Genomic DNA, 219,859 nt, shown 5'->3' with positions numbered 1-219,859 from the left:
TGGACCACTCTCTAGTACCCTCCTCCCACACCAGCACCCCTCAGGGCCTCCAGTTCAGGGCCTGCTCCCAAGCTGGGACAGGGGTCCCTAAGCCAGCATCCCTGGTGCCCCACGGGCCACCAGAGCCTCCTCTGGGACCCCAGAAATCTTCAGACTCCACCAGCCCTTGGGAGCCAGCCCCTCTGCTCCCTCTGGATCTTGGGTCCAACGCACCAGCCTGGAGCTCTGCAGCCAGCCTCTCCCTCCAGGAAGACCTCCAGCTTCAACAAGCACCACAGGGACTTCCCTGGTGGTCCAGTGGGTAAGACTCTGTGCTCACAATGCAGGGCGCCTGGGTTCGATCCCTGGTTGGGGAACTAGATCCCTGCATGCATGCCACAACTAAGAAGTCCACATGCCACAACTAAAAATCCCTCATGCAGCAACTAAGATCCTGTGTACTACAACTAAGACCCAGTGCAGCCTAAATAAATAAATAAATAAATTTTTTTTTAAAAAAGCAAGCACCACAGACACTTTTTTGCTCCTCCCACTCCACCCATCCCCTGCCAGCCACCCTGACCCCTCCAACTAGGAGGTTCTCCTTGGCCAGCCCATCTGCTCCAGATGTGCCCAGAGTCAGCCCTGCCCCCTAATGTGAGGCAGATACCATTCCCTGGTTGGTGAGTGGGCGGCTGATCTGGGCAAGTGAGCAGACAGGTGGGAGGGCTCACAGCTGGCCTCCAACTCCCCACCGTCTCCCCAGAACCAAGCAAACGACCTTGCACATACCAGATGTCCAAAAATATCTGTCAAAGCGGAGGAAAAACACTGGAGAGCAGAGGCCCAAGTTTTTGTTGCAGGTCCATCTAGGAAAACTGAGGCACAGGATGCAGGCTTGAGGAGAGATATGACTGTCCAGGTTCAGGCAAGGGCCAGGTCAATTAGAGAAGCCTGAAACTCTGAGAAGATAATACTCCCCTCTCAATGAGTTCCAGAGTTAAAACTGCAGTAAACCATAAAGAAGTTGAAGAGGGACTTCCCTGGTGGCACACTGGTTAAGAATCCGCCTGCCAATGCAGGGGACACGGGTTCCATCCCTGGTCCAGGAAGATCCCACATGCTGCAGAGCAACAAAGCCCACAAGCCGCAGCTACTGAGCCCGCGCACCACAGCTACTGAAGCCTGCACACCTAGAGCCCGTGCTCCGCAATAGGAGAAGCCACCACAGTGAGAAGCCCACGCACCGCAACAAAGAGTAGACCCTGCTCGCTGCAACTAGAGAGAGCCTGTGCACAGCAACGAAGACCCAACACAGCCAGTCTCCCTGAGAGTGCCCCCTCCCAGGATCAGCTGGTGCTGAGCTGGGCAGTGATTGGCTCAGAATTAGTCTGTGCAACAATGGAGCACCCACTGTGCTCCAACCATTGTTTTAGGTGCTGGGAATATGGCAGAGAATAAAACAGACCAAATCCCTGTCCTCATGGAACTGAGATTCAAGTGGGGAAATAGATACAGATATTTCCATCAATGAAGGGATATAACAAAGGGTTTTGACACGAGGTAGAAGGGATTCTACTATATGAGGTTGGGTATCAGGTCCCTGGCTAAAACCTGAATAACAAGAATAAATGTTGAATCATGTTGTACATCTTGAATATACACAATTTTTATATGTCAATTATACCTAAATAAATCCAGAAAAGAATAAAATTGGAATGAATGAATGAATTTTTACAAGTCTGAACCTTACAGAAAATGCTCTGGCTGGTTCCCAGAGTCTGATACAAGTATCCGTAGCTATTAAGCCTGGTTATTTTATTTTACTTTATTTCATTTTATTTTATATCATTTTATGTTATTTTAGAGCAGAGAAAGGTTTTTTGCAGGGCCAAGCAAGGTAAACCGGTGGCTCATGCTACAAAAAACCCAAACTCAAACCCAGTAATTTTATATGGCACATGGAGGAACATTTTCTATTCATTTTCTGTTTTATGTAGTTATATTAAATGAGAGATTTGTTTTGATGTGTAGAAGAAAAATATATATTTGGCCTGAACATCAAATCTACAGTCTCATGGATATAATAATAGCATTATAAATTTTGCTTAAAATAATAAGACTTAAAAGGAAGAGCCCCGAGAGAAAACTATTCATTAAATAATAGAAAGGTAGTAAGTACATAGGGCAAAAAATGGTGACAGGTAATTGTGAATGGCTGAAATTTCAGAATCAAAAATGATCAGTCTGGATTAAGATAAAGACGGAGGAGGAGGCTGAGGATCTCTGAATTTGAGTTTTGGAAAAATAAAAATTCCAGAAAACAAGAAGCAGAGGGCTCAAAACTTGAAGGAGGGAATTCTAGAACAAGTGTAAGATGCCCAGCTTTGCCCCAGCCGGTGGTAAACTTGGACGATTTCTTCATCCTTCATTTTCATGAAGATCTCACTAGGTGGCGAGGGTGGGAGGGGACAGTGTTTCAAGGTGAAGAAGAGGAGATACAAATAGTTGAAAGTTTGCTGCTGGGAGGAGGCAGAAGGGAGGCCAAGAAAGGCAACATGAGGGATGTGACATCTGAGCTGGGACGGCAGGGAGAGGTTGGATTTCAACAGGTGCAGGAGAGGGAGTAGGGCTCGAGCACAGAGAAACCAGAGGGTGTGGCTGGGCGGGTGGCTTTCTCTGGCCTCGGGGTGTGAGAGACAAAGAGGCTGGAGGGGTGCAGGACCTTGAAGGCCAGTCCGAGAGGCTGAGGGTTGACCTGGTGAGCAATGGGGAGCCATGGACAGTGCTTGAGCGGGGAAGAAGCCCCCTGTTGGTTGGTTTGTTTTTTGGCCTTACCGTGCAGCTCGTGGGATTATTAGTTCCCTGACCAGGGATTGAACCCGGGCCCTCGGCAGTGAGAGCGCTGAGCCCTCACCACTGGACCGCCAGGGTATTCCCGGTTGGTTGTTTTAAAGCGCATTGGAGCTTATTTATTTTTTTAGGGCTCTGGAGGATGTCCACATGGGTGACTAGCTGGATGTGGGTTTCTAGAGAAACGAGGCGGAGAGGAGAGGGTGTCAGCCCAGCTTCTCTGCCTTTAGAGAGATGGAGAAAAGGAAGGAGGAGCAAGTTGAGGGGCCTGGGGATGGGGAATCACTTCCTGGCCATGCGACCTTGGGCAAGTCATGTGACCCCCGTAGGCCTCCATTCCTGACAGATGAAATGGAGGAGATGACCACCAGATGAGATGGTGTTTGCATTGTGCTCAGCCCCATGCTTGGCACAAAGCATGGGCTGGACAAACGACAGCACTTCAAGTTTGTGGTTTGATTTGGGCTATCCCAGCAGTTCTCAGCTGGGGCAGAGTGTCCCCTCAGAGGACATTTGGCAATGTCTCAAGGTACTTTTGATTGTCACACTGTGGAGTGAGAGATGCTACAGGCATCTTTCGGGTGGAGACCAGGGACGCTGCTCAACACCCTACAATGCACAGGACAGCCTCCACCACAGAGCACGATCCAGCCACAAATGTCAGCAGTGCTGCAGTTGAGAAACTCTGGGTTACCTTGAGTCTAAAAGACCCGTGGGCCATTCAGGGAGACACCCAGGAGGCAGCTAGGCCCATCAGGAGAAGTGCATCTGTGAGTCACCTGTACTGGGAAGACAGTGGATGACAGCGGAGCGAGTCAGTGATATTATTCCAGGAGTGGGACTGAGAAGAGGATGGGAAAGCAGAAGTGTTGATCACAGCTGCATTTAGAAAGAGGACAGGCAGAGGCATGGGTCTGGAGGTGGAGATGGGTCACATCTGGGAGGTTGAGGAAGCGTGGTAATAAGTTCCATCAGCTGTGCCAGAGGTCAAGGAGCTCAGGCCCTAGCAAGAGACAGAACTGTATGGTTACCAATTCACCAGAGTCTTTAGCCTGGCTCAATAGACTAAGGTCAGAGTGGGAGGGGAGGATATGGAGGCAGCAGCCAGACCAGGGAGGTGGTACCAAAAAGACATCTGGAAGTGGGTAAAGGTGGAGCATGGCATGGGTGCTGGGAAGGGCTTTTCCTGGGGCTCCAGAAGCTCACATAAGACTTTTTTTTTTTAACATCTTTATTGGAGTATAATTGCTTTACAATGGTGTGTTAGTTTCTGCTTTATAACAAAGTGAATCAGTTATACATATACATATGTTCCCATATCTCTTCCCTCTTGCATCTCCCTCCCTCCCACCCTCCCTTTCCCACCCCTCTAGGTGGTCACAAAGCCCCAAGCTGATCTCCCTGTGCTACGCGGCTGCTTCCCACTAGCTATCTATTTTACATTTGGTAGTGTATATATGTCCATGTCCCAGCTTACCCTTCCCCTCCCCATGTCCTCAAGTCCATTCTCTACGTCTGCGTCTTTATTCCTCTCCTACCCCTAGGTTCTTCAGAACCTTTTTTTTTTTTTTTGGATTCCATATATATGTGTTAGCATACAGTATTTGTTTTTCTCCTTCTGACTTACTTCAGTCTGTATGACAGACTCTATGTCCATCCACCTCACTACAAATAACTCAATTTCATTTCTTCTTGTGACTGAGTAATATTCCATTGTATATATGTGCCACATCTTCTTTATCCATTCATCTGTCGATGGACACTAGGTTGCTTCCATGTCCTGCCTATTGTAAATAGAGCTGCAATGAACATTGTGGTACATGACTCTTTTTGAATTATGGTTTTCTCAGGGTATATGCCCAGTAGAGGGATTGCTGGGTCGTATGGTAGTTCTATTTTTAGTTTTTTAAGGAACCTCCATACTGTTCTCCATAGTGGCTGTATCAATTTACATTCCCACCAACAGTGCAAGAGGGTTCCCTTTTCTCCACACTCTCTCCAGCATTTGTTGTTTGTAGATTTTCTGATGATGCCCATTCTAAATGTGTGAGGTGTTACTTCATTGTAGTTTTGATTTGCATTTCTCTAATAATTAGTGATGTTGAGCAGATTTTCATGTGCTTCTTGGCCATCTGTATATCTTCTTTGGAGAAATGTCTGTTTAGGTCTTCTGCACATTTTTGGATTGGGTTGTTTGTTTTTTTGATATTGAACTGCATGAGCTGCTTGTATATTGTGGAGATTAATCCTTTGTCAGTTACTTCATTTGCAAATATTTTCTCCCATTCTGAGGGCTGTCTTTTTGTCTCGTTTATGGTTTCCTTTGCTGTGCAAAAGCTTTTAAGTTTCATTAGGTCCCATTTGTTTATTTTAGTTTTTATTTCCATTTCTCTAGGAGGTGGGTCAAAAAGGATCTTGCTGTGATTTATGTCACAGAGTGTTCTGCCTATGTTTTCCTCTAAGAGTTTGATAGTGTCTGGCCTTACATTTAGGTCTTTAATCCATTTTGAGTTTATTTTTGTGTATGGTGTTAGGGAATGTTCTAATTTCATTCTTTTACGCGTAGCTGTCCAGTTTTCCCAGCACCACTTATTGAAGAGGCTGTCTTTTCTCCATTGTATATTCTTGCCTCCTTTATCAAAGATAAGGTGACCATATGTGCGTGGGTTTATGTCTGGACTTTCTAACCTGTTCCATTGATCTATATTTCTGTTTTTGTTCCAGTACCTTACTGTAGCTTTGTAGTACAGTCAGCAGTCCGGGAGCCTGATTCCTCCAGCTCCATTTTTCTTTCTCAAGATTGCTTTGGCTATTCAGGGTCTTTTGTGTTTCCATACAAATTGTGAAATATTTTGTTCTAGTTCTGTGAAAAATGCCATTGGTAGTTTGATAGGGATTGCATTGAATCTGTAGATTGCTTTGGGTAGTAGAGTCATTTTCACAATGTTGATTCTTCCAATCCAAGAGCATGGTGTATCTCTCCATCTGTTCGTATCATCTTTAATTTCTTTCATCAGTGTCATAGTTTTCTGCATACAGGTCTTTCGTCTCCTTAGGTAGGTTTATTCCTAGGTATTTTATTCGTTTTGTTGCAATGGTAAATGGGAGTGTTTCCTTAATTTCTCTTTCAGATTTTTCATCATTAGTGTATAGGAATGCAAGAGATTTCTGTCATTAATTTTGTATCCTGCTACTTTACCAAATTCATTGATTAGCTCTAGTAGTTTTCTGGTAGCATCTTAAGGATCCTCTGTGTATAGTATCATGTCATCTGCAAACAGTGACAGTTTTGCTTCTTCTTTTCCGATTTGGATTCCTTTTATTTCTTTTTCTTCTCTGATTGCTGTGGCTAACACTTCCAAAACTATGTTGAATAATATTCGTGAGAGTGGGCAACCTTGTCTTCTTCCTGATCTTAGTGGAAATGGTTTTAGTTTTTCACCATTGAGAATGATGTTGGCTGTGGGTTTGTCATATATGGCCTTTATTATGTTGAGGTAAGTTCCCTCTTTGCCTACTTTTTGGATGGCTTTTATCATAAATGGGTGTTGAATTTTGTCGAAAGCTTTTTCTGCATCTATTGAGATGATCATATGGTTTTTCTCCTTCAGTTTGTTAGTATGGTGTATCACATTGATTGATTTGCATATGTTGAAGAATCCTTGCCTCCGTGGAATAAACCCCACTTGATCATGGTGTATGATCCTTTTAATGTGCTGTTGGATTCTGTCTGCTAGTATTTTGTGGACGATTTTTGCATCTATGTTCATCAATGATATTGGTCTGTAGTTTTCTTTTTTTGTGACATCTTTGTCTGATTTTGGTATCAGGGTGATGGTGGCCTCATAGAATGAGTTTGGGAGTATTCCTCCCTCTGCTATATTTTGGAAGAGTTTTAGAAGGATAGGTGTTAGCTCTTCTCTAAATGTTTGATAGAATTCACCTGTGAAGCCGTCTGGTCCTCACAGCAGACTTTAAGGGGCAGAGATGAAAAGAAGAGAAATCCCCTCATATACTCTTGATGGGGATGTAAAATGGTACAGCCACCATGGAAAAACAGTGTGGTGGTTCCTTTTTTTTTTTTTTTTTTTAATACAGCAGGTTCTCATTAGTTATCCATTTTTTACATATTAGTGTATATATGTCAATCCCAATGGTGGTTCCTTTTTTGAAGAATAGAATTACCATATGAACTCTCTAAGTTCCACTCCTAAGTATATACCCAAAAAAACTGAAAACAGGGACTCAAACAGGTACATGAACACACATGCTTATACCAGCATTATTCACAGTAGCCAGCCACTTGAGACCATTTTTGCCAAACCAGCCAAGGCCATCTCTCCCACCTCAAAGCCTTTGCACTGCTGTTCCTTCTGCCTAGAATTCTGTTCCCGCTCAGGGGTGACTCGTCTCCCACCTGAGCAGAATCTTAGTGACCCAGTTACTGTGGAGAAGGCGAAATGAGCAGTAAAGAACAAGGTGTCCTTTCTGGCCTTTGTCTAGAGTGACCCAGCCCCCACCCTTCCTCCGCAAACACCTGTCTCCATTTCCCCATAGTTCCGGGAGGATTAATTTCCACCTCCCTGCATCAGGGCCCAGGGACACAGGATTTGTGAAATAGAGGGTAAGTGATACCACTGACATCCGCGGATACTTCATTCTACCCCCCTTAAGCCAATCAGACTCTCTCCTCCCACACCTTAGCCAATTAAATGCTCTCTTATCCCTCAGCTGAACAAACTCTGATCTCCTGTTTCTCATCTAATTAGACTCCGCCCCCTTCCCCCTCACTCCTAGCCCTCAGCCAGTCAGACTCTGCCCTCCCTCTCTTCAGCCAATCAGACACTCTCCTGCTTCTCAGACAACCAGACTCCACCTTCCTGCTCTTTGGCTAATTAAACTACTCGCCTAATCCTCAGCCAGTCAGACTCCCATATCCTACTTCTCAGCCAATTAGACTCTTCCTGTCTGTCCACCTAACCAATTACTTCCACCTTCCTGTCCCTCAGCTAATCTGGCTCAGCCCTCCCCCTCCCCACCTCAGCCTAACAGAAACAACCTTCTTGTCCCTCAATCAATAAGAATGCCCCTTTAGGAGAAGCCCGCAGTAGGCCTGGCTCTGCCAATTACCAGCTCTGTGGACTGGAGTGCTCTTCTTAGCATCTCTGTGTCTCATTCTTCTCTACTGTAAAACGAGGGCAGTCATCTCCTTCCCTGCTGGGGTGGTCCTGAGACTCCAACCTGAAAAGTGGATTCTTCCTTATATATTGTATACATGTGTGTTAGTATTTCTCCTCTCTCCCTCAAATCCCCTAAAGCTGTTGCCTCTGCTAGAATACCCTTTCCTGCCAGACCAACTCCTATTCATCCTTCAAAACCCAGCTGCAGCAGCCCCTCCTCCAGGAGCCTTTCTGTGCTGCTTTCCCATGCTGTACTCAAGCTCCCGCTGTGGGCCCTCCCAGCTAGCCTGGGACTAGGTCTTTTGGGACCCCAGAATCTCCCAGTATGAGGCTGGGCACAGACTATTGCTGCCATTTGAATAGCTGCTGACCAACTGAGTCCATGAACAAGTCAATTTGAGTACTGATTATCTGGAGAGGAAACCCAGAATTGGACTTTGGGGGAAATCATTAAATCCCTTAATATCAAGTACCAAATCATGAATTCATATTTTCAGCGGAGACTGAGAGCCACAGCTTTCACCAGATTTTGAAAAAGGGGGATTAAGGACTTTGTTTTACAAATTGGAGCCCCACCGAGGGCCAGTGACTTGCCCAAGGTGACACTGCCTGGTGGTGAAAACAGAGTCAGGATTTTAATTCCTGTGACCCATCTGAGAGTTCTGGGACTTGGATGCCTAGTGTGAAAAAAGCCTTCACACTCATCATCCAATTTAGGAGGAAAGAAAATTCATATTTATAATGAAGAGCCAAGTGGTCACTCAGTTGACAGACGTTTATTGAACACATGAATGCTGTGTGCCAGGCACTGGTCTCAGCCCTGAAGATGCAGCACTGAACAGGACAGGTCCCTGCCCTCCTGGAGTTTCCATCCAAGTGGGGAAGGCAGCAGTAATTAAACAAATGAATAAGATAATGTCTGGTAAGGATCTTAGTAAATAGGATGTTCTCGCAGAGAAGGACTGGGAACCTAGTTTAGATAAGGTGGTCAGAGCTAGGCCTCTAGGAGGAAGTTATGTTTGAGTGATCTCTGAATGACAGGAAGATATGAAGAAGACTATTCCAAGCAAAGTGAACAGCAAGTGCAAATGCCCTGGGGCTGAATGAGGGTGGCATCCTCATGGAGCAAGAGGCCAGTGGGCTGGAGCAGGAAACGCACTAGGAGAGGAGATCAGAGGTGGGGGAAGAAGCCGATTGTGAAGATTCTAGTGTATGCAAGGCAGAAATGAGAGGGAAGGGGGGTGGGGGCCTCAAGGCAGAGACACCAGCAGGAGCCAATGCCTAGAGGCAAGGAGGTGCCTGGCCCATGCCTGTTTGGGGCACCAGAAGTCACCCTGCCTTCAGCTGTGCTGATATAAACTGTAGAGCAGGAAGAAGGAGTGAACAGTTTGGGGCAACGTTGACCTCTGCCAGGTAATCTGTTGTTGTTCATGACCACAGGCCACCCTAGGCTGATTCAGCAAGATTCTGTGTTGTCAAAGGTCAGCTCCCCAAAGAACAAAGCAACACAGCAGCAAACCCCTCCCCACAAGAGGATCTGCCTTATGGACCTCACCTCACTAGCTTCCAAAGGGGTTAAATTTCAGGAAACCTCAAAAATGCTTGCAGGCTGGATCTAGCCACCAATTGCTATGTGACTTTTGGCAAGTTACTTCACCCCTTTGAGCCTGAGTCGACCACTTTTTTGCTTGATTCATCTGTAAATCAAAGGCTTCATACATGCTCCGTTGTCTGCCTACATTACCACACTCATTTTCCACATTAAGGTAGGGACTCAGATTATAAAGAGAGATGGAGGTTCAGAGTATAACTTGCCCAAGTTGGGAGTTAAACTAGATCTGTCAGACTCCAGGGATGGTGGGGCTATGGGGGTCCAATCCAAAGACCCTCCTTAGGAAGTGTCTGGCACCCAGTGGCCACTAAGCAGATGGGAACTAGTCTATGGTTATTAACCTCAAGATGGTGTGACACCACCTCTCCCAGCCTCAGTTTCCTTGGCTGCAAAATGGGGACTTAGAATTCTCTCTTCACTGGTTTTGGGAGGCATTAGAGATATCAAATGTGTAAAAATAAATGGTGGGGTTTGGTGATTTCTCAAAAAGTTAAATGTAGAGTTACCCCATGACCCAGCAATTCCACTCCTAGATATAGACCCAAAAGAATTGAAAACTGTATTCAAACAAGTGCATGTACAGGCATGTTCATAACAGCACTATTCACAGTAGCCAAAAGTGGAAACAATCCAAATGCCCATCAGATGATGACTGGATAAACAAAATATCAAATATCTATAGATTAGAATATTATTCAGCCATAAAAAGGAATGAAGCCCTGACACACGCTACAACATGGATGAAACTCAAAAAGCATTACGCTGAGTGAAAGAAGCCAGACACAAAAGGTCACATAATGTATGATTCCATTTATATGAAATGTCCAGAGTAGGTAATTCTTAGAGACAGGAAGCAGATTGGTGGTTGCCAGAGCCTGGGGAGGAGCGAGGAAGAGGAAATGGGGAGTGATTACTTAATCAGTATGAGGTTTCTGTCTGGGGTGATGAAAACATTTTGGAACTAGATAGTGATAGTTGTACAAGATTGTGAATGTACTAAATGCCACTGAATTGTTCACTTTAAAATGATTAATATTACGGTACATGAATTTCACCTCAATAATAAATAAATTAGATATAAATGGTGGGAAGCAGGTTGATGTGATTTCATATCACCCATACATTTGCTACAAGCATAAGATAGATACAGTATTATTCCCATTTTAGAGATAGAAAAATCAAGGCACAGAGAGAGGAGGTGCTCCACCCAGGGACTGGGGAAGTCTGAATTGGACCTGGAGTCTCTCTGACCTCAAGCAGTTTCCACTCCTCTGCCTGGGAGCCATACAGGTGACAGATACCCACAGTGAGATCATCACCCTGGAAGCACAGGTGACTCAGCAAGAAGGCAAACAGAAGAACCCAGGATATTGGCTAGCTTGACCTGGTTCTTTTCCTCTGGCCCAGGAGAACCAAGCCAGGGAGACCCAGAGCTAAAGGGCTGTCCTTTGTTCAGGCAGAAAACCTTCTGTTATTGTCACCTCTCTGTTCCTAGTCCTGTGCTGAATGCCCCAAGAAGACTCATCCCTGGAGCCAGCACTCAAGGAGCTCCTAGTCTGGAGAGTATGGAGTTTGACATAGACACTTGCAGACTCTTGGTGTCAGGGCTGAACCAGAGAAAGGACTCTGGAGCTGGGAAAGGCAAGAAGAGAAAACCTGAGGAGAAGGGAAGGCTTCCTGGATACTGGGGATGGGTTTTGAAGTATGTATAGGAGTCCACTGGGTTTAATGAAAAAGTTTGTGTTTTACACACTCAGATACTTTAATAGGGAAAATGCAAAGTGATATGAGCCCTGGAGAGGGGAAATTAGTAAATATCTGGCAAAATTATATAGGTATTTATCCACTTAGAGGAATATATCCCAATGGTTTTCTTGCAAAAATAAGATAATGAATAAGATGAATGAACAAGGTTATTCATAGCAGCACCATTTAAACTGTCAAAAGACTGGAAATGTCCATATGTCCAACAGTAGGGAATGGTTGACTAAACAAATTGTGGCACAGCCACATGATGGAGTACTATGTAGCTGTAAAAAGGAATGAGGAAGAGCTCTGTATACCAGTATGGAAAGATCTCCAGGAAACAGTGTTAAATGGAAAAACAGCAAAATGGAATCTATCTATCTATCTATATACATATATATATACACATATATATGTATATATATATATGTATGTATGTATATATATATGGAGAGAGAGAGTAAACCATGAAAAAATTGTAAATTGTTATCTGAGAGGAAGGGAAAGAACATGATGGAGGGTACTGGAATAGAAACTAGATGTCTCTCTATATATCTTATTCTGTAGATTTGCCTTTGGAACCATTTAAATATTTACATAATTCTAAAATAATATTGGATTTAATAAATAATTTCCTCACTTCACACCCATTAGGATAGCTAATATAAAAAAAGAAAATAAATGTTGGTGAGGATGTGGAGAACTTGGAACCCTGTGCACTGTTGGTAGAATGTAAAATGGTGCAGCCACTATAGAAAACAGTATGGGGGTTCCTCAAAAAAGTAAACATACAATTACCACATGATCCAGCAATTCCACTTCTAGGTGTATACCCAAAAGGAGTGAAAGCAGGAACTTAAATAGATATTTGTACACACATGTTCATAGCAGAACTATTCACAATAGTCATAAGTGGAAACAACCCAAATGTCCATCAACAGATGAATGGATAAACCAAGTATAGTGTATCCATACAATGGAATATTATTCAGCCTTAAAATGGAAGGAAATGGTGGCACATGCTACAACAGTGATGAACCTTAAAGACACTTTGCTAAGTGAAATAAGCCCGTCACAAAAGACAAATATTATATGATTCCACTGATATGAGGTCCCTAGAGCAGTCAAATTCATAGGGAAAGAAAATAGAATGGTGAGTGCCAAGGGCTGGGAGAAACTGGAATGGGGAGTTAGTGTTTAATGGGGACAGAATTTCAGTTGGGGAAGATGAAAAATTTCTGGAGATGGATGTGGTGGTGATGGTTGTACAACAATGTGAATGTACTTAATGCCACTGAACTGTACACTTAAAAATGGTTAAAATTGGGCTTCCCTGGTGGCGCAGTGGTTGAGAATCTGCCTGCTAATGCAGGGGACACGGGTTCGAGCCCTGGTCTGGGAAGATCCCACATGCCACGGAGCAGCTGGGCCCGTGAGCCACAACTACTGAGCATGCGCATCTGGAGCCTGTGCCCCGCAACGGGAGGGGCCGCGATAGTGAAAGGCCCGCGCACCGCGATGAAGAGCGGTCCCCGCACCGCGATGAACAGTGGTCCCCACTTGCCGCAACTAGAGAAAGCCCTCGCACGAACCGAAGACCCAGCACAGCCAAAAATAAATAAATAAATAAATAAAGTAGCTATAAAATTTATTAAAAAAAAAAAAAAAATGGTTAAAATTGTAAAATCTATGTTACGTATATTTTACCACAATAAAAAAAGGTAAAGTGGCATTACCTTATTTGAATGACCCAGTTAGTCTAAGTTGCATTTGTTATAGTACAATGTTCAGAGATATTTTTAAATGGGGGTGGTGGAATAGTGAGGTGAATTTTTCAATAATAATAACAGTTATTATAATAATATAAATACTGTTATTTGAGATGTTTTCTAATCCCACATTGTTTCTAGTCGCATAATTATAATGCACAATCTTATCGTGAGGTGTTGTTTTTATTGTTGTTACGGTTTTAAAAAAATAAAAACTTTCTATCCTCAAAAAGAAATTTCCTAAAAATCAAAAGCTTCAGGTTAGGGACATAACTACAAAATGAAACTGTTTCAAGAGACATTATGGGACAATAATTTGATGGCCCATTCCCAATGGGATATACCCAAAAGACAAAAAAAAACCAAAACAAAACAGAAAAAATGTCTTAAATGGATTTTCAACACATTGTTTAAGGTACTGCTGTTATGTTATTCTGAGACGATATGTGTGTATTGTGGGGGGCTGGGGCCAGTAGGGAAGGCTTGACTTGGACAAGTACCCCAAATGCAGAAATAATAAATGACTGTGAGTCTAGACTCATCCAGGACATGGAGTCTGGCCGTAATAGATTATCCTGTGGGCTGACCCTTTGCTGGGGAGGCTGGGGCAGTCAGGTGGATGAGCAGAAATGACTCCACTTATTGAATGCTTTCCACACGCTGGCATGGTCCTAAGCATTTTGCATGTATCTCCTTGTTTAACTCTCACAAAAATCCTATGAGGTTGGTACTATTCTCCCATTTCAGAGATGGACAAAATGAGGGCTCAAGACTAAGGCTCTTTCTCTAGCTAGTAAGAAACAGTGTGAGAATAGGAATCTGGGTGGGATGGCTCAGCAGGGGTCAGCAAACTTTATTTAAAGGCCACATGAATCCAAACAAAATGAAACCACTACCCAGAAAGGTATCTGCACCCCATGTTCATTGATGCATTATTTACAGTAGCCAAGACAGGGAAACAACCTAAGTGCCTCTCAATGGATAAAGAAAAGGTGATATAGATAGATGGATAGATAGATAGATATAAATATAAATAAATATACAATTCAGCCATGAAAAAATAAGGAAGTCCTGCCATTCGCAACAACCTGAATGGAAGTTGATGGCATTATGCTATGTAAAATAAGTTAGACAGAGAAAGACAAATACTGTATGGTCTCACTTACATGTGAAGTTTAAAAAAGAAAAAAAAATAAACATATAGAAACAGAGTAGAATGGTGGTTGCCAAGGGCTGGGGATGGGGGAAATGGGGAGATGTTGGTCAAAGGGTACAGACTTTTAGTTATAAGATAAATAAGTTCTGAGACCCTAACATACAGCATGGTGACTATAGTCAACAATTTTGTATACTTCAAAGTTGCTAAGAGAGTGCATCTTAAAGTTCTCACCACAGACACAAAAAAAATAAATATGTGAAGTAAGGTGACGGATGTGTTAACTACCCTTATTGTGGTAATCATTTTGCAATACATTCATATATCAAATCATCACGTTGCACACCTTAAACTTATACAATTATATATGTCAATTATATCTCAATAAAGCTGGAGGTGGGGGATGCACATAGTAAGTATTTTCAACTTTGCAGGACAAATGGTCTCCATCACAATGACTCAACTCTGCCGTTAGAGCATGAAAATAATCATAGACAATATGTAAACAAATGAGAGAGGATGTGTTCCAATAAACTTTCATTTTACATAAACAAATTGTGCTACATCCATAGAATGGAATATTATTCAGCCATATAAAGGAATGATTCATAATAAAATGCATTGATTCATGCTACAATGTGAATGAAACTTGAAAACATTATGCTCAATGAAAAAAAAACCAGACACAAAAAGTCACATATTGTTTGATTCCATTTATATGAAATGTCCAAAATAGGTAAATCCACAGAGACAGAAAGCAGACTGGCAATTGCCAGGGTCTGGTAGATGACAGAAAGTAACTGCCTAACGGGTACAGGGTTTTATTTTGGGGTGATGAAAATTTTGGAACTAGATTAGATATAGGTGATGGTTGTACAAAATTGTAAATGTACTAAATGCCACAGAATTGTACACTTTTAAATGGTTCACTTTATGTTAGGTGAATTTCACCTTGAAAAAAAAACAAAAAACAAAAAAAAATTGTTTACAAAACAGATAGTCAATCCATAGGCTGTGGTTTGCCCAGTCTTGCTTTGAAACATCTCTTCAATGTGGCACATATATACAATGGAATATTACTCAGCCATAAAAAAGAATGAAACTGAGTTATTTGTAGTGAGGTGGATGGACCTAGAATCTGTCATACAGAGTGAAATAAGTCAGAAAGAGAAAAACAAATTCCGTATGCTAATGCATATATATGGAATTTTAAAAAGCGGTACTGGTGAACCTAGTGCAGGGCAGGAATAAAGACGCAGACGTAGAGAATGGACTTGAGGACACAGGGCAGGAAGGGGAAGCTGGGAGGGAGTGAGAGGGTAGCATTGACATATACACTACCAAATGTAAAATAGTTAGCTAGTGAGAAGCTGCTGCATAGCACAGGGAGATCAGCTCTGTGCTTTGTGACAACCTAGAGGGGTGGGATAGGGAGGGTGGGAGGGAGGCTCAAGAGGGAGGGGATATGGGGATATATGTATACATACAGCTGATTCACTTTGTTGTACAGCAGAAACTAACATAACATTGTAAAGCATTTATACTCCAATAAAGATGTGAAAAAATTAAAAAATAATAAAACATCTCTTCACAAAACCCAGAGCTGAATTTTGAAATGTAGGCATACACAAAACATGGAAACAACCTAAATGTCCATCAACAGATGAATGGATAAAGAAGATGTGGTACATATATACAATGGAATACTACTCAGCCATAAAAAGGAATGAAATAATCCATTTGCAGCAACATGGATATGACTAGAGATTATCATACTAAGTGAAGTAAGTCAGAAAGAGAAAGACAAATACCATATGATATCACTTATTATATGTGGAATCTAAAATACGGCACAAATGAACCTATCTACAAAACAGAAACAGGGGCTTCCCTGGTGGCACAGTGGTTAGGAATCTGCCTGCCAATGCAGGGGACACAGGTTCATGCCCCGGTCCGGGAAGATCCCACATGCCGCGGAGCAACTAGGCCCGTGAGCCACAACTACTGAGCGTGCGCGTCTGGAGCCTGTGCTCCGCAACAAGAGAGGCCGCGACAGTGAGAGGCCCGCGCACCGCGATGAAGAGTGGCCCCCACTCGCCGCAACTAGAGAAAGCCCTCGCACAGAAACGAAGACCCAACACAGCCATAAATAAATTAATTAATTAATTAATTAAAAAAAAAAAACAGAAACAGACTCACAGACATGGAGAACAGACTTGTGGTTGCCAAGGGGGATGTGGGTGGGGGAGGGAAGGACTGGGAGTTTGGGATTAGCAAATGTAAACTATTATATATAGGATGAATAAACAAGGTCCTACTGTATAGCACTGGGAACTATATTCAGTATCCTGTGATAAATCATAATGGAAAAGAATATTTAAAAAAAGAACGTCTCAGGACTTCCCTGGCAGTCCAGTGGTCAAGACTCCGCACTTCCACTGCAGGGGACACGGGTTCAATCCCTGGTCAGGGAAATAGGATCCCACACGCCATAAGGTGCGGCCAAAAAAAAAAAAAAGAATGTCTCTATGTGTATAACTGAGTCACTTTGCTGTACAGCCGAGATTGGCACGACATTGTAAAATCAACTATATTTCAAGTTAAAAAATTAAATTTAAAAAAATGTAGGCATATAAAATCTTATCTCAGAGATCTGCACACAAGTTTTTATTATTATTATCAGGGTCTTCATTATTATTATCATTTACCAAAATGAATGTTATTAACTCTGATCTTGGCCCCAAGCCCAGCCCTGTCCCGCCCCAAGTTCCTTTTCTTCTGGCCTCTGGCCTCGATCCCAGCTTCACTTCAGATCCAGAGCCCAGGGTTCTGTCTCTCTGTGCCGCTGCTACCTCCATTAGAGATGGTCCCAGGCCCTGGGTACTCTCATGAGACCCTTGGTCTGTCTGCAGCCTGGAGGGGCCTTGACATATCCTGGCAGCGGGCCTCATGAAGTGGGAAGGAAGCAGGGGCGGGGAATGACTCATCATGGGAATCCCAGCCTTTGTGCTGCCTCCCAGACCCAGCCAAGACCAGGTGCCTTGGTGTGTGGGTGTCTGCATGTGTGTGTTTCAGAGCCTAACCTCAAACTGACCCCACATCCTCAATCAGGTCTATGGTGTACTCAACAGTCACTCCCTGCTACCCATCTGGCCCCTGACCTGTGGTGGGCATTTCTGGGCACCCCAAGAGAGTTCAACATCTCCTAGTCTGGGGGAGATGGAACCAGACAGAGAAACTCTAGACCTTGTAAGGACAGGTCTGGGTCAAAGGTAGGAATCCTGGGCTAGGGAGCCAGAATGGGAGAAGTGGGGAGCCAGGGGTAATCAAGGAGCCTTCCTGAAGGAAGGGTCCTACCCAAGAAGGTCACAAATCCCAGATAGACCCTGAGGGAAATGTTGGCTGGCCATGACATGTCCCTGACTCCAATACAACCAAGCTCCTACCACAAACTTCAAGCTTTAAACGGGTATCAAGGCTGCCCATCTGGCTGGCCCAAGAATTACTGGGTGTGAAGTTGCTCTGTAGCCAGTCTGCAAACACTTGCCCAGCATGAAGAGTCATAATTACTCTGACCCTGACCTAGCCACAGGATAGTGAAAACATGCACTGGGCTTGGAGCCCTCCCCAGGTTCTAGCTATGTGACCTTGGGCAAGTTACTTAACATCTCTGAGCTCACCCTCCTGCTGGGTAAAATGAGCATAAATTGGCAGTTAAATAAAATTGTAAGGGTCTCTCCACAGCCACAATCGGTGGGAGAATCAGAGGGACAAACCCAAGGTCCATGATGCCACATCAAGGTCATTCCCAGACCAAGCAGACATTAGGTGAGGATCTCATGTGACAGTTACCCCGCAACATCCTGAGGGCTACCCGCTGGTGGATGTAGGGCCTGGATGAAGTTAAAGCAAGTGAGGCACAAAGACAGGATCAGAATTCCTGATTTTTCCTTTCACTTCTGGCTCCAATATGTCTAAGCACAGCACTGCCCCTGACCCTGTCTTTATTAAAATGTTGATATTTTGTTCATCATGGATTTTTTTTGCATTTCTTTTAGTCTTTTAAAACATTGTGCTAGAATATTATTTATCTTAATGGCTGAGATTTTCGGCACCACCTTAAATTTTACACCCTCACTCTCCTCACTCTAGTCCTGCACCGTATGGACACACAGCCCACATCCTCCACGTGGTTCTATCAGGCAGAGCCCCTGACCCCAAATCCTCAGAAACTGGGACATGGAGGAGGAGATTTCCTCAGAATCTCCTGGGGAGCAGCCTCTATTCATCCTCCTCTCTTAGCACCTAACTCTGTGAGCCCCTACTGTGTGTCCAGCTTTGTGCTAGGCCATGCTGAGTGCCCAGAAAGAGGACACTCTATATCTAAGTAGGCCCCCTGGGGAATCCCAGGCCTGGCTTAGCCTGGGCATTCCCAGGCCCGCCCAGGGCCCGCCCTGTGCTGAGTGCCCAGCCTGGTGGGTCTCCTGGAAATTCCCCAGGCTAGTTTCGAGATGGGAGGCCAAAAGTGAAGTAATTTACATGGCAGCCCCAGCCATGATGAGCCCATCCCACCTGATGCTGGATAAAGAGGAGGAGGGCTCTCTTCAGCAGGACTTGGCCACAGGCACCAGAGGAAGAGGGAGGACCCCTCACTGCCAACCCAGGTGAGCCCAGAAGTCAGCTCTGGGGACAAAGCCAGGGTCCCAAACACCCCAGCCCAATTCCTGCTCTCAGCTACCTCTGGTGGCTTGGGATCCGGAGCTGGAATGAGATGAGAGGTGGCATCTTCAGGTCCCCCTACGCTACTTCAACAAAAACAATCCTCGGCCCCTGCACTCATCCTCTGCCTGAGGCTAAAGTGCTGGCATCAAAGAAGGCAGAAGGCAGTGCCGATTTCAGGCCTCTCCTTCTCTCCTCACCCTCAGCACAGCCAGTCTTACCAGTCGGGCAGGCACCTGAGAGTCCCCTCTGGTGGCCAGAAGCAGCTACAGAACTATCACCATAGGAAGGGTGGATTGCTGCATTAGCTTCAGTTTACATCTCCTGGGGAATGGGCAGAGTTTGCTGGAGTCTGAACAACCTGGTTTCCAGGCCACTCCTGCAATGCGCTTGGCTTACTGACCGTTGACCTCAGCCTGGGAGGAACTGGATAGGATGGGGGAGCCCCTGAGACCCAGATGACGTTGAGCCAGGGCACTCTGTACCCATGCCACCACTGCCTCCCGCCCACAGCTCTGCAAGTGGCAGCCGTGTCATTCACCGCTGGACTTTGACAGTAGCCAAAGGCACTCTCAGTTCTCCATGCCTGTCTCCTTCCAGCTCTGCCGAAGTCTCCACTGAGGTAAACTGGATACGTCCCCTGGAAACTGGAAGCCCACAATGGTGGTCCAGGGTATCCTATGGATCCTGTACGGATTGCTGCTGCAGCCGGAGCCAGGCACAGGTGGGTCAAAAGGCAGAGGCCTGAGGCCAGGACTCTTAGTTCAGCAGAAGTATACTGCTGCCCCTCTGTATCCAGCCCTGTACAGGGTGAGGCTAGATCCAGGAGGCCCCAGTCTCAAGGAACCTCCAGTCTGGGAACACAGATGCTCCCAGCCCCATAGGATCAGGGCAAGGGTTGGGGGAAGAAACTGGGGCCAAAAGAGCAAAAATCAGGAAGGCTTCCTGCAGGAGGGGACATAGATCTAGGACAGGAAGAAGAAGAATTTTACTTGGTGGTGAAGCAGGAAAGGACATTTTAGGCAGAGAGAAGAACAAAGTTATCGAGGAATCACTGTGTGAACTGTCTGGAGAAGAACCTGAATTCCAGCAGACAGCAGAGTGTAAGGATTAAGACTTCCTGTGTTCAAATCCTGCCTCTGCCACTTCCTAGCTATGTGATCTTAGGTAGATAATTTAACCTCTCCACGCTCATAGGGTCCTTGTGAAGATTAACTGGGTTGTTATATAAGTCACCTAGAATGGTGCCTGGCACATAGTAAAGGTTTAATTATTCAACAACCCACCCCAGCTCTGAGCCCCAGACTTCTAAGTTCCAAGTTCAGCCACAGACATTTCTCCCACAAGGCACAGACCCACCCTCCCCTGGACATCCTTTGAGACACTTTTCCCTCTAAAATTCCCCAAACTCCAATCCATCATGAAAAACTGTCCATCTTTCCCTCAAAATATCTGGGGACTCTGCCCACTCTTGTCCATCACAGTGTCACCATCCTGGCTTCAGCCACCTTCATTGCTTACCTCCAAACTCTCTCCCCTTCTCTACTCTGGTCCCCCCAAAATCTGTTCTCCACATGGCACTCAAAGGAGCAATCAGAATTCCAACCTGGCCATGTATCTCTCCTGCTCATGAACCTGCCATGGCTCCCCAGTACTCGCTGATAGTCTAAGCTCCTTAACCTGTTGTCTGTGCCTCAGTTTCCTCACCTACACAAGGACAATGTCAGACATCATAAGGTTGTCCAACGAAGAGCTGGGGGCATTGAGAAGATGTAGAAACAGCAGGGGGAGGCTCAGTAACAGGTGGTGCTGGGCTGCTGGGCTAATGCCATCCCTCCTCCTGCAGCGACCCTGCCCCTGCTCATGGACTCTGTCATCCAGGCACTGGCTGAGCTCGAGCAGAAGGCACCAGCCGCCGAGGCTGGCCACACTGCCTCTGCATGGCTGCTGTCAGCCCAGGACTCTTGTGCCCACAACGCTCTCCATCACTTCTTGCTGGAGGGACAGAATCTCAAGACCACCAAGCTGGATCCTCCTTCACTGAGCCCAGAGCTTCAAGGCCTGATCATGGAGGTGGCGAGACATGGTGTGTGGGACGGGAAGGAATGCGGGGTGGTGCTGGCATCCGATGGCTCAACCGTGGCTGTGGAGCCTCTTCTGGCAGGGCTGGAGGCAGGGCTGCAGGGGAACAGGGTGGTAAACCTGCCCTTAGACAGCACGGCCACCCCTCCGGATGCTGGAGTCACCTTTCCAGACATTGGAGCCACGGTTCCTGATGAAAGAGCCACTTCCCCAGGACTCAGGGATACCTCTTCAGATGTCACCTGTGCAGATGTCGGAGCTGTGTCTCCAAATGTTATAGCCACAGATCTAGATGTCGGAGCCACCTTTCCAGATGTTAGACCTGGCTCTCCACATGTCCAAGTCACCTCTCCAGATGTCCAAGCCTCCTCAGCAGATACCAAAGCCAACTTCCCAACCACTGTGGACAGCCTCCTAGTGGTCACCCTGGCCAGAGACCTGGGCCTGAACTTCCTCCAGGGCCCCCAGACCTGGAGCCATTCACTGGGAACTGAGGGCTGCTGGGACCAGCTCTCTGTTCCCCGGACCTTCACGCTCCTGGACCCTGAAGCATCAATCCTCACCACGGCCTTCCTCAATGGTGCCCTGGATGGGGCCCTCCTTGGAGACTACCTGAGCCGGTCACCTGAGCCCCGGCCGCCCCTCAGCCGCCTGCTGAGCCAGTACTATGGAGCCGGGGTAGCGGGAGACCCAGGATTTCGCAGCAACTTCCGACGGCAGAACGGAGCTGCTCTGACTCCGACTCCCATTCTGACCCAGCAGGTATGGGGGGCCCTCATCCTGCTACAGAGGCTGGAGCCAGCACACCCTCAACTTCAGGGCATGAGCCAAGAACAGCTGGCACAGGTGGCCACCCACGCTACCAAGGAGTTCACGGAGGCCTTCCTAGGTGAGAAGGGCCCCCACCCCCTGTGACGCTCCTTCTCACAGATACAGACATTCTCAGTGCCAGACAGGTCAGGAGGATCTAGGACTGGGGGATTCCAGAGGGGGCAATAAGGGCTTTGGCTGGGAGGCCAACAGGACTAGGATGCTGTTAGATTTAGTTAAGTTAGATCCCAGTGGGGGCCAGTGTGGTGTGAGACTGAACAGTCCCCAAATCTGGGAGGAGACTGAAGGGCTGATCCTTATGTGCGCTCTTAGTGTGGGAGGAGGCGGCAGGCAGAGAAACGCTTGCTTACTCCCGCGCTGGACTCCCTTCCTCTCAGGGTGTCCAGCCATCCACCCACGTTGCCGCTGGGGCGCGGCCCCGTATCGGGGTCGCCCGACGCCGCTGCAGCTGCCGCTCGGGTTCTTATATGTACACCACACATACGTGCCCGCGCCACCCTGCACGGACTTTGAGCGCTGCGCCGCCGACATGCGCTCTATGCAGCGCTTCCACCAGCATACTCGCGGCTGGGACGACATAGGCTACAGGTGGGCGGCAACCTGCAAGGCGCTGGCAGGGCGCACCAAGTGGTGGTGCAGTGTAGAGCCTGGGTGCGCAGAGCCTGACTGAGGGGGCGGGGTTTGGACCTGAGCAAAGCTGGCAAAACGGAAGAGGAGTTTACGGTGGGTGGAGCCAATGTGGAGAGGGGCGCGGCCTAGACTAGGGTCCGGGCCTTAACAGCGACCAGAAATACCACAACAGTGGGATTCCTGAGTTTGGGGTGGGAACTAGGAAAGGAGTCCGGACTCGGGAGAGGAGCAGGACCTGTGGTAGGGGCTGAGTCTGGGACGGGGCAGTGATGAGATATGACCTAAGACAGAAAAGAGCTCTGAATTGGGCAGGAGTTGGACTTGAGACAATGGGGAGGGAGCTGGGTAGAAAGAGATGGGGCCAATGTTGGGGGCAGATCCAGAGAAACGGGACGGTTTCTGGGGTGGCATTAGGTGGGGGAGTGGGACACGGCTGGACGGGGTAGAGTCAGCGCGACCGGGCGGGACTTGGGGTGGCGGCGGCCCTTGGCACAAGTGCGGAAACTGGGGTAGAGGGCCAGATGAGGGCCGGGGCCTCACGCCAAGTGGTGCATGCTTCCCTCTCTCCTCGCAGTTTCGTGGTGGGCTCAGACGGCTACGTGTACGAGGGCCGCGGCTGGCACTGGGTGGGTGCGCACACACTCGGCCACAACTCCCGCGGCTTCGGCGTGGCCTTGATAGGCAACTACACTGCGGAGCTGCCCGCAGAGACCGCGCTGCGCGCGGTGCGCGACGAGCTCCCGCGCTGCGCTGTGCGCGCCGGCGTCCTGCGGCCAGGCTACGCGCTGCTCGGCCACCGCCAGCTCGTGCGCACTGACTGCCCTGGCGACGCGCTCTTCAACCTGCTGCGCACCTGGCCGCACTTCGACAAGGTGAGTCCCCGACGCCTGCACTACCTCCGCCTGAGGCCCATCTGTCCACACAAGCTCAGAACGGCCCCTGATCCCTGCCTGCTTGCCTAACCTCAGCAGACCCCTCACTCCTTCCTGTAACCCTGTGCCCACACAGCCTCAGCCAGGACCCTGAACCCCCTTGCAGCTCGTCTATTCAGGCCATCTAGACTCAGACTTCAGTCATTCTGCTTGCAATATAGCCCACCCACCCTGCCCCTCTGCCTGCACAACCTCATCCCAGCCACCCACACTTGCCCTCATCCTTGCCCCCTACCCAAAGCCCCGCCCCCACCCGTCCACACAACACTGACCCAGACTGTGACCCTCTACAGAAAACCCTTTTGCCTGCACAGCTTCTGTCCAGCCCCTAACCTAGTATTGCAATCCTCTGCTCAGACAATCTCAGAGTCTCAGAGAGGCAATCCTCTCCTGAGGATGCTTGCTCAGCTCCAGCCTTCCTGACCCTTGATGACAACTCTTATGCTGGAGCAATCCAGGCCCAGTCAGCACAACCTCAACCTGATGACCTCACGCCAACCTCTGATCCTGATCACAAAAACACCTCTATAACACCCCTGTACTATCTAGCTCTACCTTCAAACTACCACTCCATTTCATTTGGCTTGGCCTGCAGTTGGCGTTGTACCTGCCCCCTCACTTTGGGCCCCTATCCTCTTACCATCTAGGGTGCCACCATGAGGAAGGCAGACCCAGCCCCACGACCCCTCACCCACCCCACCGCCAAACCTCACACTCTCTTGTCTTTTTTAGAATGTGAAACCAAGAACTGCCAGGAGATCTAGGAGATCCAGGAGGAGGCCACCTCCAACGATCCTGCTAGCCACAGACCTCCAATAAAGAGACCATGGCGGGGGCTTCCCTGGTGGTGCAGTGGTTGAGAATCTGCCTGCCAGTGCAGGGGACACGGGTTTGAGCCCTGGTCTGGGAAGATCCCACATGCCGCAGAGCTACTAGGCCCATGAGCCTAGGCTTAATTACTGAGCCTGCGTGTCTGGACCCTGTGCTCCGCAACAAGAGAGGCCGCGATAATGAGAGGCCCGCGCACCGCGAAGAAGAGTGGCTCCCGCTCGCCGCAACTAGAGAAAGCCCTCGCACAGAAACGAAGATCCAACACAGCCATAAATAAATAAATAAATAAATAAATAAATAAATAAAATTTTTTAAAAAAGAGAGACCATGGGAAGAAAGCCTGTGTCCATGCCTCATCTGTGTTTGCACATTCTGTCTTAGTTTAGGGTTGCCCAGAAGCAGACCCTGGGACAAGAATCCTCGTGTAAGTAGTCGTCTGAGCGGTGATCCCAGGACATATCAGCTGGGGAATAAGGAAGCGACACAGGGAAGGGAAGGCAGCTGGGAAAGGGTGTTTTATCAGACATGTGGGTATGGGAGGCACGTGGAGCTCAATCCCACTAGGGACCTTTGGGGGATAGTGTAGGTCACACACCGCAGAGTCATCCCACTCAAAGGGCAAGGGAGCTGGAGTACTGATCCTCCAGCTTCCATAGTCATTGGCTGAGGGCTGCTCCCAGGGCAGTGTTAATGTGCTGGCACTTTGGGACTGCTTGTCGCATGGGCAGTGTGGACTCCACCTGTCAGAGAAAGTCCTCCAGCAAAAATGCAGGGAGTTGGGAGTGGGCCCAGTATGCAGTGAAGTGGTACAGGCTCAGAGAGATGGTGGAACACAGGGAGACTCTACCTGTATGTGCAGTGAGTGGACTGAGTGTGGTAAGAATGAGGTGGGCATAGCTAAGGTATGTGCACCTGCAAGAACATGTCCAGCACCAGGAAAAGGATTTTTGACCCTCACTGAAGACCCTCTTCCTCAGGACATGTTATAGAATGTTCAAGGCCCAGTGCAAAATGAAAATGCAGGCCCCGTCCAAAAAGTTAAATCAAGCTCAATGCAGAGCCCTTCTGAGCACGGTGACTGCACAGGTCACATGCTCATGAAGGCAGTCCTACCAATCCCACCCTGTGAATTCTGGTCACCCATGCCTTTGCACAAGCTGTTCCTTCTACCTGGCATGTTTTTCCCATGACCAGCTCCTTCTCATGCTTCAGGTCACAAATGCCACCGCTTCAGGGAGGCCCTTCTGGATTTTTCCAGCTCAAAGTGCATCACTTCTGCTCAGCCTCTACTCCAGTCTGTCTATTTTCTTCCAAGTCTTCACCAGCTAGAAATGTCCTGTATTCATGTTCAGGATTTGTCTCTCTCACTGTACTGTGAGCTCCAGGAAGGCAGGAACCAAGTTTATTTTGTTCCTTGTAGCTTTTCCAGTACCCAGCACATAGTAGGCATTCAGGAAACATTCGCTGAATAAACAAAGTGTCCCATTATAAACCTTTTGAAACTGATGTTATCGTCTTGTACAAATCAGGAAACCAAGGCTCTGAGAGAGGAAATGACTTGCCTGAGGTCACACAGTCAGATAAGGACCAGCTGGCACTCAAACCCACTCTGGGGCCAGTGGGCCAGGATTCTACTGATTCTCAAGTTATCTCACTTATTACTCAGAACAGCGTTTGGCCATCTCTTTTTTCAAGTAAATACTTATTGTGGTATAATAGAGATATAAGAAAGGGCACCAAAATGTGTGGTTAATGAATTTTCACAACAGAACATACTCACGTAATCAACACCCAGCTCAAGAAATAGAACAGGTTAAATTTATATTATGTGGATTTCACCTCAATTTAAAAAAAAAAAAAACAACCACCATGATCAGCTACAAGAAGCCTCCGTTGTGCTTCCCCACCTCCCCAGTCTCTAGCCCTTCCAAAGGAAACCAATATCCTGAATTGTTAAACGTAGTTTTGCCTGCTTTGGAACTTCATATAAATGGAACCACACGTGTTTACTCTTCATTGTTTGGGTTTTTTTGCTCAACATTGTTTGTGATTCATCTGAGTTCAATCCTTCTTATTTATACATAATATTCCACTATGTGAAGAGACCACAATTTATTCATTCTACAGTAGATGCACACTTGGGTTGTTTTCCGTTTGGGGCTATTATGAATAGCGCTGGTGGGCATGTCTATTGGGTGTATACCTAGCAGTGGAACTGCTGGGTCAGAGGAGAGGGGTGTGGTCAATGTTCATAGATCACAACAGTTTTCCAACTTGGATGAATCAGTGTACACTCTGACCAGCAGTGGATGAGAGTTCCAGCATTTAGTCAGCATGTGCCCGTTTTGCAGAGAAGACCACTGAGGCTCAGAGAGGGGCATGTGCTGCCTCCTGGTCAGTGAGAGATTCTGGGTCCTGCTCTGTCACCTCCTCTTCTCTTGCATCCTGCCCCCACTGTGCCCTCCCAGCTTGGCTGTGGGGTGGGGTGGGACAGACAGGGTCACGTGGAGTTGCGTTCAGCGGGAGGAAGCCAGGCAGGGCTCAGACGGCTGCTGATTCTGGGGCTGGTCAGGAAATCAAGGTAAGAGACGGAGTGCATATGGCCCCCAAGGGGGTTCCCTGGGGGCAGAGCTGAGAGTAGGGAGGGGGCCAAAATGAAGACAACATGTGGGCAGACACCGGGCAGAATTGTCACCCTATCATCCCCCAGGAGGATCTCTGCCATGGACCCACCTTCGCCGAGCCTGGCCTCCCAAACCCAGCCAGCAGCCCCATCCCCGCTAACCTCCTACCACTGGCACTCAGGAGGTTGTGGGGAGAAGGGGGCTGGAGGGTTCCGCTGGGGCCGCCTTGCAGGATGGGGGAGGGCGCTGAGCCACCAGGAGCCCACAGTCAGCAGCCAGCCGGCCCCTCGCTCGCTGTTTCGTCGTGTCCTCTCTGCGCCCCCCAAGGAGTCGCGCTCGAGCCGCCTCCGAATATCCAAGACCCTCTGGGGAAGGCATAGGAGCCCACCGCTGGAGTCAGAACCAGAGCCAGAGACCTCAGGTACATGGCTCCCCCACCCAGGCTGGGAGGCCCGGATGGTTGGGTTTTGTCTGCCTCCAGAGCATCAGCCTTACAGACACAGGAAGTTGTGGGGAGTGCAAAAGCCCGACAGGAAGTGGCTGGGGCCCGGCTGGCTGCCCTCTTCCCTCTTTCCCCCTTACACAGGGCCTGGGCATGGTGGGAGTGGCTAGGGACCTGTGAGCTGGGGGTCCAGCCCTGGGAAGGGACAGGGAATAGACTGTTGGTAGCACTGTCCAGATGCTAAATGGCTCTTGGCCCCAGTAGGTCTCTCCTCATATTCAATGGCCCAGGCTTATTCTCTGCTGCCTGGATACCCATCTCTGCTGCCTCCTGCTCTCCTGCCCTCCAGCCTCCATGTCGTAGTTTCTTCACTTCCTTGAGCCTCAGCTTCCCCATAAGTTAAATGGAAATCATGATTCCTACCTTGAAGGCTATATTATTTCATTCGTTCATTCATTCATTCAAACAGCAGAGGTCTGTGAGCATTTACTATGTTCTAGGCCTGCCCTGATTTAGACACTGAGGACACAGCAGCGAACAAAACAGACGAAGCTGCCTGCCCTGTGGACCTCATAGTGTAGTGGGTGTGACAGACAGTAAACAAGAAAATGACAGATGGGGCTAAGTGTCACACAGAGGGATCTAGAAGAGTAAAGGATATCATGAGGATTGGAGCTCATGAATGTAACGCTGGCCTAGGACTCAGCACATTTTATGTGATCCGTTAACAAGTGGGAGTCATCATTTATTCCCCTGGTGGTAAAACAATAGGACAGACAGGTAATCTGGGAGGGTTGATCCAGCCCTCCTATTCCCGGAAGCTCATTTGATTCTCATCATTCATATTGCCATTTTGCAGAGGCATCCCTTCAGCCCCCTCCACGGTATCAGGTATTGCCCACGCCATAGGATCCAGTGAGAGCTCTCTAACAAGCCGACCTGCTCCTCCCCTACTCAAATACCTCCCATGGCTCCTTATACCTCCAGGATAAAACCCCAGCTCTTCTAACTGACACCCAAAGCCCTGCACTAATCTCTTCCTGAAACTTCCCCTCCAGCCTCCAAGCCCTCCAAGCCCTTCTCACCCCTCCCTTTATTTCCCTGGGCCAGGCCATGTGCCACCTCCCAGGCTTTGCTCAAGCCATTCATGCCATGATCTCCTCCATCTTTGTCAAAACCCAATCTGCTATTCAAGACACATTGCGGGGGACTTCCCTGGTGGTCCAGTGGTTAAGACTCTGCGCTTCCACTGCAGGGGGCTCGGGTTCTATCCCTAGTTGGGGAACTAAGTTCCCACATGCCACGCAGCATGGCCAAAAAATTAGAGAAAAAAAAAAAAAAAGACCCATTGTAAACTTACTCTCTCTGGGAGGCCTTCCTACTGCACCATTACCTCTCCCAACCCTGCCCTTCTTCTGTTCCTTTCTCAAATTTTGAACACTTTTCCCTTTAGACTTGTTACTTATGTAAGGAACCAAGGCTGCTGTCCCATTTTTTAACCTCTTGGACCTACCCACTGTCTTGGTTAAGAGAAGAATGCTTGTATGCACACGACCCTTGAGTATGGGCTCTGTTAGTGCCAGCCAGGCCCTGGAACAAAGGCTTAGTTTCCTTGAAGGAAACTATGAAAAGGAAAGAAGGAAAATTAGCAAGTAACGTTATTTCCATTTTCAGTGCATTTCTCGCAGTGAGATCAGACCACCACAAGCTGAACCCTCTTGGAAGATCTGTTGCGACCATTATCTTTGTTCTTTATTTAGCATTTAAAATGAGATGCAGAAGCATTTAACATACTATGTAAATATGGACCTCTTAAAATTAAAATGTCATTGGAAATGCTTTCAATTTAGCAACATCTTAGCTATTTGTTAGTTCTTTTGTGTTGTCTTATCAAAGTTTAATGGATACAGTTCCACAGTTGTTGATGTGTTTGTGTGTATGTTCGATTCGTGTAAAGATGGCACTAAGTCAATTAAAAAAGAGAGAGAGAGAAGAATGCTTGTATCCGAAGCCCAGCTCAGTGACTCACAAGCTGTGTGACCCTGGGCAAGTCGCTCAATTTCTATGTGTTTTCAGTTTCCTCCTTGGTAAAATGGGTGTTATAATAGGCCATCGAATGGCTTTTGGAGAATTAAATGAGAGAAGGTGTGTGAAGCAGTAAACACAGTACGGGGCACAGAGTAGGTGGGGTTGTGTCCACCACCCATCACCACCCATGGCTAGTGGGGACAAGGCCCGGAGAGGGGTGGAGGCTTGTCCAACACCTGACACGGCTGCTGGGTGGGTTGGGAAGAGGGGGCACTTAGGAGGGAAACCTTGATGAGCCTTGGTGAGTGGAGAGGTTGTTCTGAGGGAGAAGAAAGGACTCCCACGTCCCCAGCACCTCCTCCTCTACCCAGAGCCTGAGCCGGAGCTGGAGCCCCCTGCCCCACAGATCCCAGAGGCCCCCCCACCCGACGTGCCCGTCTGGAACATTGGGGCCTTCACCCTACTTGATGGGAGGCTGGTGCTGCTTGGGGGTGAGGAGGAGGTAAGAGGGGTTACCTGGGCAAGGGGAGGGAAGGAGAGGAAGGAAGAGAGACAGAACAGTGGTAAGGGTGGGGGATGAGGGGGAATAACAAAAAGGCATCTGCCTCTCCCTCTGTCTGTCTGCCTGCCTCTCCTTTCTGACCACCCACTCCTGTTGGGGGACAGCATCCTCGCCGGCCCCGGGTGGGGAGCGCTAGTTCCGAGGGCAGCATCCAGGTGGCCTTGGGGAACCTCAGGGATCCAGGTAAGCTTGAGAGATGGGGGCTGGGGCATTTGGGAGCCTCTCAAGGTGGGGCAGAATCCAAGATGATCCCACCCCGCAACCTTCCACCCCTGACCACCCACAGATCGGACCTCTGGAAAGACTGAGCCAGAGGCTGCTGGCCCCAACCAGGTCCACAACATTCGGGTAAGTGGGGGGTGGAGGGGAGAGCAAAGACTTTCTGACCTTCAGAGGTGAAAGGGGGACTCTTCCTGGGTGATCTTAGGCAGGTCACTGACCCTCTCAGGGCCATAGTGTCCATATCTGTCAAATGGAGCCAGAAAGAGAAGCTCCTTCTTGGCGCTGTTTATGAAAAGTCCATAGAGAATGTAGGAAAGCATATGATTGGTGCTTTAGAAATGGGAGCTGTTGATTGCCTTTAATATTCCTGCTAATGTAGCCTGAGGTTGTGATCCCTCAAGACCAACACATCTTCCAGGACACCTGGGGGGAAAGGAGCTGAGGAGGGAGCACAGGGTTCTGCCCAGCTGACATCCCCCTCCCCACAGGGGCTGCTCAAGCGGCTGAAAGAGAAGAAAAAGGCCAAATCGGAGCTAGGAGCCAATGCTTCCCAGGATGGGTAAGGGTCTCTGAGGAGCTGGAGGGGCTGGGATTCAACATTGCCCCTCCCCTTCCTCCTGCCTATAATTCTGACTTTCACCAAATATCCCCTGTGGCCCTCTGTGTCCTGCCCCATGTTGGGCAATGCTGGGGCCACTGAAAGACCCTTAGCATTGAGCCAGCCCTCCGTTGAATGGTGGGGGCAGAGTCTGACACAATAACCCTAAAACTGCAGCTGAGTCAACACCTTGGTCTGGGAGTGTCAGGGAAGGGTCACTTGAGCTGAGATCTGAAGGACAGATGGAAGTTAACTAGGCCGAAAGCGTCAGGAAAAGCATTCCAGGCAGAGGGAACAGCAAGTGCAAAGGTCAAGAGGACAGATGAAGTGACAAAAACAAGGCCAGTGTGACTGGAGTTCAGACAGTGAATTAAGTGTCAAAAGGAGGATTCAAGTCCAATTTAGGTGCAAGTCCCTCCTGGCTTCCACCCTTCAGGCTGCACGGGGTAGTTGGGGTGGGGGAGGGGTAGTGGGTAGGAATGACAGCTGGTTCATGTGCGCCTTCACCAGACCCCCCAGTGCTCTGGGCTCTCGGGAATCGCTGGCCACGCTCTCGGAACTGGACCTGGGCGCCGAGCGGGACGTGAGGGTCTGGCCACTGCACCCCAGCCTCCTGGAGGAGCCCCACTGCTTCCAGGTAAGTGCAGGCAACTCTCCACCTCGCCTGACCCTTTGGCTCCACCCTTGGCCTCAACCGCACCCTGGATGCCCTTCCTCAACAGGTAACGTGGGCGGGCGGGAGCCGTTGCTTCTCCTGTCGCTCGGCTGCTGAGAGAGACCGCTGGATAGAGGACATTCGTCGCCACTTCCAGCCTAGTCAGGTCGGTAGTGCGCAAGATCGGACCTGGAGACCCCTCCCACAGCCCGGGCCCCGCCCCTTCCACCCACCCCAAATCCCACTCGCCCCAAAACCTTGCCCCTTGGACACACCTGCCCTCCTACACTTTTGCAGCCACTCCGAGATCCTCCCCCGCTTGCATCTATTACCAGCCCCTTGCACAGCTCGGATTGTTTTCAATCCGAGCCCTATTTGCACCCCAGGCAGTCTCCAAGTCCCCACCCCGCGGCTACTCCTCCATGCCCTGGAGCCCTGATCTCTCGGGGAGAGCCCGGAAAAGCTAGAGGGTTTCCGCATAGCCACCTTGGGCACCCCCGTGGCCTCACTGTCTTCCCCCAGGGGCCCAGCGACCCCCTGGGAGCACGGGCCCCGTGCTTCACCTCTAGTGCCCAATGTGGAGCACAGACGCCACGCTCCCGCCCCTACTCCGGTCCGCAGGACAACATTGAGCGGGAAGAGACGTGGCTGAGCGTGTGGGTGCACGAAGTGAAGGGGCTGCCCCGGGCAGCGGCGGGGGCGCCGGGAGTGCGCGCGGAGCTGTGGCTGGACGGCGCACTGCTGGCTCGCACAACTCCGAGGGCTGGCCCGGGCCAGCTCTTCTGGGCCGAACGCTTCCACTTTGAGGCGCTGCCGCCCGCGCGTCGCCTGTCGTTGCGGCTACGCGGAGCGGCCCCGGGGGACGCGGTGCTGGGCCGCGTGGCCTTGGCGTTGGAAGAGTTAGGCGTCCCCCGCGCGCCTGCCGCGGGCCTGGAGCGCTGGTTCCCGCTTCTCGGGGCGCCAGCGGGCGCGGCGCTACGGGCACGAATCCGGGCGCGGCGCCTGCGCGTGCTGCCCTCTGAGCGCTACAAGGAGCTGGCTGAGTTCCTCACTTTCCACTACGCGCGCCTCTGCGGGGCGCTCGAGCTCACGCTGTCCGCTCAGGCCAAGGAAGAGCTGGCGGCTGCCATGGTGCGCGTGCTGCGGGCCACCGGCCGGGCTCAGGTGCGGCGCTGCGACGGGACGAACCCGGGTGACCAGGGGCTGACCGATCGCGCGCTCCAGGGGGGAGTTGGTGGGGACAGTACCAGAGTGGCACTTTCGAGGGGCTGGGCAGCTTGAGGGGCGGGGTCTGAGCTGAGCCTCTGCACTGCGAGGCCCAAGTTTGCGCTTTGAGGGGTGGAGGTTCCGGCCTGTTAAGAGCCCCAGCAGCGAGGGCTGGGCCTGGGCAGCAGCTATGAGGAGTGGGCCTGTGCCCCAGGGGTGAGGGACCCGCCAAGGGCAGGGATTCCCCCTGACTCAGTCTGCGCCCAGCGCATTGTAACCCCACTATGCCCAGGCACTGGTGACAGACCTCGGCACCGCGGAGCTGGCACGCAGTGGAGGCCGTGAGGCTCTGCTGTTCCGGGAAAACACATTGGCCACCAAGGCCATCGATGAGTACATGAAGCTGGTAGCACAGGATTACCTCCAAAAGACGCTGGGTAAGCAGAGTGGGGCAGGGGTCAGAGGCCTAGCTGAGCCGGCTAGGGCACCCCAGGGGAGATCTGAGAATCCTTGGGTAACTTGGATTCTGGTAGTGGGTGGTGCCCTGGGGATGCTCAGATCCTAGAAGGAATCAGGGGTTCCCCAAGATTTTAGGTGCCTCCAGAGTAATTTGGGGATAGAATTGGAGGCTGGGTGCTGTGGGTTGTGGTGGTCATGGGCTGGCCCCTCTCTGGCTGTGCTGGACTGCAGGACAGGTCGTGCGGCGTCTCTGTGCCTCCACTGAGGACTGTGAGGTGAACCCCAGCAAGTGCCCAGCCTCAGAGCTGCCCCAGCGCCAGATCAGACTGCGAAACAGCTGCAAGGAGGTCTTTGAGAACATCATCCACTCTTGCGAGTGAGAATCAGGGCCCCAGAACCTGAGCCTAACCCTGCCTCTTAGCCACTGTGCTAACCCTGACTCCCAATTAGGGTTTCCAGATAAAATACAGGATGCCCAGTTAAATGTGATACCATTTTTGGGACATACTTACACTAAAAAAAAGTGTTCATTTTTTAAATCTGAAATTCAAGTTTAACTGTTTATCCTAAAGTTTTATTTGCTAAATTTGGCAACCCAGTCCCAATATCATGCTACCTAACCCCAAGTAACCTGGGACCAAATTCTTTGTCTTCTAAACTACAGGTGACCCCATACCCTAATTCCATGCCACCTGACCCTAATTCCATGCCACCTGACCCCAATTAACATAGGCTCTCACTCCTATGACCTCTGATTCCAGTAATGGCATACCCCCAATTCCATGATCCCTGACCTTAAGTAACCCTGTGTCCCAAATCCCATGTAACTGGGATTCCTAGGATTCTAATTCCTTGACCTCTGACCCTAGGTTAACCTGTATGCCTAATCCCATGCCATCTAGGATATCAATCCCATGATTTCTGAACCTAGGTAACCCTGTAACCCCAATCCCATCCTACTTCATATCATGTCTGGCACCCCAATTTCATGTCCAGTCATAGCTACATCCCAAGCTCATGGCCTCCATCCTCATGTGAACCTGTACCCCCAAATCTAAGATTACTGACTCCAGAAGTCACCACGATAACTATACCACAAACAAACCCTTACCCCAAGTGGACCTATAACCCCAGGCATCATTATCCCCAATGTCTTCAATCCTGGAACCCGGAATGCAGGTGTCTCCTGACACCTGACCTTAGCACTTTGATCATCCATGAACTTTATGCCCATTTCCTCCCACTCTGACCATTGTCTTTTCTGCCCCAGCTGGTTCCCAGCAGAGCTGGGCACTGTGTTCTCAGGCTGGCGAGAAGCATGCAAGGCACGTGGCTCTGAGGCACTGGGGCCCCGACTAGTGTGTGCCTCTCTCTTCCTGCGGCTCCTGTGTCCTGCCATTCTGTCACCCAGCCTCTTTGGCTTAGCGCCAGAGCACCCGGCACCTGGCCCAGCCCGCACCCTCACGCTGATCGCCAAGGTCATCCAGAACCTCGCCAACCATGCTCCGTAAGTCCTGGGAGGCTGGGAAGCCATGCTGGGGCTGTGGGGGTAGCAGATGCCTGACCTGACCCACCCAGTTGGGCCTTGACCTAGGTTTGGTGAGAAGGAGGCCTACATGAGCTTCATGAATAGCTTCCTGGAGGATCATGGACCTGCCATGCAACGCTTCCTGGACCAAGTGGCCGTGGTGGATGTGCACACAGCACCCAGTGGTTACCAGGGTAGCAGTGACCTGGCCCTCCAGCTGGCAGTCCTGCATGCCCAGCTCTGTACCATCTTTGCTGAACTTGACCAGGTGTGGCCTGGGCCCAAAGCCCAGAATATGAGGTAGGGAGGCAAGAGAGTAGGGAGCCTCTGGTCCTGGAGAGCTTGCTCAGCATCCTCCCTGCATTGCTTTACCAGGCAACCCGTGACAGCCTGGAACCACTGCCCACCATCCTGGGTGCCATCGAGGAGGGCCGACCTGTACCTGTGTCTGTGCCAATGCGTCTTCCACCACCCCTGGTCCAGGTCCATTCCAGGTAACCTACCTGCCTCAAGTCTGATCCATTTCTGATGGGTAGGAGCAGGGGAAGGGCCAAAGGCATCACAGGGTCAAACTGTGGTCAGAGGTGAAGACAGGATCATGTCAGGGGTCAGGGACAGGGTCATGTTGGGGTCAGTGTCAGAAACAGTGTAGGATGGAGGTCAGAGGCTGGAGACAGGATCATCTCAGGGGTCAGGGAGAGTCTCACAGTACAATCAGAGGGTGGGCACAGGGTCAGATTGGAATCTGAGGTGGAGATTAAGCATTGCAGAGATCAGGGAGAGGTCACATCTGGGGTCAGAGAGAGAAAGTGACATTGTGGTCAGCAATGAGGGGCAGGTTTCAGTGAGAGGTTGTGGATGGGGTCAAATCAGGGGTCAGAGTGGGTCAGATGGATGTTAAGACACATCATCAAGGGTCAGGGACAGGTTCATACTGCAAACAGGTTGGGCCCAGGGTCAGATGGGGTCAAGGGTTATGGGCAGAGTCATTTTGGAGGTCAGAAGTCAGGGACTATGTTCTTTCAGGAGGCTGAGACAGGGTGAGTTTAAGGTCAGAGGTTGGGGACAAGAGGGAGTCAGATTGGGAAGGAAGAGGGTACAGTTGTGAGCAGAGGTCAAGCTCAGGCAAATTGGAAGCAGAGGTTACAGAGAGGCTCAAGTCAAGGGTAACACTGTGTCAGAGTTCAGGGACAAGGTTAGAAAGAAATCAGAGGTGGTTAGATTGAGGTTGTGTCAAAGGTCATAGAAGGGACAGTATTGTCAGAAGTCCAGGACAGGATCAGAAGTCAAAATGTGATCCCTTCAGCAATAGGGTCACATAGAAGTAAAAGATCAGGGGTGGGGTTATTTCTGGTCGGAGGTAGAGATGGGGTCAGCTTAGGAACCGGTGGAGCGTCTGAGCTCCCCCATCCCACCCCCAGCACCTCTGCAGGAGAGAAGCCTGGCTTTCTGGCCCCCCGAGACCTCCCCAAGCATACCCCTCTCATCTCCAAGAGCCAGTCCCTGCGCAGCGTTCACGGCGCAGGTAGTTGGGCCCGGCCACGGCCGGACGAGGAGCAGCCCCCGCGGCTGCCTCGGCCGGTGCAGCGCACGCAGAGCGTCCCGGCTGGCCGCCCCGCTCGCCACCGCCCGTCTGCAGGGCCGTGGCCGCGACCCAAAGGCTCCCTACGCACGGGACCCGTGCCCCGCGGCCGGCCCTGGACCGGAACCTCAGCATCGCTGCCTCGGAAGCCGTCGGTTCCCTGGCAGCGCCAGCTGGACCAGCCACGGGACAGAGACCAAACGCTGGGCACCCACCGACCCATGGGCAAGGTGAGGTACAGCCCAGGTCCGCCCGCACAGAGTGGGGAGACAGGATTGGAAAAAGACTGAAGGATGGGCAGGTCTCGGTTCAAATACCGAGCTTGCTGTGCCGTGTGACCCAGGCCTAACCCAACCCTCTCTGAGCCTCAGTTTCCTCTTCTGTACAATTTGGGCATCGTTCCCCAATAGGCAGGGCGGTGAGGAGGCAGAGCACAGGGTACAGGGAGGTCAGGATCCTTGGGGAGAAGGGGCGGGACGATGGCTCAGGTTACAGCTGCTCCCTCCCCACAGATGACGGAGCTGCAGTGCGAGGTGGCCGCCCTGCGCCAGGATCAGAAGGCGTTGTCCGGCCTCGTGGAGTCACTCGGCACCCACATCCGGGCCTTGAGCGAGCAGCAGGAGCAGCTTCGGAGCCAGCTTCAGAACCTGGCTACCAGGCTCCGAGAAGGGTAAGCCCCGCCCTCCCCATTCGCTCCGCCCCCTGGTGGGCTTTCTAGTAAAGAGATCGGCTCAGGCCCCGCCTCCCAGTCAGTCCCACCCAAATCATGCCTGTCACGGCCACGCCCCCTCTTCAAGACCCGCCCCAACACACCTAAGACCCGCCTCTTGGTCAGCTCCACCCGCCCCAAGTCCATGGGAGGACCTCTCGTCCAGTCCCTCAGTCAGCTTCTCCCACACAGGTTGGGACAGACCCTCCATCTCTTAGTCTGGGCATTCCCCCATCCCGCTCATGACCCAGCCCAGGACTAGCCAAGCCCCGCCTCCAACGGTTGGTTGGTTTGGCCTTTCATCCCAGACGGTCCAGGCTCTAATTCAGCAGCCCCTTCTTCAGCCTGATCTAGGCCCCACCCCCCAGCCTGGACAAACCCCGCCTCCATTCCAAGCTTCGCCCCCAAGTCCCTGACTCTTCTCAACCAAGAGCTGGAGGGATGTTCCTCAGCCTCTGACTCTTTCCCTTTGCCCCTGATCCCCACAGGACCGCGAAGTTGGATCCAGAGCGCGATCCTCCAACCAATGAGGGCCACAGGCTGAAAAGTCTGGTGAGACCCCTGCCCGAGCCCTGGGGCATATCTGGGTTGGGTGAGGGAACAAGAGTTGGGTGCAAACGTCCCCTGGCTCTGAGTCCACTGCCTCTGCCTCCCCAGGAGTGCCGCCTGGCCGAGATAGAGAGTACTCAGGCCCAGCTGAGGGAGAGCATTCAGAGCCTGCAGCTTCTTCCCAGGACATCGGGGTCCCAGAGCCAGCCCCTGCCCCTCAAAGCACCCTGCATCAACGGAGACACCACTTGAGCTGCCCACTCGGCCCTACGTGTTCTGGGAGCAGAGAGAATGCGGTCTTAGGGGCCTGTCCGACCCCTGCCTCAAACCCACATGGCCTGCAGTAGGGAGTGGAGCTGTAGGTGCCAACCAGTCTGGCACTATCAGGTTGCCCAGTAAAATCTTGATTTCAGTAAAAATTGATGTTTTTTTTGCCCCTAAGTGTTGCCAATCAGAAAGCAACCCCTCCCATTCAGCTCTCCCATACTCTCCCCTAATTGGAGGTCTCAGGGGAGGGGGGTGATATAGGGAGAGTCTCACCAGCTGTGTGACCTTTGGCCCTCACTCTCCCAGAGCCTTGATTTCCTCATTTGTAAAATGGATCTAAAGTCCCTTACACAGTAGAAGACGCATAGTTTAAAGTGTTCAGTAAAAGGTATTTGTCATTGTTAGGGGCAGCACTTGCTTCTCAGTGAAGCCCAGATCCCACCTCTACTAATTCCCAGATCCCAGATGAGAGCATCTTCCTAGGACCCCAAATCCCACACCAGCTCCCTCATGCAGTGAGGGCGTGGGTCTGGGAGGCAAATGAAGGAAGGGGTGGATAGGTGTGGAGGTGGTTAAGCTCTGCCAGTGGTCACTGGGAAAATGAGTGGGCATTTGAATAATGGGTGGGTGGATGGGTGAGGGATAGGGTGGGTAGGGCAATAGGCAGATGAATAGGTTAGCATTTGCTGGATGTTTGCCCTGGTAGGTGATTAGTTGAGTAGGTGGTTAGCTGGGATGGGTATGTCTGCCTAGAAAAGGTCTGGATGGTAATAGGAAATAAATATTTGAATTAAGTGGTTATATGTATTGCATGTACATCTGTTGAGGTCTCCTGAGACTCTTGAGCTGGGCAGTGGGGAAACAGTAATATACTAGACAGACAGACTCCTGTTCTCATGGAACTTACACTCTAGTGAAGAAGACAAACAAACAAACATGCAATTGATGGTTGGGTGTTTGGGTGACTGGGTGAAAGGATTATGTGTAGAGATGGGTGGATACTTGCTTGGTTGTTTGGATAAGTAGGTATTTATTTGGGTAGTGGATGGATGAGTAGGTAGATGGGAGGTTAATGGTTGGTTTGAGTGGGTATTTGGATGGAGGGATGGATGGATTGACAGGTGGTTGGAGGAGTGGATGGATAGGTGGTTGGTTAGTTGACTGGATGGGTAGATGAGTGGTTGATCCACTGAATGTGTGGATGGATGGGTGGGGAGATGGATGGGTGGTTGGACATGTGGATGGGTGGTGGGTGGACGAAGCAGCAGTCCTATTATGTGTGCATTATGGGGTAGTCCTAGTGACTGTGAACCTGGGGGTTGGGTGGAGAAGGGGGTCTTACACTGGGGACCTAGGGCAGCTCTAGGGGCATGGAAGTACTGAAGTTCAGTGCGCATAATGGGGAAGGAGGGAATGAGCTTGTGGTAGGAACGTAGCTGATTGGGAGCAGGGGACTGAAGGCTAAGGATTCGCCATGTGGAGTCCTCAATGACCTATGAATGACCCACGGGGGAACTTCCCTGCCCCCTCCCCGCTCTTCTGGTGCTATTAGCGGTCCTAGCATTGGAAGAAGCAGTGGGGTGATGAAGAGCCATTGAGGGCAGGAGGACAAGAGTGTTGTCATGGTAACAGAGCCTCTCCCTGGACTCTCAGGCCGCGCGGGCCCTTTAAGGGTCACCCGCCTGGCCACTCCCAACATGGCGGCGCGGCTGCTAGCTGCCCCCCCACCGAGGTGGAGCAGGAGGGGGTGGGGGGGAAGGGGTGCCCCGGACCTCCCCATCATGGCGGCGCGGCGGGGCTGTCGCGCTGAGGTCACGGCGGCGCGCCGGGGGGGGCGGGGCGGCGGGGGGAGCGATTTAAAGGGACAATGTCCCCCGAGCGGTGGAGGCGGCGGCGGCTGCGGAGGCCGCGGCACCGGCACCGGGAGCGGCGAGGACGGTAGCGGCAGCGACGGCCGCACCAAAGAAGGGCGCTCCGAGCCCCGGCGCCCAGCCGGCGGCACCGCCTCCCCGGTGAGGCCCGGCCCGGCCTGGGGAGCCCGCGGGCGGGGCGGAGCCGGCACGGGGAGGGGGAGGCCCGGGCCGGGCAGGGCCAGGCGGGACCCCCCGGGGCGGGGGGCGGGGGCGGGGCCTGCAGGGGCGGGGCCTGGTCGGGGGCGGGGCCGCACAGGTTGGGGGGAGGAGCGGGGGTCTTGGGGCAGGTGTCCCCCCTACCTTGGCGCGTCCCGCGGGGTCTCCCGCCCCGAGGTGCACGGGCGGAGGGCGCATCTCCCGGACGCTGGCGCCCCGAGGGGTGCGCTGGCGCGGCGCCGCCACCACCCCTGCGACCCCCGGGGGTGTCCAGGAGGGAGCCCTCCTCCCCACGCTGCCAAAGTGCTCCGAAGTTGCGGTCCCGCCCGTTCCCCGCGGGCAGTGCCCACCCGGTGGGCACCCGCAAGTGCTTCCTTGGGGCCTGGGCAGAGACCCCCCACCACCACAACGGCCAGTCCACTGACGGGCCCCCTGGGAGCCCCCAGGCCCCCGAGGGCAGCGCCTGCAGCCAGGCCTGGAGCCCCGGCCCCGCCCCGGTTGCCTGGGCTCGGCCTCCCACCATCTCCCTGGGGAGGGCGCCTCATTCCTGCCCTTCACTTTCCGCCGTTACCTTGAAGGTATTTATAGGTGGAGAAGACAGCCCCCACCCCCACAGCCTCCCCAGGGTCCTCATTTCTGGACCAGGAGCCCCATCCTTCCCTTTTGCCCTCAGACTAAAGAGATCTTGGGAGGGTGGGATGAAGGAACCCAGGCTGGGTATGCATGAGGGGTAATGTTGGGGTGAAGCAAGGGGGTTAATGCTGGGGTCACTTGAGACTGAGTGTGAGGGTGAAGGGGTTAATGCTGGAGAATCCTGAGGTTGTGTATAGAAGGAGGGTTGGAGTGTGGGAAAAGTGCAGGGGTAACTGATACGGGCAACAGAAGCAAGAAAAGTGCAGGGGTAATGATGGGGGGGGGTGGACTTGAGACAGTGTATAGGATCAGAGTGTAGAAGTGGCCGGGATTGGAGCTGAGGCATGCGCACAGGATATGCACGTGCATGGAAGTGAGGGCACAATTGGGGAAAGTGCAGCAGTGTATGAATGAAGGGAGCCATCTAGAAGTGATAGGATTAATGCTGCAAGAAAACAAGGTGGCTGAGTGTGCATGTTGTAAAATGGGGTAAACTGAGGCAGTGCAGGATGCTGAGGTTAGGGACCTTTGGGATACAATGTGTGAGGATAGGGCTTCAGTACCATGTACTTGCTCACCTGTGCTGGGAGGTAAACTGAGGCACTGAGCTGCAAGGGTGAGGACTGGGGCTTCAAGGAAGGAGAAACTGAGGCAAACTGCGTGCCTTTCCTACCTCCCCTAAGCACCTGTCTCTCTGCCCCCAGACCTACAATGCCTCACTGAGCCAGGCGGGCAGCTGAGTGGAGACAAGCAGAGAGCATCTATGGATGGGCCCCTGGCAGGCGGCCTGGCCGCCCCGGATCGTCCTCGAGGCCCCGAGAGACTGCCTGGCCCAGCGCCGAGGGAGGACATCGAAGGTGGGGCTGAGGTTGCTGAGGGGGAAGGTTGCATCTTCCGGTCCACCCATTACCTGCCTGTCACCAAGGAAGGCCCTCGAGACATTCTGGATGGCAGAGGTGGCATTTCTGGTAAGAGGGTGGGCCCTGTGGCCCTGGGGGAGCATCCAGCCAGGTCCCCGAGGCTCAGGGAGGGCCAAGTCACCCGGCCCAGCAGGGGCTGAGTTGGAATTCTGATTCTGCCTGGGTTCAGAGCCTCTGCATTCTGCTTAGTTTTCCATTTTACAGTTGTGAAAACAGGTCCTGGGAGCTAATGACCTGACCAAGGCCCCCAGTGGGTGACAAGGAGCTGGGACTTGACTCAGGTCTGCCTGGCTTCCTTCTCTGAGCATACTAATTGGGTCCAGGTGCCCAGCTTAGCACCCCTAGCTCCCCTCCCTGAGCCCACTTGTTCCCCAGGCATACCCCATTCCCATCAGCCTATCCCAGTTCCCTCTTGCTGCACTGTCTTGGTGAGTCCTGCTCCGGAGCCATTGGTCCCAAACAGCTTATGCCCTCTAGTGGTTAGGGAGAGACTGGGTAGTCAGGGATGACAGCCACCCCTTTATGCCTCGGTTTCCCAGCAAAAGGGGATCTCACACTGTCCCCACCTCAAGATTTGTTATTCCTTCATTGAATACTCAGCAACTACTATGTGCCAGGCTCTGTTCTAGGTGCTGGAGATACAGCTGTAAACAAGAGTGGCAAAAGTTTCTGCCCTCAGGGACCTGACATTCTGGTAGGGGAGACAGACAACAAGCAACTACATAAATAACATACAGGCAGGTAGTGACAGGTGCTGTGAAGGTATTAAACAGAGTGCCAGGATCATGCCTGGGAAATCTGGGAAAGCCTCCCTGAGGGGGTAGAATTTGAGTGGAGCATGGAATGAATGGTGGGAAAGGCAAGCCAGGGAGAGGGAACAGCAGGTGCAAAGGCCCTGTGGTGAGGAGGAGCCTGGCATGTTCAAGGGCCAGGCAGGAGCCTGGTGTAGCTGAAGAGTGGTGAGTGCGGTACAGGCTGATGTACTATATGTCTCCCTTCATCTCCTTGGCCTGCTCTAAAGGCCTTGGTTTCCAGGAATCTCCAAGCACTCTGTCAGGGGTTTCCTACACACCAAGCCCTTTATGTGATCATCTCATGTCATTCTCAAAAAAACCCTGTGGGGTAGCCTCGGTTATTATTATCCCATGTTAGAGATGGGGAAACTCAGACCCCATCTCAGGTGTCAAGTAAGTTGCCCAAGGGCCCACAGCTAGGCAGTAACCTGGCTTGACAGCCCTCATCCTTAACCACTACCCTGTGTCAGGGCATCCTTGACCTGCCCCAGTTCACCTTAGCAATGCTCATGACACTCAGATATTTACAGAGCACCTCCTAAAGGTCACTGGTGCACAGCGACCAAGCATACACACCATCCCTGCCCACACTGGACCCTGCCATCTGGGGTCAGACAGACAGAGCAGCCACCAGGTGCTAGGACACAGTCACTGAGGTTGCAGTGGGGGAAGCCCAGGCTGGGGGACACCGAGGAGTCCTGGATGAGGAACACTGAGTCAGACAAAGTGGGCAGGGGACATCTAGGCAGGGGGCTCCACACATGCAATGGCGTGGAGGTGACTGGTGGCACCTGAAGGGAATGAGGGGGTGAGACCCCTGCTCAGAGAACCTTAGCAATCCCCTCCTCCAAACCATTAGTAACTCAGGCCCAAAGAGAGGCAGGACCATGTCCCAGGTCATGCGGCTGGCCAGGACAGGCCCAGGACTTTGTGGGAGCCCTGCGGAACAGGCTCTGGGTCCTGGGGCCCTCTCTGAGTCTGGTTCTGAGGAACTGGGCGCTCTGCTGTACCTGGCAGAAGTCCCAGGTCTGGAGAGAAGAAGGTAGGTAGGTGGGTAGGTATGTCCTCACTCCCCCTGGGGAATCAGCCAGGGTCCAGTGCATGTGCCTGGGGAGGAGGGGAATGTGGCTGCTGAGGGGGGCGAGGTCCACCCTTACTGGTGTCCCTGAGCATATGGGGCATGGGGCGAGGGTGGCTTGACTTGGAGTAGGGTCGCGGCCTGGAAGCTGGAGGAGGGCCTGGGCGTCGGACACAGTGTCGTCCCCCCCCCTGCTGCCCTCTCAGCCCATTCCACCCCGCCTTCCCTGAAGCAGGCACCTGCCCTAGGAGTCTTGTGATGCCTATAAATAGGAACAGCCTCTGGGGCTGCTGTTCCATGCAGAAGCCTGGGCCCTCCCTCATGCCCACCTAGTCCTTGGAGCCCCTCAAGAGCACCCCTGGAGTGGCTACCTCCAAACTCCACCTAGACACGGATGAATCCCTTGCCTTCTCTGTCCTCCGTTATGGCTGTTGGCCTGGAGCCCCTACAGCCTCCCTGCAGCCCCTCACCCACAGTTCGGCCTCTCTGGTTGGCCTCCTGGGTGCACCCAAAGCTTGTGCGGCTGAGATGGTCCACGTGGATTGCTGAAGAGTCTGGTGCATGCCTGGCACTGGAACCAGGGGGCTAGGGGATGAACAACACGTCATTTCTGCCCTCGTGGGGCCCCAGGCTGAGGAGGAAATCAGAGCATGGAGCGAGTGGGCCTGAGGCTCCCGGTCAAGCCTCCAGCTTCCAACCTGGGACATGTCTCAGCCAGCCCTGAACCCCGCCCCGGGCACACCCATCTCCCTTCCTTCCCCCCACCGCCGACTCTCTGGATCGAGCATTTACTCTGTGATCTTCCTTGGCATCTGTCGCTGGCCCTTCGAGACTGGGGCCGTAGCTGTTCCCATTATATTGAGGAGGAAACAGGCTTGGAGCGGGAAAGGCATGCCCTTCAGGTTCCCGCTTGGGCTGGAACTGGATCTGTCTGACTCCAATGTCTAGATTGTTGGCCACTCTGCCAAGCTGCCTGGCTTGGGGTTCCAGCTGCTCATGGACACGCTCCTCATTTTCAGTCTCTCGTTTTCAAACCCCCTCGGGGACCCCAAATGGCAGGAGCCAATGAGGGCCCCTTGGCATGGCCACTGTCAGGGGCTGCATCCAAGGTGCCTTGTCTGACCCATGGGGACTTCTGGACCCCCGCCGGCTGTGGAGGCCTCTGGATGAGCCCCCAGCCCCCAAGTGTCTCGGACACAGGGCCCTGCTTGGTCTGCTTCCTCCAAAGTTGCTGCCACTAAAAATAGGAGCTTCACTGGAGCCGCTCAAACAAAGAGGCCAATACGGCCCCCTGGCTCGTGGAATTCTTAGACAACGGCAATCGCAGAATCATCGAATCTGGGACACTCGGAATCTCAGGAGCTTGGGGTCCCAGAATCTCAGAATCAGGACACCCGGACCCTCAGACTTGCACCTCTAGCCTGTGCTGGGGCTTGTTGCCTGTGAAATTGTTGCCCTCTCCTGAGAACTCATGTCTGTGATTCTTGTGTTCTCAAGAGACCCATTTCTTGGGGTCTCACTCCCTTAGCTGGTCCAGGCCTTGATTTCCCAATCCTCCCACCCTCTGCAACACTCCACCCACTCCATCCTCCCACCCCGACACCAGCCCTTTCATCCGAGCACACCCCGACCTGGCCCTGCTCCCCATCAGTCTACCCCAGAGCTTCTCAAATGGAGGCGATTCTGCCCCAAGGAACACTTTGGCAATGTCTGAGGACATTTTTGGTTGTCATGACTGCAGGGCCAAGGGTCAGGGCGGGGGGTGGCTACTGGCATCTGGGGGTGAGGCCAGGGATGCTACTGAACATCCTACAATACACAGGATGCCCCCCACCACAGAGAATGAGTTGGCCCCAAATGTGAGTAGCACCAAGGTTGAGAAACTGTTCTAGATGATGCAGGTTTCTGAATCCCCATCACCACCCTCACCTTCCAGAGGCCATGTGACAGTCACAACCCTTCTCTCAGACTCAGCAGAAAGACCCCTGGCAGTATCACAACTTGCTGACCCCTACCCTCTACCCTCAACAGCTCTTAATTTTTTGGCCTCTGACAGTCAGCTCTCAATTTCCTGGGCAAATTGGACAGTAGGGGATTTGAAAAAGTACTAACCCCGGCACTAGCCCTCTTTCTGGACCATCCTCAAATTGAAGCTAATCCAGCAATTGCATCTGTTGGGCTCTGGATGGGGCACAAGTTCCCCCAGTGTGTTAACCTTGGCCCACGCAATTGGCCTGTGCCCCGATTGGCATGCTCGCCTGCGGCAGGCGGGTGCAGCAGGCAGAGGAGGCACAGGCCAGGATTCCTGTGGTCGCTCCAGGCATTGGCTCCACAGGCGGATAATGGAGAGTTGGCTCTATCTGTGTGAGGGTTCCTAGGAGGGCATGTGATTCTACAATGTAGGCCTGGAAGGGGTTCTGGGAGGCAGGAGGCAGGGACGGGCCCTCTGCAGCTCAGACTAGAGGGCTCCTCACTCTTCATCTGGCGAGTATTGGTTGAGCACCTGCCGTGTGCTGGGCACTGAGGTGCTGCAGTGAATGAGGCCCTGGGGTGGGGGGTGGGGCAGCTTATGTGCTAGCAGGGGACACAGGCAATTTCAGAGAATGCTAAGAAAAACAAAAACCAAAAAACAGTAATGAGAGAAAAAATCGTAGGGGCTCAGTTTAGCAGGTGGCCAGGGAAGTGTTCTCCAGGCAGAGGGAATAGCTGGTGCAAAGGCCCTGAGGTCAGAAAGAGTTAGGTGGGTTTGAGGCTTCACGAGGAGTCTGGGCAGAGTGAGTGAGGGGTAAGGAGGAGAGGGAGGTGAGGCTGGAAAGACCTGCAGAGGTCCGACCTCATGGGGCCTTGTAGGTGGTGGTTGGGAATCTGGCTTTTATTGTAGGTATGATGAGAAGCCAGGTGAGATTTTACCAGGGTGTGACTTAAAAAAAAACACCCTGGCTGCCAGATGGGGGCAAAGGGAGAAGGGTTGAAGGCAGCAAGCCCTGGTGGTCCCCTAGGAAAGTGAAGGGGACTCCTCCAAAGAAACCCCTTTCAAGGCTCAGGAGTGCAGAGGCCAAAGGCCTCTCAGGGGAGAGGAGTGGGGAGCCGGTCGGGCCCTTCCGAGGTGCCCGGCAGGGCTCCCAGAGCTGGGGTGCTGTGAAGGGCCCCAGCCAGGGGGACCCCAGCCCCTCAGGGTCTCCCCTCTCTGTTGCAGACGGGCAGCCCCATCCTGGCCTCAGCGAAGCCCTCCCCCGTGCCACCTCCGCCACCCATCGGATCAGCAGCTGGTGAGTGCCACGCTGGCCCTGACCTCAGGGAGGGCAGGGGGGCAAGCAGGACATGCCTAGGCCTGAGAGAAGCCCCCAAGAGTGAGAAGGGGATAGGAGGGAATCTGGAGGCCAGGCAGGAGGAGGTGGCTCCCTGCAGGCAAGCCCCTGGGCATTTGTAGGGGGTGGAGGGAGGATTGGGATTAACACAGACAGTCAACTCTCATTATCCCTGCCAAGAGCAGGGCCAGTGGGCCAGGAGCCTGGAGGTTGGACCCTTGGAGTCCTGTCTCTGCCAGGTGATCCTTAGAATAATGTTTGGCCTCTCTGAGTCTCAGTTTCCTCATCGGTAAATGGAGTCCCTAAGATACATCTCACAACCTCGCCTCGAGGACCCAAGGGACGTTGGGTAGGAGCAGGAATTGACAGCAATGCTGATGGCAGCAGCCTTTTATTAAATGGCTTGGTGGGTGCTAATATGTAATAACATCCATATTGGGATTAATAATAGCTCTCAGTTATTTAGCGCTTGCTGTGTACTAGGCTCTCAGCGCAGGTTTACCCCACTTAGTCTTTGCCCTAACCCTGGGGGTAATGGTCCCATTAACATTGCATGTCACTGATGGGGCTTAGAGAGGTAACCCTGTGATTTCCACTCAGCCTCTCAGTGGAACCCATTTCCGCATCTGTTCCGTGGGTGTGATCCATAGCCCCTCATGGAGGCAAGATCTTGAAAATGAGGGGGATTGATCAGGAACAGTCATAATAAGAACCCACAGTGGTCATGGGCTTACTGGGAATCAGGCAGCAGGCCAAGTGAAGCGTTTCCCAGCTTTGAGTTGTGTCATCCTCACCCTCCACTTCATGGGGTCAAGGTCCCCATTTGAATAAGCACCTGCAGTGTGTTAAGTTTTCTTTGATTACGGGTATGAGAAAGCTCCCTTAGTCATTGCATAAGGGCACAGAAGCTCCTGGTTCTTGGGACTCGTCCCCATTTTTAGGATTGGAAAACTGAGGCTCAGTGAGGTTGCCTTGCCTCCCCTCTCCTCCAAAGGAGGTCAGGGTCACTGGGGCCACAGGCTGAGCAAGGACTTTGCACCTCTCCTGACTCTGCCCTTCTAGGAGGGGAGATGCAGGGAGGAAGGTAAATTTGCTTGAGTTGTTTATACTGCAGAGTTTCACCAAATTTGCTGGAAAGATGAGGCTAAACAAACTAGATCACCCCAACTTGGGGAGGACCAAGACAAAAAAGCAGCCTGAAGTGTAGGTCGGAGCCTTGGACCCTCCCAGGGGACGGATGAGAGTTGACTGTGCCACCAGACTTGGGGACACTACTTGTGATCCCCGCTGTGGTCTCTGCACACTCCCCCCCCACCCCATGCAGCGGGGCTGGGCTACATACACAGGTGTTCCCTGGGAGCTAAATCTAGTGTTTGACCCAACGGCTCTGGAAGGGTCCACATGTACTCCCTCTACCTCCCGACCCACACCCCAACACTCCCAAGCCCCTCTGAGGCAGCCCTCAGGCTGGGTCTCTGGAGCCTGTCTCAGACTGCCTGGGACCCCCTCCCCTGCCCAAGGAAGGGAAACTGAGGCCCACAGCTAACCTGTCCCCATTGGCACTTCCTTGCAGCTGCTGGGATGGAGGCAGCCTGGACTTCCAGCCGGGCTCCCCAGCACCCCATCCCCTGGGCCACTCCCCTGGCCCCCCCGATGGCCGGGGGCCCTGGGAGCACCCCATGGTTCAGGAGGCCGGGGAGGGCATCCCATCTGAGCGGAGGTTCGAGGACTCGGTCATTATAAGAACCGTGAAGCCCCACACTGAGCTCGAGGGCTCTAGAAGGTTCTTGTACCATCAGGGTGAATCGAAGCTCTTGGAGAAGGTCCCCCGGGGCCGCCCCAGGTTCGACTGGCTCCAAGACCCAGAAGAGCAGGCCCCACTCCAGGATGCAGCGCTGCACCTGGACCTGCCGCCCCAGCTGCCACCCCTCACCTCCTTCCGGACAGTGCTCGTGCCGGTAGAAGATACCACTAAGACGTTGGATGTGCCAGTGGTGGGCACCGGAGAACACCTGGCAGACCTGGAGGGCCTGGCCCAGCCGTCCGAGTGGAGCCTGCCCAGGTCGGCCTCAGAGGTGGCCACACAGACCTGGACGGTGAACTCAGAGTCATCTGTGGAGCGGCTGCAGCCACTGCTACCCCCCATCCGGACAAGGCCCTATCTGTGTGAACTGCTGGAGGAAGTGGCCGAGGGGGTGGCCAGCCCAGACGAGGATGAGGACGAGGAGCCAGCTGTGTTCCCGTGCATCGAGTGCAGCATCTACTTCAAGCAGAAGGAGCACCTCCTGGAGCATATGAGCCAGCACCGCCGAGCCCCGGGCCAAGAGCCCCCGGCCGAGTTGGCCCCCCTGGCCTGTGGTGAGTGTGGCTGGGCCTTCGCTGACCCTGGCACCCTTGAGCAGCACCGGCAGCTGCACCAGGCCTCCCGGGAGAAGATTATCGAGGAGATCCAGAAGCTGAAGCAGGTCCCAGGCGACGAGGGCCGGGAGGCACGGCTGCAGTGCCCCAAGTGTGTCTTTGGCACCAATTCCTCCAAGGCCTTTGTGCAGCATGCCAAGCTGCACATGCGTGAGCCACAAGGCCAGGCTGCAAAGGAGCCCTTCGGGGGCGGCAGCAGGGCTGGCAGCCCAAGCCCCGATGCCGCCTCCCTCACCTATCAACCCTACGGAGATTCCTTGGGCCTCAGTGCCTGTGTCTTCTGTGGCTTCCCCGCGCCCAGCGAGAGCCTGCTCAGGGAGCACATGAGGCTTGTGCATGCGCACTGGGAGGAGGATGGTGAGGCTTCCGAGGAGGACCCTGCCAGCCGGCCCGGCACCAGCCAGGATGCTTATGCCCGATTCTCTGATGCCGCTGACTACTTTGGCAAAGCTGAGCCGCTCTTGGCCCCCATGTGGCAGGGGAACCCTGCTGGATACGACCTCAGCCTGTCCTTTGGCCCTGGCTGCCAGCAGCTGGGCATGAGGGATTTCCCACTGTTAAAGCCACTCCCACATGGCTCGAGCCAGAGGCCCCAGGGAAGGCCAGCCTTTCCCTCGTCACTAGCATCTGCCCCCTACTCCTTACAGGCCAGTAGAAGCAAGAGTTCTGTCCACCCACAGGGGCTCTCAGCCCAACTGGGGGACCAGAGGCACCCTTGGAGCGAAGAGGAGGAGGAGGAGGACATACTGCTGGCCTCGGAAATGGACTTTTCCCCCGAAAATGGAGTCTTTGCACCATCAGCCACCCCCGGCCTCATCCCACAGTCAGCCCTGGAGCTCAAGCAGACATTCCGAGAAGCCCTGCAGACAGCTGAAGCCTCACGGGCACAGCAGCAGCAACTCTGTGGGATGGTGCCGGTTGTTCTGGTGGCAAAGCTCGGGCCGCAAGTCATGGCTGCGGCAGCCAGGGCCCCCCCGAGGCTGCAGCCTGAGGAGCTGGGGCTGGGGGGTGGCCACCCCCTGGACTTCCTGCTCCTGGACACACCACTGGGTGGCCCTCTGGGGTTGGACACGCTCCTGGATGGGGACCCAGCAGAGGCACTGAAGCATGAGGAGCGGAAATGCCCCTACTGCCCAGATCGCTTCCACAATGGCATCGGCTTGGCCAACCACGTTCGGGGCCACCTGAACCGCGTGGGCGTCAGCTACAACGTGCGGCATTTCATCTCCGCCGAGGAGGTGAAGGCCATCGAGCGCAGGTTCTCCTTCCAGAAGAAGAAGAAAAAAGGTAGGGCGGCTTCACTCCGGCACCCACCTCCCTCCAACACCTGGGAGATGCACAGCTGGGCAGCTGAGTTCTGAACCAACCAACCCTCACTCTAAATCCTCCCGTAGTGCCAAGCAGGGTGAAGTCAGGGCCTCCCCTCTCAGAAGACCTGGGAGCTGAGGCAAAGGTCACCACATTGGAGGAGGTGCGGGGACACCCCAATGCCCTGGCCCTTCCAACAGCTGGAAGAAGGAGTATGGGCAGGGAAGTCAGCCCCAGGCACGGAATTTCATTGATTCCTTCATTCAGCAAATATCTATTGAGTTAGGTCCCCTCTGTTCTGGGCACTTGGGAACACAACAGTGAGCGGAACAGCAGTCCCTGCCCTCCTGGAGTGCACAGCCCAGTAACAGGAGTGGTGGGACCCTGGCTGACTTCAGAACCCCTTGGGCTGCCTGTGAGGTATGCAGATTCCCAGGCACCAAGGTTCTGATTCCGGGGGTCTGTCTCCAACACCAGTGCCCTGGGTGGTTCTGATGCTGGCAGACATGGAGCCTACATGGGGAGGTGCTGGTATGGTGTTTGAGAGTGTGTGTGTATGGGCACTGGAGGGAAGGGGCAGGGGACAGACAGCCACAAAACCAGGCAGTTACAATGTTAAGTGATCAGGGCTGTGATGGGGGAGGCTCGGGGAACCAGGAGTCTGGGGAAGCCAAGAGAAGCTCCCAGACTCTGCCTGGGGGATCCAAGCAGACTCCCAGAGGAAGGTGTCCCATCCATTTATCCATCTCTTCATTCAGCAAAGATTTAATTTATAACACTGGGGTGTATAGATATGAGCTCTAGACGAAAGAGGGTATTAATCAAATACCCAAGCTTACCCAAATGATTGCAAATCCACCCTGGAGAAGTATTTCTGAAGGTGGGGTCCCTGATGCTTTGAGCTATGTAAGGGGAGAAAATGGAAGGTCAAGAAGAGAAGACTTCTTGGAGTGAGCTATACAGGCAGGAGCATGAACAGCAAAGGACAAGGGAGGCATCCAGGGTGAGGAACAGCACTAAATGTGTGATCCGCTGAAGATGAGCAGCCCCGGGAACGGGGAAAGCTGGGGCTGTCCCCCCCCCTCCCCCAGCCAGGCAGTCCATGTCCTCTCTCTCTCTGCAGTGGCTAACTTCGACCCGGGCACCTTCAGCCTGATGCGCTGTGACTTCTGCGGGGCCGGCTTTGACACTCGTGCTGGCCTCTCCAGCCACGCCCGGGCCCACCTGCGTGACTTTGGTATCACCAACTGGGAGCTCACTGTCTCACCCATCAACATCCTGCAAGAGCTGCTGGCCACCTCAGCTGCTGAGCGGCCCCCCAGCCCCCTGTGTCGTGAACCTGGGGTACCGCCTAGTGGCTTCCTGACCTCCCGCCGGCCCCGCTTACCTCTTACAGTGCCCTTCCCACCCACCTGGGCTGAGGACCCTGGGCCAGCCTACGGAGATGGTAAGGGGAGAAGGGGCAGGCAGGGCCGGAGCCCTGACCCTTCCCAGGGGCCCAGAGGGATGGAGGAGTGGAAGGGGGCAGCCCCTCTGCTTTCCTGGAAGTGTTTCAAGTCACTTTACAAAGTAGGTCGACAACTGTCCTGCCACTTAGGGGTCATTGCTGTTTTACTCAGGGGCTGGGCCAGGGCTCCTTCTAGATCCAGTTCCTGCCTGCCCTGCCTGACAGTGATTTTAACATAGACTTATTGAGCTCTTTACTAGGAGCCAGATACTGTCCTAAGCACTTTACAAATATGGACTCATTTACATCCTCACAACAATCCTTTAAAGGCAGGTGTTATTATCCCCATTTTACAGATTCGGAAACTGAGGCACAGAGAGTTTAATTAACATGCCTGAGGTCATACAGCTGAAAGCATGTGGAGCTGGGATTTGAAAGCCCAGGAAGCGTAGGCTCCAGAATCCTTGCTGTTAATGATATCTTTTATCTAGCGCGGCACTGTCTGGTGGAACTTTCTGAGATGATGGAAATGTTCTCTACACAATGGTACTGTCCTACAGGGTCACCAGTGGCCACATATGGCTGTTGAGCACTTGAAATGCAGCTAGTACAAGGTTAGTGGTGATCCAATTGGACGGTGCGGATCAGGAGTCTACATTCTAGATTTTCAGTGGTGCCTACTGTGTCCAGCAGCATTGATAACCTCTCCCGTAAATGAGTGCTTGCTGTGTATCAGGGTTTCATCTCACACCTGAAAACAATTCCGTGGAGCTGAGGATTGTTGTGTTCCTGTTTTATGGATGAGGAAACTGGGGGTCCTCTGCTTTGCCACAGCCACAAAGCAGCAGAGCTAGACTTCTGCACACCATGTTTGGTGGTCTCTCCAGTGTAGGATGGCTTGGGAAATCCAGAAGTAATATTTTGGTGAAGGAGCCTGGGGCTGGACACCGTGGAGGCAGTGGAAAGGTGAAGGACCCAGCCTGACAAAGCCTGACTTTGTTGGAGACTTTACTGAACCTCAAAGCAGAAAACTCAGCAGTGAAGAGACGGTGGGCTCTGAGGAATGGAGAAGGTGCCTGAACAAGGGAATTGTCCAGGGGCTGCCTGGGGCTGAGGTTTTCTTCTCTGTTTCTCCTACCTGGAGTTTCCAGGGTCCTACCTAGTTCTGTACTCTGGGCTTTGCTGGACCCATCCACAAGCCTCCTTACCAGTGAAGGGCACTTGAGGGTCTGCAAAGAGAAGAGGGGGGCTATCAAAGCCCCCTCTCCTCCTTGGAGAAGGAGGAGATTTGATAGTGTATAGTGGACAGAGAGAGGATAGTTGTTGGTTGAGGTCACACTTCGGGGAGAGGCAGAGTGGGGATGTGACCTCAGGCTTCTTGCCTTTGTGAAGGCTATCCCCTAGGCATTCAGCTCACATACCTGGCTAGGTTTGTGGTGTTTCAGTGGTGGCTAGGAGGTGCAGCTTGCTCTGAAGATGGCTGGGGAGCACAGGAAGCAGTTTGTAGTCTCCAGCACTGCCCCCTTCTTTCTCTGTCACTCCAGCAGAGGCCTGAATGTCAAGCTTATGCCCTTTACCCGGCACCTGGGCCAGGCACCCCGAGAATGGCAGCCTGCATCCAGCAGCCAGGTTCAGCTCTGGCTAAGCTGTTTCCACCAGAAGACCAATGTACCAGCTCCCAGTTAGTGCTGAGGGAACTGGCCAAGTCATTGGGACATAGGAGTCAGCCTGGTACTGCACTGGCCCTGTACGTGGGGGGAAGCTATGATCAGTCTTTCAGTGAACACGTTGGGGGTGAGGGCATTAAGGAGTGGTTGAGAAGATCCCGGAAACCTTGCCTGAGGAAAGATGTCTAGGATTAGGGCTCGGTCTGGGCACCGACCCTGCAAAGTGGCTATCCTTAGAAGCCTCTCCCACGCCTCCCTAAGCTGGCGGTAGGGAGCCGTTGCCAGGTTGGGGGCGGGGCAACGGTCAGATGCTGGCTCCACCCAGCTGTCAAATAACAGCTGGGGGCAATCCGTTTAGTTTTGGGGAGGGAGAAGCGGGTTGTGCTTGAAATGTGGTGCCGTTCTTGTGGGGAGTTCCGCAGGATTGCCGGACAGCGCCGTCGGGGGACAGTTGGATACCAGGATGGTGTTGGGGGATCCTCCTAGTTGGGGATCAGGTGTCTTCCAGGATTCCCGACCCGGAGGGGAGACTTCCAAGGAAGGGAATGGAACAGGGTCCCGGGGCAGGTCCTAGCTCCGCCCGTCGGGCTCTAGGAGCCTGGATGCTGTTAAGGCGGATGCGTGTGGCCGGAGGATTCCTATAGTAGTCTTAGGGATGTCCGGGGTGGGGAAAGAGTGTCCAGGTCCGCCGAGACCTGGGCTGGGGCAGCAGTTGGCAGCCGCTCGTAGCACTGCATGCGTGTGTCCGCAAGCTCCCCACCAGCCTGACGGGGACAAGGGTTTCGTTCGCTGTGCTCGGCGCTCGGCCGGCCGCCCTGGGCGCGCCCCTAGGGACGGGGCGGAGCGGAGCGGACTCCGCGGCGGCGACGCTCGGCGCTCGGCTGCTCCCGCCTGGGGCGGCCGCTCCGCGTGCGCCGGAGCCAAGATGGCCGCCTCCACCGCCCAGTGCCGAGTGACAAAAGCGGAGAGCAAGGCGGCGGCGGGGCCGCGCGCGGGGGGCGCCCGGGAGCGCGCGCCCGCGGGGGCGCCCCCGCTGGGCCCCCAGAGCCCGGGCCCCGCGGCTCTCCCCGCGCCGCCGCCGCCGCCGCCCCCACCCCTGCCGCCGCCGCTGCCGCCGCGGGACGGGCCCAAGGCCGAGCCGGAGCCGGGGCCCGGGCCCGCGCCCGCGCCCGCGCCGGGTAAGAGCCCGCGCCGGGGAGGGTGCGGGGAGGGCAGAGTTGGCGCCCCGCTCGCCCCCTGCCGCCGCCGCCGCCGCCGCCGCCGCCCCGACGCCCGCCATCCAGTCTCCGGGACTTCCCCTCCCCCCAGGCCCTCCAGTCGCGGGGACCCTGGGCCTCCCGTCGCGGCTCGCAGGGTCCCGGGCTTCAGAAACACTCTCTGCCGCCACTTCGCGGAATCCTCACCCCATCTGACAGATGCCCCCTGAACCCCTTGGAGCCTCTGGATCGTCTTTTACCACAGTCCCTGTTCCTCCCGCGCGGAAACCCACTCCAAGTCACTTCAGCCTTGACAAGGTCCCTGCCCCATCTGACAGACGCGCCCACTCCACCCGGAGGCTTTGACAAAGTCCTCGGCGTCCCGGGCCCCGGTGCATCCCCCGACCCCCTACGTCTCCTTGCTTCTGTAGGAGTCAAACTGAGTCAGGGACCTGCTTGCCCTCCTATTAATAACACTGAGCATCTCCAGGGTTCCATCTGACACACAGTTCCTTCATTCTCAGAGCTCTCTCCATGCTCTGAATGCTAAACCCGGGGCTCAACAGGCTTCTCAAGCCCCTTTTTCTGAAAAATTAGACCATGAAAACTCACCTTTGACTGTCTGTCCTCTTATACGCCTCACCCGGAGAAGCTTCCTGGCCTGATGGATGCCTCAGAGACTTCCTATAAAGTTCTGTAATTCCTATTCTCTCTGTCCCCAGTAAGGTTCCCTGCTGGTCCAGGCTCCTAGTTCTTACCTTACCCCACCTAGGGCTTAGCTTGTGATAAGACCACCCCAGGATCCCCAGTTGTCTCTGCAACCCCAGCCCCAGCTGTCTTGTCTGGTGGAGATTCCCCACAAGTTCCATGGAGCCTCCTTCCTGTCCTGAGCTCCCTGCCTCTGCATTGCCTCTCTGGCCTCTGACCCTGGCCTTGTCTTAACTGAATTCCCCTTCTGACTGCCACCTACCCACCCCCAAGACTGATAGATGCTTCCCTCCACAGAGAGGAGCCCAGAGAGATCTCTCTGCCCAGAGAGATATTTTCTCTGAGATCTGCTAAGGTGGGAGTCTTGGCTCAGACTAGCACTGCGTCCCCTGACCTGTCCGTGTTCTGGTAGGTGGAAGCCGTTCCTAGTCTCTGCTGTCGGTTGGCAGCCTCGACATCCCTGCGTCACATTGGTGCTCGGGGTTATGGACAGAGCCTCAGCTTTCATGGGGTGAGCTGCATTCCAAAGTGAGAGCAGGCACCAAAGATGAGGAAGAAGGCTCCCACCACCACCTCCAATGTACCCCTGGCCCTCAGTCCTTACAGGGGTAGACAGCCCACTCCTTGCCTGGGCTGAGCCTGTCTTCCCAACCTCACAGGCCTGGGTTCTGAGGAAAACGCAATGGTGGCCATGGACTTGGGCTCCCCCCTGCTCCCCAAGAAGAGCCTGCCTGTCCCTGGGCCCCTGGAGCAGGTGGCCAATCGGCTGAGCAGCAGAGTGGCTGCAGAGGTTCCTCATGGCAGTAAGCAGGAGCTGCCGGACCTCAAGGGTGAGTGGCGCAGGTGGCAAGGGTGCCGGTCAGGCTGGTCACACTCACAGGGAGCTCTTGGGCCTGGGAGTTAATGTGGGGCCCCAGGTTGGCCACAGCTTTCTCTCTGGCATCTCATGGCACCAAGGAGACACCCAGCTATCTTCTCTCTTGAGCTTTTGCTGTCACAGGCATGCATGGCCTTGAGCCCTGGTCAAGGGAGGGGCATCCAGAGAAGCAGTGGGCATGTTCATCAAGAGCTCACACCCAGACCCAGTTCATTTGCAGACTTTGATTGCTGATAGCTACGTGATCTTCTGCATGAAACTGCCTTGTTTGTCCATTGATTCTCAGGTCATTATTGAGTAATGACAGGCACTGTGCTGGACCCTAGGGATGTGAGAGATGCAAAACAGACCTGGCCCTTGTCCTTGGGAGTCACTGAAGTTGGGGAGCAGGGAGGCAGAGAAGCAGATAGGCAGGGATAAGGGCTCTGCAGAAGAGGGTACAGGCAGGGCACCACAGAGACCATGGCTGAGGCCTCCAACCTAGCGTTTGGGGCATGAATTAAGCTGCAGATGGTGGCTAGGCCTTAGCTTTTGTCTGGCAGGTCAGCATCTGTGTGAAAACCTGCTGCCAGGACACTCTGGTACGTTAGAGATCCGAAAGGCATTCCACTGGCTGGACCACAGAAGCGCTCTGCTCCTGCTGTGTGCCTTTGGGCACAACTCTTCCCCTCTCTGAGACTCAGTTTCCTTATTTGCAAACTGAACAGGCTAATTCCTGCCTCGTTAGGGTCATTTTAAGGGTGGGAGGTGTTGACAGAAGCAAAACACTTGCAAGAGCCTGGGTGAGTGGGGCCCCAGGGGAGGAGAAGTGGGAGAACAGAGACTGTGCAGCCTCACAGCTAGCTCTCCTGGCCTCCGTCTCACCTTCCAGCCCAGAGCCTGACCACCTGCGAGGTCTGTGGTGCCTGCTTTGAGACACGCAAGGGCCTGTCCAGCCACGCGCGCTCCCACCTGCGGCAGCTTGGGGTGGCTGAGTCGGAGAGCAGCGGTGCCCCCATCGACCTCCTCTACGAGCTCGTGAAGCAGAAGGGCCTGCCCGACACACCCCTTGGGCTGCCCCCGGGCCTGACTAAGAAGTCCAGCTCGCCGAAGGAAATGGTTGCTGGAGCCCCACGACCCGGCCTGCTCGCCCTGGCCAAGCCCCTCGATGCCCCTGCTGTCAACAAGGCCATCAAGTCACCTCCCGGCTTCTCGGCCAAGGGCCTGGCCCACCCGCCCAGCTCCCCACTCCTCAAGAAGGCATCACTGGCCCTGGCGGGCTCCCCTACCCCCAAGAATCCTGAGGACAAGAGCCCCCAGCTGTCCCTGAGCCCCCGGCCGGCCTCCCCAAAGGCACAGTGGCCCCAGTCTGAGGACGAGGGGCCCCTGAACCTCAGTGAGTGCGGGTCCTGGGAGCCGAGGGAGGTCCTGGCGCTGGGAGGGGCAGGGCCTCAGGTTGGGCTGCAGGGCTCAGGGTGGGGGCAATGGGGACTGCAGCGCCTGTGTCCTGAGTCGACTGGGCCAGAGTGTGTTAATCAAGGTGCTGCGTCTCCTGTTGGGCCAGCCATGCTGCATATTATCTGTCCCCATTTCAATTCGATTTTCTAACCCCTGGAAGCCTGGCTGTGGCTACTGAGCCTGCCAGGGTCATCCTCACCACGTAGGGGCAGCTTTTGGCTTTCTCTGGGCCTGAGGGTTGGGGCAGTGAAGGTAACCAGGGCTCCTGTGGGGCACCTTGGGTCCTGCAGGTAGACAAGTGGTCCACCTGACAGCAGGTCCCATGGTTGGCCCTGTCTTCACATCCTCCTGCTCCTGGTGTCCTTTGCAGAGGTACCTCTGTGCCCAGGGATGGAGCTGTACCTCCTGGGCTGCCTGTGGGCATGGCAAAGAAACTCCCAGGCGTGGTGAGCAGATTTAACAAGGGCATCCCTTAGGAAGTTAGGCCTTTTCACACATTTGTGGTCATTAGAGTCTGGGGGTGAGCCTAGGGTCTGGCACCCTGCCCAGAAGGGCACCCCAGTTGCACCTCACATTCCAATGAAGCTGTTTCCACTGTCTGCTGTGCTTCCAGGAGCAGCGTTCTGAGCAGGTGTGCCCTTAGCTGTATGATGCTCGGCAGCTGGTGGGCCCCTGCTTTGCACTCCCCCCCCCCGCCGCCACCCTGCACAGCTTCATAGCTGAGGTCCCTGGGAAGAAGGCCTGGAAGCATCAGATTGTGCCATTGGAATTTGGCCACTGCCTCTGTACTCCACATCCTTATGCTCTCTACACTCACCTTGATGCCAAAGGGCTAGGCAGAGAACAGGACTTTCTGCTTCCCAAAACCTCTTAAATCTGTGGCACAAGTCTTGGACCTCCAGCAGCCTGGGCAGCCGAGAATCACACCAGGCCCTCCCGCCTCAGTCCCCCAGGGCCGGCCAAGGTGGCGGCCGTGAACCCCCCTGTGTTTTGTCTCCGCAGCTTTAGATAGTGACGGGGGCAGAGAGCTGGACTGCCAGCTGTGCGGTGCCTGGTTTGAGACCCGCAAGGGCCTGTCCAGCCACGCCCGCGCCCACCTGCGCCACCTGGGCGTCAGCGACCCGGACGCCAAGGGATCCCCCATAGACGTGCTCCACGGGCTCATCAGGAGGGACGGCGTCCAGATCCGCCTCCCACCCGGGCGTGGCACCCTGGCCCTGCTGGGGCGGCCTCCTCCCGCCTCTGCGGCCCTCTCCTTGCTCCCCCCCCCACCGCCGGCCACGAAGGCCAAGCTGAAGGCCGAGGGTATGGCCAGCCCCTGGGGGAAGCAGGACCTCTCAGCCGCCGCAGCCGCTGGCATTTTCTGGGCCTCTGATGTGGAGCCGTCTCCTCTCAACCTCTGTAGGTTCTCGCTTCAGCCGCCCCCTCCTCCCTGCGGGCCCTGGAGCCCCTCCCAGGGGGGGGGGTCACAGCCCCATCCCTACTCCCTCCCTGCTGGGGCAGGGAGTGGACAGGGGCCCTTAGCAGTGGACTGGTTCTGCCCAGAGATCTTGTCGGCAGTCAGCTGCTAGGCCTTCTCTCTTGGCCTTTGACCTCCATGACTGAGACTTTCCCTGAGAATGAAAGCCAAGGGTGGGGTGCTGCCTTTTGGTGTAGAAGGTGCCCATGGTTGCCCCTGGTCTGGATGGCAGGGCTGCCACTTCCTGCCCCCATCCTCGTTAGGACCCGCAGAGCCGTCGAGTCTTGGTTCTGTCCTTTTCCGCCAGGACCAAGGGCCCATGCGCTCTCTAGAGCCTCCCTGTGCTCCTGCCGGGTGTCTGGCCCCCCCACCCTTCTCCTCAGTCCCCTCAGTTGCACTTGCCCTCCACCACCACCCCAGCCCCTGGACGTGCTGCTGTCCACGCCCAGCCGACCAGGAGACCCACAGGTGACTGTGCTAACAGTGCCCACGGTGCTAACTGCCCCTTTCTCCTGCTGCAGCTTCAGGCCCAGAGCCGGCACGTGACATCCGCTGCGAGTTCTGTGGCGAGTTCTTCGAGAACCGAAAGGGCCTGTCGAGCCATGCACGCTCGCACCTGCGGCAGATGGGCGTGACCGAGTGGTACGTCAACGGCTCACCCATCGACACGCTGCGGGAGATCCTCAAGAGACGGACCCAGTCCCGGCCTGGGGGACACCCCAACCCGTCAGGGCCTAGCCCAAAAGCCCTGGCCAAGGTGGTGGGCAGCGGAGGTCCTGGCAGCTCACTGGAAGCCCGCAGCCCCGCGGACCTTCATCTCTCACCCCTGGCCAAGAAGTTGCCGCCGCCACCAGGCAGCCCCCTGGGCCACTCACCGACTGCCTCTCCTCCTCCCACGGCCCGGAAGATGTTCCCAGGCCTCTCCTCACCCTCCCTGCCCAAGAAGCTGAAGCCTGAACAAATGCGGGTGGAGATCAAGCGGGAGATGCTGCCGGGGGCCCTTCATGGGGAGCCGCACCCATCCGAGGGTCCCTGGGTGGCACCTCGGGAAGACATGACCCCCTTGAACCTGTGTAAGTGTGACCCTGGGGCAGGACAGGGAGAACAGTTAGAGGGGTCTTCCCCCACACTTCCCTTGGGGATACCCAGAACACCCAGGGTTACAATGGAAGGGAAGTACACAGGTCCAAAGGACAAGGGGCTAGCTGTGTGTTCCTGCTACGCAGACCCCCAACTGAGCTGCTTCTTGATTATTCTTCATTCCTATGAGGGCGGCAGAATTGTGTCATTAGGCAATGGCAAAAAGATTTTATATCTGTACCATCTTTAATTGATTGGTAGTGGCTACCATCCAGATTCCTAGGGAGAAAGACTGCAGGGATCAATTGGTGATGTCTCATGGGCAAGAGTATGAGTATTGGAAATGGATGTCTTTCTGATATTCCTGGTCACTAAGTACTTGACATTTGGAGTTCAAGTTAAGGTCTCAGCTGCTCCAGAGTCTAGCAGTACATGACCTTGGGCAGTTGCCTCTTTTGGAAGATGGAGATCAGCATGGTCCCAACTCTGTAACACGGTTTTCTGAAGTGGTGTAAAGCACTTAGCTTTAATGCTTAAAGCTCTGTGTGTGCGGTAGCTGTAACAACCCTATTATAACAAGCAAGTGCACTTCCCTCTCGAACTGTCACTTAGCTGCTGTGTGCCGAGCAGGTGAGGATGGCCCAGGCCTCTGCCTTAGTGCTCACATGCATTTCATGTCTGCTTTATACCACATGCTTTGAATTGCTCCTGCTTTAGGGTCCCCCCACCCCAGTAACACAGGGAGGTGGTTTCCATCTCCATTTTGCAGAGGAGGAAACAGACTCAGGGGAAGTGGCTTGTCCAGCATCACACAGGGGGTCAACAGCCAAGCTTGCCTCTGAGCCCAGGATCCAGGGAGTGCTTGTTCCTCGATACTTCACAATGTCATAGGGAGTCATCGTGAAGCCAGCTAGAATTTGAGGTTACAGAACAAGCAGAAGGGCTGGATGATGTACACAAGGGCCTCTGGAGGCAGATGAAGGAGCGGGTCATTCAGGTCTGGGGCTGCATGGATGGGACAGCAGGGCACTTAACACTGACCTTGAGCTTGGAGGCTTCCTGCCAACAGCCACCGCCTCCTTCTCCTCCCCCTGCCCCGACCCCCTGCAGCGTCCCGGGCAGAGCCAGTACGTGACATCCGCTGTGAGTTCTGTGGCGAGTTCTTCGAGAACCGAAAGGGCCTGTCGAGCCATGCACGCTCGCACCTGCGGCAGATGGGTGTGACCGAGTGGTCTGTCAACGGCTCACCCATCGACACGCTGCGGGAGATCCTCAAGAAGAAATCTAAACCATGCCTCATCAAGAAGGAGCCGCCGGCCGGAGACCTGGCCCCTGCCTTGGCTGAGGATGGGCCCCTCACAGTGGCCCCTGGGCCCATGCAAGCCCCTTTGCCGCTGGCGCCAATGGCTGGCCGGCCAGGCAAACCAGGAGCTGGGCCAACCCAGGTTCCCCGCGAGCTCAGCCTGGCACCCATCACTGGTGCCAAGCCTTCAGCCACCAGCTACCTGGGCTCAGTGGCAGCCAAGCGGCCCCTGCAGGAGGACCGCCTCCTCCCAGCAGAGGTCAAGGCCAAGACCTACATCCAGACTGAACTGCCCTTCAAGGCAAAGACCCTCCATGAGAAGACCTCCCACTCCTGTAAGCAGTGGGTGGCAGGGTCCTGGGAGGGCATCTGCCAGGGCCTGTAGGGCTGGGCAATGCCGTGCACACACTTATCCCCAGTGGGGGTCAAGGCCCCAGTGGGAGGCGGGACCGGCTCCTGACCTGGGCAGCGCCTTCTGGGTACCCTTGCTCCCTTCGGGCTGGGGCTCAGCAGCACCCCCTCTGCCTGCAGCCACTGAGGCCTGCTGCGAGCTGTGTGGCCTTTACTTCGAAAACCGCAAGGCCCTGGCCAGTCATGCACGGGCGCACCTGCGGCAGTTCGGCGTGACCGAGTGGTGTGTGAACGGCTCACCCATCGAGACACTGAGTGAGTGGATCAAGCACCGGCCCCAGAAGGTGGGCGCCTACCGCAGCTACATCCAGGGTGGCCGTCCCTTCACCAAGAAGTTTCGCAGTGCCGGCCATGGCCGCGATGGCGACAAGCGGCCGCCCTTGGGGCTGGCACCCGGGGGCCTGGCCGTGGTGGGCCGCAGTGCCGGGTGTGAGCCAGGGCTCGAGGCTGGCCGGGCAGCTGACAGTGGTGAGCGGCCTCTGGCAGCCAGCCCGCCAGGCACTATGAAGGCTGAGGAGCACCAGCGGCAGAACATCAACAGTGAGTGCTGGTGGAGGAGGGTCATGTGCTGCCACCTACTGGGATTCCCCTGGCTGCCCCCTGGGTTCTCTGCTGTGCATCTGCCCTTAAGTCAGTTTCCCAGTTTGCCCTCCCGTTCAGTCATCCATCCTTCATCCCACCTGTCCCGAGGTCCAGGAGGTGTACAGTCGTCAGCTGTCCTGACTTAAAATTCCCCACAGCATTTGCCCCTTGCTCGCTGAAGGCAGGAACTTCCTCAGGGGACTTGCCCTCTGGCTCATCTCCCCGTCCCTCTCCCCACCTTTCCCCACCTCAGAATTTGAGCGCCGACAAGCCCGCCCTCCAGATTCCTCTGCGGCCCGGGGTGGTGAGGAGGCCAATGACCTGCACCAGAAGCTGGAGGAGGTGCGGCAGCCTCCGCCCCGGGTCCGGCCAGTCCCCTCCCTGGTGCCCCGGCCCCCTCAGACATCACTCGTCAAGTTCGTTGGCAACATCTACACCCTCAAGTGCAGGTATGCAGCCCGCGGGGGAGGGAGGGAGACTACCCGCCTGGGGCTTGGCCGTCCAGAGCCTCTGAACAGGACTTGGGCTGGTGGAGGCAGGAGATGTAGCCTCAAGGACTGCCCTGGAGTGTGGCTGGACCCAGGTTAAGGGCTTCTCACAGACAGCAGCACCACAGAGCATCAGGCTGAGACCTTGAGCTTTATAGCCAACAAGACCTGAGTTCAGTTGCCAGCTCTGACCCCAGCTTAGTGACCGTGAGCAAGGATTTCCTGCTCCATGCCTCAATATTCCCACCTACAAAACGGGGTTGATAACAGACCTACCTGATAGATTTGTTATGAGGATTAAAAGAGTTGAGTATTTATAAAGCACTCCAACTGTGCCTGGCGCATGGTGAGCACTTGGCAAGTATTTTCCGGATTAAGAAAAAAATAGGTCTTAGTTCATTCTTACCAAAGTCCATGTGTACATCAGAGGCCAGGAAACTGAGAGTCTGAGATGTGATGTGCCTGCCTCAGGCCACACAGGCCAAGTCAGAAGTAGGATTGGAACCTAAGTCTCGGAGCCATGAGCTTGGGTTCTGGGCCCCTATGCTGTGAGGCCTCCCTTGGGGCCGAGAGGATGAGGAGCCGGTGAGTTGGGTGGGTAGGAGTTAGTGCCCAACCCCCTTTCCCTGGCTCCCATCCTTCTCTCCTGGGGCCTGGTGGGGTAGGATCTGCTTCTCTGTGTCCTCTCCCATCTCAGAGCACATGCTTCAGTCAGCTGGCAGAGGTGCTTGGGAAGCTGGATGGCCCATACCCAGTCCCTGAGCCAGCAGGCTGCCCTGAGCATAGAGATGGGAATCTCCAGGGGACCCTACCATGACTCCATGATGGGTAGAGGTAGCCGTACATGGGAGAACATCTAGCTTCTGGGTCCCCCTTCCCTCAAATCCTGGGCTTACTTTGTTCACTCTGAGTAGCAGTAGGTGTGCCTGATGCTCAGGGTGTGGCCAGGGCTATGCTTCTACCTCTCCTCACTGCAGTGGCCACTTCTCCCTCTCTCTGTTCCCCCTCTACAGGTTCTGTGAGGTGGAATTCCAGGGGCCCCTCTCCATCCAGGAGGAGTGGGTGCGGCACTTACAGCGGCACATCCTGGAGATGAATTTCTCCAAAGCGGACCCTCCGCCCGAGGAGCCCCAGGCCCCACAGGCACAGACAGCGGCAGCAGAGGCGCCCTAACACAAAAGCATTCCAGATCCCCTCTCGTGCCACCTCTATCTCCTCTTCCTCCTCAGTCTCCTCCTCCCTCTCCTCCCTCTTTCTTTTCCGTTTCCAAAGGAGCAAGCCAAAACCTCAAACCGGCACCTTTCAGGAGCCGGGCACACTACATCCGGGGCACTGGAAGCCAGCTAGCCACGCTTCCCCCAGCCTGAGGACTCTGGGGCCACACACAGGGCATCTTCCTTCAGCCCACACCCACCTGCCCACCCAGTTCAGCAGGGGCAGCGGCCAGGTCTCTGGTGGCAGCCAATCTGGTCACAAGGGAGGAAGGCCAGCATTCTCCCACATCTAACAGCCAGGCGGGCTACGTTTGCCATCCGTGGCCACTTGCAAAGACCCCAAGGACCCCTGTCCTGGTTCCCTCTTGCCCCTATGAATATCCTCTCACACACGCACGCACGCACGCACGCACGCACTCAACGTACTTCGTGAGACCCGGGAATCTGCCCCAGCCCTCCAGTTCCCGAGTCGAACGACGACCACATCATGCCACGGTGCTTGCTCAGGGGAAGCCACACTCCCTCTGTGGCCCGCTGCTGGGGCCTGGGAGCCCCCCCACTGAGCCCACAATGCCACGGAAATCCTTGTTGGCCACCCCCCCAAGAGGGGCCTTCCCAGCTGGGAAGAGCTCAGAGCTGACAGCTGCCTCCTGCCATGCCAAGGCCCCCCAGAGCCTTGGGGGGTCCAGGGCCTGGGAGGGGGTGGGGGTGGGACTCTCCTTCCCCACCCTCACCCCCCTCCCTCTTTTCACTGTTGCTTTCTATGTATAGCTCCCTAGACCTTTCCACTTTTTTAAAACCGCATTTTGTGTAGAGAATAAGGAACGTGGATCTTTTTATTTTGCAATCCTGGGCCAGCTAGAAACCGGGAGCTGATTGACCTTTTAACTTTTTTCAGTGGCCACATTTTGGTTATCGATGTACCTAGAAGTATGTAAATTAGATTAAATTTCTCTTCTGGAAACACCCCAGGGCAGGCAGCCAGCGTGTGTTTTTCTGTCGAGTGGACAGGCTGGCATTGTCTGTCTGGCAGCCAGGGCTGGGATCGAGCCACCTCCGCCAAAAGCCCCTGGAAGCCCTGAGTTTTCCTGTTGGCCGCCAAGCCCACCAGACCTCTCTGGGGATGAGCCCAAGTTCCCAGCTGTTGGCCCTCGATGGCATGGCTGGTGGGGGTGCTCTGGCCAGCTGGTGAAGCGGCTCCTGTGAGCTGAGGAGAGGAACCAGGACTCTGGGCAGCTGGTCTGGGAAGGGAGCCAGGATTGAGAAGTGATTGAGGCCTGAAGGGCTCTCCGAGGGCAGGAGCTGTCCAGTGAGGGTGTGGGGGACTCACTGGGGGAGGGTGAAGTGCACAGCTGCTGGGACTGGCCTGCCTTCAAGACATGTGACTTGTCTGGAGACACATGCACCCTGAACCTGACTAACATGAGGGGAAAAAGAGAGCTGCTGGCTCCTTTTCGTTGTTATTTATTTTCTCGTTCTGCAAATGTTTATTGAACATTTCTGAGATTTTAAGAGATTTTGTTGGCTGCTCCTTCTTGTTTATTGCATGTGGTTTTTAGCTCATCATTTTCACTTAAACAGCCAAGGGCTAGAAAGTAGAAATGACCTCATGGGGCAGAGGCCTCCTCCACTCCCAACCCTGTTATCCTGGGCCCCCCACCATGCCCCTGGCTGGGAAGGAGGGTCTAGCAAGCTGTGATAATATGCCCTCAAGAGTAGTCTTGGCCTGCACACTTGGCTTTTCTGTTCGTGTGAGATCAGGACACACATCTTGCCTGGTGGAGGAAGGCCTCTACTACTTACATCTAACCAACGCTGTGGGTGGGCATGTGTGAGACTTTGAAAGCCGGTAGGGCATCTCCTGGGATGAGAGCACCTCCTCTTTCAACTTTTTATAAATTAGTTAAAAAAACCCAGTAAGTTAGTTTTTAAAAGTGAGGTAAGCTGGATGAAAAAAAAAGCTCAAACTATGCAAGAGCTTACAAAGTAAAGTGGGAGGCCCTTCCCCACCCACAGATGTGCCATGATAGCTGTGTCAGTCCTTGAAAGGGTTGAATACAATTGCCACAAAGGGATCTTTTCCTAACACTTGTGAGCACACCCCTTTTCGTAAGCAATTTTACTGCCTCTCTCAGAGGCGGAGCATTGGATGTTAATGAAGTCGGCAAATGAGGGTAAAATATGGCTTTGGTACATACAATGAGGGAAGCTATGGGATCCAGGGGAGATGTCCTGGGGCCCTGCCTTAGTTTGGAGGGCAGGCAGGCATCCCTGAGGGTGACACTGAAATGAGCCCCACATCTGGAGTGCACATTAATCAGAGCTTTATGTACTTCATATATGGAGTTTATCAGTGCATCGTGAACCTTGTCCCATGTGGCAGCAAATTCTGCATGAGGCCCATTTTTGGAGGAGGAGTTAAAACATTTTGTCATGGAGAATTCTAACCACACAAAAGTGGAATAGTAAAATGAACCGTCATCTACTCATCAGTTACAAACTCATGACCAATCTCTTCAGCTATAAGCCCTCCGTGCCCTCCTCTTTCCTCCATCTGAATTACGGTGAAGCACATCCTGGTCATCAGATCAATTAATACCTTAATGTTTCAGCATATTTCTCTGAAGGATATGGACTTTAAAAAGTGCCATCGTTAAACTAAAGAAATGGGCAATTCCTTAATATCAAAAAGTGAGCAGCAGCATACTTTTTTTTTTATTTACTTTTTTTTTTTTTTTTATTTTGGCCATGTGGTGCGGCATGCAGGATCTTAGCATGCGGGAACTTGGTTCCCTGACCAGGGATCGAACCCGTGCCCTCTGCATTGGGAGCACGGAGTCGTAACCACTGGACCACCAGGGAAGTCCCAGTAGCAGTATAAGTAAAACAAACAAAAAAAAATGTAAAAGTCATACAGCTTGAATTTTCACAAGCACGACTGAGTATGATTTTCAGTGTCTGCAGCTCTGTCAAGTCATCTCTTAGAAGTTATGAAATGTCTCTGACAGTGTATTCCACACATCCAATGAGGGTGCTGAGGACAGAGCTGGAGCCTGGCTGGGCTACTTACTGCAGGATCTCTAAAGTCCAGAAGAAACCGAGAGGGGTTTAGAGGGGTAGTTCCAGCTTTGACACTTAAGTGTCAAGGACCCTGAGGAAGTCATGAATTCCAAGCCTCAGTTTTCTTATCTTTTAAGCGGGAGTTTTAAAAGAAACTTCCTCACAGATATGAGGGGGCATTTGAAATGATAATACAAATATAGTTATTAAGTATATAATATAACATGCTATATACTTGTTATCATTATGTAACAGTGGATAACAAAATGTAACATTTCTTTACCGCACCCAGCACCGGACTGAATTATTTGCATACGTTATCATCTCACGTATTTGAACGTGTGCCCAGTATCTTGTTTGGCGCTTAGTTGTAATTTTCATTCCAACATGGTTTTCCCGTGTTCGTTTTCGAGCTCAAGACCAGAGAAGTTAGGAAAGAGCGCAGGTTGGCACAGCACCCCCATGGCAGATCCGGGACTGGAGGTGTGCCCTGCGCTGTTAGATCCGGCTCCCTCCTGCCGGCCTCCAGGGCACAGGCCCTCCTCCAGCCTGGCTGCGCTTGGGCCTCAGGTCTTTCCGTAGTGCACAGCTCCGCCCCTTCGAACACCACAGGATTCCACCTCCAGGCCGTCTCCTCTGAGCCAATCACCATGGTCTCGGGATAACGGGAGGCGGGAATAGGGCAGGGCTCTCACGAGATTGGCAGCACCTTCAGCCACTGGCATAAGGACACTTCGAGATGGACAGCGGGGCCATCCAACAGGTGTGAAGCCAGTGTCCGGAGCGAGCCAATGCGGTCGGGAGGCGGGGCTCAGTTGTGTGTAGAAGGAGCCTCGGGCATTGTCGCCGCTTTCGCGGACTCTGACGAGTGGAGCAGCTGCCTGAGTCTTCGGGTGCAGCGTCGCTACTGCCATGAGCTACACAGGTGGGCCCGGTAGGGTGGGGGTGGGGGGTCGGGTCCGGGTGGGGAGGGGCAGGGATGTGCCAGATCCGCGCCGGGCTCGTCCGTGCCTCCCCCGGGGCCTGGACACTGCCCTCTCTGCGGTCACAAAATGGCGCCGCAGGCCCGTCGCCTGAGTTTCGCGCTCCTCACGCCTAGGCGTCTCAGTTCTCTGTGCTGGCAATCTTGGGTCCCGGCTCCCGGCCGCCAGAAGTCTTGGCTTCTGTTGTCTGTGTCCGTGGGCCTTGGCCTCGGCACCTGAGTTCTCTCTTCCGTTCCTGGCCCAGCCCCCTGGGTCCTCGACGCCTCAAGTCGGCCTTTCTCAGGCCTCGGCCCTTCAGGTCAGTCTGCTGACTCGGCTGCGGTCGCCGTTGCCATACTGCTCCTCGCGCAGTTTCCGTGCAGATGCCGCAGCTGTCCGCACCATCTCCCGCTTTTATCTGCCTCAAGCTGGGAGAGGCGCCAGGCTCGGGGGGGGATGAGTAAATCAATATATGAAGGGTTTGGGCTGAGTGGGAATCTCGCGTCCTTAGGTACTGAGCCTGAGCCTTGTGGGGAGTGGCTAGCTTCCACGTTAACTCATTCCACACCTGTCAAATTCATCGTGTCGGGGTTGAATAGACGCTGGAATACTGACAAGAACTCCTCAAGCGTTTTATAGAGGAGGGCAGACCATAATTGACAAACATAGTATATATCGTGGGGTGGTTAGTACCTTGAGGGGGGTCGCTGTATTACATGGGGTGGCTGGGGACCTGTGAAGAGGTGACATTTGAGTAGAGACCTGAATGGAATGAGGGAGTTAAGGATATCAGGGGGCCTTCGACATAAAGACGCAGTGGGAGGAACTGCCTGACTTGTTAAAAGATCAGCCAAGGAGATCAGTGGGACTTGAGCTAAAGGGAGAGGGCGGATGATGAGATTAGAGAAGGAGCCATAGGATATGCTTGGGTGATTGCAGATCATCCCTGGATGAATTCAAAGGCTGCCTGGGTTTGCCTTGGGAATAACTGATGAGGCTTCTCAGCCAAGAGCCTCGCTTGTAATGGGGATATTACAGGCGTGAGCGTGTGGTTGCTGGGTAACCTGTATTCTACTTGGAGTGTTTTTAGGACTGAGAATGGAACCTGAGCCTCTAGGGCTGCTCCATAGGCTGCTTTATGTTGGCCTAGACAAGAAGGTTAGTGTTAGCCCTCCAGGTCAGGAGCTTGGCAAGAACTCCAGTTTTTAAAGCAACCATCCCTTAGCCCAGTGGTTCTCAACCGGGGGCAGTTTTGCCCTCCAGTGGGCACTGGCAATGTTTGGAGATATTTTTGGTTTTCACTTCTTGGGGTGGGAGTGCTACTGGTGCATCTAGCGGATAGAGACCAAGAATGCTGCTAAACATCCTACCGTGCACAGGATGGCCCCACCAGGAAGAATTATGTGGCTCCAAACATCAGTAGTGCCAAGGTTGAGCAACCCTGCCCTAGCCTTTGTGTACCCTTCCTGGTTCAGGAGGAAAGTCAGTAGGGTTGTTACTGACATATCTGGAATTGAGGTGTGATCCTTTTCACCAAATCTTATTGAGAACTAGAAGACAGTTCTGTGGTTATCAGGGGCAGGATAGCTGAAGAAACCAGGGATAAATGGTGGGGGGCTGTGGGGTAGCTTAATAATGGACCATTTGTTTTTTATAGACAAGGAAACTGAGTTTAGAGAGGTCACAAATGGCCAATTCTGAATTTCAACTCCACATCTTATAGACTGTAATTCTGGGTTTGAGTGGGCACTGAGGTAGCCAAGGTAATGAGGTAATGATTAGTTTTTCCTTGATCTTGATCAACTGAAAACCACAGTAGATTTATAATGTGAGTCTTTCCCTTTTAAGAAGCAGACCACCGAAGTCAGAGGCATGTAGGGACTTCCCTGGCGGTCCAGTGGTTAAGACTGCATGCTTGCACTGCAGGGGGCACGGGTTCAATCCCTGGTTAGGGAACTAAGACCCTACATGCTGTTCGGTACAGCCCTAAATAAATAAATAAAGTCAGAGGCATTTTATGTCACATTTCAGACAACTGTTTGCCTGTAAGGAGAACTTCTGGAGGCCTTGAAACAAATGTTACCATTATTAGTACGCATAGAAGGTGATTAAAATAATTTATCTTTTTGATAACTTGTCCATTTTTTGAACCTAGTTTCTTTATGTGTACTTGAGAAAGAATGTTCCATCTCTAGCACTGAGGGGGGGAGATTGGAGCAGTGGAAAAACAGGACAAAAATCCAGAATCAGGTCTTCAAACAAAGGTCTGAAATGCTACCAGTCTTTTTATAGGAACATGTATCATCTCACATATTTTCTGTGTGTTAGGAATGCACAGGTGGTTTAGCTGGATGGTTCTGGCTTGGGATTTCTCATGAGGTTACATTTTGGATGTTAGTTGGGACTGTAATCATCTGAAGGCTTGACTCAGGCTGAAGGTGACTGAGACTCATGTGGCTGACAGGTTGGTGCTGGCTGTTGGTTCCTATACTATCTGGACCTCTCCACAGGCTTACTAGAGGGTACTCACTCTATGCTGGCTAATTTCCCTCAGAGTGAATGATCTAAGAGAGAGCAAGGTGGAAGTCTCAGAAGTCACACTTAGTCATTTTTGCAATATCTTTTTGGTTACACTGGCTATCTCTATTAGTTTGGGAAGAGACAACATCATGTCTGGAGGCAAGAATCATTGGAGGCCATCTTGGAGGCTGGTTATCACCAGATAGTAAAGGTTGGGGGCAACCTAACCCAGTTCCAATTGTCCTCTAATTTTTGTCACTTAATATCATTTCTTCAAAGGATCCCTTTCTAAAAAAAGGAAAAGAATAAAACTGAGAAGCTTTGTGTATTTTTGAGCAAAAAAGATGTCAGAGAGGCTGGCCAAGAGGGAGGGGCTGTGATACAGAGTTATAAATCCATGGTCTGACCTTTCACTTTATATGACCAAAAACTTGATTATTTTATTTTTATTTTTTCACTCACAGCTTATTTTATTTTTACTCAGAGCTTATCAAGCTGGTAAATTGAACTAAGAAGAGAACGATATCTCAGCCAGACAAGAATTTGTTCATAATTGGAACATAACTGGCTAAAGAAGGTCCTGCCCTGGAGACAGTATTGTGGAAAAGAATATTAATGTGGGGAGGACAGAACTAGAGCAGTTTGCCATTGAGCTCTGAAGGTTTGATGGATTGTCTTTCCTTTCTCCCAGGGAAGAGTCAGGCCCCCTCTCCCCTGAATATACATAGATCTTATGCTCCGTGGCTTTCGTGTACTGGGTTCTAGTATGTATTTCTGTTAGCTTGTGGTAGGTTCCAGTTGCAGCTGCAGTACATACCAACCACATTACCTAAAGTCTGGAGCCATTTTGCCAGTGGCACTATTGCTGAACAGACAGGTTTCCAGAAGCTAGTTGAGCAAACAGTGGAAAAGGCCCGTGTAAGGTACTTTTTACCCTGTGAGCCTTCCCCACGGGTCAGCCATCTTTAGAATGCTTTCAGTATTTCTTGTGTACAATTATTGATTATCAAGGGTTAAGATTTAGGTATCTCAGGAAGGTCTTGGGTCCCTGGAGGGAATCTATTCCAGTGTGCCCTCTTTAATTAGGGAAGGTAAAAAATGTTGGATTTGTATACTTCTCTCACTGGCTCTCTCATTCCCCAATGCCCAGTCTCAGTTCTCTCCTCTGGGAAGTAAAGATAAAGTGTGGGTCCACTGATCCTTATTTGAAACCCTTGGAGCTGGGTGTGTTTTGGAATTCTAGCTTGCGAGGACATTCCACAGCACCTGCACTGGGGTCTGGGGCAGCACCTTGTAATTAAATGAAGAAAGATAAAAAATGTCCTCACAGGTCAGTTTTGCCCCAAAATGAGTGTTGACACCACATTTGAGGAGAACACTTGGTTTTCAGACCTTTTTGGAATTGCAGGGTAAGGGTCTTGGCCCTGTCCCTCTTGTTGGCTGTGGTGAGGATGAAATGAAATAATGCAGATAAAGCTCTTAGAACCCTGCAGGGGAAACACTTGTAAAGTTGTTGGCTGCTGTTGCTGTCATCTTTGTTCCTGTGGTCTTAAGAAATGAACATGATGTGTTAGTTTCTGCTGCTCTGTGAAGTGAATCAGCCATGCGCAAACACACATCCCCTCCCTCTTGGACCTCCCTTCCCCTCCCCCCCTTAACTTTCTCCCAAACCATTTTGATTATGACTTACTGCCTTCAGCCTCTTCCTTGTCCAATATTGCCTGCATACCTGCCTTTTGACCTGAAGGGGCTGCTTTGATCGTATCACTTCTTTGTTTAAAATTCCATTAATCGTTCATTGGTAATTCCAGAATCGAGTTCGAATTTAAAGACATATAAGGTGTCCTCCATAGATTCCTCTTTTCCCCCTTCCACTGTGATCTCCCATTTTTGCTTTACTGAAATGCTTTGGTGAGCATGCGTCTTTAAAAATCTTAATTCACAGTTCTGATGCTGGAATATCCTACCTTCATCTCCCAGGTTTTCACAGTTATAGTTGTCCTTTAGGGTTCAGAACAAATCTCACTTTCACCTTGAAGTCTTAATCTCTTAGCCATGGGACTGTCCCCTTTCTGAAATCTCCTATGGCTTATGTTAACTTTTATTCACTTAGTGTTTTTCATTTATTGCTTTTATTGGATTTTTTCATGGTTGTATGTGATCTTTCCAGTTGTATTGATTAAATACATACAGATATATATATATATATTTACGTAGATGTGTGTGTGGGGGGGTGTCCACACATACATATACTCCAAGGGCCATAGATCATCCTTAGCAGATATTGAAGTATTGGAATTGTTTTCTTTGCCTTCTCTGTGGTGGAATTAAAGTAATGGTAAAGAGGGAGGGCTACTTTAGTGCTGTAAGAGTACTTTTTCTCATTACATTCACAGCAGAATGTACCTTGTTTTATTCACTAATCATAAGATGAAGGTGTGTAAACTGACTTCTCTATCAGTTTGAAACTTTAGATAATGCCTCTATGTCCTAATTGTTTTAAATGTTTAAAGAGGACAAGCATATAATGTTGCTTAACATGAAAAATGTTATCAAGTGGAATAAAGACTATTTGTTGTTAAAGAACATCAATTTGGGGGAATTTAATTGAAAACAAAAGTATAAGTATTTTGAAACCATTCTTTACCATGTGGTTCTTAACCATGATCTATGGAGTCAATTTTATTTAATTCTTGAGACCTGTAAAAAGACCTATGTAAAAAGACCTTGTTTTTTCCCTACTCTGAGTATACTAAAATTAAAGAAGATATGTTTAAGGACATTTTCCTCAATGTAAAGAAAGTATTTGCTAAAGTAAAATTATCTTTCACATTAAGTTGCAGATACATAGTTGATATACCTTTCGCCTTATGCACTGTGAATGTTAAATCCACATTCTAAATTTAAAATATTTGTGAGTCCTCCACGGGACTATTTGTAAATGTTTTACATACTAGTCTTGAATAAACATTCAGTATTATAAGAAAAAAGAAAAGAAAAGAAATGAACATGAAAGAGTGTCAACAAATATGTGAATGCCTACCCAGGGAAAGGTACTTTGTGTGTGCTTTTGTTGTAAATAAGCTACTGGAGGTGCTGGCTTTAATTTTTAGGTCATGAGTTGGTGCTGATGGGAACAGGCGAATATTGCCCCTTATGGTGTCTGTCATAATTTCAGTGCTAAGTGTAAATCATTTAAAAAATGTTTTAAACGTGTAGTTTTAAAGATAGTGTCAGTATTCATCATAATCTGTTATAATCAGCATTTGAGAGCAGTAGTTTCTGGTAGAGGTTCAGATTTTCCTTACCTGGTACTGATTCATTTTAAGTTGAGAAATAGTATGAGAGTTGAGAGGATAGAAATTATATGTATAATCTATAATACTTATTCCATGTCAACATGCTAACCCCAATGCAATTGAAATTACAATTACCTTTGAGAGGTAATTGTAATACACACATTTTTTTATGGGAAAACTAAAAAATACAAAGCCGTTTCGGCTTCAGATTTGGGGGAATGGAAGAGGTATTATTTACCTTAACATTGTTCAAAACTAACCCCCCATTGTTTTTTGAATTGGAGCTCACCTTTCAGTGATTTGATATAAATATTTTCCTCATTCAACTGAATAATTTGGGTACCCATTTATCAAAAGAGGATACTAGTTTGAAGGTTTAAAAGTGTTTATCCAATTCTTCTGGCATAACAAGTTAAACATAGCCTGCCTCTCCATTGGTTAATATGTTCTGGAGGTGAAATTAAAGTGTTCAGAAGCTAGAGGTTTTGGTGGCTTTCCAGTGATGGGAGGGTCTGCCAGCGAGTCTCCACTGAAAGGTAGTCTTAGATCATTTTCATGCAACTTGTTTGGGGAAATTAACCACACTGTACCTCTGTTTAGGCTTTGTCCAGGGATCTGAAACCACTTTGCATTCTACATACTCAGACACAAGTGCTCAGCCCACCTGTGACTATGGTAAGTGTGGGCCCCTGGGAATTGGAGGGTGCATGCTCTGCCTTCTTCTAGTGGCAGAGCAATCTGGTGTTTTATTAGTTGCCTTTAACTTTGCTGTCACACTGTCTTTTCCAAACGCAAACTTGTGTGAAATGGTATGGTGGGCTCTTAGAATAGCCAGTGCTTCCCTTTGGGGAATTATGGGAAAGATGTCTGTTATTGAGCAAGCTGGAGTTCTTGGGGCTGTAAAAGATTTGTTCCTTTGACCCTTTGACATTTTGTTAGAAGTACCTGTGGTCTGTGACAAAGATCTGGCTTCAGAAAATCCCCTTGAGGGTCTGGGAAGGAGAACGGCCAATCAAAGTCCAAAGGATTGGGCTTCCCTGGTGGCGCAGCGGTTGAGAATCTGCCTGCCAATGCAGGGGACACGGGTTCGAGCCCTGGTCTGGGAAGATCCCACATGCCGCGGAGCAACTAGGCCCGTGAGCCACAACTGCTGAGCCTGCGCGTCTGGAGCCTGTGCTCCGCAACAAGAGAGGCCGCGACAGTGAGAGGCCCGCGCACCGCGATGAAGAGTGGCTCCCGCTCGCCACAACTAGAGAAAGCCCTCACACAGAAACAAAGACCCAACACAGCCAAAAATAAAAAAATAAATAAATAGTAATTAAAAAAAAAAGTCCAGAGGATTGGTCTGAGCAGAAACCAAGCCATTTACTTAGCCCCAGGGTAGTGCATGAGACTCCAGTGTGGGAGAGGCTGCCTGTCTGAATCTAGCAGGCCTTTAGAGACACAGTCAGGCCAGCAGGCTCCTCACACACAGGGTTGAGAGAAGGTTTCTCATTGATTTTTCAACTCTGGACAGACACACTAAATCTCTAATTCAGAAGTAGCCACCTGACAGGATCCATAGATGGTCTGTTGGTGTCCTTCAGCAGCCCAGAACTGCCAGTAAAGCTGTCCTTCTGTGATCTGTGACCCTAGTTGTCTGTCAAGAAGGAGCCCTCTTTAAAGGATTTTGCCTTGGTTACTGAGATGGGTTATTGGTTTTACGGCCAAGGTCTAGGGAAAGACTAAGCCTATACAGTCACATTCCCTCAGAAGTCACTGATTAAGTGGACATAAGTAAGCTCCCTGAAGTATTAGCAGATAGTCTCGGGGCGGGCGGTGGGGGAGACTTAAAATGTTCTGAAAATTGGGCTTCCCTGGTGGCGCAGTGGTTAAGAATCCGCCTGCCAATGCAGGGGACACGGGTTCGTGCCCTGGTCCGGGAAGATCCCACGTGCCACGGAGCAGCTACGCCCGTGCGCCACAACAAAGAGTAGCCCCCGCTCGCCACAACTAGAGAAAGCCCGCCTGCAGTAACAAAGACCCCAATGCAGCCAAAAATAAATAAATAAATTAGTTTTTAAAAATACTTTAAAAAAATGTTCTGAAAATGAGTAAGGAGGTATCACGTAGTTCATAAATGAGGAGAAACTTGGTTTGCATGGCTTCTCTGTCCTGCCCTCCCTGCCTCAACCCTTTTAATCAGACATAGTCCCACATTACACATCTTTTTTGAATTATTTTCCCTCAGGTTTATATATTCTGGGTACAGAGCATTTTATCAGATGTGCCATTTGCAAATATTTTCTCCCAGACTGGAGCTTATCTATTTATTCTCTTGACAGTGTCTTTTGAAGAATACAAATTCTTCATTTTGATGAAGTCCAATTCATCAGTCTTTTCTTTGTTTTTGTTTGTTTGTTTGTTTAAGTCTTTTGGCCGCACCACGTGGCATGTGGGATCTTAGTTCCCCGACCAGGGGTTAAACCCGCGCCCCCTGCATTGGCAGCGCAGAGTCTTAACCACTGGACCGCCAGGGAAGTCCCAGTTTTTCCTTTAATAGATCGTGATTTCTGGTGGTGTATCTATGAAATTTATGCTTAGCCCAAGGCCACGAAGATTTTCTCCTAAGTTTTCTTTTAGGTGTTTCATAGTCTTCGGTTTTACTTTTATTTTGTGATCCATTTTGAGTTAATGTTTCTACCAAGTGTGCAGTATAGGTCAAGATTTTTTTTTTACCTTTGTTGAAAATTAGTTGAACATATACATGTGGGTCTGTATCTGGCCTCTAATTCAGTTCCATTGATCTTTGAGTCTGAATTTCCTATAGTACCTTGCTGTCTTGATCACTATAGTAAGTCTTGAAATTTGTAAATGTGAATCCTCCAGGTTTGTTCTTTTTCCAAAATTGACTTGGATATTATAGTTCCTTTGCTTTTGCATATAAATTTTAGAATCAGTTTGTCAATTTCTATTAAAATTCCTGCTGAGATTTTGAGTGGAATGGTCTTGAATCTATAGATTAGTTTGGGAGAATTGAAATCTTAACAGTATTAAGCCTTCCAGTACATGAACACAGTATGCCACTTCATTTGTTCAGGTCTTTGATTTCTTTCATTGGTGGTGTAGTTTTTTGCACACATTTTGTTAGATTTACAGTTAAGTATTTCATGTCTTTAGTGGTATGGTATATGATAGTTTTCAAAAATTCAGTTTCCAGTTGTTCATTGCTGGTATGTAAAGATTTGATTTTTGTATACTGACCTTGTAATAAACCTTGCTAAGCTTACTTATTCACTAGTAACTCTTTTTTGTAGATTTTTTGGAGTAGTTTTACATAGACAATCATATTGTGAAGCAATAGGAATATTTTTACTTTTCCTTCTGGCTCAGATTGCAAGAATAATATAACAGCATTTAAATAACATTTTGAAAAACAGTCAACCAAGATCCCATTATTTTATATTTAACTTTTGTCAGCATAGTTACTTTAGGTAGTTGAATAACTTACAGGTGGCTAGAATTGTGTCTACGGTTTTGTTTTGCTTACTGTTAGAAGCATTTCCTTGTGCAGCATAAGGCTTAGATTCTTTTTTGATGCCTATGTGATCTCACTGAGTAGGTTGGCTATAATCTGTTCTGATTAACTATTACCTTAAAGTTGAATGTTTACATTGTTTTCTTTTTTTAATTTATTTTAAATTTATTTATTTTTGGCTGCGTTGGGTCTTCGTTGCTGCGCACAGGCTTTCTCTAGTTGCAGTGCACGGGCTTCTCATTGCAGTGACTTCTCTTGTTGTGGAGTGTGGGCTCAGTAGTTGTGGCGCATGGGCTTAGTTGCTCCGCAGCATGTGGGATCTTCCCAGACCAGGGATCGAACCTGTGTCCCCGGCATTGGCAGGCGGATTCTTTTTTTTAACATCTTTATTGGAGTATAATTGCTTTACAATGGTGTGTTAGTTTCTGCTTTATAACAAAATGAATCAGTTACGTATATACATATGTTCCCATATCTCTTCCCTCCTGCGTCTCCCTGCCTCCCACCCTCCCTATCCCACCCCTCTAGGTGGTCACAAAGCACCGAGCTGATCTCCCTGTGCTATGCGGCTGCTTCCCACTAGCTATCTATTTTACGTTTGGTAGTGTATATATGTCCATGCCACTCTCTCACTTTGTCACAGCTTACCCTTCCCCCTCCCCATATCCTCAAGTCCATTCTCTAGTAGGTCTGTGTCTTTATTCCCGGCTTGCCCCTAGGTTCTTCATGACCTTTTTTTTTTTTTCCTTAGATTCCATATATATGTGTTAGCATACGGTATTTGTTTTTCTCTTTCTGACTTACTTCACTCTGTATGACAGACTGTAGGTCCATCCGGCAGGCGGATTCTTAACCACTGCGCCACCAGGGAAGTCCCTACATTGTTTTCTGCTTTTGCTCTTTATTGTTTACTACGACTGTCTCCTTTTCTTTACTATCTCTCTTTCTTTGTTGTTTCCTTTTTAAAATAAATTATATTCTTAAAATTCTCTTTTGTCATCCCTGGTCTCATCTCTGTGGATGGAAGTTAGTTCCGATGTTCTTTTTCAAGGGTCAGGTCTCAGGGAGTCGCCAAAGAACATAGTGTAGACAAAGATTTTCCCCCTCCCCGCGAAGGGACCTGGTTGGGGAGCCCATCAGGGAGTCTAGGTTGCTCTGGGCATAGCAAGTAGCACACAGGGAGTGCTTGCCTGCCCCTGTCATAGGAGCCACCAACCTGTCCTTGTGTTCAGCGTTAATGCTCACTCCTGCTTCCTTTCCTTGTGCTTCTTTGCTCCGTTCTGGCAAGTCCTCAGTAGCAGAAGCCTGGGGTGGGGCAGGGACATCCTATTCTGCCCTCACAAGCATAACCCCAATGGGTCAGCATTTGCCTCCCAGTCCTGTCTCTTTTTGAATAGCTAGTGTCCACTGTCCTGGGTGCAAACAGCCATGTGGCCAGGCTCTTGTTAGCTGCTGGGACTAAGTGCATTACTCCTTGTATGGCTCTGCCAGCCTCTGTTCTTGCCTGTCAGAACGCCTCTTTCACCACTCACTCCTTACATGATTTCCAGCTGCTGTCCCTTGCTGCTCTAATTATTTAGCGTCTCCTTTAACACACAGTGCTCTGGGCCTGAGGAGTGCCCAGGACTGCCAGCCTCTGTTCCGTGTCCTCTGAGCATGATAATTGTTGAATAAACAAACGAACGAGAAGCCCTTGCTTTGGTTTCCCCAGCTGAAGAGGATTTTTGCTTTGTGAGCTCTAGCATGCCCACGGTTCATTAAAGTAGTGTCTGTCTAAAGTTCCTTGCTGGTTTCCAGTGCCTCCCCATTCGTTTGTGCAGTGGATTGAGGAGGAACCTGAGTGTAGGATCTCAGCCTGCCCCCACCCCCCTTCATTCTGATTCATCTTCTCAGTGTATGCAGTCTTGCTTTCCTGTGGCTGGATTCTGTTGTTCATCACACTGCTGTCTCACTGAGGTTGGTCCCCTGCCCTGGGATGAGCATGACCTGTCGGTCTGCAGGGTAGACAGTGTGGAGTAGCAGGTAACTCTGAGGTCTCACCAGAGACACTGGAAAAGTAGTCACCTGTTCTAATGGACTCCCTTGGGAAAGAAACATGTCTGCTTGACTCAGAGGTCCCTCTTGGCTTTGCACTTTGTCAGTTTTCAGTGGCTTTATGTTTTTGAAGGAATGAATTTTTCTTATATGCTGTAATAAAATCCAAAGGATATTTAGTTTATAATCCAGATTGTTTTCTCAACAGCTTTTCTCAAGCTGGGAGTGGTGTTTTGTCTCCCTCTGCTTATGTGTTCCAGCACAGCACACTCACAATTCACGTGTTTGGTGGTTCTCCCTGTTAAGACAGACACTTAAGGGACTAGGGCAGTCAGTTTCTCTGCTCCATATGGCTTTGTCGGGTGATTTGATTGACACGATTTCAGAGTGGATGTGAGCTCTGTGCTGAGCTTCTTGTACAGCACAGAGTCGGTGTAAGGCACTGGAAACTGCTCTCCTCCTCCTCTGATTGGTGCTTAGCCAGGGGCAGGAGTAATCTTCCAATTCTGGCTTTTTAAGGAAGGCGTATAGGAGCCAAATTCCTTAGCTGAGAGTGTTAGGAATGGGAGGTTCCTTAAATAGCAGATGGTCAGAGCCACGAAAGGTCAGGCACCAGGGCAGCAAGTGGCCTGGGTCATTTATATAGTGCTCTCAAGCTCAAGGCTTCTCAGGGGAGGTTCAGTCTCCTGTAACCACTCAGGTTCTAGGAATCATTGTCTTTTTGCCTGAATTAAATTCTTACTGTATTGTAAGCAATTATAGGTGTAATTGCTTTTTTACTTTTTGTAGGATATGGATCTTGGAGCTCTGGGACAAACAGAGGCAAGTATTTTACCCATGATCATTCTCCTCTCCCTTGGGATTGAACTGGTTGAGTCTTTCTGCCACTGCCCAGCTTAGCCAAGGTTTCGGGGTGGGGGTTGCCTTTGGGGGTCCCAGGTGCCCTGGAGCTGGCTACTCCTTCCCAGGAGGCCTTATTAGTATGAACTAGGGCCCACCCAGCCTTAGGTGGCTAAGATCCAGTCTTGTCTCTGTGACCGAAGGTGTCCTCGTCTCTGTGTTTGTCTGTCTCTCCTCGCCCCCTCCATCTTGTCTGTCTTTCTGTCTCCCTCATTGCAGGCTACGAGAACTATGGTTATGGCTATGGCTATGGCCAGGATAACACCACCAACTATGGGTATGGTATGGCCACTTCAAACTCTTGGGAAATGCCTAGCTCTGACACAAATGCAAACCCTAGTGCCATGGGTAGTGCCAGTGCTGATTCCGTTTTGTCCAGAATTAACCAACGCTTAGATATGGTGCCGCATTTGGAGACAGACATGATACAAGGAGGCGTGTACGGCTCAGGTGGAGAAAGGTGAGTGGACACCTGCCTAGGGGCTGAGGCTCTGCAGGATCACCTCCTGCCTATTGCCCCCTGGCGTCTCCCTCTTCTGAACTGCCTCTTACGTCTGCTTTCTCCTTCTTTGCTCTGCTGTTGGGGCTTCCCAGAGATTGCTTGGGGTCCAGTGCACTTCCCTTCTTTGGCCTGTGTCCCCTCCTCCCTCCACCCTCCCCCATTGCCTGATGGTGAGCCTCTCTTCCAGCTTTTAGAGGGAGGAACAAGCCCAGACTGGGCTGGCTTCACTGTACCCTCTGAGTGGCTCTTCTCAGGAGCATTGTTAAAGGGCTCTTCCCTCTGGAGACAGCCATTTGACATTCTTCTGATACTTTACATCCTGCGTTCTGTCAGGGCAGGACAGATTGGGTTGGGTGTGAAGGGTGGGATGAACCCTTGGGGCTGACCACTGTGAGCTGGGCATCCCACATAAGGGACAAGGAAGATGTGGGCATGTCCTGGCCACCCTTCAGTGCCTTATAAACATGTACCTGTTGAGCCTCAGAAGTGCCCGTGAGGAACTGTTGACATCCTCACTTTGCAAATGGGGAAAGTGAAGCGCAGGCGGGTCACACCTCTTGCCCACAGGCACCCAGGAGTAAATAGTGGAGCTGGGCCTCCCACTCAGATCTGCCCTACCCCACAGCATCATGCTGTGGGCATTTGTCATTGTCTGAACTGGTGCTGGCCTAGAAGTTCTTGTGCCCTAGTGAGAGGTTTCAGTGAGGAGGGCACATGTATTTCTGGCACAGGATGGAGTGGAGTGGCCTAATGGCTCCAGCTGACAAATGGGAGAGAGCAGAGAGTAAGGAGGGGCCTGGCCAGGCACTGATGGGGCCAAGTGAGGCCCCAGGACCACTAGGGGGCGGAGGGTACCAAGGGGACTTTTGCTTGCACGGGCTTTGTAGCAAGCAAAAAGTGTTGGGGGATGCCCAGCACATCCCCTGCCTGACAGTCATAGTGCTTGGAGCTGAGGCTGTGAAATTGCAGGCAGGGGGAGGGCGGGGGGCCGTGGAGTTGGGCTGACATTGCTGCTGGTGCCAGCTGCCTATGTACCTTCTATGTACCTGGAGCTGGAGAGCAGGGTTGAGGGATGGAGTGGCAATTGGGTAGCACTGACCTCTTCTTTCATGCTGCTGGTGCTTCCTGACTACCCAGCTTTGGCAAAGAGACATGTGGGGTCTGGGCCTGTGGGTTGCAGCCATGGTTAGAACGGCTCTCTCTGGTGCCCTGTCTTGCGCAGGCAGAATGTTTGGCCTGCCTTCCCAGTTGCTATGTAGGATGTGATTCCCTGTCCTGGGCTCCAGGGTTGATATGAGCTCATAAGAACTCTTTTTCTTGTCCCTGGGCAAGGTCACATTGTCTTTCCTGGCAACATTCCTTGTTTCGTCTTCCTTTTCGTTTCGAGGGGTGCTGGACTTTGAAGGGTTTGGCAGTCTCTCATGGGTGTCATCAGCCCCAGTGGACAAACACTGATGTGCTGAACTGCCCATGTACTGCAGGATGCTGGGGTGCTTGGCTCTGCCCCTCGAGGAGCAACCTTGGATGTTGTGACTGCCGCAGACACATGCACGTTTCTTGTGGGCTGTGGGCTGTCTCTTCTCCTAACTGAGATCTACTTTACCCTAATAGTCAGTCCTTCTTAGGGTCCTCAAGCTGGTGTGGCCCACATGCAAGCTTGGGGACATCATCTGAGAGGCCCTTCTGGCTTCTCGAAGTCTGCTCCTGAGAGGCCTTTTAAATTGGCATTTCCGAACATTGATCCTCTGATGGGGATCAATGGGGTAGGTGCTGGAGTGGGTTTTCTGTCCCCATGACAGGGAGGTTTGGTGGCAGGCAGGAGCAGAAGGGTGATAGGACCCAAGGCCCTCCCTGATGCTTGCCACCTGCCTCTGCAGATATGATTCGTACGAGGCCTGTGACTCGAGAGCCGTCCTGAGTGAGCGTGATCTGTTCCGGTCGGGCTATGACTACGGCGAGCTTGACCCTGAGATGGAAGTGGCCTACGAGGGCCAGTATGATGCCTACCGCGACCAGTTCCGCATGCGTGGTGGCGACACCTTTGGCCCACGGGCTCAGGGCTGGGCCCGGGACTCCCGGAGTGGCCGGCCGATGGCCTCAGGCTATGGGCGCGTGTGGGAAGACCCCATGGGGGCCCGGGGCCAGTGCATGCCTGGTGCCTCCCGGCTGCCCTCCCTCTTCTCCCAGAACATCATCCCTGAGTACGGCATGTTCCAGGGCATGCGTGGCGGGGGCACCTTCCCGGGTGGCTCCCGCTTTGGCTTTGGGTTTGGCAACGGCATGAAACAGATGAGGCGGACCTGGAAGACCTGGACCACAGCTGACTTTCGGGTGAGTGGAGGAGGCCTTCCTGTTTTGTGACTGAGCAGAGCGAGGAGCCTGGAGCCATCCACCCTGACCCTGCTCCCTCTTTCTGACCCAGACCAAGAAAAAGAAGAGAAAGCAATGTGGCAGTCCCGACGAGCCTGACAGCAAAGCCACCCGGACGGACTGCTCCGATAACAGTGATTCAGACAATGGTGGGCCCAGGCACTGGCACGACCCTTGCCCTCTGCCCCTTGGGGCTCCTGGGCTGAGCTTGCTTCCTCTTACCTTTCAGACGAGGGCACCGAGGGGGAAGCTGCAGAGGGCACTGAAGGCGCTGAGGCTGTGGAGAAGGACTTCAGAGCAGTAAGTGGCCCCAGCCCTGCACTCGGTCTGTCTGTAGGTGAGGCCTGTGAACAGTGGGCTGCCTGAGTCATCCCTGCATGCACACATGACTAGTACAAGGAGGTGGAGGTCTGGTAGAGAGCACAAGCTGCTGGCAGGCTGCCTAACCAGAGGTTGGATTTCCTTATCAGAAAAATGGCAGAGTGAGCCCTCTGTGCAAGGGCTGTTGGGAGGTTGTGAGGCTCCTGGCTCAGTGCCTGCCCTGGAACAGGGCCTAGTCATTTACAGCTGTTATGAACAGCTATACATGCTTTAACATTGAATTTTTGAAATTGTGTCTTAGGAAGGAGAAGACGAAGAGGGAAAAGAGGACGGGAAGGAAGAAGGCAAAGAGGATGCAGAGAAGGGTGAGTCTTCTGAGTGGCCTGGGCGCTGGGGTGGCTCTTCCAGGTGCTCGTGGTGGGAGGGGTCCTGCCAAGGGCAGGGTTTTGGCAGAAATGTGTCCAGCTTGGATCCTCCCTTGTGTGGCTGGGTATGTGCTGGTAGGGAGTAACCTCCCTCTTCACCCCCTTCCCACTCTGCCGCTAATCTTCCCAGACCGAGGCTATGGGTGGCGATGGCCCCTGCCTAGTACACTGGTTTTGCCTTCAGGTGGGGGCAGCAAGCAAAAGTGTGGGGGAACCCCAGGCACACCCCCTGCCCTCAGGCCCTTAGTAGCGTGCAGTTCTGAGTCCTTAATGGCTGGTGTCCAAGCCGGGACCCTTGGTGCAGTTTTTACGGCTCTGGTTTGCGTGTCTTTTCCCTTAGCGCCTCCACAGCCCCTGTTGGGAGTCCCTGTCCCCCTATTCAAGTGATGAGCGCCAGCAGGTACCTAACCATAAATCCAGCCTCAGCCTACTGTTGCCGCGGTGCCTAGTGTGAGGTGGGCAGGGCCATGCAAGCTTTGGGGCCTTTACCCTTGGAGGCTGCTCTTAGGCCCCAACTGAGGCCTTCCTGCATCCTGCCACCTGGACCCTCTGAACTTGTGCCAGTGTCCCCGCTGAGACAGCCTCTCTTTACCTTCCAGCCTCCCTGTGGCCCACTCTGCAGAGTATAGATGTCCTGGAGAGTGGTGGGGTCAGCACGTGTCCTCCCCTCTTCAGGGCCTAGGCCAAAATCACTCCCCACCCATTCCAGGGTACCCAGCCCTGCTCACAGCCAGAGGCCTTGCTCGACAGCTGCTTTCAGAATGGACCCTCTGGAGTAGATGGTGGATGATCCAGCCAGAGGCCACAAACTGGTAACTGTGCCCCTCTGTTCCCACAGGGTCCCTGAGCACCCAGGATGAGAGTGGTCAGACCAAGCGCAAGTTGCAGGCAGGCAAAAAGAGCCAGGACAAGCAGAAAAAGCGGCAGCGAGACCGCATGGTGGAAAGGTAACCAGCTTCCCTCCACCCCTTTGCCTCTGCCTCACTCTGGGGCTGCCTCCAGGAGAGCAGGGCCATAGCTCTGCTGCCTCAGCGCCCTTTGGCCTCCCTTGGGAGCTGCCACCTGCTCGGCCGTGCATGGACCCTGCTTTCCGCCAGGCCCAGCTCCCAAGGCCTGATTCGTCCCTTGCCCCTCTGCGGCCGCCTGGCGACCGCTAGCGACTTTGGCCTGAGATCTGACACTGCTCACCACCGTTGCCCAGAAGCTCCAGCACTAGGTCACTCGGCGCACGAGCCCCAAGGTGCACTGGGGGCCTGATGCCCCTGCGGGAGGGGGCCAACTCATCAGAGACTCAAGGTCCAAGGCGCCTGTGCCACCCCAGCTAGCTGCCAAGAGGCCGTCACTGCGCTCAGGAGAGATGGCAGCACCTGTGGGCTGTGGCAGCCTCGGGCCTGCCCTCTGCCCTGCCCGCCGGCCCTGTCAGGCCGGGCCTGTCTGCGGCTGAGCCCTTCACGCCCCTTGGTCGGGTCTGTCTGCCCTCAGGGCTCCCGCACTGGCGCTTGCCTCCTCCTCCTCCGCCTCAGACTCTTGCTCTTGCTGGACCTTCCTCAGCCTCGCCGGCGCCTGGCCCCTGGGCTCTCCAGACAAAGCTGACCCCGTGGCCCAGATAAGGACGTCCGGCAGAGGTAGGGACCTGCCCCAAGGCCTCGGTGGCGGCTGGCCTCCTCCGCCCCTTGCCACGGCGGCCTGCTCCGGCCCAGGCCCCAGACCCCGGGCTTCTGCTGTGGACACGAGGCCCAGACAGAGCACCTCGCTCAGGTGACTCCAGGCTGCCCTCTGGCAGGCCAGGCGGGCGCCCTCCTTCCAGCTCAGACTGGTCTCTTCTCAGAAGAGGAAGATGAGGCAGCAGGTGCCCAGGCCTGCTTGCCTCCCATCCCTCCCGACACCACCCCCAAGCATTCTGAGCAAAGGATGGGCTGGGCCTTGCAGTCCCTCAGACCCCAGAAGGAAGATGCAGCACCTTTTCGGGCCCTGCCTCGGGACTGCGTACTCCACTCTGCACCTCAGGGCCACCTGGCTCACGCCAGGGCATCCTTCCTTCCGGTCCCCAGCTGGGCCAAGTACACAAGCTCCTGCCCAGCCTTGGTAGAGATGCCCTCCGGCAACCTTCCAGCGACTCCTTGCCTGTTGCAGCAGCTGCTGCCTCAGGCTTCAGCCTCCTGCCTACGGGAAGGAAGAGCTCCTCCCCTGTCCCCTACGTTGCAGTAACTGCAGCCTGCAGACGTTCTGTCCCTCTCCACTCCCCCAACCCCACTGGTCCTAGCCTGTTCCCCTGCTGGGACCGTACTTCACAGGCCCATGAGCAAGGCCTGTTTCAGGGCTCGCAGCTGGGTTGGGTGAGGCAACAGCACTGTTCCCTGGGACCCTCTTGGTCTCAGTCCCTCATTTCCCTCCTGTGGCAGGATCCAGTTTGTGTGTTCTCTCTGCAAATACCGGACCTTTTACGAGGATGAGATGGCCAGCCACCTGGACAGCAAGTTTCACAAGGAACACTTTAAGTACGTAGGCACCAAGCTTCCGAAGCAGACAGCTGACTTTCTGCAGGTGAGCCTTGGAGTGGTACAGCTGCTTTTACCCTCAGGACATAGAGCAGCCCACACAAACCTTAATATCTCCTTGGGATCTCTGGCAGGACTACGTTGCCAACAAGACCAAGAAGACAGAGGAGCTCCGAAAAACCGTGGAGGACCTTGATGGTCTGATCCAGCAGATCTACAGAGACCAAGATCTGACCCAAGGTGAGGAGGTTCCATCCCAGTCCTATCAGGCAGGACCTCAGCCTTCCCTCCTCTGGTTCTCAGAGTGGGGTCACAACACCCCTCTGTTCCCCCAGGGAGGGTCACTGAGAACAGCCTCAGGCCCACATGGAAGTGGCAGGGTGAGGTGAGGAGCTGGTCTGCTGTTTTCCCCCAACTCCTGGGTCTTTCTTAGGTGCCTGGGACCAGTGGCAACTCCCCTCCTTCTCCCCTCTACAGAAATTGCCATGGAACATTTTGTGAAGAAGGTAGAGGCAGCCCACTGTGCAGCCTGTGACCTCTTCATTCCCATGCAGTTTGGGATCATTCAGAAGCACCTCAAGACCATGGATCACAACCGGAACCGCAGGGTGAGTGGCCACCAGTGCCCTCCCACCAGCCTGTGGGTTGAGTGAGTGAGACCACTGGGGAGGTCCTGGGGTTATAACCCCTGCTTGCCCATGAGAAACTGCAGGGACTGCAGGGCACAGGAAGATGTAGACATTTCCAGCCCAGTGCAGTCAGCGAAGCTACCGAGAGAGGGGTGGGAAATGGGGACCCTGCCTGGCAGGTGGTGGCATCAGAGCTAGACCTTAAGAAGTAAGGTCTGTGGGATATGGGGACCTCCATGTGCATATGGGTCAATGGCCACATTAGGTTCAGAAACCAAACAGGGAGAAGTGTATGGTGCAAGTGTTGTTGGAGGAGGGATTGGACACAAGGTTCACAAGGGCTGGGCTGAGGGGCCTGATCTTGCTCCTATAGGCAGCAAAGCTTTTAAGTGGGGGACCAGTAGGATTAGAGTTGGTGTTGGACGAGAGACTTCGGGCACCTGTTGTGGGAGGGAGGTTGGGGATAAGGAAGGGCTGCTGCAGTATCAAGCCAGAGGTATGCCTCCACCTTGGAGATGAAGGGACAGGCAGGATAGAAGAGGTGTTTAAGGAAGTGAACAGGAGGTTGGCATGAGGGAGTGACCAGAAGTCTGGGATGTCGCAGATTTCTGCCTTAACTGGTGGACAGTGGTGCTGCTATGATGGGGAGGGCGGTATATGGTACAGGGAAAGGAGCGAGTTTGGCAAGAAATTGAAAAAATTCTGTCTTGCATTCCAGTGTATTCCCAGTGCCTAGCACAGAAGCCAGAGTAGGTGGGTTGTTTTTTTTTTTTTTCGTTGACTGGGTGACATCCTAGGTTAGAGGTGTCTGTAAGAGATCAAGTGAGGGTGGTGGGGCTTTGCAGTAGGGAAAGAGCTGAGAGGCTCAGGACCCGGTCTGGGCTAGAAAGAGAGTCTTGGCTGCCATCACCCTGGAGGAGGCTGATGGGATTTATGAGCAGATAATAGCAGCAAAGGGGTGTAAGAAATAGCATTTCTCAACCTTTTTCCATGCCCATCAGATTCATCTCTGGTCTTTCTCAGTGCAATGATTCTCAACAGTGGGATGGGCTTAGAGATCTGGCTTGGGTGGTTGAGGAGATTTGGGATTGGCATATGCAATTGAGAGATATGGAAAGATAAGGGAAATGTCCGTTGGCTTTGGCAACAGAGAAGCTGTAGGGATCTTGCCAAGGTGAGATTCTTGGGTTGGGAGCTGATAAAAGGGGTATACCAAAAGAGAACAGAGAGCAGATTGTAGAGGGTGGACAGTGCATGGTATTAAAACTTGGAAAATCTGGGTGAAGTGAATGATAGCTAGCAAAAAATAAACTCAAAACTGATTCTAAAGCAAGTTGAAAAAAAAAGAACAGCTGTAACAACCAGCAACTGTAGAGGGGATTGGAAGGGTGATAAAAGTTACTTTGAAGACACCAGAAGTAATTAGTTTATAGAGATAGTTTCAGTATAAACACTATATTTTTAAAAATTCCAGACTTAGAAGTGAAGAAAAAGCTTCTAATTATTATTATTATTATTATTTTGATGACAGCTTTATTGATATACAACTCACATACCATACGGTTCATCCATGTAAGGTGTACAAGTCAGTAGTTTTTAATAATATTCACAGTTGTGCAGCTATCAGCACAGACAATTACAGAACCTTTTCATCACCTCAAAAAGAAACCCATACCCTTTAGCTATCACTCTCCAACCCCCATGCTCCCCCAGCCTTAGGCGACCACTGATCTACTACCTGTCTCCATGTATTTGCTTATTCTGAACATTTCATAAAAATGCAGTCACATAGTATGTGGTCTTCTGTGATCGGCTTCTTCAATTTAGCGTGTGTTCAGTGTTCATCTATATTGTAGTATGTATCAGAATTTCATTCCTTTGTATGGCCTAAAAATATTCTCTTGTATGGACACATACCTCATTTGGTTTATTCATTCTTTAGAATTTGGATTGTTTCTACCTCTTGGCTATTATGGATAATTCTGTTATGATGCAAGTTTTTGTGTGGACATGTATTATCATTTCTTTTAGACAGGAGTGGAATATCTGGGTCAAATAGTAACATTTTAACTTCTTGAGGAACTGCCAGATTGTTTTCCAAAGTGGCTGTACTTATATCCCTATCAGCAATATATGAGAGTTCTGATTTATTCATATCTCACCAACACTAGTTATTATCTGACTTTTTGATTCCAGCCATTCTATGATTCCAGCCATTCTAGTGGGCGTGCAGTGGTATCTGTTGTATTTTTCATTCGCACTTCCCTGATAACTGACTAATGATGTTGAGCATCTTTTCAGCGGCTTGTTGGCCATCTGTCTACATTCTTAGAGGTGAAGAAATGTCTGTTCAGATACTTTATTTTTTAATTTTGTGGTCTTTTTGAGTTAAGGGTTCTTTATATATTCTAGATACAAGTACCTTATCAGGCATATGATTTGCAAATATTTTCTCCCATTCTGTGGGTTGTTTTTTTTCACCTTCTTGATGCATCTTTGCAGCACAAAAGTTTAATTTTGATGAAATCCAGTTTATCTATTTTTTTTTCTTTTGTTCCTGTGCTTGGGGTATCATATCTAAGAATCCATTGTCAAATAAAAGGTCACAAAGATTTACCCCTATCTTTTCTTTTTAAAAAAAAAATAAATTTATTTATTTAGTTATTTTTGGCTGCGTTGGGTCTTCATTGCTGCTCACGGGCTTCCTTTAGTTGCAGCGAGCGGGGGCTACTCTTCATTGCGGTGCACAGGCTTCTCATTGCGGTGGCTTCTCTTGTTGCGGAGCACAGGCTCTAGGTGCACAGGCTTCAGTAGTTGTGGCACGCGGGCTCAGTAGTTGTGGCTCGTGGGCTCTAGAGCACAGGCTCAGTAGTGGCGCACGGGCTTAGTTGCTCCGTGGCATGTGGGATCTTCCCAGACCAGGGCTCAAACCTGTGTCCCCTGCATTGGCAGGCAGGTTCTTAACCTGCGCCACCAGGGGAGCTCCCCTATGTTTTCTTATGATAAGAATTTTACAGTTTCAGCTCCTATAATTTGGATCTTTAATGCATTTTAGTTAATTTTTGTATATGGTATAAGGGTAAGGTTCAACTTCATTCTATTCCATGTGATTTTCCAGTTGTCCCAGCACCATTTGTAGACGAAACTATTTTTTCCCTGTGACTGTTTTTTCCCATTTTGACTATGGCACCCTTGTCAAAAGTCAGTTGACCATAGCTACATGGATTTGTTTCTGGACTCTTTATTCTTTTGTTCTCTATATTTATTCTTATGCCATTACCACACTGTAGCTTCATAGTAAGATTTAGAATCGGAAGGTGTGACTCCTCCAACTTTTGTTCCTTTTTTATCAAGATTGTTCCTTGAGCTTCCAAGAATTTTAGGACCAGCATGTCAGTTTCTACAAAGAAGCCAACTGGTATTCTGATAGGACTATATTCAATTTCTGTATCAATATGAAGAATATTCAGCAGTATTAAGTCTTCCAATCTATAAATATGGGGTGTCTTTGCATTTATTTAGATCTTCTTTAATTTCTTTTAACAGTGTTTTATAGTTTCCAGTGTATAAGTTTTGCACTTTTGGGGTTCTTAATTTATTCCTAAGTATTTTATTCTTTTGATACTATTATAAATGGAATTGTGTTCTTTAATTCCATTTCTGGGTTGTTCTTTGTGTATCAAAATACAATTGATTTTTGTATGTTGATATTTTATCCTGTAACCTCACTGAAGTTGTTTATTAATTCTAATAGTTTTTTTAGTGGATTCCTTAGCATTTTCTATATATAAGATCAGTCATCTGCAAATAGAGATAGTTTAACTACTTCCTTTCCAATCTGGATGCTGTTTAATTTTTTTTTTTTCTTCTTTAATTGCCCTGGCTAGAACATCCAACACAATTTTGAAGAGAAGTATCTTCTTGTTCCTGATCTTGGTAGGGGAGGAAGCATCAGTCTTTGACCATTAAGTATGATGTTAGCTGTGGATTTTTCATAGGTGCCCTTTATCTGGTTGCTGAATTCCCTTCTATTCGTATCTTGTTGAGTGTTTTTATTCTGGAAGGGTATTGGATTTTGTCAAATGCTTTTTCTGCATTTATTGAGATGCTCATGTGGTTTTTGTGTTTTATTCTATTGGTATGGTATATTACATTGACTTGGGTTGTTAAGCCACGCTTGGTGTTCCTGGGAAAAATCCTACTTGGTCATGGTGTATAATTTTTTTATATGTTGTTGGATTGGCTTTGCTGATGTTTTGTTGAGAATTTTTGCATCTGTATTCATAAGAGATAATTCATCTTTGTTTTTTTGTGATGTCTTTGGTTTTGGTATCAAAGTAATACTGGCCTCAAAAATTGAGTTGGGAAGTTTTCCCTCCTGTTGTTTGGAAGTATGTGAAGAATTGGTATTAAATTGGTAGAATTTGCCCCTGAAGCCATCTGGACCTGGGCTTTTCTTTGTGGGTAGCTGCTGTTTTTTTCATTGCTAATTCTATTTCTTTACTTGTTATTGGTCTATTTAGATTTTCTATTTCTTCTTCTTTCTTTGGTTGCGCCACGCATCTTTCAGGACCTTACTTCCCGGGCCAGAGATTGAACCTGGGCTCCGGCAGTGAAGGTGCTGAGTGGTCCTAACCACTGGAACACCAGGGAATTCCCTCTATTTCTTCTTGAGTCAGTTTCAGTAGTTTGTGTCTTTCTAAAAATATGTCTGTTTCATCTATTATCCAATTTATTAGCATACTTTATTTCTAGTGTTCCATTATAATCCTTTTTATTTCTGTAATGTCAGTAGTTCCCTTCTTTCATTTCTGACTGCTGTAATTTGAGTCTTGTTTTTTTCTTGGTCAGTCTTGTTAAGGTTTGTTAATTTTGTTGATCTTTAAAAAGAACAAACTTATGGCTTCATTGATTTTTTTTTCCTCTTATTTTTCTGTTCTCTGCTTCGTTAATTTCTACTCTAATCTTCTGCTTGCTTAGGGTTTTTTCTATTTTAATGTAGGCATTTATAGCTATAATTTTTTCTCTGAGTACTGCTTTCACTGTATCCCGTAACTTTTGGCATGTCACATCCTCATTTTCACTCATCTCAAGTTATTTTCTAATTTCCCTCTGATTTCTTTTTCTTAGACCCACTAGTTATTCAGCAGTGTGTCATTTAATTTTCACATATTTCTGAATTTCCCAAATTCTTTTCTGTTACTGATTTCTAATTTTATTCAATGTGGTCAGAGAATACACATTCTATTATTTCAGTCCTTTTAATTTACTGAAGTTTGTTCTATGGCCTAGTGTATGGCCTATGCTGTGCCTTGTGCATTTGAGAAGAATGGATTTTCTGCTCTTGCTGTGTGGAGTGTTCTATAGATACCTGTTATGCTTGTTTGGTTTTACAGTGTTGTTCAAGCCTTTTATTTCCTTGTTGATCTTCTGCCAAGTTGTTCTATGCATTATTGACAGTGGGATATTGATATCTCCAGCTATTGTTTTATTGTTTTTTTTTAAATTTATTTATTTTTGGCTGTGTTGGGTCTTCGTTTCTGTGCGAAGGCTTTTTCTCCAGTTGTGGCGAGCGGGGGCCACTCTTCATCGTGGTGCGCGGGCCTCTCACTGTCACGGCCTCTCATTGCAGAGCACAGGCTCCAGACGCGCAGGCTCAGTAGTTGTGGCTCACGGGCCCAGTTGCTCCACGGCACGTGGGATCCTCCCAGACCAGGGCTCGAACCCATGTCCCCTGCATTGGCAGGCAGACTCTCAACCACTGCGCCACCAGGGAAGCCCTCCAGCTATTGTTGAATTGTCTGTTTCTCCCTTTATTTCTGTCAATTTTTGTCTTATGTATTTTGGTGCTCTGTTGTTAGGTGCATCTATACTTATAATTGTTATATCCTCCTGATGGAGTGACCCTTTATCCTTATAAAGTGTCCCTTTCTGTCTTAGTACCATTTTTTGTTTTAACACTCTATTTTGTCTGCTATTAGTATAGCCAGTTCATTTTTCTTATGGTTGATAATTGTGTATCTTCTCCCATCCTTTTCATTTCTATTTATTGAATCTATTGGATCTAAAGTGTATCTCCTATGAATAGCATATAATTTGATCTTGTTTTTCTATCCAGTTTGACAGTCTCTGCCTTTTGACTGGATTGTTTAATTCATTCACATTTAACGTCATTGTTGATATTATTAGATTTACATTGTTCTTCTATTCACGCTTTACTGCTTTCTTTTATTAAGTATTACTTTAGTATAACATTTAATTTTCTTTAATGGTTTTTTTGCACTGCATTTTGGGGCATTATTTTCTTAGTGGTTTCTCTAGGCCTTACCTTATACATATTAACTTTTTAAGTTTTCCTTTAGATACAATAACTTAATTTCAGTGAGACTAAGTTACTCTTATGTACCTCTCTACATAGGAGGTTTTTGTTATGTAAAGTAGTACATCTGTATGTGGTACAAACCCAATAATGTAATACAATGTAATTATTACTTTATATAATTTGTCTTTTAAGGAAGCTGACAGAAGAAAGGAGAGCAGTTACATATTTCTAGTTTTTGTTATATTGGCCTTTTTTTTTTTTTTTAATAGGGAGCATTTTCTTTTTTCTTTTTTTTAATTTTATTTATTTATTTTATTTATGGCTGTGTTGGGTCTTCGTTTCTGTGCGAGGGCTTTCTCTAGTTGTGGCAAGCGGGGGCCACTCTTCATCGTGGTGCGCGGGCCTCTCACTATCGTGGCCTCTCTTGTTGCGGAGCACAGGCTCCAGACGCGCAGGCTCAGTAATTGTGGCTCATGGGCCCAGTTGCTCCGCGGCATGTGGGATCTTCCCAGACCAGGGCTCGAACCCCTGTCCCCTGCATTGGCAGGCAGATTCTCAACCACTGCGCCACCAGGGAAGCCCCTATATTGGCCTTCTTATTGCTCATTACTGGTTCTCTTCATTTGAATTCTTCCTGTGGATTGAAGTTACCATCTATAGTCATTTCCTTATTAGCCCAATACAGTTTTACTCCCCCAACCTTCTTTGTGCCATTATTGGCAAATATATTACATTTCTCTGTTACAGGCCAAACAATAATTTATATATATTTAGAACTATATATATTTTTAATATTTAAATATATGTATAGTTTTATACAACTCCTTTTTAAACCAGTTGAGAAGACAGGAAAACATATTGCATTTGTAGTGTTTTTTGTAATTACATAATTACCTTTTTTGTTCTTTCATGTGGATTTGCATTATTGTCTGGGATCACTTCCTTTCTGCTTGAAGAACCTCCTTTGGTATTTCTTATAAGGTCTGCTAGTATGTGGTATGTGGTTGTTGTAGCAAAAATCTGAAAACATTGTAAGTGTGCCTCAGTTGGGAGACATTCTGGTGTGTCCATCTGTGCACCTAAAGGGAGGAGGATAATGTGTTGGTGAGTGAGAATAGTATCCTAATTGTGCATCTTTTTTCTGTTCATAAAACTTTTATTCCGCTTAACATGAACTTAATACACGTGTTCTTAACAATTATGCTTGAATTGTTCATGAAAATCTCTTAAGACATTAAACAAAGCCATCATCTCAAGTTAGTTCCATGTTAACTATTTTTACAGCACGTGCATGTTAGTCAAGCATCAAAAAAAATCACAAAAGCAAAAAAAAAAACTAAGAAAAAATTAAATATATGGGTTTTTTGTTTTACTGCTGTGCTTGATATACACGAAGTAATGGATATCAAGCAATTCTTTTTTATTTTTATTTATTTATTTTTGGCTGTGTTGGGTCTTCGTTGCTGCATGCGGGCTTTCTCTGGTTGCGGCTACTCTTTGTTGCAGTGTGCAGGCTTCTCACTGCGGTCGCTTCTCTGTTGCAGAGCACAGGCTCTAGGCATGCGGGCTTCGGTAGTTGTGGCTCACGGGCTCTAGAGCGCAGGCTCAGTAGTTGGGGTGCATGGGCTTAGTTGCTCCGCGGCATGTGGGATCTTCCCGGACCAGGGCTCAAACCCATGTCCCCTGCATTGGCAGGTGGATTCTTAACCACTGCGCCACCAGGGAAGCCCAAGCAATTCATTTTTACTGCATCTTGTACATTCGTTCTTAAGTTGCCTAAAACATTTAAATGCAAATATAATGAGTGTAGCAAAAATAATGAAAGCAAACAGCAGGTAACTTTATAAATAATGGAATGTGAACCGTTTTTGCTCTTATCCAGAGTAAATTGGGTCACAACTAAAGGAACGCTTCTGTAGCTGTAGTCAGCGGTGTGCACATTGAGGCTGGGTGTTCTACAGATAACACATAGTTTAACGTGTAATATCCATGGGATATCTGTTTCTACTACAGCCTTGTAAGTGTACCAAACCTTAAAGTACCCACAATTACACCTGTGACCGGAACCAATTATCCCTTTTATTCCCCACCAGGACAAACCAATATGTAGGCAGTTTTCTTCTGTGTATCTTTAACTTGTTTCATTTTCAGCATGCATGAGGGCTATTAATATTTTCCCTAAGTAGTAGAGAAAAATATGTAAGGAGAAAAAGATGAAGGTGGGGAAAGGGAGTAGAAACAGAAAATGAGATGATTTTCTGAAATGTGATAATAGAGTGGCTAGGGTAGAGTAAAGGTCCTGGAGATCAGCTTCCCCACCCCTCCAAAAATAGCTTTACCTGTTTTTCCTGTTTATGGCTTTATACTTGCATTACCATTACTTGCATTAATGATGTAAGTAAGAGTTGCCTTCATTCTCACCACCGAGAAAATCATGTAGCATTTTGGTATAAATCCTCCCAGAGGGAAAGGCTCTGGCATGCTATGCACACTGTCCCGTCACACATCTTTCTTATGCCAGGGGAGAGATGAGCCCTACTTTAAGGACCTCATGGTGTTCTTTTGAATGTCTGATTTACTTAACCACTTCTCCACTGAAGAACGTTAAGGTGCTTTCCAATTTTTCACTACTGCAACCAGTGTGCATGCATGTTTCCAATTTTAAACTTGGCTAGACGCCGGGAAGGAATTACTGAGAAATTTTTACTTTTGATACATTCTATCAAACTGATTTCCAGAAAATAAACAGTTGAGCCTCTCACCAACAGAGTATAAGTGTCTCTTTTTTCAACCTTTACATTTGGGGGTATAATTCTTCCTCCTGGGAATCCTATGGATTAAAAGGATTTGTATCACTAAAATATACTGTTTGACATTCGTATTCCTGCTTTTATATCCTCCCTGTTTATCCTAAAGAGTTCCGTGCATTTTAGGGCATTTGCCCCCTTGTTAGGAGTTGCACATTTGGTTTTTAGTAGGTTTTTTTATTTGTTCACTGCTTATAATTTTTAAGTAAGCAAATCAGATTTCTGCAGTACAGCTGTAAAGACATGTCTGTAATCAGTTACATACAGTAAGTATGGTATGTAAAGATGGAGCATTTGAGCAAAGATCAAATCGGGTCGTGGCTCCATGCTTGTAGAGTGGACCCACGCTTGTACCCAAGGGTGCGCTTACAGAACTACGCAATCTGGTAGTAGTCATTGGCGGTGCTGGGCCCCGAGGTGGAGGTGGAGAGGTGCGCGGGTGTGAGTGGTCTCTGCCCGATCCGGCGGGGTGGGGTGGGGGGCTTGTGGATACCTGGGGCAGCCTCTGCAGCCCTGCCTGCCTTGCCCGCAGCTCATGATGGAGCAGTCTAAGAAGTCCTCGCTCATGGTGGCTCGCAGCATCCTCAACAACAAGCTGATCAGCAAGAAGCTGGAGCTCTATCTGAAGGTGAGCTGCACGCCCCTGGCATGCCGGCCCCGTCCCCAGCCTCGCGGGTCCTCCCTTTTTTCAGTATCGCGCCCCTCTCCGCAGGGCGAGAACCCTTTCACCGACGGCCCGGAGGAGGAGAAGGAACAGGAGGAGGCGGAGGGCAGTGCCCTGGAGGAGGGGGCGCTGGTCGAAGCGGCAGGGGTCGCGGAGGGTGCAGAGGGCGCGCCGGCGCAGCCCCCAGTGCCCCCGGAGCCGGCCCCCGGGGCCGCGTCCCCACCCCCACCGCCGCCCCCCGAGGAGGACGAGGAGGCGGCCGTGCCCCTACTGGGCGGTGCGCTGGAGCGCCAGATCCGAGGCATCCCGGGCCTGGACGTGGAGGCTGATGACGACGACGAGGAGGGCGGGGGGGGCGCTCCATGACCCGGGCCCGGGGCGGGCGGGGCCCGCGTGGCCGAGGCTGGAAGCCGAGTCTAATAAATTTCTTCCCATCTCACCTCTTCCTCTTTTGTCTATGTGCGGCGCGGTCCCCGTGGGCGGGTGTCGGGAACTAGCCGCTGGGCTGTGTGTGCCTGCGGGTGGGGCCCGGGAAGGGTGGGTTGCGCCTGCGCACTGGCGGGGAGGAGAAGAAGGGATACGCCTGCGAGCAGCGAGGCACCGCCGTCCGGACCAAAACTCCCAGGGTGCTATGAACACCGATCCACAACAACCGGAAGGCCAGCTGGGGTGGTAAGGGCGGTCCAGCTGTGAACTCCAGCCAATGGTAGCGCGTGGAAGGGGTGACACATGGGTCTGGTCTACCAGTAGAGGACGGCGGGAAGTGCGTTGAGCGCATGCGTCCTGTGGTAGCTTAGAAAAAGGAGCTGCTGGCGGGCCGAGCTGAAGACATGGAGCAGGGCTATGGAGGTTAGTGTGGGCGACTCAGTGCGCGGTGGGACCGGCAGGTGGTGCCCGGGCGGCAGGGCCGCCGCCGCGCAGAGGGCTGCGGGCCGGGGACTACACCCGAGCGCGGTTACCGCAGTCCGGCCCTGCGGCGAGGCGGCTGGGGCGCGCGCGCGCAGCTTATTGGATCTCGGCCCCGTCGCTCCCAGGGCGCTGCGTGCGGATTGGCCGACAGGGCCTGAGGAAGTTGGCTGATTTCGGCGTGCCGACGCTGCGGCGGGCTTCGGGGGGCGCCTCAGGCGGTTGGGGCAGTTTCGGTTCCTTAACCCCGGCGGGGTGGGCCGGGCCCTTGCGGATCCTTGCCGCTAGCAGGCTTGCTGTCCCTTTTGGAAGACGCCACAAAATGGCGGCGCCGGGGGGCGGAGCTATGGCGCGAGTCTGTGGGGCGCGGGGTCTTCGGTCGGGGGCCGAGGCGGAAACGCTGCCTCTTTCCGGGCCGTCGGGCCTGTCCGGGACCTGCGGGGCTTGGCTGGGGCCTGCGCGCGGCACACGTGACCTGGGGCGCCGGTCCCGGAAGCCGTTTGGGCGGCGCAGGTTTGGACCCCGCCAGGCCCGCGGTGCAGAGCAGCGGGGCCTAGTGCGGCCTCTGCAGTGGTTAGCCTCACTGGGCGCCTACCGCGGACCTAGCTCGTGCAGATCTGGGACGACACATTGAGGGTCAGATGCGGGGTATCTTGGTCAAAGCTTGGAAACCCGATGAGCTCTGGGGTCGTGACAGATTGGGGGCTTTCCTTAAGGCAGTCCTTTGTGGTGGCCTGGAGACGCCAGAGGGGTTGTGTGAGAGGGAACGTGCCCTTACCCACTTGGGTTTCAGGGCCTGCGGCAGGACGGACCTTCTCGGGCGATCTGCTCTCAGTCTTTGGAATCTGAGCCTCCTGGGAGGCCTTTGCTCTTTGCTGGAAGCCGCGTTTGCCCGCAGGGAACAGTTGGAATATGCAGGGCTGGGCTTGACCCGGCGTAGATCTCTATTCAGGTATATGAGGTTCGAGAAGCAAGCGATCTGATCTTGGCTGCCACAGCGAAGGCACATGTTTTGAAAGGTGGCAGAATTAGCAGGAGGCTAGCAGCAGGAATTGCAGAGAAGCAGAGAGGTCCTGAGGTGCATGGTGTGCTTGTGGCTCTACCTGGTACTCCTGTCTTTTCTGCAGTGTGACTGGATCTCACTCTTCTTTACCTGCCTCCCTACCAGATTTTTCAGCTAGTAGTAATCCTGTTTTATGCATGCCCTTAGTTTGGAGAGGTCACCCCCTGCCCATCTTCCTACCTACTAAAAACCTTTTCAGACTCGGTTTAGATGCAGCGGCCTCCCTGAATCCTTCTGTAGCTTTTCCGTCTAGAGTTATTTCCTAAGATTTGTTGAGGCTTAAGAGTTACTCTTTGGCCATAGGAGGCACCTCAATCTGGGTCCAGGTCATTGTTCTTCTGCTCCTCAGCTCCATGTTCTTGGGCAAGTGACTTATCCTCTGGAGCCTCTGTGTACAACAGAGTAAGCAGTACCTATCTCAAGGGTTATTGTGAGGTTATGTGAATACCACATGCCCCTTAGTTAGACCAGTGCCCCACAGTTGGTCAGTTGCTGTTAGAATTACTACTCCGCCTTTCTGCTGCACAGATGTGGAAAGCTGTGTGACATGGGGAGATCGTAATCTTCAGCATCGTGACTTCGGATCAAGTCCCCTAATCTCTAAGCCTTAGCTCCCACATCGTCTCTGAATGGCATTCGGGGTCACCAGCTAATGTGTGCTGAGTGCCCGTCATGTGTCGGCATACAGTAGGCACTCAGTGGTTTGGGTTATCCTGGTAGGAGAGAAAGGATGTATTTGAGAGAGAGGAGGCTTTGTAAAGGTGAAGTCATTTGACAGGTATGAATGGTTGCCCGTGCCCAGCTCTGTGCCAGGCTCCAGGGACACAGATGAAGCGGGGCCAGACAGATGCTATCATAGGACTGTCTGGAGGGGCAGAGGGAGCCACCATAGAGGCGAATGCCGTCTGATGCCTTAGGGCCAGGCTGAAGCCCTGGGACTTCAAGGCCCAGCGGAGCATTGGACGGTTCAAGGTCACACAGAAGCGAGGCCTAGAGAGGCACAGCTGTTGTCTCCAAATTTTTGAAGTTTGTTCTCAGTTGTGGGGTACTTATGGCTGCTTGGCGGAGGTGGGGGAGGGGTGCGGGGCGGGACTGTGTCCTAATGATGAGCTAGCTGGTGGCTGGTTCTGTGTCTTCCTCAGCTGCGGGTTGAGGCTTAGGTCAAGGTCCCTCATCAGGCAATGGACAGAACTGTCCCGGAAGCCCATCCACCTCCTCTTTTTTCTGCTTTGACCTCAGGCAGGTGAAGTGTGATAATGCAAAACCCAGCTGTGGGGTGACTTTTAAGGAGACATTGTTGTGGTTGTGTTGCCTTCTTGTAAGGCTGGCACTGAACTCCTTCAAGGAGATTCCTTTATGTTCCTCAGAGCATCTCAGAAGCACTTGTTCTGTGGTATGACAAATATGACCCTAACTCACAGGTCTTCTGTTCACAGGCTATGGGGCATGGAGTGCTGGACCTACCAACACCCAGGGTAAGTGGGATGGACCTGCTTTTCAGGGAGGCATGGGCTGCCCACCCCCCAGCACCAGCGTGGCATAGCTGGGACCAGGAAACCTTTTTTGTAAAGGACCAGAGAGTAAATTTTGGGGGGCTTTGCAGGCTACATGGTCTCTGTAGTGCAAAAGCCACCATAGACAGTTTATAAACAAGTAGGTAGGACTGTGTGCCGATAATATTTATTTAAAGACACTGGAATTTGCATATCGTATGATTTTCATGTGTTGTGGAATAGTCTTTTTTTTAAACAACTTTTGTTGTTTAATTCTAAGTAAATACCTGAGGGTATAACTAAAGATTTTTATAATTAATAGACTTTATTTTTTAGTAGCTTTAGATTTATAGGATTGAGCAGATAGTACATAGAATTCCATACAGTTCCCCTACCTTCACCCCAGTACAGTTCCCTTATATGTTACAATTTATAAGCCAATGTTGATGTATTGTTATTAACTATAGCCTAGAGTTTATATTAACGTTCACTCTGTTATACAGTTCTATGAGTTTTGACGAATGTATAAATAATGTGTCTTGTCAAAATTCGTATGTCATGAAGTATTCTTTTGATTATGTTTTTTTTTCTTCCCTGACCATTTAAAAACATAAAACCCATTCTTAGCTTGCAGGCCCTACAAAAACTGGGCTATGGACTAGATTTGGCCCGTTTGCTGACCCTGCTTGTGAGTCTATATCATGGTGCTAAGTGTGTTTGAAGTACCAGAATGTGCTCTTTGGTGGGCGAGGTTTTCTCCTTTTTGCCAGCATCTGTTCCAGGGGATGGGATAAGGCTTTACTTTGTTTTCTGAGCCTGGAGCTTGGCCCTAGCACCACTGGAAGCAGGGTGACTTTTCTGCCCATCACCGAGTTTCCCAGGAGGAGGTCTTCTGTGTTATTCAGGCACATGACGACCCCTTGCTCAGTTGAGTTAGGGACATGATTTTCCACCAGTGCACTCTCTGTGCTGTTGGCGGTGCCTTTAGTTCTGGCTCCTGGTGAGAACTGGCACTTTAGAAGGGCTCTCTACCTAGGGACCTGGCCTGGGCAGCCTCTTGGCTGGTGGCCCACGCCAGACAAGCTTCCTGGAAAAAGGCTGCTGTGTCCTTTCTGTTGCCCTAATGGAGGAGATCAGGCTTGCTTAGGAGAGAAGCCCTGACTGTGCTCCGCTGAGTGCTCTGTAGGAAACGAGTTTTACAGCTAGCGGACTGCAGCCTTTCCTGGCCATAATGGGCAGCCAAGGGTGCCTCCTGGAGCACTGACATAGCCACCCTTAGCCCTGGCCTGTGCATAGTGGATGAGGTGACAACTGTCCTTCAGCGTCCCGGCTGTGGTGGGGGGAGGGGATGTGTCTCAGATGCCTTTGTTTTGCAAACAAAACTCTTGTATGTTTTTGTTTCTTCTAAGGTGCATATGGAACTGGTGTGGCCAGTTGGCAAGGTAGGCCCTTCTGGGGGGTCCGTGGGTGGGTGAGTGGGCCTCCGATCAGCTACCTAGAGAGGCTGGGGTGCAGGGGTCCCCATCACCCCTCCTAGATGTGCTCACAGCTGTTCTGAAGGCTCAACAGACTGGGCCTGAGGTGTTGAGGAGGGCTGGGGGGCAGGCCTCCAGGGGAACTTGCTGGAGATGGGGTGTGGGGAGAGTTGTGGTTGTATTCTGGGAGCAGCAGCTCTTTGGTGGGTCCGTCAGTGGTCCCAGCTGCTGCCTCCTGGGCTCTCTCGCTTTGGATGAGAAGCAAGTCTTAGGATCTGGTATAGAAAACGCACTGCTCAGAGTTGAGGCCGTGCCCCTGCCCTCCTCCTGCTGCCTCTTGGCAGATGACTTGTGCAGTGTTGGGGTAATGCCAGAAGCACTTGGACCCGTGACCCTTTTCCTTCTCCGTGGGCAGTGGGTGCTCCTCCCCAGACTTGTCCACCATGGACTGGCCTTGTGGCTGCTGAGATCTGATTTAGTTTTTCTTCTCTCTGTCAGGTTATGAAAACTACAATTATTATGGTGCCCAGAACACCAGCGTCACCACAGGAGCAACCTACAGCTACGGCCCAGCCTCATGGGAGGCCACCAAGGCCAGTGATGGCCTGGCACCTGGGGGCCCTGCCATGCATATGGCTTCTTATGGCCCAGAGCCGTGCACCGACAATTCCGACTCCCTCATTGCCAAGATCAACCAGCGTTTGGACATGATGTCCAAGGAAGGAGGCAGGGGCGGGAGCAGCGGCAATGGGGAGGGCATGCAGGACCGGGAGAGGTGATTATAGACCTGAGCCCTTCCCGGGGGATCCCGCATGCCCAGCTTTGTGTGGACGGGAGTGGGCACCTGCTCTTCCAGGGGGGGCTCTTCCCCAGCTCCCTCCTGAGTGCAGGATAGATAAATTGAGCCATTGTTGGGGCCGAGGCATGTAATAGGACTTGCTGGTTTCTTGAGTGGTGGGGCTTAGGGCATGACTGTTAGCTAAACTATGCCAGACTCCTTATTTCTGCATCAGGCGTCTAGCAGACTCTCCCCATTCCTGTGGCCAGGGCTTCATGCCCCTTTTCAACAGTGTTTGAAAGGGATTTTGGTCTGTTTTATTTTCTGAGCACTTAGGAGGGATGCGTGGTGGTTTGGCTTTGCTGTTCTGAATGTAGGGAAGTCAGCTTTGCAGGAGGCGTTGAGGTTGTGCCCAGACAGTGTGGTGATGGGTTGTGCTTTCTTTGCAGCTCCTTCCGCTTCCAGTCGTTCGAGTCCTATGATTCCAGGCCTTGCCTGCCTGAGCACAATCCCTACCGCCCCAGCTACAGCTACGACTATGACTTTGACCTGGGGCCCGACCGCAATGGTGGCTTTGGTGGTCAGTACAGTGACTGCCGGGACCCAGCCCGTGAGCGGGGCTCCCTCGATGACTTCATGCGGGGCCGAGGCCAGGGCCGCTTCCAGGACCGGAGCAACCCCGGCACCTTTATGCGCAGCGACCCCTTCATGCCACCTGCAGCCTCTTCTGAGCCTCTTTCTGCTCCATGGACGGAAATGAACTATGTGGGTGGGCGGGGCCTGGGAGGCCCCTCCGCCAGCAGGCCTCCACCTTCCCTCTTCTCCCAGTCCATGGCCCCTGACTTTGGCATGATGGGCATGCAGGGGGCAGGTGGTTATGACAGCTCTATGCCCTACGGATGTGGCCGGTCACAGACCCGGATGAGAGATCGGGTACGCCCTTGCCAAGTTCTCATCTGCCTTATTTGCTTTTCTTTTTTAATATAATAGCTTTGTCTGTAAGATTCACTCATATTTTAAAATGCAGTTCAACTTTTAGTCAAAACGTACAGAATTGTGCATCCTTCACCACCACGTAATTTTAGAGCGTTTCCATCATCCCAGAAAGAAACCTCTGTTATTAGCAGTCATTCCCCGTTCTCTCCCCCAGCCCCTGGCAGCCACTAATGTACTTTCTGTCTCTGTAGATTTGTTTCTTCTGGACGTTTCATATGAATGCAATCGTATAATACTTGGCTTTTTGTGTCTGGGTTCTTTCAGCATAAAATTTTTGTGGTTTGGTTGGGGTCGGGGTGGGGGGGTCCAACCATGTTGTATTTCTTTGCTTTCTGAAAAGACCTTTTCTGTCCTTGTTCTCTGATCTTACAACCTCTTTGTTCTTCATTTCTCTGGGGTATGTTAACCGTCCGAGTAAGCAACGCATTGGAATATGCTTTTGTCTGTAGCCTAGGCGGAGAGAGTTTGATCGCTGCGGCCCAGATAGCTTGGGCAGGAAACGGAAGCAGTTGCAGATTTACGATGAGCCAGACACCAAACAAGCCCGGGCTGACAGTGAAGGAGATTTTTCTGAAAACGGTATGCCCTGGGGCCAGTAGGCCCAGCTGTGTATGAGATGAGTCAGTTGCATGCTTGGTGTTCTGCCTGCTTGTCTGGACAGGGGACACACAGGAGCTCAAGGGCGGTGTGTGTCACCCGCACTCCCACAGTCCCCACTGTAGTCAGGACAAGCGCAGTCACTCTGGACAGTGAGTTTGGGAGGTGAAAACAGGGAGTGGGCCAGCTGCCGAGGTGCTGACTTTACCTATTCCTTTGTGTTTGGTAGATGATGGAGCTGGTGACTTCCGGTCAGGAGATGAAGAATTCAGGGGTGTAAGTTCGCCTTTACTGATCAACCTCCAGTGTCTCTAGTGTGGGATTTTTTCCTTACTTTAGTGTCTTCCTTACAAAGAGGCAGAAACAGCTGCTGTGGTATATTCAACTCTACCTCATGAGTAGATTTAATAATCAGATTTGCAGCTAGGTTTCTAAGAGTTTTCCACTTGCAGCAGTCCTTCTTTGCTTGAAGACCTTCCCAGCCCTCTCCCCAGCCATACCTGTGTCCTCGCAGTGATGTGTCTAGCTATACACGTGGTAACTGCAGTGGCTGTGCAGGCTGAGGCTTTCAAACAAGCACCGAAGACTCATTTGCTGCCAGCTCTATGCTGGTGCTGAGCTGCATCCGTGTCATTCAGCTCTCAAAAGCAGTCATGGGAGATGGGTGTTGAAGGCTGGCTCTTAGCCAGGACCATGCACAAGCACCTGGGGAGCAAGCCTTCGCCACCTCCTGCAAGTTCGGATCCAGGTCTGGGGTAGGGCCTGGAAATCTGGGTGTGTGAAGGCTTCATCCAGGTGCTTCTGATGGTTAGACGAGTTTGGGGAAGGGGAGGAAGGGGCAGGATACCGTGAATTTTCAACTTTTCTGAGGGTCTTGCTTGTTCCATGTCTAGGTTGCTTAGATCTTGAGTCTGAAAATCTCTGCGTATCTGCTGATTGCTGATTTAATCTTTAGCTTAATGTCTAAGGAATAGCCTCAGTTTCAATTTTCAGTTAGATGAGTCATTTTTATCTATACCTGGCTTGTTATAACGTAAACAAGTAGCTGGGAAACTTCATAAAGCCCATTTTCATTAAAGAGTGCAGGGACTAGCTTCCTACAAATTGGGGTTGCTTAACACAGTTGATGGATGGGCTCTTGGTCTTCCCATGTGCAGAACTGTGCACTTGCCAGAGGTAGTTCTTTAGCTTTAGGAAGAACTAAAAGCTGGACTGTGTCTTTAATAAAAAAGCAAGTTAGTCATCATCACAGAATCTCAGAAGGCAACCAGGACTAGTGACAGGACACTCAGGCTCCATCCCATGGCCCTGGGACTTGTCCTGACACATTTTGGCCGTGTTCCTGGTGACACAGCGACCACCAGGTGGTGGCAGGGTGCTGGGCTGGTTGTGGAGAGTTCTAGAAATTCCACCTCACAGTCTGACTTTGTGCCTTTTTAGGAGGACGAATTCTTCGACTCCGGGAGGCAGAGAGGTAGGCATCACCCAGCATCCCTTTGAGCTTTCCTGTGTCTGCCCAGCTACCTTGCACTCACCACCTAATGCCCAGGCGGGCTGGGTTTCTGAGCAAGCCCAGGGCCTGGGTGGAGGGGCTTGCGGCTCAGGGCAGAAGAGGGGCCATGGCTGCAAGGTGGGCCTTGGCCATGCCAGTCACCCCGAGGCTTTGCCTCGGTGTTTGGAGCAACACTTGCTGGAAACAGGTCTGTTTGCCTCACTCAGTGCAGGCTGCGGAGGCAGAGGGAAACTCATCTCTGGGTGTGTGCAATAGCCCGCAGTGGTAGGGAAGGGAGAGTCTCAGAAATGCAAGAGAGAAAAGAAAAGGCGCCCTCCAGCTTGTCTTCTCTGCTCCCCCCTTGGCCAATGCAGGTCCCTGTACTGTTTTCTCCCGGGCTTCATTCTGTCCACAGTTCCCTTGCTTGCCAGGCCAGGGCCATGCTCTCAGCCTCTATGGTGGGGACACTGGCACGGCATGGGGCAGAGTTCAGACACTTGCCTGGGTGGGGAGCTCGGGAAGGCGGTGGGGGGACTGTCGGGCACACTCAGTTCCAGATCCTCAGAGGCAGTCACTGCTCAGCAGGTCTCACCAGTTTGAGCGAGGGAAACCTAAGAGACCAAAATAAGCAGCAAGAACAGAACAGTGTTAAGCCCTTTAGGGGGACGTGGAGAAGCAGCCGCTTGTTTCTTTTCCTGTTCCCGTGGGTCTGTCCATAGCTGGTTTCCCCTAAGAATCACAGGCTGGCTCCTGTGTGACTCTGCTCCCATAAATTCTGAAGGCCCCTGGCTTAGATGCTCCTTCTCTTACATGTTCAGGTTTAGCCAACCCTCTGAGGTCCTCCTGCCCTATTTATTGAGGCAGTTACGTTTATAGCATGGGACCACAGAGAGCATTTAGCAGCTCATGCAGCGGGGTAAATGCTAAAGCAAAGGTGACGTGTTTATTGCGCGCAGGTCCTGCTACCTACCCGGGATGACTTTGCTATTAAACAGCAGTAATAGTTTCAGGCAGTGACCTCTTGCCAAAAATCCCACACGCCCTTTTGAGAGGCTTCTGAGCAGCGCACGCCGGTCGCCATCTTCGTGGGACAGTCTCGTGACTGGCATCAGGGGTAGGGGTTACAGTTCAGATGCTTATCCAACGTTTTTTCAGTGTCTGGCCCTGGCCCTGAGCCGCGGTGACCTGGCCTGGCCTCGCCTCATGCTGGGACTCTGGGCTGCACAGCTCTCAGAGGAGCTCCCACACTGGCCCCACGGGATGGACGGAGGACCAGTTGGTCTCTTCACATTTTTATTTCTGGGATTGCTTCCCACATATTCCTGGGAAAGCCCTAGATTGACGGTTTTTGTGAGTGGAAGATAGAGTTCGGGCCACCAGGGATTGTCAGACCTGCTGAGGCCCTAGTTCAGAGGGGAGGCCAATGGGACAGTTGTCATGGTCCACCTAGAGGTGGGACGGAGGGCAGTAGAGTGGCTTGCTTTATTTTCTGAGGCCTTCCAGCTGCTGCCTCTGTATCTGGGAAGAATTGCTTCTCTCTCTCCTTAAGTAACATTGGGAGAAGACCCAATCGTCGGGTGCTGGATTAGAAAAACAAGATAGGGAAGGACAGAGAGAGCAGGTGGGCCATGGTGTGAGTAGGATGGGCGGGCCATGTCCCTGGCCCATGCCAGCCTTATCAGACCATGGGGGGAGTGAAGTGACTCCCCTGCGAACTACTGAGGGTTCTCATCAAAGGCCACCCCTGTTGGGAGCCTTTGACAGCCCTTTGGTACCTCAGGGTGTCCTGCCCCCGCCATGTGTGGAGGCCGTGGCAGGGCATGGGGTATGGTGGCCGAACTGTGGGCCCCATCAAGGCCCTGGTGCTCAGCTCCTCTGCAAGCTCCTCAGAGTGTCTCGAAGGGACTTTTCTGTTGCAGGAGAGAAGGACGATGAGGATGATGAAGTGAAGAAGAGGAGGGAGAAGCAAAGGAGGAGAGACAGGATGAGAGACCGAGCAGCTGACAGGTGAGGAGGCAGGCGAGGTAGGAGGTGAGCACTGTCAAGACTCCCCTGAGCTCATCTGTCATCGCTCCACAATGCAGGGGGGGCCTGGTTTGATCATCTGACTCCAGGTGTATGTCAGGAAATCCTAGTCAGGTCGATGGGAGTCAAAACTTGGGAAACACACTGAATCTTATTCTTGCTGGTGGGTCTGTGTGGCCCTCACATTCCCAGCTGGGGGCTCTCTTGATTGATGACTTGAAAGGGAACCCTTGCCCTTGAGGCTTAAATGGGGGTAGTGGTTTCCCTGTGCAAAGAAATGCTTAGCAAAAGAGCTAACAGTAGAGGCTGGAAAGCCAGGAACTGAAAAGTAGGAGTTCCAAGTGTTAACAGAATTCATTGAAATCCTTGTTTTTAAACAGATGAATAAAATGACAGCTATATTAGATCTGTTTTTATGCCACATGGGAACTGAGATGACTTTTTTTGTTGTTGTTGTTGGCCAATTTTCTTTAATGTTGTCTTCTGCCACGACAGCTGTGAACTGACAGTAGAACTTGGTAGAGAAGGAGAGGCTAATAAAGAGGTAACCGAATGAGAAAGGGCTCTGAAAAAGCAGAGGTGTCTGAAATTTTGAGCTTGGGGCCAGGATTCCTACTTGCCTATAAGATACTTCTGTTCATATTTGAAAAATGGGCCACTCTGGGTGGATGAGTTAGAAAGGGCACGCATGTCTGGGCATCTCTTGCCAGGGGGTAGAACTTGGAAAGCTAAGGTGGGTTGGATTTCAGTTCCTCCTGGCACCTTGGCTAAGCACCCTTGTGCAGTGCCCGCCCTGCACAACCACACTGGCAGACCCCACCAAGAATGAGAACCAGCCTCAGACGGCAGGGTGATGGGACCTTCTCCACTCTAGCAGGAAAGCAAGGTGAGGGAGTGAGGGGATGTGCCTGGAAGCAGGACAGAGTGAGGGGTATGGAAGGAAGTTGAGGGGTTCTGTTTTATGGCATTATTTTCACTGTGAAGGAGAGATGGGCTGAGAGTGAGTGTCAGAGGTTCGGTGGGAGAGGCAGGTCTAAAACAGTCTCCATGGAGAAAACAAGAGGACATGAGACAGAAAGGGCACAACCTTTAAAAGAATGACATAGCCATTGAGGACACAACATAAACTGGTTAGAACCAACTAGGTCCAAGATGGCAGAAGATTCAACTTCCAGCGGACCTTGAGCCTCATTATATGCTCATTGTAATACTCTGGCATATGCTAAATGACACACCCACAGGTGCCATAACGGTTCTGAGGCCGACCATGAAAGGCCAAAAAGTGGGCAGTGACCCAATTCCTAGAAATCTCCACCCCTTCCCCAAAATACTTGGAATAATCCTCCCACTCATTAGCCTATGAAATTACCCAGCCTATAAAAACTAACCACCCCATATTTCAGGGCCTCTCACCTTCTGAGGTGGCCCGCACTCTGTCTATGGAGTGTGTATGAGATGACTTTTTTAAAGGAATCTTTAGACTGCCCTAGTGACTGAAGATCCTCAAAGAAACTTGGAGAAATTGTCATGGGGGAGGTAAAGATGCAGCAGGGAAGTAGGAACCCTGTATTTCCTTGGTAGCTTCCTGATAGTCCTGCACATAGGGCCTGGGAGATTTCCCTCTTCACTCCGCTTTTGGGGGTATCTGCAAAGGCAAGAGTGTCTTGTGGCACTTGTCCAGAGAGCAGAAGGCAGGCGTTGGGGGCCAGCAGATCTCTTGAGTTGGCAGAGGAGGACTCCTGAGTGCCCCAGGACCTGTGCTATTACACCCCAAATGGAGCAGAGCTGAGGGAAGCAGCACCCCACTGTGGGGGTTTGGGGGTCTGTAGCGTGGTCTCCCCTTGCCATACAGCATGCATGCATTTGGTGAGATTTTGAAAGCACACAAGAAACCTCAGTTTTCATTCATAGAACTTGATTGTGATGTCTTTACGTTGAGTCCCATTGGAGAATTGATCTTGGGTTATGTGAGTTCTGAATTGTGTGAGGTCTTCGGGAATTCCTCTGTTGTATTAAATGGGGTTGCCTTGTATCTTCTGAGTGGCTGCAGAAGGAAACATCTGAGAAGCTATGAAGTTAGGTACTAGGCCCCCAGAGCAGTGGGCTGGAGACTTAGGGAGTTCACAGTTTTGAAAAGTCTCCACCTTTGGCTGTTCTCTTGTGAGCCTTTGGACCAAAAAGAGTGGTAAGGTATTAAAGTGCTACGTGAATCATTTTCCTGAAATACTTGCAAGGTTGTACTCTCATTCTTAAGGTGGGGAAACTTGGGGTTAACTGCTACTCTGACACCCTGTGACAAGTCAGAAGACTTAATTCAGAAATTGCTTTCCCATTTCCATTTCAGTTCTAAGCAGAGATGAGTTGGTTATCTGTGCATCACTGCTTTTCTTTTTGTCTTCCTTCTCCAGGATTCAGTTTGCCTGTTCCGTGTGCAAGTTTCGTAGCTTCGAAGATGAAGAAATCCAGAAGCATCTGCAAAGCAAATTTCACAAAGAGACACTGCGGTTTATAAGTACCAAATTGCCCGACAAGACGGTGGAGTTCCTCCAGGTAAATCACGCTTGGCCTCCATCACGGCATTTCCCAGTGATCCTGCAAGTGTCAGATCCCTCACAGAGAAGGGAAGGGCAATAAGAGGCCTAAACTTGGTCAAGATTTCTTTTTCCAGAATAACAGTGTACAAGTCCCCAGGTCAGAGGGACAACTGAGAGCTCCCGTCATTGTAGTTCCCACTAATTCTGCCCATGGACCTGCTCTGATAGCTGTCTTCCCTTCCTTGGAGCAGCTGAGATAAGGCTGTCACTGCCCCCCATGGGCTTGGCAGTCACCCTTGGGGGGCTGCCTCTGGTGCAGTTGAAAAATATCCACATGTGTCACCCTCTCCTCATTTCATTTGGTGCCATCTCACAACCTCTCTAGGAATACATTGTAAACAGGAATAAGAAAATTGAGAAGCGGCGTCAGGAGTTGATGGAGAAGGAAAGCACAAAACCAAAACCAGATCCTTTCAAAGGTGAGTTGTGATCCTGGGGTGTGTGCTATTCCAAATCACAGAGCCCAGCTCGGGGTGGTTGAGAATGTGACGTGAAGACAAGTGGGAGGGGCACTTAGCAGGGGAAAGAAGCCTTCAAGTGTGGCCTAATGTAGATGACACCTCTACAGGCAGCTTATTGGAGTGACATTAAGCACTCTGATGTTTTTTTCTCTTTGTATGAAGAGAAAGGACCAGAAGAATGAGAAAAGTTAAGTATAAAGTTGCCAGGTGTAGAGGCCATTTGTCTGTCTCCATACTCCTTCTGGAGGGCAGGTGATGCCTGTCTCAGATTCTGTCCTAACTGAATCCTTAGAGAGGGGCTACAGGGAGAAAATGTGGGCCTTGATGGGGAGTAAGTGGGAAGAAAGCGTCACTTGCATGCTGTCCCAAATCCCACAAGACTTGGGTTTTGTCAACAGGGATTGGCCAGGAGCACTTCTTCAAGAAAATAGAGGCTGCTCACTGCCTGGCTTGTGACATGCTGATCCCTGCGCAGCCCCAGCTCCTCCAGCGGCACCTGCACTCTGTCGACCACAATCACAACCGCCGGGTGAGTGCCCCCCTGATGCTGGGTGGGGCAGGCAGTCCTGGCTGCCAGTGGGAGGGGTTCAGAAGTTTCTGTCTCTTATGGGGAAGCTAACATCTTTAGGGGCTTTTGCCATATACCGTCAAGTCCATCCATTTCATCAAGTGGTTGTAAAATGCACCCCAGTTTCTATTAAAATGTGAGAAAAATGTGTTGCTTAAGATTGACTAAATCCAGTAGCTGCAGTTCTCCTGGGTTGAGAATGTTCTCTGTAAACCACACGGGTAAATTCCCCAGTTGCTGAAAAACTGGATTTCTTATAAGCTGAGGCTGAGGGCCACTCAGAGCAGAATGGCTTAGGGGACCCAGGACTAAGGACTGGTTTGATCCTTATTAGCTGATGGGGCCTGAGGCTAAATGTTTAGCTCAAGGCATTGGCAATTTTTTTTTTTTTTTAATAAAGGGTCAAATTGTAAATATTTTCAGCTTTGCAAGCCATCAGGTCTCTGCCTCATGCCTGCCTGACGCCTCAAGTCTGCTGCTGATGGGCAAAAGCAGCCACAGGCCATAAGTAAAGGAATGGGTGTGGCCACGTTTGGTCTGCGGGCTGTAGCTCGCCAAGCCCTGGTTGAGCATCTCTATCTGTCGTTGGTTTACCTGACTACCAAATTGAAGCTACCTGCCCACCCGTCTCCTGGTATTATTAAAGATCAGCCAAAAACCACTGTACAAATATGGGATTATCATATGAATGTGTCAAGCTCTAGAACAGTCAGATGGTTGCAGCATTCAGACTTTTGCTCTAGAATTTACTTGTAAAGTCAATAAAACTCAAAAAACTGAAAAGAAAAAGCTTGCCCTTTTCCCCTACTGAGTCCACATAGCTTCTGATCTGTAAATGTTCTTATTTCATCCTTGCTTGTGCACATAGTATACATCAGTCGTGTGCCTGTGCTTTTGTCTTTTGAGATTATCAGACTTTTCTACACTATTTCACAGTCTCAGTTCTGGTGCCTCTCCAGTGCCTTCTTTCTTTCGTTATTGGAGCCTAGCATTTGGGGACTTACCATAGTGAAGAAAGATGTTAGTTGTCTCTCTGCATAGGACTAATCTCAGAGCAACTCAGTGTAGCCAGGCTGATTTGTTCTCATGCTCCTCTATGCACGCCATTTTTAAAAGCCCATGTTTGATTCTCTTTGTAGTTGGCTGCTGAACAGTTCAAGAAAACAAGTCTTCATGTGGCTAAGAGTGTTTTGAACAACAGACATATTGTGAAGATGCTGGAAAAGTACCTCAAGGTTTGTGCTTAGGAGTCCAGTAGATGGGAAAAGCTTTTGAGATGGAGGATGAACTAACTCTGTGGGTTTGGAATTATATCCAGAGTGCAGTATTTGGCATTTCTGAGTCTTTTGAAGAATTGAGAGATGTTGGAATGTATCGGGCTTGGGATTCCACAACTGCGCATTTCCTGAGACTCACTGCTTGCCTGGGAACTCTGGAATTTGGTCCTACTTGATTAATCTGTGCGATGGTGCTGACTCTCACCATGAGAAACCCTGACTATCCATAAAATACCAAGCAAAACGCTGGTGAGATGCTTCAAAACAAAACAACAAACCAAAGTAAATGATAATTGTCCAGGTAGAAGCTAAAACAAGGTTTTGCGGGCAGAGACAACCAACAATGAGATGGGGAACGAGGGGGAGGGAAGAGCCAGTGGTGCCATACTACGGAGTAACAGGAGCAGAGTAATAAAAAATCCCAAAGAGGGGAGGGTACCCTAGAGAGGAGTCTGGTTGGAAGAGTCTCTGGTTCCTCCTTGGGAAGCACATTTTGCTAAGTGCTCAGCTCCATGACTTCAGCATTTGGGGCTGGGAATTAAGATTCAGCATAACCTGACTAGGATGTGTTTGCCCTCCTCTTAGTTATTAACTGCTTCAGTGTTTGACAGTTCATTTCAACCATAAAGGGATAGAATCTAAATAACCGGTTTAAGAACTATAACTGATCAGTGTTTACTTTGTGGCTTAAACAGACTTAAAGTTTCTGGAGTCAGCTGTAGACTCAAGCTTCTAAATAAGGGTCTTTGTTTTTGTTTTGGGTCCCACCTTGCGGCTTGCGGGATCTCAGTTCCCCAACCAGGGATTGAACCCGGGCCATGGCAGTGAAAGCCCAGAATCCTAACCACTAGGCCATCGGGGAACTCTCTATAAACAGCGTATTTTAAAACACGTTTTCTAATCTGCTAGTGATAATGTTTAGTTTACTTTTTCTAAACTAGACATAGTTTTAGCATATGCTCATGAGAAATTCAGCTTCTGAGAGAGGCACACTTGGATTGAATCCTGACTGAAGTTTAATAGCTGTGTGACCTGGCAAGTTCCGATCTTTAAGTCTCATATCCTTCTCTGTAAAATGGGGATAACCTTCATGCCTGGGCTGAGTGCTTAACTTCCTGTTAAAATGAGGCTTTTTTTTTTTTCTTTAATTGGCTTAAGAAAACCTAGGTCTTTTTAAACCTTTCCTCACCATTACATGCTTGAATAATAAGTGCAAAATGGTACTGGTGAAGCTTTTCTGAGATGTCTTTTCTGAATCTGTAGGCTCTGAGCAGTTGTAGGATTGACTCACCTGGTGTGATTTAAAAGGTTTCTCTTGTTGACTCTGCCCATTATAAAAAGATAAACTCCCAGCAACCTGAGCCTCAATCTCTCATTTGGACAGTTCTTTAGACTGCACTAACCTGTGTTTCCTCTTCTTGGCCAGGGTGAAGATCCTTTCACCAGTGAAGCTGTTGATCCAGAAATAGAAGGAGATGACAATTTAGGAGGTGAGGATAAGGAAGAGACACCGGAGGAGGTAGCTGCCGAGGTCTTAGCTGAGGTGATTACGGCAGCAGTGAGGGCAGTAGATGGGGAAGGAGCACCTACTCCGGAAAGTAGTGAAATGCCGGCGGAAGTGGAAGGCCCTACGGACACAGCTGAGACCACTAGTGGTCCCCACCCTGGAGAGCTGCTGGAAGCGGAGGCACCCTGTGGAATGGCACCTGAGAAGGGCAACACTGAAGCAGAGGCTGGAGGTGAAGCTGCTGAGGCTGGAGGTGAAGTGGAAACCCTGACAGCAGAGTCAGAAAGCACCTTGACAATCACTGCTCCTGTCCAAGCTGCTGCAGAAGCCGAAGTGGAACAAACTGATGCGGAGTCCAAAGATGCTATTCCCACAGAATGATCCTCCTTTCCCTGTTTCAGGGGATGTGTTATATAATGCATTGTTCTTTCTTCTTTGGTTTATAAGCAGTACTAGGGTATATGATGCTGGAATACTATTTTGGTGAAGAGACCCAGCCATTTCCTTCAGAAAAGTGTACCTCACAGGCTTGTCTTACAGAGTTGCGTGGCTTTCTGCCTTGGTTTGAAGGCTGCAGAAGTTGTACATTCCCACAGGCAGCTGTGACATCTCTCTTTACACTGTAGTTGGAATAATAAAAGTTGGATAAGTAGATTTTGGTGACACTTTGCTTGTTAAATACAGCCAGTGGCTGAATGCACCACCGCAACCACCAACCCCCCACCCCTTATTATTTTTTGGTCTGGGAGCAGTTCAGTACTAGGATATATCTTGCTTTATAAAGGATTTTTTTTTAAGTTTCGAGAATTTGCTTTGGCTTCAGTTTTTGATCTCTGCTTTTGTGGTACACTGTATGGTATGTGGTCCTCCTTCACAAGATATAGCAGAATCTTGATAACATGTTATGTTGATCCTGTCACGTCAGTGAACTCTCAAAGGCCTGATGAATCTGACACACCTGCACCATTGGAAGCATACCTACTTACCCCTCAAGAATGGGAACACTTTGCCTAGGGCATTGTTTCCCAATCTTTAGTCCTTGGTGAATCACCTTTACCATGTTTTACCTCATTTGTGTTCCACCTCTGCATTACTTCAGGGTTTTTTCGGTTTTGTTTTTCTTTAAATTGAGTTACTTCTACTTAAATATATTTAAAAAGAAAATTTGATGTCTCATGAAGGGAAAACCAGTATAAATTGCCATACATAGATACTATCCGTGGAAAATGAATAAACATTTTATTTTAGATAAATACTGTTGCTTTGAAGTTTCTGAATCTGTAAGAAAGAAAAGCCAGCATGTGTTAAAGGGTAGTAAGCTACAGTTATACTTTCATATAATCAAAAGAATTGAAAGATACCTCCCTTTTGAAATGATACTGCTGGGTCTGTTTTCCTATAAACCTTTGAACTGTCACATTTGGGGAAGCATTGGCCAGTGGGAAATTGTTAGGAAAGAGGTAGTAGAATACTTGATGAGCATCTGTTGTGTACCAGGTGCTAATTCATGATAAAAATTAGATATGGGCACTGCTCTCAAGGAGCCTTATTGGAGATGTGAGATGAATATTTATGAAAAAGTCAATGTTAGAACTAAAAACAAATAAACTGCTTAGTAAGAAGAAACCGGTGCCTGTGAATCTTTTCTAAACATCGTTCCTTTTACTGCACAGATGTGGCTTAGTCACAGGTTATGCATGCCCTTTGAAGCTTGTTCTCTTGAGGCCAAAATGGTGGCACTGACCATCAGTAGCCTGAAAAAGGATAACAAAACTATGAAACTGCTTCTTTTTTTTTTTCTTCTTCTTCTTCTTTTTGGCCACACCACGCGGGATCTCTGTTCCCCAACCAGGGATTGAACCTGCGCCCTCAGGAGTGGAGGTGCAGAGTCTTAACCACTGGACCACTAGGGAATTCCCTTGCTTTTCTTGTAAAATTAATACAAGGCTTGCCATTGAATCTGAATTTCAATTAAGTTCTTTCACCACCACCCTCACCCCCCCCACCCCGTGTGAAATGACATGAATCATTTTATTCCTAAACTTAGGTTAAACCAGGACCTTCCTCATTCCCCAAGATGGGGGGTCATTACTCAGGCTGCACAAGGGGGTGCCCTAATAATCCTTAGATGACAGGAATAAGTTGCAAGCTTCCTCATTGCAAACTAATATTGGTTATTTCCCATCTGTAGGGGAGAAACCTGAGAGGGACGTTAAGTAACTTTTAGGGCCCCGCATTAAAGATGTGGGACTACCGAGGTCAATACACAGGTCCATGAGACACCAATGGCCGTGAACTTTCCATAGAGCACCTTTATTATTTAAAAACAGGTTTAGGGCTTCCCTGGTGGCGCAGTGGTTGAGAGTCTGCCTGCCAATGCAGGGAACACGGGTTTGAGCCCTGGTTCTGGGAAGATCCCACATGCCACGGAGCTACTGGGCCCATGAGCCACAACTGCTGAGCCTGCGCGTCTGGCGCCTGTGCTCCGCAACAAGAGAGGCCACGGCAGTGAGAGGCCCGCGCGCCGCGATGAGGAGTGGCCCCCGCTTGCCGCAACTGGAGAAAGCCCTCGCACGGAAACGAGGACCCAACACAGCCAAAAAATAAATGAATAAATAAAAAAAAAACAAAACAGGTTTAGAGAATTTGGTAATCTCTGCTACTGGCCAGCAAAAAAATCTTAGGAATGGCAACCTAGTTTCAACTTTTGGTAATATGGTGGACCTGTGTGATTTCTTTGGGTTTTTATGAAATACTACAGTTGCTAAAGGGGAAACAATACAATGTAATGAGCAAAGTGCTCATTCAAGAGTATATAATCAGTATTAGTAAATCCTCTTCACTTAGACTTTGGGCCATAAAGAAATCACTTCTACTGCTGAAAGTGATCCTTGCTCACCAGAAGTGCAGCCGGTAGTGATTAGACAGGCACAGTAAAGTTGAAGTAGAATTTTAGCACTAACAGAGTAGAAGAGCCTTTTAGCATTGGGCCACTTCCTTTATCTTGTATAACAACACTGTGAGGCCTATGAGGTTTAGTTGGTATGTACCTCCTCTCAAAAACACTATGTGGGGCTTCCCTGGTGGCGCAGTGGTTGAGAATCTGCCTGCCAATGCAGGGGACACGGGTTCGAGCCCTGGTCTGGGAAGATCCCACATGCCGCGGAGCGACTATGCCCGTGAGCCACAACTGCTGAGCCTGCGCATCTGGAGCCTGTGCTCCGCAACAGGAGAGGCCGCGATAGTGAGAGGCCCGCGCACCGCGATGAAGAGTGGCCCCCACTTGCTGCAACTAGAGAAAGCCCTCGCACAGAAACGAAGACCCAACACAGCCATAAATAAATAAATAAATAAAGTTAAAAAAAAACACAACACTGTGGTTGAGCATATACTTATATATATATATGAAATAGGAATTCAGTTTGGGGGACAATATGAATATGGTGGGGTATGGGGCAATCTATCCATTCTCACAGAGTTGGTTATCAGAATTAAGTGAGATAATAAATACTTGGCACTACTGAAAAAGTGGTTTCTAAGCTCAACAGTTTTGTTTTGTTTTTTTTCCTAAGAGGTAAAATTCAAGTAACAAAATGGGCCATTAACCATTTTAAAGCAGACAATGCCGTGGCATTTGGTACACTCACAAAGTTGTGCAACCATCACCTATAACTGGTTCCAAGACATTTCCCTCACCCTTAAAGGAAACTCCTTACCCATCAATAGTCACTTCCCACTCCTCCTCCCCAGTCTCCTGACAACCACTAATCTGCTTTCTGTCTCTGGATTTATCAATTCTGGTTGTTTCATATAAAGGAAACCTATACATGACATTTTCAATCTGGCTTCTTCACTAAGCATAATGTTTTTGAGGTTCCTCCATGTTGTAGCCTATATCAGTACTTCATTCCTTTATATGGCTGAATATTCCATTGTATATATATATATATATATATATATATATATATATATATACTACTACATTTATTTATCCAGTTATCCAATAATAGACATTTGAGTTGCTTCTACCTTCTGACTATTATGAATAGTGCTTCTAGGAACATTCTTGAACAAGTATCTGAGTACCTATTTTCAATTCTTTTGGGTATTTACCTAGGAGTAAAATTATTGGGTCATATGGTAATTCTTATGTTTAAAATTTTGAGGAACCACCAAATGCTTCCACAACAGCTGCACCATTTTACATTCTCATCAGCAATTTGCAAGGGTTCCAATTTCTCCACATCCTTACCAACATTTATTTTCCTTTTCTTCTTCTTCTTGTTGATTCTAGCCATCTTAGTAGGTATGAAGTGGTATCTCTATCTCATTGTGGGGTTTTTTTCCTTTGTGTTTTTTTTTTTCTTTTGGCAACATCGCGCAGCTTGTGGGATCTTAGTGCCCCCATCCAGGGATTGAGCCTGGGCCCATGGCCCTGAAAGCGCGGAGTCCTAACCACTGGCCTGCCAGGGACTTTCCTCATTGTGGTTTTTTGGTTTTGGTTTTTTTAATTAATTAATTAATTAATTATTTTTGGCTGTGTTGGGTCTTCGTTGCTACACGTGGGCTTTCTCTAGTTGTGGCGAGTGGGGGCTACTCTTAGTTGCAATGCGTGTGCTTCTCATTGTGGTGGCTTCTCTTGTTGCAGAGCATGGGCTCTAGGCATGCGGGCTTCAGTAGTTGTAGCTTGTGGGCTCAGTAGTTGTGGCTCACAGGCTCTAGAGTGCAGGCTCAGTAGTTGTGGCACATGGGCTTAGTTGCTCTGCGGCATGTGGGATCTTCCCGGACCAGGGCTCAAACCCGTGTCCCCTGCATTGGCAGGTGGATTCTTAACCACTGCGCCACCAGGGAAGTCCCTGTCTTCTTGTTAAGTTGTAGGATTTCTTTATATGTTCTGGATACTAAACACTTATCAGAGGTATGATTTGCAAATATTGTTTTCCATTCTGTGGGCTGTCTTTTCACTCTCTTCATAGTGCCCTTTGATGCAAAAAAAAATTTTTGTTTTTGGTTCAATCCTAATTTATCTTTTTTCTCTGTTGCTTGTACTTTGGGTGTCATATGTAAGAAGTCATTGCCAAATCCAAAGCTGTGAAGATTTACCCCTACGTTTTCTTCTAAGAGTTTTATGGTTTTAGCCCTTATATTTAGGTCTATGGTCTATTTTGAGTTAATTTTTGTATATGGTGTGAAGTAAGGGTTGAACGTCATTCTATTCCATGTGATTATCCAGTTGTCTCAGCACCATTTGTCAAATAGATGAGTCTTTCCCCATTGAATGGTCTTGGCACCTTTGTCAAAAGTCAGTTGCCCATAGCTACATGGGTTTATTTCTGTACTCCCAATTCTATTCTTTTGCTCTGTATATCTATCCTTATGCCAATACCACACAGTAGATTTACAGTAAGATTTGGAATCGGGAAGTGTGAATGTTCCAATTTTCTTCCTCTTTTTCAAGATTGTTCTGGTTATTCTGGGTCCCTTGAATTTCCATATTAATTTTAGGGTTATCTTATTTTCTACAAAGAAGTCAGCTGATATTCTGGTAGGAATTATGTTGAATCTATAGATCAATTTGGAGAGTACTGCCATTTTAAAAATATTAAGGTTTCCAATTCATGAGCATGGATGTCTTTCCACTATTTCTTTTTTTTAAATTAATTAATTTGGTTGCACCAGGTCTTAGTTGTGGCAGGCGGGCTCCTTAGTTGTGGCATGCAAACTCTTAGTTGCAGCATGCATGTGGGATCTAGTTCCCCAACCAGGGATTGAACCTGGGCCCCCTGCATTGGGAGCGTGGAATCTTAGCCACTGCACCACAACCAGGGAAGTCCCTCTACTATTTATTCTTTAACTTCTTTAAGCAGTGTTGTAGTTTTCAGTGTATAACTTCTGCACTTACTTTGTCAAATGTATTTCTAAGTATTCTTTTGATGCAATTGTAAATGGAATTTTCTTTCTGTAAATTTTACCCAGGGCCACAGCAGTGAAAGCACCAAGTCTTAACCACTGAACCACCAGGGAACTCCCTGGAATTGTTTTCTTAATTTTTCATTGTTCATTGCTAGTGTATAGAAATAACTGATTTTTGTGTGATCTTGTATCCCGCAACTTTGCTGAATTTGCTTAATAGCCCTGAAAGGTTTTTTTGGTCCATTCTTTTGTAGTTCCCATGTATAAGATCATGTCATCTGTGAATAGAGATTGTTTTACTTCTTCCTTTCCTATATGGATGCCTTTATATCTTTTCCTTGCCTGATCGCTCTGGCTAGAACTCCCACTACAGTGTTGGCATCCTTGTAACTTTTTTTGGCTGTGCCACATGGCTTGTGGGATCTTAGTTCCCCAACTGGGGATCGAACCCGGGCCCTCAGCAGTGAAAGTGCCAAGTCCTAACCACTGGACTGCCAGGAATTCCCAACATTTTTTTAAAAAGTTACTTATATCCTTAGTAATCATTCTCCTAACTGTGAATTCCTTTAAGTTTATGTGGAAGACCATTTGTCTATGTTCCTGTAGATACTCTAATTCCAGCCAATCCATTTAAGCTGGATTCTTTAAATAAAGAACATAAAGTACATAACATCTTCTTTTGGGAATCTAACTTTATGAGTAACAGGTCAACATATTGAGTATTGAGTGCCTGCAGGGCATAGGCATTGTGGACGCATGTATCAAGTCTTTGCTCAGTAACCTGCCCACAGATACCCACTCAGGACAGATCTTCAACTTGTCCCATGGGAAGTGCCTGAGGATTTTAGCTTCTTAGATACCTACAAAGATTTGGGAGCATTTCTCTAAATAGGAGGGAAGATAGAGAGCTCACAAGTGTATCATAAATTTCCCTTATTTGCTGCCATGAAATTATTTTTGAAAGAATTCCTCTCTAGAGGTAACCCCCAAGGGCCAATGACTAACTTCAGGGTAACAGAATGTGTGAACTGTTTACTACAATAGTCCCCATAAGGAAAACTATAGCCTCCTTAGAGAGACATAAGTTCCTAATTCCTTCCGATTGGAAGAGAATTTAAATGACAATACTGTTTGTCTCAAAAGAACTAAGACCACAATATTCCCCAGTATTTGAAATATACTTTGTCTAGTTTAACAATGCAAAACCAGAGGAACAAAGGGGATATTCTGGGAGAAGGAAGAATTTGCTTGCCACACTATTCATCAACCCCACTAAGGCTGAAATATGTCTTCCCTAGGGAAAGGGGATATTTGGTCCCAGGATGTATGTTCTTAGTTATCTATTGCCACATAACAATGTACTCCAAAATTTAGTGTCTTAAAATTAAAGCACACTTATTATTTCACCATTTCTGGGAGTCAGGTGTGGCTTAGCTGGAATTAACAAGGCTGCAATCAAAGTGTTGGCCAAGGCTGTGGTCTCATCTGAAGGCTTGATTATGGAAGGATCTACTTTCAGTGTTATTGTGTTTGCTGGCAGAACTAAGTTCCTTGCAGCTGTTGGATAGAGGGCTTTAGTCCCTTGCTGGCATTAACCAGAAGCTACGTTCAGTCCCTTGGGCCTCTCCTACATGGCAGCTTGCTTCATCAAAATGTGCAAGCTGAGAAGGCAAAAGAGAGTCCAGCTGGATGAAAGTCAGTCTTTTATAACCTAATCATGAAAGTGACATCCCATCACTTTTGCCATAATCTTTTTTTTTTTTTTTGCCATAATCTCTTTGTTATCAACAAGTGACTAGGTCCAGACCACACTCAAAGGGAGGAGATTAAAGAAGGGTAATCAATGGGGGCCATTTTTGAAAGCTGGCTACCAGACAATACTAGTATAAATCTAGATACAGATGCTCTTCTTACAAACGTATTAGATTCCAAGAACCTGCTTCTTCAGCCCATTTGCCTTGAAGATGAAAGGAGTAAAAGAGATGTAAGCTTTCAGTCCTGACTTGTACTTACACCAATGAGAGCAGGTTATTCCCACATGAAGTCTTTGCTGAAATAAATTCTATCAGGCATCCTTCACCAAAATAGGCTGGTTTCAACTATAGTGAAGATCTGTCAAGGCAAGAAACCTTTTCTGTTCAGTAAATGCTGAAGAGAATTTTTTAGCAGCTGGAGCAACCTCACTTGACCCATTGTCATTCATTTTGATGCCATGATGATTCCATAAGGGCTTGAATCCCTGGGACCATTAGTGGCTCATGACCGAAATTTTATCAGGAACACTTTCCACCATGCTTAGCCTCTAAGCTTTCAAATTGCCAGCCTTCTGTGTGAGTCTTAAAGTAGAAGGTATCTTGCAATGCTGCTCATTTCCTGGCCATACAGTCAGAAGTTTGTCCATGTCAACTTCATCATTAGCCTTTTCTATTCAGTTCTCTTCACTTAGGCACAGTTTTCCTTGTTTATATGATTCATTCTTTTTTATCCCTAAAAAAATTAAATATAATACAAATATGCATAAAACATATAGTAGAGTGAATGCACAGTCAAATGCACAGTCAAGAAGCAGAATACTTTCCAGTCATGTAAGATGAAAAAGACCAGCTGTACAACACTGTGCTTATAGTTTAATAGTACTGTACACTTAACAGTTTAAGAGGGTGGATCTCACATTGTGTTTTTTACCCCCCCCCCCGACACACACACACACACACATGTGAGTCAGCAGGGCCATGCCAGGTCTTCAATTTGGAAAATAAATTTTAAAAAGAAATAGACTACCACTATACCTCAGAAACTGGCCACCCACACCATTCTCCTCATCCCTTCCTGATCACTCTCTCAAGTAACCAGTGGTAATTACCTGCTTGTTTTCCTTTATAGTCCCCACACCTCCACTGGCTCTTGCCCAGAACACATCCAAATAAAAGAAACAAGCAGAAGCAGCGGTCCTCCTAACTCCACAGAGGACTTCATGATGATGGATCCTCGGCTCAGACCTCCTCAGGCAACAGGTAACTGTATAGTTTTATTTCCCTAAAAACCTCAGTCTATTTTATGTTTTAGAAATCAACATAGAAATGGAATCATCATGTATGCCTTGCTTCTTTGGTTTTCCCATTATGTATGTAAGTTTCATCTGTGTTGTTGTGTGTGGCTGTGATTTGTTCATTTTCATTATACTACGATCTATTCATTCTACCAGGTGGACATTTGGGTTGTTTTCAGCGTGGGCTCTTAGGAAGAGCGCTATGCTGAACTTTCTTAAGTGTGTCATTGAGAGTTTCCGTGGACTGGAATTAGTGGGCCGTAGAGTGTGCAGAGCTTCAACTTCACCAGACAAGGCCAACCTGTATTCTAAAATGATTGAACCAACCGAGCAGTATATAAGAGCTCCTACTATCATTCCTTCTTTGACTTCCTGACTCCTTCCTCCTGAGTACTTTTATCCCATGTGCAACATTTGCATTTTCCTTCCACTTTGAAACTTTTAAAAAAAAAACACTGCCTTTTTAAAAGTGCAATTGTATGGCTCTTCACACTAGGTCTTCCAGCACTCTCATTATTTTAACTGTGATAGTGAATGATATTTGTAAAACACTTTGAAACTAAGCAAAAACACAGCAAAGTAAATGTTAACGAAGTAGCAGAAACCAAAATGACCCTTACAGCCATCTTGTACCTATTTGTGGCTGGCAGAATTGTAGTGCTTTATTCTGAAGCTTATTTTTGTTCTTAGCTAGCTTATGAGTTAAATATTGGCAAAAATAATGGTCAATACGTGTCATTATACATTTGTCAAGACCCATAGGATGTACAACACGAAAAGTGAACCCTAATGCAAACTATGGACTTTAGTTAATAATAATGTATCACTATTGATCCATCATTTCTAACCAATGTACCACACTCTGCAAGATGGGGGAAGTGAGGGGGTGTAAGGGAACTCTGTACTTTCTACTCGATGTTAATGTAAATTGAAAACTGCTCCCCCGAAACTATTAATTAAAAAAAGTTGCAAGCAGAATAACTTCTGCATAATGGTAAAGAAATTTCCATTTCTCTACACTTGAGGTTCTAGAGCAGGGATCAGCAAACTACTGCCTATGGGACAAATCTGGCCTGCTGTCTGTTTTTGCACAGCCTTCCAGCTACGAATGGTTTTTATAGTTTTCAAAGGTTGAAAAAAAAACCCCAAAGAACAATATTTTGTGACTTCTGAAATTTACATGAAATTCTAATTTTAGTATCCATAAAGTTTCATTGGAACACAGCCACACCCATTCATTTACACATTAATTATGGCTGCTTTTGTACTACAATGACAGGGCGACAAAGATTGGCAATGTTACAGAGATTGTATGGCCCACAAAACCTAAATATTGACTACCTGGCTCTTTACAGACAAAATCTGTTGGGAGTTCCCTGGTGGTCCAGTTGTTGGGACTCTGCCCTTCCATGGAGGGGGGTGCGGGTTCTATCCCTGGTTGGGGAACTAGGATCCCTTAAGCTGAGTGGCAAGGCCAAAAAAACAAACAAACAAAAAATGTCGATTTCTGGGTTAGAGAAGGCAGTCTTCATGGAGTCAGGAGATATGAGTTCTAAACTGTGTAAATGTGTGATCTTGGGTTACTCACCGTCTCTAGAACCTAACAATAAATTCCAGAATTTATAGTAACTTCATGGGCAAGTTCTTACTGGAAAGTGGGCATGGATTCAGGCCATAGCAAATCAAACACCTCCAGCTTTTCCAAAGCTGATCACGCTATATACATTTACCCTTGCTTTCAAGAAAACACTATATAATTTTTTTAACCTGTAAAAATACTGGCAAGTATGAAAAGAAAATGAGAAATGCAGAAGAATGCTCACTGTAATACTGGTTATTATGACGGAAAAACTGGAAATGAATTAAATGTACATAATAGGAGAATGGTAAAATAAATTATGATATATCCATACCAGATAACAATACTGTATATTATCTCCAAGTTATCTCCCAATTAGGCAGATCTCCAAGTAGTCATGTGGAGTGACTTCCAAGATGTATTAAATGAAAAAAGCATATTACAAATTAACAAGTACAGAATGATGTCTTTTGTTTTATAACACAACTATTTCTATATGTAGATATACTGCTGCATAGAATAAAAAGTCTAGACCCGTGCTGTCCAACAGAAATACATTGTAAGCCATATCTGTAATTTCATATTTTCTAGTAGCCATGTTAAAAATGTAAAAAGAAATAAGTAAAATTAAATTTAATAATATATTTTATTTAACTCAATGTATAAAAAATTATTTCAACATGTAATCAATACAAAAAGTTAATAGCGAGATAGTTTGCATGTTTTTCATACTATATCTTTGAAGTACAATGTGTATTTCACACACTTAAAGCACATCTCAGCTTGGGCCAGCTACATTTCAAGCATTCAATAGCCACATGTGGACAGTGGCTATCATATCAGACAGCACAGGTCTAAACACATCAAAGTGATAACAGTGATTACTCTGGTGGGGGAGGGGAAGAATGAAGGGGGACACTTTTTCTGCTATATTCTTTTGTATTGTTCAATTTAAATTATTTCATGTAGTACTTCATTAAAAATAAATAATATATATTTAAAACAAGTCAGAAATATATTATGTACTTCATGTTTCATTCTTTGTTTTTTTTTTTTTTGGCCATGCCACGAGGCATGTGGGATCGTAGTTCCTCCATCAGGGATTGAACCCACACCTTCGGCAGTAAAAGCTTGGAGTCCTAACCACTGGACTGCCAGGGAATTCCCTGGATAAACATTTTCTGAGTTTGAGCTGTCTGTGAGGAGTTAGGATATGCATTATGGAAGATAAAAAGAATGAGACATTGTTGTCCTACAAGATTTTTGGAGAAAGCTTTTGGAACTGCCTTTACAGCTCGCAAATTCTCTTCAGGTTGGATCTGACTTCTAGCCATAGCCAAAAGCCCTCTAGTTGGGTCCAGTAAATCAACTAGGTATTATGGCGTTGTCTAAAATGAAGTGTGACAAAAGATTTTATTATGTGACTTGCAAACTGGCAGCTCCAAATGCTTCCCAAAATATTTATTTTCAGCAACAACAATAAATTAAGTAGATAATGCAACAAGACGACTATGGGTAAGCTCAGCTTTATATGGATACCTTCTTGGGACTTCCCTGGCGGTGCAGCAGTTAGGAATCCGCCTGCCAATTCAGGGGACATGGGTTCAATCCCTGGTCAGGGAAGATCCCACATGCCGAGAAGCAACTAAGCCCGTGCAGCACAACTACTGAGCCTGCGCTCTAGAGCCCAGGAGCCACAACCACTGAGCCTGCGTGCCACAACTACTGAAGCCCACGTGCCTAGAGCCCGTGCTCCGCAATAAGAGAAGCCACCGCAATGAGAAGCCCGTGCACCACAATGAAGAGCAGCCCCCGCTCGCTGCAACTAGAGAAAGCCCGTGCGCAGCAACGAAGACCCAATGCAGCCAAAAATAAATAAATAAATAAATAAATAAATAAATAAATAAATAAATAAAATAAAGGGTAAAAGTAAGTCTTTAGTTTGCTCAGGACCTATCAGTAATTTATGATTGCCCTTAGTGAAGAGCGAGCAAACCATGATAGGGACAAAACTATTTGACTGCTATCCTAGTGTATCAATATGTTCTGAAAGAAGTGACCATCAGGAATTTTTTTAATTACCTAGACTTTTTAGAAGAACTGAGCTTGCTATTTTTAAAAGATGGGACTTAAAATGCCAAAAGAGTGACGATAAGGGCAAAAGGGGAAAAAGGAGGTTATGGTTCCCCATTTGAAAAATTTAACAGGATTGTCATTTTAAACTGTAAGCAACCTAAGCCTAATCTCTTCGTTTTATGGAGCTGGCTTGTGGTTTGAATCTTAAGGATGAGAAGGAGGTCAGCTGGGGGACAACTGGAGGCAGAGTGCCCTAGGCACGAAGTCCAGCACCTTCCAGTCTTTAGATCCCAGTGGCTGGCCAGCCAACCAAGAAAGGTGCCGCCCCAGCCTTGCTGCCAGCCTGGTCTCACTTCCTTTCCCTCACACCAGCGCCCCCATCGCAGCTCTCTCCCTTAATGTTCCAGCACCGCCCCACTCCAGCCTCCTTCAACACCCTGAAGCCTCCCCTCAGCGCGGCCTCCCTCAGACAGTGTCTCTTCTCCGCCTCTGCCATCAGTCTTTGGAGTCTCTCCTCACTGTCCTCCTTCTCTTTGAGGGTCTATCATCAGTCCCTTCCTAAATTTGTGGACGTCTCCCTCTGCCTTCAGATCTTTTCCCTCAGGCCCAATTTTCAGTCTCCTTCGGTCCCGTCCCTCAGTCTGTAGGTAGACCCCCCTCACTCAGTCTGAGGTGTCTCCCCTCTTGGTCTGCGGGGTCCTCTCTGTCGGTTTGAGTGCCTCCCCACTCTGTCTGCGCGGTCCCCACCCTCGTTCTGCGGGGTCCCTTCCCTCGGTCTGGGGGACCCCTCTCGGTCTGAGTGTCTCCCCTCTCGGTCTGCGGGGTCCCCTCCCTCTGAGGTGTCTCCTCCCTCGGTCTGCGGTGTCCCTTCTGTCCGACGACGTGGTCCCCTCCCTCGGGTCTGCAAGATCTTTCCTCAGTCCCCACCCTTGGTCTGAGGCGGGGGGGGTTCTCATCTTCCCGCTGGCCGCGAGCACCGGCTTTCTCCACTCACCTCCCGGCCGCCAGCTCTCTTGAGCTCGCTCTCGCCGGGAACGGTCTCGGGCGCGCACGCCGGGCGGCGACAGAGGGTGACCGCGCGCGCAGCGTGCGCGGTGACGTCAGTGCGCTGGCGGCGGCGGCGGCGGCGGCGGTAGGGCTGTTTGTTCTGCTCTCCCGCAACCGAAGAGCCGAAGCGGTGGCTGCGGCAGCGGCGGCTGCCGGCAGTGCCCGCGGGCAAGCGGGGCCTGTGAGCGCGGCGGAGCGGCGGGCGGGCCCCGGCGCCGCGCAGGCACCCCGAAGAGGAGGGGGCGGCGGCGGCTGGCGGCCGGCGGCCGGCGGGGGCGGCGTGCGGCCTAGCGTCTCAGGTGAGGACCGGTGCCCTTCGGGGCGGCGGACGGCGCGGGGCAGCCGGCGGGGCTCCGCGGCGCGGCCCGCGTAACCTGCATTGCGTAATGGGGCCGGTGCGCCAGCACCTACGCCATCGGCGCGGCGCGGGGGCGGGGAGGCCGGGGCGACGCGGGCTCGGGCCTGCGGGCCTCCCGCGTCCCCGCGCCGTTCGCGCCTGGCCAAGGCCGCCTGCGCCGTTGGCGGCAGGGCGCCTCGCGGGCGCCCCGCCGTTGGCGCAGCCGACCCCCGGCTCCGGCGGGGCTGCAGGGCAGGGGCGCGGGCGGGGGGCGCGGGCGCAGCGGCGGGGCGGGGGGCCGGGGGCGGGCGGGGGGCGGGCCGAGGCGCCCGGCACTTCCTGTCGCCGCCATTTTGTCAAGTGAGGAGGAGGAGGAGGAGGAGGAGGAGGAGGAAGCGGCCGCCGCGGACTCCGCGGCGCGCCTGGCCCCGGTAAGTCCGAGCCCGGCGTGGTGGTCACAGGCGCCGCTGTCCCCGGCCGCAGTCCCCGGGGCGGGCTTGGCCCCGGCCCGGGCGCTCACGTGGGGCGGGCCCAACGCGCTCCCTGGTGCCTTGGTCCTCTTGTCCAGGCCGGGGCAGCGCGCCCCCGCCCTCATTTCCTCATCTTCCGGGCTGTCCCCGGAGCTCTGCAGAGAACGGGGCTGGTCCCCAGGTGGAGGGAGGAGGCTGCCGCTGCACACCTGCCGGGAGACAGGTTCTTGGGGGCGGGAGCGGTGCTCTGAGGGGCCAGCCTGGCCCCCTTTACCCACCCACTCCCGGCCTGGCAGCCCCTCACTGGGCGCTTTGTTTTGCTCGGTCGGTGCTCGCTGACGTCCTTGCCACGGTCTCGTCTATTTGCAGTCTTGTGCGTGGTGGTGGTATGGGGTGGGGATGTGGGGGAGTTGTGATTCAGCGAAATAAAATGACCCCCCTCCCTCCAAAACGGAAATAACACAACTTCACCCGACTGAGATACTCCTAAGGCCCAGCCTTGGATGAAGATGGGAAATCCCACTTTGGTGTAGTGAGCAGTATAAATACTTCTGTTCAGGCCCGTGGATGAGTCATGTTCTTTTGCTGAGTGACCTCTCTTTTACTCAAGATCACGCATTGTTTTCTGAAGTGTTGTTTTTGTTTGTTTACTCATTTAATGTTTTGTGCAGCCTCGTGCGGTGTATGGTCTTGGCCCTTGGGTTACCTTCTGTGTGTGTGCTGGATGCAAGAAGTGACCTCTTGGAGAAGTGAATGAGAATTGAAGTGTCTTTGCTTACCTTCGAGAGGGCTCTACGTGTTCGTGTTTACAGAAACCGTCTCAGTGTACCTCTAAGCCAGTGGCTCTTTGGTGCTGTAATAATGTTTGGGAGATTTTTATGAATGGGGCTGTCAGGTTCCTTAAATTGTTAGTTCTTGGAATTTAGTCCTTGGAGGTTGTAAAGAAAGCGATACCCAGTAGGATTTATGAATATGTTACCAGTTTCGAGAAGTTTTTGGAGGGCACAGTCTGTTTTATGACTTTGCCAGTAATATGATAAAACATTATTTTCGGTTTAATTTGGATGGGATTTATCTTTCCACCAAGGCATTGTAGATAACTAACCCCTTCTCCCCCAAATCTTCAACCTGGGGAAAAAAACCTCTCCGATGATTTCCCTCAACCAAATCGAGAAAAGCCTGATCTAAAACAGTGCATTGCTTCTCTGTTATCTGTCATACCCCTTAACCTTAGTAGGAAACAAAGTATCTAAGGGTTCAAGCTGTGGAGTGAGTTAGTCTCTTAAGATGGTTTTAGTTGGTCTTAACCTGAGGAGATGAGCCCACATGTGTGAATCTTGCTAGAATTCAGCCCCAGCCAATTGCTGAAGATAAGGAATTTTGCCTACAGGTGAAAGTTAGAACATGAAAGTGGCTGCATTTTAAGGGTGGGTTGGCTGTTCTCAGGTGTCTATGTGGTTACCTTCCCTTCCTGGGATAGAGATGAGAAAAATTACCTAAGAATTGCAAGAGAATCATTGGCCACTTTGTAAAATTTCCACTAGATTATTGAATTGTTCAGAGGAATTTAGACTTTGTTTCCAAAAGTTACCTTTTTGAGCCAGTTGTTGTGATCTTTGTACTAAGTTGCACTTTTGCTTTTGGAGGTGGAGGGGATGCAGTATTTTCATGTTACACAATTCAGGTTATTGAATGACTTGAGATTTATGAATTCTGGAAGGAGATTGGAGGGTTTTTTTTTTTTTTTTAACTTTCAGTAAAAACCATTTCGTACCAATGATTTGAAGACCCTGGGCTGTTAAATCTGCTCTGACAACCCGCTGTTGTCATCTGTAATGATTGTGTGGATGTGAAATGTTTCAAATTCTGATTTTGAATAAAATCGTAAAGTTGACACGTTTGTCTTTGTGTTCTTGGCAAATCTATAAAAAGGAGAGAAAAGCTTGTCATTGAGAATAGTTTCAATGTTTCAGTTAATGTTTAATAAATCTGTGATTTTTAGTGTTTTGAAAAGACTGAACATTTGCAAGGTGAGAATTGTGGGGATTCTTTGCTGATGCTGGCATTTTATTTAATTCATAAGACTTGAGTTTGTAAAAAAATAACATTTCCTTAAATTATTATTATTATTTTTACTAGACTGTAAGTTCCGTGAGGGCAGGGTTTTGTTTGCTTGGCTTTGTCTATTTTTATTCTCTAGTGTATTCTCAGCACCTTAGAAGAGCAGCTAAAATATTCCTTGAGTGAATAAACTGGAGAGGATAATTTAGGAAGAATTTGGCATGCCCATAATATCAAGTGCAAGTAATTCCTTTTAAATCAGTAAAATATTAACAGTGGGCATAATTGGTCAGTAGTGACTTAACAGGAGACGTGAATGTTTTTTTTTTAATTCATTTATTTTATTTATTTTTGGCTGCACTGGGTCTTTGTTGCTGCGCGTGGGCTTTCACTAGTTGCGGCGAGCGGGGGCTACGGGGGCTACTCTTCATTGTGGTGCGCGGGCTTCTCATTGCGGTGGCTTCTCTTGTTGCGGAGCACGGGCTCTAGGCATGTAGGCTCAGTAGTTGCGGCACACGGGCTTAGTTGCTCCGCGGCATGTGGGATCTTCCTGGACCAGGGCTCGAACCCATGTCGCCTGCATTGGCAGGCGGATTCTTAACCACTGAGCCACCAAGGAAGCCCAGGAGACGTGAATTTTAACTAAGGTAATGTTAAGATCCCTAATTGCAGTAAACTTACTAGTAGTCCAAGCAGCGTGGCATGCAGTTGCTTCTGTGCACTGTGTACTGTGTGTCTCCCACTTAGCAGTTTGAAATGTAGTGAGTGGGTTTGGGCTGTGGTTCAATCCTGATCTGGGAAAAGTATTTTAAGAGGAAGATGAAGTGGGTAATAAACAAGTATGGGTAGCATTTCTTAATGTGGATCTCATTTTGTCAGTAAAAAGGTTTTGTTTCTTGTTTAAAAACGTTGAGCCCTTTCTAATATTCTGATTTCATGTGATTTGCCAATCCATTGTAACAATTAGTTCCTGAGCTTCTACTATGTATAAGGGAAGACAAAAAGATATTTGCACAATGATTTTCTGTGGTACATGTATTCTTTCTTAATGTATCTATCTTTTCCAAATATTTATTGAATATAAATTATATTTTGAGTATTATACTAATATTGTAAAACCTTATCTTTTTTTAGTGTTTTTATAACAAGCTTATTGAGATATAATTCACAAATGATAGTTCACCAATTTAAAGCCTACAAATCAGTGGTTTTTAGTATGTTCAGAGTGGTGCAGCCACCACCACAACCAATTTTAGAACATTTTCATCCCTCCAAAAAGAAATCCCTATTCGTTAGCAGTCACGTTCCATCCCCCCAATCCCTGGCAACCACCGATTTACTCTGTCTCTATAAATCTGCCTATTCTGGATATTTCAGGAATCATACGATACATAACCTTTTGTGGCTGGCTCCTTTTACTTGGTATAATGTTTTTAAGGTTTGTGCTGTAGCATGAATCAGTATTTCATTTCTCTTATAACTAAGTAATATTCCATTGTATGGATGGGTATGTCACATTTTATTTATTCAGTTGATGGATATTCGGGTTTACACTTTTTTGGGTATTGTGAATGGTGCTGCTATGAACATTCATGTACAAATTTTTGTGTGGACATTTGTATTAATTTCTCTTGGATGGATATCTAGGAGTGGAATTGCTAGGTCATGGTACTTAACTTTTTGAGAATGCACAATGACTTTTTAACTGCAGTGATTTTTCTAGTACTTTGATGGAGGGGTTAAAAAAAAGAAAACTTAATGGAATGTGGTGTAGCCATTTAAAAGAATGAGGAAATGGAAGTGCAAGGATGTCAGAATGTTGACATGTAGTACAGTCTGCACGGTTTTTGTTTTTTTTTAAAAATTATGTATTTTTGGCTGTGTAGGGTCTTCGTTTCTGTGCGAGGGCTTTCTCTAGTTGCGGCGAGCGGGGGCCACTCTTCATCGCGGTACGCGGGCCTCTCACTGTCGTGGCCTCTTGTTGTGGAGCACAAGCTCCAGACGCGCAGGCTCAGTAGTTGTGGCTCACGGGCCTAGTTGCTCCACGGCATGTGGGATCTTCCCAGACCAGGGCCTGAACCCGTGTCCCCTGCATTGGCAGGCAGATTCTCAACCACTGCGCCACGAGGGAAGCCCTGCACGGTTTGATCCCCATTTGGTTTTTTGAATTGTACATTGTTAGAGAATAGTTTGAAATGCTGGTGAGGCACAGAAAACAGTCTGGAAGTTGCACCTCAAACTCGTGCCATTGTTATAAAGGTTAATTTTAAAAACACTTAATTTTTTTTTTCCAGTCCAAGCAGGCTATAACTGATTAAACTTGATTAAACTGCATCCACATGTCCTAGCATAAATCATGGGATGTATTCCATTCTAAAGAAATAGATGGAGAGTGAGTCCAGTGTCAAAGATAGGGCAGAGCAGCCATCTGTCCTGTTCTTGACCAAATCCTGAGGGGGAGTAGCACTGGTTGATCCACATCATTTGCAAAAGAGATTGTATGGGTTTTTCTCTTTAAACAAAAATAGTGCACGGTCATTTTTTAAAATTTGGAAAATACAGTGTTAAGGTGATGTTAAGTGTTAAAAATTATTGTTACCTAACCCCATTTTTGTGCCAGTCTTTTTCTACGTGAGTAACAAAATTGGATTGTGTTGTTAATTTTTCAAAAAATATTACACTGTGAACATTTCCAAAATACTCTTATTTTAAATGGTTGCCTGGAATTCTGTTATGTGAATGTACCATAATTTAATTCTGCTATTTGTGGACATGATTTTCAAGTTTTCTCTTTTTTTCATATCTAGAAGTGGAATCACCAGACCAAAGGGTGTGTGTTTTTGGAAAGTTGATACAAATTAGTTTTCTAGAAAAGTTCCATGAATTTCCCTTTCTCCAATCTAAGCTTGACAGCATCTTGTTTATAAGGGTGGGGTTTTTAACAGTTTCCACCCCCCGCCCCCACAAATAGTAACTGTGTAAAAACAAAGTGTGGTTTTGAGTGTGTTCTGAAGCTTTCTGAGAAGAAGTGTCTCTGCGATCTTGCTCTTTGACCTTTCTACTCTTCTGCCCAGAGCTGGACTTTGTTTCCTGAAATCAAGTCGCAGAATTCCTGACTCTGTGATAGAAGTCCAATGTTATTTGAATGCTCTGGGGAGGGCTTGAACAGCCTCTTGGCAGTCCAGTCCTGTGTCATTTTTGCTGCCCTGCTCCGAAGACTGATACCACCAGTGTGGCACAGTTACACCCCAGTTTGAATCCTGGCCCTCCTGCCTGCTTTGTGACCTTCGCCTGTCACTCAGCCTTCCCCAAACTTCATTTTTCCATCTTTCAGTTGAGGATAAAATGAGTCAGTGCTCTCTCAAGATTAGCTACTTATTTGCTGTTATTTTCCAGGGTGAAGAATAGAAGTGGGAAGAGGTAGCCAGGTATTATAAAGTAGAGCAGTTGAGGGTAGGAAGGTGGACCAGCTGACATGCCTGGAAACCATGTCACCAGGTGATACCAAGATCAGCCAGGTGCCTTTCAGATCCCCCTCTATGTTGCGTTTTCCTTCAAGTAAACTGTGAGTAGAGGTCAGTGGGGGAGGTGATTTAAAGTAGGGGTTGGTTTTTCTAGGTGAGGATTTGTTTATCTGATAATGAGATTAAAAGTGGTGGTAATGGGATTAATGGAAATTCAGCAAGCTTTGGGGGTGCCCACCCTGGGATGTTGTTGGCTGCAGAGTTTGGAGAAATGATCTATCAGGGGAAGGTGGTCCAGTATATCCTCAGGCCTAAGATGTAACTTAACCGTTTTATTAAAACCTGGTTGTCTGAACAAAGGCAACAGTCAATGGAAGTTGCTGATGGAGGAAGTTTTTGCGGAGCACAAGCGTAGCAGCTCTCCATACCTTCCCTGCCTCTTTTGGCCCTAAATTAAATTGTGTTGACATCTGGACTTGTTGAAAGGATTCTGGTCTCTAGGAAGGTTTGTATCACAAGTCAGGGTCTCCCGGGAAAGGAGGCAGGCAGTTGGATGATGAGCCAGGAAAGTGGAGTGTCTGGCTGGGAGGCTGAGTTCTTGCTGGTGGACTTTGGGCCTGTTGACCAGAAGAACCAGTCGATGCCAGTCACCATTACTAGGGGCCATCAGTATCCAGGTCCATGTGGGATGCCTTTAGTTTGTGTTAAACCCAACTGGAGAATTTATTTCTTTCAGAAATTGGTCAAATCTGAGCATTTAACTGGAAATTAAGAGTACCTAAATGAATATGCTGTTTCTTCTTTTTGATCTGTGACATACTTACAAATAAAGGCTTTTTTAAGCTCACTCTAGGTGTAGGGTATTCTGTGATCTTTTTCTTGACAAGTGTTGGCCTGTTCTGCTCAATGTAGGAAGTTCCAGGACTCTGGGCTGTGGCTAGCAGAGTTGGTTGGGCTTGGGTGGAGCTGTGTACTGAGAACTGCGGAGTCCATGTCAGGGATCAGTCCAGGCCCGCTCCCTTCTGGCCTTGACCTCGACCTCAGGCAAGTTACATAATCTCCCTAAACCTCAGTTTCCTCATGTGTAAAATGGGATCTGTATGAATAAGCATTGACTGAGTAGACAACAGGTGGGGGTGCCTGGCCTCTGTGTTGTATTCAGATTGGGGGAAGGTAGGGGAGTCTCTGACCTGTATTATATTTGATTGGTGGGAGGGTGCTGCTTTTGCTCTGCGTAAAGGGTTTCTAGAAAAGCCGTCCAGGCCTCACTTTGCCTGTGGTCACTTCTCTTGTTTTGATGTCCCCTAAAGGCTGAAACTCCGTATTTGTTCCTAGTTGCTGTTATGCCAAGAGACACTGGTACACTGTGGAAGCAGTGCCAGGGAGAGGTGTTGGGCTTGGTATTATGTAATTTCTAGAAACAGGAATTAGTAATATCCGTGTCCTTGTGTGTGACTAACGTCCCCAGTTGTCCTATCCCAGGCAATAACACGTACACGCTTGCGGGCGAATTGGCCTTTGAGATTGTTTCGTGTGAGATAAATTTGGGGATTTTACACTTAAAACATTTTCCGCTATGTTTGAGGAAGCATACGTTTCAGGTGAGCAGATCGTTATTGTGAGGGTTGAAACAGGCAGACTGCATGGAGTGTGGAACCTGCCAGTGCATGTGTGTGGGTGCATGCGTGTGTGTGCACACACAAGAGGGAGAGAAGGAAGGAACTGGGCTGGACACATTGCATCTGCTGTATACCTTCCTTGGACCAGTCTCATATCCTCCCAAGCCTCAGTTTCTCACGTGTAGAATGAGAGAATAGGTTTGGGCTCCAGAGAACTTTGACCACGATCTAGATTTTAAGAGAGAGTAATTCTTATTTTATATCTGTGTTTTTCACACTCTGGGTAATGAAATGAATTTAGTAGGTTGCAGTCATTGTTTCAGGGGGGAGAAAAAGGAAATGTCAAAGGGTGTTACACATTCTAAGGGTATCCCATAAAACCTTTGCTGTGATTTTATGTACTGTGTACATGACAAAATCTGTTTCTTACTGTGAATCTTGTCAGACTAGTGTGAAATAACTTCGTTTTAGATACCTCTCAATGGTAGCTGTGGGTACCCTGAAAACTTTAAAAAAAATTTTTTTTGGTGGCCATTTTGCAATCTGTTTCTTCATCACTTGCCCAAGGGTGACTGTCCTGGCTATGCTTTCTAGTAGCGAGTGAAGTGCATTGATCTTTTTTTTTTTGGCCGAGTTGGGTCCTCGTTGCTGCACGTGGGCTTTCTCTAGTTGCGGCGAGCGGGGGCTACTCTTTGTTGCGGTGTGTGGGCTTCTCATTGTGGTGGCTTCTCTTGTTGCAGAGCACGGGCTCTAGGGTGCGCGGGCTTCAGTAGTTGTGACTCGCGGGCTCTAGAGCTCAGGCTCAGTAGCTGTGGCCCACGGGCTTAGTTGCTCTGTGGCATGTGGGATCTTCCTGGACCAGGGATCAAACCCGTGTCCCCTGAATTGGCAGGCAGATTTTCAACCACTGCACCACCAGGGAAGTCCTGCATTGATCTTCAATTTCTTTTCTTTCTAGAAGCACTTTGGAGGGTAGAGTGGGATGGGGAAATTGAGGAAGCACGTAGTGGTGAGGGTTGTCAGTAGTTTGCAACAAGCAAAACAAGAAGTATGTAAAGAGTATTTTGTGTGTGTATGTGTAAGGCAAGTTACTTGTCTTTTACTCTCAGATGGTGTCTTCCCAAGTTTTTAGTGAAGATGTCAGTTTCAAAGGAAATGGCTGTATTGGTTAGGTCTCTCCGGTGAAAATACTAAGCATAAACAGGTTGAAATGAAAGGGAATTTGTTGGTTGATGTGATAAGTCTGGAGTGGGCCTTGAGCACAGCTGAATTCAGGGGCTCAAATAGGGACATCAGAGCTGTTCTCTATCTCTGATATCCTGACCTCAAGGTCAAGAGTGATTCTTCCCCAGTAGTGCTCTCGAATGACGGAAAACTCTGGCTTGGGTCATTGCCTGTCCCTGACCATGTGCAGAGTGGGAATGCCGAACCACCTCGCCTCAAACGTGGCACGTTTATCCCATCTCTGCCCTCCACTTGCTCACCTCAAGTGGTAGCCGCAGCAGCATCTTGCTCACCATTATGAGTCATTCTAGATGGGATAATTTTTGTCAAACAGCCTATAGTTTACACTGGAAGTCGAGTGTACCCCCTAACTTGAAGCAAGAAGTTTTGGATGGCTGAAAGGGAAGCTAATTTACCGTACTTGATCTTAAACCAGAGTTAGGTGAAATCAGCTTAGAATGAGTTACTCAAGAAAAAGGATAAAGTGAAGATGGTCAAGGATGTGTGTATTCCAAATCCTTGGTGGAGGATTAAATGAACGACATGGTTTATTCCAGGTTCCAGGTACAGAGGGAGTTGCTGTGGGGGCTCTGGGAGGAGTCAAGCCAAGTCTCAATAGTCTCTTGAGTGGGCAAGAGGACTCCAGCCACTGGTGATAGAGCCCAGTTTGGCCAGAAAAACAGCCCTCAGGAAGCACAGGGATGAGATGGGCTTAGATCACGAAATGAAGCGCAGGGGAAGACTGGGTTAAGAGACCAGGTAGATAAACGTCAGCAAATGCTTGCATGAATGAACTTGTTATGGAGAACATTTCAGTGGACTGGATTCATCTTCATCCACACAAAAAGTACATTTGTAATTTTGCCATTTGTTAAGCTGTTTCTGTACTTAAGTTCTTGTAAAGTCTGCTGCTTGGCATTCCTCTAGTATTACAGAAAGCTTACTCAGATTTCCATAATCAAAAACAAGTGTTAAACACTGCTAGAGTAATCATTTTCCTATAGTTCTTGCTCTTGGATTTATTCAAGTTCTTTAAGGGGCTCAAAATAATTGAGGGTCCAGTGGCCAAGGATAGACCAGCCCTGCTTCTCACTAGAGGATCAGTTTATTGTTTTTTTTTGTTTTAATTTATTTATTTGGCAGCATTGGGTCTTTGTTGTGGTGTGCGGGCTCTTTGTTGCAGCGTGCGGGCTTCTCTCTAGTTGTGGGGGCAGGCTCCAGAGCGCGCGGGCTCAGTACTTGCGGTGCGCGGGCTTAGTTGCCCCGCAGCGTGTGGGATCTCAGTTCCCCAACCAGGGATCAAACCCGCATCTCCTGCATTGGAAGGTGGATTCTTAACCACTGGACCACCAGGGAAGTCCCTAGAGCATCAGTTCTTAACTTGAGGGGAGGTTGGAGGTCCTTCTGAGAACGTGACAGACAGCACTGTGGATCCTTCCTCCAGAAAAATTCATATGTGTTGAATAGTTTGGGGGCAGGGGCAGTTCTCAGAACCCTAAAGCCCATCCAGGGAGCATGTACTACAATGAATTTCCTGGATTTTACTTTGAGAATGAGTAATTGTTAATTAAAAGACTCTTGATGGTTTAGAAGACTTTCCTTTTTGCATGCGTCCTGCTTTTGCAGGCATTTGCAAATTTATGACTGTAGGAAACTGTGTGGAGCACCCTTTTTGGTTTGTCCTTGTGAAAATCTTCCAGAGATTTTTACAGAGCTGTCGAGTAACCAGTGTCAGCTGTGGTGCAGATCTGTCCAGGGGCCCTCTGCGCCCTTCTTTTTCAGCTTGTTCTCTTTCTTGGAGATGAATGTCAGAATGTGCCAGGATGGGCTTATTGCAGCGGCTGCAGATGAAGGAAGGTTTTTGTTATGGGGCTCTTCACTGAAGCTGTTTCTGCTGTTCATAAAACCATCTCCAGGATTTGGTGTTGGCCTGGAGCCTTTGCTGCAGAAGGTAATCCAATGGGTCGCTAGCCAGCCTGATGATTTCATTGTGTTAGATGTGGGTAGACTTAGAAAGATTCATGGCTGTGGTCCCTTATGTGGCTTAGCGCCTGCTGTCAGCTGCAGCACCCTTTATTCCATGCATGCACTTGAACCTGCAGACTGAGGGAGATAGAACTTGTGGGATGAGAAAGTACCATTCTTTAGTGTGATATGTTTATGCTTAGGGATGTGAGCATACTACACAGGTGGTGTGCGCGATGCCACTCTGCTCTCCTTCCCCAAATTCTTGTCTGGTAGAAGGAATGGGAAATCCAGTATCGTAAACTTAAATAATTCATACTTTGTAATTGGGGCGGAGTTGTCAAAGGATGGAAAAGAACTTGTATTACTTCTAAGAATAGGGCATATTGTTTGAAAAATTCAACTGAGCAAATTTTAAAGATCTTACTGGTTTTATTCAATGATTCATGGATGGGGCAGCATCCCATCTAGCAGATAGGAAGGAGTGCCCAAGGAGCTGTACAAATGAAAGACTTAGTAACAGAGAGCAGGATGAGGGAAATTATGCTATCAAAAAGCAGATTGCTTGTGGTAAGGTCACTTTCTTTTTAGGGATGTCAGGGGTCTGTCAGGCAGATTACCTCACTAGTGCTGACCAGGTGATTCCCGATTGACTGGTTTAAGATTCCATTTTGGGAGAGCCGAAACTAATTAAGTTGTGGTTTGTGGACATGGGGCTTAGCATAGGAGACACCATTTTGGGCCTGTTGTCCTCTTTTTAACAATATTAAAATCTCTTTGCTTTCCCTTAATCTCTGAAGTTTGAAGATAGACTTGTATATGCTGATGGATATTTCTCCTATTCATTTTCTGTTGGTCTTGGCTTTAATTACTCCCATTGCTCTGCTCAGTTGAATTACAGTCTTACTGTACAGGCATGGCTTTGTTACTTAAGCAGTTTTCCCTTTCTGTTCTGTAATTAAATAAACACAGAGCCTATATGAAAGAGTTTTGTAAGAGGTGGTACCATCCATGTGTAGGTTGTTTTCATTTATAATCTTCATTTAAAATTCTTAGCTCTGAAGTGCTTTTAGTTATAAAAAGTTGCTAAGTAATGAAGTTTGTGTATATGCATGTCTGTTTTCCTTTTGACACCAGGAAACAATTGAGCTCACAGATTGGTTGTCTGGAGATAACACCACCTTCATGTTCATCTATTTCAAGGTAATAACTCACATATATTTGTAATCCCAGGAATGCGGTTTGGAGTTACCAAAGTTGGAGCTGACAGGCCCATAGCTTAGCTTGCCTGTCCTCTGTGTCATTTCTCAGGACATCTCTGGGCCTCTTTGCTCTGGGAACCCATTTGAGTACCCTTCCCTTGCACTTGTGAGAGCTGGGTACCCTCCCTGGCCTATGGCTCTTTCAGACCCCTCCCCCCCCCAATTGTTCACCTTGAGACAATAGTTATCTTTGATCATTGACTTTGTGAAAAGGTTCAGGGTTTTTAACAAATAGTTGCCTGTGAATAGACTTCCCTTCAAAGGGTAGAACTACCTTTTCTGAATAGGTCTTTTTTTCTGTTTCTTACTGCTTGCCTATTCTGAAATGGTAAATTTGAACAGGAGTCACCCTGCTTGCTGTCTGGGTCAGCCTTAATGTACGGAGCTGCAATGTGGGTCACTTCTTTTTCTCCACTGTATTCCCCTCCACAGACTCGGGAGCTTGTGCATCCATACATGATCACTCCATTTTAGTGAATATATGAGTGATTACTGTGTGCCAGGTGCTGGATTTCTAAGACTCTGTATTCCTTAAGTCCTCAGAAAATGGGTACCGGTATCATCTGCGTTTTGCAGATAAGGAATTTGACACCCAGAGAGCTCAGTCACTTGGGTAGGGTTGCTGGTAAGTGGCAAGGCCTGGTTCTAGAGCCCAGGTGTTCACGATTTCTGTTCTACAGCGGAAAAAGACAGGAAGGAATCCACCTCATGCAGTTGGTTGGGATGGTACATAAATGAGCACAAGGCAGACCTAGGAAGTGCTCTCTGAGAGGTACAGTCCAGGCAGTCAGAGAAGGAAGAGACCGTCCAGCTGTGAGCATAGGAAAAGAACTGATGTTTAGGCTCATCCATCTGTGAGGACAACCGAGGCCTGGACAGAAACCTGGATAGTTCTGCAAGCAAACACCTGTTCTTTGGAGGCAGGCCGTGCCCTTGGTCCAAAAGATCGGGGGTTATTAAAAAAAAAACTCACCAGGGCAGAGAATGGTCAGAGGAGGGTCGTTACTTTGGCTGGGCAGATCTTTTCATCCAGGATTCTGTGCCACTCTGCTGAAGAGTCTCATGAAGAAATTCACACATGTGGAATTAAACCTCACCTTTAAAAGGTTTCCACCAGAGCACCAAAATGCCTTGATTTGGTTTCACCTCCATTTTCCCTTTGATACTCCAGTGAAAGTATATGAGAGGGAGTTTGGGGGAGTAGTAAGCTGGAGTAAGTGTCATCTTTAGCCCAGGCGCCCCACCCAGGCTTGTTAACTCAGGGATGTGAACTGTATGATCTCTTAGGATTATGGTGAGCCTCTCAGTCTCTAAGTGCTGCTTTATTGTAGGGTGAAATTGAGTTCCAGCTCTTGGGTGCTTATTTCCCACATAGGGACCCTTATTTAAAAGGAATTTCCTGACTGAAGCAGACATGCTGAATTGGATGATTCCATCAGTGTGTGTGCGTGGAACTTCTTAAGAAATCAGGTGCTGTGCTGTGTTCTGCATGCACAGTAACGATTCAGTGGTGAGTAAAAGTGTTTCCCATGTGTGTGCCATGTATGATTAAAGCGACTGGGGGTGGAGTGTGACAGGTGTTTTAGAGACCTTAATATCTCCAGTGGTGAGCAGCCACCCAGCGCTAGAAAGGTGGTAATTCATTTAACAAGTGTGCCTTGAAGGAATAGGTTTTCATTTTACTTCTAAAACTTTTCTTGACTTTGTAAAATGACAAATGATCTCATTGAATAAGGGTTTGGTTCTGAGTAGCTGTGATAAGAATCCAGTTAAGAGAAAATTTTCTTGCTATAGCATTCTTCTGCATGCTTGCATGCATCCAAGAGGTGTGCAAGTGTCTTAAGTAAGTGCCCGGAAGTGGGATTACTAGGCCATCGGGGATGCCTTAATGCCAAATTACTGTTAAAAAAACAGTTGCATCTGTTTACCTTCCCACATCTGAAAATGTTGAGCCATATTTTCACCAACATTGACATTAACAGACTTCTTATATTTGCAAATTAATGTGGCTGAGCATCTTTTTGTGTTTATTGTACTTGTTTGAAATACTTGTTTCTGACTTTTGTCATTTTCCTTTAGCTTGTTTATCTTTTTAAATTGATTTGCAGCTGTTGTTTTTTTTTTTTATATCCTCAAGGTTTTTAAATTTATTTATTTTTGTCTCTGTTGGGTCTTCGTTGCTGCGTGCAGGCTTTCTCTACTTGCGGAGGGTGGGCTTCTCATTGTGGTGGCTTCTCTTGTTGCGGAGCACGGGCTCTAGGCACACGGGCTTCAGTAGTTGTGGTTCACAGGCTTGTAGTTGTGGCTCGTGGGCTCTAGAGCACAGGCTCAGTAGTTGTGGTGCACGAACTTAGTTGCTCCGCGGCGTGTGGGATCTTCCCGGACCAGGGGTCCAACCTGTGTCCCCTGCATTGGCAGGCGGATTCTTAACCACTGCGCCACCAGGGAGGTCCCTGCAGCTGTTCTTTATAAAGTCTGAGCACCAGATCTTTGTGGCTAGTACATTTTACAAATATTTCCCCCTAGTTTGGTGTCTCCACCACCACACATACTTCTATATTATCTTTTGACAAACAGAAAATCTTAATTTTAACATAGGTGAATTTATGACTCTTTGTTTTACAGTTGGTGAGAAGAACACTCCCTGAAATCAAATATTCTGTTTTATCTTTTGAAAGTTGTAAAGTTTTGCCTTTCAAATGTATGCCCTTCATCCATCAGGAAATGATTTTTGGGTACAGGGTGAGGAGTCATGCAGCCTCTGAATCCCTTGCTGGCTTTGTGACCTCATATAAATGACTGATTTCTTCTGCATCAGTGTTCTCAGCTACAAAATGAGATCCTGATCCCTGCTGTGTGCAAGGTTCTTGTGAGGTCGGAATACAGCATCCCAACACACTGAGCCCCAAGCCTCAGTAGGCATTCAGTAATTTCCTCCTTGTTCTGAGTCCAACTGCATTCCCTAAGCATGTGGACACTCGGGGAAAGTTGGCACTTAACCCAGAAAGTTGTTGCTAGTACATTGCCTGCCAACTGCTACAGCCATCGCGGCCAGGCTGGGTTTGACTGCTCAGCAAATCTTGTGGCAGGGCACTGGCGGCTTGGAGAATGTTCAGCCGTGTGCAGACTTGCCTGGTGCAGGCAGGTGCTCAGTCTTAGAGATGATTAGTGCAAATCTGATGCATTGTAGAAGTAAATGACTGCTTTCTAACTACCCAGTACAGTTAAAAAGTTGAGTCCGGACACTCTTCTAACCAGGAGCTTTGGGCCTTGAAAGGAGCTTGTTTAGTGACCACCAGTGACCACATGTGCAGACACAGACGGTGTGCATTCCTGTGAGCAAACAGAAGGCTGGGGATCTGGTGATGTTTGGCATTTGTGTCACAGTATGCATTTTCCGATTGATTCATGGAGAGATAGAATAGGCTGGGATTGTGTGGTGTGGTACAGTTAGAGATGCCCATGATCAAAGACACTTTGCATTTCCCTCTGGAGGAGAGTAATGACCATGAAGGATAGGTGGACATTTTTGCTTGTGTTCTGGGAGATCAGATGTCAGAGTGAGGAGACTGAAGGGCATAGACTTTAAGCATTGCTCATAGAGTGTGTTGCGGTGGATATTCCCCTTTCTAGAGCCTTTTCCAGTTTCACTCTTCGGTGTTCTTCCATTTTGATCAGGGGCTTCGTCGTACACCTTTCACAGAGGGGACCACTGAGCTGGGCATGTAATAATTCAGCCATCACACATTTGTTGATCCCTCTCAACCCTGTAGTGTCCACACTTGGAAAACCCAGAAATGTCCCAATGTAAGACAGGTGGGGAGTGGTAAGCTTTGGCCTTTTGTGATGGGTAGTGGCTGTCATGTCACATTTAGGGGTGACAGGTAGGATCTATACATATGTCCTATCAACACCAGAACATACTATGAGGGGAATATTGATTGTAAGTAACCCTGAGAGTTTACACATGTGGAAATAGGTGTTGTGCTGCAGGGTGACCTTTCCCCTACTTGTGGCTTTGTTACATTTTATTGTAGTGACAGCTAAATGTTTTAATCAAGAGATCTCAGTCTACAGGCAGAATTGGCTTGTTTATTGCTGCTTGTTCCCTCTGAACCCAAAGGTGTTCTGTTGTCAGGGCCAGTAGGGAGTTGTTTGGTTCTCTAGCACTTGTTGCCTAGGAGTCCCCCTCCCAGCCCTGCAGCAGCAAATATCTTTACTAGTTTTGAGATTTAACCAGAACTGTAAAATTGGGCCAAAGTCCTCTAGGAAACATTTAGTATGAAAAATTATTCTACACAGTAGTGTTCTATCAGGGTAAGTTAGTTTTCTCAAAAGATTAATGAATTGTCTTAAACACTCTTGCATAGCTGGGTATCAACTTTCCCCCTACTCTGAGCTAGGAGTAGCCCCACTTCCCTAACTGATGTGAGCGCAGGAAATGTTTCGGTTGTGCAGCCTACAAGGTTTTTTGGTTTTTTTTGTTTTTTTGGGTGCGTTGGGTCTTCATTGCTGTGCGCGGGCTTCTCATTGCGGTGGCTTTTCTTTTTGTGGAGCACGGGCTCTAGGCACGTGGGCTTCAGTAGCGGCACGTGGGCTCAGTAGTTGTGGCTCACGGGCTCTAGAGCGCAGGCTCAGTAGTTATGGAACACGGGCTTAGTTGCTCCGCGGCATGTGGGATCTTTCCGGACCAGGGCTCGAACCCATGTCCTCTGCATTGGCAGGCGGATTCTTAACCACTGAGCCACCAGGGAAGCCCAAGGATTTTTTATTACTCCTTTAAGATTGTTAGTTTCGCTGCTTTGCTGCTGTCTTAAATGTAAACCACAAGTCACAGAACCCGTTCTTTACCTTGAATTTTGTTTTCAGAAAAGCACTTTATAACACATAGTTGTTCAGCAGTGCTCCAGTAGCTGCTCTCATCTTGGAGGAGTTTCCAGTCTACACAAGGTGGATGGATCATTCCAGAAAGTAGAGTAGTTTGGGTCTTTCTCAATATCTCTCCCACCCCCACCCCCACCCCCCAAAAAGCTGTGATTGAACAACATTAGGCACTTCCACGTAAGGCAGGCTTTATATGTAAGCCTGCTGATCCTTGGGACAATCCTGAGGATGGGCCCTGTCAACTACTCCATTTCACAGATGAGGAATCACAAGTCTAATGACGATGTCTGTTGCTAAAAGTCTCTCAGGTTAGTTCTGGAGGTTGAGGTTCAGACCAGGCTGCTTTTGTTCTTAACCTGTAGGTCTGTCTCCACCTTCCCTGCACAGCCCCAGGTCTGAAGTAGGTGGGACCCAGACATGGTTTATTTGTTTATTCATTTTCTTAAGTTTATATGCCATAAACTTCACTCTGAAAAATGCACCACTGCAGTCAAGATACAGAATATTTCCAACATTCCCCCAAATTGTTTTGTGCCTCTTTGTAGTCAGTCCCTCCTCCTATCCCCAGCTCTACACATGAGTGTTTAAAATAAGATCCCCAAGCAATTCTCTGTGCAGCCGGAGATGAGAGCCACCACTTTATGAGCTCTCTCCAGAGCAGCAATTATGTCATGTTTTTTGCTTATGAGCCTTGGTGGGTAAGACGCAGAAGCAGGTGGCCACTGCTGTGAGGACAGATAGCACTGGAATGTTGGGCCTTGCTCCTGAGTGGTAGTTGCTTGGTGGCAGCCTGTTGCTGCAGCCTTGCTCTGAGGAGGAAGGAGGAAGCATGAACGTTATGCCACAGAGTACACTCATGCTGGGAGCCATGGAAATATGTCCCTGTTCTGTGTGCCTCTCTATATCTGTCCACATTGGGAGTTCTGCCTGAGGCTAGGGCGTCTATTGCTGGGGAATCAGAGTAAACCCGCTTCTTAGCTGGGATTGGCCATAGCTTGGATGCCCCATCCCCATGTCCCTTCATCCTATTCCCTACTTCCACCAGGGGACTCTTGAGTTAGTTACTATGCCTACGGAGCAAGTAGATCATTGCGAAAGAATTGTGTGAAATTTGCAGAGTTGTCTAAGGGGAGGATTCTTTTTTCAGTGGGGAGGAGAGGTGCTCTGCCCATTCATGCATAATAATCACCTCATAAAATGCTGGGTCCTTCTGCTGTGAGATAGTCACATGGGTCACAAGTGTAAGCAGTGCCCGGCCAGAGCCTCGGGCATTCAGGTGGGCAGCTGTGGTAGCTGAGCATGTTTGCGCCCCAAGTGTCTGTGTCTACAGGTGTTTGTAGTGCCCTGAGAGTAAGGAACGGCTCTGTGCCAACAGAAGAGGGCTCTTACGATGTGGCTGAGGCACGACCCATAAAAGTGACAGCATGATGTGCCTGCAGTTTAGTTTAGTTCCCAAATGCTGGAATCCCAGGAAATAGCCTGAACTGCTTAAGGATCCCTCAGTGTGGGGCCTATTTTCTTTTTCTCTAGGCCTCGGTTGGAGTTGGATTGATTGCGTATTTTACTAGGGATAAATGATTTGGTGTTCTTTCTATTAAGCCGATTTTCTGGTTGTAGGAAATAGATTGTTATAGTTTTGGTTTAGTTCACAAGTGTTAGGGAAGCTGTAGAGAAGTACAGTTTCCTCCCTTTTTCAAGGGTGGAGTGAAGAGAGGAATCATCGACGTGACCACAAGCTTTTTACACTAAGAATGCAAGGAAAGGGACTTTCCTGGTGGTCCAGTGGTTAAGACTTTGCGCTTCCAACGCAGGGGTCGTGGGTTCAGTCCCTGGTCAGGGAACTATGATCCCACATGCCGCCCCGCGCAGTCCAAAAAAAAAAAAAAAGTATGCAAGGGAGGCATTTTTTGATTCTTCTTTTGACAGCCATTCAAGTTAACCACAACCTTAGGCAAGATTCAGGCAAAAAGAAACCAAGTATTCCAGCAGTGCTTACAGTAAATATTTCCGTTTGTGGAATTTTACCCATGTTTGTGTGTTTTGCAGAGCCCACCAATAAACTACTGTTTAATAATGAATTCCCAGTTGGGTTGTGAGTCTTTGGGCTTGCGCTGTGCCCCATTGCCTGCATAGAATAGGCACACAGGAGCCTTTATCACAATTGTTAGCGGCTGCATGACCTGGTGTCTGACCGCCTGTTGTGTTGTGGCTCGTAGTGGTTCTCCCAGCTGGGGACATTGCTGGTTGTAACAACATCCTGTTATGCTTCACCTTCACCTCGAAGATGAGATTGCAAAAATGCCTGAGATTGGGAACGAGGACTGGCAGTCAGCACCTCTTCCTCTCTGCTGCTGGGAGCCCAGGGTGTTTGCTTTATGGGCTGGGCCCTTATATGCTGCTGTTTCCATTTTCGATTTCCAAGTGAACCAGCTGCTTTCTGCTTTTTTTTTTTTATTTTTTAAGATTTTGTTGTTGTTGTTGTGGACCATTTTTTTTAAAGTCTTTATTGAATTTGTTACAATATTGCTTCTGTTTTGTTTTGTTTTTTTGGCCGCAAGGCATGTGGGATCTTAGCTTCCTGACCAGGGATCGAACCCGTACCCCCTGCATTGGAAGGCAAAGTCCTAACCACTGGACCACCAGGGACGTCCCTGCTTTCTGCCTCTTACATCCCCTGTAACCCCTGAGGGCCAGCCTCAGACAAGAGGAAATGAGGACTCTTCTAGTTGGAGCCTACATCTGTATTCCCTTTGTCAGCAAGTGGGGCATCTCCCACCAGACCTGAGTCCCTTACAGAGGTAGATCCAAAAGCAGATGAAATGTCAACAAGTTCTGAAAGAGATCTCTTAATTATGCAAACAGAATGTTCCTTGTACTTGTCTAGTAGACAAAACAAAGGAAGGTGTGGGAGTGTGTCAGGTTTTGAGGAGTAGAAGACTTGAGAAGCAATTGAAGCCACCCAAGGCGATTTACAAACTTTGTGAAGATAGGTCTGGGGACTCTTAAATGCTTCTGTGTCTTGTTTGTGTATTGCTTGTTTGTGAAGATGAGGCAGTAACATATTCCACCTGATGTTTTCTTAGAGACAGAAAAGAGAAAAGCGCTCAGTAAATTTAGATCTGCGAAGGAACAGCTCGGGAAGGCCTTGCAGTTTGTGTGGCTTGGTCAGCAGGAGGGTGGCAGGACTCCCTGGCCTGACTTTTGAAGGTGCCATAATAGCAATGATGCCAGTCCTGGTTGCCATGTTGTGTCTTTTGTGAAGATTGTGAGACTGTAACTGAGGGCTGCTACTGTTTCACAACTTGTGATTACCTATTTGTGGGAGAGAAGGAACTTTTTTTTTTTAATGGTTTGCTTGAAGCTATGCTGACTGCTTTTTTCTTCTTTCTTTTTAGTTCTCACAAAAACACAAGTAGATATGACAAAATCCCAATAGAAGAAGGGCCTCAGGCTAAGGTGCCTGCCTCAGGTCACATGAGCAGGATCCGAACCAAGGTCTTACTGGCTCGGAAGTCAATGTTTCACCTGAGGGGTCACTCCCCATCAGAGACCACTCCCCCAGGAAGGAGAGGCAAAGGGGGTTATGTGCTTAGATAACCAGATTAGAGGGGCCTCTGTCAACACACCTCATTTGTTAAGGGGATTTTCAGAGAATTGAGAGTAAGTTGGTTTGTCTCCCTTTAGGCCTCTGGATTTCCCAAACTCAAATTTAGAGCTCTGTCCTTGGGTGGAGTGCTGCTTCAGAAGCTCAGTGTGGTTTAGGAGATCAATACACTGCACATTGTGGTGCCACCTCAATGATCCACCCCCTACACTGATCCTCTTGGTTCCCTGTTCACTTTAGCAGCCATGTCATACTCTCTGCATTACTACTGTCTGAAGACACACTGGCTCGTCTGCAGGCATCCTGCCATCTCTCTCTGGGGTTGGGAGGCCTCTGTCCCAGGCTTTGGACTTTGCATGGCCTGGTATCCATGGTTCGTTTCTGGCTTTCTTCAAACGTTTATTGAGACCTTTTAGCCTGCCAAGCACTGACTTGATGCTGTCCATAGCAGTACGAACTTGAAGGGGAACAAACATGACAGTTCAGTGTATGCTGTGGTTGTAATTTCCAGTTGTTCATTGCTGGTATATAGGAAAGCAGTAGACTTTTATGTATTAACCCTGTATCCTACAACCTTGCTGTGATTGCTTCTTAGTTCCAAGTGGTTTTTTTGGTTGATTCTCTCGGGTTCTCTGTATAGACGGTCATGTAATCTGCCAATAAAGACAGTCTTATTTCTTCCCAATTTGTATTCTTTTCATTTCTTTTTTTTAATGTATTATTTAGGACTTCCAGCACGATGTTAAAGGAGTGGTGAGAAAGGACATCCTTGCCTTGGTCCAGATCTTAAGGGGAAAGTGTCTAGTTTCTCAGTATTAAGTAGATCCTGTGATTATGATAAGACAAAAACTGGCCACAAGAACTCTTGGGAAGGCCATCTATGGCACACTTGGTGTGGGAAGGGGGTGGGGACTCACTGAAGGCTTCTTGAAGGAGAGTGGTTTGCCAGGATGGGGAGCTGTGGAGGACAGGGTATTTCAGACAGGGAAGGCCCAGTATATTCAAAGGAAGAAATCAAGTGTGTCAGAATGGTACATGTGTGAGCAACAACAAGCATCTTTTTGAGAAAGATGGGGAACCTGGCTAGAATCCTTGGACTCCTATCATGTGCCCAGTGCTCTGAGGTGCCAGGGACACATTCTATGTAGACACCAGAATATGGCACCCCCAGGCTGCAGTAGGAGTTTAGATGCGGTGCAGCTTCCTTTACCAAGCTGGTTCTCTGGAATGGGCAGGCTCTACCAAGGTTCAGCTTCAACTGTATGGCTTGTTCCCTGGGCCACTGTCCTTGTTCGTGGCACCTCCAATTGGTACCTGATTCGGAAATTCTAAGGAAGATGAAGTATTATGGTGTTGAGTGCTGAGGCAATGGGGGAAACAATCATAGTCGAAGAATAGTTTTACGTTTTCTCTTTTTGAAAGTAATGTGTTAGTTCTTTGTTCTCTGAATGGCTTCTGGGGTCTGGGACAGCCTGCCCCACTATTCACTATCCTTGACTGCCTTGCCACTTCACCACACAGGGCCCAAACTCCAGGCCTCACCCCACACTGACTGTCTGCATCCTGGGAATCTTGGATGTCAGCCAGACCCTAGAGCCCAGGCTCCAAGGAGATCAGCATTTCTGTTCATTTTGGATTAGTCCTGGCATACAGCCATCATTTACAGCATTCTTCCCTGGGAACCCGGCAGAGACATCCCAAGAACTGGCTTGATGAACCTTTGGAACATGAGCCTGCCCTAGGTTGCTGGTTGCTGTGGTATGTTGAGAAAACTTCTCTGGAAAAAAACAGTGGGAAAGAGGGAAATTCCACACCCAGAAATTGGCCCTGGAATTATAGCCAAGTTTCAGTTGTGTTCCGTGCTGGTGGCAGAATCATATTCCTCTTCCTGTCCCCTTGGCTTCTGGACTGGAGAGGAAACAAGTGGACCCAGGAAATCTCTGCATGAGGTTGTTTTCCACCTAGTTGGTGGAGATCACAGACTGTCTGCCAGATGTGCATGTAGAGGCCAGCGTGTCTTTCTCTTCCACTTTCTCTTCTACTGTGAACCGCATGTCCAGACCTTTATTTTATCAGTTACAGCTGAAGAAATTCAGGAGAAGGAGAATCTTAGGCTTTGGTGTTTTCATTTATGTTTTACTCAACACAGATTTTGAGAAAATTGTTATGAATTACATTTGTGAAAACTCACAGACTCCTGGTATGTCCTGGCATTGTCACCCCAGTTCTTGATTTGTGCAGTGGATCACAGTCTTGGCTTGAATGTTAAGAATAACCTCGGTAGCTTTGAAAATCCTAATACTTGGCCCTTACCCGGGACGCTTTTCACTGGAATCTCTGTGAATAGGGGCCCAGGCATCCTTTTTTTTTTTTTTCTTTTAAGGTTTCTCAGATGCTGCCAACTGTATAGTTCTGTAAACCGTTGTTTAGCCAGATTTCACTCTTGAGTCAGTGCTGAGCGTTGAGAATCTGGAAGCTGCAGAGTCTCGTGAGGAGAGACATAACACTGGGCAAGTCACAGACTCTTTTGGGCATGCTTGGCTTGAAGGCTTTTATTTAAATCTGGCTACTGGATTTTTCCTTTGCTAACTTCATTGCAGGGCACCTTAGTCTGAGGACAGAGAGAATGGTGGTCTGGTTTATTATTAAAGCCTAATTAACTACTTTGACTATATTTGGGCCCTGTTGAAATTTGGGATATGGGCCTCTGACTGACTTCAGTGCTGAAGCTATTTCTGCTAGTCATTTGAGATGGAAAACTTCCTGAAATGAATTACCAGAAGCTTTGCCCTGAGGTAAAGAGGGGGTGTGCCATCACCAACATTCATACTGCCACTACTCACAATAGCAAAAAGGTAGAAAAATCCAAATGTCCACTTGATGAGTGGTTAAACAAAGTGTGGCATATCCATATAATGGAACAATATTCAGCTTCAAAAGGAAGGCAATTCTGACATGTGCTTACAACATGAATGAACCTTAAAGACACTGCTAAGTGAAAGAATCCAGAGACAAAAGGACAAATATTGTGTGATTCCACTTATATGAGTTACCTAAAATAGTCGAATTCATAGCGACAGAAAATAGAATAGTGGTTACCAGGAGTTGGGGGAGGGAGGGGAGTGGGAGTTCATGTTTAATGGGGACAGAGTTTCTGTCTGGGGAGATGAAAAAGTTCTGGAGGTGGATGGTAGTGATGGTTGAACGACAGTGTGAATGTACTTCATACTACGGAACTGTACACTTAAAAACGGTTAAAATGGTAAACCTTAAGTATATTTTACCACAATTTAAAACAATTTTTTAATGGGTGTGCCTAACTTCTTCTGGGTAGCTAGCTGGATATTGATTATATTCACCACAGACTAACAGGTTGTGCCTGCACAGGTCGCCTAAGGCTGTTGTTCTCTTCCATGGCAGGTTAACTTGTTAGCTGTTTTTTCTTTTGGTAAAATAGCATAATTGTTTCCTTGCCTGCTATTGATTTGCCGGCTGTTGCGTCCTCCTGTGCCTTCAACTGCTCCTCTCCCCTTTCTATGGGCTGCTTCTAATCTGGTGTCCTGGGAACGGAGATAAGCCTGCCTGCTCAGTGGTCTTGGGCTTTGTGGTAGCCTTACCCGGTGCCACCCTTCTGGGCCTTCAAGTGGCCAGAACCCCCATCCCCCGCCCCCCTGCAAACAGCCACTCTGGCTGTTGGGTTTCACGGTTTTTTCAGCTTCAGTTTTTACCTTGGCATCTGAGGTTAATCTTGTTTTGAGTTAAAGGTGAGTTTATTATTGATTGGCTTTTTTGCATTTGAATGTCACTGTTTTGAGTGGTGCTTCCGTTGGTCCTCTTGAGCTGTTGGCATTGATGGTAGATGGCTGTTGTGAGAACCCCCGGGTGTGAACTGAGCATGGTGGTCTTGCATGAGTCAGCCCTTCCAAGGGTACTGAAATCCAAAAGGAGCACAGATGTGCTCTCCTTCCTTTGCTGGAATCCTCTAGGGCCCGAAATTGTGAAACACAAAACCTAGGATGCTTTCAGTTTGGGGTGTTTGGCTTTTTCAAAGAAACATCTATAGATACTTTCCACGTGCTTACAATGTTTTATTAGGTAAGCAGCTTTCTCCATAGCCTGTTGCTTAGTCCAGATAATGGCAAGGATTTTTGGGGCCACAGTTTCCAACAGAAAAGAGGAGACCCTTGGGGTGTAGATAAGTCACCCGAGTCTTCAGTCATGGGTAGAGGGTTGTGAAGGCACCTCCCCAGATGAAGGCACACTTTTGCCTTTGGCATATAGGAGCTGTGAAACTTCTGAGAACTGTGAGATAGAAGATCAGGGTAGGGAATGTGTAAGTACAGTGGCTTGTTGTAACTACGGTACTCTTTTTGGCCTGCTTTTCTAATTAAAGGTGGAGCATATTTGTGAAATGAAAAATCAGGCTTTGGTCAACTGAGAAGCTGTCATTCAGCAGGGCTTAAAATTGTGACATTTATTTAGGGAATCGGGCTTTCCTGGTGGCGCAGTGGTTAAGAATCCACCTGCCAGTGCAGGGGACACGGGTTCGATCCCTGGTCTAGGAAGATCCCCACATGCCGTGGAGCAGCTAAGTCCGTGAGCCACAACTACTGAGCCTGCACTCTAGAGCCCGCGTGCTGCAACTACTGAAGCCTGTGCACCTAGAGCCCGTGCTCTGCAACAAGAGAAGCCACCACAATGAGAAGCCCGCGCACCGGAACGAAGAGTAGCCCCCACTCACCACAACTAGAGAAAGCCTGTGCACAGCAATGAAGACCCAATACAGCCAAAAATAAAAACAAATAAATAAATATTTAGGGACTCATTTTTTTACTACCAGCAAAATAACTGGTGTACCAGAAGGTGAACCTAGGATTTGCTGTTGTTGTATCCTGCCTGAGGGGTGGAGTCAAGGATGACTTGCCTCTCAGACACGACTCTCTGCAGGAAAATATGCTTGTATTGTAAATGTGTAGGCAAAAAGTAAAATTGTAGTATGGAACTGGCTTAATGAATTCTTTTGTCTTATATGTAAATTTTCAGAGGTAAATTAATTCTTTCCTTTCCATTATTGTTAGAGGTGATAGTGTAAAGATTCTGTCACTGAATGGAAGCTGTGGTTTTAAGTAAACCACAAGCCCCTGTGTTCAAAATAGATACATATCTAAGGAACCGTCTTTAGAGTAACTTACACATGAATGAGAGATTTCAGTGGAGAAAATTTGTTAGCCAGGTGGACTGTTTTTCCTTTTAATGCATAATATGGATGAAATGGGATGAGATCAGGAACCACAGTCTTGCTTTTTGTGAAAGTCCCAAGGAGTAGGGACTTTGAAAAGCTCCAATTCCATGTGCCCCCATCCTTTCTTTTTTCCATAGTACATCACATAATTTTAGTTGTTATTTTCATTCTTTGTTGTCTGGCTGTCCCTGTTCCTCCACCTCTGGGCCAGAATGTGAGCACATGAGGGCAGGTGTCTTTGTGCTGAATCCCAAGAGCCTGTAGTATTAAAAGATACACAGTAAGGTGCTTGTTAAGTAGCTGAATCAGAAATCCAAAGTTTTCACCTAAACCAGGAACACCTCAAACGACAGGGGTACACCCAGTCATCCTTAGGCCTCTGCCGCTTGACCAGCCTGGACCAGTTGGTTTTCAGCTTGTTCTTAATCTCAACACCATCTCCTTATAGACCCACAAAGGACAGATGCATGTTGGCACGTGTCTGTGAAGTGGGGCAGCAAAGGTAAGAAGCAGGGCAGGCCAGCTAATGGTTAGTGAGAAGAGCAGTAGTTGGATCACAAGAGCAAAGTTAACAAAAGGAGCAAGCTTAACCTTTATCAGAACCCCATGATTTGGGGTTCTGCAGGGTCTAAAGTGCCAGAATGCATAGCTCTTTCCATCTAGGTCTTGCTGGGACCTTTACCTCTGTAACGCAATAGACTTTTTTCTTTATAAAGAACACTTTTTAAAACGTCTCAAATCAGGGACTTCCCTGGTGGTCCAGTGGTTAAGACTTTGCCTTCCAACACGGGGTGCGGGTTCAATCCCTGGTCGGGGAGCTAAGATCCCACATGCCTCGCAGCCAAAAAAGAAAAAAACCCCACCAAAACATAAAACAGAAGCAATGCTGTAACAAATTCAATAAAGACGTTAAAACTGGTCCATGTCAAAAAAAAAAAAAGGTCTCAAATGATACCTTGGGTTGAAATCAGATCTATAATAGCCTGTGTCTCTTGTTTTTACTTACTAGAGATAGTGAGCCTAACTTACTAGGGAACTTATATCTGCTGGGGGTGAAAGCTTATGTTTTCATAAACATGGGTCAGTATAAAAATGGAATAAATCAGAAATATGAAAACTGTGGGCTTGGAGTGGGAAGGTGTGTGTGCTGTGAGCTCTGTTGCCTCTGGTTTGTGCCCAGGCTGGGGGCAGAGTATGGTGGGTCCCGGTCAGGAGGGTAGCCTGGCCAGGTTGGCTGTGTTTCCCTAGAGGGTCTTCCACAGGGCTGGTGTTCTGTGTTTGTGTTGAGTGAAATTTCCTTTTCTTCCCCGGGCCTGGAGCACATCTGTTTGAGTTGCATTCTAGGTATACTTGCACCTATTTATTATTAAAGGGATTTGAGTTTGAACTGGGTTTGATAACGGTTTTTCTTCCTAAGCACCCGTGGTGCATTTCTGTACCTGGAAGTATAATGCATTTTGATGCCATTCCTATGGCAACCAGTGAACTCCAAGGGAACAGATTCTATTTTTGTGCTCTAACATGGTAACAGGATTAGTGAAGGCACATTGAAAATACCATTATAAGTCTGCTGCAGTTTGAAGAGAATTTAAATGGTCCGGTACTAAATTTTCGACATTGACTCCGTTTGAGTACACGTCTAATAATCTGCGTGGCACTCAACTTAGTCTGGTTTTAAATGTTATTGTGGGGAAGGGGTGCTTGATGGGGGCTTATTTTTAATCCAAAGTGGGTCCTCAGTAAAATCTTCAGGGACTCCATTTTCTGGGTTTCAAAACCTTGTTCACAGGTCTCTATCATTGGGTTTTTTTTTTTTTTTTGGCCGCGTTTGGGTCTTCGTTGCTGCGCGCAGGCTTTCTCTATTTGCGGCGAGAGGGGGCTACTCTTCATTGCGGTGCTCGGGCTTCTCATGGCAGTGGCTTCTCTTGTTGCGGAGCACAGCCTGTAGGCGTGCAGGCTTCAGTAGTTGCAGCATGCGGGCTTCAGTAGTTGCGGTGTGCAGGCTCTAGGGCACCAGGGCTTCAGTAGTTGTGGCGCATGGGCTTAGTTGCTCTGCGGCATGTGGGATCTTCCCCGACCAGGGATTGAACCCATGTACCCTGCATTGGCAGGTGGATTCTCAACCACTGCACCACCAGAGAACTCCCTATCATTGGGGATTCTTGTGTTCAGGTGTGTGACACTCTACCCCAACCTGAGCTTGGAGGTCAGGTGATTTTAACTTGTCTATCCTGCCTTTAAACCGAACCTCTCTAAGAGACAAAATAAAACAAAAATGTGAATTCCTTCCGCAGGAAGCCTTCCTTCACCTGAGCCTCTTGCTGAGGTGACGGTGGCACCCTGGGAGGTAGTGCCTTGTGACTTCCTGTCCGTCAGAGCAGGGTCTTCGCTGTGGGTGGTGCCCCCATGGGGAGAGGGCAGTGCCCCCACAAGCCACACCTTTCCCAGCTTCCATTCTCCTGGTTTCATCAGATTGAGCTATCCTGTTAGCCGTTTGGGGTTGGGGAAATGATGCCCACCTATTTTCTGATTTTAAGTTGGTAAGAAGCCTGGCTTTCTGCTGGAGTAATTTGGAGGCATCTTGGTGAAGCATCTCAACCCTCGCTGGCTCTGGGAACTAATGTCTGAGCCTGGAAACGTGGGGGGCTGAGTTGGGGACATGGTGAGGTTGAACAGGGCAGCCAGAGGTGGAGGAGATGAGGCAATTCTGAGGTGGTTTTGCACTTTGGTTTCCCCCAGTTGTTACAGAGACTGTATAGCTCACATTGTTTGGCTTCTCATGTTCAGGCCATGCCTGTTCCAGCTGCCTTGGCATGGTGGGGACCCAGGTGGTTGTTTTCCCCAGGCTGTGGAGGGCTGAGGACTCCGTGCCTGTTCTCTGACCTTTCTTTCCCCATAGCAGATGGTACTGTTGTGCACTCTCCTTTGCCATAGAAAGAGCTCATTCATGCTGTTCATTGAGGGTGGACTCAGAGCTCTGCCTTCCTTCATCTGCCCGGGTCGGCGCCCCCACCCTATTCTGAAGTCACCCTCATGTGCTGACTTCCTCACATTGGCCTGGTGCAGCACACGATCCTGGGTAGCACTGGCTGCTGAGGCCAGAACAAGGGAAATGCAAAATGGCTCCGTTCTCCTTAACACTAGTGGGAGGCGCCATCCAAGTTTGTGGAGGGCTCAGGGTAGTGTCAGTAGTCCTGGCTGAATTCTGCGTGTGCCTCACAAAACAGCCTCTGGGAAGGAGCTAAGTTTATAACTGGAACCTGTGTTCCAGTCCCCTTCCTCTAGTTATGAGGAACCCGGGGGCCCTGCAGGATCTTAGCCCAGGCTCTGGAACCTTCTTTGGAAGTTATTTTCTCATCTTGTCTCTGTCTTTGGTGTGTTCGCCTTGATCCAAAACTCTCCTTCAACGTCTTGATGCTTTAAAAGCCTTTGTGTACCTCACATTAAACATTTTCTGGAATGGTTTCCGCTTCCTCCCTTTTCACATCAACTATTCAACTCTCGGAGGACGAACTTCTGTGGTTGGTTCCCCCCCACCCCCCAAGTTACCAACAGTCTCATTGAAAATCCCAGGAGCAGCTGTGGTGCCTGAGACCACGGGCCCACACCTACCACTTCTTACCTGCCCTGTGGTTTCACCATCCAGGAGGCTGCTGATTCCCATGACTCTGCCTACTCCCCTGGCAGGGATTTCAATTTGGGCACTCTTCTCTCTGGGCACACAATGTCCCGAATGGTCTCACTCAGTCCTGTTACTCAGCTCTGGTGTTCTCTGCTCCTATACCCAGATACAAGTTTGTCTTATGACGGCTCAGCAGTTAATCCTGGGCTCCCTTTTGGCCGCAACAGCTGGGACTTGTCCTCTTAAATTATCTTTGGGTCTGACCCCATTTTCCGCATGCCCCCCCCAATTTGGTCTTGATTTGTTCCTGCAGTAGCCTCCATGATATATTTGCTCTCCAACCGCTCAACAATGTTACCAGATCGTGGGATGCCTAACCCCTAAGTGGCATGACTTCAGCTAGTACCAGGACTAGCAATCCCCATGGGAGAAGGGCACATTTATCTTTTCACTTTCCCACAGTCCTTCTGTCACTTTGAGGAAGAAGTGTCATCAGTTGCTAATCTCCCTTTGTATACATTGAGTGCCGCTAAGAATCTTGGCCTAGCAGCCATGCCAGCATTGTTTTCATTGTCCTTATTTTTACACTGACTTTCTCTTTATGGCAGTTGGTGCTGGTTTTTAAGTTAATGATTTTTTTTCTTTTAATTTTGAAAATTTTCATAGCTATAAAAAGTAGATTCACCAATTAATATTTTGCCACACTTGTTTTATTTATCGATGCACAGGTTTTTTTTTTTTCCCCTCAGTCCTTTGAAAGTAAATCGCAGATGTGATATCTTACCTTATGTACTTCAGCAAACACCTCTTTGAGAATAAAGGCATTTTCTTGAAAGCAGGGACTCCAACAGATATTTGTATACCCATGTTCATAGCAGTATGTCATGATGGTGAAAAAGTGGAAGCAACCCAATTGTCCATGGAGGGATGAGTGAACAAATATGGTGTATCTATATGATGGAATATTACTCAGCCGTGAAAAAGGAAGGAACTTCTGATACATGCTACACATGGATGAACCTTGAGGACATTTTGTTAAGTAAAAGAAGCCAGACACAAAAGGACAAATCCTGTGTGATTACACTTATATCAGGTACTTAAAGTAGTCAGATTCTTAGAGACAGAAAGTAGAATGGTGTTTATACTAGGGGCTGGAGGGAGGAGGAGATGGGGAGTTAGTGTTTAATGGGTACGGAGTTTCAGTTTTGCAAGATGAAAGAAGTTCTGGAGCTGGACAGTGGTGATAGTTGCCCAACAGTGTGATTGTACTTAATGTCACTTAACTGTATGCTTAGAAAGGGTTAAAATGGTAAATTTCATATTATGTGTATTTTGCCACAGTAAAAGGATAAGTAATATAAAAGGTATAAGTTTTTATTCTTTTTTTTTTTTTAATAAGGGCATTGTCCTATAAAACCACAATAAACGTTGTGGAAAATCAACAATAATTGGGTCCCATATTAAGAATTCCCATGTTGTCTCCCAAAATGTCTATCTCCTGTTCAGACAGGTTCACACATTGCATGTGATATGTTAATGTTTTCTTTTAAATAAATATATTTGTTTATAAATAGCAAGTTGGTGTAAAGCACAGGTGGATCTGTGGGTGATGAAGGTGGTGGGTATGAACTGACTAGGGTCAAACCAACCCTGAATGTGTAATGGTCTGGGTCCCTTTGGCACTGGAGCTGAGTTCCTAATGTGTATGCTCCAGCCCTCCTAGCTTCTACAGGAGGAACCTTCTACATCTTTACAGTAAGATCAGCCCTAACGTCTTGGGGCTCTTGAGCATCATCAAAATGATGATGAGTTGCAACTGGAACTGAGGAACTGAATTTTTAAATTTTATTGATTTCTAATTAAGATTTTAAAACGGATGCCAGTTTAGTTTTGGAGAACATTGAAGTATGTTTGGAACATCTTGGATATGTGAATCTACTTTTTCTTTTTTTTTTTTGGCCACGCCGTGTGGCATGTGGGATCTTAGTTCCCTGACCAGGGATCGAACCCATGCCCCCTGCAGTGGAGGTGCAGAGCCCTAACCACTGGACCGCCAGGGAAGTCCGTGAATCTACCTTTTTAACTTTAAACTTTATAAAATCTACATACAGAGCAAATATTTTGAATGAAAAGTTAGCTCCTGAATTGAGATGTGCTTAAAGAGTGGAGTACGCACAGATTTCAGACATTTAGTATGAAAAAAAATGTAAAATGTCTGTTTCTTATAGTGGTTACACATTGAAATGATATTTTGGGTGTATTGGGTTCAGTGAAATATACTGTTAACTTGCTTGAGTGATCACATTTATTTCTATTAGGCACATGTAGATATGGTACAAGTGTGAAGGATCTCTTCCTCTGTGCAGCAGCCTGCATTGCCACCGTCCACCAGGTCCTCCTCTGACTTCCTTTTCTAGGCTACTGAAGACTTTGGGCCCTGTTGTTTTTTGGTGAATTCTCAGCTGGATTCTCTTTCTCATTTCTGTCCTGTCCTAATAAGGCCTGGGGGCCTCTGAGCACTTGACGCTGGGCACACCTCTTGAAGCCTTTGCTTCTCCACTAAGTGTTAGACTGGTGGAGGGAAGGGGCCCAGATGCATCTCTCATCTGCGTAAGGCTTGTGGGGGGTGGGAGGAACAAGGCAGCCCATCTGTGTTACTGGTTACCTGGGAGGAGAACACTTCTCTGCTCCTCTTCTGTGTAGCTCTTTGCCCCAGGTCCCAAGCAGCACAGAGATATGGGAATCATTGGTGGGAGGACATTGAGACCCCAGAGAGGGTAGTGGGGGCACCAGCCCAGTTCAGCTCTGCCGTCCGCTGGGTGAGATGCGCCGGGCATGGAGTCTAGAAGAACTCATAGAATGCCAGAGAGTTATGTGGAGAGGTAGGGAAGGGCCATGGACCTCAAGCTGCCTAGCATTGTGGGTCTCCAGCTTTCCCCATGCACGGCTTGCAAACCAGTTAACTAAACCCAGTGAGTGCAGGTGGTGTTTTCACTGAGATGTGCGTGTGCACACATTTTCATTTTTTTATTCAGTCATTCTGTGCACTAGACCTTGGTTTGAGCTTCATGTATGACGAACGTTAGTTCCACATCCTTAAATGTTATTCCTGATTTTAATAAAAAAGCGGCAAGGAAATCCAGGAAATGCTGCAGGTTCATTGGGAGTGTGATAGTCTGTGTACTGGGGCAGGGGTTTTGGTTTCTGATGGGCTGAGAGCTCCTCACCAGTGAGCAACTCTTATTTTCTTAAGTGGATGCTAAGGACAAGCTGACCTGACCATGTCTGCCAAGGAGTAAACTTGGGCTGTGCAGCAGAATCTGAGTCTGTGAAATTCTGCTGCAGCTGAGGTCCCCTGGGGCACAGCACCTAGGGCTTGCTTTGCCAGTGGCCACTGCCTGCGGCAAGGCCCAGCTGCCCAGAGCAGAGTGGCTGGAGGCTTGGGATGGGGAGGATGGGGGCACCCCACGGGGGCACCCCACCCCCACCCCCACCCCCCGCCTTAGAGATCAAACATGCTTTGTAGTGTTTGACCTTTTCTCTTCAGCACCTGTATCCACTTTCCTGTCTGTCAGAGTTGGGGCACTTGACTTCTGTGGATCATTTACTTCAGTGGAAGTTAGGTGGAATTAATGGCAAACAGAAACATTAGTTTTCACAAAGAAACAGATCCCTGTCAAGTTCTTTGCTTCCCTAGCTGTTCTCATCTGAAATAGTGTGAGTTTTGTCCCTGATTGGCTTCTTTGCACTCTGAAAGTTACTGAGATCTAGAGGAGGTTGGTTATTTAAATCCACACATCCATCTGAAACTGACATGGTTAGATCCTGAGAGCAAAAGTAAACATTGAATGTTTGCTGAGGGCAGAGACCTCCTTGCAGTGCATGGAGGTGGCTTGCCCTTACCTGAGAGGAGAAGCACCTGTCTGGAAGTCAATGGTGTGTGGAAGCCAGGGCCACTCGGCCTGTTTCCCTGGGGCTGCTTGACTGTTAGAGCACCAGCCTTTGCTGTATCCTTGGCAGTGCATGTCTAGTTTAGACACTGTCAGCTCTCATTGTTATTTGGGTTCTGTACCTGATGAAAGGTGAGGCAAGGTAAGAAGAAAAGTCATCTTAGCTGGAGCCACCTCTTGAGAGTGCCTGATAATGACAGATGTATCCTTCTTTTTCTCAGATCTTTCTTTTAAAATTCAGCTTCACAGTGAAGGTCAGAGGGTAATATCATTAAAGAAGAGGTCACCCATAAGCATTAGCTCTTCATCAAGGTAACTAAGCTCTCCTGCATCTCTAAATTCTGAGTCAGTGTGTGCCCTTGTCCTTGATAGATGTGTCTGTTCCTGGCTCCTTGGTCTGTCTCCATGTCTCCTCTTGGCCTTTGAGGGACTGATTGGGCCTTCCCTCTCAGTGAGGAGTCTTGGTGGTCAAGGCTGAAGTGTCACTTGGATGTCAGGGTAATGGTGTCTCTGGAAGCTCTTGTGTTAGCCATCTTCCTGGGCCCCTTTTTTCCCTAGTAAGTGTAGTCTTGAGTCTGCCTCTCAGCTACCATTCTGCTGCTTTGAAGAGAAGCTTAGAGACATGATGTGCTCTTGTAGGGATATCTCCCACCCTGTTAGCCTTGCATACTCATGGAGGTTGCTTCCCAGGGAATGAAATTGTAGGAAAGTTGGTTGGAATGTCACCTTTCCCACTCATGGGTCTATTCATCAGTTTTATTAAACATAGCAGGACTGTGTGCCTGTGAGCTGGCATGTTCTGGAACATTTCAGCCACAGACAGTAAACTGCCTGTCGCCCATGTGGTGCTGCCCATCGGCTGTTGGAGGTTGTTCATCATCTGCACTTCATTTACCTTCCTCTTGGCTTCTCAAATTCCCAAACAGCTTGACTTTGACCACTTGCTTGGAGGTCAGCACTAACATGTTTCCCTGGTGTTTGGCATGCTAGAAAACACCATAGTTGTTTTTTTTGTACTGGTTTTAAATTTCATTCATGAGGACCATGAGCTTGGATTTTATCCTTTTGCTGGAAGTGGGAGGGTTCCAGAGAACCAATGTGACATCACTCTCAAAAGCTTTCTGATCTACACCCAGGCCACCCAAGACTGTACTTTGAGCCTTGTTTGGCTAATCCTAGTTTCTCACTCTTAGACATTTTCTTCACTTCAGTACTTTATCTTTTGTGAAGTGAACACCATCTCCCATTCTTGCTTCCTTGCAGATTCTTCTGTTCTCCATCGTTACCTATGCTTCCTTCCTACTGGGAAACTCTCATCTAGGCAGAGAAAGTGCCTGGCCTCACTGCCTGCCTTGGCTTTGCGATCTGCATGACTCTGTGGCCATATTGGAGTCCACCTCTCAAAGCAGGATTTTTCTACGTGAAATAACAGCCTGTTTTGTTGGCACTTCATATTGTAGTGTAGGTTAATCTCAGTGTTATATACACCAGAACAGCTCTTTTGGAAAACAAAATCACTTAAAAATAAAAGGTTTAAAAGTAATGGCAGACAGAGAAGTAGGAGTAATAACTTTACAAGAGGCAACCAGAAGAAAATGTCAGTCTTACCTTACCTATGAAGGGCACAACCTGAGACCTAGGTCAGTGGGAATGCAGAGTTTGAATTAATGGCACTGTATTTCTGTCAGTCTTCCAGCCTCTAACTTGGAGACTTGGCCAGGTCAAGACTGCTTTGAGAAGCAGTGCCTGGAGGCCAGCTCACCAGGTAAAGAGGCAGACAGATCAAAAGATCACACTAACAGAGAGGTCAGTGGGGGCTTGTGAAAGGGGGCAGATTATTAGTTGGTTGTTTTTTGTTGTTGTTGTTTTTAATTTATTTATTTAATTTATTTATTCTTGGCTGTGTTGGATCTTCGTTGCTGCGTGCGGGCTTTCTCTAGTTGCGGCGAGCAGGGGCTACTCTTTGTTGCAGTGCACAGGCTTCTCATTGCGGTGGATTCTCTTGTTGTGGAGCATGGACTCTAGGCATGTGGGCTTCAGTAGTTGCGGCACGCGGGCTCCGTAGTTGTGGCTCACGGGCTCTAGAGCACAGGCTCAGTAGTTGTGGTGCACGGGCTTAGTTGCTCTGCGGCATGTGGGATCTTCCCAGAGCAGGGGTCAAACCCGTGTCCCCTGCATTGTCAGGTGGATTCTCAACCACTGCGCCACCAGGGAAGCCCCAGTTGGTTGGTTTTTTGTTTTTTGTTTTTTTTTAAAGTTCAGCTTTTTTATTTTTTTATTTTTTAAAATTTATTTATTTATTTACTTATGGCTGTGTTGGGTCTTCGTTTTCTGTGCGAGGGCTTTCTCCAGTTGTGGCAAGTGGGGGCCACTCTTCATCGCGGTGCGCGGGCCTCTCACCATAGCGGCCTCTCTTGTTGCAGAGCACAGGCTCCAGACGCGCAGGCTCAGTAATTATGGCCCACGGGCCCAGTTGCTCCGCGGCATGTGGGATCTTCCCAGACCAGGGTTCGAACCCGTGTCCCCTGCATTGGCAGGCAGATTCTCAACCACTGCGCCACCAGGGAAGCCCAGTTGGTTGGTTTTTAAATGTAAATAGGTGTAGTGGTCCACAGACCCACCACAATATCCCACTTCATTTTATGGTTTCACGTAATCACCCACTTGTATATCTTTACCTAATTTTATCTGTATTGTGCATTTTGCTTTTCTAACATAGCATTTTGTCACCTACATTTCCCTCACCTTGACGCAAAGTCTAGAAATCTATGGAACGAGTTGCAAACTAAGGCCTGTGGGCCAATCTGAATTTTATTGGCACACGGCCATAGCTATTCGTCTAAAGATTGTTAGCAGGCTGCTTTCATGATACAGCAACAGTAGAATGAGGAATTGTAAAGACTGTATGTCTTGCACAGCTGAGTATATTTACTGTCTGGCCCTTTGTAGGAAAAATTAGCCTCCCCCTGCTGTTTTAGTAGTTTTGATCTTGTCCATATCAAAGTTTTGCTTTCTTTTTAACTGCATGCCCATCTCAGGAACGTTTTAAATTCACACATTGTCTGCCCAGATTTAACCATCAACACCATGATGTAAGCCGTGTGTCACAATGGAACCTTTTACTGTACCTCCAGCTGCTGGCAACTTTCATAGGGAAAAGATGGTGCAAAACTTTCACTGCCCCTAATTTAATGTGCCTGCTGATTGGTTTCTAAAGCAAAGGGACTGGAATTCTCATTGACGGGGTTTGTGGCCTGCCGGGGTCTGGCTCCTGGTCTTCCTGGCTGCAAGGTCCTTGTGGGCCTGGTTCCCTCCAGTGGGGGACAGAGAGCTAGAGTGTGTCTACACACCCTTAGCAGGAAGGCTAGCTCATCTCCACTTTGGGTCGCCTGGTTCAAGGCAGCTGCCAGCTTGAGTCTGACGTGATGGGGCCCTGCTTGGCAAGTCCAGGGGGCAGGGGGCGGGGCATGTACAAGCTGCATGAAGGAGGATTAAGGCTTCTAAGAGCTGCCTCAGCACACAACCACTGGCCAGGCTCCAGACACCTCAGTCTGGCTGATGACACGAGCACTGTCCTCAGCAGCCGCCTGAGCCGGTCAGATGGAAAAGTAATCCTGTTTGTGCTTCCCTTCTGACACAGATCACACTGTGGAACGGGCCTTCACTGTGAATGGGAAGTAGCTTCTGCTCTGGGACCAGGAGGAAACATACCTTCTGATATTAGTGTTCCATAGCCAGTGTAACTAACATTTCAAGGAAGATGTTCCTAGCACAGGATAAGATTTACTGCAGATTGACTAGTATTGAGAAATTGCCAGGTTTTTACCAAAGTCAGGGTCCCCCATCCCCTTCTCTGTCCCTGGTTAGACTCTTGCTCTTGCCTCCCAAGTGATTCTTTATAAGAGAACCTTTCAGTGATGGGGAGGGGTCCTTCTTTGTCTGAAGGGTGAATGCTACTGTGAACTTGTAATTTCTTGAGAGACTAGGGTCAGCTGGCATTGGCCAGCATTTTTCTTGGCATGAAACGAGTTCAAGCCACAGCCACTCTGACCATTTACTGCTTGGGAAGCATAAATAATTTGGTCTCCACTCCCCTTGACCCCCCTCCCCATGGCATCAGCAGGGAAGTGTACTGCTGATTTCACCCATGATGTGGGCCAAGTCACAGATGGCCAGGTGCTGTGAGAATTATCTTGACTTTGATTTGTTTGCGGGGGTGAAATTCTTTGGAACTTGCTTGAGGGTCATGTGACATTCGGCTGCTTCTGCAGAGAGGGAAAGTCTGTTGATTAATACATGCCAGGACATGGAGGTGGGGTGCCCTCAGCCAAACAACAGACCCTCTGGGCCCAGCAGTTGACTAGGCCTTTGCCCCTGGGTTTGGTGAGCAGAGGCAGCTGTGGAGCAGAGCACTCAAGAGACACACAGCCCTAGGTGACCTCCTGCTGACCAGACCACCACCCACTTTGTTTCTTTTTTGCCAGGAGGATGAAGATGAAGGTGATGATGCCACCACCTCCCATGTAGGCTTGCTGTGAGGATTAAATAAGTGTTCAGTACAGGGCATCAGCCCAGGAAGCAGCAATTACGTACTGGTCAGCTTTTCTAGGCCCTAGCACAGATGTGTGTGGTGGTAGCTTGCATAAAGCTCTGCTGAGTATGGTCACTGTATTTCTTGGGAGAGTTCATGAAGCTTTCCAGTTAACCTGCACTGTTCCTGCCTTCCCTTGCATCTTGCTCCCGGCGTGCTGTATCACTTTAGGATGGAGGTGAGTGAATGGACAGGACAGAGTCAAGGTGGGGTCACTGGGCTTCATGGGCCCTCTGGTACACCAGGAGTTAAGGTGGAACTACAAGTACAGAGTGTAACTGTCAGCCTCTCACAATGGACAGAACTGGAACTGAATCTCCAGCAATCAGCCTTTCTCTTTTCCTCTCTTGCTTGCCTTCAGAAGCCTAGACCCAAGCCTACCCTATGTCTGTCTCGCCTCCTAATCTCCAGGAAAGAAAATATTTCTGTTGAAATTTGAAAAACATTGCAATTGTGTTGGCTGCTAAATACTATCTGTCCTTAGATGAGTTGGAATGATAGCAAACAATATCCTTGAAAGCAGGAGTGCTTAATTAGGGGTCTATAAACATAGGAAAAGAACTGACATTTTTATTTTCATTAGCCCACCCAGAGGTTCCCAAACTTTCTTGGTTCACAGCATCGTTAGCATCTCAATTTTTTCATCATGATCTTAGGCCAAAGGAATTACCTAACAATTTTGTTTATTAGGTAGTTAGATAGAAACAACTGAATAAGTACTAACGTCGCAACAATGGTATAGCTGTTTGGGGGGGGGCACATAAATTGAAGGGAGAAATATGATATTCTTGCATTACTACAGCCAGTTCCTTATGGAATGTGTGTGCCTGTTGGGTACCGCACAACTCCTCAAACCTTAGAACCAGAACCTTAGACACCTGCCACCCACATTTCCTATCCCACGTTGGTTTTTACATGGTACAGTCGTCCCTTGGTATCAGTGGGGGATTCGTTCTAGGACACATACACACACACACACTGCTAGGCACCCAAATCCGCAGGTGCTCGAGTCCCTTATATTGCAGCAACATGGATGGACCTAGAGATTTATATTAAGTGAAGTAAGTCAGACAGAGAAAGACACATATTGCTTATATGTGTAATCTAAAAAAGAAGATACAAATGAACTTACAAAACAGAGTCACAGGTGTAGAAAACAAACTTATGGTTACCAGTGGCGAAAGGGGAGGGGAGGGATAAATTGGGAGACTGGGATTGACATATACACACTACTATGTATAATATAGACAGCTAATAAGGACTTACTGTATATAGCACAGGGAACTCTACTCAGTACTCTGTAATGGCTTATATGGGAAAAGAATCTAAAAAAGAGTGGATGTGTGTATATGTATAACTGATTCACTTTGCTGTACAGCAGAAACTAACACAACATTGTAAATCAGCTGTACTACAGTAAAAAAAAAAAATTTTTTTTTAATGGCATAGTGTTTGCATGTCCTCTGTCCTGTACTTTAAATTATCTCTAGGTTACTTATACCTAATACAATGTAAGCACTATGTAAATAATTGTAAACACAGTGTAAACTCTATGTAAATAGTTGCCAGTGCACAGCAAATTCAAGTTTTGCTTTTTGGAACTTTCTAGAATGTTTCCCCCAAAATATTTTTGATCTGCTGTTGGTTGAATCTGCAGACACAAAGGGCCAACTATATTTGCTTTTTATCACAGCAACCTAAATTCAGGCTTTGTAAGATATGATATTGTCGAAGGGAATATGGTGCAGTCTAACATGATGAATTACCTTGTGCTGCTGGTTCCCACAGTGCCTCTCTGAGTTACTGTGACACCCTGTGGTGCTTCAACACTCAGTTTGGGAACCAGGACACGGACCATCTAATGTCTCTTCATCTTTTTCTTCTTATTCCTCTAAACTGGGAAGATGTTGTAAGATACCTGTTGGGAGTAGATCCAGAAATCAGACACACAGTTGGGTCATGCAGCCTTCTTTGGGTTGGAAACAATAGGTGAAATTCTCTTCCTGTCCCTTGACCTTCAAGTATCTCAACACAGTACTTGCTGGCTCCCACCTCTTCACCACAGGTCATTGTGAAAACAGAGAGGGAAGAGCGTATTTGGATCTTTCAGATGTAAAACTTCGGTTGAATTGGTTGAAGACGGTATACTTTGTCATGCGAATCCAATTAATTCCTCCATATCTGCAGATAGATTTATAAGTTTGAGTTTTCAGCCTCCTTTTCCCCATTGAGCCATGGTGCTGAGAGCCATTCATTTCCTGTAGGATTGAGAGCACACAGAGAGCACCCTGTGTGCACCCTCATTGATTTACCCTGTCCCCATGCATCCCATCTTTTGCATCTGTAAACAGCGTGCTGCTGTGTGCAGGTATAGTTGAGGATGAACTACTATTCCCTACCCCACAGTCTGGGACTTGTGAAGGACAAAAGCCCAGCATGGTCACATGGCCCTTGCACTGTCCCATCCTGCCTGTCCTCCTTTCAGCTCTTCATATGCACTGGTATCTCTCCTGCCTCCAGGCCTGTGCCTGTGTTATTGCATCAGTTGTGCCTTCCCTTGTCCATCACAAGCCTTGTCCCTCTCTGCCTTACGCACCACAGGAGTGCACACCCTCTCTGTCCATGGCTACAGCAACCCTGCCATTCTTTTTCACATACTCACCCAGGTATTGCTTAATCACTCAAAGAACATCATGTCGACTGCAGAGTCCCCAAGCCTGGCATGTAGCTCAGATGGGATGCATTGGCTGAGCAATTTTCCGTGTGAGATTGCGAGCTGATTTCCTTCTCCAGAGCTTTGAAATTGAGCTAGAAGCCCCAGGGTGACAATCGTGTGTGGTCACTGTAGCCCCTGAGTCGTTCACTGAGTACTTGCTGTGTACTGAGGACAAGAATAAAGTAAAGATGGCCCTGCCCTTGGGCTCCCAGGTGTGTGTGTGGGGGGGCTGACCATCAGAGTCACCAGACAGAGATCAGGGAAGCACCAGGTACAGCAAATGAAAGGCATGAAGGTGACAGAGAAGGTGCCCATTGTGGCCACCATGTTGTTTGGAGTGTTGACGCTAGGGGCCGGGACGGTGCAGGGTAGAGGCGACCACTGTGGGAAGAATTTACCCGAGGTGTCAACCCAGTTGGATCTGTGCCTTAGAAGAGTCGTGTTGGCTCTCACATAGCGCTGCTCACCAGTGCCTCTCTTTCTTGGCCCACAACAGACTAGAGATTCTGGTGTTTTGCTGCAGTATGCATGAATGGCTTCTTAAAGTTTCCCAATTCTTAAAGTTTCCCAAGGAGTTTACTTGCCCACAGTCCTGGGAGGGCTGAGCTGCAAGCTACAGACTGTCTGGGTGTGGCTTCTTGAGGTGCGAGTCCTGCCTGGGCCCCAAGTGGGTACAGAACAGGAGCCCAAAGCATCCCATGGTTATCCCCATGGCTCAGTTGTCGTATTTCATGATCCCTCATATCGGAGCCGTGGGTGTCACCTGTCATTGGTTGTCCTCAGAGCGTCGTAAGACAAACTTTGATATATTTATGGATCCCATCTCATCTGTCAAACACGTATCATGCCTTCTCATTTGAGCTGGCAACCTCCAGCATTTTTTTTCCTTATAAATTGACCTCAGTTGTTACAAGTATGTGGGTCTTGTGCTTAGTTTTTCATGTTACTTAAGATGGGCCAGCCCATCCTGGCTGTTTGCATTGGACCCTCCTGGGGGTGCATGTTCAGCTCACAAATGGGGATTTCTCAAAGCTCAACTGAAACTTCCCAGGAATCATGTCAGATTATGGGCCACAGCAGCCCATAATAGAAGTGGCCTATCTTTCCACTTCCTGGGTAAGTTACTTCTCTGTGCCCTGGTTTCCTTATCTTTAAAGTGAGGATGAGGCTAGAAGCAATCTCAGAGTTGTGAGGATTTAAATGTCACTGTCAGATGTGAGCTGGCAGGCTAAAAAGGGTGTTTTGGCCTCTGTGGTAGACGTAGTGATTTAAAGCAGAGATAAGACAAAGTTAAAGGGTCAGTTTTTCTGTAGAAAAAGGTCTGTTCATTTTTTGAGCAGAAAATTCAGCTTCCTTGCTTCAAGGGCCCATGTGGGCCTGGCTTGAAGGTGAAGGAAAGTGATTGTGTCCAGAGCCCTCCATCCTTTGGCTTTGCTGAGAGTCCATTTGGAGAGAGAACAGGCACAGCCCAGCCCGGAAGCTCCAGAAGTCATTTACCTTGATTTCATCTTGCCTCGGGGATACTGCTTGAGGAGTTCCAGAATGTCATTACTTAATGGAAAATTTATGGGGCTGCTTCCTCCTGGTGGGATGGGCTTGGCTCCCCCGCCCCCCCCCCAGCAACCTGCATCCTTGTGGCTGACAGAGCTCCACTGTCCTAGGGCCAGAATGTCTCCTTCAGGATGGGGCTGCTCCTGTCCTTTGTGTGCCATAGCTCACCTGGCACATGCTTGGCTGTGTAATTCCTGAGCTGCTTTCTAGGAGAGCTCTAATAGTGGAAACCAAACTGCACATCATTCTTGATCCTCACTTAACGAGATCCTCACTTAATGCCACCCTCCCTCCCTTGCTTGCTTCTCCAGCACATCCAAGACTCCCTTCCTGATGGGGCCAGAGTTACATTCATCCCCTTTTGCTCCTTTGGGCATGTTGATCCTGCTGCATGAAAACCCTCTCCCAGCCGACTCCAGGTGTCCTTAAACCCCACTGACATATTTCCTTCTCTGTGGTGCTGCTCCTCTGTCAATACTTGTGTCCAAGCACTCAGCATATCTTGTATCTCTCTGTATCTCATTTGTGGCTAGCGTCTCCCCCTTCTGTCTTACTAGCCCCAAAGCCCAGTTTCTGTCGTTGCCCGATAAAAGATCATCCCCATCCACTTACCTGTGGAGGGTTTGCGAGGGAGTGCTCCATAGTCTCTGCCATCTTGTGGATGCCTCTTCGTCCTGCCTCCTTCCAGCAGTTTTCTACAAATTCTCCTAGCCCACTGGCTTCCCCACCTGGAATCTGCAGTAAGTCTTGGCTGGCTCTCCTCTGGAGAGGGTCACAGAGTGAGGCCACAGGCCAGGCTGCCCTCACCACTCCCACTTTATCCTTGTCCTTCCCTGTCTTGATACTTGCATCCTTAACTGTGGGGTTTTTCTTTTTTTTTAATGAGTTTACTGTTTTGTTTATAGTACCTTTATTTTGAAAGGAAACTAAATCAGGAGCCACACATGGATATCAGTAAAATTAAAAACCACGAGAACAAAACAGTGATGTTAAATTCCATCCAAATAATAGTATCATCTGCTGACACCTCTGAGCACCTTTCACACTGGCACAAACAGGGACTTTGCTTATCAATGCTGGAATGAGAATAAAAAGAAATGAAAAGAGGGGAGTAAGTAATTAAATGCCATCTACCTAAAGGCAGTCTGTGCTTCCCTGGTGCCTTCAGGGACACGGTTCTGTGAACCCTCCCATGGCCCCACCTGAGCCCTAGCATGTCACTCTGCAGGTGGCTATAGACCCTGCTTCTCTGAGATTGAGGTCCCACTCTTTATCAACTAAACCTCAGAACTTGGAGAAATCTTTTCTCTCTTCCTTGCCCAGTCACTTTAGGAATGGAAGGCATGCTTTTTGTCTGCAAAGCTCCATGCACAGCCAAATGCAGCTTCCAGGTACTGCCTCCTTCTGTCGCCTCCTTAGGCTGCCCTCACATCCTGCTTCACCTTAGGTCAGCAGTGACATGCTCTCAGCCAGATTCCTCCCTTCCTCCCACATTACACTCAGTGTCAAGTGATTCAGCCTAGCCCCTTGTTCTTTCTTCCCTCTCTTCTCTTCTCTTCTCTTCTCTTCTCTTCTCTTCTCTTCTCTTCTCTTCTCTTCTCTTCTCTGAGCAAGCCCTTTCTGATGATTCTACACCTCATCCCAGCCTTTGGATGCTCCCTCTCCCTGGATCTGTATGTGGCCCCATCCTGCTTTCTTTGGGGTATGTTTACTCAAGTCAGGGCTCCAGGATCCACCCTGTCCTTTCCAAGCTCCCAGCCAGGTGCACTTCATGTACCTCCCTCCCACCAGTAGCACCTCCATCCCCACTGTCCCACCTTGATTCATTGCATGACACTTCTTCCCAGGACCACATGGCCCTTAGTTCTGGCCATACTTGTACCAGAAGTACCCCTGATGGGAAAAGGGAAGTGCCTTGTATCCCCAGAGCCTGAAGCAGGCCTATCCAGTCATGTCTGCCTTTGGAAACTATTGTAGTCCACAATGCTCCTTCGAGCTTGTTGTGCTATTGCAAAGTTTCATCAGCCCATCATCAAATTAAGTTGCTTCAGGAAGTGTCCCTTCGTGGTCCTGAACTCCTAGCACACTGCTCTCTTGGCTTTAGGGATGCTTTCCACGGGCTGCTGGCCAGCCAGTCCCCATCACATTCTTATGCCAGATGCCCATCTGGTTTTAGCTTTGGGTGTCCCTTCCCCATCTCTAGCACCGTGTGTGCAAGAGAGGTACCAGGGATCGGCTTTGCACCTGCAAACCCTCCTTCCTGTAAGTGTTCTTCCTGGGCTGCTGTTCTCCGTGTAGAGAACTTAGAAGTTGTCATAGGAGCTGTCCCTTTCCTCTTGGGTCTTGGGAGTTACCTGGGAGGGCGTAAACTCTTAAATTCTTGCTGGCATCTTGAAAGCAGTTGGACATCATTAAATAGTTAAGTTTAGCATCAGATGCAAGACCACATCTAGACACCTAACTCGCACTGCTGTAACACGCCCTTCCTCCAGCATTGGACAATTGCTAAGATCCAGAGTCTTGCATGCAGTGGCCATGGGCTGCTCCCGCACAGGTTCCCGCCCTGCGGCAGCCTTTTCCTTGGAGCAGCACTCTCTTCATGTGTTCTCTCTGGCCATTTGATAACTAGACCTGTAATCAACCAGAGCACCCTGGAAGGAAAGCGATCTCCCTGGCCATGTCAGTTTTGTCAGGCCTCGGGCCAAGAGGTCCAGCTCTCCACAGCCCCCCATGAGGAACTCACCACTGAGTTGCTTTTACATAGCAAGTTCTCCCCTTGTGCTTTAAAATTCGGTAATTTGCTAGAACTGCATTTACAGAAACCACTGTGAGAACCTTGTTTCAAATTACACTCGAACTGAATTATAAAGTAATTCATCAGCAACTAGAGTGCCTAGTATGTGCTAAGTGTGTTCCAGAAAGAAAGCTGTGACAGAGCCAGCCAGCTTGCTGTGTTTTTTCTTGTGCCCTCTGCCTACGAGCACCTGTGGGCCTAAAAATCTTCCCTCTTTTCCTAAGCCCTTGCCTGACTTCCTCAGCCACAGGGGTTTTCTTACCCTCACTGAACTCCTAGGTTTATTACTGGAGTTGCTCATTACATGCAGGCAGCTCCTAGCTTACTTTCAGTCTTTCTTCCTCCAGAGACTGATTATTCCTTTTTCTTGCCCTCAGAAAGGTGCCGGAAAAATAGTGCACAAAAAGTGCAGATCAGTACTTTTGAGCAGATGTTTCTTCTCATTAATAGAGTGAAGAAACTCGGCATTCTGAGTAAGGGGTGGGTTAGTGCAGGGGTCCCCAACCCCCAGCATCGGTCCACGGGCTGTCAGGAACCGGGCTGCACAGCAAGAGGTGAGCGGCGGGCCAGCGAGTGAAGCTTCATCTGTTTCTCCCCATCGCTCACATTACCACCTGAACCATATACCCAGCCCCCACCCCCGCCTTCCGTGGAAAAATTGTCTTCCACGAAACCGGTCCCTGGTGCCAAAAAGGTTGGGGACCACTGGGTTAGTGTGTTTCTGAGGGACAGTTTGACATTAAAAACATGAACCCACTGCCCTGTGGTTGTCCTGTTAGAATAACTGGACAGGTGCACAAAGTCGCCCTTGCAGGGATGCTCATGGTGTGTCTTGAAGCAGGCATTGTTGAGGGCAGTGCACAGGACAGAGTGCTAATAAATAAAGCATTGATGGAGGGGAGGGCTCATGTGCCACCCCCAAGCCCCTAGCCGATCACAGGAGGTGCCCCTCTACACCTTTATAAATAAGCTTTGAAAAGCTGGTTAATAGAACAGTAGGTCAAGTATGGATTCATTTTTATGTTACCACAGTTACCTTGTGGTATTTCTGTAATCAGCAAACATGCATGATTTAAGTTACCAAGAAAATGTTCTTCATAAGTGTGAGCACTCAGCAGTGGACTGCGTGGGCTAGTCAGGAGTGGGCAGCCTGGCCTTCCTGCTCCGTCCTGCCTGGCCCCCACTCACCAAGTGGAATTACTCACTTGGCTAGGTGCTTCATGAGCCACAAATACAAATAAGAATTTCAATGAAAACGACATGATTTGGGGCTTGCAAATCATCCTCTCTCATACACAGTGTCCCGTAAAAACTCTCAGATGTGAAAACTTGGTTTGTCGCGTATTGTACCCACTTCCCTGTGAACTCCATAGCTCCCATAGACCCTTCCAGCTCCTGGTTGACTCTAGACTCCATGTCCTGGCCTTCGGAGTTGGTACCTGATCTCTCTTCCCTACTGGATGATGAATCTTTGAGGAGCACGCTCACTGGGGCCCTTTTAGTCAGTGCATGGAGTGTCTCCCCAGCCAACCTGATCAGTCTTCACCAGAGGAGCTCAGCCTTTGGAGGCCACAGCCTTGGGAGATGTGTCATTGTGAGTGACACCCATCTGCTGCCTGGTCTCTGATGGTAGCTTTTCTCTTCCCTTGTAGAGTGCCCAGTGAAGAATGTGATGGGATCAGTAGCATGTCTGCGGAGAGCGGCCCTGGGACGAGATTGAGAAATCTGCCAGTAATGGGGGATGGACTAGAAACTACCCAAATGTCTACAACGCAGGCCCAGGCCCAACCCCAGCAAGCCAACACAGCCAGCACCAACCCCCCTCCCCCGGAGACTTCCAACCCCAACAAGCCCAAGAGGCAGACCAACCAACTGCAATATCTGCTCAAAGTGGTGCTCAAGACACTATGGAAACACCAGTTTGCGTGGCCTTTCCAGCAGCCTGTGGATGCCGTCAAGCTAAACCTCCCTGTGAGTAACTTGGGCAGGGTCCGGGGCTGCCGTCCTCAGGTCTCCTCCTGTGTTGCTCCTGGTGAGGGTGGACTTACGGGAGGGTAGAGATGCCTTTGGAGTCATTGTGAAAAGTGCGGGGTCCAGCTCTGAACTCCAGCACCCACGAGGCCCTTGACTGAGTGGTTTCAGCAGTCCTGATGAATGGAAGTAGGGAAGGAGAGAAAACGTGCTCATTGGCCTAAATAATAACTGGTTTCTTTGATACTAGCATTGTGGGAAATATTCTGTAGAGATGTTGAAACGGGTAGAGGGCTGCTTGCAGCTTGCCTTTCAATTCCATGGGGAGCTACAGTGGGGTCACTTGATGGTCCGGGCCCTCCCTCCTCAGATGTGGTCAGCCCGCTTCGCCCAGTAGGTTTAGCAGATGTGGTTGGTCAGATTGTGAGAGGGACTGGCTTGCTGCAGTACCTCTTCTGGTACTGGTGTTGTCATCATGACCCAGAGCACAGGGCAGGGAAAGGTAGTGGAATGACTCCCAGGGAGCCAAGTACATGGAGGTGGCCTGGATGGAGAGAAGGGAGTACGGGTGCAGCTTTGTCTCTGGCTGCCTCTGCACACCCACTCACACCTGCCTGCCTTGTTGTGGCCACACTGCACTTGCCTTTGTTCTTTGTACCCCTGTTCCTCTCCTTTTTCCTTTGAGAGCTTTCCATTTGCCTACATTCCTAGCAAATGGTTCTGGAAACTCAACTTGTACCTCTAACTGAACCTCGGGAGCAAACGGGATAAATGTGTTAATTTTTTCCTTTCTTCAAAGCATCAAGGACTAATTGTCTTTAAATTGCCCTCTGCTGTTTGCCAAATCCCACACACTCACCTGGGCGAGGGAATTGGAATTAGATGATTGTTGCAGTTGACCCAGATATGGGTTTACGGGTTAGAGCTGCATGGGTATAGGATCCTCAGCCTCTGCCAGGCGTCCGGTTTCAAGAAGGAGGGACACACCAGTGTGACCTTCCTTGCTTGAAAGTTGCTGTGTCTGTAACAGCTGGCCGGTACTATCTATCCGTTGAATACCCATCATATGCACTCAGGGGAGGAGAGTCAGGAGGGGGAACTGCAGGTCTGGGTCATGAACCGACTGAGGAAAGGGCATGGGAACAGAAGAAGGGTCCTCACCAAATCTGCACTTCAGAGGTCACTCTCATCATTGACCACAATCAGGAGTAGAGGCAGCGAACCCGTCACTGGGGGGAGGCTCTTGGGAGAGCTTGCTATACCAGTTTCTAGCTGGGCTAATGGGCTGGGCCCTGCGGGGTCCACAGGTGAGGTGACCTTCCCAGAGCAAATGCAAAGAATGGGGAGAGAAGGAGCTGGGGGTTGGAATCCAAGGGGGGCCCACAGCTCTTATAGCACTGGAGGGAGGCGGGAGGCCACGAGAATCACCCGCAGAGAGCAGTCCCCCAAGTTTCTACGTCAGAGACTACAGGGAGGTCAAACAGATGAGGATTCCGACCTGACCCTACTGTTGGCCTTTAGGAGGGCATTGGTGACCTTAGGAAGATGTGACGCAGAAGTAGAAACCAGATTCGCGACGGTGTGAATAAGAAGGTGAGGATGTGAAGCCATCATTTCAAGAAACTTGGCTTTGAAGGGAAAGCGCGGCAGGGCCAGATGGAGGAGGGGTTGGTTTGGTACAGGAAGATGCAGGGGGTGCAGAGGCAAGGAGAGCTGAGAGGGTGAAAACTAAGGAGAAAGGGGAACTGGGGGACTTGAGATCCTGAGAAGGCAGCATCCCAGCCAGCAGGACAGACACGGGTGGGTAGTCTGTTAGGCCAAGGGGTTTGGGAGTTTGAGGTCATTCTCTGAAGTGGAGGCCAGGCTCCCCAGGGGCCACAGTGTGACTAGATGTCACCCTCAGCAGCTCTGATGTAGGAAGAAGAGAGGTGGGAGAGCTAGGGGCTAACCCTGAGGAGTGGGGCAGGGCTGTTTGGCTGGGAGCAATGTCATACTAATGCCCAGTTTTCCAGGGACATCCCCTTCTCCAGGAAATATTAATAGGGCCACCTCAAAAAAGGGTTCATTCTTTTTCTGTTTTCTGATGCCTTCTAGATCTTTACCTGTGTTTTGGCCCCTGTTCCTTGCTGGGCTTCTTACTAGAATGCTTGTGCCTCTTTCATTCAGAACACATGTACAGTTGGATTGTCATGCCCCTAAACCCCTGTCTCCCTTTCAGTCCTCCCAGCCCCCATCCTCTTCTGTCATCATCTCACCTCCTCCTTCCTACTCTGTCCTCAACCACTATCCTGTTGGGCCTTGAACCACTTTTGACACACTGAGGCCAATTCAAGCACCTGACACCATTGTAAGTAGACCTTTGGCCGTGGAATAAAATCTAAATTTCCCCTGGGGCAGATACATTTGGACTTGGTTCTCTTGGGAAAGGTGGTCAGAGCAAATGTAACGTAGAAGGTCTGGTTCAGTCGCCCCTTGAGGCTGGGCAGGGCTGTGATCTTTGCCAGCCCTATGTGTATGCCAGTGGCTTCTATTCCTTTCTCATGGGTGTCAGAGCAACTCAGAACCTCACACCGCTTGCTCACCTTTTCAGTATTGTCCACCACTGTTCCTGGGCAGGAGCTCGGTGCTTGCTAAAGCATAGGCCTGCCCCTCTGCTGTCAGGCTTCCCCTTGGACTTGGTTCTGATAACTTCACCTGAGTCTAATTGCGGGAGCTTCAGAGAATGTGGTTCTCAGTGGGGCTGGCTGGCTGTATGCAGGTCCCCCTTTTTGCCTGGCTCTCTGTGGTCCTTCCACCTGGAAACCTGGGCACTGCCTGATCTGTCCCCAAATTCCTCCTGTGGTTGATGTTAAAAATAAGCATTTGGTTTTAGAATAGGTTTCGATTTAGAAAAAGTTATGATGGTAGAAGAGAGTTTGATTTGAAGGGCTTTAGGACATCTACGCCTGCCGTCTGGCTTCTTCTGTTTAGCACTTGTAGAATAAGATCCGAAGGTTTGAGGAGTGGGTCTGCTGCCGGGGGCGGGGGCGGTGGGGGGGGCAGGGGGCAGAGGGGGTTGTGTGGTGTTTTTTGTTTTGTTTTTACTAAGGATTGTGAGGGCTGTCCATTTGATTCCTCATCTGGCACTTAACCTGGTTAGTTGTTGAACTGTATCCAGATACTAGTGGATCCTTAGTGGTAGACTGTGCAGGTAAAAGAAATGGAAGTGCGATGAACTGAAGGTGGAGGCTTTTGCTCCTTGGTTCTTTCGTGTGACAGGAAGCAAGGGATCCAGTTGTTATGGGTGGGCTTGAATGCTGGTTCTGTAGGATTTTGCATTTTATGGATGTGGAAAATTTGAAACAGGGGGAGAAAGTAGATATTACCATGGGTTATTTTACCAGATAAGAACCACTTTTCTAAAGGTTGTATGCTTTCCTCATTACTTACTAAAAATGAAAGGACATTTTAACATCAAAAAAAATAGAGGAGAACATAGATCTCAGTAAAGACAGCCTAGCCTGTTCCCAGACAGGACAGCTGGCAAACTTGCACATTTTTTCTCTAAATTGCCACCCAGCTTTTAGTAATCCTTCCCTGATCCACTTTATCTTGGGATCCCCATGAGATGGCTCACTGATGCCATGGAAGAGCTTAGGTCTGCATGTCTGTAGAGTGACCTGGAGTGACATCTGCAGGCCCACCTGTGAGTACTGCATGGCTGCAGAGGTGACATTGGCCTTTTGCTCTCTCTGCTCTCCAGGATTACTATAAGATCATTAAAACACCTATGGATATGGGAACAATAAAGAAGCGCTTGGAAAACAACTATTACTGGAATGCTCAGGAATGTATCCAGGACTTCAACACTATGTTTACAAATTGTTACATCTACAACAAGGTGAGATGTGGAGGCTGATGGAGAAGGAGAAGGTAAAGGAGGAGGTGGGCGTGTCTGGAACCCATTGGGCAGGGGTGCTGGGTGCAGGTGGGATCAGAGTCCAACGAGAGGAGACCATTGGCAGCAGAGGTAAATGGGACTGCTGGTTTTGCCTGTGACTGGGTGTGTTTCTTTTGAGGCCAAAAACATTTTGGTCGTGTTTCCAAGCAGTCCTTGTTAGCTGGAAGCATGTGCTTCTGATACCCTTGGGACTTTGGTTCTTGAGCATGTCTAGTAGAGAAGGTGTGAAAAGGACAGTGACGACTCATTAAAAAGTCTGTTTGGATGACACAAATTGTCAGGAAGGAGCCTACCAAGATACAGTTGTACAAAGGTGTGCTCAAACAGACACCTAAATGTGAGAGAGGGTACAGTGGGGCCCGCCCGCCTCATCTGGAACTGTGGACATGACCATTGACAGCTAAATGGCCATAGAATCAAGTGTCCCCTTACAGGGTCTTACATGTAGACGTAAATGTCACTTAACCCAGTAGCCAAACCATTCAGCTCGATTGTGTCTTGAAGCCAGATCATTTGTTTAAAGTCTCAGCTCTCTCCACTAGGTTTAAGGGAAATGTGGACAGATGAGGTTCTCCATTTAGAGCTGAGTGGGAACAGCACGTGGCAGTGTGAAGTGGGCATTTCCCCAAGCCCCAGTGAGCTGCTTTGGGGATGTACTAGGGAACATTATTGGAGCCCTGCTCATGTATCTGTGGCAAGAAATCCTGTGTAATTCAGATAATGCTAGTGAAGTTGAATTATGTCGAAGGAGGCTGTAGTGCAAGGGGGGCCCCTGTGTGTGGTTGGCAGTGCTTGATAGATACTTAAGGCATTGGGATGGTTTCTCAAGCCAGAGGTTAAAAGACTAGAGAGGCAGCCGACCTGCAGGCATATGAAGCCTCCATGATGCCAGGTAGGATAGCTGTGTTTTGGCCCTTTGGGGTTTAGATTGGGGAAGGACCCTGAATATGATGCTCCACACTTTGGGGCATAGGGTGGGGAGCTCTTGTTCTGTCTAGAAAGGTGGGGAGGGCTTTCCAACCCTCACCCCATGTGTCTCCTCTTTTAGCCTGGAGATGACATAGTCTTAATGGCAGAAGCTCTGGAGAAGCTCTTCTTGCAAAAAATCAACGAACTGCCCACTGAAGAAACTGAGATCATGATAGTCCAGGCAAAAGGAAGAGGACGTGGGAGGAAAGAAGCAGGTAGGGTACCTTCCGTGTCCCCAGCACTATTAGCTTCACACTGAAATAGCCTGTGGCAAAGTGGGGACCCTTAAGGCAGTGTGAAATGGGCATTTCCGCAAGCCCCAGTGAGCCGCTTTGGGGATATACTGGGGAACAGTAAAGCAGGGAAATTGGCTTTATTTCTCCCTAGTCTTTGCCAGCCTTCTCCAATTTCACGGGGAGACTGGGAGTGGTGGGAAGACGACTATATTATACACTCCCTGCCTTGTTGCTGTTTGGGTATGGTGAGGCCAGGTTCATCAGGGGAACCAGCCCAGAGGGTCATATGACCATGTGACCCTCCAGCAAAGTAGAAAAAATTGGGCCTAGCATTTTTTTTTTTTTTGATGGACTTCAGTTAAAAAGGAAGTATAACTTTTTCAAAGCATTTTTACATTATTTGAATTCTTCATCTCACCAGTGCCATAGTCAGTCTTTGTTTTTCATTTTAGATAAATTAACCTGATCAAGGGCAGTTTTAATTAATATTCCAGTCTTAGAGCCTTAAGGTTTGTTATTTGAATTATTTATTAATACACTTGTGTTGGAGCCATGCCTGCTATTTGATAGCCTTCTGAAGTCAAGCCGTCTTTGTCTATCTTAGCACCTACCCCTGCCCCCCAGCCTGACACAGGATTCTGAAGGCCAGCTGGTAGGGAGTAGCCTACTCATGAAATGTTTCTGTCTAGGAAAAGTTTAAACAGCTGCCTTCTGCATCTTGCCATCCGCAGCTCCGTGCTGCAGAAAGGTGATGTTTGCAAGGTAGCCTGTGCTGTGAGTTGTTTGCTTCTCTAAGGAGTGGGCTTTCACGTGACTTCCTATCCCACGTGGAAGTGGTGGCTTCATGGGAGCAGAGGGGGTTGGCTAGATCCCCTGCAGTGCTGAGGGGTAGCCAAGGAGAGCTGGTCTTGAGGGTCACCCCTTAGCCATGGAACCTGCCCAGAGGCGTCCAATATCCTTACAACCAAGGAGCCCCATCCTCCCTGCCTGGGACAAGGGGTTTGGTCTTTACATGGGGTGGATGTAGGGCCTCGTGTGTTTCGGCTCACTCACACAACTGCAGGGAGGCAGTCTGAGCCGGTCATGAAGGGCAGCAGCCGTCCAGCCTCCCCCTGTGATTCAGAGAGGTGGGGGTGGCCAATTTCCAGAAACCTTGGCCAGGGCTGCTGATTCCGGCCCCCTGCCAGAAATGCTTACTCAGAAGGCAGTGTTTCTGGGAATGAGGACAGCTCTGCCTGAAAGCACCAAGGAGCATTTTTTTGCTGTCAGTGTCCTGGTGCTGACTCTCAGCGTGTGTTTCCTGTTCCTTTGGCTCAAGCCTTCATGCTCGTGAAGGGGTCTCTGTGCCCGAGTCCCCAAATCAGGACTTGGAGCCAGGACACCCCAGGAAGTGTGGAATGTGGTATGCCACTGCTCTCAGAGCCCCCTGGGACAGGTGGACAGATTTGGCTGAGGTCCAAGGTATTTAGGCTGTTCTGTCTCTTAGACAAATAGTTACAGAGACACTGTTTGCCATGCCCACACCGATGTGTGCTTGCCACATGTGGCAGTGTCCCCACAAGGTCAGCCGGCGTGCAGGCATGGCATCTAACCACCTGTCCCTTTTATGATTGGTAGGGACAGCAAAACCTGGCGTCTCTACGGTACCAAACACAACGCAAGCATCGACTCCTCCGCAGACCCAGACCCCTCAGCAGAATCCTCCACCCGTGCAGGCCACACCTCACCCCTTCCCCGCTGTCACCCCCGACCTCATCGTCCAGACCCCTGTCATGACAGTGGTGCCTCCCCAGCCACTGCAGACACCCCCGCCGGTGCCCCCCCAGCCACTGCCCCCGCCCGCACCAGCCCCCCAGCCTGTGCAAAGCCACCCGCCCATCATCGCGGCCACCCCACAGCCTGTGAAGGTGAGCGTCCTGTGCGTGTGTGTGGCCCAGCCTTACCACTGGCTGGCTCCGGTCACCTCAGCTAGATGACCCTTGCCTCCCCTTCCACTCCATTGTAGTGAGGCTTACAGAAGACAGTCACCTATCCTTGCTGATGCTTCTGGCTCCCAGGGCACTTGTGGGTGTTTAGGACCTGGGGGGATCAAGCTGTGTTTAAATCAGCACAGCCTAAAAGCTGCTGTCTTGCTGACCCACAGATCCCGTAATTGAGTAACACCTTCCAGGGGGTTGCTGCCCCGCTTCCCATTTCTAATTTAGACTGCATATTTGCAGATGCTGTCTAAACAGTCTCTGAAATGTGCCTCCCATGGGTGGCCAGAGTGACAGAGGTTGGCTCTGGGAGAGGTCCCTGGCATGTAGGAAACTGCTTTCAGAAGTCTCTTTGGCCTCTGATGAGCAGATCCCACACTCAGTTATGTGCTTTCTCCTGCCACTGGCAGGGTCCTGTCCCAGCTGCAGAACAGAGTGGTGGGACAGGGTTTCCCTGTCTTCAGTCCTTCACCTGTGGAATTTACCTTTGGGCCCTGTTCCCTGTGAGTGTTGAGACCCTAGAAAGGACCTGGCTTCAGGAGTGACCCTGAGGGCCCGCTGTGCCGGCCGCTGCCTCTGACCGTGCCTATCGCGCCTGTGCTCTCGGCAGACAAAGAAGGGGGTTAAGAGGAAAGCGGACACCACCACCCCCACCACCATCGACCCCATTCACGAGCCACCCTCACTGCCCCCGGAGCCCAAGACCACCAAGCTGGTGGGCCCCCGGCGGGAGAGCAGCCGGCCTGTTAAGCCCCCGAAGAAGGACGTGCCCGACTCGCAGCAGCACCCAGCGCCAGATAAAAGCAGCAAGGTCTCGGAGCAGCTCAAGTGCTGTAGTGGCATTCTCAAGGAGATGTTTGCCAAGAAGCACGCAGCTTACGCCTGGCCTTTCTACAAGCCCGTGGACGTGGAGGCGCTGGGCCTGCATGACTACTGTGACATCATCAAGCACCCCATGGACATGAGCACAATCAAGGTTAGTGGGTGTGCCCCTGGAGCTGGGGAAGGGGCCCCCTGGGATAAGGAAGGCCAGCACGTCTGAGGCCTGTTCAAGAGGAGGGCCCAGTCTTAGTAGCTGTCTAGGCTCTTCTCACCAGCCCAGAGAAGCCCAGTGCCCCCTGCTGGAGATTATGGGGAGTCATCTGAGATCATGCGGTCATTTTGGTCACAGACCAATGCTGCCCTTTCCCTCATCTGAGGATGAGCCCTCTTGTGGCCTTGGGGCCTAGTGCCCATAGATACCCTCACACTGAAAGATGCTCCTGGAGAGTTTGGGGAGCGGCGACTTTGCCAGGCTCTATGTCATGGAGAGGGCCTTGGTGTCTCTTAGTAAGAGGCACACAAGTGCTGGCGTTTTCACTGTAGTATTTTGAGGCCTTTTTGATTTTGTTTATTTTAAACCTTTTGGCACTTTTCTCCTTCTGAGAGTGGAGTAAGCCTGCCCAAACGTGGGATGGGCAGAGCAGGGGACATTGCTGTGTTCCTTATGACCAGTGTCCTGTCCGATGTCACCAGGACAAGTACAGGCCAGGTCAGAACTGGGCCCAGCCCTCCCTTTGCAGTTCTGGCTTAAGCTCTACCTCTGTGGCTTCTCTGTCCACTTGCCTTTTAGCCAGGCAACGTGGGTGGGTTTGGATGCTAGCAGGGCAGTTCCTGGCCCTGAGACTTGCTGTTGGAGTATCTCCTTGTCCACCTGGTGCTGAGAACTGGGGTGATAACCTCTCCCCACTGTGGTCTGGGTTAAACCCAGAGCCATTGAGAAGTTGACTTGCTCCTTCCTACAGGCAGCCCTCCTTGCTGCCACCTCCCCATTGGAGCAGGGGCAGCCATGGCTAACCAGGACCGGTCCTGTCTTTCTAGTCTAAACTGGAGGCCCGTGAGTACCGTGATGCTCAGGAATTTGGTGCCGATGTCCGATTGATGTTCTCCAACTGCTACAAATACAACCCTCCTGACCATGAGGTGGTGGCCATGGCCCGCAAGCTCCAGGTGAGGCTCTCGGGGAGCTCCAGGTGTGGCATCCTGCAGAGGAGCAGGCTGGCCTGGGTCCTGGGTGGGCCAGGCCACTGTGGGCCTTGGCAGATTTTGTCACTTGCTTTGGTATAAAGCCATGTTGCTTTGGAAGAGTGGACTAAAGTCAGGATAACACATAAATTTTACATTGGGATTATTTCCTTATGATTAAAGCAGGGTGGTTGGTTATGGTCTTGGGCATTTTGGATTTTGGGGTGTTCCACTGAAAGCCCCACGCCCCCCTGCATTCGGTTGCCCTTGGCTGGAAGAGTGCGCGTCCTGTGCATGGCCCAACCTCTTCTCCAAAACAGACCTGTCTCAAGTCGGCGAGGGACACTCTTGCCAGGTAGACACTTTGTCACAGTTGTGAGCTGAAGTAACTGCCCAACTGTGGGCATTTCTTCACCAGAGCCTTGAAAGCCTTTGTTTGCCTTCCCGCTTCAGGGCGGCTGCTTCTAGATGTTCTGTGTGGCCATGATGCACTAATGGGTGGGATTCGTGGCCCCTTCAAGTTGATTCTGGGTGATGTACGCTGTGGAGTGCACACATGGGTGGAAGGGAGGGGCAGATTACAGCATAAATATGTGAACTAACTCCACTTTTTTCTGTTTAAAAAAAAAAAAAAAGGAAAAGCATGTACCTCAATTTAAGCAGAGACATATCTTTGGGTAGAACGATCAGGAGTTAAAAATTATGGAGAAGAAAGTCGATATTTAGTACTGTTATAATCTGTTTTATTATTATTATTATTATTTGAAATTACACATAATAAAAATTCCCAGCCTCTTCTCCCCAAGGCCCCAGGTTGCACTTCTGTTTTCAGGGTCAGAGCAGACTGTGGGCTGGGCCACCTGCTGTCACAAGGTACAGGTCCAGTCTGCACATCCTGCATCAGGCCATCTCCTGGCATCTGGGTGGGGCTTTCTCACACCAGGCTTTCTCAGCCCTCTGTGAAATGGTTCCAGAAGCGAGGCTTGCAAAAGGCCTTTGGTGACCTGTGGATTGGTGTCTATCAGAGGTCGCCTGAGCCCTGCTTTCCCGCCTGCCTCCCAGCTCTGTTAGCTCCACACGTTGTCATGCACTCACCAGCATAGTGTCTCCTGTGTCATCATGTTGGAGCCAAGGCATGGTCCCCTTTGTTCTTTCACTGCAGCCTATCTGGGTTAGCCTTTAGTGCCCTGAAACTCTAGGTGTTTAAAAAAAAAAAAACACAACTTACTAACATGGACCTGGCTATCATTAAACACACACTCAGACTTGAAGGTTTGTGTTTCTACTGGCTGTTTATTTTATCTGAGGTTTTTTGTTTCGTTCTGTTTTATGTTTTTGGAAGGGGGATTCTCTTTAATTCAGTGCTGTGTTGTCTGCTTTCTTCACAAAGCTTCCTTTTTCAGTATTTTGCATTTCCCATCCTTGAAGCAGATCAGGCTTTATAACTTTTCTGCAATTCTCATATGTAGCCACTAGGTGGCAGTGGTGCCCATAGAGAGAGGCACACTCACCCCCTTTCCCCATTCTCTCTCCTTCTCCCCCCTGAGGACTTGGATAGCATTTGCCCAGATTAATACCCATGCCCTTTATTTGCCCTCATGCAAACAGCTAAACCAAAACAAGTTCTCTGTCAGCACCAAAGATCACTGTTTTGAGTGACTTTATTTAAAAAGAAGAAAGAAAATATTCTGATATATTTTAGCTCTTCATCTTCCTAATTTTTGTGCCTGTTTTATGGGGTTTTTTTTTGTTTGTTTTGCTTTTTTTTTTTCCTTCTGGGAGTGGCATGAGCATGCCCAGACACAGGATTTGCTCATAGCAAGGGCACTGAGATGTTTGCCACAAAGCAGCCTCTTTTCTAAACATTGACTCCAGATACCAGGCTGGATGGGACAAGGTCCTTGCCCTCGAGGAGGGTCCACTTCAGGTGGGGGGAGGGGGCAGTGCGCAGTGGGCCACTCAGCACGGGGCTGCCTCTGCCCCCAGCTTGCTTTGCCCCTTGCAGGGTGGGTCTCTATGCTGTTGAAAGTAACATGCCAGGAGGTAGGTGGGGGTGTCTGATTCAGCCCAGTTGATGTGGCAGGCCCCCTGTGTGGACTTCTCTAGAAGGCAGTTCCTGTATTTTGTAGCATTTTGAGCTGTGTTTTCTTCTTTCTTTCGAAGCTTTCTAGGATCAGCATGGTTTAGGTGGCTAGATTGCCCACTGGGGAGGAGGAGTAACAAAATCCCAGCCCTTGTTTGCCTCAGTAAGAGGTGTTGGGACCTACTGTCTCTTAATTAGGCTGTGACCAAAGACTGGGATTTACCCAGAAAGTTTTACAGGAAAGGATCCACTTCATATTCCTCTTCTGGCCTCTAAATTCTGGGCCTTTAGAAAACCCACATCCTGCCACCTGGCAGCTGTGGTCACAAAGATAGTCAGGAGCCCCTGGGCTCAGGGTTTCCTTGGGAGCCTGAGCGTGGCTTGAGCTGAGGGCTGCTAGCCTAGCTGGTGGACCCAGAGCTGCTGGTGGTACTGTCCTATACTCCTCACTGTGAAGTGAGGAGTAATTTAGGAAGTTTTGCACCTATGTGGATTACCAGAGTTTTATTTTGAGAGAAAGTGCAGATTCATGGTGGTATGCAATTGTTTTTACGGCAAGGAAAATAATTAAACTGAGAAAAGTGTGTTGGGGTCCTGCATTAGATCCCAGAGGTAGGAAGCTTTTGAAGCGTGTGTGAGAGTGTGTTTGTGTATCTGAGTGTTCACTCACAGCCGCATCCCCAGCACCTGGCACCTTGTGGGCTTCCACGGCCTACATTCTACTCCCCATCTCTCTGCCCTGGTTATGCCCAGGTATGGCTAAGCCTCACAGCAATATCCAGGCATGGCCAAAGAGGGGCCGACTGGGCAACATCTTCTCCTTGGGTCTCTACCTGTGCTCAGCTGCAGGCTGGTTTGCCTGGGAGTCTTCGGGCACTGCAACCTCCCAGCACCTGAGCATCTCTGTCTCACTAAAGGGGAAGAGGGGAGCTCCCTCCATGAATCTGATGTAGCCCAGAGTAGATGGCCCTGGTCAACATTCCAACGAGAGGAGATACTTACTCTCTGAAACCAGTGTTCTTTCTGATGTCGAGAATTGCGACATGGCTCAGATTCTTGGAGTGGGGTGGAGGTAATGTCACACCAGGCGGAGTAGATGGGTTCACCTGAATACACTGCCAGCTCTAGTGCAGAAGCCCTGAGCCCCTGCTCCCCTGGTGGACGCTGGTTGTTGGTGGTCACCGCTCCTTCTTGTCACTGTCCTCCCTCATGAGATACTTGCCCTGGGTGCATCTCATTGGGTTTTACCATCCTCTTGTCTGCCCCCACGCCCCTTTGACCTTTCTTTTGTACCATCCTCCTGGGTGTCTGCAGCTATTGTCCTCCTCTCATTCTTAGGTCTCAAGTTCCCCAAAGGCTCTTTGCCACCCCTTGCTGTTTCTACCTTAGCACTTAGGGCACTTTACAACTATTTGTGTTCACCCCTTGAGGGCAGGGAGCACATCATTCTTGTTTACCACAGAGCAGGTGCAAGTCTCAGCCACTTGGGAAGGTTTTCTGCAACAGCCCTTAGCTCACTGGCACACAGGCCCGAGTGTGTTTCCCAGAATGTCCCCAACTTGGGCTGGTGCAGGTGGGAGGATGATGGGTCATTCAACTGGGCACAGCCAGGAGGCAGGCAACCCACCTGGCTTTTGCCTCATGCTCCTTGCTGTTTGGTCTTGGGACTTTGGGAGGGCAGGGGCCAGAAGCAGCTAGGGAGTGGAAGGAGGCCTTAGGGTGGGTGCCACCCCCATTTCTACAACAGTCACAGCCTGTGGGGCAGGAACAGGGATGTCCTTGTGGTAAGGGTAGAGCTGTCCGGCAGCTGGCATGGGGGACTAGGTTCACATACCAGTGGCACAAGATAGCTTCCGCTTGGTAAAGTGTCACCTCCCAGCAGCACCAAGTGCTTCGCCCTGCTTGCCACCCTTCTCCCTTCTTGGGGTCCTGATGCCCTGCCACCTTCTTAGACACATTTCTCTAAGAGCAGGCCTGGCTCTTCCAGATGCTCATGTGGGTCAGTCATGGACCTGAGCCTGCCCACATCCAGGGCACCGTGAGCAGAGAGGGTCTTGCTCACCTGGTGTGAAGCCCCCCCTCTCCCTGGCAGCTTGAGTGATGATGGTATCTGGTCATCCCTCCTGTTTGTCTTCTCTGTTGCCCTCAGATCTGCTCCATGATTTATTTCTGATTAAATTAGAAAGTTATTGCCTTTCTAGTACTTAAACTGAAAACCACTCAGATAGCAGAGTTCAGGCAGCACCTTGCTGAGAGGAGAACCTGCCTTGGAGGAGACCGAACCTGAGTAGTCTGGAGGGGAGGGGACAGTACCACAGTTGTGTGGAATGCCTGCCCTGCTGCCCAGGTCACTCTTTTCCAGTTTCCTGGGGGCGGGGAAACCTGAAGCTGCGTTCCAGAGACATCAGGAGAGTCTTCTAGGGTGGGCTCTGTCAAATATACTCAAGTTTGAAATAGCAGCCTTGGAGCTCAACCCCACAGCCCTTCTGGGCCATGCTGCTCTCTCAAACATCGATTCACACTTGAGGAAGGCCCCCCTTCTGTTATGTGAGTTGCTGTGTTAACTGACTTATTCCAGGCTTAAAGCAGGTCTCAAAATCCTACTGGAAAACCAGATCTCAGGAGCTCCTGGGGTGGGATCCTATGCTCAGTCAGCCCAGAGTCTCTGCTCACATTGCTTGCACCTCACAAGGCTGGCTCTCTCCCATAGCCTGTCCTCAGCGCCCCATATCTCGTCTATACCTTTCTCACATTTCTGGTGTACCCTGGAGATGCCCCAGGCAGTGGCATGGCCCTGCTCAGTTATGTGCCCACTACAGCGAGGACTTGATCTCCTCACTGGCTGTGGGCTCTGTTCCCACACTCCCACCTTGGGACCTTTGTTCCCTCTGGAACTCTAAAACTGCAGACCCCACCCACTCCCTATGGGAATGTGAACCATAAGACCCCTGTTCTGTTCACTGTTGTGTCCTGGTGCCCGGCCCACCGTCCAGAAGGCTCCCTTGAGATGTGCTGACTGAATGAGCATCAACCTGATGGGAGCCTCAGAGCACTCTTTCTGTGGGTCCTGTCCGGGCCTGCCATCTGTCAAGGATCCCCAGACTGATGTCCTCATTGGGCTGGCTATCTCCTGTGATGTGAGTCACCTGTCCTTACCTCGGCTGTGTCTCCCAGGGAGTGGGTGCCAGGCCATGTCGGGAGCACCTTTCTCCCCAAAGTGAGATTTGAAAGAGGAGTGTTGAAAGAGTTATCGGGGGCCCTTGCCAGCCCCCTCGCCTCAGTGAGAAGGAAGGGGGTCACCATTGACTCAGCCCTCTTTGCTTCCTGTTGAGTCACCCCCAGCAGCCAGGGATAGTGTGACGCTGGGCCACAGTCCAGGCGCCCCCAGGGCACCCAGCAGCCCTCACGGGCACAGCTTCCCCCTACCCCTCACCTCCAGGATGTGTTCGAGATGCGCTTTGCCAAGATGCCGGATGAGCCCGAGGAGCCTGTGGTGGCTGTGTCCTCCCCAGCGGTACCACCGCCCACCAAGGTTGCGGCCCCGCCCTCATCCAGTGACAGCAGCAGCGATAGCTCCTCAGACAGTGACAGCTCCACTGATGACTCCGAGGAGGAGCGAGCCCAACGACTGGCTGAGCTCCAGGAGCAGGTGAGGACACAGGCAGCCCCATTTTCAAACCAAAACCCCCCGCCACCCCCCTACCTCCCCCCACCCAGCATGAGTTACAGCATGAGCAGAATTCCCACTGGTCCCCTTGTGCCAGGTCAGGTGCATATTGTTCATACTTATATGTACACTGTGGGTATGGAGATGGGGTGACGTGGCCGTTCCCTGGGCAGAGGTGAGGCTTTTGGAGCCTTCTGGTATCTGGAAGGAGGAGGCCGAGCCAGCGTGTCCGTCTCTCCTGGGGCTTCCTGGATTCTCCTCTCTCTACCAGCTGGCCATTAGGCCTTTAGCACCCACATGTGTCTATGCGCTCCTTTTTTAAAAAAAAATATTTATTTATTTGGCTACGCTGGGTCTAGTTGCCGAGTGCGGGTTCTTCGTCGCGGCATGCGGGCTCTTTTAGTTGCCGCATGCGGGCTCTAGTTCCTTGACCAGGGAATGAACCTGGGCCCCCTGCGTTGGGAGCGCGGAGTCTTAACCACTGGACCACCAGGGAAGTCCCTGTCTATGCGCTCTTGCCCAGCCTCTTTAGGGACCCTCTTCTTGGAACCAGCATGGTCATGGGGCTTGAGTGACTCCTCTGACAAGGAGGACACTGGGCCACCCTGGGAGTTAAGGGTCTGGGTGGGCATGGGCACTTTGGATATCTAGTGAGACGGCAGGTCATGGAGCTGAGGGCCAGAGACCAGGGTGACGGGAGTGTGTGTCTTGTTTGTCTGCTCCACAGCTCAAAGCCGTGCACGAGCAGCTTGCAGCCCTTTCACAGCCCCAGCAGAACAAACCAAAGAAAAAGGAGAAAGACAAAAAGGAAAAGAAAAAAGAAAAGCACAAAAAGAAAGAGGAAGTGGAGGAGAATAAGAAAAGCAAAGCCAAGGAACTTCCTCCCAAAAAGACAAAGAAAAATAATACCAGTAACAACAACACAAGGTCTGTGGGTCACCCTTACCCCCACCAGTGCCCCTAGTCCAGATGGGGACAGTGGGGAGGGAGGCTGCCTCTCTGCTCTTTTTTCTGGGATGGGCCTTTGAGGCAGGGAGGATAGCAGGTAGCATGGTGCAGGCGGCAAGACAAACCACAGCAGCCCCCCAGTTCACCATTTGTGGTCTCAACTGCAGCCACGTGCCCCCAGGAAGGCGCTGCCAGCGCCCCCTGTTTCCTGTGAAGACCACTGGGTGGGGGTGTGGAAGCCTCCCCAAGCCCTAAATGGAGGGATATGCACCCACCTTCCCCCAGGGACCCATTTTTAATGGTGTCTGCATCACCCCTTCGTAGCAAGAAGGAGCCAGCACCCATGAAGAGCAAGCCCCCTCCCACATATGAGTCGGAGGAAGAAGACAAGTGCAAGCCCATGTCGTATGAGGAGAAGCGGCAGCTTAGCCTGGACATCAACAAGCTTCCTGGTGAGAAGCTGGGCCGCGTGGTGCACATCATTCAGTCGCGGGAGCCCTCACTCAAGAACTCCAACCCCGACGAGATCGAGATTGACTTCGAGACCCTGAAGCCATCCACCCTGCGTGAACTGGAGCGCTATGTCACCTCCTGTTTGCGGAAGAAAAGGAAACCTCAAGGTGCCCTTGGGCACCCTGGGGCGGTGGTGGGGGTGTTCCCAGTCCTGGGTGAGGGAGAGGGCTGGGCAGATGGGCCAGGCTGCTATCCTTGCACCTCTAGTAGTGAGGCCCCTGTTGGCACCTTCAGGTAACTTTGCCTTCCAGTCTCGGCCCTCGTTCTCTGCAGGCTTGCTTTCTTTCCGATTATAAAATCTGCGTTCTTGACATAGAAACCTCTGAAGGGTTGTGACATCAGACTCAGCCCTAGGCTTATTGGTGCCTTTGTTGATCTCTCTGGCTGCTGGCCATCTGGGGTCCACCTGCACCTAGGTGTCCTAAGCCTTGCTCTGAGCAGCAGCAGCTTTCGTCCTTAGCTTCCTGCCTCTGAGTCTTCCCTAGAAGCCACCCCCCTACGTCTTTGGGGTCTCTGGGCATGGGGGGCGTGGCTAGGAGGAAAGGCATTAGGTTGGCACTGTGCCTGCCTGCTTTCTTCTCTAGCTTGGTGTGGACCCCCCCCCTCCGCCCCCCAGGTCTTCCAGGCAGCTCTTTTGTGTTATCAGTGCCTTGTCTTGGCTTACAGCTTTTGCGTTAGAACCAGTAGGACTTAGGATCCACATCAGGGCTTTGCACACAGCCTTCATTCCAGCCCGGACTGACTCCTGGGGTCCTTGGCACACACACACACCCCTTCCTCCGCCCAGGGTGCCACACAGTGACACTCGCCTCAGTCTGCACACTGAGGTGCTGGGAGATCCCTTGGGGCTCTTTCCTTATCTTGTTTTGTCTTTGACTGTCACGTCCCCTTTAGGTCCTCTTTACCCACTGTCAGAAAAGTAGCTGAGGGGGCATAATCCCGGCAGTTCCTTGTGTTAGAGAATTCTCTCCTGCCCTGGTCTCTTAATCCTTGATGAACCCTGCAAAAGGGTATTTTGAGAGATTGGAGAGGCCTTGAAAGTCCAGTGTAAGCCAAGTGTTTGGCTGGCATGCATGGTAGGCTAGCTGCTTACCATTGGGAAATGTGGGTCTGGCCGGGGTTCGGAAGGATTGCAGCTGGCCATTAGGAGCAGCCCTCTGGCTCGTGGGACTCAGGGCCCTGCCTGACTCTGTCCCTGTTGCTTTATTGCAGCTGAGAAAGTTGATGTGATTGCTGGCTCCTCCAAGATGAAGGGCTTCTCATCCTCAGAGTCGGAGAGCACCAGCGAGTCCAGCTCCTCTGACAGCGAAGACTCTGAAACAGGTTAGGTGTCTAACTTAGAGCCCTGTTGGAATCCTGCCTGTGCTCCGTCCTGTGTCCAGGCTACCAGAGACCAGAGATGGCAGTCATAAGAACTTGCTGGGCCCTCTCATCTCTCCATCTACCTGGTCACCATGTTAATCTCTAACTGTGGGGGGTGCTTAGCCCTGCACCTGCCCCCACACTACCCTCGACCTGGGCTGGGGCAGGGAAGACAGGTAGCCAGGGGTGTTGACACTACAGAGACCTGGGAAAGAAGGGGTGGGGGCAGATGATGGAATTGATCTTAGCGTGACCCTGCCCAGCCTCACAGTCTTCCGTGTGTCACAGTTGCATGCAACACAGCCCTTTCAGGTGATGTGCTTTGGCAGGTGTGGAACAGCCTGCTTTTGGCCCTGCTGTTCCTGGGGCTTAGGGCACTGCCATCCTCCCCAGAGTGTGCTCACTGCTGCATTGGCTACTCCTAACTGCACGCACTTGGACATGCGTGTCGTGTACCTCTAACAGTTCCTTCTCTCCATGCTCCATGGGCGTGCACGTGTATCCACTGGTGCGCCTGAACAGCAGCTTTGACACGGGAGGTGGGGGCAGGTGGAGATGCTGAGAGCTGTGTTGGTGGTGGTGAAGGGGACCTTTCCTCCAGATACAAGCTCTCCTGGTTATTCTCAGGGGAGCAGATGCTCAGACTGGCCCAGAGGAGAGGCTAGGGAAGAAGCCTGGTGACTAGCCTGTTCTGTGAGGTGGAGCTGGCCTTCTCTGGGTGAGCAGAGTTGTCCCTGGGCAGGTCTAACTCTGTCAGCTGAGCAGACAGTCTGTGGACCACCCGCGAGCCTGCCCTGGGACCCTGGGCGTGTCCCTCCAGGCAGGCTGCAATGTGCACATCCACAGTGGGAAACGTGTGTTCGGGCAACGAAGACTCCTGGCATATTCTTTCATGTACCTATTTTATCCCTGATATTTTTTCTAACTGGAAATAAACGATAAGCTCCACTTTGTTCACATAAATAATGTGACCTGGTCGTGCCAAGGAAGTTTGAGGATCATTTGCAGCAGTTGGAAAGACTGAAGCTGCTCTGAGGTGTGTGGGTCCACAGGTCCTCCTGTGGGCTCAGCCTGCCTCTGTCCAGGGAAGCTGGGGACAAGGGGGCCTCTGGGTCTTGTCACTGCTCCTCTTCCCTTCTGCAGTAAGGGCGTCAGGTTTCCAAAGTGTTGGGGGAGGGCTCTGGACTACGTCATTTTCAGTGGGCCAAAGTGACATGAAAGTCATTAAGTATATTCTGTATTTATTGAGCTCCTTTTGTATGCAAAGATTGCTGTGAGTAGTTTGCTGGCTGCCTCTTTTCTCCATCCTTTACCTTTTTCTTTCTTCCTAACCAGCTCACCCTTCCATTGCTTTTTTAAATCTGTCTGCCAGCAGGGGGCACCGCATCTGGTGCTTGCTCAGGCAGAGCTGGCCCCAGGCCAGGGCCCAGCGCCCTTAGCAGGGTGAATGGCCATATTCTTGGGCCCAATTAGCATTCCTGGTGGCTGCTGACTTCTCACTTTCAGTGCCAGCCAAGCCTCAGGTTTGTCTTTCCCTCTGGGGTTTTGTACCTCCTGCATTTTCCAGCAGGCTGCTTCTACTAGGGGTTTCATAGCGTTTTCTCCTAAGGATCTGAACAACCAAAGAATACCCCAGAGGTTGAAATTGGCAGCGGACCAGATAGCTAAAACAGCATGGTTTGGCCCCACCCACCGTGGCACCTTAGGGGACCATGACCATCACACCTGATGTCCCCGTTGCGAACCTGTGACTGTGGCCTTTGTCCCTGACTCCTGAGCGCCCTACAGCCCGCCTGCTGCCGCCTGCTGCGGAGTGACCATGACAGCATTTCTAGCAGCTCCCTGCTGCTGCCGAGATTTTTTTTTTTTCCTCCACATTTTTCCCCTTTTTAAAGAAGCTGGAAGGATTGTGCAACAAGTAATCTGAGAGTCCTGGGAACAGCTGTCCTGGCAGGAAGGAGGGTGAGATTTACAGTCTCAGAGCCGCCAGCCTGCAGGCTCCCAGGCTCCGGCAGTCCAGCCCTGGCGGCTCCCTCAGCTGCCTCCAGCTCCTTCCTCTTCCCAGGCACCCTCCCCACCTTGGGTTTTACGAGCGTCTCTTTTGTCTTTGTGGTCCTGACTTTTCCTTTGCCTTCTGTGTGCACTGGAGAGCTCTGTCGGAGGCCAGCTGAGAGCTTTTACTCTTGGGAGGGACCCACCCTGTGTAGGTTTGTGTCCTGCAGCTCAGATGCTACAGGTTCCAAAGTGGGAGCCTGTGCCCTGGCACCACTGAATGTGGCCATCTGCCACCCCCATCCTGCTCCTGCACAGGAACCTGCACTTGCTCTCCGGGCAGCTCCTCCAGTAGCTGCTCGTGCTGGGTCCATGGAGATGGGTAGATGTCTCTGACCAGTTACAGGTGGTTCTGCCTTGCGGGGGATGGGGCCTGGTGGGGGCATTGAAGGTATTTCTCTTGGTCTTTGGGGTCTTAATTGTTTTGCCCTTCTTGTTCTTGTGTTTCCATTTGGATTAATGCCGAAATTCCTAAGGGCCTATATTTGTCAGTTCTGCCGACACAGCCCTGAGACATGAATCACCAAAAGAAATTGAACAGAGGCACTAAGTTGGGACTAGGGCAGTGGTACGTGGACTCCTCTCTGGCCACTGTCCATAGACAAGGATGCTGCTAGCTGCTCAGGACATGGGGCTGGTCCTTGGGGCAAGGCCGCTTCAGGGAGGCAGTGCATCCACAGACTGGGGCGGAGGGGGTGTTCCTTTTCCAGCTCTGTCCCAGGCCACCGTGTGTTCCTCCTCATGTCCAGCAGCATGCAGCACTGCTGGCCAGTCCCACCACATCTTTTGAACCCATCTGTTACTTGAGTCGTGGTCTTCCACTGAGCTTTGATTCTGGTTAAACTCTGAATCTGCTTGAGGGACAGAAGGCAGTGGTACAAGTGCCACCCTCCCACTGCCCCTGAGCCATCTGAAGCTTTCACCCCATCACATTGCTGATGTCTGGCTCTTCCCAAATGCCACCCACAGATCTTTATGGGTGGGGCGGCCACACAGTTGCTGTCCCTCTCAGGAGCACCCCTGGCCTGGGCTGGGACAGGAGTTCAGGGAATTCTCTTGGACTTGGTTTTGGTCTTTTTGTTGCAGAGGGAGCACACTCCAGCTATTTTAGTCTCCTGGTTTCCTTTTCCCAGGATCGGAGCATGTGGGTGTTTCTTAATAGCTCCAGGGGGAAAAGGAATGCTTGATGTTTTGGAAAGATTTGAGCTGGAAAGTGCAGACAGAGGCCATGGGGCATTCTTCCCAGACAACCAGCCTCAGCTTCCGACCCCCTGGGGTCTTGGAAGGTCTCAGTTCCAGTCCCATCTTGGGGCCTGCTGCTGCCCGCTCCAAGGGTGTGACGCACGCTCTTGGGGAGGGGGTAAGTCCCCCCGGGGGGGGTGGGTGGGGGTAGGAAGAGATCTGGAGGACGGGGCTATAGCCAGTCTGCCTGCACTGCCAGGTGACCCTCACACTCCCACACACGCGCAGGGACGGATTTTAGGGCTTCATGGGCGAGGGTGAGCCTTGTGGAATGTGCCTTGAATGGGAGACCGGCCGGTGGGCAGGTTTTTCCCACATGCGCACTTGGGGACCATGGGAGTGCAGTGTTGGTTGCATCTGTGACTCTAACAGAAGCATCTGCTCTGCTATATGGGTGGGAACGAGCCCCACACCACTTCCCCGGTCAAGGGGAGCTGCATTCGATGCCTGGGAAAAAGAAAGGACACTTTCTTCCTCAACCTGTTTTTATTTTTTATTTGTTCTCCTCCTCAACAGTGTATGTAACTGGCTCCTCTTTTTATAATTTTTTTTGGTTTGTTTCTTGCGGTTTATAGGAATGCAGAGGTGAGGCTGTTAGCTAGAGGTCCTGCACTCCAGATCTCCTTTCTTAGGGGCTTTTCCTACCTCCACCCAAGCCCTGAGGATGGGTCAGCGTCACCTCCTTGAGATAGACAGGTGCAGAAAAGCAGACCCTGGAGGATAAGATCAGAATCAGTGGGCGCCTAATGTGCATGGCACACCAGGCTGGTCTTCAGAAGTGATGGCAAGGAGGACAGGCAGGGTAGCCTCTCAGATGCAAAGACCAGTAAAGGGAACACCAGCATGCACTCGGCGCATATGGAACTTGTTACTGGAAGCAGTTCTGTCTAGAAGCATAAACAGGCTCAGGCGGTTCTGGAGACATCCATGCGTGCCAGATCCGAGGCCCTTCTAAGGGAAAGGTGGGTCTGTCCCCACCTGCAGCTGGCCAGGCAGGGGGTGGAACTCCTAGTCTGCGGCGCTATTCTCTCGTGCCCTGACAGCAAGCAGGGCACAGGAGGCTGGCTTGGTCTGCGGTTCTTCTGTTCTTATGACTTGAACGGTACATTCCACACCATTTCTCTCACACTGGTTTCTCTCTCCCTCTATGTAGGTCCTGCCTAATCATTGGACACGGACTCTTAATAAAACGGTCTTCAGTTCCAGATTCCTTCCCAGCAAGCTATAGCTTAAGTCCATTTTCTTCCGTGAAAGGGACAGGACTCCATCAAGTTATGGAATTCCTCAGAGCCCTGGGCCTGTCCCCTAGGGTGGATTAGTCATGTCCAGCAGCTCACGCCTAGTCCCGCCTCCGGGAAGGCTGCCTGCCTGGCTGCCCGCCCGGGCCTCCTGTGTAAAGACTGCCTGGCTGTCCTGCCCCGCCTCCCTGGTCGTCTGGGGTCCTCTGGGTGGGTGGCATCTCCCAGAGCGTGACGACAGTCCCCCCCTGCACACGCATACATGTGGTGCTGCTCCGTGTGCAAGGCCCCAACACAAATATGTTTTCTCCCCTCATCCCTCCCTCTTTTGGGGACTCTGGATCCTAACTGCTTCCCTCCTGGATCTTGCAATGACATTAGCCCAGGGAAGATCTCATTCACCCTAAGGAAGAACACTAACATCTAGAGCTTCCCCAAGTGAGGAATGGGGCTTTAGAGGTGAGGCCAGCTGGGCCCAAAGGCTCACTGGGGCTGTCCCTCAGCATGCCTTCTCTCTGGTGACCTATAAGGCTCCATTAGCCAGAGGCTGTCACCAGCCACAGCTGATTCACAGCCCCCTGGAGTCCTCCTGTTTTCATTGTTCCCACTGTTTCTGTTGGGCATTTTCCCAACTTCTTTGGCCTCTTCTCCTAAAGTCACACAGGGAAAGTACTTCCTAGGCTGCCTCCCCATCCCTCCCTTCCCAGGTACCTAGAAGTAGGCTGCAGGAGCTGCCAGGCAGGCCATTAGTGAGGGGCGTCTGGGGAGGAGTTGCCATGCAGCCAGTTGACCTGGCTCCTCTAGCCCATCATCCTTTCCTTTGGTGGGGGTTGGGATCTGGGCTAGTGGCAAGAAAGGGTTCTTGAAACCCAGAGCACTGGACCAGTCAATTGTGAGGGCATCAGAGCCTTCGGGCCCTGTTCCATGCACATGCAAGTAGTCTCCTAGTCTTCAGTTCCCTAGAATAATGACAGCTGCTGGGGATGGGGCAGGTCAGGGTGGCCACATAATCCAAGCCCTCTGAGAGGCACTGAATAGGCTTTTTTTTGTTCTAAAAATAAATGTCGGCCCTTTTTTGGTCATGAATCCAGCATCTCAACAGAAAACTGCCTGACGTGAAAAGTTCCCCTAAGGAATAGCATCTGCATTTCAGAGAGCTTTTTTTGTTTTATATATAGTTTGTGTGTACTTCAAGGCCTAACCATCTCCTGGCATCTTGGAGTCTGCCTTCTGCTGGAGCTGGAAGCAGGCTTGAGAAGGTGCAGTTGGCCACCGCCTGTGTGGAAACCCTGGCACCCCTCCCCAGCTCCTTGGGGCCTTGGGCCCAAGCAGCTCTAACTGCCCCAGACTGGCCTTGGCCTTGGGTTCCAGGTTCAGCCTCCCCAGAGCCTCCAGGGCCCTGCAGTGATACTTGGGAGTTCCTAGGCTGCTCCCTGATCCTGTAGCCGCTCAGCTTCCAGTCAAGCTCATTTGCCAAACAGACTATTTTGAGCTGCCCTTTGGCCGGTTCCTGATGTGTTCCCAGTACAACTCAGCCTGGCTAGGGTCAGGGAGCTTCATGCCTGGAGATTCCCACAGGACAGTTGGGAAGCCGCTGGCATTGTCTTTCTGGGAAGATTCTGCTGTCTTAGAACAAAAGGCAGGCTAGATTCCCACAGCGTCGGCCTGTGTGCCTCCCCCCCCTCCTTCCCACTCGTGTGCACATGGACTGTAGCCACGGGCCAGCTCTCCTACGTGGTCCTTGCACCCTCGCTGTCCAGGGATTCCGTCCTTCTTGCCCATGGGGCTTCCGTCTGACAGAGAACCTGATCTTTAGATTCAAGCTGTCACCTATGCCCAGTGCCCCAGGAACAGAGCAGAGAGCAGAAGCCCACTCACTCCTTGTCGGCAGCCTCCAGCATGCGGACAGTGGGAGGTGCCATCCGGGCCTGAGGAGTCGCTGTAGGAGGGGTGGGAGGCCTGGGCATCTGCTGGTGCTAAGGCTCCCAGCCGGTTCAATTGAGGGGCTACGCACCTCTGCCCTTACCTTCTATCCTGTCTCCTTCCCTTGAGTTGTGGGGGAGTGGGGAGGAATCAGTGTTTTAATCAGATTTTACAAAAACGTTTTAATTCTTTGTACAATTACCATCCTATGTAAAGATGAAACTTGTGTTGAGTTCAAGATTTTTATGGAATAAAGATCACACAGTACTTGAGGCCATCTTCATGTAACCCTTTCTAGAGAGTTTTGTGTGGGGGTGTCTTGGGGCTGGTGTGTTGTGAAGTTGTGCACTTCCTGTCTTGTCTTCCTACCAGTAACTCCAACATGAGGCTCAGGACACGTGAGCCAGATGTGGCTGTCCCAAACAGGCTCCAGCGCCCCTTGGTCCCCACTGCTGGCCCCTTTAGTCCTCTGGTCCTGGTGGTCTGCTGCACACCTCCCACCTTCTCTCCCACTCTAGACCTGCCCCTCCCAGCACTTCTGTGGAGCCCTGGGATGGTACTCCCAGTGACCTTTCTAAGGCAGCTGAAAGCCACTCCCTGGATCCTTAAGGGCCCCATTGCACTTCTTCCCCTCTAGTTCCCAGGTGGACCTCTCTGCTCATGGCTGCAGGGAGGTGGTGAGGGTTCAGAGCCACTGTCCCTCTTTTGTGATGGAAGAAAGTGTTTCCCCCCAAGGCCATGAGATGACAGGCCACCCCTACCCTGCCCAGCCTTCTCCCCATGACACAGTGGCTTCTCCTGGTCAGACTTGACCCATTGGTCCCCTCCCTCCAAAGACATGCCAGCCTGCAAGCAGCCGCCCCCAGCCTCCCTTGAGCTGCAGTTTCTGTTACTGGAATCCATGCTGGGAGAGGAGCCCAGCCTGGAGGAATGCCCCGGCCTCTTTCTCCCAGTCCCTTGGGTCAGCAGCCTCTGTGTACCGTGCTTTATCCCTGTGTGTGTAGGGTCCGCTTGGTCCTGGGCCTCCAGCCTCTCCTCCTCCATCCTGCGGCTGCCAGATAGCCTGTGGCCTGATCCTGCAAATCACCCAGATGGCTCCCTTTTGTATGTGTGACCCTCAAGAGTGTCCTCACCAGCTTTTGTATGTGACCCAAAGAGTCCTGAGCCCTGTATCCTGGCATCTCTCGTGTCTGGGTTTGGGGCTGGGCCTACAGTTCCTGTGTCCCAGGTGTCCCTAGTCGCTGCCATTTGTATGAGACATGTCTGTAGCTGCTGAGTTTTGTGTCACTGTCTTATCACTTGCATGGAATGGTGAGCTCTTGCAGGGCACAAAGTCCCTTCTCATCCCTTTTGGTGACACGTCGCACCAAGGCTGTGCACCTCACAGAAGTTTAGCACGGCCCTCCATGAAGCAGCTACCAGTGGAGCTAGCCCCGCTTTGGGCAAAAGCATGTGTTCTCCAACACCAGCAGCAAGAGCCAGCACCCTGGCAAGGAGCTCAGGAGATGCCAGGCAAAGCCATGAGGTGCCTCTCAGTGACAGGAATCCGAAAGGCACCATAGGTCCCACCTCCCACCTGGTGGTTGGTGACTTCATTTCCTAGCCCTTGAGCATTGGCTGGGCTTTCTCTCCTCTGAGGTTTACACCCAGCAGTGTTTGGCAAGGGGCATCCAGCTGGCAAAAGTTCCTTAGCATAAGCTTCTAGAGTGGGGGCAGAGGGAGTCATGCTGGCTCTTGCACACTCCTCACAGAGACAGGCACACCCCAGATTTATCCACACAGTGGTGGCAACAAGCCATTGGCTCCTGAGAAACCGGGACACATACTGCTTTCTCCCTGCAGCACATTGACTGTATCCCAACACAGGGACTTCTCTGAGGCCGGTCTCCTGAGAGGAAGGGGAGTCTGGCCAGTGACCTCCTCCTCTGCTGGCAATGGCATTGAGTACCTCCCCCACTGGCTCCTGGGTCGTCCAGGGAGGCTGGCTGGCTGGCTGGCTTCTCTTCCTCCACGAAGTGCTCATGCTTGTCAGCACTTCCCACTTGTCAGCACTCTCCTCACCTGTCCCATGGCTCTGTGGCCAGGCCTTGGCCCATGCTGGCACCAGTGGTCTTTCTCACCCCAACTCACGCATCTCTGTTTCCTCTGGGAGGATGGGAAGGAGCGAGCCTCAGAGGGCAATGCAGTTGGAGGCCACCGAGTTGTTACTTTTTAGCTGTGTGACCGGAGCAAGTCCCTTAACGTCTCTGAGCCTCAGACAAGATCATTTCAAACACCATGGTTGTTCCAAGGCAAAGCAGGTTGGGGTGCAGATGCTCAGGTCACTGTAGAGGCCTCTGACCAGCAAATTGGAGGAGACGTTGGGCAAGGAGGTTTCTCGTAGCTCAGTTCCCAGTGCATTCGGGTGTCATCTTTTAATGGAGCTGGTGGTCTGGAGCTTGGCAGGCAGCTTTTCAGGCATGGTCCCCGCTAGGAAAAAGCAACAGGCAAATGGGTAGGTGGCACCCCACATGTCTTTCCCTCCCCTGTGACCAACTTCCATCCCAGACAGAACCCAGCCACCCTCCCTCTCACTGTCACCGGTCCTTCTCCTGAACTCATCCTCTGTTTTCTCCTTGCTCTGCGTTCAAGGCCAGCTCCCAGTCTTCTCCCCCGTAGGCTCACCACCTTCTCTTTTCCTCCACAGAGATGGCTCCGAAGTCAAAAAAGAAGGGGCACCCCGGGAGGGAGCAGAAGAAGGTATGTGGTGTCGGGGGTGTCCTTTAGCAGGTGAGCAGTGGCCACCTGCCTTTTTGGACCCTGGAGGGACCCTGTGTCTGACCCAGCCGGGTTTGGCCTGCCTGACATCAGCCTGTCTGTCTGTCTGTCTGCAGCACCATCACCACCACCATCAGCAGATGCAGCAGGCCCCGGCCCCCGTGCCCCAGCAGCCCCCACCGCCTCCCCAGCAGCCCCCACCGCCTCCACCTCCACAGCAGCAGCCCCCGCCCCCACCCCCTCCACCCTCCATGCCACAGCAGGCAGCCCCTGCGATGAAGTCCTCGCCTCCGCCCTTCATCGCCACCCAGGTGCCCGTCCTGGAACCCCAACTCCCAGGCAGTGTCTTCGACCCCATTGGCCACTTCACCCAGCCCATCCTGCACCTGCCGCAGCCCGAGCTGCCCCCTCACCTGCCCCAGCCTCCCGAGCACAGCACTCCGCCTCATCTCAACCAGCACTCGGTGGTCTCTCCTCCAGGTGAGCTGCAACCACACCCGCAACAGTGTGGGGAGGTCCCCTTCCCACCCTGGTCTTACCACAGTGACAGGGCACTCTGGGCAACCTGCAGAACCCCTCTTAACCTCAGTTGTCTCTAAGGGGAAGTTAGCAGTTTCTCGGGGCCATTATGGAAATTACACGAGAGGCCCCAGAACAGGCCTTGCACAGAGAGAGAGTGCTTTGGGTACAGAAGACACTGATGCAGATCTTCTGCTGGGCCGGGCGTGGTGTGAGATGGAAAAATATGTGACCCTCCGTAGCTCTCAGTCAGGGATGGGGGTTTGGGAGGGCACACACCCTCATCCGAGAGCGGACATACCTGTGGGAATCAGGAAAGACTTGCTCTGAGACCTGAAGGGCAAGTGGAGCAGTTGGAGGGAAGGGAAGGGAGGAGAGTTGGGGGCTTGGAGCATGGGGCAGGAGGATGCTGGTGAGGGGCCTGATCCTGTAGACCTCCCTGGACGCTGTCCTTATTCTGGAGTTTTTGGGAAGCCAAGGATGGTGGAGAGGTTGCCAGTTGGAGGGAGACAAGTAGGAGGTCAGGATGGAGGAGAAAGGCTGGACCGGGGGCCACGGGGTGTGTGAGCCTCACCACCCTGCTACTGTGTCCTTCCAGCTTTGCACAACGCGCTGCCTCAACAGCCATCACGGCCCAGTAACCGAGCTGCCGCCCTCCCCCCCAAGGCTGCCCGTCCCCCAGCCGTATCACCCGCCCTGGCCCAGCCTCCCCTACTCCCTCAGCCCCCCATGGCTCAGCCCCCCCAAGTGCTGCTGCAGGAGGATGAAGATCCGCCTGCCCCACCCCTCACCTCCATGCAGATGCAGCTCTATTTGCAGCAGCTGCAGAAGGTGCAGCCCCCCACACCACTACTCCCTTCCGTGAAGGTGCAGTCCCAGCCCCCGCCCCCTCTGCCCCCGCCTCCCCACCCCTCAGTGCAGCAGCAGCTACAGCAGCAGCAGCAGCCACCTCCGCCACCACCCCAGCCACAGCCGCCACCCCAGCAGCAGCACCAGCCCCCGCCACGGCCCGTGCATATGCAACCCATGCAGTTCCCCACCCATATCCAGCAACCCCCGCCGCCCCCAGGCCAGCAGCCCCCCCACCCACCCACGGGCCAGCAGCCACCCCCGCCTCAGCCCGCCAAGCCTCAACAAGTCATCCAGCATCACCCTTCGCCCCGGCACCACAAGTCAGACCCCTACTCAACTGGTAAGTGTCCCCCCACCAGCACTACCGTCCTGCCCCTGGGTTCTGGGGAGGCTGGCGCTAGGCCCAGAGTTTTGTCCTCAAGAAGCCAGATGGGTCAGTTTGTGCTGCAGGCTGAGATGGGCTCAAAGCTGAGCCTCGAAGGCTCTGGGTTGGTTGGAGAGAGGCAGCTGAAAGGGGGCGATGATACTTGATGCAGTGTTTTAATCAGGTGTCCATCTTGCTTGCAAGCCGAGATGACAGGTTAAGGCCCCAGTGGGCCATTTTCTTGGAACTCACAGTCAAGAGTGTTAACAGTGCATTGTGATTCCTGCTAGGTGAGGAGGCCAGAAGCCCAGGGGAGGCACCTGCTCTGCCTCTGGGGATTGGGGCAGTCTTCTTGGAGGAGGTGACCAGAGGATGAGCAGGAGTTAGCTTAACAAACAGTGGGGTGTGAGGTCCAGGCAGAGCCAAGAGCAGGTCTGGGCAGTGTGGTCTGTTTGGGAACCTATGGAAACAGATGGTCTGCTTTTGGTGTCAGGAGGCCCCCCTGGTGGAGCCGGGAGGGAGAATTAGGCTGAAGCTCTCAGGTAGCTCACGACTCACCCAGGAATCATTGCTGTCTCCTGCTCCCAGTCTCCAGCCTGATCTAGGCTGCCATTTTCCAGTCAACAGCATTGGGCAGGCCATGTCCTCTTGCCTTTCCTGGGCACTTGTTTCCTAGGTGTCTCTGACCAAAATGTTTTGGCTGACCACGGTGGGGCAGTGTTTTAGTAGATGCCTCATGGTGTGGTGACACATTGACGTTCCTGGACTTGGCATGTAGACCATGCAGCCTGGCTTGGTGGTGGTGGGGGGGGTGTCCCATGAGTGCCGCCTACAAATTGAATAAAGCTGTTGACTTTAGGCTGTGACTGCTCCTAAACCCAGCAAAAGCTGCCAGGTGCCAAGTGGATCACTGTGTACCCTGAGTTGAGAACAGCTGGCTGTCCTCCCTGGGGAAGACTAGTGGTGGTCCCAGCAGCTCTGCAACTGTGCCTGTTTTCCACCCTCAAGCAAGGCTGGGTTTCCTTGTGGAGACCAGTAGTGGGCAGGTGATGAGACGCCTTCGGAAGAGTCAGCACTTGTGGTGGGGCAGGGCAGGTCCTCTCTGGCTATCTGTGCTTAGAGTCTCTGGGCCCATCTCCCCCTGAGTTTCTGTGGCCTGGAATGAGTCACAGGGAGTGACGTGTGTTGGAGCATAGCTGGGGGCTTTGGGTCAAAGACCAAGTTGTTGGAGTCCAGGGAGGTTTGGCAAGCATCCCTGGGCACCAGGCCAACTTGAAGGCACCGCCCCCTGAGCTACTGGGCTCCCCTCTAGGTGCTGCTGGATGAAGCCTCCAGTAGACAAGAGACTTCTGCAAGTCATAGGCCTGAGAGCCTGCCATTGCCCAGGTCAGCCTCAGCAGGTGCTCCCAAGGGAGCCACCCAGACAGGAGGCTGCTGCAGTCGTGTGTTTGCAGATTGCTGGCAGGCCCAGGCCAAGGCTGCCTGGGTGCCCCCAGCCTTTGGTTGGATGAAGGTGGGTGGGCTGGCCCACTTTCTGCAAGAACCATGAGCCCAACACCTGTTCTGCCAGTTCTGCTGTGGTGTAGGCCAGGTCCAGGCTTCTCCCCATTGTGTGGGCCTTGCAGGTTGAGTTGTATTGGGGAGGTTCCTGGGGATCTGGCCTTAGGCCCGAAGCAGCTGTCCAGGCAGACCGGCCTAGCCACATGGGGACAGCTGGAAGCCCAGGCTGCCTGCTCTGTGGGGTTATTGACATCCCTTGTATTTGACCCAGGCCATACCATAGGACCACCTGGAGAGCTTTTAAAAGATACTCAAGCTCAGACCCCACCTGGGACCAGATGTATCTGCACTTCCTAAAGTTTCCTAATGGAAACTTTTTTTTCTGGCACACAGTGGTATCAAACACCAGGATTGCACTCATGGCTCCACAAAGCCTTGCTGCACACTGAGCACAGGGCCTGACGTGCAAGGGGGCTGAGCCGTTGTGGGGCTTCCCTTGGGTTGGGAGGGCCTGGCTGGGCCCAGGGCCCACGGCCTCCATACCAGACATGCTGATAAGCTCCTTGTCCCTTCTCCTAGGTCACCTCCGTGAAGCCCCCTCCCCGCTTATGATACATTCCCCCCAGATGCCACAGTTCCAGAGTCTGACCCACCAGTCGCCACCCCAGCAAAACGTCCAGCCTAAGAAGCAGGTAAAGGGCAGGGCTGGGCCACAGCCCCCAGGGATGGGCTCAGGCCGGGGCCAGGGGCGCCCATCCACCTCACCAGCTGCCATGCCTGTGCCGTCCCAGGAGCTACGTGCAGCCTCCGTGGTCCAGCCCCAGCCCCTGGTGGTGGTGAAGGAGGAGAAGATCCACTCACCCATCATCCGCAGTGAGCCTTTCAGCCCCTCACTGCGGCCGGAACCCCCCAAGCACCCAGAGAGCATCAAGGCCCCCGTCCACCTGCCCCAGCGTGAGTGCCCTCTCCAACCCCAGCTGAGGTTGAGGCCCCCAGGCCTGCACTGGATGTGAGCTTCCTGTGGGCCGGTCAGCCGTGCCCCACTGAGGTGGGTTGGGCCCAGGCCCATGGGCTATTTGTGTTTCAGGGCCTGAGATGAAGCCGGTGGATGTCGGGAGGCCTGTGATTCGGCCCCCTGAGCAGAATGCACCCCCACCGGGGGCCCCTGACAAGGACAAACAGAAACAGGAGCCGAAGACGCCAGTTGCACCCAAAAAGGTAGGAGCAGTGGACCCATGAGTGCCCCTCACCCCCACCCCAGGGAGGTGCCTTGGCAGGTGTGTCCTCAGACTTTGGGCCTCTCTGGAGGAGTCCAGATGCAGCCGGGTCCCTCACTGGCCCCCTGGTCTCTCTGCCTCGCAGGACCTAAAAATCAAGAATATGGGCTCCTGGGCTAGCCTGGTGCAGAAGCATCCCACCACCCCGTCCTCCACAGCCAAGTCATCAAGTGACAGCTTCGAGCAGTTCCGCCGGGCGGCCCGGGAGAAGGAGGAACGCGAGAAGGCCCTGAAGGCGCAGGCTGAGCACGCAGAGAAGGAGAAGGAGCGGCTCCGGCAGGAGCGCATGAGGTGGGCGCGGGCTCTGGGCAGGTTGTGGGGCTCCCAGGGCTGGCGCTCGTCCCCACGTGACACGGAGCCCTGCTCTGCTCAGGAGCCGAGAGGATGAGGATGCGCTGGAGCAGGCCCGGCGAGCCCACGAGGAGGCACGCCGGCGCCAGGAGCAGCAGCAGCAGCAGCAGCGGCAGGAGCAGCAGCAGCAGCAGCAGCAGGCAGCGGCCGTAGCCGCCGCCGCCGCCCCCCAGGCCCGGAGCTCCCAGCCCCAGTCCATGCTGGACCAGCAGAGGGAGCTGGCCCGAAAGCAGGAGCAGGAGCGGAGGCGCCGGGAAGCGGTGAGCGGGGGGACTCTGGTGGGCGCTGCTGGGCGGAGAGCCACCCCCGGAGGAGTTGAGAAAGGGGACCCTGAGCCTGGAGAGGGCAGGGAGGCTCTCACTCTCCCCGAGAGGTGGGGTGCAAGCAGAGAGCCATTGGGTGGGGACTGAGGGCAGAGCTCCTCCTTGTCTGTGCCATGCTGGCCTCTGGGCCTCAGAGGTGCTCTGGCCCAGTGCAGGGGAGGTTCTGGGGTGTGGGCCCTGAGGGAACAGCCCATGCTGGAGGTCAGGGGTGAGAGTTTGGGAGCCACAGCAAGGGCAGGACACCGAGTTTCACTTCCTCCCACTCTCCTCTCTCCTCCAGATGGCAGCTACCATTGACATGAATTTCCAGAGTGATCTATTGTCAATATTTGAAGAAAATCTTTTCTGAGAGCACCTAGGTGACTTCTGACTTTGATTTCCTGGCAAAACGTTGACTCTCCATAGTGTTAGGGGCAGCAGTGGAGGCAGTAGCAGTGGCAAGGGGGTATCTCCGGGCCTGGCTCTCCTGCATGCTATGCCTGGGGCAGGCCTGATGGGCAGCTGAGGACTGCAGAGCCTATCTGCCTTACAGCCAGCCGGACGTCCCGCCACCCCCCCCACAGGACGTCGGCTCAGAGCACGCCTCGCCACGAGCAAGTGCCGGCCAGACCCAAGCCCCAAGTCCCCGCGTGTGGGGCAGAGGCCCTTCTCTCTGCCAAACGTCTACACAGTATACACAGGACATCGTTGCTGCCGCCACCGTGACTGGTTTACTGTCCCCAAGAACGTGACGTTTGTGACGTCCTGCCCGCCAGGAGTCCTCCACACTTCAGCTGCCCCTGCCCACACCCAGGAGACCAGGGCAGGCCTGCAAGAGCTGGAGGTGGTGAGGGCGCTGGCCCACCCCCTTGCTGGCACTGACTTTGCCTTGAACAGACCCCACCCCTCCCTTCCTCTCCCCCCACAAGCCTTTAATCGAGAGCCGCTCTCTGTAAGTGTTCGCTTGTGCAAAAGGGAATAGTGCCGTGGAGGTGTGTGTGTGTCCATGGCAATCTGGAGCGAGGTGACTGTCACACGCGCGTGTGTGGGCCGGCCTCGCCCGGCGAGTGAGGCCACCAACCAAAGTCAGTTCCTTCCCACCTGTGTTTCTGTTCTGTTTTTTTTTTTTTTTTTATATATATTTTTTGTTGGATTCTATTTTATTTTTAATTCTCTCTTCTCCTCCAGACACAATGGCACTGCTTATCTCCGAAATGGTGTGATTGTCTCCTCATTGAGCGGCGGCTGCCACCGCGCTGTGGGTAGTGTGTGACCGTGGCTGTACTGTGTAGTGAAACATAGTTGGCATATCTTTGTTTGAAGTTTGTTGGTGACTCCACCAAACTGGTGTAAAAAAACTCAAAAAAAAAAAACAAAAAACCCACAAAAAAAAAAACAAAACAAAACATACAAAACACACAAAAAAACTGCCTATATTTTACTCAGTTTCAAACTTTACTAGTCTATTTTTAATTATAAAACCAGAAAGCCACGTTTTCTTTTCCTTTTTTTTCTCCCCGCCATTCGTTGGCTGCTTCTTTGTTTGTTTTTTAATGTCAAATCTGTTTCTGAGTTGTTGTTGTTGTTGTGGTTTTTTTTTTTTTTACCAGGAGAGGAAGGGCCAGGGGACGACGTGGTGGGCGCAAGGGGCCAGGGGCCACAGGCCACAGACTGAGGCAGAAACTCCCCGCCTGGCGCTTGGCCCTACCAACCGGCTGCCCCTTCCCCCGCTTTTTTTTAATTTTATAATTGGAGCCCTTGGTGAGGTTACGTGTGCCATGAGAATCCACTCTACACCATGACGCTGGTGTCTCAGTGTTGGCCAAACTCTGGAGTCACTGACTGGTTTGACTTTCATACGGTGAATATGCATTTGGTCTGTACTGATCATGGAATAAACACATCTCTCTTTTTTAATGTTGGCGTCTCCCTGACATTTCTTTGTGAACCACCTGTTGCCTAGGCTAGGCCCAGGGGCCCCCCACACCACCTCTGTACAGGATCTACCGACGGGGACCACGTGTCCTGTCCCTACTGTCCCTGGGCAGGAGCTGACCCCTATAAGCTAAAGCTGTGTCAGGGAGCCCAAGTACCCATTCTTCCTGTGGACCCTGGCCTAGGTTGGTGGCATCTTCCAGCAGAACCTGGTCAAACTCCAGACAGTGTTCTCCCCCTTTGCCCTTCCTCCATCCTGGTCCCCCACTCAGCCAGAGGACTTGAGCCACTTCTCCCACCTTGCCTGCCTCTACTGAACTCCTTTCATTTAAGCTCAGGGTTAACCAGTTATTCTTAGATAAGTGTACATCCCCCAAAATAGGATCCTCGCCCCCCACCCCCGCCAAGCACGCACACGCACCCATTCCTCCGTGAGAAAGCCTGCCAGGTGGACACCCTGCCAGTCTGCCTGTGTACTCACCTGTACACACACGCCCCAGCCACAGGGCAAAGGCAGTATGCAAGAGCGGCCCCCAGGATGTAAGATGAAACTATGTGATTTATACGTATGCAAAGACACAAAGTGATTGAAACATTTCCAGCACTGTTTATTAACCCACATCCCACTTTCTGTTTTTCAACCAGAAAGACCCTGTATCTTGTGTTTGGAATCTGCCAAACCTCTCAGCTAATGGTGTATGTAGTAGTTCAGGCATTCAGCCAGAGACCTGCCCTGCTCCTGCTACGCAATCCTCCCCCCTTTCCCTCCCACAGCACTTCCTCATAAACCACTGTGCTGGTTCAAGTGTGACTTATATTTTGGTTCCTTGGGGTTTCTTCCGTCTCATCCCACTCCCTCATTTTTGTTCCGTGTTTTGTTCAGAAACTTCCCCAGGCCAAGTCTGACTGTTTAGCCTGAGAAATGGTTTTGTCTGCACCTTCCTTCTAAAGATTTAATTCTGCTATGGCCCTTTCCACACCTCCCTGATGGGTGTTTCTCTTAACTGGGTTGTAATTAGAACTTGGATCTACTATTTAATTTCTCTGGCCATTTCCCAGTCTCTCCCACAGTACTAGAAATCTTAGTTCTATACAAGAGTAAGAGGTGTGTACAAGCCCATACTGTACTGTATGCACGGATCGCTTGGCCAATAATTATGTCAGTGAATCTGAGACTTGTATTAAACACCTTAGACATTTGTAGAAGGGAATTGGTAGACTTTTCACTTATATACTAAAGTTTTTTTTTTTTTTGTGCAGTTCTCATTGCAAAAATAAACATTTGTACTGAATATAAAATTATCATCCTGTGACTACTGCTTTTTGCTTAAGGGTAGAGATTGGGCAGGGGGTGGGGCATTAGCAGGAATGTAGGAGTCAGTGTTCTGCAGCAGAAGAAGGGAGGTCCACAGACACCCACCAGCCATGGCTGGTAAAGGCAGCCAGGTTAGAGGACTCAGGAGGGATACCGGGATCATCAAGTGGTTGGAGAACTGATTTATTGGAAAACGTAAATGAAATCAAAGCCATGATACAGGCTAATCATGCAAGAAAAGGTAGGTGATAAATGCAAGGCAAACAAACGTTTGTGCAATATAGACGTCTCTTCGGCTCTGAGATGCACTGTTAATGAAGCAGAACCACATAAACCACTATTTCCCTTTAAATAGGGACCTATGGACTTACTTACGGTCCCAGGACAAGTATAATGTTTAGCAGCCTTGAAAATACAAAGGTAAGGTTAACAGTGGGAGGTGTAAGGGAAGATGGGAGGTCATAAAAATGGGGTAAAGTTAGAGGAAACCAATAGGAAAACTAACCATGGATACAGCTCCTGCAGTGGTGGTGACAATGAGATAGTCAATGCCCCAAACTGGTAATCAAGAAATAGCCACATAAACACATTTAGAGATAGCTGAATGTGCGAAAGAAGAAAGAGAAAATCGTTCCAGTGGCTGCCTCCGGTCGGAAGGAAAGATGGAGCCGAAGACTGCTGCTTTTCTCAACTCCTGGATTGCTGTTGAGCCAGCTGTTAGGCTTTAGGCAAATGACATTAAGTCATTTGCCGAATTTCAGGCTCTTGGTCTATAATACAGGAAGGTAATAATAGTACCTACACTTGAATAGGGTTGTTATAAGGGTTAAATGATGAGCGACCTTGAAATGTTCAGGGTCTTGGGAGGAAGGTTGCGAAACTGGAGGAGGAAGAAGCTACTCTGCTCGCCCAGCCCCGCTCTGCTTCCTCTTTCGCCCAGAGCCCCAGTGCTTCGACCAGCCCGGTTCCCCGGCGGCCGGGGCGAGCCCTGCCCTCTAGTAGGAGTTGGTCTCCCCGCCTTCTTTGGTCGCCACTGGCTGAGCCTCGACCTCAACAACTGCGGATTGGGTCCCGGGCGGGACCTGTCGCCAGAACATCAATGACCGCCATTGTCCAATCACAGCTGTGCAGGGGCGGGCCGACGCGTCCGCTGGACCAACTGGAGGCCGGCGTGGGGTAGAGGAAGCTGGACCACCGTTGGAACCAGGGCCTGGTGAAGGTGCTAACAGGTCTCTCGGAGCCAGACCGAGGCGAGGGTCGCGCGCTCCAGTGGGGGGAGCCGCCAGAGTTGGGGTGGCGACAGGGGCTCCCGAGGCCTCCTTGGGCCGCGGCGACCGCCCGCGCCTCCCTCCTAACCCCAGGCACGGCACTGCCTGTCCCCCCGCCCCCTTCCGCTTCCGGGCCCACCTGACCCGCCATATTAGTTCCGACTCCACCCCTCCGTCTCATTGGCCCTTATCCAGGCCGACTCGCTGCTCATTGGTCCAGCTCTCGCACCCAAGTCATCCAGGCCCAGCCTCGGGCCTTCTTCGCCCAACGTTAGGCCCGCCTTCTCTAGGCTCCACCCTCATTCCCACCCTCCTAAGCCACGCCCCTAACCCATACAACGCTCCTAGGCCTAGTTGGGCCCACCTTTCCAGCTGGTAGGCCGCACCTACCCTGCATTGCCCCGCCCCTTTGCTCTAGGCTCCGCCCGTTTCACCCACTGCGCCCCCCTGTCTCCCGTTCGTGCAGGACCTGAGCTCCCTCTAGACTTTAGACCCCACCCACACACCCAACTCGGGAGTCCTAGTAGGCTCCGTCCCTTTCTTAAGCCCCGCCCAAGCCTTTCTAGGTCCCGCCCACAGTCCTAGCCCCTAGCATCCCTTCTCCCCAAGGCTCCACCCCAACCACCCGAGCCTGGTCCTCGCAGGCTCCACCCCCGCACCTCAAGCCTTGCTCCCTGTCACTGTCGTGCCCGGGTGTTTACCTAGCCCTTAGGTGAGTCGTGCGCGGTGGCGGTTTCGGTCTGAGCCGCCCGCCTCTTCTTCTCGGTGCGTTCCTCAAGCCCCGACGGCACGGGGGGGCCCCAGACCAAAGGCGGCGGGGTCCCCAGCCCGGATCCCGCCTCGCTGCTGCTGCCCGCGACCCCCGCCCATACCCCAGACGGCAACGCAGTCGTCCCAGGACGCGACGACATGCCCGAGCTGGTGGTGACGGCGCTGCTAGCGCCGTCGCGCCTCACTCTGAAGCTGCTTCGTGCCTTCATGTGGAGCCTCGTGTTCTCGGCGGCGCTGGTGGCCGCAGCTGTCTATGGCTGCATCGCCCTCACGCACGTGCTGTGCCGGCCCCGACGCGGCTGCTGCGGGCGCCCCCGGCGTACCCCACCCGCCTGCTTGAGCGACCCCACACTGGGCGAACACTGCTTCCTGACTCTCAGGGTGAGCATGCGGGGGCGCCACCGGCGTTTCGAGGATCGAAGAGCCTGTGTGGGGCCGGTGCGGGGGTGGCAAACGGTTGAATACAAGTCTGGGTGGGCACATGGCCTGGGGGAAGAGGGGTGTTCAAGCCCGGGGAAGAGGAGATTCCCAAGTCTCAGACTGTGCCCTCCCCCAGAGTTCAGGCCTGCGTCTGCACTATGTCTCCGCTGGACGGGGCAACGGGCCCCTCATGCTGTTTCTGCACGGCTTCCCGGAGAACTGGTATGTCTGAGGCCCAGAGGCCAGGGACCCACAGGGCTAGGGGGAGGTGAAGCCCGGACCACCAGGGCACCAAAGAGGCAGGGACAAGGGCTGGGCAGACTGGGGGCACAAAGTATATAGGGCGCTAGGGGACAGGGGTCTACACGAAGACAGATGGGGACAGGAGGCCCTGAAGGGATGGGATGAAGAAGTATCCATGTTGAGGCTGCCCTGGGATCCAGGGCGCAGCCCACCTGCTGCGGTTCCCTTCTGGGAAGTTCAGGGCAGGAAGTTGGGGTGGCCCAGAGCCCCTGCTGGGCATAGGTAGGGCAGAGGTGTATTCTGGGGACCCTGACTCAACCTCCCTCCCTGGCCCACCTGACAGGTTCTCCTGGCGCTACCAGCTCCGGGAGTTCCAGAGCCGCTTCCATGTGGTGGCTGTGGACCTGCGGGGATACGGCTCCTCTGATGCACCAAGGGATGTGGACTGTTACACCATCGACCTGCTGATGGCAGACATCCAGGATGTCATTCTGGGCCTGGGTGGGGATGTGCCCCCATCCCAGCCCTGGTGGCCGTCACCCCCGCCTCACCTCTACCTGCCATCTCACTTACACTAGTTTCTCTGACCCCCCAGGTTACTCCAAGTGCATCCTTGTGGCCCATGACTGGGGTGCACTCCTAGCCTGGAATTTCTCCATCTACTACCCATCCCTGGTGGAGCGGATGGCAGTGGTCAGCGCTGCCCCCATGTCGGTGTACCAAGGTGTGTAGGGGAGTCCGGGATGCTGGGATGTGCCTGTGTGAAGGGGTGTGTGTCTGTGCCGGCACTTCTGTGTCCACCAGTCAACACTCCAGGGGCTGGGAACACAGCGGTGAACCTGGGTCTCTTCCCCTGTGGTGCTCCCAATCCCCAATCAGTGACAATACAGTGCTCACATTTTTGTGAGCACTTACATGTTACAATTGCTTTGACAAGGAGCCTGCATAGAGTAACCTACACAAGTGTCCTGAGCTATGAAAGTGTTATTATCCCCATGGTCCAGATGGGGAAGCAGAGGAGAGAGAGGTTAATTTGCTTTCTTCTGGCAGGGAAGACATAGATAACTAAGCAACTACAGTAGCATGAGATGCCATCTCTGGCTACCCAGTGTCCATCACATCGCCTGATTTGACTTCCCAGAGTTGTAGTCATAGCTGTATGATCTCTCTTTCTCTTTCTTTTTTTTTTTTTTTTTTTGGTGCTCTTGTTTCTTTTCTGTCTCCGTCTCCAGCTTCCTGAGGGCAAGGGAGTTTTGTCTGTTCCATTCACTGCTGTGTCTCCAGAGTCTAGAACAGGGCCTGGTACACAGTAGGTGCTCAATAAGTGTTTGCTGAATGAAGCAGGGGAAATGCATCCAGGCCTGGGCGGGGGAAGCACGCCAGTGACTGTGGGGGCTCCCGGGAGCTGTGGAGGAAAGTGCCCCCATTCTATGGGTACAGTGACCACTTGTCAGAGAGGCAAGCTGGTGCCTGGGCCAAGAGGAGCGTCGAGTGTCCTCACAGGCTCAGGCCGGTAGCAGTGGCATTCCTGAGTGTTGGCATATCTGTGTGCATGACCTGGGTATGGGTAGAGTGCAGAGGTGCGGGGCCACCCGAGAGCCAGGCCTCATGTCTGCCTTCCCCTCCCCCCCAGACTACTCTTTGCACCACATGGGCCAGTTCTTCCGTTCCAACTACATGTTCCTGTTCCAGCTTCCCTGGCTGCCCGAGAAGTTGCTGTCCATGTCTGACTTCCAGGTGCAGTAGGGTGAAGGCCCAGGGCTGGGTGGAGGGTCGTGGGTGGGACTGAAGGCAGCGTCCTGCTGTGTGCTCAGATCCTGAAGACCACCCTCACCCACCACAAGAGGGGCATCCCACACTTGACCCCCAACGAGCTCGAGGCCTTCCTTTATGGCTTCTCACAGCCCGGTGGCCTCACTGGGCCCCTCAACTACTACCGAAACCTCTTCAGGTAAGACCAGACCCAGGGCAGAAGCTCAGGAGAGTTCTGGGGGTGCGGGTGGGGGCAGCAGTCCTTCTGCTTGTCTGTCTGTCTTGATCACAGGACCTTCCCCCTGGAGCCCCAGGAGCTGGCCACACCCACCCTGCTGCTGTGGGGGGAGAAGGACCCCTATTTTGAGCAGGGGCTGGTGGGGGCCATCAGCAGCCGTTTTGTGCCAGGCCGGCTGGAAGCCCACATCCTGCCAGGCGTGGGGCACTGGATCCCCCAGAGCAACCCTAAGGAAATGCACCAGTACATGTGGGCCTTCTTGCAAGACCTGCTGGACTAGTGGCGCTCGCTCACTGGCTTGCATGCACCCGGGCGTTCTCACAATGTATTTACATGGGTGAACTTCTGCAGCACACAGGTGTGGAACTCCTAGATTGCACACAAGTGTGTCTGTGGATGCCCTCAGGCACACCATCCCCATATGCTCACACACAGTCATGAGTGTATGCATGTGTGAGCAAGCACTTTGACCCCAGGAACCAGGTACACCTCTCTGTGGAGCTGGATGCTGAGTGTCCTATCTCTCCCCTCCATGAGGCCCCACTCTTCTCGCCAAAGGCAGTGCCCAGAGTTGCACAGACCATGAACTCTGACCTGGCTTCCACCTCCAGTCTGAGTCTTCAGCTAAATACTGCTCTGTCCAATATAGTACTGGTAGCCACGCCTGGTTATGTCAATTTAAATGCCAATTAATTAAAATTAAATACGATGAAAAATTCAGTTGCTCAGTCACACTAGCCATATTTCAAGGGCTGAATTGAATCAGAGTAGAAAGTTCTATTGGACAGTGCTGATGAGGGTATTCCTAGCTTAAGAGTAGGGGGCTGGCTCCTGACACCTCACCAAGGGAGGACCCTCATGGGCAGGCAGGTGGATGTCCAGACTCCTCTCCAGCCAGGCCCTGGGCAGCTCCCTCGATCTCCCTCCTGGTCATGACTCCAGGCCTTATGAGGTCAAGTTCTCTCGCCACTGCCTGGGAAAGATCCCTGGGAAAACAGCTCTCGGCTCTGTTAGGATATGTGAGATTCTGGACTCGGCACAGGAAGGGACCAGCTCCCTGAATAGCCATCTGGGGTCTGAGGCCTGTCTCTCCAGTTCCCGGAATCTTCTGTTCCAAATTAACCATAGTTGCTGCTGATTCTTTCTGGGGACTCCTGGCTCCAGCCTCCAAGTGAGGGCCATACAAGTTGAAGGTGAACCATCCAGCCCCAGGCTGGTCACAGCAGTAACTTCTATCTCTCTAGCCTTTTCCTGGCCTCTGGGAACACTGTCATGACTTGCAGCAGCGTGATGAATCAGTCTGGGGACCCAGCAGACCTCAGAAATACATTGTCTTATCTCTGGGATGGGCCTGCCTGGCCAAAGCCTGCCTGCTGGTCACCCCCTCTGTCCTCCCTTGTCCCCAACATAACATCCTTTCACTCATCGTATGTGTCAGGAGCTGTTCCAGGCCCTAGGGATAGAGTGCGAACAAGGACACAGCCCCCATTCTGGAATTAACTGAGAAGAGGCAGAGAGAGCTATGCAGGTGTGTGACGGGGCCCAGGAAAGTCTTCCCTAGCTGGGGGACAGAGCTTTCAGGGAGTGGGAAGCAGTAAATAGGAAGGTCAGAGGCTGGAATAAGCTTGGGCTACTGGAGTAACAGCGTGGAGATTAGTGCCTGCTGGAGCAGAGCGAGAGGGGGAGGCGTGTGGAAGAAGAGGCCACAGCCAGACCGCCAGGGGCTTCGAAGAGTTTGGATTTGATTCTCAAGGGGAGCCAGGGAGGGTTTTCAGCAGGGGAGGGACATGGTTTGCATTTTGAGAAGCTCCCTGTAGCGGCTGAACAGTCCCACGCAAGAGCGAGAGCGAGGAGACAGGCCCAGGGCTGCGCACAGCTTCAGGACCGGACGGTCCAACAGCCCCAACAAAAGCCGGGACCCCCAGGGCCCTACCCATCCCGCCACCCGCCAGGGTGGGAGCAGTGCCCCTCTGGGGCCGGGGAGATGGGCGAGAGGAGGAGGGAACCCGGGACCTCAGCTTGGGGCGAAGGTTTAGGGCGAGGAGGCCTGCGTGCAGGATGAGGACCGTGTGTCCAGGGGGGGGGTGGGGCTGGTGACCGTTGCCAGGGTGACGGGGAAAGGGCTGATGGTTAACCGGAATGGGTAGCGGTTGTCTGGGTGACCGAAGAGGCCCAGGAGAGGGCTGACGGGAGGCCTCGGACAGTTGCCGGGGCGACAGGGTCCGCTGACGGTTGCCAGGGTAACGAGAAGGCGCCGTCTTCCTCCTCCGCTGCTGCAGGCGGGAGAAAGGCGGTGTGGTGGGGAGGGGAGAAAAGCGATCGCGTTGATTGGGCAGAGTCCTGGAAAGTGAGCCAATAGCGACTAGTGGCTCGGCCGAAACCCGCCTCTCCCAGCCTGAGCCAATCCGGGAGCGTCTTTCTTAGAGCCAGGGGCTCAGAGACCTCATCACTTCATGAGGGAGCTGGCCCCCGGAGGTTTTGGACTCTGGCTGAGGCCCCTCCCGGGCTCAGCCTCTCCCTCTTCCTTCTCTGAGCTCCCGCCTCCAGATCACCTTACATCCTTTACTCACTCATCATTCATTCATTCGCTCACCCACTCATTTACCTGTCCTCGCTACCAGCTGTAATCCGTGGCCCCGCACCAGAGGAGGGACGGGGGAGACAAAGCCGGGCAGACTCTCCCAGCCCTAGGTGGTCAGGCCTGAGAGGAATGAGGGACCGGGGGTGAAGGGTGGGCACCTACCTGGAGGAGGGCAGGGAAGGCCTTAGAGCTGACTCCTGCAAGAATGTGCTCCAATCCACAGAAGCCTCCCATGCACGGGTGATTTAGCATTTCTGTGAGACTGGGAGGAATGTTTGGGATGGGAAGACGTGGGATTACAAAGGGCTTCGAATGCCAGGCCAGGAGCTTGCTCCCCAGTGTGGTGGGGACCGCAGGGGAGGGTCCCGGACAGATCTGTGTGTCTGGAATATTACTTCAGGGTTGGTGAGGGGGCAGGACCAGGGACGGAAGATTGAGGATGGGGAGGCCTGGAAGGAGGATGGGCATGGTCCAGGCAGTAGAGGATGAGGTCTAAGTCCAGGCACTTGGGGGAAGAGCAGATATGCAGGGAAAGCCAGAAGCAGGTTTGGGGCATGTTCAGCCTGAGGGGGCTGGACCCCTGAGGCAGGGACTTAGAAGCACCCTTGTCTTTAATGGGTTAAAGACAAAGATGACTGAACAAGCATCCATGTATGGTGGGGTAGAAGGGCACTGAAGCTGGGAGAGAGAATGAAGTCTCCCCAGAAGAAAGTGGAGAACAAGACTGGAGACTGAGCCCTGGAGGCCCCCAACATCTAAGGGACAGGCAGAGGAGAGAAACCAGAGAGGTAGAAGGGGAAGCAGGCAAGCATGATGCCTCAGCAATGGGGAGTGGGGGGAGGTCAGGAGGAGGGGCATAGCCCATGGTGTCAAAAGCTGCTGAGAGATTGAGAGGATTGAGCCATGCAGATCATGAGGGAGGAGACCTGAGAGTGGGGGCTGAGGACAGAGGGCTTGGATGCTCTGAATGTGGTTAAGCAGGGATGGGAGGGAAGAGCTGGGGACCCCAGTCAGGATCCTGGAGGGAACAACTGGCACATGCAGATGGGACAGTTTGAGGCAGGTTTGCTTCAGGGACCATGTACAGCGGGCAGGGTTTGGGGAAACCAACAGGGGTTAGTGCAGCACCCCCAGCAAGCACCCCTGGAGAGCCACTACCATCTCCGGATCCCCCTGACCTGACGGGGAAAGGGGAAGGAAGGACGTTAGCAGAAATCAGGGAGAGGTTTGTGTGGACTATGTGGACAGGGCCTTTGGTCAAGCAACACAGTCAGCCGAGGTGGTGACCCTACAGGGAAAGATACAGGAGAATTAATATCTTGTTCTCTCCTCCCCCCACCCCCACTTCATCTTCTGCCAGTGCCTCCTATTGGCCAAACGCACCTGGAAGCCGGAGGACAAGGATGTCCATTGATACAGTCTGTAGAGGTCAGCCTCTTGGGGCATAGAGCAGAGTGGAGAAGGGGAAGAACGGAGGGAGCAGTGGGTGGGGGTGGGGGGAGATGCAGGGGAGAGAGACAGGCGCTTGGGGAAGGGCTGTGTGTGTGTGAGATGAGCATTTGCTGCAGATTTCACTTTGTCACAGAAGAGACCTCAACCTCTGGCCACAGGAGGAGGTAATGAAAAGCCTTAGGGAGGTGCTCCCCTTCTCTGAAGCAGGAGGAAAGGTGGGAGGACAAGTGCCACACCTGCAGGAAGGAAGGAAGACAAGTTTCAGCAGCCAGGGAGGCAAGGAGGCAGTTAAAGGACATCGGAGTGTCATAGTTCAGAGGTGAGCTGGAGGAGGTGGGGTCCTGGGTGAGGCCATGGACGAGGAAGGCTGGAGTGATCTGAGCCCAAAGCCCATGAGGCCAAGACCTCCATTGGATGTCCCGCCCAGTGGAGGGTCTTAAGGCAGGGAAACCACTGCCTCCACCCCAGAAGGGGTGGGGTATGGCCTCCCTGCTTCCCCTGCCCAGAGCGGCAGAGCCAGTAGGTGCTTGATTACAGTTAAGTTCCCTTCTTTTCATTCTCCTTTCTTCCACATTCAGCCCTCACGTCCACTCCTCCTCCAGGAAGCC

General features: G+C 50.3%; 7 protein-coding genes across 24 annotated transcripts; all 7 read left to right on the top strand.

Moving 5' to 3' along the window:
• Nucleotides 1-19,581: 19,581 nt before the first annotated feature.
• On the top strand, nt 19,582-24,395 carry PGLYRP2 (peptidoglycan recognition protein 2). Its single transcript, XM_036847676.1, has 5 exons — nt 19,582-19,738; nt 20,861-21,985; nt 22,305-22,515; nt 23,132-23,429; nt 24,222-24,395. Exons 1-5 carry the CDS (start codon nt 19,675-19,677, stop codon nt 24,306-24,308), a joined length of 1,785 nt encoding a protein of 594 aa, XP_036703571.1. The 5' UTR covers nt 19,582-19,674; the 3' UTR covers nt 24,309-24,395.
• A 2,454-nt stretch (nt 24,396-26,849) lies between these two features.
• Nucleotides 26,850-37,904, top strand: RASAL3 (RAS protein activator like 3). The gene is made up of 18 exons (XM_036847677.1): nt 26,850-26,901; nt 27,031-27,365; nt 29,786-29,916; nt 30,081-30,159; nt 30,263-30,324; nt 30,687-30,757; nt 31,307-31,433; nt 31,519-31,617; nt 32,073-32,615; nt 32,950-33,094; nt 33,348-33,492; nt 34,387-34,623; nt 34,711-34,912; nt 35,020-35,138; nt 36,066-36,456; nt 36,739-36,896; nt 37,424-37,487; nt 37,593-37,904. The coding sequence occupies exons 2-18, from the start codon at nt 27,044-27,046 to the stop codon at nt 37,734-37,736; spliced, it is 3,039 nt and encodes a 1,012-aa protein (XP_036703572.1). The 5' UTR covers nt 26,850-26,901; nt 27,031-27,043; the 3' UTR covers nt 37,737-37,904.
• Nucleotides 37,905-39,660: 1,756 nt separating this feature from the next.
• On the top strand, nt 39,661-65,664 carry WIZ (WIZ zinc finger). Of its 5 annotated transcripts, XM_036847374.1 has the most exons (13): nt 39,662-39,763; nt 41,158-41,421; nt 46,442-46,514; nt 48,127-50,258; nt 51,403-51,726; nt 55,957-56,127; nt 57,046-57,549; nt 58,614-59,012; nt 59,592-60,143; nt 61,261-61,788; nt 61,985-62,404; nt 62,700-62,895; nt 63,948-65,664. In XM_036847374.1, the coding sequence occupies exons 2-13, from the start codon at nt 41,217-41,219 to the stop codon at nt 64,105-64,107; spliced, it is 5,664 nt and encodes a 1,887-aa protein (XP_036703269.1). In that variant the 5' UTR covers nt 39,662-39,763; nt 41,158-41,216; the 3' UTR covers nt 64,108-65,664. The 5 variants fall into 5 exon arrangements, with proteins under 5 accessions (XP_036703271.1, XP_036703269.1, XP_036703270.1 ...); XM_036847375.1 differs by lacking the exon at nt 55,957-56,127; XM_036847376.1 differs by lacking the exons at nt 55,957-56,127; nt 58,614-59,012 and having other exon boundaries at nt 39,661-39,763.
• A 2,346-nt stretch (nt 65,665-68,010) lies between these two features.
• On the top strand, nt 68,011-97,414 carry AKAP8L (A-kinase anchoring protein 8 like). Of its 2 annotated transcripts, XM_036848466.1 has the most exons (15): nt 68,011-68,133; nt 74,590-74,664; nt 80,330-80,362; nt 80,660-80,717; nt 80,820-80,900; nt 82,820-83,273; nt 83,365-83,461; nt 83,542-83,612; nt 83,935-83,998; nt 84,897-85,005; nt 86,461-86,602; nt 86,691-86,796; nt 87,034-87,164; nt 96,847-96,942; nt 97,027-97,414. In XM_036848466.1, exons 1-15 carry the CDS (start codon nt 68,121-68,123, stop codon nt 97,342-97,344), a joined length of 1,848 nt encoding a protein of 615 aa, XP_036704361.1. In that variant the 5' UTR covers nt 68,011-68,120; the 3' UTR covers nt 97,345-97,414. The 2 variants fall into 2 exon arrangements, with proteins under 2 accessions (XP_036704361.1, XP_036704360.1); XM_036848465.1 differs by having other exon boundaries at nt 80,660-80,900.
• A 207-nt stretch (nt 97,415-97,621) lies between these two features.
• On the top strand, nt 97,622-115,830 carry AKAP8 (A-kinase anchoring protein 8). Of its 4 annotated transcripts, none has more exons than XM_036848461.1 (15): nt 97,727-97,827; nt 100,384-100,422; nt 101,068-101,128; nt 101,850-101,882; nt 102,414-102,690; nt 103,143-103,626; nt 104,139-104,268; nt 104,516-104,562; nt 105,727-105,760; nt 107,698-107,785; nt 110,212-110,353; nt 110,723-110,816; nt 111,257-111,387; nt 112,566-112,661; nt 114,130-114,870. In XM_036848461.1, exons 1-15 carry the CDS (start codon nt 97,822-97,824, stop codon nt 114,589-114,591), a joined length of 2,124 nt encoding a protein of 707 aa, XP_036704356.1. In that variant the 5' UTR covers nt 97,727-97,821; the 3' UTR covers nt 114,592-114,870. The 4 variants fall into 4 exon arrangements, with proteins under 4 accessions (XP_036704359.1, XP_036704356.1, XP_036704358.1 ...); XM_036848463.1 differs by lacking the exon at nt 97,727-97,827 and adding an exon at nt 97,870-98,520; XM_036848462.1 differs by lacking the exon at nt 97,727-97,827 and adding an exon at nt 98,582-99,349.
• A 12,101-nt stretch (nt 115,831-127,931) lies between these two features.
• Nucleotides 127,932-209,193, top strand: BRD4 (bromodomain containing 4). Of its 10 annotated transcripts, none has more exons than XM_036847947.1 (20): nt 166,088-166,347; nt 174,883-175,201; nt 178,944-179,081; nt 180,190-180,325; nt 181,964-182,253; nt 182,933-183,298; nt 184,183-184,311; nt 189,849-190,058; nt 190,804-191,003; nt 191,349-191,644; nt 192,750-192,860; nt 202,041-202,093; nt 202,228-202,591; nt 203,229-203,822; nt 205,926-206,038; nt 206,138-206,300; nt 206,434-206,564; nt 206,709-206,914; nt 206,997-207,234; nt 207,578-208,075. In XM_036847947.1, exons 1-20 carry the CDS (start codon nt 166,238-166,240, stop codon nt 207,644-207,646), a joined length of 4,236 nt encoding a protein of 1,411 aa, XP_036703842.1. In that variant the 5' UTR covers nt 166,088-166,237; the 3' UTR covers nt 207,647-208,075. The 10 variants fall into 10 exon arrangements, with proteins under 10 accessions (XP_036703844.1, XP_036703843.1, XP_036703841.1 ...); XM_036847950.1 differs by having other exon boundaries at nt 166,089-166,347; nt 202,423-202,591; nt 207,578-209,193; XM_036847949.1 differs by lacking the exon at nt 166,088-166,347 and adding an exon at nt 127,932-128,173 and having other exon boundaries at nt 205,926-206,300; nt 207,578-209,193.
• A 3,003-nt stretch (nt 209,194-212,196) lies between these two features.
• EPHX3 (epoxide hydrolase 3) lies at nt 212,197-215,922 on the top strand. The gene is made up of 7 exons (XM_036845776.1): nt 212,197-212,946; nt 213,122-213,207; nt 213,572-213,729; nt 213,824-213,952; nt 214,862-214,965; nt 215,043-215,179; nt 215,273-215,922. The coding sequence occupies exons 1-7, from the start codon at nt 212,704-212,706 to the stop codon at nt 215,496-215,498; spliced, it is 1,083 nt and encodes a 360-aa protein (XP_036701671.1). The 5' UTR covers nt 212,197-212,703; the 3' UTR covers nt 215,499-215,922.
• The last annotated feature ends 3,937 nt before the right edge of the window (nt 215,923-219,859 follow it).

The sequence above is a fragment of the Balaenoptera musculus genome, chromosome 3 (assembly GCF_009873245.2).
Source record: "Balaenoptera musculus isolate JJ_BM4_2016_0621 chromosome 3, mBalMus1.pri.v3, whole genome shotgun sequence".
NCBI classification, from domain to species: Eukaryota; Metazoa; Chordata; class Mammalia; order Artiodactyla; family Balaenopteridae; genus Balaenoptera; species Balaenoptera musculus.
This window is presented reverse-complemented; position numbering and strand designations above follow the sequence as displayed.

What these genes read in the sequence shown, in the direction of transcription:
- PGLYRP2 (XM_036847676.1), top strand. Translation starts at nt 19,675, where the DNA reads ATGGTGGTCCAGGGTATCCTATGGATCCTGTACGGATTGCTGCTGCAG. An exon ending in GTTCACGGAGGCCTTCCTAG is followed by an intron (nt 21,986 to 22,304) that starts GTGAGAAGGGCC and finishes CCTTCCTCTCAG; the next exon opens with GGTGTCCAGCCATCCACCCA. An exon ending in CCTGGCCGCACTTCGACAAG is followed by an intron (nt 23,430 to 24,221) that starts GTGAGTCCCCGA and finishes TGTCTTTTTTAG; the next exon opens with AATGTGAAACCAAGAACTGC.
- RASAL3 (XM_036847677.1), top strand. Translation starts at nt 27,044, where the DNA reads ATGGACCCACCTTCGCCGAGCCTGGCCTCCCAAACCCAGCCAGCAGCC. An exon ending in ACCAGAGCCAGAGACCTCAG is followed by an intron (nt 27,366 to 29,785) that starts GTACATGGCTCC and finishes TCCTCTACCCAG; the next exon opens with AGCCTGAGCCGGAGCTGGAG. An exon ending in GCCACAGGCTGAAAAGTCTG is followed by an intron (nt 37,488 to 37,592) that starts GTGAGACCCCTG and finishes CTGCCTCCCCAG; the next exon opens with GAGTGCCGCCTGGCCGAGAT.
- WIZ (XM_036847374.1), top strand. Translation starts at nt 41,217, where the DNA reads ATGGATGGGCCCCTGGCAGGCGGCCTGGCCGCCCCGGATCGTCCTCGA. An exon ending in TGGGCCAGCCTACGGAGATG is followed by an intron (nt 51,727 to 55,956) that starts GTAAGGGGAGAA and finishes CCAACCTCACAG; the next exon opens with GCCTGGGTTCTGAGGAAAAC. An exon ending in GGAGCTGCCGGACCTCAAGG is followed by an intron (nt 56,128 to 57,045) that starts GTGAGTGGCGCA and finishes CTCACCTTCCAG; the next exon opens with CCCAGAGCCTGACCACCTGC.
- AKAP8L (XM_036848465.1), top strand. An exon ending in GAGCTCTGGGACAAACAGAG is followed by an intron (nt 80,363 to 80,659) that starts GCAAGTATTTTA and finishes CCCTCATTGCAG; the next exon opens with GCTACGAGAACTATGGTTAT. An exon ending in TAACAGTGATTCAGACAATG is followed by an intron (nt 83,462 to 83,541) that starts GTGGGCCCAGGC and finishes CTTACCTTTCAG; the next exon opens with ACGAGGGCACCGAGGGGGAA.
- AKAP8 (XM_036848461.1), top strand. An exon ending in CCCGTTTGCTGACCCTGCTT is followed by an intron (nt 101,129 to 101,849) that starts GTGAGTCTATAT and finishes GTTTCTTCTAAG; the next exon opens with GTGCATATGGAACTGGTGTG. An exon ending in TGCTGGAAAAGTACCTCAAG is followed by an intron (nt 112,662 to 114,129) that starts GTTTGTGCTTAG and finishes CTTCTTGGCCAG; the next exon opens with GGTGAAGATCCTTTCACCAG.
- BRD4 (XM_036847946.1), top strand. Translation starts at nt 166,238, where the DNA reads ATGGTCACTGTATTTCTTGGGAGAGTTCATGAAGCTTTCCAGTTAACC. An exon ending in ATTGTTACATCTACAACAAG is followed by an intron (nt 179,082 to 180,189) that starts GTGAGATGTGGA and finishes CTCCTCTTTTAG; the next exon opens with CCTGGAGATGACATAGTCTT. An exon ending in CCCCGTCCACCTGCCCCAGC is followed by an intron (nt 206,301 to 206,433) that starts GTGAGTGCCCTC and finishes TTTGTGTTTCAG; the next exon opens with GGCCTGAGATGAAGCCGGTG.
- EPHX3 (XM_036845776.1), top strand. Translation starts at nt 212,704, where the DNA reads ATGCCCGAGCTGGTGGTGACGGCGCTGCTAGCGCCGTCGCGCCTCACT. An exon ending in ACTGCTTCCTGACTCTCAGG is followed by an intron (nt 212,947 to 213,121) that starts GTGAGCATGCGG and finishes GCCCTCCCCCAG; the next exon opens with AGTTCAGGCCTGCGTCTGCA. An exon ending in CCCCATGTCGGTGTACCAAG is followed by an intron (nt 213,953 to 214,861) that starts GTGTGTAGGGGA and finishes CCTCCCCCCCAG; the next exon opens with ACTACTCTTTGCACCACATG.